This window comes from Macaca nemestrina, chromosome 2 (genome assembly GCF_043159975.1).
Source record: "Macaca nemestrina isolate mMacNem1 chromosome 2, mMacNem.hap1, whole genome shotgun sequence".
NCBI classification, from domain to species: domain Eukaryota; kingdom Metazoa; phylum Chordata; class Mammalia; order Primates; family Cercopithecidae; genus Macaca; species Macaca nemestrina.
Window position 1 is genome coordinate 175,212,351 of NC_092126.1, and position 242,640 is coordinate 175,454,990.

The 242,640-nt window shown below is 38.9% G+C and overlaps 2 protein-coding genes and 1 long non-coding RNA gene across 15 annotated transcripts; 1 reads left to right on the forward strand and 2 right to left on the reverse strand.

Moving 5' to 3' along the window:
- Positions 1 to 1,301: 1,301 nt before the first annotated feature.
- Positions 1,302 to 130,097, forward strand: LOC105477550 (myosin heavy chain 15). Its single transcript, XM_024791456.2, has 41 exons — positions 1,302 to 1,419; positions 6,018 to 6,124; positions 9,994 to 10,137; positions 11,576 to 11,732; positions 12,365 to 12,392; positions 13,701 to 13,794; positions 15,666 to 15,758; positions 18,337 to 18,400; positions 18,904 to 18,999; positions 24,996 to 25,099; positions 26,297 to 26,435; positions 34,987 to 35,105; positions 40,996 to 41,145; positions 41,625 to 41,795; positions 47,425 to 47,601; positions 49,006 to 49,138; positions 51,770 to 51,837; positions 52,685 to 52,772; positions 55,244 to 55,361; positions 56,266 to 56,389; positions 57,962 to 58,098; positions 67,549 to 67,804; positions 70,996 to 71,238; positions 72,347 to 72,523; positions 74,630 to 74,775; positions 80,051 to 80,141; positions 82,112 to 82,501; positions 89,785 to 89,911; positions 94,129 to 94,247; positions 96,613 to 96,809; positions 100,447 to 100,796; positions 102,966 to 103,090; positions 105,918 to 106,033; positions 112,003 to 112,195; positions 112,441 to 112,644; positions 117,193 to 117,318; positions 119,437 to 119,607; positions 122,314 to 122,418; positions 126,613 to 126,708; positions 127,660 to 127,794; positions 129,818 to 130,097. Exons 1-41 carry the CDS (start codon positions 1,332 to 1,334, stop codon positions 129,830 to 129,832), a joined length of 5,781 nt encoding a protein of 1,926 aa, XP_024647224.1. The 5' UTR covers positions 1,302 to 1,331; the 3' UTR covers positions 129,833 to 130,097.
- LOC139362071 (uncharacterized) lies at positions 49,132 to 80,364 on the reverse strand. The gene is made up of 3 exons (XR_011620375.1): positions 80,175 to 80,364; positions 79,429 to 79,490; positions 49,132 to 49,379 (listed from the first exon to the last, which is right to left on the reverse strand). It is a non-coding gene; the product is annotated as an uncharacterized lncRNA (long non-coding RNA).
- Positions 130,098 to 130,960: 863 nt separating the features above from the next.
- LOC105477551 (HHLA2 member of B7 family) lies at positions 130,961 to 210,566 on the reverse strand. Of its 13 annotated transcripts, XM_071092461.1 has the most exons (10): positions 208,849 to 208,923; positions 204,092 to 204,215; positions 192,552 to 192,659; positions 152,953 to 153,036; positions 151,040 to 151,402; positions 149,454 to 149,720; positions 146,674 to 146,991; positions 142,380 to 142,490; positions 134,344 to 134,411; positions 130,961 to 133,346 (listed from the first exon to the last, which is right to left on the reverse strand). In XM_071092461.1, the coding sequence occupies exons 4-10, from the start codon at positions 153,008 to 153,010 to the stop codon at positions 133,269 to 133,271; spliced, it is 1,263 nt and encodes a 420-aa protein (XP_070948562.1). In that variant the 5' UTR covers positions 153,011 to 153,036; positions 192,552 to 192,659; positions 204,092 to 204,215; positions 208,849 to 208,923; the 3' UTR covers positions 130,961 to 133,268. The 13 variants fall into 13 exon arrangements, with proteins under 13 accessions (XP_070948562.1, XP_011732407.2, XP_011732404.2 ...); XM_011734105.2 differs by lacking the exon at positions 204,092 to 204,215 and having other exon boundaries at positions 151,040 to 151,131; positions 208,849 to 208,950; XM_011734102.2 differs by lacking the exon at positions 204,092 to 204,215 and having other exon boundaries at positions 151,040 to 151,387; positions 208,849 to 208,950.
- Positions 210,567 to 242,640: the final 32,074 nt, after the last annotated feature.

The window sequence follows — 242,640 nt, forward strand, 5'->3', positions numbered from 1 at the left end:
GAGTGAACAGGCAACCTACAGAATGGGAGAAAATTTTTGCAATCTACTCATCTGACAAAGGGCTAATATCCAGAACCTACAAGGAACTCAAACAAATTTACAAGAAAAAAACAAACAACCCCATCAAAAAGTGGGCAAAGGATATGAACAGACATTTCTCAAAAGAAGACATTCATACAGCCAACAGACACATGAAAAAATGCTCATCATCACTGGCCATCAGAGAAATGCAAATCAAAACCACAATGAGATACCATCTCACACCAGTTAGAATGGCGATCATTAAAAAGTCAGGAAACAACAGGTGCTGGAGAGGACGTGGAGAAATAGGAACACTTTTACACTGTTGGTGGGATTGTAAACTAGTTCAACCATTATGGAAAACAGTATGGCGATTCCTCAAGGATCTAGAACTAGATGTACCATATGACCCAGCCATCCCATTACTGGGTATATACCCAAAGGATTATAAATTATGCTGCTATAAAGACACATGCACACGTATGTTTATTGCGGCACTATTCACAATAGCAAAGACTTGGAATCAACCCAAATGTCCATCAGTGACAGATTGGATTAAGAAAATGTGGCACATATACACCATGGAATACTATGCAGCCATAAAAAAGGATGAGTTTGTGTCCTGTGTAGGGACATGGATGCAGCTGGAAACCATCATTCTTAGCAAACTATCACAAGAACAGAAAACCAAACACCGCATGTTCTCACTCATAGGTGGGAACTGAACAATGAGATCACTTGGACTCAGGAAGGGGAACATCACACACCGGGGCCTATCATGGGGAGGGGGGAGGGGGGAGGGGGGAGGGATTGCATTGGGAGTTATACCTGATGTAAATGACGAGTTGATGGGTGCAGCACACCAACAAGGCACAAGTATACATATGTAACAAACCTGCACGTTATGCACATGTACCCTACAACTTAAAGTATAATAATAATAAATAAATAAATAAAAAATAAAAAATAAAAAATAAAAATAAATTAAACATTTTCATGGGCCCCAAGAGCACCATGGGCCTCAGGCACTGTACCTTCTATGTCTAGTGGGTAAGTCGGCCCTGCTAGAGTCAGATATTCTTGAGTCCAATTTTGTATAAATTTGAGACACAGCAAAGAGAAAGAAGAGGCACAGGTAGTAATAGGAAAACTTAACACTCTTTGGTCTATGTATATGAATGATTGCTCATTTAGAGCTTGATTTCCACTTTTTTCTTCTCTGTACCAATTTTTTTTTTTTTTTTTCCAGAGTGAATCTTTTCTACTCACGTTTAGGCCTAGCCTTGTTTTGGTGGATTGCTTTAATAAGGATGGATCTGTCAGAGCTTGGAGAAGCCGCAGCCTTCCTCAGAAGCAGCGAAGCTGAGCTGCTTCTACTACAGGCCACAGCCTTGGACGGTGAGACATGTGGTGGCTGCTGGCTTCACTTTATTTTGCTCCTTCAAGGTGGTGACTAAGATATTTGATTGATAGAGAGGAGCCATCAGTTCTAGAGCCTAACTTATTTGCTTGGGGTGTGATCAGCCTCTAGGAAACTGAGCAATTGAAGGCCTCTGAGTATTCAGGGTAGGAATGGTGGCTGGGAGGCAGCCTAGGCCCGGGCCCTACACACTTGGTCCTAAGACAGGTTTTCTCTTCAAGGAGCCGCTGTTGTAACACAGACACCTGCAGGAATGGCCACAGACAAAGCCTTTCCTAGAAACCTCTTAGTTATCAGTGAATGCCACAGTAGAGCGAGGGGCCTGTGACTTAGACTGGTAGGTGATGTTTGTACATTGTGGGGAAGAAGAAAGGGAAAGACTCTGGTAAGGCTGCAGACTTTGAAGTTGTCTCTGGCTCTCCAGAATTTTCTGATGTTGGAGCTTTGCCTCTGGCGGTCTTCTAGGTCAGCAGGGTCACTCAGCCAACACTAAGCAAAAGATAATTAGGAGACTTGCTCACCCTGATTCATAATTCCTTGGTAGTTACAGGCAAGGACAAAGGTTAATGAGGATTTAGCCTTAAAAAAAAAAAAAAGGCTAAGTTCTACATTGAAATCTCTAAAATGTTATTCTTTTTCCTGCTACCTTTACATGTCTGTGTTGAATTTCAGCTAATTGGAGATGTAGAAATCAGATTCACAGTGTGATATAGCATCAAGCTACCTACATGTCTTAATCCAAAATTATTCAGTAGGTGCAACAGAAGGACTTGCTGAATGTTGTTCTAGTATTCAGAATTAGTCAACATTAGACTTCAATATGACCAATTATAATTCAAGCCAGTTATGGAGGATATTATATTTCCATCACAGACCAGTCCTGGATCAGTTCCCAGTTTCCAGTCATTGGATTCATGACTGTGATTAGATTTTAGGCTAATTATAATCCATCAAATCAAAAACAATAACCGAACTATCCCTGAGGTCAGAACTGGTCATGCAGAGGCTTATCGCAGGTAGTTAGATAATGGAGGACAAGATAATAGTGGTGCCAGGAAGAAAAAAAAAATTGGGCCTAAGCATTAGAGATAATTGGATGATGCATTTATTAAAGTCAGCACCGTAAATAATTACTTAAAACATAGCAATGTACATAATTTTCTATTAATTTTTTGGACCAAACAATCCTTCCTCATAGAAATGCACTGGCAGCAAAGAGACAAGTGTTAGCAAAAGTTGTTCGTCTTCCCAGGCTGGTAGACAATGGAGTTTGCTCTTTTGAACTCGGGTCAAATGGAAGCAGTGTGATGACAAGTATTTAGCAGGTAGTCTTGGGTTCAAATTCCCTGTCCTTGACCATCTCTGGCTGGGTAATTAGAGCAAATCACCTCACTTTATTGAGCTCTGGTTTCCTCATTTGTCAAAGGAGATAATACTTTTCCTGTCTACCTTCCTCCATTGCTGTGAGGACCAAATGAGACTATAAATGTGACAAAAATAAGTATAATGTATTATTATGATACCTGAGAAGGAAAACTAGAATTCCTGGGTGTCAGTGAAGAAGCCCAAGTGGTTTTAGAGCTAAGACAGAACACCAGTCCAAAGCCAAATGTAAATAATTCTTATATTAGAACATGTAAGCAATCTATTTAAAATAACTCTAAAACTGAATATAGTATTACCCCCGATTTAATCGATATCCTAGAAAAACAAGTCAAAAGAAATACTTCAAATACGTAACAGTGGCTATCTCTGAGTTGTTTGATTATGGGTGATTAAAAACATTCTTTTCTTCATACATTACTCTTCAAGTTTTCTTCAATAAGCACATATTAGCTTTATATTGGAAAAGATATTTAATTGTCTAAAGCTATGAAATCATATAGGAAAAGGCCTACTTTACAGATGAGAATACGAACGGCCAAAAGAGATGAAGACATGTGGCTTTATATCTTGTTACAAGCAAAGCCAGTGTTAAAATTCTGGCTGTCTCACTCAAATCCATTGCTATCTGCATTTCCAGCTCTGCATTATTCATGAACACCAGGAATTAAAATTGACGGAGTTCATTTACTTCATTTTTTAAAATGCCCCTGTCAGGGTTTGGGCCTCAGATGAGAAAGGATTTCTGATAATTTTTATCCCCTACTAAGTTTTTCCAGGGGTGGTAAAAGAGAGACTTCATCATGAGGCAGGCGATGAGCCTACTCCTGAAGAGAAGAATTGGAGGAGAAAAAGCTAAGCATGTGTTAGAGGAGGCAGGCTGTAATGGAGAAGCACTGATTCAGGAGGTGGATGATCTCATTTCTAGAGACATTATTACAGTGACTGCCACTAATTAGCTATGTGACTATGGGCAACTCTCTTCATCTCTCTCCCAAGGTTCTTTTTCTAAAAAGAGAAAGAGATACAGAGGGAGAGAGTCTGTGCCAGGTGACCTTCAAGTTTCTTTCAAGTGATAACATTTGGTTTAAAATGCAGAGCATTTTACCTTAAACATACACAAAAAATGTATGCTAACTGGGTGCTTTTCAAAAACAAGCATATTTTCATAGACATAACACAAAGCAAAATCAGTTTTTGCAAAAAGGGACCAAAATAATGAATACAATGCAAAGCCAGTATTTAAAACACAAACGATAAGTAGAAAGCAAATGCACAATCAGCTAGATGGGAACATAAACTCCTCTTGCCAAGCAGTTTTAGTGGTGAATTGTTTGTAATCAGGGAAACGAAGAAGGCAGCGCTGATAGCAAGAAAGTCATGAGCAACCAAATTCTTTGCAGAAACAAGCATGGTGGAAGAAGGGGCGAATGGTGCCCAACTTCAGCTCTTTTGTACACACTCCTTCCCCAGTCTTACTGCCTTCCTCTGGGAAATAAGGACCATCTGTCCTGCTGCAGTGAGCCCTCTCTAGCTTTTGTGACTCGTATATTAGAGGTGATGGTGGTGACTGAGTTCACATTACCTGTTAGTGCTGTGGTTATAGTGGGGTTTTTACCTGTGTCTTCCCTAGCCATTCATTGGCTAGCATTTTCCCCTTTTCAGCCAAAGGCTTTCCCCATCTACCTGAGTAGCTGTGACCTGGGGACTTCTGTGAGCTTCTACTAAGGCTCATTTTCATATATATATATATATATATATATATATATATATATATATATATATATATAAAAATAAATAATATTCACTTTCCTTCAAAAGGAAAGTGTGATATATTACATATACATATATATACACACATATATATACTTTTAAAGGAAAATGAGCCAACTCCTGGGTTCAAGTGAACTTCCTCATTCAGTCTCCTGAGTAGCTAAGACTACAGTCATGCATCGTCACACCTGCCTAATTTTTATTTTTTTATTTTTTATTTTTGAGACAGAGTCTCACTCTGTCACCCAGGCTGGAGTGCAGTAGTGGGATCTCTGCTCACTGCAACCTCCGACTCCCTGGTTCAAGTGATTCTCTTGCCTCAGCCTCCTGAGTAGCTGGGATTACAGGCACATGTCACCATGCCCAGCTAATTTTTGTATTTTTAGTAGAAATGGGATTTCACCATGTTGGCCAGGATGGTCTCGATCTCCTGACCTCGTGATCCGCCCGCCACGGCCTCCCAAAGTGCTGGGATTACAGGCGTGAGCCACCGCATCTGGCCTTACTTGTTTTTTTGTAGAGACAGGACTGGGGGAGTAAAGGGTCTTGCTATATTGCCCAGGCTACTCTTGAACTCCTGGGGTCAGGATATCCTCTCACCTTGACCTCCCGAAGTGCTAGAATTATGAATGTGAGCCACTGCACCCAGGCCCTTAAAATCATAGTTTTTATTCATCATCACTATCTGCTTCAAGTGGGAGAGAAAGAGAAGCTGCCTCAGGTGTTCATAAGAGTTCTGGCTCATTTCACCCCAGACCTCTTGTTGGTTAATCAGTTTATGGAGGGCTACTTTGCTTAGGGATGGGGTATGGGAGTGAGAAAGGTGAAGAGAGAAAAAGAACATATGGGGGGCAAATAATATGAGCTGGTTATGTTGTGTGACATAAACAACCCATATTCTCTCTTCTCAACCTGCCCCCCTGCCAATTCAACCATGTAATTTCACTTAGCTGACTTTCACTCCAAGATTAGACATGAGGTCTAAAGAAACACTGAAGTACGTAACCATTAATCTAAATTTTCACTTAGTTGTTCCCAGACCTTTCTGAATGAGTTTTTTTGGGGAGGGAATCTGGAAGGGGTGAAAGCACCAGGGCGGTTAGGTGGTTACCTAAATCCTGGGGTGTGAGTGGAGGAAAGTGTTGGGGTTGGAAGGGGTGTTGGGAGGTAACTGTCTTGTAGCAAAATGATCTATGGCGCCCCCAAGCTGCCGCTTGCTGAGATGTTTCTTGTTCCTGTAGAGCCATTATGTGAGTGAGTGTGTCTTCAGGATGAGCTTTCATGATTTTATCTAACTTTGCAAGTTCCTGTAGTCAACAAGCCGATTTAGCAGAAATGAGATTAGATCTATCAGTATGAAAGTGTCCAGTGTATATTTCTGTAAGTACTATAGCTATAATCCATTTTTTTTTCTCTACAGGGAAGAAGAAATGCTGGATTCCTGATGGTGAGAACGCTTATATCGAGGCTGAGGTAAAAGGGAGTGAAGATGATGGAACAGTAATTGTTGAGACAACAGATGGAAAGGTAAAGAAATTTTTATTTCATTGTGTTGATGACTATGTTCTCTATCAAATAACTAAATATATTATTTCTATAATATTTTAATTAAAGACCTGGAGTAGGAGATACCACTGACTCACTGTGAAGTCATTCATTTTAAGAAGCTCCTCCTTAAGTCAATGGGCACAATGGCTCATGCCTGTAATCTCAGCACTTTGGGAGGCCGAGGCAGGCAGATTGCTTGAGCCCAGGAGTTTGAGACCAGCCTGGGTGACATGGCAAAATCCTGTCTCTACAAAAAATACAAAAATAAGCCAGGTGTGGTGGTATGTGCTTGTAGTCCCAGCTACTTGGGAGGCTGAGGTGGGAGGATCACCTGAATCTGGGGAGGTCGAGGTTGCAGTGAGCAGGGATCCCACTCTGGTTGCACCCCAGCCTGAGCAACCAGAGTGAGATCCTGTCACCAAAAACAAATAAACAAACAGAAAAAAACTCCTCTTACCATCAAAGATTTAATGAAGAACAGTGAATAAATCAGAGTAACACAATTGCCAGTGGCAAAGATTATTGACCAGAACTCACAGCCATTTCCACTTTTTAATCAATGTTTCAAGTTAGTATTTTTTTAAAAAGGTATCCTGTGGGATGAATAATGACTTAAGGAATCATGAAGAAAGTTGTGTTTGTAGGATCAAGAATGAGATGTATAATTTGAGTAAAAATGGCATAGTGTCACAGAGACCAAGTGATGCGTGAATGGCCAGTAATGACAAATGCTACAGAAGGAGATTAAGAGTTGGAGAAAGTCTTGGATTTCAGAATTAGGAGGTCACCTATGACCTTTGAAAGAAAAGGTTATGCCAAGTGTTGGGGTACAAGCTGGACTGTTTCACAGAGGAAATGTGTAGTGAAGCCATAATACCCCCAGCCCCTTCTCCTTGCCACCAAGGCATTCAGAGAGGCAGGGTAACATTGAGAAGACAGCTCACTCTCAGAACCTTTGCCTATATTGCTGACTTCACATTACCTACCACCCCATGGTATAAGCTGGGCCCCATTTTTATCCTACTTCAATGAACGCTTCCTTATAGATTTTACAGATGATTCCCTGCCAATATTCACTTCTCTAAACTCCTTTAAATTCTGTCTCTTCCCAAATCCATAACAAGCCACATCCTATAACAAGCAGATATTGTTGATATCAAGAAAGTTTGTCTTTTTAATGCTCTATTTGTTTTTAGGCAATTTACCATCTAACGTGTTGCCATCTGATTTTTAAAATTCTGGAAGCCACTCATAAACTACCACACAGAATGCTTTCATATGTCTTCCTGACAGTCAATATTTGTTATGTAAAAAAATCTCAAATTAGGTAGATGTTATTTGACTCTTCATGAAATTAAGAAAAGAACTTGGTCCTTTTCAACTGGAACATAAATAGGTGGACAAGGGAAAATTCAGCAAGAAATTTTCCTTAGTCCTAAATCAGTAAATGAAGAAATAGAGACTCAGTCAGGGTCATTTAGCCTTGGGACAATATTTTATTAGAAAAGATCCCCCAAAGAAATCTTGTGCCTATTAGCAGTCATTCCCCCTTCTTTCCTCCTGCACCAGCCCCAGGCAATCACTGATCTACTTTCTATCTCTATAGATTTGCCTATTCTAGCAATTTCAGATAAACACGAGCATAGAATCAGTGGCCTTTTGTTTCTGGCTTCTTTCACTTAGCATAATGTTTTTGAGGTTCATTCACATTGTCACATGAATAAATATTTATTTCATTCCCTTTTATGGATAAATAGTATTCCATTTTACGGATATACCATGTTGTTCATCCATTCATCAGTTGATTATCACTGGGTTGTTTGTATGTTCTGTCTATTATGAATAATGTTTCCATGAACATGCATGTGCAAGTTTTTGTGGGGACACATGTTTTCATTTCTCTTGGGAGTGCATTTGCTGGATCATATGGTAACTCTGTATTAAGCATTTTGAGAAATTTCCAAACTGCTTTCCAAAGTGGCTACCATTTTACATTTCCATCAGCAACATATAAGAATGAAACTTCCTCCATATTCTTACAAGCACATTTTATTTTCTTTTTGATTACAGCCATTCTGTTGGGCATAAAGTGGTATTTGAATGTGATTTTTATTTGCATTTCCCTAGTGACTAATGACGTTGAGCATCTTTTCATGTACATATTGGCCATTTGTTTATCTCCTTCAGGGAAATGTCTATTCAAACTCTTTGCCCATTTTTTTAATTGGGCTATTGCCTCTCCATTATTCAGTTGTAAGAGTTCTTTTTACTTTCTGGATGCAAATCCCTTATCACATGTATTATTTGTACATATTTTCTCTCAGTCTATGTATTGTCTTCTCATTTTCTTAATGATGACCAACTAAATTTTATTAGGCCTCCAGATGTGAGGCTTGCTCTTCTGAGCACATTCTCCAAAACAAACTACTTTGCCTTCAACAGCACTTAAGGTGATTTATGACTATGATGTGGTTACAACCATACAAAGAAGAGCATGAAAGCCATTAATGCAGGTAGAAAGAAGAGTCTGAAGGTCGTTTATTTTGTCCTGCTTGTCCTTCCTTCATGTTATGAAGGTCCCATTCCCCTAGCTTTACTCTTTGTCTCCCTGGCTCCAGGATTCCTCTTCCTCATGTTAGAAGTGACTACACTTCCAATCACCTTTGGTCTTTGTAACATTAACAAAGGCAATAAATCCAGTGGGTGTAAAGTACTACTTATCGATGAAAGTTGGTAATGAAAAAAATACAAAAATAGAATTAGGGAAAAGGGGAGGTTTTTGAAGATGTATGAGATAGGATTACGTTCTGCATGGGTTTGAGGGGAGATGAGGAGTCCTTGAAATACAGAAAGTGAAGGGACTCAAAAGAAGAGGGATTACTATTAGAACAATGTCGAAGAAGACAGATGGATAGAAATTGAATCAAGAATGTAAAGAGTGTGAGAGCCTTGGGAAGAAGCCATCACCAACTAGGATTAAATGGGGCAATCAATTGACACAAATATGTATTAATCATGGAAAAGGGGTATAGAAAGGGTGTTAGGAAACCTGTGAGAAGAATCTCAAGAAAGTATTTGATAGTAGAAATGCATCCATATTCATCAAGATATTAATATTTATTATTTACCATATCCCAAGCATTGTGATTATAGTTACTAAGCATTTAATAATTATAGTTATTAAGACAACAACATCAAAAATGAACATGCATGTCCAAGTTTTTGAATGTCATTAAAGAAGACAACATCAAAAATCCTTCTTAAGGTATTTATAGTCTAGCCAGAAAATAGTCTAACATAGTCAATTATTAAAACATACACAAGAGTATTAATGTAAAGATAGTACAAGTGGTAAGACTTAACAAAAGAGGACAAACTAATAAGCTGGAGTAGTTGGGAAGGTTTGAGGGAGGAGACAGGTTTTGAACTAGGTCTGGAAGGAAAAGGTCTGCCTCCTTAATCCTCCACTCCAAGCTGCTTCTTCTAAATTTCCAAGGTATGTTGGGACATCAAGGGCTGGAAGTTGGGGGTTAGATCATGCATAATGTGATCTATGTACTCTTAGAGGCAATCAGGGCTAGCCAGAAGCCACAAGATTAGGGTACTGCATGACAGAAAATCTTGATATAACAAAAATACTATGTTTACTTCATCTTTAGGGAAGGAGAAGACTTTTTCAGGGAGCACCTGTTTTTTTCCATGAAGTTTGGCTTAATTTCTTCTGGCCCCATCCCCTAATGAGGCATCATTTTTTTCTTTTTGAGTCTGAATATTCTTTCTGATGCATGGGAAAATGAATAAGCATAGGAGACAGGGGAATATATCGTGTATTTTTCTTCTCTCTGCAGAGTCTGAGCATAAAAGAGGACAAAATCCAGCAGATGAATCCTCCAGAGTTTGAAATGATTGAAGATATGGCAATGCTGACTCACCTCAATGAGGCATCCGTGCTGCATGCCCTGAAGCGGCGCTATGGCCAGTGGATGATCTATGTGTGTAATATGCTTTCCTGCTGAACTGTCATGCTGGCACTCAGATTGCACGTCCCAGTCTCTCCTGGGTGCTCTCTCACATTGAGTCTAAGCATGCTCACACGGGGATAGTCCTTGAGGAATGTCTACTGGGAAGGGACCTTATCTTAGCATTTCCCCAATTTCATTTTGTCAACATTCATGTGCCTTCCCACAGATCACCCTTAGTTAAAAGCATGAGGCTTGGAGCCTGACAGACTAGCCATCAGCACTGTCACTTGCTTGTTAAGTTTCCTAACTTCTTGAAGTTGCCTTATCTATAAAGTGGGATAACAATGTCTGCCTCTCCATGGGAGCCTGGGGTATTAAATAAAAGAATGTAGGTAAAGCACCTAGTTCAATGCATGTCACCTAGTTAGTGATTAATGAGTGAGATGATTTCTTCATCATCATTAAATTGATGATGGTTGGTTGCTCAGGTTCTTTGACTTGCTCAAAACCTATGCAGCAGAAGCAGTGCTGAGTAGATTAAGCTAAGATGTAGCATCTGGGACCCGTGGCCATAGGAACCATGGCATGCAACCAGCTTGCTCCTCAGCTCTCTGATTTACCACGTAACTGTGTTAGTTTCCCTGGGGTGCTATAACAAAATTACCACAAGCTGGGTGGCTTAAAACAACAGAAATTATTCTCTTACAGTGCTGGAGGCCAGAAGTCCAAAATCAAATCCAATCAGCAGGGCTGCACTCCCTCTGGAGGCCTTTGGGGGAGAATCTTTCCTTGTCTCTTCCAGCTTCTAGCGGCTCTAGCATTCCTTTTGGTTGTATCACTCCATCTCTGCCTCCATTGTCACATCACCTTCTCCTGTGTGTGTCTTTTATAAAAACACAAGTTATTGTATTTAAGACCCACCTGGATGTCATCATCTTGAGACCCTTAACCCTTAATTACATTTGTAAAGGCTCTATTTTTTCCAAATAAGATCACATTCACAGGCTCTGGAGAATAGGACATAAACATATCTATTTAGGGGCCATAATTCAACCCCTTCAGTGACTGAGTGACCCACATGAGCTATTCCTTCTCAGTGCCCTAAAAATCAAGCCCCTAATCTTGCTGAGGCAGAGAATCCCCTCTGGCCTCAAATGCCTGATGGCTGGTTACTGAAATCTCTGCAGTCCTACCATTAGGGTCCTCTCTGTCTTCAGAAGCTCCATGTGTCAGACTTGTTAGTAATTAGCAGGTCTCCCAGGAGAGAGGTAATCCCAGGTCCTGATGTTACTCTAACCTGGTTCTGTCTCTTCTTGTTAGAAGTCCCTTCTCTACATGATTCCAAAAACTCTCCTCTGAGTTCCTTTATAAGTAACATTTGAGCAAATGTTACTTGACAGTGGAAGAGCTGACAAACCTGGAAGTATTTCTAATCTAGTTTCTGAAATCTTTTCTGATCTTCCCTCAGACATATTCAGGTCTCTTCTGTGTGACCATAAACCCTTACAAATGGCTTCCCGTGTATAAGAAAGAAGTCGTGGCGGCCTACAAAGGGAAGAGGCGATCAGAGGCTCCCCCTCACATCTTTGCTGTTGCCAATAATGCCTTTCAGGACATGCTTCACAGTGAGTAGCTGCCCTACAAAATGAAAAGTAAAAATATCTGATCTACTTTTTTTCTATGTGCCTAAGAGGCACTTAGGCATTGTGAGTGGAGCATGGCCTTTACAGTTAGCTAATCACTTGAAGCCTCTGTTTCCTTCTAGATAAAATGTGGGAGAAATAGTACCTACCTCCTAGGGTTATTGGGCCGATTAGTTTGTACATCAAAGTGAGATAATGCATTTAAAGTGCTCGGCCCAGTGGCTGGCCCAGAGTAAGCCCCCTGTAGATGTTAGCCTTTATTATATAAAGCATCTGCTCTAGTGTCTGGCACAAAGAAGTTATTCTATAGATATTATTACACAATGATTCTTAAAAGGCTTAAAGTGTCAAGAATCTCAATCATTAGTTGGTTACCATTTGTATGTAGAGCAAAGAAATAGGCCTTTAATTTATATGTTCTTATGACTGGCATACATAGGGGCAAGAGAAAATCGATTTTACTCTGTACCATTTGAGTGCTATGTTTTTCTAACTATAAATGATGCTAATCCTTTCCCTTGTGTCTGATTTCAAATTGTAGCTAGGGAAATTTTGAATAAGTTCATACTAATACATAATCCTCGAATATTCTGGCATTTTTCTTTCTTTTGTAGATCGAGAAAATCAGTCTATACTCTTTACGTAAGTGTTTGCCTTGTTTTTCTTTTTTGGCCTGAAGTAAGTTTCAGTGGAAATAGATACCTCCATTTCACTGGGAATAAAACTTTGATTCACCATCTTTGAATTAATTGCCCTTTAGGTGCAATACCTTTGAGGTAAGAAAAAGATACTCAGGAAATTGTCATTGTGCTTTAGTCAGTGATGACTCCAAATATGGTGTCAGCTAGTCTGCCTCCCTCATTTTCAGAGATCCTTTAGAAATAGTGCATGAGCTGATCTTAATTACTTTCTTGATGATTAAGAGAGCTACACTGTCCCAAATGGTCACCTTCAAAAGCCTCTGGACTGGCTAAGCAGAGGGGCTGAATGTCCAGTAGGTATGCCCATGGAACATTTAAGAGGCAGTTGTGGGCAGCCAGATTGGGGCAGGCCAAAGTACATGAAGCAGTGAAAACTAAAAGATGGTGACATTTAGAGAAATAAGAAAGGGAGTGAAAAGGATAGAAGGAAGGGTCACAGTCGTATCTTATTGTATGTGAGTTTTGATGAAAAGAGTACTGGCCGGCCAGGTAAAGTGTCAGCATGGTGACTGAGACTCAAGGGGCTGTGAAGTGCTAAAGTCCTTTACCTTCCCATGCAATGATGATGATACCATCTTGTACATTGGGCTCTCCATTGGCTTCAGTTATCCCAGGAGAAATCATAAGGTCTCAGAATTTTAGAGCTAGATGAACAGTTGGAGTTCAGACTTTCATAGAGATGATAAACTATTTTCTGGAGTTTTGTATAGATAAAGGCAGGCAGGACTTGATTCAATGATGCTTATGTTGAAGAGGCTATAGATTTACCACTGTGCTCTTCCCACATTACAAAGTTAGCTGGTTGTCAAAGGTAAGGTAAAGCCTAAAGCCCAACTGCCCGGTGAAGTAATTGGTAGCCTTTTTCTGAGAAGAGGGTTGGACTTGGCTGTATGGTAGCCTTCATATGTGAAAATCTCTTGAACAGCTGGTCATGAGGAGCCTTGTCTAGTTAGAAGAGGCGCTTTCCTACTCTTTGTTATTAGGACCATAAGGAACAGGCTTCCTAATATTTACAAAATTTGTGATCTTTCTAACTCCAGATTTTTGCCCATGCTGTTTTTCCAGCCTGAAATGTCCTTGCTTTTCTCCCAACCAATTAAATGTCAATATGTCCTCAAGTTCCATCAGAAGCTCTACTTTTATGTAAAAGCTTCCCTGCTTGCCATAGCCTATATAATCAAAATTACCTTTCTTTCATTGCATTGATAATCAGAACTAGTTAACTGTGTCACTGAATTTCAAATCACAGAGGAGAATCTGGTGCTGGAAAGACTGTGAACAGCAAACATATTATCCAGTATTTTGCCACCATAGCAGCCATGAGTGAACCCAGGAAAAAGCCGGTAAGTGTTTATATAGCTTGGCAGAAAAGATGAGGTGGCCCTATCCACTGGATCATGGAGGCTCTGTCCTGACCACTTTTGGGAAGTAAGGAGGCAACAAGTGCCACAGGACAATTTGCAAATCATAGAAAAGTATTTTTTTTTTTTAAATCTTTCCTTTGCTCCTTGAGAGGATCATCAAGTGCTCCAAACAATAACATGAAAACATTAATTACATAATCAATTTCACATCTGCTTAAAGGGGCATTTTCTGGCCTGGTCTTTGTTTGTTGGATCTGTAAGTTAAGTCCTCAAGATTCAAACCATCTTACCTAAAGTCTAGGGTCATCGGTGGCTTGGATATTTCTGAATCCCTTTAGCTACTGTGAGATATCAAATTCCCATAAATATGCACCAATAAAAGTTTTCTTCATTCATACCTAACTCCTGGATCAAGTTCTAAATGCCTAATGGACATATCCCTCAATGTTAATCACATACCACGTTCAGAAAAACCTTTGCCTTCCCTATTTAAAAAAAAAAAAAAAAAAAAAAAAAAAAAAACTTGTTCATTTTAGTTTAGCTCCATTAACATGTTAATGGACATCATAATAACTAGAGGATAACTAAGACCATACACGTTGGTATGCAAAATAAAATTAGGTAATGCTGAATGGAACTCAAAATCAATGAGTTATTGAGCTGTTAGACCTCTCATTTTTCTATGTCTGGCATGATTATTTTGCTTTTTCAATTAGATACTGGATGTTTGCTGTTTTTGCAAAGTAAGAAATATATTAAAATAGTCATCTGGCTCAATTTTTAAACTATAGAAGTTTCTTTTCTAACGACCACATTCCTGAGTTTGATTACTGATTTCTTTGGATATCATTGAACTCTTTTATTTATAGATAGTTATATCTATAACTTTGTTTTTACAAGCATTTTAGATTTTTTTTTTTTTGGTGTGCATTAAATGGTTTGGTTTAGACATTGAGTTTTATGATATAATACAATACATAATATATAACACTTCTATGGAAATCTTTGCTCATATATATATAATGTTCTCTAACTTATTTGAAGGACAGTAAACCCATATTACTGAGAAGGGATATAATACTTATAAATCCATAAATTATTGAGTACGATGTACTATATACGTTCCCCCATAAAATGGGGAGTATTATATAGTAGAAGGGATATAAGAAGGGATATAATATTTATAAATCCATAAATTATTAAATACCATATACTATATAGTTACCCCCATAAAATGGGTCTTTGAGGCTGACTGGAAAACAACAAAGCCATGTAGATATGGTAGATAGGTCAATGATATGTTTTGGCCCATCAGCCTGAGCACAGGTGATTCAAATTCAAGATCAATACTATTAAAAGTCACTACTCGGTGGGAACCTCTAGATTACTTAGGAAAAGAAGCAAGCAAAAGTGTAGTTTAATAACACCAAGAGTCTGTTGTATTATGCTAGGATAAATTTCCAGGTACAAAGATCAGATGGGAAGAGAGGAAGATTAATGATGGGGGAAATACATGATATGATATTTGTCTGTAAATAAGCTGGTATGTTTTTCTTTTTTATTTGGTGACGATTTTTTTTTTCCCACTCAGGCCAATGCCAACCAAAAAAGAAGCATTGCAAATAAATGAGCTCCCATGTATTCATAGGGGTATTGTATATTGTTAGCCTCTGTCATCCAACTGTTTTTCTGATTTCTCATTCCAAGATAATATAACCAAGTTTGGAAGCAGGTTTTGGCCATTGGTTATCAAAGCAAGAATGGGGTTTGACCTGGAGATGGAGGGCTTGCCACATTACAGAATTCTACTAATAGCTTAATCAACTGTACTTCTCTTTCATGTGTCTCAGGGGGCGTTAGAAGAGCAAATCATGCAAGCGAATATTATCTTGGAAGCATTTGGAAATGCTAAAACCCTGAGAAATGACAACTCCTCTCGTTTTGTAAGTAACATGATTTAGCATAATATCCAAGTATAATTTGTATGCAATGGTAAAACTCATATGTAAGCACATAGGTATGAAAAAAATCCTAGAACACCAAAGAAGCTCTTTGATTAAAGTTTGTAATGTTAGATTTCTCACAAACATTTACCATCTATATCATTAAGACAATTAAATTTTTATAAATAAATATACATCTGAAGAGTTTCTATTTGGTCAATTTCAAGAAAAAAGCATTTATCTTAATAGTTTCAAATTCCACTCCCAGTAGAGAAGCTCACCCCAAAAATTATAATCATGCCTTATATTTTATTACGTTGTACATATTTGAAATATTTTCTCCTTCGTAATTTCCTAAACCAGTAGGCACTTCCTAATTCACTTACTACAATTACTGTTTGTACTCTTGCCTATGGCCTCCTTACCCCTGAATATTTTTCACTGAAGACTTTTTTGGGGGTCTGATGAGAAAGTATTTTTAAGTAGCTTTTGATAACTAGAACTCCCACGGAAGAGGAAGAATTTGGATTTCTAAACCTAGTTTAACAAATTCATATTATGCCAAGAATGAGTGGCAGGGAGCCACTGTATAATTCACAAGAAAATTTGCAGAAGGCTTCCTGTTTGAGTCTCCTGGCATAATTAAATAATAACCACATGCTGATTTGGCTAGTTTCCATCCAAAGCCTTAGAGCTGCTCTGTTCACATTTAGATGTGCTTACAGTGTCTGGCTGGTCATAGCAGGCACTAATACTGGTTCATAAAACAACTGGTAGATTTGGGATTTGTTAGAATGCTAAAGGACTTTCTGCTGAAACATGAAAGATAGAAAGCTGGGGAAAAAAAAGCAAGGGAAGAAAAAGGAAGGAATAGAGGGATGGAAAAAGAACATTTTTAAAAAGGAAAGAGGAAAGATAAGGAAAAAAATAAAAGGAAGAAAGGGAAAAACATCAGGTAAAAAGAAAGATAGCCAAGTGTGGTGGCTCATGCCTGTAACCCTAACATTTTGGGAGGCTGAAGTGGGCAGATCACTTGAGCCCAGGAGTTCAAGATCAGCCTGGGTAACACAGTGAGACTTTGTCTCTACTAAAAACACAAATATTAGCCTGGAGTGGTCGTGTGCACCTGTAGTCCCAGTTACTCAAGTGGCTGAGGCAGGAGGATGACTTGAACCCAGGTGTTTGAGGCTGCAATGAGCTATGATGATACCACTACACTCCGGCTGGGTGACAGAGCAGGAACTTGCCTTAAAAAACGATGAAGAAGAGAACAGAAAGGAGAGAAAAGTTGGAAAGACAGAAGGAAAGAAGTAGAGGAGAAAAATAAGCATGAAGATGGATCAATGGAAGGAAAGAAAGAAGATAGAAGAAAAAAAAAAAGGAGTTCCAAATAATCAAGAAATCTGGGTTAAAATTTTCAATTAATACTAAATAGATATGTATACATATACCTCTGTATATGTGTATGTGCACACATATATATGTACCTGCGCATTTGTATGTATGGGTATATATACATGTGTGTTTGTGTGACTCCCACTGTCCTACATATTTTAATGTACCTGTTCGATCCCCCTGTACAGAGCTACTCACCTCTTCTTGCCAGGCTGCTGTCCTGCCCTGGTGCCTTCCTGGCATGGGCCAACCTCCACCAGGCTGACTTTCTCCCTGTTCCAGCATCCTCATCCCACAGGCTCTAGCTGCAACCAGATGGTGCCACCTCCTTAGCTGCATCTGGCATTCTGACATGGGTGCTGGCACCTCTGGACAGCATTTCTGCCCCTCTAGATCCTGCCTTATGGCTTTTCACTGATAAGGAAGAAAGAGTATCTGTCTATTCTTTAGGCCAAGGTGTGCTTTGAAACAAATTAGATCACATCACTCCTCTGCTTAAAACCTTACAATGTCTCCCAAGCACACAAAAAATAAAACCCTACCCTTTCCCATGTTCTACATGGCTTACATGATATGGAGTTTGTCTACCTCTTCAACTCCATTTTATGCCCCCTCTTTCTCTGACTTTCTAAGTTCTAGGATACTGGCTTTTCTTGTGATTTTATGTCAGAGCTGTTGCAGTAACTGCTTACCCACTAGCCTATAAGGTTTGTGAGGGTAGGGACCATGTCTATTTTTCTTATGTGGTATCTCTAGTGCCTAGAAGGTTACCTGGATCTTAGTAGATGCTCAATGAATGTTGGTGAATGAACAAACAAATATGATGAGGAAATATTTTTATTATCTTTAGATAAGAACAGTGAGGCCCAGAGAGATTTCACAGTGCCCGCAAGAATACACAGGTAGCAATCAGCAGATTTGGGGCTACAAGCCAGAACCACTGCTAGTCCTGACAATCATTCTGGCTTCCTCCAGATATTAGCTGGTGCTATCTCATCTCAAACCCACATTGCATTTTTCTGTTCTTTTTTTTTTTTTTTTTTTTTTTGTTTGTTTGTTTGTTTCTTACTTTTGAGGAAGTAGTCGTTTTGAGAGTTACATATAGTGAAGCCATTGCAAGTGCTTGGAAAATTTGAATAGGAAACTGTGTTCTGTGTCTGAGTGTGTTCTGTGTCCACGCTAGGGCAAATTCATCAGGATGCACTTTGGTGCCAGAGGCATGCTGTCATCTGTGGACATTGATATCTGTAAGTAGTCATTGCACTATCTGATTACTTTTTTTCCTTCTTCCTTCTTTTCTTTTCTTTTCTTTTCTTTCTTTTCTTTCCTTTCCTTTCCTTTTCTCTCTCTCTCTTTCTCTTTCTCCCTTCCTTCTTTCTTTCTTTTCTTTTCTTTCTTGACAGGGTCTCACTCTGTTGTTCAGGCTGGAGTGCCATGGCACGATCATGGCTCACTGCAGCCTCAAACTCCTGGGATCAAGCAATCCTCTACCTCAGCCTCTCAAGTAGCTGCAGCTACAGACATGTGCCACCATGCCCAGCTAATTTTTAAAATTTTTCTTTGTGGAAACGGGGTCTCACTATGTTGCACAGGCTGGTTTCAAACTCCTGGCCTCAAGTGCTCCTCCCACCTCGGCCTCCCAAAATGCTGGGATTACAGTTGTGAGCCACTGCACTCAGCCTGATTACTTTTGTTCTACATTTTGCAAGAATGCCTAAGTATGAATCTTTATTCATTTCTCATCATCCAGATTTTCTTGAAAAGTCCAGGGTGATTTTCCAGCAGCCTGGAGAGAGGAACTACCACATATTCTATCAAATTCTATCTGGACAAAAAGAGCTTCATGGTAAGTGTAGGATTCTGGAGCTTAGGGTTATTCCAAAACAAGAAAAATAAGCCATATTTGGGGGATGAAAAAGTGTTATTCAGTAAGTTTCTTAGCCTATTTAGACTTCAGTATATTCATCCTTAAAACTTAGGGAGTTGAACCAATTATAGAACTAGTGTTGTATAATTTTATATGGACAGACAGTAAATGGCAACACTTCTTTTTCAATTTGGTAGCAAAAGGAAGAAGAGTGTTTGAAAGTGGGTAGGATACCCAGCAGAGGTGAGTGGGTGAGTGTGTGTGTGTGTGTGTGTGTGTGTGTGTGTGTGTATAAAAGCATTAATTTAAGGCCTTAATTAGAACTACATGAGTGGTAAAGATAAGAGACCCGGGGAGGGAGATAGCATCATAGTGTGTGGTGGTCAATGGGAGTTTCCTCTCTTTTTTCTTTTTTAGTAGAGATGGGGTTTCACCATGTTGGCCAGGCTGGTCTCAAACTCCTGGCCTCAAGAAATCCTCCCACCTTGGCCTCCCAAAGTGCTGGGATTACAGGTGTGAACCACCGTGTCTGGCTCAGGAGTTTTATAAAGAAGGGGAATTTAGGTTGGGAAACGAAGAATGGGAAGGGGATTCAGTCGACAAAGTGAAGAGTGGAGGCTACTTCTGGTAGGAGGAAGAGTGTACACAATGTTGGGAAAGGGCAAAGCAGGAGCAGGGAACAGAGAGACCAGTTTGACTAAAGGAAAAGATTTGCATAGAGGAATAGTGGAGATTTTATTCTGATGGTTTCTGAACTCAGGGAGTTGGCAGAGCAAGTGTGTGAGTGTGTTGTGGGGAGTGAGGCAATAGGAGGTCATGATTTATTGAGGGCAGTATTTGGGACGATTAAGCTGGTAATGGGCAGGATGGTGTGGAGGCAGAGATTTGGATGGAAGGGATTGCAAATGTCCCAGTATGAGATGACAAGACAGTGATCTAAAAGAGTGTCTGGGAATGGAAGGGTGGGGGAAAAGGGATAGATGCATGGAAGAATAAACAGGTCTTGGTAGTGACTGAATGTAGGAGTGAGGAAGAGTGATGAGTCAAAAATATCCCCAAGTTTTGTGATTTGATTAGGAGAATGATAGTGCCATAAACATAAAATAAGAAAAAAATCCCTGTGGAATAAGGGAATGAATTTCATGTATTTATTCAACAAATATTTATTCTGGAGCTTCCATGTGTACATCAGGCACTGCTTTTTAATCATGGGGGGTACAGTGGTGATAGAAGATAGACAGGCCTCTGCCCTTCTGAGCTTATAGTCTAGTGTGGAAGACAGGCAACAAACAAGTACAGAATATATGATCTAGGTTGGGCATAGTGACTCATGCCTGTAATCCCAACACTTTGGGAGACCGAGGCAGGTGGATTGCTTGAGGTCAGGAGTTTGAGACCAGCCTGGCTAACATGATAAAACCCAGTCTCTAGTAAAAATATGAAACTTAGCCAGGCATGGTGGCAGGTGCTAGTAATTGTGGCTACTTGGGAGGCTGAGGCAGGAGAATCACTTGAACCTGGGAGGCAGAGGTTGCAGTGAGCCAAGAATGTGCCACTGCACTCTAGCCTGGGAGACAGAGTGAGACTCTGTCTCAAAAAAGAAAAAAACAAATGCTCTAATTTCTTTGTAGGTTATATGGCAGGTGAATAAAGAAAAATAAAGTGCAGTGAGGGGACAGAAAGAAATGGGGTTTGGTAGGGTTGTGGATAGTTCTATTTTAGATGAAATTGTCAGGGAATTTCTCTGAAAAGACAATATTTTTACAGACACCTCAATAAGTAAGGGAGCAAGTAGGCAAAGATTTCCAGGAATAAAATTCCAGGAGGAGGGAACAGTGAGTGCAAAGGTCCTGAGGAAGGAATGCATTTGATTTACTATTGGAATAGCAAAATGGCCACTGTGGGTGGTAGAGAGGGTAACATAGGGTAAAGTAGGCAGGGGTTAGACCATGCAGCACATTGTAGACCATGGTAGAGAGTTTAAAGTGGCATAGGGATTCATTGGAAGGAGAGAATGACATGCTGATTTGATTTCCAAGGTATTGTATTTGAGGTAAGCTTTTGAGGACAACAATGCTCCCACAGAAGTGGACGTAGGATAAGATTACAGATCCAGGCTAGTGAACTGATGGGAACAATTTTCCCAGTCCATTATGCTTAGATTAAGTATGGTATAAATCTAGCAGTGTTTTGACTACTTGGTCTTTAAAGTACCCTTACCAAATGGGGAAAGCTCTGCGAACGAGACAATTATTTTTGCCATAGATGTAATTGGTGTTATGTAAGCAGTACATTCTCTTCCCCACCTTCTCTTCACCTCAACCTGGAACAGGATTTTTTTTGGTCTTCCATTGATTAACCCTATCAAATCTAACACTCTTGACATGTGTTTCTGGATGGTATAGGGCGACTGACACATAAGATCTGATGAAGGTACCAGCAGAGACTGCAAGATTACTTTCAGAGCATCTCTGTTTACTAATAGAAGCATCTGATGCCTTTGGGCTGCTATGGAAAATTCATGCTTATCTTGAATTCATTTATCTCCTTCAGTCTTTGGGGGTTGCTGAGATTGATTACTGTGCAAAGCCTGACATCTGGTGGTCCAAACTGGGTATTGTCAGTCTACCTGTTTTAGCACCCATTGTCCTTTTGGGGGACATTTTAAAAGATGATCTGGAACTCTTACCATCCATGTTTGCCAAAGAAGAGCTTCAGAGTATCCTGAGGCTTAATACAAGAGGGCATATCTTAACAATATGAGGATGATGTCCACATATCCTGAAATATGAGGATTTGTCCACACTACAAAAGAATTGGGTATGGAAATCACAGCAGAGAGGCTGGCCAACCACTGAAGGAGTCAAGGAAATGAGGTGACATGTTACCTCAGAGCCAGTCCCTATTTGACCTCTACATGGCCATGAGTACCCCTTCACCCCTTTGCTCTCAATTATATCTGACCCTTGTTCCAGGCATAGCTAAGACTCATTTCTTCAGTTCTTTTGGACAGGGCTCATTCAAAATCCTTAGTTCTCACTGCCATCTGCATAGCTTGGTCCTACGTATATTTTCCCTTTTCTTTTCTTTTTCTTTTGACTTTTTTTGTTTCTATTTATTTATTGTACCTATTCTTGCTATTCAACTAGTGTATAGATTCCAGGAGTGATGATAAGTGACCAAGAGGTCCTTCCATATTGGAATCCTTGACATTTGGCCTCATACCCTGAGTATTCGCTTCATAAACTATACAACAATCATGCATCATCATGAGAGAATCTACTGAATGAATGGGAAAAAATACTTGCAAACTGTATATCAATAAGGGGTTAATATCTAAAGTATATAAAGAACTCAACTCAATAGCAAGAAAACAACCAGATTAAAAAATGGATAAAGGACCTGACAGACGTTTCTCCAAAGAAGACATGCAAATGACCAACAGGTCTGTGAGAAAAGACTCAACATCAATAATCATCACAGAAATGCAAAGCAAAAACCACAATGAGATATTGTCTTGCTATCAGAAGACAAGAGATAATAAATGTCGGCAAGGATGTGAAGAAAAGGGAACTCTTGTTCACTGTTGAGTCAACTATAAATTAGCACAGTTATTATGAAAAATGGTATGAAAGTTAATCAAAAAATTACAAATAGAACTACCTTATGATCCAGTTATCTCACTACTGGGAATACATCCAAGGGAAATGAACTCAGTATCCTGAAGAAATATCTGTACCTCCCTGTTCACTGCAGCATTGTTCACAATTGCCGAGATAGAGAAACAACCTAAGTGTCCATGAAGGATGAATGGATAAGAAAATGTGGTCTATATACACAATAGGATACTATTATGCCTTAAAGAAAAAGAAGGAAATCTTGGCTGGGTATGGTAGCTCATGACTGTAATCCCAACACTTTGGGAGGCCCAGGAGGGAGGATTGCTTGAGCCCAGGAGTTCAAGGTCAGCCTGAGTAACATAGCAAGACCCTGTTTCTATAAAAAATTAAAAAATTAGTTGACCATGTTGGCATGCACCTGTGGTCTCAGCTACTAGGGAGGCTGAAGTGGGAGGATCACTTGAGCCTGGGAGATTGAGGCTTCAGTGAGCTGTGATCGTGCCACCGCACCTTAGCCTGGGTGACAGAGTGAGACCCTGTCTCAAAAAAAGAAAAGAAAAGAAAAGAACATCTTGTTATTTTTGTCAAGTATGGCAACGTGGATGAACCTGAAGGATATTATGCTAAGTGAAATAAGGCAGGGACAGAAAGACAAATACCACATTATCTCACCCATGTAGAATCTAAAAAAGTTGAATAAGTTCAGAAGATCTATTGTACAACACAGTGATTATAGTTAATAACCATGTATTATATGCTTGAAATGGTTAACAGAGTAGATTTTAAATATTCTCACCACACAAAAAAATAAGTATGTGAAATGATGATACATTACTTAGCTGGAATAAGCCATTCCGCAATGTATACATGTATCAAAACATCATGTTGTACACCATAAATATATACAATTTTAAATTGTCAATTTAAAAAATAAAAATCATTTATAAAACAAGTACTGTAAAAAATTTTACAGGTCATTTTTATTAAAATACATATATTAACCTTCTGCTTGATTTAAGCTAGGCCAATTTTGTTTTATTTTTAAAGTTTTATAAAACAAATTTATTGAAGTACTTTTCAACTAAAGTACACGGCATGTGTTTTAAGTATATAACAGGTAAGTGTTAACATATATATGTGTGTGTATGAAACTGTCACCACAATCAACATAATGCATGTATACTTTCAAAAGTGTGCTTGGATCTTCAGAAGGTCCTTGGACCTCCCTCCTGTCCCTTCTCACTCATTGGAGCCCTCCTCTCCCAGCCCCAGTCCCTAAGCAACCACTAATATGCTTTCTGTCACCATAGATTAGTTTGTATTTTCTAGAATGTTTAAAGACAAAACAAAAAAAATAGAGTGTATATTCTTCTTGTCAGGCTTATTTAACCCAGCATAATTATTTTGAAATTCTTCCATGTTCTAGCACGTATTTATAGTTCATTCCTTTGTTTGCTGAATAATAATCCACTGTATGGATGTACAACAGTTTGTTAGCCCATTCAACTGCAGATGGTCATTTGACTTGTTTTCTAACAAAGCTGCTGTGAACGTTTATGTAGCCCAATTTCTTTGTTTCTGAGATTTGGGGTTCAAGATAACCGACTTTCACTTCATTGAGCAATAAATAGAAAAATAAGATCAGCTCAAGAAAACTTCATTGGGATCAAGTATTGGGCAGTGAGAGGTTAACATGATTCTGCCAAGTCAGTTGATGCGTGGCTGACAGCCTGCCTCTGCTTCGGCCTGGATTATGTTTCCTGACTAAGTGAATCATGTCAGGACTCTTAGACATATCAGGGTGCAGCATTGAACACAGCAGCTGACTTATGGATCCCTTGAAAGACAGACTCAGCTCCCTAATAGGGAGGATGTGATGTGACAGGGTTGCCCTGCTAATGTTCCCTGGGCGCTGACCCCAGGGTCTGACTGCTTCCTAGCTTTTGAAGCTCAGATCTGTTCTACTTATAATTTTACAAAATACCGTTGTCCTCCAGCCCTCAGTCATAAATCTAGGCCAAATTCCTGTTTTCAAAGTTTTACCAGCACACATTGTCTGTGTTTTTTTTTTGTTGTTATTCGTTTGTTTTTGTTTTTTTGCACCAATTGAAACTGCTGCAATTGAATCTGTTTTTGGAATTTGCCAGCCTGTCTTCTCTTGGGAGGCATTAACACATTACTGACAAGTTAATAGAGGGCAAACATTGATTGTAGAAGTTTGGGTCTAAAATATGGATTTTATTTTAGCTTGTTTACAAGTATGATTTAAACCGTAAACTGTGAATATTGACCCATTATTTTCTAAGGCCTTGCGAATTTCTTTAAGCTGTTTAACGAATGGTTTTCCCACTCTAGACATGCTCCTGGTGTCTGCAAATCCCTCAGACTTCCACTTTTGCTCCTGTGGAGCAGTTACTGTGGAGAGCTTGGATGATGCTGAAGAATTGCTGGCCACAGAAGTAAGGCTTGTTAGTTGTCAAAGCGAAATCTGGTAATGGCAATGAGAAATGAAAGACAGCATCTTAGAGTTCTGTTCTTCAGGGACCCAGAGAAGTGGTCTTGCTTCCATAGGGGTGTAGGGCTGCTTCTGTCCAAAGTTTACTGACTTACGAGAAAACTGCACATTGTCAATATAGTAACTTTGGAAGCTATGAAAAAGTAGAAAGATATTTCAACTCAGTGGCAAACATCTCTTTTATTTGGTGTATATCTTTACAGTCTTTATTCTGTTTTTATCTATTTGCAGCTGCTTTTGTATGGTCATGTTAGTGTTTTTTGTTTTTTACCAAAAGACTGTAATTATGCTGCATATACATTTGGCATATAGAATTTGCTTTCTCAGTTTAATCGTTTAAGCATTTCAAGTATCTTTAGGAACTCTTCATAAACATTTAAGTGGGTACTTAAGATTTTATCAGGCATTTGTGCTGTTGTTTATTGAGCTATTCTCCTAGTGTTAGACTCAAGATTTTTTTTCACTCCCACTGAGGTGAATATCTCTGTAGCTTAACACTTTTTCTGTATATCAGATTCACCTTATGCTAGGTTCCTAGAAGTGAAAATACGAAGGATTATGAATTTTTTATAGTCTCTTGGTACATATTCTAAATTAACCACTAGAAAGATTGGACCAATTTTTTCCCTCTTGGGGTGTATGAGAATGCACATCTTGTGCAGTGGATACTTAGGATGCAATTTTATGGTGAGGTGGCTTTTCTTAAACATTTCTTTTCACCAGTCTTTGAAATGTGTCTGCTCTAGAATAAAGTCAGGAGAACACATGGGATCACAGAAACAAGCAACTCAGCAGATATGGTGCTTTCTGCCATAACCACGAAAGGCAAAATAATTGACCTGATACAGCCAGTTAGTGATCTGTTGCTGGAAGGAACCAGAGAGAGGCAGGGCATTGAAGGAAAGTTCTAAAACTACTGGGGAATAAACAAGCCTAGTCTTGTGCCTTCCTAATTCTCTTTTAAAGGGATGAGCAGACTGCGGGTGACCAAGTGCCAACAGGGCTGATTTGCATTGCTTTGAACAGAGCTGTCTATCTCATTCCCTTCAGCCCACAGCCCCGAGGTGTAACAGCGGGGGTGAGGTGCTCACTGCAGCCATTAGGCAAATGAAGACAGGGCCATCTGTTTCTGTTTTTACAGCAAGCCATGGACATCTTGGGCTTTCTTCCTGATGAGAAGTATGGATGCTATAAACTCACTGGAGCCATCATGCACTTTGGAAACATGAAATTTAAACAGAAACCTAGAGAAGAGCAACTGGAAGCAGATGGCACAGAAAGTAAGAATTACTTTGAAGATACGGTATATACTTCAAATCCCTGGGCCCAAGCCTGCCCCCTTTTCCTTGCAGTTAACCTCACCTCTTACTTAAAATTAATCAATAGTGTCTCCCTTGGTTGCTGTTCTTCAAAAATGGTTCTGTCAACTACCATTCTAATGTAGAATCCTCCTATCACAGAATAAGAAGCACTCCTCAATAATTATTGATGATCCAGTCAATTTGCTAAACTTGGGTGAAAGAGAATGCCTTTAGCACATAGATTATTGAGAACAATGAGAGAAAGGAACGAATCATGGCCGGACACGATGGCTCACACTTGTGATCCCAGCACTTTGGGAGGCCGAGGCAGGTGGATCACTTGAGGCCAGGAGTTCAAGACCAGCCTGGCCAATATAGCGAAACCATGTCTCTACTGAAAATACAAAAAATTGGCCGAGAGTGGTGGCGCACACCTATAATCCCAGCTACTTGGGAGGCTGAGGCATGAGAATTGCTGGAACCCAGGAGGCAGAGGTTGCAGTGAGCTAAGATGGCACCATGGGCGACAGAGCAAGACTCAGTCTCAAAAAAATAAATAAATAAAATAAAATAAAAATAATAAGGAGCAAATTATGATAAAATGTATTAAATGACATAATGGAGATGTGAACTAAGGCCCTTGGAATTCCCGCGGGATGTAACTAACTCATAGGGGTGAGACCAGGAGGCTTTATTTCCCCTTGTTTTTTTTTCACATTTAAAAAAAGCTATACTCTTTTCTGCTTACCAGAAAGATTTATGGCACCTTACAATGAATGATCTGTCTAGAATGATCATTAAAATAAATCCCCACAATTATGAAAAGAAGAAAGCATAGTTATTCCATTTAATATTAAAATTCCTTACAACTGAAATGAAAAGAGAAAACCCATTCATTCAACTCTTTCAACAACTAATTTTTTAAATTTTATATTTTTAATGCATGAAATATACATAACATACAATTTACAATTTTAGCCACGTTTAAGTGTACAGTTCAGTGGCATGAAGAACACTCACATTGTTATATAATTAGCAATGTAATCCACTGCTAGAAGTTTTTCATCATTTCAACCTCAATAAACTATGTACTTATTAAACCCAAACTCCCTATTATCCCCTTCCGGTACTCCTGGTAACCACTGTTTTACTTTCTGACTCTAGGCACCTTATGTAAGCGTAATCATATGATATTTGACCTTTTGTAACTGGCTTATTTCACTTAGCATAATGTCTTCAAGGTTCATCCATGTCGTAGCATGTATCAAAATTTCATTCCTTTCTAAGGCTAAATAATATTCCAGTGTGTGCATATAACACATTTATCTTTTCATCAGTCTATGGACACTTGGTTGCTTCCACTTTTTGGCTATTATGAGTAATGCTGCTATGAATGTTGGTATATAAATATCTGTTTGAGTCTCTGCCTTCAATTCATTTGTGTATATACCTACAAGTGGAATTGCTAGAATAAATGGTAAATCTGTTATTTTTTTAGGAACCATCATATTGTTTTCCACAGTGGCCATACCTCTTTACATTTTCACCAGGAATGCACGAAGGTTCCAGTTTCTCCACATCCATGCCAACATTTGTTGTTTTCTGTTTTTTGGTTTTGTTTTTTATAGTAGCCATCTTTATGGGTATAAAGTAGTATCTTATTGTGGTTTTGATTTGCATTTCCTTCCTGGTTGGTGATGTTGAACATCTTTTTATGTGCTTATTGGCCATTCGTATATCTTTTGAGAAATGTCTATTTAAGTCCTTTGCCTATTTTTAAAATTAGGTTATTTGTTTTTTTGTTGTTTGACAAATAAGTTTTCTGGTTTTTTTTTTTTTTTTTTTTTTTTTTTTTTTGAGACAGAATCTTGCTCTGTGGCTCAGGCTGGAGTACAGGGGGGCAATCTCGGCTCCCTGCACCTTCTGCTTCCCAGGTTCAAGCAATTCTTGTGCCTCAGCCTTCCGAGTAGCTGGGATTACAAGTGCACCACTATGCTGGGCTAATTTTTATATTTTTAGTATAGGTGGGGTTTCCCCGTGTTGGCCAGGCTGGTCTCCTGTCCTTAAGTGATTCACCCACCTTGGCCTCCCAAAGTGCTGGGATTACAGGCCTGAAACACCACACCTGGCCTGTTGTGCAGCAGATAATTTTAGAGGCCAGGCTGTGCCAGGGTCTATTCTTGATGCTAGGGATAGATCTGTGAACAAAATATTGTCCCTGTCCTGTCTAGTGTGGGAGTTAGAAAATAAATACATAAATATGTAACAAGTTCCATACAAAAAGGAAGTAAAGCAGAGTTTAAAAAATAAAGAATGATAGGATACAGGGGTTGTTGTAGATAGGGTGGTCAGGAAGTCCCTCAGAGAAGAGGACTCAGCACAGATGTGAATGAAGTGAGGCAATGTAATATGAAGATTTTGTAAACATCTTACACATTAACATATTCACATATGCTTTTATGGCATCTTATTTTATTTTTGCCATCCCATTTGCTTTTTCCATGCTTTAAAACAAAGGTTTTTCTTGAAGAATGGTTTTTATTACAAAAAACAAGGCATACTTATTAATAAATCAGAAAACACAGATGAGCAAATGAAATGTGTAATCTCATCCGCTCTCCCTTTTGGCTTCTTCTCAGGTTCTTTGCTGGAGCTTCCTTGTCTTCCCTACTGCTAATTGCTCCAGGCCTGCTCAGGGCTCAACCCTTGAATCTTTCCTCTTCCCTCTCTATACTCATTTCTTTGGTGCCCATCTCAAACTGAACATGAATAGAACTGAACTCTTCATCCCACCCTGCCTTTACTACCAACTCTTCATTTCTAGTCTTCTTCAAAAATGCCAGCTAGGTTCTCCCAGTCACCCTGACTCAAATCTCAGAATCATCCAGACTCCTCTCTTTTTCTTTGTCTCTACCTTTGAAATCCAAAAGCTCACAACTTATCACCATGGCCATGTCCACTGCCACCACCTAGCCCAAGCCACCATTTCTTACCAGATTATTGCCACAGCCTCCTTCCTTGTCTCCCTGCCTGAACCCTTGCCTATGATGGATAGGTGGACAGCTCTGCACCCAGAAGCTACTGTCAGTCCTTTCATAGTGTCAGTCAGCCCTTGTTCCACCATGTCCTGCTTCTGCTCTAAACTCAACAATGGCTCCCACCTTACTCCAAATGAAACCCCACATCCCTGTCACAGCTTCCTTAACCTCTATATTAGGTTGGTACAAATGTAGTTGTGGTTTTTGTCATTACTTTTAATAGCAAAAACCGCAATTATGTTTGCGCCAACCAATACTTCTCTTCTCTCTCTAATCCCTACCGTTAGTAGCAAAATCTACCATTTTCTCTTCTCTCGTTCCCCTCCACTCAGATGTTCTGGCCTCTTGGTTGTTTTTGGAGCCTGTAAGCACTCCTATTGAAGGACTATTTTCACTAACTCCTCTTTCTGCCTGGAACTTTTCTCCTGTCCTCATATCTTACTCCCTCACTTATTAAAGTAACTTCTTGAATCTTACCTTATTAGAAAAGCCTTCTCTAGCTACCTCCACCACTATCCCCCTAATCTAAATATTTTTCTTCATGTCATTCATACAGCTAGTTTTTACTGACTGTCCTAGCCTTCACCCCTCAGTCTTTACCAGATGTAAGCTTTGTAAGAGCAGGGACCTCATTTGGTGTGTTCACTGCTATATTTCCAGGTTTTAAAATGTGCCTGGCACATAGTAATGGATAATTATTTGTTATGTGAATCCTACCTACTCAGGGACAATCACTGTGAATGCCAAAGGACATATTTTTTAATGTAGCTTTCTAGTTGAATATGCACATACAACTTTTTAAAATAAAAATTTGTGATCATATGCATGCTAGTATTTTTTTTACTAAATTATATTTGAATATCTTTTGTCTTTTCGGCAATATCTTTTTAGATGGCTACAAAATATTCCATTGTGTGAATGTGCCATAATTAACTTAAGCATCTTACTGGATACTGAGTTTTTTTCAGTATGCTTCTACCTTTAGCTCATTTTAAAAACAGAGGTGTTGAATTTTTCTTTAATTCTAAGGGTTCTTAATGTATTAAGCTTTGGTAAATTTTTCCCAGTTAATTATTTGGGAAGGAATTGAAGGAGCTTGACAGATGAAGAGGGAAAGGGGAAGGGCACCCAAATCCAAAGGGGCATCCTAGCCTTTGCCTCTTTCTTGAGTTCCAACTCCATATTTCCAACTCTCAGCTGCATATTTTTTAGTATCCTAAACTCTGCATGGCTAAAAGTCCATCATCTTCTCCCCTAAGTGATGTCTTCCTACTGGCATTTCTATTCATATTTACGGTACTGGTCTTCTCTCTACTTCTCAGACTGGAAACCTCCTAGTCATATTTCTCAGTCTCTCTCTTTCTTCCTTTCTCATTACTAATTTGGAGCTTCAGCATCTGACACTTGGGCATTCTGCAATGGGTTCACTCTGTAGTTTAAAACTCTTCCTACTCTGGTCTGTCTTGCACATTTCCAAAATTAAGCATTCTAAAGCCTGACTCTAATTATGTCATTTCTCTGCTTACAGCTCCTTTAACATTTCCCCATTCTTTAATTAATACGTTATAGCAGCATTAGATGTCTTCTGCAACCAGAAATCACCCACTTTTCTCAGTTTCTCACTCTCCCTGGCACTGTAGTCCAATCCATCTGGGTTATAACCTCTTCTTGGACCATACATTGTACTCTTCAATGCCTGTGGCTTCAAGTCATGCTGTTCATTTTTACAGAAACTCTTGTTCTCCCATATTTGCCTCCAAAAACTCTTGTCATCCTTCAAGGCTCAGATGGAATGTTGTTTCTTTTTTAATCCTTCCCCAGTCATGCAGCCCAGAAGGGCTCTTGCTCTGCTTCACACTTTCGTGATACTCGATATCTGTGTCTCTTATGCAGTTGTTTTACTGACATATTATTTTTTTCTCCGTGTTTTACTTACTCTCATAGATTATAATTTATTGATGCCAGGGATTTTTGCCTTTTTTATTTATTTTCTTTTTACGTTATCTAGCATCAGGGCTTACATATAGCAAATGCTCAGTAAACTTTGTTTAATAAATTAATGAAATATGAACAACTCAAAAATTGTATTATAACCTTCCATAAAAGAGATTAATATCGTTATCATAACCCCTGTAGACTGACAAAACTGGATTTTGTTTCATTCTTTTATATCTGGTTATTTGCAGATGGGACTGAACTGGGATAGAATTGTAAATTTGGAAAAGATTGCTTTTGAATTTCTCTACCTTTTTACCTGTTTTCAGATGAAGTCATACTTTGTTCTTTCCATCTTCCTGATTTCAAAATAAACTTACCAAACCTGGTTACTCTTCGCTAGACAGTAGTTTGCAAACTTGGCTGCTCACCAGAATCACTGGGGAACTTTTAAAATCCTGAAGCTCGGGCATTACCCAAGCCAGACAAACCAGATTTCTGTGGGTGAATTTCAAGCATCAGTATTTGTTTTTACAACTTGCCAGGGACCCCAATGTGCCGTCAAAGTTGAGGACTACCGCAATAACAACTTTGTTCTTAAACTTGTATGTGTATCAGAATCACCTGGGTAACGTGATAAAACTAGAGCAGCCCAGCCCCTAACCTGCTTCAGGGAGCCTGTTGTTTAATATTTGATTAGCTCTCCAGCTATGCCAATGCACACTGATGCTTGAGACCCACCACTGTAGCTAAATGTGACCTCCCCCAGGTAAGATCATGCAGCCTAATTAAAGTCCATGGGTTCATTCACAAGGTCCTGAAGGCACTGATGCTTATGGGTGGGAATTTCATAAAGCCTATTTGGGAATACGATTAAAATATGTTTACACACATTGCTATCTTTACAATAGTAGTTCCTGAATGTCAGATGGGCATTTATTCATAGATTTACGCTATTTTCATCTTGGTTGTAAACTGTAAACATTTAGTGCAAATGAAGTAATTTACTTTTTGGAAGATGATGACTTCTATTGCTTCCTCCGCCCCCCAAAACAGAGAACATATGTGATGCATAATGTAAATCTCTGGAGTAAATCCAGGGCACACTAGTCCTGTCTGTAGATACTCAACTGTCTCTGGAGTAAGTGAGAAATAATCCTGTAATGTTACATGCTATTTCTGTTAAGCTTAAGGTGGGGTATTCCTGAGAGAATTTGAGTTTCTTTTGTTCATGGATAAAAATAGACTCACAGGACTGTGCTTAACACTGGAAAAAGGATATATGAAGACTCTCGGCGTGGGAAACTATTCTTTGAGACTATTATTACCTGTATCATGCCTCTGCATGCTTCCAAAGCTTAGAAAAAATAAGTGTTTCCTCTTTTTTTTAAACCCAGACAGATACCAGAAAATTGTTTTTCACATTGTTGGTTACTGTTCATCTCCACTCAGATTGACCAGACACATTTTATTTCTTCCCATCTTTTACATATTTTCACACTGGATTAGATACTCTGTAAAGTCTCTCCCAGTTCAAAAAGTCTATGATCTGACATACCGGATTCTTAACTTGAAATTGTCAAGCTTTTGCCTCCAAACCTGGCACTGTTAGCAGACTCATCTCAGCACAGGATGGGCATATCTGCTCTACTTTTGATTTTCATTTATTTTTCCAGATAAGCTTTGTGTTTTGAAAGGTTTCGTAGCAACCAAGTACCCAGGCTATTATCACTGCAAATAAACTAACATAAAGTAGGTATGTAGCTTGTAGCAATGTATGTATAATATATATTGATTTTAGTTTATAAGCAAATCAAACATTTCAAACATTTTAAGCCTTGTAGACACTTAAAAGGCTGCGAAAAGGAAATTGATATTGCTAATACAGATGAGATAGACCTCTCTAATTGCGTTTTGTTTTTACTTTATTTTCTGTTTGTGATTATTGCTCAGGAAAATTTGCAGGTTTTTTTTTTTTAGTGAATTAAAGAAACGCTGCACTACCTTCTATTATGAGACATTATTCCACAGAATGACTATGCCAGACATACTAGCATATCTCCAAATTCATTTAAAATAGAAAGCAGAGAGAGGTTTTGGATGAGCGGAATATTTATTTTGTTTGGTAACTGAAATAATCCACAATTTGAAATATGTTTATAACTTTTTGCCTGTATCGTTATTTTATGTCATTTTTTTCATACCTAAAGTGATGCATGCCTATTTACTTTTCCTTCTGATAATACTTATTCTCCACTACTTTAGGAAATGGAAGTTTTCTTTCATAAAACAATTTTGTGGGGTGTAGGTATTATTGTTGGACAGCAGAGGGCACTACGGAGTAAACAGAGACTTTGCAGGGAAAGGATGGGCGTTTTACAGATAACTGGCAAGTGTCCTGGCTTCTGTTGATTGGTGCTTGTCTATAATTATCAGATTACATGGCCCAAGTCCGTGTTTTGTTGAAAGAGTCCACAAGTACATGCATAGAAAGAGAAAACAAATAATAAAGATGGCATTTTCCATGTCCTTCAGACAAATTATATCTCAATTTTTAAGAGTCTATTTCTTGATACTAGTCCTCTTTTAGAAGATTCATATGCCATAATATTCACCCTTTTAAACTGTATGGTTATTGGGTTTTAGTATATTCTCAAGGCTGTGCAACCACCACTATCTAATTCCAGAATATTTTATTATCACAAAAATAAACTCCTAGTAGCAACTATTAGTAGTTACTTTGATTTTTGCTTCTCCTCAGCCTGTGGCAACCAACATCGACTTTCTGTCCTCATGGATTTGCCTGTTCTGAACAGTTCATAGAAATGAAATCCTGCAATATGTGGCCTTTTGTGTCTGACTTCCTTTCACTTAGCATAATGTTTTCAAGTTTCAGCCATGTCATAGCACACATCAATGCTTCATTTTTGTAAAATGACTAGCAATATCCTATTATATGAGTATACCACATATTTTTATCCGTTCATCAGTGATGGATATTTCACTTTTCCCTACCTTTTGACTATTGTGAATAATGCTGCTAGAAACATTTGTGTACAATTTTTTGTGTGAACATATGTTTTCATTTCTCTTGGGTGTGTACCTGAAAGTGAAATTGCTGGGTTCTATAGTAACTCTATGCTTAACTTCAGAGTAACTGTCAAACTGTTTCTTACAGAAAATGCACACCATTTTGCATTCCCGCTCACAATGTATGAGGGTTCCATTTTTTCTACATCCTTGCCAACACTTGTTATTGTCTGCCTTTTTGATTACAGTCATTCTAGTGGGTGTGAGTGGCATTATATTTTCTTTTTCATTAATGCCAACGAACTGATGAAGTGAGATTTCAATGTGGCTTTGACTTGCATTTCCAAGAAATAGATTCCTTTCAACTTTTAGGATTCAGGCATTTATTTGAAAACTACAATCTACCTTGCTACATTGATCTAAACACACTATATTTCTGTCCTTTGGATAGTTAGTTTGGCTATAATGGAATGAATTTTAACAGTGTTTTCCTCTCTCCTTCCTTCTCTTCTATCTCTGATGACCAGATGCTGACAAAGCTGCTTTCCTCATGGGCATTAACTCCTCTGAGTTGGTAAAGGACTTGATCCATCCTAGAATCAAAGTTGGTAATGAGTATGTTACCAGAGGTCAAACTATAGAACAGGTAAGGTGATATTTCAAGAGCATTATTATTCTATGATCTTCCAATAATTATTTATATATTGTACTTGTATATTTTTCAACTACTAAGGATGTTTGCAATAATAAAAGCTTCTATAAATGAGCAAAAAAGAGCTCTTGGGATGACTATTCCAAATGTTTTTACTTGTGATGCACACCACAGTAAATGCTCTTGTCTGAAACATACATTTTGAAAGTTTTCCCTTAGGTAGCAAGTATCTTTGCAGATGCAGACAAACCCTCCACTTGTTGTGATCAACATCTTTGTCATCCAGCAAGGAAGCTTTCAAAGTTGTTCGTTCCTAACATGGATAAAATTGGCAAATTGGCATGCCTCACATATTTGGCATATTGGCTCCTTTGACATAAAAGACACATGGTGACATGTTAGTTGAGAAACAGTTTTAGGACATATGCTAAAAACCAATATTTGAAAGGAGGTGGGTATTGAGAACAGAAATGAGAGATGGAATGTCATGTAGACTTTGTTTAGCATCCATAAGAATGTTGTAGTGGAGAATAACAAATTCTCTGAGGTTTTGCCTTAATGCAGTGAATATTCCCAGGGCCACTGGGTAATGAGACCATCTAAACATGCTAGTAAGTTTCAAAAATAATAATTTATAGCTGTAATGTATAAGGGAAAATATGAGATAAGCTGGGCTGCAGTAATGCATACACACTAAAATCTCAGTGACAACAAAATATTTCTTACATCAAGTCCAATACAGAGTATATAGCCTTCTCTGTTTTGTAGTTCTATGTTGTTCTTTGTAGTTCTGTGTCATCTGGGACACATGGCCTCCAAAGTGACTGCACAAGGAGAAAAGATCATTTGTAGAGAAAGTACAACCACCTTTAACTGCTTGGGCTAGAAGTAATATCACTTTCACTAACAGTTCATTGATAAGAATTAGTAAAATAATACCTTTAGCTACAGAAGGGGGCTGAGAAATGTAGCCTTTCTGGAAAGAGGAAGTAGTGTCACACATAGTATGGATAAAGCATTCACAGGTATTATTGCCTTCTATTCTTACAATAATACTCAGAGCTAAGTAGGACAGAAATGCATAATTTATGATTTTTCTAGTTGAGCAAACTGAGTCAAAGGGAACGTTAAGTAACATTCTTACCCAGTCTTACTCAGTATACACCCTAACTCTGAAAGAAAAATAGACAAACGTACAAATTTGTAATATAAGACAGTCATCTTCTATATGATGACTAGAATAGATGTGTTTCCCTTGGTGTATTAAGGTAACTGATGTGTCTGTGTTATTTAAAACATTTAAATGACTAATCAAAATCAATTTATTAATTTAGCTTACTCTATAAATGGATAATTCTACCTCTACTATAATACTAACTTTACTATATTGAAATAATTTGCTTACATTTTTGTCTTCTAACCTCTTTGAGGCATGGACTATGTCTAATTCATCTTAGTGCCCCAAGCATCTGAAACAATTCCCTGTAAGCCGTAAGTGCTCCACACATGTTAAAATAGACTACATTGAGCTAAACTTGAATCACGATCAACAGGACACATAATTGAGCTATTTCTTGGCAGTGGGGTTAGAGTTGTTCAGCAGTTGCGTGCCTTCTTAGACAGTCACCACAACATGCATGACATGCTATGATTATAGAACAGGGGTTTTCTCTGTATAAAACTAATGAGCCCAAATAGCAAGAAGAGCAGATTTTGAATGTTTCTAACATAAAGAAATGATCGATGTTTGAGGTATAGATGTGCTGATAACCCTGATTTGATCATTACCACATTGTATACATGTATGAAAATATCATACTGTACCTCATAAATATATACAATTATTTTTAAATTAAAATGATAATAAAAGCAAAAAATAAAAATAAAACTAATGAGCCTATAGGAGGCCTGAGATCAAGCCTTCAGTTCTCTCATATTGTGTTCTGAGGAACTAAAAACACAATATTATAGTAGGGACTCCAGCCTTTACTATAACAGGACCAGTGAAACAAGCTAATATATTATTATTCAACATTAAAATAAAAAAACCTCCTCCTTTCTCTGTCTCTCACTCTCTCTCTCCTGGAGACATAGTAAGAAAGCACACTCTAAGCCTTTTTTTCCCCCTTAGGAATTTTACTGATTTTATAGAGACAATTGTCACTGCTAAAAATAGAGACATGTATGCTCTGTTGATGACAATTGCAAAAGATGGGAAAAAATTTTGCAGCGTTAACATTCTATACAAAATTTAGTTCTAGCTATAATGCTAACTAACTCTGATACCTTGGTTAATTGTCTTCATCTCTCTGAGCACCGCAGTGAAGTGGCTGAACAACTTTGTATTTCCCAATGTAATTGGCATTTAAGATGGGACAGTTCTTTATGGATGAGAGTGTCCTGCACATTGTAGATGTTTGGGATTCCTGGCCCCCAGGTAACTAAATGCCAGTAGCATTCTTAGTCACTGTGACAACCAGAAAATGCCACTTGCATTTCCAAATGCATTCCTCCTTTGAGGAGATACCATCCCAAGGTGAAAACCACTATATATGCCTATCGAGAACTAAGGATCTTCAGGTCTAGTATTTCATGATTCCATGATATTTCTAACTATGTCACCTAGAAATAAGTTCCTTTATGATTAATAATAAAATAATAATAATGTCCGCTGAGTACTAACTATAGGTGATGTGCTAAGTGCTTTGCATGGATTATCTCATTTAATCTAATAAAAAGCCTACAAAGTAGATATTGTTATTGCCATTTTACAGCTGCAGACAGTGACCCTTAGAAAGATTAACCACTCAAGGCGACACAACTAGTAAGTAAATACTGGGGTGAGGATGAGGAAGTGATAAAAGCAGAAAAGGGGTGGAAAAGGGAGGATTAACATTTATTGGATACTAAGTGTCAAATGTGCTGTCAGTTTGCATCCCTGTCTCATTGGATATCTCACAACAACCCTGAGCTACGCATATTTCATTATTATTATTTTACAGATGAGAAAGGCAGGGATCAACATAGTTAAAAATTTTGGCTGGGCACGGTGGCTCACTCCTGTAATCCCAGCACTTTGGGAGGCCAAGAGGGGAGGATCACCTGAGGTCAGGAGTTCTAGATCAGCCTGTCCAACATGGTGAAACCTCGTCTCTACTAAAAATACAAAAAAAATTAGCCAGGTGTGGTGGTGTGTGCCTGTAATCCCAGCCACTTGGGAGGCTGAGGCAAGAGAATCGTTTGAACCTTGGAGGTGGAGGTTGCAGTGAGCCAAGATCGTGCCATTGCACTCCAGCCTGGGCAACAGAGCAACACTGTATCTCAAAAAAAAAAAAAAAAAAAAAAAAAATTAACTATTTGACTTCATTATTTTTTTTCTATTGTTTTCTATCATGCACTATTGCCCCCAGTAACCAAAGTCTTCTGTGAGGTTGTTTTAAAAAGAGCTAAGAAATGGGTGCACTTAACCCCTGAAAAGTGGAAGTATAGATTTAGCCACCTCATTTCCTCTTCATTGGACAAAAAATGATGAAAATGATTAATTAGTGAGCAACATATTGATCTGTTTCATGAATTCATCAGCAGATGTTTACCATCCATTTCTCCTACTGCCTACATCTCCAGGCTTTTTTCCTATGTTTCTCTACCACTTGTCCCACCTGACCTAACAGTGTCTCTCCCACTCCCACTTCTCAAGTATTTAGGGAATTAAAGGGGGGTGAGCAAGTTAGTCATGTTCTTTTAAAAGTTTCAAAGTGACTGCTATAGACAGAGTGACTTCTTCGGTGTTACAGAGGATGAAAATCGTTCTTGATGCTTTATTTGTACGTGTGTGCTCTTGATGCTGATAATAAAAAACTGTGATGCCATCCAGCTGATGGATTACTGTGGAAATGACTCAAGATAACTGATCAGGGAGTGGGTGACTCATAACTAAATCACCACCAGAAACCAACTGGCTCCTGCTGCGTGCTGTCTCCTGGGCAGAAGGATGGATGTGATAGGCCTATTTTAAATGTTAAGTGGTTGGAGCATGTTCTGTTGCCAGGCTTGGAGAATGGCCAACTAAAATTCTCTCCTCCTTGGAGTATGTCAGAAACTTGCTACTACAGCAGTGCTATTGAGTTATGGAAGCAGGATATGCATGTGTAGAGCATCATCCAGGCACAAAGGTTGGTGCTGTCCCCAGTGGGTTACTTTAGAACCTTTGCCACACCCCTCCAGGGAAGGAAAAGGCAGCCTCAGTTTTACAGCAGGAGAATCTGAGTCAGAATGATGCACCAAATGGCTATTCTCTGTCCAGGTTGTTGAGAGCAACACTGGGAACTAATATAATAAAGAGTTGGATGCTAAGGCTAGGAAGATCCTTTAAGAGTGTTTTTCAGATGAAGATGCTGCTTTCCAGAAAGGTTAGATCACTTGCCAAAGGTTACACAATTCATTGGCATCTACAGCAGTGGCAGAACAAGGATTAGGGATGATAAATTTCTAATGTACTATATCACTATGTTCAAACTATTACTCATGGTATTACAAATATTCTGAATCTTATTAAAATGGTAAGGAAGACTTCATTAAGGACTGCAATAGATATATTGCAACAGGGTAGAGATACTGGGCTCAACTGCAAGTACAACAAGGCTAAGTGAGGATTTATAGCCCAAGACCAGAGGGAGGGGATCAGTGGGTGGAAAATTACTACCAGTGGGTAGGAGGATTTTTTTTAAACCGACCTAACAGGATTCTTGCTAAAGGCAGGCCAATAACATGTACATCAAAGGTGGGGGATAGGGGAACTTAATCAGAGATCAAGGGTGAGTGACTTAGCAGACTTCTTCCTGTAGCTGGGCTAGACAGGCTGAAGACAGGACAGGTAAGGTGGAGGCGAGGGGTCAGAGGATCCTCATTAAAGTTTGGTCAAGGAGAGAGTCTTTGTCAATAGTAATCAGCTGGGGATTGTGTTAGCTTACAGATTCTGATTCAGTAGGTCTGGGACTGGGCCTGAGAGTTTGCATTTTTAACACACTCTTAGGTGGTGTTGCTGCTGCTTGTCTTAGGATCACACTTTGAATAGCAAGGCTTTGGGACACATTACCACACCATAACCCGGGATAGTTAGTCCTTTAATAATAGGAACGTGATTCCTCTCATCTGTGTTTCCATAAGGAGGCACCAGGCTAGCTTACTCCTTTCTCCTACCCATCTCCTTTCCTCCTTTTTCCTCCCTTCCTCTCTCCCTCCTTTTCCTTCTCCCTCCCTCATTTTCTTCCTTCCTTCCCTTCCTTCCTCCCTCCCTCCCTCCATCCCTCCCTTTCTTCCTCCCTCCCTTCCCCTCTTTCTCCCTTTCTCTCTTTCTCTCTCTTTTCCTTCCTTCCTTCCTTCCTTCCTTCCTTCCTTCCTTCCTTCCTTCCTTCCTTCCTTCCTTCCTCCTTTCCTTCCTTCCTTCCTTCCTTCCTTCCTTCCTTCCTTCCTTCCTTCCTTCCCTTCCTTCCTTCCTTCCCTTCCTCTCTCCCTCTCTCCTTCCTTTTCTTTCTTTCTTTCTTTCTTTCTTTCTTTCTTTCTTTCTTTCTTTCTTTCTTTCTTTCTATCTTTCTTTCTTTTTTTCTTTCTTTCTTTCTTTCTTTCTCTCTCTCTTTCTTTCTCTCTCTCTCTTTCTTTCTTTCTCTCTCTCTCTTTCTTTCTTTCTTCCTGTCTGTCTCTCTCTCTCTCTCTGTCTCTTTCTTTCTTTTCTTCCTTTTCTCACTGTATTCATCAGAATGTTGGAACCACAGAAGGTCAATAAACACATCCTGATTTGACTAGAAGGTGGTTGCTGATAGAGAATGCCCAGGATTAAAATGAACACTTCAGTCAGATGAAGGAGTGTTTTCAATGTGATTTCTAGGTAACCTGTGCTGTTGGCGCCCTGTCCAAGTCAATGTATGAAAGGATGTTTAAGTGGCTGGTGGCACGGATCAACAGGGCCCTGGATGCCAAGCTGTCAAGGCAGTTCTTCACTGGCATTCTTGACATCACTGGTTTTGAAATCCTTGAGGTAAGTGTATCTGGTAAGAAGGAAGTCAATGCACATTTATAAGAAGATTAGAAAATGTTACTTGAAGATGGGAAAATATGGTCAAAGCATGAGGATCATTCTGTGCATACCTTAAGGGCTACCTTGATTGGAGAAGAGCTATAATTAATAGTAATTATTGTTGTACTTAATGGTATTAAGTATTTATTGATTTCTTAATTCTGTCTTACATAAAGGTAAATAGAGGTAAAGGAATTAATTGTGATTTTAAATTTTAATACCATTAAGTTCTGTGTTATTGTAATAATCTTTAGAAAATTGCACTTAATGATATTACAATTCAAAATTACAATTAATTGAGTTAATTGAGCATTTGTTTCTTGTTGGGTCTATTTCCGATCATATAATAATGGTTATGGTTTTTTCTTTACCTGACGTTCTTGAAAGTGGACCTCAATTTTATTTTTATCTCTTCTTCTTACCTATTCATATCCTTGAAGTATAATAGCCTTGAGCAACTTTGCATTAATTTTACCAATGAAAAGTTACAACAGTTCTTCAATCGGCACATGTTTGTTCTGGAGCAAGAGGAATATAAGAAAGAAAGCATTGAATGGGTGTCTATTGGCTTTGGTCTGGATTTGCAAGCTTGCATAGATCTCATTGAGAAGGTAATATATATTTTTCTCCTTGTCCATTTTCATTTCGGGAGAATTGTCCCTGCCTGTTACGTTGATCCATGTCAGGACTTAGGCTCTATCAGAGGATGGGAAATGGGGGCGGAAAGTCCTGCACATTTTGTCTTAATGGTGTTTGTGTGCATCACCCATGGCATCCGAACGAAACTCTCTTGTCAGTTGCCCCCTCCATCATCTCTAACGCAGGCTTTCACTGCACATTTGCTGCTAATGCATGGCCTCCACTGTTAATGTGAGAGGAAACTTGTCGAGATTAAAAAATTGTTGTGCTCTTGACTGGAAAAACACAGAGCTGAAAATATGAGCACTGTAGGGCCTGACTGATTAACATAAGGTGAATGAGTAGACCCAGAGCAGCTTAACGAAATTTGGCAAATTAGCATGCAAACAAACAACTGCCATCAATCCTCAAGGCCACTACCTTGCAGGATGTAGTTTGTTCATTTAATTGGACAAGTACCAGTTAAAGTAATTTATGACAGTACGTCATGGTTTATTAGTAAATTAGCTGCAGTGTACAGTTTCTGAATTTGGTGATATCCCAATACTCTGAAATCTTTCTGCATGTTCTGGGAAAGATGAGCGGGGTTTGCTGGGGAATTATGTATGTCCTTTCTGTGGCTTTCTCCAAGGGAGCAAGCATGGCGGCATGTTAGCAGTTACATGCCTCTTGGGCTTCGCCATAATCTTGGATTGCGGTGAATCTTGAAGATGGATCTGGGCAGTCTGAAGCCTTTAATTTCCTGAAAACTCTAGCTATGCTGTCACAGTTGATTCTCAACAATCCTGCTAGGAAGGAGCTAGAGCAACTGACCTTTCCCTGTCCTTTGCAAGCCTCAGGTTTTATCAATCTGTGTCCTATCAATTTCATTTATTAGGCTTTAGATCTTTTCAAAAATAACTATTATTTCCAACAGGAGTAGATATCCCATTGATTTTATTTATTTTATAACAAGTTAACTTTCTGGGGGAAAGACAGGCTGATAAAAAAATAATAATAATGAATCAACCATGAGCTGATTAAAAATAGTAATAAGCATGAACCAACCATGATCTGGTAAATGTATTCTGGCCTTATAAAAGCTGTAGTTGTCTGATTAGAAATGAAACAAAAGAACTGGAGGTCCTCAGAGGGATAGATTTAGCTCCTGACAATTGTCACCTATCATATATACACACTTTGATTATCACAAGATACTGTTTCCAGGCAGGAACGTGGACATAGACGTTCAGATCCTGACAAGTTCTGTGAATGTTACTGATTTTTAGTTGATCTGAAGTCTGTTGCCTCATTTGTGCCAGTCTTGGTTATTCCAATTAACACACTAGCGTCATGGATGTAATTTCCTGTTGTATTTTCTACTGATATAATAAAATGAGAAAAAATTACTGACCAGATGATGAAAGGAAAAGATAAGTCTTTGGTTTTCGACAAACAATTTTAACAGGATCCAGGTCAGGCAAATGAAAATACCAAAGACTTCCTTGAAAAGATTCTAAATTTTGAAAAGACCCATTATGTTGGTTGGGGCTATCTGAAGAAGATTTGTAGCAGATATTAATGATCAAACTCAGTCCTTGAAATAAAATGCATCATGGGATGTTTTTAAAATTCAAAAGAACTAAAACATATCAATGTGTATAAAATGTCGTATAGCATGCATCTCTGTATACATATAAGGAAAAAGGATTTTCATTACCTGGAAGTTTCATATTTGTACAAAAAAGTGCTTGTAGTCCCAGCTACTAGGGAGGCTAAGGCAGGAGAATAGCTAGAACCTGGGAGGTGGAGGTTGTAGTGAACCGAGATCACACTGCTGCACTCCAGCCTGGGCAACAGAGTGAGATTCTGTCTCAAAAAAAAAAAAAAAGTTTATATCAAACTAAAATAAAAAATGTATTCTAACACAAAATTTAATTGTTAATTTGGTCTTCAAGTTTATAGTGACCTCCTTTCACATTTATGCTGTGAACAAATCTATTATAGGATTTGCTCATATTTTATTACTTGAAATATTCTAGTTTGTTTAGAACTTGTGCATTAATAATTTACATACTAAAGTATTAATATATAATGACATATTTATGGTTATACATAAGGCATTGGTAAAGAGATCTTCCCTATTATTTCTTAATAAATACTCTCCAAATTATACATTTAAAAACTTACTATTTGGTGTAAACACCCTAGAAGGCAACATACTTCTTCCAATAATTTAGCTCTTTGGAAAATTTCTCACGATATTGGGATTAGGATAGATTTTAGAATTTTACCAGCCTCAAGAGAAAATTTGCTTCAATACTTTTCATTCACTGGTTTTTGAGTCCAAACTACACTGCCTAGTTTGATTACATTATTTACTTTATTGGCCTGACTTGACCTGAATAATATATAATGATATTCCATCAGACAATAGGAATTTTTGATGTCAGTAGTTAATAGTATCAGCTATCCCAAAGAAAGTTCTAAAATATTTTAACTACTGGCAGCATCTTGGCATTATATGTTATCACCTCCCAAGGGAAACTTTTCAGATGTGTTCATTCTTGGTGTTTTTAATATAAAATGAAATCATATTAATATCTAATTGTTTCTTGTATGCACATGAGTATTTTCTTTAAACACATACCTCCATGCTTTTTTTGATTGGCAACTCTTACATTTTGTTTGATAATTGATCACAGCAAAGCAGTCAAGTTCCCAGAACTTAGACCTGTATGTCTCAGGGTTCACCTGTCAATTAATTACTTAGCAGAAATGTGCTGAGGGCCTACACTTTAGTTACCTTGGAACCTACTATGATAAGGGTTATGATGTGCAAACCCCAGAAGGCATCATCCTGGCATTCCAGGAACTTCTAGTATTATTGGAAATAAGCCTTAAAACAAAGGCTTTTACTTTTTTTTAAAACCAACAAGTAAGTCTACTTTGCAACTATTTGTTTTGATTGCTTCCTCTTCACCCCTTTGCTGAAGGAGGGAATCCTGCCCTAGGTTTATGGGAAAGGCTGAACATGTGACATTCAACACTAGACAGATGAGACCAGCATTTTAGTAGCCACATATGCTCACAGCCTACACAGGGTACACCTTGAACCATGCAGCGCCACAGGAGGGCTGTGCTGAGAAAAGAGTGAAAAAGCAGGGGCTGTGGGAGGCAGACTTTGTAGTAATTATAGGTGACGTGACAGTAGAATTCTACAAGAGGGTGCGATAGGCTTGTTTGAATAATTTCATGGGCTGATAGAGAAATGAAACCCATTACTCAGGGATAAGCAGGCACTATGCATGGTCCCTGCCATAAGGAGAGTGTTTGGCTAAGGGACATAACACATGGGAGCACAACAGAAAGGGAACTTTTGAGCCCCTCCTGGTTTTTCCCAGATGCCAAGGCACACATAATGTTGGGCCTCAATTTTAGGCCTTTTACCACACTACTGTATATAAGACTCTGTGTAAAATGCTGTAGAGAAATATAAGCATTTTTTATAAATAGCTTTGCCTTCAGGAAATTTGCAGTCAAGTAAAGGATTTGTAAGTCTAATAAATGTAAAAAATGCATTTAAAAAATTATGTGCTATATGATGCAATAAAATTTTCCTACACACCACATTCTCTCCATCAGCAAGTTGGCACTCAGCTCTAAATTCAATGCATATCTTATTTTTAATGACTTCTCATAAGCTCCAACACTACCACTACTCTAGATCAGGGATCAGCAAACTGACTTTGTGGACCCAGTCTAGCCTGCAGCCTGTTTAGGTAAATCAAGTTTGATGGGAGCATGGCCACACTCATTTTGTTTACAGGTTGTTGCATGCTGCTTTCAGTGCTTCAATGACTAAGTGGATAGCAAAGGTCTGAGAGAGACTCTATGGTCCTTTAGAGAAAAAGTGTGCTAATGGAGTTCATGAGATTTGCAGTAACATTTTTTTTTTGTTTGTTTGTTTGGTTTTTTGAGACAAGAGTCTTTCTCTGTTGCCCAGGCTGGAGTGCAGTGGCCCAATCTGGCTCTGCAACCTCTGCCTCCCAGGTTCAAGTGATTTTCCTGTCTCAGCCTCCCGGGTAGCTGGGATTACAGGCACACACCACCATTCCAGGCTAATTTTTGTATTTTTAGTAGAGACAGGATTTTACCATATTGGCCAGGCTGGTCTCGAACTCCTGACCTCAGGTGATCTGCCCGCCTCAGCCTCCCAAAGTGCTGGGATTACAGGTGTGAGCCACCTCACTCAACCTGTTTGTTTTTTTAAAACGCTTTAAAAATGTAAAAGCCATTCTTAGCTCACCGGCTTTCCAGTACAGAGTGCAGGCAGGACTGAGCCCACGAGCCCTACTTTCTAAATCAATGATCCTCTTTAAGCATAAATGAAATCACAGCACTTCATTTAAAAAGTCTCCAGAGGCTTCCTATTACATTTAAAATGAAAGCCACATGTCTTACTACGGCCTATAAGGCCTTTGAGATCCAGCTACTACTTACTTACCTCTTTGACATTCTCTCTTAACATGTACTCCGTCAAGCTAGCTTTTCTCTGCCCACACTGGCGTCTGGCAGGACCTCAGACTTGCCAAGTGGGCTCTGGCCTCAGGGCCTTTGCATTCTTCATTTTTCTGCCTGGAATACTTGTGCACAGATCTTCTCAGCTTGTTGTTTTCATTTAGGAGAAGTGTCTTACCCAATGACTCTATCTAAAACCTCCTTACCCCCTGTCATTCTCTATTTCATTACTTTGAATGTTTTCTTCAGAGCATTTATATGAAACTAAGTCATTTGTTTTTTGGAGTTATTTCTTTGTTTACTTGCCTATTGTCTGCCACTCCACTAGAACATATGCACCCTGAGGACAGGCACTTTGTGTATGTGGCTCACAGCTGCATCAATCACCGGCAGTTACTAGTAAGGGTATTAAGTAGCAGATATTTAATTAATATATGTTGAATGGATGATTGCTGAGACCAGCTTGGTCAGGGAGACCCTAACCTAGCAGCGCTAGAGGAATTAAAGACACACACACAGAAATATAGAAGTTTGAAGTGGGAAATCAGGGGTCTCACAGCCTTCAGAGCTGAGAGCCCCAAGCAGAGATTTACCCACATATTTATTAACAGCAAACCAGTCATTAGCATTGTTTTTGTAGATATTAGATTATCTAAAAGTATCCTTTATGGGAAACGAAGGTATGGGCCAAAACAAAGGGGTGGGTCTAGCTAGTTATCTGCGGTAGGAGCATGTCCTTAAGGCACAGATCGCTGTGCTATTGTTTGTGGTTTAAGAACGCCTTTAAGCGGTTTTCCACCCTGGGTGGCCCAGGTGTTCCTTGCCCTCATTCTTGTAAACCCACAACCTCCCAGCATGGGTGTTATGGCCATCATGAACATGTCACAATGTTGCAGAGATTTTGTTTATGGCCAGTTTTGGGGCCAGTTTATGGCCAGATTTTGGAGGACCTGTTCCCAACAGATGATTGCTAGTTTTATGCAGTGAATATTCTTCCCTTTGTCAATTGATTGGGTTCCTGGGAAATAATTTATACTGACCCCCTACTGAAAGTGCAGGTGGTTTTAAAAAAAATCTGCTGCTCTTATGTCTCTTCAACAGCCAATGGGCATCTTTTCCATCCTTGAAGAAGAGTGTATGTTTCCTAAGGCTACAGACCTGACTTTCAAGACCAAACTCTTTGACAACCATTTTGGAAAGTCGGTTCATCTCCAGAAGCCCAAGCCTGATAAGAAGAAATTTGAAGCTCATTTCGAACTTGTCCATTATGCAGGAGTGGTGAGTTACCTCTGGACCCCCGGTCTTGAATTTTCCTGATTTTGTTTCAAATATGCTCAGCCAAAGCCCTTAGATGATATTTAAGTAATGTTTAGATTAAATGAAGAGAAGAACAAAATATATCTCAGTTCCACAAAAAAGGTAGTGTAACCATTTAGCACTCAGGAAATGAAATGGCCATACTACAATAGCATTCCATGTGCACAGAGGTCAAAAATCTCCAAATGGACTCTGTCAACCTCAACTCAAAGCAAGGCAGCTTCAGAAAGGCATGGAGACCATCAAAGTCATAGTTTCTCCCCATTTGTCCTTCCTTTTAACTTAACGTTGTGTGAATGAGTGATTTCAATTGATCTTTTTATTGAAGATTTTTTTATTCTCCCATAAAGAAATAGTCAACGTGAAGTAATGGTCTCCAAACTATGGCCAAAAAAGGTTTCTGATGGCTCTTGCTACCTCTCCTCATTTCCTCACCGGCGTATATGCCCCTTTTTCTGCACTTCTACTTCTGGATGGTGATTCTGGGTGGAACAAAAAGAGAACTGATAAAGGATAAAATAATACTTTGACCTGAAAATGGCCTGCCAGCTGTACACTGATATGTTTATAGTTCTCTTCTTTGATATCCTGGCATATTAATTATAATGATATATACAGTAAAATACCATTGCAATTGCTAGGTTTTTTTGAGTGTTCACTGTGTGTCAGAGACAGTTGGATTATTTTATCATTCTTGCCTTTAAAGGACTGATGGGGTGAAATACCATTCAATCCTTCCTTCCTCTCTGTTGCTCTCTCTCCCCATTCTTATCTCTCCTCTCTTCTACTTCTTCCCCTATCTCTCTCCCTTCTTCCCATCCTGTCTGTTCCTTTCTTTTGACAATGTTAATGATAAGAATCTTGAGAATCTTTTTTGTGAGTGTTATTCAGTACTATTACCTTAAACTGATTTAAAGGTAAAGGACCCACATAATTTGTGATTTATTAAAAGTAATGCACAGGCTGGGCATGGTGGCTCCCTGTAATCCCAGCACTTTGGGAAGCTGAGATGGGTGGATTGCTTGAGCCGTAGGAGTCTGAGACCAAACTGAGCAACATGTGGAAACTCTATCTCTACACACGCACAATAAATAAAAATACAAAAAAAAAAAAAAAAAAATGGCCAACCATGGCAGCATGTGCCTATAGTCCCAGCTACTCTGGAGGCTGAGGGGGAAGGATTGATTAAGACCAGGAGGTCGAGGCTACAGCAAACTGTGACTATACCACTGCATTCCAGCCTGGATAACAGAATGAGACCCTGTCTCAAAAAAGAAGAAGAAAAAAAAGGTAATGCACAGCCTTCTATGTTAACTTATGCAATCTTTTTTCTTTTTATTACCTGAAATGCATGCCTTTCCAAAGGTACCTTATAATATCAGTGGTTGGCTGGAAAAGAACAAAGACCTCCTTAATGAAACAGTGGTAGCTGTATTTCAGAAGTCTTCCAACAGACTCCTGGCGAGCCTTTTTGAAAATTACATGAGTACTGACAGTGGTGAGTCATATAATCTTCCTTGATTTTTCAGCCTCAGAATGGAACCCATGGCTGCCTCAGCTTTTACAAAAATTCTTGCTTCTTTCCTGTGATATGTTTCTGCTCCCTGTGGTCTGAGTCGTCCTCTCTTATTAGTCTTTCTGTCTTCAGGCTGGGGATTCTTCAGGGAGATGTTACTAGTGCTCTAAGATAGATTCAAGAAGTCTGTTCCTGGCCTGCTTTTGTCTTCCACTTCACCTAGCTACAAAGGGAAAACAAAAAACATGTTTTGATGAATGATTTTGGGGCAATAACTTATTGCCCCAAATATCTAAATAACTATATAACTATATACATACATATATACACATATATATAGTTACATATATATACATATATATATAGTTATTGCCCCAAATATCTTGAAATATTCTCTTTCACAGTACTCTGTGCACTTAGGGTTATTAAAAGCTTTGTGAAGGCAGGTATTATGTCTGACTTGCTCAACTGTAGCCTCTAGCATGCAGCAAATACCTGTTTAGCAGGCATTCTATTCTGACAACTAATCTTGTTTAGTAGTTTGTAATTTACAAAGTACTGTTAGATACATTATCTTACTTATTTCTTACCATGACACTTTAAGATATGTACAGTGTTCCTATCTTTCTACCTAAGCTTTGCCATATAGTAGATTTGTAAAATCAGGGATGCTACTTAAGAGAAGTTAATGCATATCACTGCATTTAGGATGCAGTGAAAACTTCTGCACCATCATATGATGGATTTGAAGATACTGAGCCAAAGTTGCTAACACCAGCCTCACTGAAGTAAATGCTAACCTACTCACAGAGGGAAGCTCTCCACGATTTACAGCAAAAGTCACAGATCGACAGCCTCTGAGCAGAAACTGGCCTTCAAACACGTTTTGTTTGGTCCACACAAATTTAAAAAATCAGATTTCACATACACATTTGAGTTTCCGTTTTCTTTTGAAAAATGGAAATTCTGGGGAAGTAGATAATCTAGCTAGCCTGGGTTCTGATTTCCCCATGGCAACAGTACACCAACTGTTCTTTAAATGGGGTGCGTACTCTCACTTTCAAACATACCCTGCTGTTATCTTACACCCAGCTGCATGTTAACTCCCAGCCCCTATCAGGCTGATTGGTTCTCCTGACTGACATAGGGAATGGAGAGAAAATTTAGCACTTTCTGGCTTTATCAGCACATGATGACATAATTCTGGAACATGCCTGAAATCCTCTGGGCCTGCCTCAAGAAAGCTATTGTGTCCGGACCCGGCTAATGTTCAGGCAGTACATTTGCCTGATTCTAATAGCTGCTAAAGTACCTCTGAGAAGTCTGTTTGATAGTAGCCACATACGCTTATGACTCCCAGTTGAGTAATTCTCTGATCATAAGAGATCAGAGAATGGTTTGGGCAGAGAATTAGAGGAGAAATCATCTTCTAACTCTTCAGGGTGTGTACTGTGTTCTTAGGAACTAAAAGACAAGAATTGTTCAGAATGGCCTTTTTTTTTTTTTTTTTTTAAATTCTAAAACACCCTCTGAAAATGCTTGCCTCCAAGTTTCTGATGGATCCAAACTTTAAATTGCTAGTAATAACCATACTTTCTCCCGGGGAATCCAAATAATTTAAACCAGTGTTATAATTCTTTTTTAAAAATTAATGAAATATTCCCTTTTCATGGATGGAAAAACTGAAGTACAAAGAAGTCAAGAGTTTCACTGAGAGACCTGGGGTGTTTCAAAAGAACATTAGTGATTAAGCTTCATGACATCTGCCACTGCACAGTTGCTACTGAGGCACAGAGAATATTTTATTAGTTTTCCATATTGACAGCTACCCTATTCTGTCCAACTTGCCTATGGATTTTGTTGTTGCTGGGTTGCACATCTTAGTGACTTAGCATTATTCAAATGTTTATAAAGCTGGTTGGCCTAGCACAGGTTCTTTTGCTTCAAGAAAATGGAAATAGACTTATTATTTTTTATAAATCATGAATATAAATACATGAATGTAGCTAAAAACACAGACAATATAGAAAAACTGAAAAAAGAACATAAAAATTACCTGTAACCTCATATAGATTAACCAACTATTTACATTTTGGTATTTACACCTCCCAACATTTTTCATGTTTATAGTCACCCATAACACAGCTGCACTTAAAAACATGTGTACATACTCAAGGTCATCATATATAAAATTTAGGCTTTGCAAACAAACTTTTTCTCTAAAAATATCCTAGAAATCTTTCCATATAAGTTATATGGATCCACGTCATCATTTTAAAAGCTTACAGTGTTTCACTGTATGCATATTCTCTCATAAATTAATCTCCTATGGTGTGCATTTGTGGATTAACTTTGTTTTTGCTTAATTTTTTTGCAGTGACTAAATAATGCTTCAGTGAGTATTGTTGCACAGTTGCCTGATTATACCCTTAAGGAAAAGCACTAAAAATATACATTTTGTGATAAAAGACATACATATTTTGAAGCTTTTGGTAGATATTGCCATATTGTTCTAGAACTCTGATGAATTTATGCTTCCATCAGCGAGGTAGGATAATGTGACAAAAATGAGCTTTTTACATGTTTTCATCTTTTTTTTTTTTTTTTTGCTAGCTATACCATTTGGGGAAAAGAAACGAAAGAAAGGAACTTCATTCCAAACAGCTGCATCTCTGCATAAAGTAATTTTTAATTGCATCTATTCATATATTAATTGCCTCACAATCTGCATGTGTTATTATTTATTTGACATTTCACATCCTCAAATAAGGATAAAGTATCAGGAATTAGCAAGTTGGAAAAGTTGAAGTTTATGCTATTATAATTAAGGGCTTTATTTTTTGTTGGTTCCCACCTACAACTCCTTTATCATCCCTGCACCCATCTTCCAGCTGATGTGCATATTGGCTCATAACAACTCTGAGTTGTCAGAATTGCACTTAGTGAAAGGGGAAACTAAGCTGCCTCTCTGCCCTCCTCTCCAGACTTTAGCCTCTCCCTTGCCTCAAGGGGGACCACCTATGGTGCAACTGGTGCATTTGTGTTTACAGCTCTTGCTTGCAAGGATCAGACTAAAGCTGAGTCTGAGTCATTGCTTTTCTCTTCCCCTACTGTTCCCAGCTTTCTTCACTCCCTACAAATCTCTCAAACCAGAATTCCCATCTCAGGTTTGGCTTCTAGAGAATCTAACCTAAGATAGAGGTTTTCCACAGAGAGAGAACTTGAGAAACAATTTCTTTTTTCAAGCCATTTTATTGCCCAGCCATAACTTTGATACTGCTATCAAATTCAAAATAGGTAGAGATGATTCACAATTGAACTATGTCTGTCAAATAAATATTGACTTGCCATAGGAAAGAAATAACGTGCATTGGGTAAGCAGGAAAGAATGTTGAATTCATTATTTTACTGTTAGAATACATCTTGGCTGTGAGAGTGAGTTGATAGATTTGGAGACATTTGTGAGGTGGATTGGTGTTTTTAGTGATTTGCAAAGTGATTTTATGTTTATTATGGTCTCCATTTTAGGAAAACCTGAATAAATTGATGACTAATCTGAAATCAACAGCACCTCATTTTGTGAGATGCATAAATCCCAATGTGAATAAAATGCCGGGTAAGAACTAGATTTCTTTGTAATTCACTCTAGGAAATAGATTTGATATTAGCTATATTGAATATCTTTTAAAGAAATATTTATTGGTGCCTTTTATATAAGGATAGAATTTTGTATAGAAAAATGAAAATATGTTAAAAATGAGGTCTTTGGAACCTCCTCAATATTGCCATTGAAATGGACATACAGAAGGATTTCACAGAGCAGTCTCAATTGGGCAACATTAGAATGTTTGATATTACTATTTAAATTCCTCCTTGAATTTTATGCTGAACATGGATGAGCTCCCATGCCATTGTCTACAAGGGCAAACTATAATAAAAAGGAAATTGAATAATCAATTAGGGGATTAAGGTAGATATTTCAGCATAAAGGAAGTTATTTGGTCTGAGTTATCTAAATTGACCATAAAGACAGTTCCTAAATCCATTTCTAATTGTTGACAACACCCTCTAGTCCTCCTTGCCAATGCCAACATCTTCTTCCCCTTTCTAATAGCATTTATTTTTTTATAGTTATGTAATTCTGGGCAGTGGATATATTTTCGTTAGAGAATAGTTGTAGGGGGATGATGTGATAGGTGGATGTTGGTGATTTTTTTTTTTTTTTTATGTTTTCAATTCCCCAAACAAGGGTTTTACCAAAAGTAACTACATGGATTGCTTTCCTTACTTCATGAGCTTGACGATTCCCAGCCATCTCTTTGGAGTTACAGGCCCCTCTGGAGCTTGGTTTGGAGGCTGTCGGCCTCCAAGGAGTGTATATGACAAGCCCTAAGTCTTTAGAGCACTAACCACCCTTATAATATGTAGCCAGATGTTGCTGGTTCTGATTTCTGAGGTTCCTTAGTATCTTGCATTTTTACTAACCTTCTGTAATTAAGACCCCAATCCTGACACACTATGGCCTATTTTGGGAAAGTGTGATACAAAACAATGATGTTGCCATTAGAGTTTCTGCCATACAAACACTTCATGTTCATTCACGGCTGTATGTTTTTGCCTCATTGTTTCCTATCAGCTGGATTTCTGGATGTGTCTAGGGACACTGCTTCCATCTAGCAAGGAATCTAATTAGCTGTGTTCTATTTTGGAGCAATTCTGTTACCTATTAGAGTTGCTTCCCATAGAGTCAACTTGGATTTCAGCAGGTTTGGTTTTTTTCTTAAAGTCATAAGACAAAGTCGTAAGAAAAGCTTCATGATCTAATCAAAACAGTTATTTATATGTACTTAAAGAGAATGAGTGAGTCTGATGTTAAGGTGTCATAGGATTCTACTCCCTGTATCTCCCCTTTTTTAAAAAAAGTAACAATTTGAGACAGAATCTTGCTCTGTCCCTGAGGCTAGAGTGTAGTGACTAGAGTGTAGCTGTACGATCTTGGCTTACCACAACCTCTGCCTCCTGGGTTCAAGCAATTCTTGTGCCTCAGCCTCCTGTGTAGCTGGGACTACAGGCGTGTACTACCATGCCTGGCTAATTTTTGCATTTTTAGTTGAGACGAGGTTTCGCCAAGTTGGTCAGGCTAGTCTTGAACTCCTGGCCCTAAGTGACCTGCCCGCCTCAGCCTCCGAAAGTGCTGTGATTACAGGCATGAGCCGCTGTGCTGGCCTACTTTTGCCTTCTTATAGATTATCTGTTTCTGTCTGTGAAAGGGATTGGAGTGTAGAAATATGGGTATATGATTTAAGTTTATTTCTGTGACCTTGGGCATGGAGTCCTTTTTTGTTTTCATTTTTCATGTAATACCGTAGTAGAAATTTGTGATAGGAGATGTGGTCCTTGGCTTGTTTCAGAAGACTCTCTGAGGGCAGGGACAGCGGCTTCTTGGATGGTTTTTCAAAGGCTTCTATTGGAGATTGCAGCTGACAGCTACAGTAGAGCTTCTTTTGATGAATGAGAAGGTGACAGAAGGATGCTTATACTACAGAATAGGACGTAGGCACTCTCATGAAAATAAGGGGAGAATGAAGTCTGGCATGTGGACAAGTCCTTCCTAAGCACAACTGTAAACAGAATGTTGTGCTTGTGTCCGTCTTCCCCTTTCCTTTTATTCCTCCTCCTTATCCCTTCCCCATCCTGCGCAGAGAAGGCAGTTCTCTTTTGTGTTCTTATCACCCTTTCTGGCTGGTTTTTGGTTGGCAAATGAACGTGAGACCAGCCATTTACATTCTAGCAAAATCTTTTTGCCTTCCAAGAATATTTGCTTAGAAACATCTCATCTAACTGTGAATTAAGGGGCATGTTCCATTTTAAAGGAATTTCAGGGAAATCATATTTGGAGATGCCTACATAATAGGATGATTACTGTGAGTACTATCAGGCCATAAGTGAGTGAACTCCTATGACCTATCATGTGGAAACTATCCAATTCAGACTTTCTTTTAACCCAAGATGCAGCAATTGGTACAAAATCTGGGCCAATAATTTTTTTTCAGGCACAGATCCACCGTGACTCTTTTTTTTTTCCAGGTATATTGGACCCTTACTTGGTTCTACAGCAGTTACGCTGTAATGGTGTCTTGGAAGGGATTAGGATATGCCGTGAAGGTTTTCCAAACCGACTGCAGTATGCTGATTTTAAACAAAGGTAAACATACCTTCCAGGATCCAAGAAGCCTGAGGCAGTTCATTCTGTTTTCCTCCCTTTCCGAGTGTTTAGGCATGCATTGTTTGTTTGGTTAATATCCTCCAGACTACAGATCGATGTGTTTTGGTGGTGGGAAGATATATGATGACAGAGTTCCATTATTATTTCCCCTTAAATCCAACATCCATGTAACTGTAATATCCTTAAATCTCTATTAACAGATAATAGACCCACATATAGAAGAAATAAATACAGAAGAAACATATGGAGGCTGAATTGAGTCTCTGAAATGTTGTGTATACTTAATCGTAGCTGCCATCCAAGCACGCTGTGGCTTTACTAGCAAGCCCCTGAAAGGAAGGAAGCCAGCAGGGTATATGGCAGGAGGCAGGAGTGGCATCTTTTCTATTTCCTGGATTCTAGAAGTTTAAATTATAGGTCATCAAGTCAATTTGAGCAAAGTCTGGTAGAGTAAAAAGGGGCATATTTCTTGCTTTAGAATTAAGAGGCATATTTCTTGTTTTCCACCAACTCACCAACAGGGTGAAGGAATCCTGGAAAAGACATTTAATGTCTCTGCTTTTCAGTTTCCTTATCCATACAGTAGAGATACTTATGCTTTCCTCCCTCCCTCTCTTTCCTCTTCCAATCCCACCCCTGCCTAATTGAGCAATCAATCAAATGAGGTTGCTTCTAAAGCAATATGAAAAGTACAAACTATTATACCAATGCAAGGGATTATTGCTTGTACCCTCATTATTGTTACTAAGAATTTTGTGAAAATTGAATGTATTAATAACAGAGATAAAAATCTATATCTCCTTTCACCTCATTTGTCTAGATTAGTCTTTATTTGAATAATATGATTTCCCAACCCCAGGATTTTTTCTTTATTTTAAATTAGGTACTGCATTCTGAATCCAAGGACCTTTCCAAAGAGCAAGTTTGTGAGCAGCAGAAAAGCAGCTGAAGAATTACTTGGCTCCTTGAAGATAGACCATACCCAGTACCGATTTGGAATCACTAAGGTAACCAAAAAACTGCAAAGAATGCATTTGGAGACGAATTGGGGGAAGAGTGTGTATCTTAAAATACCTGTGAATGCTCAATTATAAGGCATTCTTCAGCTGTCATGACCATAAATAACACAAATAGATCTTAGTTGAAGGTGAAAACTTCAGTGCTGTTTGAGAAAAATATTCAATGTTTTTTAAACCTCAGTTTTGACTACATTTACATTTTTATAATTAGTCATCTAAGCAAATTTGTGCCACGATATAAAATACTGAATCAACCTGGTGTTGTGAGAAAATGTGTATATATCAGAGCTGGAAAAAGGTGAATCGACTTCCTAGAGCTAATGGCTTATCTATGTGTGAACTGATTCATCCGCAATATTCTTTTAGGGACTAATTTCTCTGAGTAATTTAAAACTTCAAAGGTAACCCACTATTAAAAAAATTAATCCAAAACCAATTTCCTTAAATGTGATTCCCTAAATTCTACTTCATCTTAGATGAGCTTGGGATTCACATATTTTGGGAAACTTATAACTAATCAATAGATTTGGTCTTATCTGGCAGTCAACATCAGTTTGTTCGTAATGACATCCATATAAGGAACAAATTATTTGAAGGAGAGTTGGAAAATTCAGGATAAAGACCTCATAGAATTAGAATTCTGTAGTATATGGTTATAAAACGTTGGCTCCCACATTTTGAGTACTTAGGAATCAGTTTCTGCTGTTTATTGTTTCTGCTGATTTTCACTGATGATGCCTTCCTTCCTTGTGCGTTTAGTTATTTTTGCTGTATACTACTCCTCTGGGCCAAGACTGACATGAGGCAAGTGAAGCTCCTAAGGCACAAATTTCAAAGAGGCTTTCATTCTCAGGGTTGAGCAAGTGAGGTTGAGAGGCACACACTCTCAGGGCACTCTCACACTTAGTGCCTCCATAAAATGTGTGCCTTAGGCACCTCACTATTTCACCTTGTTTGTTAGTAATTATTCTTGAAAAAATATTTTTGTGGATTATTTGATGCCTTAGACAAAAGTGCCTTACTCTAGAACAGACGTCAGCAAACTACGGCCCAAGAGCCTGGTCCTATTTTTAATATATTGTCCACTAGCTAAAAATGGTTTTAGATGGTTCATGAATTGTTTAAAAAACAAGAATATCCTAAAGAGATTGTATGTAGTCCATAAAGCCTAAAAATATTTACTATCTGATTCTTTACAGAAAATGTTTGCAGAACGCTACCTGGTACTTTGGAGCACTGCATGCCTGAACCCATCTTCAAACTTAAACCAGCTTCCCTGAACAATTGACACATTATTAATAGATAAGGGGAAGAATAGTTTACATTCTTAAGCAAACAATAGAACCACATGATTTAATAACATGTTTTTTTTTTTTTCCACATTTTAGATTTATAAAATCAAACTTTCTAGGGTGTAGATTTTACACATTAAATAAAACTTACAAGAAATGGAATTGATATATTTATCCCTAGGAACACAACAGTTGCTCACAGGATCATTCAATAAACATTTGCTGAATACCCATTATGAGTGGAGCTAACATCTGACTTTTCTTTTAGGTGTTTTTTAAAGCTGGGTTTCTGGGTCAACTGGAAGCAATGAGAGATGAGAGACTATCTAAAGTCTTCACATTGTTCCAAGCCAGAGCACAGGGCAAACTGATGCGAATCAAATTCCAGAAGATTCTGGAAGAAAGGTATTGTATGCCCACCCTGCACCCCCACTGCTAGGGTAATAGTGTGCCTTAACCAGTGCAACTAATCTCATTGTCTTATTGTAGGTCAAGAGCTGCCTTCTCTGGTTAGGCTGGGTCTTAAACATTTTTAAATCATAATATAACAAAAAGACAGAGTGCAAAGGGCTTTTATTGCTCTATTCAACCAAGTATAGGCATAATTCAGATATTTCTTGCCATGCTTTCAGGCTTCCCTTTGAGAGAGATTTTTATATTCTGAGAAGTCTGGATCTCCGAGAGTGGTGCGACTCACAATTTATATCAGAAGCAGACCTGGAAAGGTTTGCATATATCCCACAGCCACCTCTGTGGGGAAGTATGCTTCAAAGACCGAGGTGTTCTGACCCCTTTGTTACGTCCCGTGGGTCAGAAACTGTGGCTCTTGTTGACATGTAATCATAACTTTCTTACTTTATTTCAGACAGGTTCACTAGGGACATTTATCACCATGCTTGTACATTCTTAGGCATTGGTTTTGTCTGTTGTTTAATAGAATCATGGAAAGCAAGCTAGCAAAATCTCCAAACAAAGGGACTGTGAGCAAGGGATGCTGAAGTTGTATTTATTTTTCCCTTAGCATATATTGTCTTCTGAAGAGAGGTCTACAGATCTTGGTGTAACTTGTTTAATTGACAATTTGTTAATTCTATTTTTTCCCAAGAGAAAATGGTTATTACATGGTGATGTCAAAGATAATAGAGAGATGACTCTTAAGGGTCTTCTGTGACTCTCATATAGTGGTCAGTGTGGTATGGGAGTTTGAGGGTCAGGAAACATGGCTTCTAGGACCAGTTGTGTAAACTTGGGTAAGATTCTTAATTTCTCTATAGTTTACTTTCTTAATGTCTGAAGTGAAACCTCTATGATCCATTCTCTCTAAATTGTGACTTAAAAATTACTTTGAAAGATCTCAAGCAAATAAAAAATACAAAAAATACTGTAATATATACTCATGGAGTCATCATGAAGGCATTTCAATTCTTAACATTATTAATTTTTTATTTTTGTAGAAACAGGGTCTCCCTATGTTGCCCAGGCTGGTCTCGAACTCCTGGGTTCAACAATCCTCTTGCCTCAGCCTCCCAAAGTGCTGAGATTACAGGCATGGGCCATGGCACCCAGCCAACTCTTAACATTTTTTTTCTGTAATTGCTAACAACATTTTAAAAAATTAACATACATAGTTGAAGCCCCCATATAGTTCTGCTGTAATCCAAGTCTTACCTTTTCCTTTTCAGACCCTGAGTTTGTGTCTCTCATTCCATGTTTTATATATGTCATATAAAAGTATGTTTTCATACCTTGCTTACTCGATATGCAGATATCCTTAAAATGTGACATGATTTTACATGTGCTTAGTCTTCATGTAAATAATATTTTGTATAGATTGTCCTGAAGTTTGTCTTTTATATTCAGTATTATTCTTTGAAATATATCGATGTTAATGAATCTAGGGCTAGCTTATTGATTTTAACTGCTGTATAGTATTCCATTATATGAATATATCATAATTTATTTATCCATTTTCCAGCTAATATAAATTTGTTATTTCCTTTTTTTTTTTTTTGGCCAGTAACTTCTGCAGTGACATTTTTGTAAATGTCTCCCCATTCGTATATATAAGAGTTTCTTGAGGGCATCATTACTCAAAATACTCCATTTTCTGATAACAGTTTGTGGATAGCAGCTGGTCTGAGGCACACACTTTGAGTGTCGCTTCTCTAGGGCATGAATTAATAATAGGTTTTAGGTCACACACAACTTCAACTTTGCAAGATGTTGCCAAATTGCTTTCTAATATGCCATATTCTCCACCAGCAATGTATGAGAGTCCCGTTGTCCCATGTTCTCACTCACTTGTGGTATATCAGCCTTTAGAAACTTTTGCCAAATGTCTTCATATTTCTGACTTTGGGGAAAGCTATCATTTCCCTTTAAAGAATGATGTTCAGTGTAGTTTTTTTTGTTTTGTTTTGTTTTGTTTTTGTAGAAATGACTTATTGTACGAAGGACATTCCTTCTATTTTATTTTGTTAAGCATTTTTATCAGGAACTTATTTAATCATTTATCTGCATCTATTGAAACAATCACATGGTTTTTCTGAATTAATCTATAAATGTGTGGAAATATATTAACAGATTTTTTAAAAAGTTAAACTTACTTTGGTTAAGAAATATTTTCATACATTGATGGGTTTGATTGTAATATCATCATGAGATTTTTCATCAATATGCATGAATAAGATTGGCCTATAATTTTCATCTGCTGTGTTATCTGAATTTGAATCAAGGTTATCCTAACCTCATAAACAGTTGAAGAATGTTTTCTCTCTTCAAAACATGAACCAGTTTATAACTGGTCTTTGACTCTTTGGTAGGCATTGCCAATAAAATAATCTGGATCTGGTGGTTCTTTTGTGATAGGTCTTATAATTTTGATTCAATTTATTTATTGGTCACATGTCTAATGAGATATTTTCTTCTTGAATTAGTGCAGGGAAGCTTTCTTTTATTGAAAAAGAAATTTTACATTTCTTTTGAATTTTTCAATTTGATCGATTTATTTTATTTTATTTTTTATTTTATTTATTTTATTTTTTGAGACAGACTCTCTCTCTATCACCCAGGCTGGAGGGCAGTGGCATGATATTAGGTCACTGCAACCTCCGCCTCCCTGGTTCAAGTGATTCTTGTGCCTCAGCCTCTTGAGTAGCTGGGATTAAAGGCTGTGTCTTCACACCTGGCTAAATGTTGTATTTTTAGTAGAGATAAGGTTTCACCATTTTGACCAGGCTGGTCTCAAACTCTTGGCTTCAAGTTAACTGCCTGCCTTGGCCACCCAAAGTGTTGGGATTACAGGCATGAGCCACTGTACCTGGCCTTATTATTTTTAAATCTCTACTGTATCTATATTATATTCCTAGAGCATAATCCTAAATTATTTATATTTCTAGAATATTATCATTCCTAGTATTGTTTTCTTGTGCCTTCTTTCCTTTTTCTTGACCATTCATGCCACATCTTTATTTAGTCTATTTAATAAACCACTTAAACTTTTTTTCTAGATCATTAATTTCTGATCTTACCTTTATTCTTTTTTTTCTTCTACTTTGTGTTTATTCTTTTTCCTTTTTCCAACTTTATTCAGTTACCATTGACAAAAATTGGATATATGGTGTATAATCTGATGTTTTGATATATGTAGGTATTATGAAATGATTACCACAATCAAACTGATTAATCCTCACCTTATGAAGTTATCTTTTGTGTGTGGTGAGAGCATTTAAGGTCTACTCTCTTAGCAAATTTCCAGTATACAACACAGAATTAGTAACTATGGTTACCATACTGTATATTAGATCTTCAGAACTTACTCATCCTGCGTAACTGAAACGTTGTGTCCTTTGAGCAACATCTCCTCATTTTCCCTATGGCCTGGCTGCTGGTAACCACCATTCCACCCTCTACTTCCGTGAGTTTGACTTTTTTAATATCCCACATATAAGTGAGATCATACCATATTTGTCTTTGTGTGCCTGGCTTATTATACTTAGCCATCTAATGTCCTCTAGATTAACCCATGTTGTCAAAAATGACAATGTTTTCCTTTTTAAGGTTGAATAATATTTCATTATATATTTATGCCACACTTTATTTATTTGTCAATGAACACTTAGGTTGATTCCATATCTTGGCTATTGTGAATAATAGTACAATGAACATGATAGTGCAGATATGTCTTCAAAATTCAAATTTCATTAGTATTTTAAGATTGATAGATCCTATGGTAGTTCCATTTTTAATTTTTTGAGGAGCCTTCGTACTGTTTTTCTTAATGGCTGTACCAATTTACATTCCCATCAACAGTGTACAAGGGTTCCCTTTCCCCACATACTTGCCAACCCTTATCTTTTGTCTTTATTAATAGCCATTCTAACAGGTGTGAGGTGATATCTCATTGTGGTTTTGATTTGTATTTCCCTGATAATTAGTGATGTTGAATATTTTTGTATATACTGTTGGCCATTTGTAGTCTTTTGAGAAATGTCTATCAGGTCATTGCTGATTTTTAATGGGGTTGTTTTCATGCTATACAGTTGAATTCCTCATATATTTTGAATATTACCCCTTTATTGCATGTATAGTTTGCAGATATTTTCCCCCATTCCATAGGTTGTCTTCTCCTTTTTGATAGTTTCTTTTGCTGTGCAAAAGCTTTTTAGTTTGATGTAATCCCATTGTCTATTTTTGCTTGTGTTGCCTTTGATTTTGGGGTCACATTAAAAAGAATCGTTGGCAATTTATTGACCAATGTCAATAAACTTTTTCTCCAAGTGTTCTTCTGGTAATTTTACAGTTTCAGATCTTAAATTTAAGTCTTTAGTTCCTTTTGAGTTCATATTTGTATATGGTGTGAAATGAGGATCCACTTATTCTTCTGCATGTGGATATCTAATTTACTAACACCATTTATTGAAAAGACTGTCCTTTCCATACTGTGTGTTTTTGGCAACTTTATTGAAGAACAATTAACCATAAATGCATAGATTGATTTATGGGTTCTCCGATCTGTTCCATTGGACTATATGTTTGTTTTTATGCCAATACTTTGCTGTTTTCTTTGCTATAGTTTGTAGCGTATTTTGAAATTAGGTAATGTGATTCTTCCAGCTTTGTTTCTATTGTTTTGGCTATTTGAGGTCTTTTGTGGTTCCATATAAATTTTAGGAATTTTTTCCTAGTTCTGTAAAAAACACCATTGGAATTTTGAAAGGGTTTACATTGAATCTGTAGATAACTTTGGGGACTATGGACTTTTAACCAAAAATATCCTGTGTTCTTCCAATTCATGAACACAAGATATTTTTGCATTTGTTTGTGTCTTCAATTTCTTTTTTCAATGTTTTATAGTTTTCAACGTGCAGATCTTTTACCTCCTTGGTAAGTTTTATTCCTATCTATTTTATTTTATTTTATTTTTTGATGCTATTATGAATTGACTTCTTTTTTGGATAGTCCATTGTTAGTATATAGAAATGTTACTAATTTTTTGTGTTTTTTTAATCCTGCAAGTTTACAAATGTATTAATTCTATTTTTTGGTGGTTTTTAGTGTTTTCTATATGAGATAGTTTAACTTCTTTGTTTCTAATTTGAATGGCTTTTGTTTCCTCTTTTTGCTGATTACTCTGGTTAGGACTTTCAGTACTATATCGAAAAAAACTATTGAGAGTGAGCATTCTTGTCCTGTTCCTGACCTTAGAGGAAAAGCTTTCAGTTTTCAGTTTTTCACCATTAAGTATGATGTTAGCTGTGGGCTTGTCATATATGGCCTTTATTATGTTGAGGTACCTTCCTTCTATAGCTACATTGTTGAGAATTTTTATGATGGATGAATGAATGGATGTTAAATCTTGTCAAATATAAAGATATTTATATCATCTTGATGAATTGACCCATTTATCATTATGTAATAACTTTCTTTATCTCTTGTTACAGTTTTTGACTTATATATATTTTATCTGATGTAACTATAGCTGCTCCTGCTCTTTTTCAATTTCCATTTGCGTGGAATATCTTTTTCCATTTCTCACTTTCAACCTGTGTATGTTCTCAAAGCTAAAGTGTGTCTCTTGTTGGCAGCATATAGTTGGGTTTGGTTTTTCTATTCATTTGGCCACTCTGTCTTTTGATTGGCGAACTTATTTCATTTATATTTAAAGTAATTGTTAATAGATACAGACTTACTACTGCCATTTTCTTAATTGTTTTATGACTTTTTAAAAAATTGTTTGTTTCTTTCTGTCTTCCTTTGTGATGTGATAATATTTTGTAATGCTAGGTATTTATTCCTTTCTCTTTATCTTCTGTATGTTTACTAGAAGTTTTTTCTTTGTGGTTACCATGGGGCTTACATAAAACATCTTGTAGTTACATGTTTATCTTAAGCTGACAAACCTCTTATTTTTAAGCTGGCAATAGTTTAACTTCAACTACATATAAAAACTCTTCATTTTAACTTATCTTGTCCCCACATTTTATGTTACTTATGTCACAATTTAATATTTTTTAATATTGTATATCTATTAATCCATTATTGTAGCTACAGTTATTTTAAATAATTTTGTACATTAACTAATATTAGAGTAAAAGGTGATTTATGCACCATTATTACAGTATTATTCTGAATGTGACTATGTTCTTGTCTTTTCAGTGAGTTTCACACTTTTATATATATTTGTGTGGTTAGTTAGCATCCTTTTGTTTCAACTTGAAGAACATCCTTTAGCATTTCTTGTAAGGCAAGTAGTGATGATAAACTCCCACAGTTTTTATTTGTTTGGCAGTCTTTATCTCTCCATTTCTGAAAGGCAGCCTTGCTGGATACAGTATTTCTGGTTGGTGGTTTTTAGTTTTTGTTTTCTTTCAGCACTTTGATTCTATCATACCACTGTCTTCTGGTCTGCAAGGTTTTGCTGAGAAATCTGCTCATAGTCTCAGGAGTGTTTCATTATATGTGACAAGTTACTTTTGTTTTGCTGCATTCGAAACTCTTTGACTTTTGAGAATTTCATTATAATGTGCATTGGTGAAGATCTCTTTGTATTTGATCTACTTGAGGTTCTTTGGGCTTAATGAATCTAGTTGTTCGTTTTCCTCTCCAGATTTAAAAGCTTTCTGTCATTGTTTCTTTAAATAAGCTTTCTGTTTCTTTCTCTTTCTGTGCTCCTTCTGTGACTCCCATAATGTATATGTTGGTAAGCTAGACGATATCCTATAAGTGCTGTAGGCATTCTCCATTCTTTTCATTTGTTTTTCCTTTTTGTTCCTCTAAATGAGTAATTTCAAACGACCTGTCTTTGAGCTTACTGATTCTTCCCCTTGATTGCATTTATACTTTCCATGGAATTTTTCAGTCCAGTCATTGTGTTTTTCAATTCCAGAATTTCTATGTGGTTCTTTTTTATGGTTTTTATTTCCTTGTTGAAATTCTCCTTTTGTTCATGTATTATTTTTCTCACTTTGTTTAGTTGTTCTCTTGTAGCTCACTAAACTTTTTTTAAAGATCATTGTTTTGAATTCTTTGTCAGCAATTCATAGATCTCCATTTAGGGTGGGTTTCTAGGTGGTTTGTTTCATTCTTTTTATTCTGTTGTGTGTTCCTGATTCTTCATGATTATTATAGCTTTGCATAAGTGTCTGTACATTTGAAGAAACAGTAGTCCCCCTCCTCCATATTTATGTACTGGCTTTGACTGGGCAAGATCTTCACCAGACATCTTGGCTAGAGATTTTAGGCCTTCGTCCCTCACTGCTCCAGCTGTTCAGTTTGTTTGTGTATTTGTTTCAGAAACCTGTAATTTCTTGCTTTCTCCAGTGTCTGATTTTGTTACTTTGTAGATCTCCATTTCTTTAGGGGTGGTTATTGGTGTTTTGTTTTGTTCCTTTGGTGGTGTCATATTTTTTTGATTATTCATGATCCTTGTGGCCTTACATTAGTGTTTGTGCATTTGAAGTAGTACATCTTTTAGTCTTTATAGGCTGGTTTCAACAGGAAAACCTCTTCAGCAGTAAGCTTGGTCAGAGATTCTGGGCAGCCCAGCTGGCAGTGTCCACTGGCAGGATTGCTGCTGGAGTCTTGGGGCATGATGGCTTGGTGGCAGTTTCAGTGCACATTCAGGCCCAATTCCTGGGTCCATGAAGATTAGCTTGGAGGCTGTATACACTAGATCTTGGATCCACATGGGCAAGCCTTGGTGTCTAAGTCCATGGTAGTGGACTTAGTGAGGGTATGTCTGGATCCTGGGGCCATGAAAGTCAGTCTGTGGTTAGGATCTACTGGAACACCCTTATTGACTGGGTCCATGGGGATAGTTCTGGGGCCTGGGTCTGTGGGGACTAGACTGATTATCGGGATGGTCCTGGAGTCTGGGTCATTGGGGGTAGGCTTGCAGTCTGGGGCTACATGTCTGGACTGGCACTGGGGCAAGCCTGGAACCTGAGGTTATAGGGCCATCCTGGAGTCTGGAGCTGTGGGGGTTTGTTCTTTTCTCAATTCACTAGTTTTTTTCCCCCAGTGTTTCTAATAACCTGCTTAATTTTTCCACTGAGTATTTGATTTCAACTGCTATATTTTTTAGTTTTAGACATTTTATTTGGTCTTATTTCAAATCTGTATGTCCTTTTATCAGAGTGGTTCATTGTTTCTAAAGTTCTTTCCTTTTTACCTTTGACAATAATTTTTTTTTTTTTTTTTGAGATGGAGTCTTGCTCTGACGCACAGGCTGGAGTATAGTGCTATGATCTCGGCTCGCTGCAAGCTCTGCCTTCCAGGTTCATACCATTCTCCTGCCTCAGCCTCTCTGAGTAGCTGGGACTACAGGTGCCTGTCACCACGCCTGGCTAATTTTTTATAATTTTAGTAGAGGTGGGGTTTCACCGTGGTCTCATTCTCCTGACCTTGTGATCCACCCGCCTCGGCCTCCCAAAGTGCTGCAATTACAAGTGTGAGCCACTGAGCCTGGTCAATAATTTTTAACATAATTATTTGATAGTCTCCATCAGATAGTACAATTATCTGAAAATCTTGGGGGTTTCATCAAACTTTTTATTATATGTGCTCAACTTAATTTTCCTATATGTGTTTTGTAACTTTGGATTTTAACCCCTTCAGGGTGCCTTATGTAGGAGAACTTCTGGTGCTTGGGTTTAAGGTGTTTTTTTTTTCAATGTAATTTTGCATTTTCCTACTCCAAGGGTTGAAAAGGTATTTATTATCAGAGTAAAAAAATCATTGTGCTCATTTCTTGGATATTTCTGTACCATTCAGGTAGTATAATTTAAACCTTAAATAATTCAGTGGTACTGGATCATTAAAAAAAATCTGAAGTAGAATTTGTCTTCACTCACACCAAATCAGATGTACTTTAATTTGATATCTCTCTTTGCTGGTAGGTGAATTTTTCAGTCCTCCTTTTTATTAAGGGTAAGATTCTTTGGAGGTTTGTGCCTTGCCTTTTTATCCATGTGAATATGAAAATACAGACTCTTACAATACCAAGACTTGTTTCCTCCTTCCGTAAAGATGGCCAAGCTATGCATGCATTCACTTATTGCTCAAGTTTTTGGTGCCTTCTATATGTCTTACTCTCTTTAGGTTCAGCTCTCATTCAAAGGATGTTTGTGATGGGAACATTTTTAGGATATCTAGTCCATAATACTGCTAACCCCAGATACCCCTTGGAGAGTTTTTGCCAGAATCAAGTGAAAGTCCAGATATAAAAGTGCTTTGAAGACTAATAAGAATTTTTTATGACTCCTAAAAAGATGTGTTTATTGAGGATTTTAATTTGGGAACTAATTTTCCTTTAGTTGGGGCTAACTTGCTTTTCTTTTTTCTCTCTTGATTTAGGGATGCACTCATTTTGATACAATGGAACATAAGAGCTTTCATGGCTGTGAAGAACTGGGCCTGGATGAGGCTCTTCTTCAAGATCAAGCCTCTTGTTAAATTTTCAGAAAGAGGAGAAGAAATAGCTGGACTGAAGGAAGAGTGTGTACAATTACAGAAAGCCTTGGAGAAATCAGAGTTTCAGAGGGAGGAACTGAAAGCAAAGCAAGTATCCCTCACTCAGGAAAAAAATGACCTGATTCTTCAGCTTCAGGCTGTGAGTAGCCACACCATTTGTTCTTTAAATCAAGTTTTTAATTAGACTTCCTTGTTAATCAGGCAGTGTTGACACGGAAGAAAAAAAAAATAGATGCATGTGCTTTTCAGATACCAAAGGATTTTATAAAACCAAAGACAATGAAAACAAGGAGATACCCTGTTTCATAGTGAAGTGATTTCATTGGCAAGATGTCTTTTAAAAAGGGACAAATTATCAGATGGATTTTTACTGTATAATAGCACATCATGGAGGCCGGGAAGCTCTGGATCTTAATTTAAAGTTTGTATGTAGCCCATGACCCATTAGCAAATCAGCAGACAGGATTTTAGTAGGTCCCAAGTAAAGCTTGACTGAGATCTTCAGGAATGTTGCAGTGTGCTTCTAGTCAGATATCCTGATTTTGGTCTCCCTACTTCCCCTTCCTGGGTCCAAATCAACATTACTAATGAGTTGAGTTTTTAAAACAGTTCTTAACCTTGACTTTGTATCAAAGTCATTTGTGAAACATTAAAAAAATAAAATAAAGATGCCTAGACTCCACTCTCAGATATTTTGATTAAGCAGACTCTGTGTAGGTCCAAATAATCTCTATGGGTGACACTGATATCCAGTCCAGATTAAGAACCATTGTCTTTAAAAAAGCATCATGTCGCTTCCCGGGTGAGCAACCCTCAGATCATATAATATGTACATTTTTAGACTCCAAACCCCTGGTTTTGGTATTCAAGCCTCTGTCTACAGTATGATGCTAATGTGTCATTACTCACTGTCTTTCATGTTACTCCTCCCTAGCCACCTGGACTACTGTGATCCCAAAACAGCCCAAAGGGCCAGGATGAAATTTTAACCACCTTTATAATACTTTCCTCTCTACTTAGCACAGTGTTAAGTTGAAAAATTCTGTGTTCAAATATAATTTTTCTTGCTTTTTAAATAAGAAACAACAGTTTTTCTTATTTTTAAACTTTACCAAAAACAGAGAAAATTTAGTACTTTCAGACTGACACAAGTTATTCTTTTATTGTTATTACTCTTTAATATTTTGAAGCTGTATTATCTACCAGCATGCCAAGAGGCTGTATTTTATGTAAGACTTTACACCCAAACCCGCATTTCTGATACATATTTAACATAGCAGTGATTCTACAACTTCAGTGTATACCAGTCTTACCTGGTGTGCTTGTTAAAAATACAAATTCCTGGGCCCCATTTCAAAGCTACTGTAAGAACTGTAAGAATCGGAATTTGTAAAATATTTTGGCTTAGGGAAGAGGTAACTTTGGTTGACACCGGGCCTCCCAGTTTCTATCATTCTTCCTACTGATGGAAAGTAGCCAGTGCTACCTGGGTTGATGCAGGAGATAGAAATGGACCCAGCTTGTGTAGGGCATGGTAGACAAAAGCTACCATGTCAAAGTAGCAAAGTAGCTACCATGACAAAGGTGCATGTCAAAGATCATCATGGGGAGCATGGGAAACACATGGAAGCAAACTCCAGAGCAAACCCAAGAAGGCTGAGATGAGTTCAGATTGTAACTGTGATAAAGAAGTTGACAGAGCTATCATTATATATTATTATATATAATATCTATTTTAAGATTATTTGTTTTAAGGGAGAAAGCTAAACACAAAATAATCCAAAAAAAAATAAAAGAAGTATTTTGAAATCCTTCTTTGCTTAGTCAAAATTCCACTAGAACTGAGTGACCTCGTTCCAATTAACATTGTGAGTACGTCAGAAAGCTGCCACTGGGGAAGGAATCTTCCTACTGCTAAACTGCCACACCATTGCTCAGTCAGCCCCCAAATCCTGCTGTCATGTTTAATGAAGAGATCAATGATGGTCGATTGGACTGTCCTCTTTGTTCAGTGGTGGTGACAGGTCTTGTATACAGGCTGAATGGAATGCAGCAAAAACTGTTCTGCTTGTCAATCTGGGGTGAACTAAGATAAAGTGTCCCCATTATTTCCCATACGTTGGAAGCTTCTCCGATTTGCATTCACCATTCCTAAATGTCCTGATACTCCTTTTTAATTTAGCCCCTGTTTTGGGATTTTCAGTGAAGTTGTACATTCATTATTCCATACCTCTCTCCATCTGTGCCTCTTTGAGCCCCGTTTGCTGGGTAGGCAGCCATTCTCCAGCCAGGAGCTACTCAGAGGCCAATAGCCTGGATTTTTATCTCCCCCCAGTCTCCTACTCTTGATCTGATTAGCAGACACAAGCTAAGTGAGGCAAATGGATCATTAATACATTGCCCAAACTGGCATGTTGTGAAGGATGGATGAGGTCTAGAGATGGAAGATGAAAATGTATGTAAAGTTATATTACAGCAAGACCAACAACAATAAAGAGCTTGCTTATGAAGAAGAGGTTTTATTCAGCCTCTAAAGAAGACAAGTTAGAGGGGTTTAAAGTTATGAAAGGTGCTCTGTAGTAAAAACCCCCTTTACTTTTTACTTGACCCATAACACACTTTTTACTTGACCCATAACACAGGAACAATGGGTCACCCAGTAAGAGCTGGAGGCAGTGCCTGTGCAAGGATAAAGGAAAGAGTACTATATGCTCTTTGTGTAACTTTGTACTATCAGAATCATTGAGGCAAAAATTTTAGTTCGAAATAACAGTGAAATCTAGTTAGTGACTTGCAACTTATGAATTCTAAATTTAGCCTATGAATTTAAAAAACATATAACTCAGCTCAATTTATTAGAAGAGATGTATATTAAACACGTACATCCGTGCACTTGTAATAGTTATAGTGCAATATTCTGAGGGAACTCTGCTTTCTTAAAAGATGATTTTTTGAGCAGTTATCTACCTCAAACTCTGTGCCCTCATGGATGTTTCCAGAAGCTGTGGTTTAAGCAGCACACCACTGATTTTTGGAGGCACGCTAGCTCCTTTAGGCCACCAGGATTCTATTAAGTGCTTTAGAAGAGGTAATCTAATCTACTGAATTGGCCTGAGAGATCGAAAGCACCTCCAAACACAAGCAACTTCTCCACTTCTCAGTGATCTGATCAGGGACCTGGGAATATTATTGCAGCTGTTTAGGAAAGGTAGGTGAAAGTGCTGGGCAGAGGGCAGGCAATTATCTCTTTGCTATGTGTTAAGCAGCATTTTCGCCTAGCTGATAAATTACTTCCAGCTGTTGGCAACAATTTTCTCCTCATCATGGCAGGAGCAAGAGACACTGGCAAATGTTGAAGAGCAGTGCGAGTGGCTGATTAAATCCAAGATCCAGCTGGAGGCCAGAGTAAAAGAGCTGTCGGAGAGGGTGGAGGAAGAAGAGGAGATAAATTCTGAGCTGACTGCCAGGGGGCGGAAACTCGAAGATGAATGTTCGGAGTTGAAGAAAGAAATCGATGACTTGGAAACAATGTTGGTGAAGTCAGAGAAGGAGAAACGTACTACAGAGCACAAGGTACTTTTTCCATAATGTTAGTTTAGAAGGCCTAGCAGCCAGAATTCCACTCTCAAATCAGGTTTTGGTATCTGACTTGTTCTATTTAAGTTAATTAACACAGTGGCCTGCAACTTTGCAGCATTGAGAGTCAGAACTGGCACAAAATATAGGGTCTGATAAACTATGCTCTCCCAATTCAGATTTCCAGTTTGAACTTATGGAACCTTATTTAACTTCCCAAATGAAACATTTTCATTTGTTCCAATCCTATTGCATCTGAACTCTATAATAGAGTAAAATGGTTTCATGGGGCCTGTAAGAACCCTTTTTTTTTTTTTTTTTGGAAGGAGAATGAGCATGATATGGTTTGCTAAAAGATAATTTGGGATGTGCCTGAGTCCCCAGCTGTGTCATTGATTTGGAGTTTGACCTTGAAGATGTCACTTTAATTCTAGTTAAGGACTTTCGTGTTTTGTTTGTTTTGGCTGAGAGTTTGTTTGAGGGTTTTAACTTGCGCATCTGTGTGTAGATTGAGGACAGTGAGGAGTCTGCATCAAGCCTCTGATACAGTCTCCAAAGTGACACCGTAATTTTGTCAGGCTATTAAATAGCACTCTTATTTTTATTGATTCCCTTTCATAAAAAGCACATGGGCCTGATACAGTCAACTTCCACGTTTGCATGTTTTATCAGCTGGAACCCTTCTTTAACTGCCACTTTCTTGGGATACTGAGGCACAACACGATCGGTACATGCCATGACTCCTCAAAAGAAATCGCAATTGCTTTTAGTGTTGTTACTGTTATATAATAATGTGAATTAAATTGGCCATCCAATTTAGTTCATATTAATAATGTTAAATAATTATGAATAATGTTAATTATTTACTCATATTAATGTTTAAACAGAATACTCCATTTCCTGACCATGACAGATAACAGATCATTTTTGTGGGAGAAAAACTAAATTTAGCTTTAGAAAGTGTATCAGGAACTTGGCTAAATACAGCTCTTTATGACACTGGATACCTCATGCGTTGTTCTGGACGACAAAAGGAGATGACCCTCAGTGTTATGCCCAACTTTCCAGCAGTGGCTTTAATGAAGCTGTCATCTTCTTCCCACAGGTCAAGAACCTGACTGAGGAAGTAGAGTTTCTAAATGAGGATATCAGCAAACTTAACAGAGCAGCCAAAGTTGTGCAGGAGGCCCATCAGCAGACCCTAGATGACCTGCACATGGAGGAGGAGAAGCTCAGCAGCCTGAGCAAAGCAAATCTGAAGCTGGAACAGCAAGTTGTTGGGGTCAGTAACAGTGTATCTGGTTAGTTAGCTATCTGTCTACATATATACATATCTCCAGTTTTTAATTCATTAATTTATCTTGACAGTTTCAGGAAAACCTAGTAGCATAGTTTTCCTGATTATTCAGAATAAAAGGGTTATTTTTTTATACACAAAACCACGACAGTATAAGAGAGGTCTCTGCATATAATCTATCAGTTTTTAAATGCAAATTTCATTCAACCCTGGACGATAGTAAAAGAGCATTAAGATGCATGGTAAAGGGTTATCACTCTAGGTGACTGGCTTTCCCCATATCTCCCACGGAACCTGGTGTTTTGTGCTACAGATATGCTGGTACTTTATTTGACACTGGTGTTGAAGGATTCGTTTTAAAGGCCGTGTGTGTTTCCAGTGGTGTGCTGAGATTTATTTATGGTTGAAAGATACGTGAGGCACAAGCTGTGTTCTACCTACACTATTGGAAATTACTTTTAAGATTCTAGAGATGATGCCCTTGTTTTGCTTCTAAATGCCCTGTGAAATAAAACTGTTTCACACCGCACACCGGTTTCAATGTGTGGGTTCATAATTCTTCCTTTTTCCCACCCCAGCTGACATAGTGTATGCTATGCATTTATGCTCACAGTAGTCCCCACTTTTATAAAGTGTAGCCTTTATAAAATTGTTGACAAGGGTGGTTAGGTTTTTTTTTTTCCTTGTCTGCTGCTCTTTCTTCCTGCCTCTATATAAGTTTCTTCTATTACTTATTCGTTGTGTTACATTTCTTCCTATTTCCACTAATTACATATCTCACAAAGCCTCAGCATAAGGATTTTTGGGTGTTTATATATGTGCATGTATATGCACATCACACACACCTGCCCACACCCACACACCCACACATTTATTCTCTCCTGGTGTCTTAGTCCATTCAGGCTGCTATAATAAAATACCATAAACTGGGTGGCAAATAAATAGCAGTTTATTTCCTACAGTTCTGGAGACTGGGAAGTCTGCAATCAAAGTACCAGCAGACTTGGTGTCTAGTGAGAACACATTTCCTGGTTTATGGAGGATGACTTCTCCTTGTGTCCTCACATGGCAGAAGGAACAAGGAAGCTCTCCAGGTTCTCTTTTATAAGGACTAATTCCATTCTTGGAGGCTCCACCTTCATGCCCTCATCACTTCCTAAAGGGCCCACCTCCCAACACCATTGCACTGGGGATTAGGATTTCAACGTATGAATTTGGCGGGGACATAGACTTTCAGTCCACAGAACTCAGTGTTCATCTACTTTCTGATTTTTACATATATCCTTTCCAGAATTTCTCCCTCCCTCCCAATTTGAATTTCATCTCTTTGGCTGGTTACAGAGCATATCTTCCATTGTTTTAAAGTAAACGTATCAATAAATAAAAAGCCATATTGTGACTGTTATCTAGCTTCCTGGAAAATTAACCTCTATATAATTCCTGGCAATACTAATCCATACAAAACTGGAATGTTCTGATGGAGGACATTTAGTGAGGAACCAGAATATGACATGATGTTATGAACTAGAAGAGGGTAGCAAGGTGGTGACAGGGCTTAAAAATCATGCCATGTGAGAATGTGTTTGAATGGGCCAGTGATGCCTAGGGTTATTCCAAATTATTAAGGATGATCATGCGGAAACTGATTTGCTTGGTGTTGCTCCAGGGAGCAGAGCTGGTGCTTGTGGAGAGAATTTACAGGAAATATTTTGGCTTCTTATGAAGAAGCACTCCCAAGTAAATGGACTTATCCACCCGTGAAATGAGCTGCCATGTGAAGAAGTGAGCTTCCTATCATTGGAAAGAGATCAATCAAGGGCTCACTGGCCATTTCTTGTTGGTTCCTTCCCTAAGACAGAACTCCTATTCTGTAATTTCTAAAGTTTTCTTCCATCCCTGTGATTTCTGGATTCTTTTGTTAACCTATTGACATATGCAATATTTATTTGGAAATATCTGTGTTACTGGGCATCATTTATAGAATTTGTGCTTGTGTCTTTCTTTTTCCAGAAGGTAAGTGGTTAATGAACACATCTAGTGAAGTATAAACTCTACCTATTTATTTGACTAAATAATGTCTCCTTTTGTCAGCTTGAGGGTGCCCTTGAGCAGGAGAGAAAAGCGAGAATTAACTGTGAAAGGGAACTGCACAAACTGGAGGGCAATTTAAAGCTGAATCAGGAAAGTATGGAGAACCTGGAAAGCAGCCAGCGACACCTGGCAGAAGAGCTGAGGAAGTAAGCCACCTTTCTGTTGACATGAGATTCTTGGAGACCTTATGTTAGAAGGAACAGCTTTCTTCTTTCATTTATCCTTAGGACTCCAGGGCCAGATAGCTCAAGACCCAAGGCAAGGATAACAAACCTAGGAAATGATTTTTTTTTTCTTTTCTGGACTTTATTTTATAGTTGTAAAGAGACTAAATGCATAATCTGGAAGGACGTAAAGAAGAAAGTATCTGACTAGCAAATGAGAAAGAATGGTGTAAGATATGAGATGTAAACTATTGGGAACTTGCAGCTGTAAGTCAAAAAAATAAAAATGATTCTTTTTTACTCATGAGACCAATGGCATAAAATGTAAAAAAAAAAAAAAAAAAAAAAATCCTCTTGTGAAGACTTACATACTCTCTGATTACTTAAATAATATGTTTGTCAGACATAACTTAATATTTATATAGGAATTTTGGTGAAATAATTTACTATATAAATATTAAACCTTAAAATCTAAAACAAGCCATGACAATGATCAAAATTAGGGAAACTTTCAACTTATTTGGATTCCTTACACCCCAAGGAACTCAGAGCAAGACGGCTTTCTCAGTTTAGTTCTACTAGTCAGTGACATGGGTTTTCTCACCTTCTCCCTTTTGTCATCTTCCTCTGTTTAACTAGACTTTTTTTTTCTTTTAACCATTAGGGTTAAATTTATTTAGATTATACCAAATAAGAGAGGAAAACAGTGAGGATGAAGAGTAAGATAGGTCAGGTTGCTGAGGTGGGTAGATCATGAGGTCAAGAGATTGAGACCATCCTGGGCAACATGGTGAAACCCCATCTCTACTAAAAATACAAAAATTAGCTGGGCGTGGTGGCACGCGCCTGTAGTCCCAGCTACTTGGGAGGCTGAGGCAGGAGAATCGCTTGAACCCAGGAGGCAGAGGTTGCAGTGAGCCGAGATCGTGGCACTGCACTCCAACCTGACAACAGAGCAAGACTCTGTCTCAAAAAAGGCCACATTAAAGATGGTAGTAGATCAATGGTTGAGGCCCACAGTGAAAGAAGAAAGAGAGTCCATTGACCAGCTGTGAGCGTCTGGCTTTCTTGTTGGTATATACATATATGCTATTATACATGCTCTTGGTGAGACTTGACTCATATTCTGCTAATAAGTTACTGGGCTTAATAGGTGTCTAGAATGATGAAACAAGCGACCTTATGAATGGAATGGAATAATTAAAACAAAATGATGATAGAGTTCCCTTAGCATTCAGTTGTGAAGATTGTGTTTCAGTACAAATGATAACCAGCAAAGTGTAAATGATACTCTATGTCATGTAGGCCACAGGTCAAGAGTTTTAGCATTTTATAAATCCATATTTTTAAAAAGTTGTAACTTTATTAAAAAACTTTTCCCCTAAATAGACCTATGTATATTTGAAACAATAAGTGATAAAGGTGGCATTTCAAATTAACAATGACAAGAGATATAGTAAATGGTATTGGAATTATTGGCTATTAATTTCCTGAGGTGAGAGAAATTGCTACCTCATACAATTTATACACACAAACTTCAGTTGCACTAATGAACTCAATATCAAAACAAAGCCATAAAACCATTAGAAGATGACAGATTATTCACAATAGCCAATATGTAGAAACAGCCTAAATATTCACCGATGTATGAATGTATAAAGAAAATGTGGGGTGTGTGTGTGTGTGTGTGTGTGTATGTGTATATATATACATACATACATACATATACACAAAAACCTATTGAAATAAAAAATAAAATTTTTAAAATGAAAAAACCCCCAAACACACACTCACACATATTCATACATACATCTGTATACATATATATACACATATAAAATATACATACACAATGGACTATTATTGAGCCTTGAAAAGAAACCCCTGCCATGTGCAACAACATGGATGAGTTTGGAGGACATTACACTAAGGGAAATAAGCCAGTCACAAAAAGGAAAAAGGAAAAAGACTGCATGATTCCACCGATAGAGGTATCTAAAATAATCAAATTCATAGAAACAAATTCATAGAAAAGTGCTTGCCAAGGGCTGGGAGGAGGGAGAAATCATGGAGAGCTGCTGTTCAATGAGTATAAAGTTGGTTATATAAGATGATTAAGTTCTAGAGATCTGCTTTACAACATTTTGCCTGTAGTTAACAATACTACATTTTGTACTTAAAAATTTAAGAGTAGAGCTCATGTTAAGTGTTCTTACCACAATTTTTAAAAAATTTGAATAAAAGATAGTCAATAAGTCTTAGGAAATTGACAGGCTACGTCTTCTTGAGCAAGTCACAAAAAGCCAAAGACAAAAGGGAGATATTGATATATTTGACATCAAAATTTTAAACATGTGGCAAATGCCAATACAAATAAAATGGAGACAGGTTATAAAGAGAGAGAAAAATTTGTAACACATATAAAAAATGTCAAGAATCCAAGGAAAATCTATAACTAAATAATTAGATGAACACACCTAATAGAAAAATGGGCAAATAACACAAACAGGTGGTCCATTTGGTTTATTGACCATTTAAATATACTAATAGTTGACAAGATGCAGTCATTACTAGTAAATGAGGGCATTGCAGATAAAACAATGAAATAGTAATCTATTTTCTAAGAAAATTTCAGAAGTATGATATTAAGAATAAATGTAGAGAAGCAATGATCTCACACTGTTAGTGGAGAGCAAGGGACAGGGCTATCTTATTTTTCAGCACTTACCTATACATTACCCAGCAATTTCCTGCTCAGTATCCACTCTAGAGAAACACTCTCATGTATACAAGGGGCATGGTTATTAATAGTGTGATTTGTAAAAGCAAAATATTAAGGAAAACCTAAGTGCTTATTGTGAAATTCACAAACTAAGGAATGTCTAAATTGTGAAATACTATGTCATAGTTAATTTTTAAATGGAGTACTCTGTGTAGGCTTGTGTAGAAAAATATATTATTGAATTAATAATAATAATTATCTTAAAATATAATAGCTTAAGATTTTTAAGCTTAATATATTGATAAAAATAAATTCTCAGGCTGGGTGTGGTGGCTCATGCTTGTAATCTCAGCACATTGGGAGGCGGAGGCGGGCAGATCACCTGAGGTCAGGAGTTCAAGACCAGCCTGGCCAACATGGAGAAACCCTATCTCTACTAAAAATACAAAATTAGTCAGACATGGTGGCACGTGCCTGTAATCCCAGCTGCTTGAAGGCTGAGGCAGGAGAATTGCTTGAACCTAAGAGGCAGAGGTTGCATTGAGCCAAGATTGTACCATTGCACTCCAGCCTGGGCAACAAGAGTGAAACTCAAAAAAAATAATAACATTCTCAATTCAATAATATATTTAAAATATTAAATATAACAATATAACTTCTGTGTGCTTGTAGGCTCCACACCAGGTGGAAGTTGCCAAGGCTTGGGGCTTGCACCCTCTGAAGCCATGACTCAAGCTCTATGTTGGCCCCTTTCAGCCATGACTGGAGCAGCTGGGACGCAGGGCACCAAGTCCCTAGGCTGCACACAGCATGGGGATCCTGGGCCCAGCCCATGAAACCAACTTTTCCTCCTAGGCCTCTAGGCCTGTGATGGGAGGGTCTGTAGCAAAGACCACTGACATGGCCTGGAGACATTTTCCCAGTTGTCTTGGGGATTAACATTTGGTTCCTTGTTACTTATGCAAATTTCTGCAGCTGGCTTGAATTTTTTCTCAGAAAATGGGATTTTTTTTTTTCTATCACATTGTCAGGCTTCACATTTTCCAAACTTTTATGTTCTGCTTTCCTTATAAAACTGAATGCAGGCGGGGTGCGGTGGCTCACGCCTATAATCCTAGCACTCTGGGAGGCTGAGGCGGGCAGATTGCCTGAGCTCAGGAGTTAGAGAACAGCCTGGGCAACACAGTGAAACCCTTCATCTACTAAAAGACAAAAAATTAGCTGGGCATGGTGGCATGAGCCTGTAGTCCCAGCTACTCGGGAGGCTGAGGCAGGAGAATTGCTTAAACCTGGGAGGTGGAGGTTGCAGTGAGCCAAGATTGTGCCACTGCAATCCAGCCTGGGTGACAGAACGAGACTCAGTCTCAAAAACAAACAAACAAACAAAACACCAAAAAAACCAAAACTGAATGCATTTAACAGCACCCAAGTCACCTCTTGAATGCTTTGCTGCTTAGAAATTCCTTCTGTCAGATACCCTAAATCATCTCTCTCAAATTTAAAGTTACACAAATCTCTAGGGCAGAGGCAAAATGCCACCAGTCTCTTTGCTAAAACATAACAAGAACCACTTTTGCTCTGGTTCTCAGCAAGTTCCTCATCTCCATCTGAGACTGCCTCAGCTACGATTTCATTGTCCATTTCATTATCAGCATTTTGGTTGAAGCTATTCAACAAATCTCTAGGGAGTTCCAAACTTTCCCCCATTTTTCTTTCTTCTTCTGAGCCCTCCAAACTGTTCCAACCTCTGCCTGTTACCCAGTTCCAAAGTCGCTTCCACATTTTCGGGTATCTTTTCATCAGTGCCCCACCTACTGGTACCAATTTACTATATTAGTCCATTTTCACACTGCTGATACAGAGTTACCCGAGACTGGGTGATTTATACAGGAAAAAGGGTTTAACAGACTTACAGTTCCACATGGCTGGGGAGGTCTCACAATCATGGTGGAAGGCAAGGAGGAGCAAGGCACATCTAAAATGGATGGTGCAGGCAAAAAGAGAGAACTTGTACAGGAGAACTCCTCTTTATAACACCATTAGATCTTGTGAGACTTATTCACTACCACAAGAACAGCACGGGAATGACTTGCCCCCATGATTCAGTTACCTCCCACTGGATCCCCCCTACAATATGTGGAAATTCAAGATGAGATTCAGGTGTGGACATAGACAAACCATATCAGGTATCATAGCCAAGAAAACTTCAGATGTAGGCATAATCATTGAAGTTTTAAAATGAGAATGAATTATTGTATTATATCTAAAAAAAATATTTAAACAAAATGGTATTTTTACTTTTGGTTAAAGCCTGGCTGTGTTTTTTATTGATTTATAATAATTGTACATGTTTTTGGAGTGCATGTGCTATTTTGATACCTGTATACAATGTACAATGAGTAAATCAGGGTAATTGGGATATCTATCACCTCAAACATCTATCTTTTCTTTGTGTTAGGAATATTACAATTCTAACTACTTTAAACAAAATGTTATTAATCTGAACAATTGTATTTGATATCTTCTTCTAAACAGAAAAGAATTAGAAAACAGTCAGATGAATTCAAAAGTGGAGAATGAGAAAGGCCTGGTAGCTCAGCTTCAGAAGATGGTTAAAGAGCTTCAGGTAATCAATTATCAAATATGCCTGTGTACTTACATTTAGATCCATGGGTGATGACTCATGGGTCAATGACAAATTTTCTGCCAAGGTATTCATATCCTTAGCCAATCACAGGCAGAGGCAGAAAAGAACAGTGGTTAAGAAGGGAAATTGTGGCATTCCACAGATGGATTTAAGCTTAAATTTCCTTGTAAGAATAATAAAAATGAATAGCTAATTTGTTGAATCCTTGCTGTGAACCAGGCATTGTGCTAAAATCCAAAACTTGTTTTTTTTTCACTCATGAATCCTTCTGGCAACGATTGAGCTCATATTATTAAATGCAACAATATATTTAAGTAGTAAGCACAGTGCCTGACCCATGGTATGCATTCACTGTTAGCAATTTAATTTTTATGATGATTATTCTTTGTGATTAGAAGGTGATTGAAAATCAATAAGTTATATAGGTACTTGTGGCCTCAAAACATTATTTGATAATGGATAGCTATTTATAAGTTTTAGACCATGTGAGTTTTATAGCATATGACCATGTTATAAAGTAATTTTACACACAGATGCACACACACACATTTAGATGGATAATTTCCCTTTGGAGCTAAATAAATATCTTAGTAATATAACCATGACTCAAAATAATTTTGGAACCTCTTTCTGATATTTATCTTCTGAGATATTTTGAGCCAAATAAGAAAACCAATCTCAATGTTTTGTAAACATATTTTAGTTTCAGACATGCTATTAATCTCCAAGTGGTTATCATATTCATCAGGCTTGTCTTCAAATGACTCTTGACTTTATCCAAAATAAAAATAAACATTTAAAAAACCCACAAACTTTTCAATATATCCAAAAGACAAATTTCCTTACCTTGATGACTCAAAAAGTTCTCTAAATATTATTTCTGACAAAACATTTCAGAAATATTTGGTTCAATGGTGGTATTATTTGGGATAAATATTTTCTTGGATCCCATGATAACCAGTTGGAAGAGGATCATGGTTACTTGAATGTGGAAATCATACTTTTTTTTTAAGCACCTTTTCTGTCATACCTCATCTATAGAACTGATAGACTACTTATTTGATACAATCTAGAAATTAGTTTTTTCTAAGCTACAGTAGTCTTATTTAATGGAAAGGAAAACATATTCTAAAACAGTTTCTATCTTGTTTTCTCCCCATCCTAATCTATGCCTGATTACTTAAGGTGATGATAGTAACATCAATGGCTTCATTGTACTGTAATACAGTGATGTTATCATTATTTGTAGACCTATTTGACCTCTACTAAAAGGGCTTGGGGCTCTGAGAGTTGTTACCACTTCTTTTTCCAATAATCCTGCTTCTGATGATACCGTGCCTCTACTCACTTTAGTAGTCCACATTCCTTCACCAACTCTCCTTTGTTATTTCAAATCTCTTCCTTGAAATCTCCTGTAGACTAGAAAACCAAGTAACCAAGTTTTTTAGAATTGTGTGTAAAAATTAAATTGAGGCTGTTTCTTACAAGTAAATTGCTTGAACTTGAAGATGTTCATTTTATTGATCAGATTTTTGCCCAAGTCCTAGATAGGTGAGATCAGATAAACGAATTTCAGATGAGGAAGATTTTTGTGTATAAAATTTACCATTCCAATTTTTATGAATGCTCTTAAACACTTTTTTGTCACATGAAAGATATTTTCCTGTTTCTTTGGGAAGTGCTCTTTACTAAGCTTTCCCCTTCATGTATATAATTTAATGAGCTTGCCCATCATCAGGGGCTGAGCAATTTGGCAGAACTGCAAATTCTAATTCTGGTCTTGGTATTGAATTGGGGCAAATCACTTAACTTCTGTGTATTCTGTTTTCTTTAGTTATAAATTGGGAACCAAAAGGTTCATGTTAGCTTTGTGATAAAAAAAAAAAAAAAATAGAGTAAAGCTCTTGCTACAAGTGCTTAGTAAAAATCAAAATTATTTCTTGCTACAGACTCAAATAAAGGATTTGAAAGAGAAACTAGAAGCTGAAAGGACCACTCGAGCCAAGATGGAAAAGGAGAGAGCTGACCTCACCCAAGACCTGGCTGACTTGAATGAGAGACTGGAGGAGGTAGGAGGAGCCAGTTTGGCTCAGCTGGAAATAACTAAGAAACAGGAAACCAAATTCCAGAAGCTGCGCCGAGACATGGAAGAGGCCACGCTGCACTTTGAGGCAACTTCTGCATCTTTGAAGAAGAGACATGCAGACAGCCTGGCTGAGCTCGAGGGCCAGGTAGAAAATCTACAGCAGGTCAAGCAGAAACTGGAAAAAGATAAGAGTGACTTGCAGCTAGAAGTAGATGACCTCCTGACCCGTATTGAGCAGATGTCAAGGGCTAAGGTAAATACTCCCATCCATCCTCGTGGGCTTTTGAACATGGAATTAGGGAGAGGAAGAAATGGGAGGGGAGGGAAAAGAAAAATAAGCCAGCTTAGTGGCTCAGTGTATTTTCTAATGAAGAATATAGTTCTTCAGATGGAATAGATCAGGCCTGACCTTAGTGGTCATTGTTAAGGTCACACAGCCATCACCTGAATGTGACCTGACAGTGGCTTCTGGTTTTATCAGAATTCCAATCCATGTTCCTTATGGACTTTTTTAGTGATGGCACAAGTAAGTGAGCTGGAAATCTGAGGCCATTATCTATGTCTCTCTTGAAAAATGGCTTTTGTTATGAGTGCTCCTCAGTGATGGCCTGGATACTCCTAGAGCCTATCTGAATGAATGGTGTACACAAACAGCTTTGCTGACAGGAGGGATCTTTTTCTCCCTCATGTCCTCTGGCATCTGTTAATCAGCCAGTACTATAAGAAAGGTTCATCACGTGTTCTTTCTTTACTGAGCCCATTAGCCTATATGCTGCAAGCTGTCATGTCAAATGTTACTATGAGATCATGGCTATCAGCGACCCTGTCTTCTGGTAGTTGAGAGGAGCTTTACCTTAGATTAAGCAGAGCAAATGACTAGTTGCTGCAACCTTCTCTCCTTGTAAACAGATTTTATAAAGTCTGGGAAAGACATGGCCTGACAATAAAGCTTGATCTCCATGGACTATGGCCAGAAAAATGTAGAATATCTTCAATGATATGGAGTGGTTTCTGAAATGTTTAATATTAATTCCTTTTAAATACCATACTGAGTAGAAAGAAACAGTCTCTCTTTCTCTCTCTCTCTCTCTCTCTCTTCCTCTCTCCCTCTCTCTCTCTCTGTGTGTGTGTATGTGTGTGTGTGTCTTAGTCCATTCCTGCTGCTATAACAAAATACCACAGACTGGGCAATTTATAAATAATAGAAATTTATTTTTCACAGTTCTGGAGGCTGGAAAGTCCAGGATCAAGGTAGCAGCAGGTTTATTGTCTGGTGAGGTCTCTCTGCTTCTAAGATGGTGCCTCTTGCTACATCCTCACATTGCAGAAGAGCAAAAAGGGGAAAGGGACAGATGCTCCCTTGTACCAGTCCCATTGATGAAGGCTCCCATCCTTATAACTTCATCACCTCCTACAGGCCCCACCTAACACTATCACACTGGCGATTGTTTCAACATGTGAATTTTAGGAGACGTATTCAGTACATAGCATTCTACCTCTGGCCCCCCAAATTTATGTCCTTCACATAAGCAAAATACATTGATTCTACCTCAGTAGGTTCCAAAGAGTTAAGTCATTTCAGCGTCAACTCAAAAGTCTAAAGTCTCATCTAAATCATATAGGAGTGAAACTCAAGGCATGATTCATCTTGAGGCAAATTCCTCCTCCAGCTGTGAGCTTGTGAAATCAAACAAGTTATGTGTTTCCACAATAAAATAGTGGAACAGGCATAGCATAGACATTCCCATTCCTAAAAAAGAGAAATCAGAAAGAAAAAAGAGGTAACAAAGGGAAAAGCCCAACATAAAACAAAGCAAACAACATTAAATCTTGAAAGTTGGGAATAATCTTTTTTGACTCCATGTCTGACCTTCTGGACATACTGGGGTGGAGTTTGGGTCCCCAGGGCCCCACATAGCAGTGCCCCCCTGACAGGAGCTGTCAGGAATTGAAGTTGGGTGCTTGTGACTACTCCTAGGTTAGTGTTGCATGCTGGTGGCTCTATAAGTCTGGGGTGTTTGGGGCAGCTCTGCCCTCACAGTTCTACTACTGCCATAGTGGGAGCTCTCTGTGGTGGCCCTGCTTCCATGGCAATTATCTGTCTGAACCCCAAGCCTCTCCAAAATATCCTTTGAAATCTAAGTGGAGGAGCTATGCTTCCATATCTCCTGCAGAGTTAGCACTGTATGGATGCTGCTATGGTTTACAGCATGTGCCTTCCAGAGTGGTAACCTGAGCTGAACCTGGGCCTGCCTGAGTGGCAGAGGCGCACTGCACTGGCATGTGGGGAGCAAAGACTTGAGGCAGCCCGGGGCAGCAAGCTCTGAGGTCTCACGGGAATCCTCTCTTGAAATCATGTTTCCATCAAGGCCCTGGCCTTCTGGGCCTATGTGGGTGGGACAGCCACAAAGGTCTCAGAAATGCCTTCAGGATCATTCTTCCATCGTCCTGATGAATAGCACCCATCTTCTTTCAACCCCCACTAATTTCCATATCAAATGTTTGGTTGTCTACATCCTTAGTGTTTTGTTTTGTTTTTTTTCTGAAAATACTTTTTTATTCTTCACAATCTGACCAGGCTGAGAATTTTCTAAATCTTTAAATTCTGCTTCTCTTTGATTATACATTTCATCTTTATTTCTCTCTCTTCATATTTTGTTTTAAGCAATCAAGAGAAGCCAGGAAGCCCTGAACACTTTCTTTAAGGATTTCTTCCACCAAATATCCTAGTTTATCACTCTTAAATTCTGCCTTCCACAAGGGACTAGGGCATAGTTCAGCCAAGTTCTTTGGAACTTTGTAATAAGGATGGTCTGTCTTCCAGTTTCCAATAGGATATTCCCCATTTCCATTTAAGACCTCAGCAGAATTGCCTTTACTGGCCGTATTACTATCAGCATTGTAATCACAGCCGTCCAACTAATCTCTAAGAAGATTAATTCTCTCTCTACAGCTCTCCTCTTCTTGTGACCCCTCATCAGAAGGATTCTTAATGTTCCATGCATGGGAATATAGGCTTTTTCTAGCAGTAGGTGTGTATCTCACTACCTCCTTACTCCTTTAATCCCTGCCATCTGTCTTTATTTCTCCTGAAGCTGGCACTTCCTCTGAACATCTCTGTCACTGGCACCTGGTTTCTTTTTATAACTCAGGTTCTAAGCCTCAACCACTTCTTTCCTCCCTATTTGCTTTTCAGTCAATTATTGCAGCAGGTCAGTCTTTACCACCTCATAGTTTTCCATTCCCATTCCCATATAGGTCTCTCTACCTTTTAAGTATATTACTGCAGTGGTTTCCTAAATTATCATTTTTGCTTCTAGTCTTTCTTTTTTCAAATCATCCTATATTTATATGCCCAATTTAATATTTATAAAGTACTCAGAATATTTATAAAGCATGGATTTATTGAATTATGTCCCTGCTTAAAAATGAACTCCAAACTTCTGCTTTCAAGGTACACTGTAACTTGTGATCAGAGTCAACTTGTCTTGCAAGTTATAGATCCCATTGCTTTGTTTCATGGACCTTCCATTTCAGCTTGCCTTTCACCAAATATTTATCTTTACACTGATGTGCCTTTTCCAAACTAATTATTCTCTTTGGAATGCTCAAGTTCAACCTCCTGCATTACAGACTTACCTGTTTTTGAGTTCCTATAGCACTTTTGGGGTCCCTCTTTATACTCATGCATTATCTAGTCTTTTAACTTTGCTGACACTGAAAGCAGAAAGTAGGTCTCACTTCCATGTTTACTACAGTGCTTTGTAGAGTCTGTGCACTCAATTACTAGCATCGACTTTTACATGTGCCTCTTGGAGCTCATAGATTCAGTGACTTGTCCAAGGTCACACAATTCTATGGAAGAGATGAATTTCAATTCCAAATCCTGTGTATGTCTGTTGGTGAGCATGTCCTATTGCTGCTTTAAATATTTGTTGGCATGAGAAATTGTTTCTGTTAACACTCATAGGCATATACATTAGGCTAAACTGTTCCTTGAATTGTTTACTTTATCATTTTCTGAATTATAATGGCGAGAATGTCAATGCTCAGTGGTACAGTGGGGACTGAAGCATTTTCAAAAGCATATTATGCTGACAGAGAGGCTCAGGGCGATTTAGAAGTTATAGGAAATCTCACAATTATCTTGATTATTTTGAATTCCCATTGGTCCCTGCATTTCTGGGAGGCAGTATTTTTATGCATCATTTTAAGAATCAGCTATAAGATAAATATGCCTTATTCTATTAACCTTCTCATCCCTGGTATCAAAACATACCGCTTATCCTTATGCTTAAATTAAAAATTCTTTTGAGGGTACAACTCTTTTGCATGCTGTATCCCCGTGTAGGCCACTTTTAGATAAACAATCTAATTGTCTTTTTGCAGATCCTGTTTATGAAAATATTTTATACATGGAAACACTATACCATTGGTTAGCAGTGCCTATGTGGATACCTACCATGTGAAGCTATGCCTAAGGGCAAGTGCCTTTTCTATCTGTCCAAGTGGGCTGCCCACTCTACAGATACACACAGCCCAGCTGGCCTTCACCACATGGAGACCTCTTTTGAAAAACTGGGAAGTCTTTGGCTCCTTTTCTTACCATTTCCACACACCACTGACTAAGTTGTCTTGCAGACATCTGTGCGTTTTCACCCTAAGCAAACAGGTGCATAGCACAGCATATACAGGGCCATAAACAGATGCCATTTCTCACACCTGGATATGTTCCTCCTGGCTCAGTTAACAGGTCATTTACTATTGGAGACATCATAAGATAAAAATGGTTTTCGTAATCATCCCATTTTTATCCATTTTCCTCTGGAACCCAGGATTCATGACAAATTGGGCCACCTAGGACATCAATTAATCCTTAATATTTCCTTTATCACTACTTCATACAACAGATGCTTAGAAATCTAATATTTGACATTTTCTGTGTGTGTGTGTGCATCTGCACAGGCAGTTTCAGTTCGAATTCCAATTCTGACATTTAATAGCTGTGTGAATTTGGGCTAGTTATTTAGCCTCTCTGGTGCTCAGTTTTCTCATTTATAAAAAGAGGCAATGTGAACTTTTGAGAGATATCGTGAGGAAAAAAATGAGCATGTCAACTTTGACTGTCAAAGTCATTTTCAGAAGTGAGAGCAAACAAATTCAACATATAATTAGAAACTGTGCAGACAACCTAAAAACTGTCACATTGATCACTACTATAGCTTTCTTCTAGTTAGGAGTGGAGAGTGGGGACAATTGAGCTTGCCTGGCATTTAACATTAATGCTCTAACCTATGTGAGGCTGATGGCATCGTTCGAGAAACTGGCCATTGAATCTCTGTTAAGTCTGTTTACACCAAGCCTGGGTGTGCTGTAGGACATCTGTGAACTGGAACTACATAACACCGCATTGGAGATATAAGAAGACATAATTCAGTAGTCTTTCAGAGAATAGCCATTAGTAATTGAGACAGCCAGGTGGGAGGGGGTCCCTGGAGAAACTCCAACTAGCCTGCCCACTGGAGTGGAGCCTCGGAAAGTTCACGCCATTTGCTGTGGGTTGGAGCCTGGCCCCTCCTCTTCCTGTGTGGAACCTGGGATTCAAGCTGTGAGTGGCAAGCGGTCAAGCAGGGACTCTGGCCTCGGGAAAGTCCCTACTTCCCCCTTTTCTTCCTTTTCACCCCAAAAAACCCTGTCTTACTCACCATTCAAATTGTCTATGAATCTGAATTTTTGTGGCCGGGGACAAAGAACCCCGTCTTTAGCTGAACTAAGGAAAAGTCCTGCAACATAGCATGAAGGAAACAATCTTCAATGGAGCATAGGCTCCAGCTAGAGATGACCAAGGTTTTGGCTGGTACAAAAGTTTTCCTGAGGACTAAACCAGGCATCACCTTTGAAACATTCCTGGTCCTTTGCCCATTGCTCTATCATAACAATTAGTTTAACATTGAAACTATTAAGCTCACCATCAGCTTTCACCATCTCACCAGACCTCACTGTTTTCTCAAAATTTCATTGGTATAATCTCTTCTTTGTCTCCCAATTCTTCCATTTCCATAGCATACAAAGGCCTCATGGGCTGCTGTATTAATTGAGATTTAAAACATAGAGCTCAGAAGAGAGCTGGGTATGTAACAAGCACCCAATAAATGTTAACTGCTCCTGCTATTGTCATTAATAGTGTCATCATCATCGCCAACAATGGGGCAGATGGAAGGCATTTGAAGATTGCCTATAATCCCAGCACTTTGGGAAGCTGAGGTGGGCGGATAACAAGGTCAGGAGTTCCAGACCAGCCTGGCCAAAATGGTGAAACCCCATCTCTACTAAAAATACAAAAATTAGCCAGGCACGGTGGCATGCGCCTGTAATCCCACCTACTCAGGGGGCTGAGGCAGGAGAATCACTTGAACCCAGGAGGTGGAGGTTACAGTGAGCTGAGATTGTGCCATTGCACTCCAGCGTGGGTGACAGAGACTCTGTCTCAAAAAAAAAAAAATTATAAAAAGATAACTTATACATGAGTTTCATTAAAACAGCTATGTAAAATCTGTAGAACCATGGAAGTCCACCACCAATGTAATTTTACTGTTTCTGACCATATAAATAATAAGAATGCAAACTACAGTTAATTTGTATGTAAAGGGGATACCTCATCTTGCATTTGGCAGCTCTTAGTCCTGTTTGAGGATCTTGGGTCTCAAAACCGCTAGCATGAGTTCTCAGAGTGTGGCAAGAGTCTGGCGATTAGATTGGTTACTTAAATCGGGTGAAAGTGCAAAGGCCAATGTCATATCTTTTTCTCCAGGCACGAAAAGCCAATTCTGAGAAGTTGGGTTTGGGGATTGAAGTGTTAACCCTGTTAGGGTTTGGGGATTGAAGATGACCCTGTTAGGGTCATCTTGAGATTGTAGCCATAGTGATCAGGAGGGTACAGTTGCTTTGGCAGCTCACATTTGGTTATTAGGCTGTTGTGGCTCAGATCCTCCACTTTCTTCTATCCTGCTTGGGCAGCCTTCTAGATTTTCTTCCTCCTCCTTCCCTCTCTTATCTCTCTTCCTTCCCCTTCCTCTGCCCCTCCGCCCTTGCATATTGCTCTCATATGTGCCAGGCACTATTCTAGACAACAGGGTGTATACCTTTAAACTGGATCTCTACCCTCATGAAAGTTATATTCTAGTGGAAAAGACACTTAAATATATACTGTCAGAAAAGGATCATGTACCTCATTAGTGTTTGACATGTTTCCTTCTCCAGAAAAGTAAATAATTCTAGAAAGAATCCTAATACCCAGGAAGTTGGGTGTCTCCCGTGACACCTGTACTCTGCAAAGTTTAGGCTTCTTGGGGTCCAGACCCTAGAGTTGGTTGTACTTGCCAAAATCAGAAGACGTGATCTCCCAATGCTGGCTGAGCTTTTTACCACAGAAGAGAGTGTGCAGATCCCCGGAGCCACTCTTCCCCTCCTCCTCTGTGCGGCTGATTCAGAGTATCCTCTGTGAGCCCTGACCAGCCCTTCTTTCTCAACTCACAGGCAAATGCTGAGAAACTCTGTACTCTATATGAAGAGCGCTTGAATGAAGCAAATGCAAAGCTAGATAAGGTGACTCAGTTGGCAAATGACCTGGCAGCACAAAAGACAGAGCTGTGGAGTGAGAGTGGTAAGTAAGTATGTTGCTTGACTCACAGGCAATTCTCAATCCCAGCAGACTCATGGAGGTGCAACTGAGATAATGAACTACCCACTGAGGTTGGGTGGGCATCTGAAGATCCTAGGGGAGGAATGCAGCCTCTGAGACAGCTTTGCCACACACATGCCTCTTGTCTAGGAAGTGTTACCTCTGTGCCACTTGGGAACCCCTGCCTAGTTCCCTTCCAAGAAGTAGAAAGTCATAATAATATGCCATCAGCAGAAGCAACTCTCCAGATCAAAGGATGGGAGGGGCAAACCACAGTCTACTAGTCATGACATTTTTACAATTTCTAACTCATTGAATATTTAAATTTAAAAAAAATTTTAATGTTTGGATAATGAAATTTTAAATGTTTGGATAATGAATTTTAAATGTTTGGATAACTGTTTTTACTGAGTGTAAAGACACATCTGGGCCTGCATGATTGGACCTCGTTCTCTCTGACCTCTTTTCCTACTTGCCCCTTCTCTCATTCTGCATTGGCCACATCCACCTCTATACTGTGCTTTGTACATCCCAGGCATACTCCACCTTGGAGTCTTGCCCTAGCTGTTTCCTCTGCCTGGAACACCTTATTAATTCTGGAAAGACTCGGGGATAAGGGTTAATCAAGTAGAGATCTGGAGCAAGTCAGGATACAGGCTCTGTTGAGAAGGTGACATTTGAATACTGTCGACTCATTTCCTCAAGTGCTTCTCTTTTCGTAGTATTTATTAAGTTCAAACAAACTACATATTTGACACAATAAATATCTTTGTCTCCATCTGTCAGAATATAAGCTCCATGAGGTCAAGGATCTTTGTTCATTGATGTATGTCAATCATCTAGAACACTGCCTGGCACTTATTGATCCTCCATAAACATTTAATAAATAAAAGTAAAAAAAAAGTCCCATACTTTATTCATTACTATCAACCACTATGGATATTTTTTTTCTGTTTTTCCAGTCTATTACATTGTAACAATCTATTGGGGGTTTTTCTTTTTCAATTTATCATAAGCTTTTGTATTTTGCATACTCAAAATACAAAAGCTGCTTCTAGTTCATTGAGATTGACTATACCTAACCTTGCCTGCAACTTGACTTGCCTCTCTGCTATGAACAGCATGTGGCTAGATGTTTATCTATAACTAAAATCAGTTTTAGTAATATATTCTGAGAGATGGAATTCCTAGGTCAATGAAAATAAACAATGTATTCTTGATGCTCAAGCGGCATACACTTTTAAAAAGAGAATGAACACATTTGGGCTATATATAACACAGTTCCTCCAGTAGACACCTCTATTTCCAGATGCCAAATCTAGGGTCAGGGCTAAATTAAAATTAGTTGATAAAACTAAAAACCTGGAAATCTAGAAGAAGAAAGTATTTTTGGTTCTATTAAGGACACTGAATAGGACTCTTCTTATACTGACCACAGGGTATGTGAAACCTGGCCTTGCTACCAAGCCCCCAGTTTGATCTGTGCTATGTAGGATTTAGTTGGTATGCAGACTCCACAGTCCAGACACAAAACTGGAGAATACCTGGTTGTCTGGCCCTAAAGGAAGTGCTGTGTAAAATCTGTTTTGATAGACATTGGCTGTCTCCCCCTAGTTATTGGCATTAATTTTCTACTCACTTTTTTGACGAGGAAATGAGTGGGTAGTGAGTAAAATGAAAGTGGGTCTGAGATGATAATTCTGCTTAGGCTGCAGGAGTTTTTTCTTCCTTTTTTTAACTTTACTTTTTGGTTGGCTTTTGTGTAAGTTAAATTCAAAGTACAAATTTATCCAAGCTTATCCTCCCCTCACTGGGTCCATGCTCCAGATTGTTTGTTTTTGTTTTTTGTTCTTTTGTTGTTTTTGTTGGTGGTTACCTCCAAAGTTTCTTTCTCATGCCCTGTCCTGTCAGCTTTCTCTGCTTTCAGAGAAAACCAATAGTAAATGTGATCAATTAAGCCACAGTAACTGGCTACTGGCTCTGTAATATACATGATATATTAGTCTCAACCAGCTAGTGCATTTATATTTCTTCAGAATCTTTTTAAATAAGATGTTTTTGGACCAGCATAGTGGCTCATGCCTATAATCCCAGAATTTTGGGAGGCCTAGGTAGGCGGATCACTTGAGGCACAGAGTTTGAGACCAGCTTGGCCAACATGGCAAAACTCTGTCTCTACCAAAAAAATACAAAAATTAGCTAGGCGTGGTGGTGGGCACCTGTAGTCCCAGCTATTTGGGAGGCTGAGGCAGGAGAATCACTTGAACCCGGGAGGCAGAGGCTGTAGGTAACCATTGTACTCCAGCCTGGGCAACAGAGTGAGACTCTGTCTCAAAAAACAAAACACCAACAGCAACAACAACAACAACACGGGAGGCTGAGGCAGGAGAATCACTTGAACCTGGGAAGTGGAGGTTGAGGTGAGCCGAGATTGCACGAGTACACTCCAGCCTGGGCAACAAGAGTAAAACTCTGTCAAAAAAAAAAAAAAAAAAAAAAAGCCACAGACATTTTCATCCAAATACTCTTAAAGTTTGTTTCACTCCCAAGTGATTCTCAAGAGCCTGTAGGGGGTCTATGAGGTTGAAGCTATTTTAGTATAATACTAAGATACTATTTGCGACTTAAATTCTTTTGCCATTTGTACTGATGGTGCAAAAGCAACAATGATTAAAATTGCTGGAGCCTGATCACAAGTTAAGGTAGTAGCACTAAAACATACTAGTAAAAATTGTATTCCCTAATATGTACTCACAGGTTTTTTAAAAGTCAGTTTCACTTAAGGACGTCCTTAAAGAAGGAGAAGAAATGAATTTTTTACATCTCAACTCTTGAGTATATATCTTTTTACTATTCTGTGTGACAAAACAAGAAGTATGCATGAAGAACTCCTGTTTCATACTGGAGTAAGATGTGTGATTAAGCTCTGAGCTGAGCTAGCAGTTTTTTCAGGGAGTATCACTTTTACTTGAAAGAATGACTGACAAGCAAACTAGGCTTATTTAGACTCACATGTTTAGCACATGATTTCTCAAAAATGAACAAAGGAAACCTGTCACTGCAGGGAAAGCAACTGACAACGTTTCTTGCCAATAACAAAATAGGAGCTTTTAGGTAAAAATTATATTTTAGAAAATGTATATGCCATCATTAGGCTGATGGCTGTCAATTCTTGGACTTTTCTGATGAGCTCAGCAGTGATGTTAACAAATATGATTTTAAAAATATTGTATGTGATATTGTGATTTATAATAAGATATATACATGTACATATAGGTGTGTATATATGTGTGTGTATGTGCATATTTATATGTATGTGTATATATATACACATATATACTTGTACGTGTGTGTGTGTATCTGACACTGTCTCTAGGAAGATAGTGTCAGAATTGAGTTAAATTGTAGAGGACCTTTGTAGGTTGAATCCACCAATAGAACTTACAGATATGGAAGGCCCGACTATAATTAATAGGATAAGTTAAGCAGGAACGATAGACTAGAGTATGATACAATTTCTCCCTCTCGTGGTCACATTTCCTACCATTTAGTGACTACTGCTAATATTTATTTAGCAGTTCAGTCTATAAAACTGAACTAATTTAGTTCACACTAATTTAGTTTTCATTAAGAACCTTTTATTGTTATCTTCATTTTACAAATGAGGTAATAAAAGTTATAATTATCTAAAAATTATATAGACAGAAGTGTACAAAGTCACATATAATAAATAAGGGAGTATGGTATAGAAGAATGTGGTCTTCAAGAATTTCATTTGAATCTACCTTCACCAATTACGAACTGTGTATGTTTCTGTTTCAGTCATATTTAAGTTGCTCTGTTTCCTCCTCTGCAAAATGGTTAGTATAATACCTACATTATCAAGGAGTTATGAAAATTAAACTAGATAACATACGTTAAGTAGAGCATAGAAGTTTCTCAATAAATAGTAACTAATATCATCTGTTATTGATTCATACTTATTAGTAAAAATCAGTTCATTTTTAGAACTCTCTTCTGAGTCCTGAAAAGGATAATTGTCATGGTTTTGCTGAATAATAGGACTCTCAGACCCTTCCTAAATATCAAAAATATGTGGGTAGGAGTCATTCTGGCTGCCCTTAAAGTCAGTAAGTCAAGTGGAGGAGGCAATAGATAGGAAGACTGTAATTATGTACTTTTGTGAAATCTTTCTGTAGGCGAGTTCCTACGGAGGCTTGAAGAGAAGGAAGCTCTGATAAACCAACTTTCCAGTGAAAAGAGCAACTTCACTCGGCAAATTGAAGAACTGAGAGGGCAGTTGGAAAAGGAGACCAAAGTAATGTATTTATTATTTCTCACTTGTTACTTGACTGTGTGTTTTTTTAAAAAAATAGTGCTTAATGAATCAGCCTGCAGATGTTTTGTAAAAGAAGAAGGGAAAATGCCCTACAAGTTATGGGGGAAAAACCATGCCAGGAAGAACCTGATGACTGAAGGATCTTCCTTGGTGATTCAAATCGCTTCTTTGCAGATTTAGAGCAAGCAAAGTGTGTTTCCATCTTGTGTGAGTACTTGAACAGAAGGGCAGCAAGGCGCTTTCTGGATTTTGATTCTGAAACTGCTCATGAAAAAGTGAAATTAAATAAAAGCCTAGAATAAAATAAGTGGGACTGGGATAGCTCAATATTACTTTTCAATTGTCAATAAATTATAGAAATTAGTCATTTCTTCCTATGAGTATATAATGTTGCTAGAAGGTGACTCCAGTGAAAGTGATTCTGGAAGATAAAAGCATAGTGACCAACATGAGATATGAATTCTTTGAGCCCTGATATTTAAATGAATTCTTAGTTCATATTCAAGGCATCTTATTACTAAGACCCCAAAGTATCTTACTTGTACATGACCATACTATGAAGGCATATACTCTGAAAACGCAGGTAGTTGAGTCTGTTTTAAAATATTGTACCATTTTATTCCCTTGACTCTCCATATTTTCTATATTATACACAAATTTAAAAATTTATCATTGTTTGTGCATCAGACATTGTACTAGACACTTCTGTCATGTTATCTCAATCTTCATATCAGTCAAATGAAGCAGATAGAATTGCATCCTTATATATGAAAAAACCAAGGCTCTGAGAAGAAAAATAACATGTCCAAGGTCATAACACCTAGTGATATACTGTGAAGGAACTTAAGCACTAGTGAAATGAGTTATATTTTAGAAGATCTCTCTGGCTGCCTTCCCAGTGACTTCCAGTTGGCCTACAAGCCCCCCTGATCTGGCTCCAGCATCCTTCTGTGACCTACTTCCTACATCTGCTTCCCTCATTTACTCCCCCCAGCTGCCCTGGCTTCCCGTCTGCCTCTTAAACCAGGCACCATCATTCCTGCCTTAGGACTTTTATAACTGTCCTTCCTGTTGCTTAAAGGCCCTTCCCCAAGGTCTTAGGGGGATGATGAGAAGGAGCCAAACATTCTAGATCGTGCTTATCTGCTGTATTTGTTTTACTGCTATTAGAAATTTTATTTATTAGTTTATTTGCATGTGTATTTTGTGTATCCCCTTATTTCTTTTGGGCTCTTTAGGGCAGGGATTTTGTCTGTCTCGTTTACTTCCATAATTAAATATATGCCATGTAAATGCCACATAAAAGTTTTAAAAGTTTTTCCTTTAAAGGAAAATAAAATTAAACAAGAGGAGAGGTCACAGTTTGAACTCAGGTTCATCTGATTCCAAGGCCTGCATCCTTTTCAGTGTCATTGTGTATTGTGGCTCCTCATTTACCACCCAGAGGGGTCTGGCTGAGGCTGCCATTAACTAAACCTTGTGCCCTCAGAGCTGTATCTTCCTGAAAATGTGCTTTTTTTTTCTAATTTGCATAAAGGACCCATGAGGACCCGTCAGGACCCTGGTTCTTTCCACACTAGATTGTCTCGGGGGAATGATGCTGCTAGGTTAGCCAGATCACCATTTAAATGACAAAAATGTTTATTAAACCCAGCAGGGCTGTCCAATACATATAGAAGCCTCTACTACACTACAGGTAGCTATTTAAATTTATATTAAAGTTAAATAAAATTATGAATTCAGTTTTAATCACACATTGTACTAGGCATATTTTGAATGTTCAGTAGCCACATGTGGCTAGGTGTTTACCATATTGGACAGTGTACATAGAGAACATTTTCATCATTACAGAAGTTCTATTGGGCTGTAGTACTATTTTGAAGTATTAGGAGCTAAGGTTTTTAGAGATTTCAGTGTGAAATAAAAGATTTTATTTTCTTCATCAGTGGAATGAAAAGGCTAAATTTCAGTGGTTCTTTCTGGTTTGAACAAGCTCTGAGTCTAATATATTGCTAAATATAAATCTTATTGCCTAAATGATGGTGAATGTTGTCTTTGCTATCCTTGCATTCTCCACTATTTCTAGAATTCCAGGCCTAAGTCCACAGAGTCAAGCTGGCATTTCTCTAAATAGAATTCCCTTCCCTGTTTTAATGGCAGCAATTAGATACTCTATCTATCCTTTCTCTTGTCTCAAATTCTCTCCCTAGTATTATCTTACTAGGTTCAGGTTCAGCTTGAATTTGTGGCAGGTTAATCTTACCTAAAAAAATATTATCTTACTTTCAAGACTTGTGTTGTTTGTGGTGGTCATGCCTTTTTTGTTAATGTGTGTTCCCTACAGTCCCAGAGTGCCCTGGCCCATGCCCTGCAGAAGGCCCAGCGTGACTGTGACCTTCTACGAGAGCAGTATGAGGAAGAACAAGAGGTCAAGGCTGAGCTGCACCGGACCTTATCCAAAGTCAATGCTGAAATGGTGCAATGGAGAATGAAGTATGAAAACAATGTCATCCAGAAAACAGAAGACTTGGAGGATGCCAAGTGAGTAGGGCAAGGCTATGCTTAACCTGGAGTTAGTCACATGGAGGAGTCACTCATAATGACTCCGTCTCCAAGGCCTCGTGTTATGCATTTAACAAATCCTTGCCACATGCAGGAACAAGCCCCAAACCAAAGCTGAAACATTCACTGCTGGTAAGAAGCACACTCTGTAGAGGGACTAAAAATATAAAAAGTGTAATACAAAGTGACAGAGACTATAAAGAGGTCCTGGGGAGAGAAAGGAGGCTCTTTCTAGGGACACAAGGGAAGTTTTCATAAAAGATGTGACTTTGAGCCACAGTGTGAAAATAGGCTATCGCTTAAAACCCTATATTTCATTCGTAATGCCAAAATAATTGAGTCCACGTGTGTACGTGTCTCCATCAAAGTCGTTGTGTCCCTGGTCTACAACTTGTAGACTACAAAGTAGTCTGTGAAGATGGACAGGGAAGCTGGAAAAAATGTTAGGATCTGTCGTCATATCTTCTAGGACAAAGGTTGCTTTGAGAAGAAACCATCCCCAGGCCATCCCTAAGGTTAGAATATCAATTTTATAGCCATTTCTATGTAAAGGTTTTAAAAGTTCTTAGTAGTTACAGAAGTTTGGGGCACAGCTGAATTGTGACTCAGTATCAGGGTATAGAACTGAAGCATTTTGCTTAGAGACCAAGAAACTCTATTTTTAAGAGAAATTGTCAAACCCCAGCTTATAATCATTAAAGGTTTACTCAAAAGAATGTGTCCCTGGCTTGGTAGCTTGGCAAAAATCCAGGGAAGATCAATACATTTCTCTTTAGCTTCAACCAGAAATAATGTTTTCCAGTTCTTCACCTAAATCTTTGAGAGGCATTGCTGTGCAATTGCTGAACAGCTGCTGTGTTTTGTCCCAGAAGGGGCAAGTGATCCATCTCTGTACCCACAGTAACTTAAAAAGGGCTTTAGAATGACAGATACTAAAAATACATGCAGTAGGTGTTTTATCAAAACTCTGGACCACAGAAAGTTTTGGCTTTGAACTGAGATGCCCTCTTATATCCAAATATGGTATTTACTTCTGAGGTAAGATTTCCCCCCCTTCTAATGATTGAAGAATTCAGGTGAAATTGCCTATCTATCATTCTGTTTGATGGTTTCTTTGGGGGTTGGATAGGAAAGAGCAAAAGAATATAGACTACTTTATGACCACATGGGTTTGTTGGAACTAGTTCTGTAGTATGTAATAACTAAAGAAAATAATGGGCAAACATGGTACTCTCTGAAGACACTTTTTTACTTTCAAATTGGTGGGACATTGAATAAATAAAACTTTGTCTGTATTATTATCTTTTCCTCTAAATCACCTCAGGGAGGTAGGCAGCTACAAAACAATCTAGGGTCCTGGTTTCTTTTTTATTATTGAAGTTAAAGATTTGCCTGCTTTGATTTCCATGCTGGGGTTCAAATGATGAGTTAGTTTAGCAGACTCAAGCTCACCTAAGACTCAGTGTACTGCTTCTGAATTCTAAGTTCCCAAGGACAAGGATTTAGTTTCTTTTTTTTTTTTTTTTTTTGAGACGGAGTCTCGCTCTGTCGCCCAGGCTGGAGTGCAGTGGCCGGATCTCAGCTCACTGCAAGCTCCGCCTCCCGGGTTTACGCCATTCTCCTGCCTCAGCCTCCCGAGTAGCTGGGACTACAGGCGCCCACCACCTCGCCCGGCTAGTTTTTTATATTTTTTAGTAGAGACGGGGTTTCACCGGGTTAGCCAGGATGGTCTCGATCTCCCGACCTTGTGATCCGCCCGTCTCGGCTTCCCAAAGTGCTGGGATTACAGGCTTGAGCCACCGCGCCCGGCAGGATTTAGTTTCTTAATTTCCAATATCCCCTTACATATTTGAGATCCTCCTTACATATTCGAGATAACTAAGTAGGTGCTTATGGTTGGCAAGTTAAAGAGCAAAATAGTAGTTGATATTAAACATAGAACCAAGTTATTGGTAAAACGAAGTTAACCAGTTTGTCCAGTTTACCCTGGAGGTTTCCTGTTTTAGCTTTGAAAATCTCATGTCCTGGTGTATTAGTCCGTTCTCACACTGCTAATAAAGGCATACCCAAGACTGGGTAATTTATAATGGAAAGAGATTTAATTGACTCACCATTCAGCATGGCTGGGGTGACCTCAGGAAACTTACAATGCTGGTGGAAGGGGAAGCAAACACGTACTTCTTCACATGGTGGCAGGAAGAGAAGTGAGTGAGTAAGAAGGGGAAAGCCCCTTATAAAACCATCAGATCTCATGAGAACTTACTGTCATGAGAACAGCATGAGGGTTACCACCTTGATGGCTAAATTACCTCCCACCAGTCCCTCCCACAACATGTGGGGATTAGGGGAACTACAAGATAAGATTTTGATGGGGACACAGCCAAACCATATCACCTGGTGAAACCCCTCAGTCCCAGGCAATCCAGTATGATTGGTCACCCAAAGTGAAACTCCTATTTTCTTTGATCAACAAGCATTTCTAAAGTAGTTAAAATATATGTAATTATTTCACTCGACTGCCTGTAATTATTTCATTGCTACTGCCTTAAGTCAGGTAAAGCATCAGAATCTCCTCTTCACACTTAAGAAACGTGAAGCAAAGAAGTGAAGTGACTATGGTTAGAAAGCCGGGGGCAGGATGTTGTTAGAGCCTAGATGCTTCCTGGATCCCAAGCACATAGGGGTTTTTGCAGGATTCCACCCAAAGGGGGCTTTATTACCACATTGCTCTGTTGGCCTAGTTATGCAGTCCTGTTAATTCCGGAGAACTTTTTTTCTGTTTAATAGCAGTAGATGAGCTTTGGTACATATAGTACTTTTCATCTAAGAAGTATAATAAGTGAGTAAGAATGGGACTGCCAACAACCCTGCAGGAGATGTAAGCAACAGAACACATTTCATCCGTTAGAATTCCTAATAGTAGCATATTATGGGGGTGGTGGAGAAAGAAGCATTGTAATAAACCACTCCATCTCAGAGATGCCCAAGGAACAGCAGATGGGGGCTAAAGTACCCCATAAGAACAGCAGGACCTGTTGAGTGAGCATAATGAGATGGGTTTGGGAATATAAATCTGGAGAGAGGAGCTGAGGTGGAGAACACACTCGGAGAGAAGAAATAATTGTGTCATGTTTAGGAGCCACATGATGTGAGAGAATAAGCAGGAAAAAGCAAGAGAGTGTTCTTTAGAAGCAACACAGCCAAGAAGCTCTTTAGTGACTACACATGGCTACAGATTTGAAAGGTGCTTACTGTTGGTAGGGTGTTCAGTACAATCTTCCTTTTTTCCCTCTTCTTAGGAAATAATCAAGTCAGTATTGCTTATTAGAGATTTAGGATAAGCAAATACTTGTAGGAATTCAAAGAGATCCAGAGTTCCAAGTGCAGCTTGCAAAGGGGGAAAATAAAGACCCCATGCACACAGGAGGCAGAAGATGGTGGTCACAGACAGTGAGGTCACTTTCAGATAGGAGCTGCTGTTGCTTTGTACCACTAAGTGCACTGCAGAGGTGCCATCTTACTTTGCACCCAAGCTCTATCTTTAATCCAGGGCAGACTTGATGAGCTCTCTGAGAGTTGTTGCCTCACTCACTCTTTGGGTATCCTCCTTTCTCAGGAAGGAACTGGCAATTAGGTTGCAGGAGGCAGCGGAAGCCATGGGGGTGGCCAATGCCAGAAATGCCTCCTTGGAGAGAGCCAGACACCGGCTGCAGCTGGAGCTCGGGGACGCCCTGTCTGACCTCGGGAAGGTCCGCTCTGCAGCAGCCAGGCTGGACCAGAAGCAGCTGCAGTCTGGCAAGGCCCTTGCGGACTGGAAGCAGAAGCATGAGGAGTCGCAGACGTTGCTGGATGCCTCTCGGAAGGAAATCCAGGCTCTCAGTACAGAGCTCCTCAAGCTCAAGCACGCCTACAAGGAGAGCATCGTGGGCCAGGAGACACTCAGGAGGGAGAACAAGAACCTCCAAGGTACACCAAGCTGGGCTCGGAGCCAAAGCCGGAGTGGGTAGCTCAGGGAGAGCCCTGGCTACAGGCAAAGCTGTCTTCAGCATTTTCACATTCCCATCATGTTTTAACTTTTCAATTTTTATACTTCTGTTTGACCGTTTTTTTTTTTTTTTTAATTTTAGATGCTATTTGTATGAAATTAATTCTAAAAGTAAGACTAGTTTCCTGCCTTTAACTTCAGTTCTCCTCTGTAAAGGAAGCCACTGATGAGAATTTCTTGATATCCACAACCTTACCAAGATTTTCCATGTGTGCTATACTCAAGGGTGTATTTTTTACCCGAACTACATTTTGTTCTACACGTTTTATTTTTTCATATATGAATATATTTCCCGATTTAATGAATATTTCTATAGCCCATACTACGTACCAGGCACTGTTTAACTATTTATTGTTAAATTTTCAGAATAGTCTAGTGTTAAGTTTTCTCATATGTAAAATGAAGGTTATATAGGTCATAAGTTGAGTAACTTGTCCAAATTCACATTTGATAAGTCGCAGATCTGGGATTTGAGCCCAGCCATGGCTCCAGCATATACGCACTTAACTACTGAGCTGTGCAACCTTCCCACGTACCTTGTGGCTCTTTGCATGCCTGTACATGGAGACCTACCACAAGCCTGTTAATAGCTACATAGTGTTTTGTAATAAAGATGGCTATCATTTAACTATACTTTATTCATTTTAGATCCAATTATTCACAAATATGAATAATCCTACATTATACATCCCTATACATGAATTTATGCACATGTAAAAATATTTCAGTAGAATGGATCCCTGGAAAAGAAATTGCTGGGTTAATGAAATGAATTTTTAAATTTTGATTTACTGCCAAACAGCCCTTCAAAGAGGCTGCCAACTTATCCCAGCACCAACAGCAATGTGCATGAAAACCCTGAGATGCCCTGGAAGCAAGTTCATTACTGTTGGAGGCGTAAATGAAGCTTACTTTCTGTTGACCTACATAGTCTATGATCAAGGCACTAGCTGGGGACATGAGGGGTGCTAAAACAGTGGTTAGAAAACTTTAGCTACATCCAAACCAGCTGGAGGGTTTGTTAAAGCACAGATGGCTGGGGCCCACCCCCAGAGTTTCTGACTCAGTAGGTCTGAAGGATTTGTATTTCTGACAGTTTTCCAGGTGAGGCCGGTGCTGCTGATCTGGGCACCACCTTTGGACTGGGGGGGTGGGGTTTGAATATTGAGTGAGCTTTTTCCAAAGCTCTCCAGGTGATTCTAAGGTGCAGTCAGAGTTGAGAACCTCTTCCCTGATTTTCTTCTTGATAACCCATCTTTAAGAGAGAGCTTATCAGAGAAGAATTTATTATGCAATGAAAATTTCCGTCTAACATATTTGTCTTTGTAACTTCTAAAAATTCTCATCATATCACATCACAGCCCAGATCTCAGAACCAGAGGAGCAGGTGACTTATTGAGCTCCTTCCACCACCTCTGAACTGGGTAATTCTCTGAGCTACTTGGCCCTATACCACACCTCTTAGGTACTAAAGGCAGAACTGACCATAACAATATCAGGTGGAAGAGGTTTTTGACTTCTGGATCTCCTATTCTGTTTGTCAAAGGCTAATGTTCATGAAAGGCTAGGAAACAACACTCAAGTGCTTGAGCTAAAGCCACTTGGGCCCCTTCTGATTCTCTGGCCTATCTGGAGCCACGCCTTGGATGCTGGCAGATAGTGATCCAGCTTCTACTTTAAGTTCCTGTCTCGGTGTTGAGTGGTGACTGAAACAATGGCAGCCACTAGTGTTGATAGCTAAGCACTTACACTGGAAGGGTAGGGACTCCAGGTCTGTGTTCCTCCAGGTAGAACCTGGAATGGCTCTAATGAGCAGGACTGCCATGCAAAGTTGCAAAGGTTGTCTAGTGTACAATATTCTGAAGCACCATCCTCACCATTTGTTGTAGACAATTTTCAGATGGCAAAAGACTATATGAAAAAATGAATGCCTTTAAAATTTCTAGGTCCCATATGGGCTAGGTCATCAAGTTACCAAGGGTGGCATGAGGCCACTGTTCCAGTGGGCTGGAACAGTCTGTTGTGCCTGGTATCATTGGTTTGAGACTGAGCCCTTTCACTAACTTTGTTTTTCTTACCTCTCTCTCCAGAAGAGATTTCTAATCTGACAAACCAGGTTAGAGAAGGGACCAAGAACTTAACTGAAATGGAAAAGGTCAAGAAACTAATTGAACAGGAGAAGACAGAAGTCCAGGTGACTCTGGAAGAAACAGAGGTATTATCACCAGGGAGAAAAGAAAGTTTTCACTGTGACAAGGCAGAAGATTTGCATTCTAGCAATAACAACAGCACCAACAAAAGGACATGTATTCAAATGTTTATTTACTATATGCTAGGCACTCTGCCAAATGCATAATTTTAATATAATCACTGTAGCAAACTACTGTCCCCATTTTATAAAAGAGGAAATTGAGACTCAGAGAGCAGGATACAAACAGTGAATGCAAATCTCCTGATTGTAGTAAAAACAGGAACTATGTCTATCTCGTTCGCCAGTTATCCCCAGTGCCCAGACCCTCACTACTCAACATGTGGCCCATGGACATCACTTGGAAGGCTGTTAAAAATTCAGAATCTCAGCCCTCTGCCCATCTCTGTTGAATCAGGATTCTGCATTTTAACAAGATCCCTTGGTGGTTCATATGCACATTAATATTTGAGAAGCACTGGCCTAGAACATTGCCTGGCGTGTAGTAGAGGCTCAGTAAATATTTGTCAAATGTTGAATGAATAAATATTCTCATAGCTGTCCCCTCTTTAAAGAGTCAGTCACAAAAACTTTTCAATTTTTTTTCCCCAAAAACTTTTGGTAGTTTTGGAAATAAGATTCAAAGCAATGCTGTCAAACAGTGGTTTCTGAAAGCTCATCTTTGTGCAGATTGACAGGAAGGTTTTCAGTGTTATGGGTTCACAGTTCAGGAAAAGTCTCTGACTTTATCTCTGAGTGTGCATTAGCAATTGAAAGGACCTCTAAGAAGATGTTTTGCCAAAGAAGGTAAACTAACGAGGAGGAAGTCACCCTATCATGATTATTAGGTGGTTAAGAAGCCCTGTGTAGCCTCTTCTCAGAGCTGAACTTCGTCTTCCTGACTCAACCTTTGAGCAAGTACTCAGACACATTAAAATACAGCCCTACCCTCCCACCAGTAGAAAATGAAAAAAGATTTTTGAAAGATGTGGCAGTCAGTGTTAGGTAGGGGCCTTTTGGAAGGTATGGTGATGGAAAACATGACCCCAAAGGACCGCTCTGTGCCAAGCATTGTCTGTTACATTTACCTCACCATTATGATTCCAGAAGAAACTTGCCAAGCAAACGTTTCCATATTACCCTCCGTATAGAGTTGTCAGGCAGCAGCTCTTGCCCTGTTATGCATACACGTTTCCTGAGGCTATCTAACTTTATACAGACTCCTTTTGGTTGGCAGTGTGGTGCCCTCTAGCACAGCTGGTCCTTATACAGCTGGTGAACTTTGTTTTGTTTACTTGTTCCCTTTGGTTCTCTGGCCATCCTGGCAAGGGACTTTTTGAAGCCACCACCTTAACTAAAAGAAGTAAATTTTATGATAGAAATTTCAAGCACTATGACAAGTCAATGAAAAATACAACTGGCACTGGCAATTTTTGTCCTGTATAACATAGAGGCATCTTTGTATATTCAGTTGATCAGCACATGGGTCAAGGGTGAGAATGACAGGAAGGCCAGAGTGCTCAAACCATTTAGTACCACTAGATGGCAATGCGTTCTATTCGCATTTTCTCAACTGTCATCAGCCACCTCCATAAATACTTCATCAACTTGGACATGTATTTGTAGCATTGCATTATTTATTTTCCTGGGTGAGCCTTTATGAGAAACTGTATCAGATTGTTTTAAAGCCATGAAACTCAAATTATCCCAGGTCGTCTTCCCTAAAGATTCACTTTCTCAGTGCATTTTAGTGGGTTAGAGGTGACAGTCTCCTCTTGAAGGAACTACACTATTCCCTCTGAGGAAACTATTATCCAAGCATTTGTTTTTGAGTGTGCGTTAGCAATTTTATTTTCTTTTATATTGAAGGTAGTATCAAGAGAACATCAAGGGAGGTCTTATTAAAATTCCCATCATCTTTTTATTTTTATTTTAAAATTGCAACTCAGTTTTACTTTTTTACTTTTGGTCGTATCTGCTAAGCACTCCTCAAAAGAGGCTATAAAAAAATTACTTCTGCCTTTAGGACTGCCTGTAGCTAACTGACCACAAAATTGCATCACCCCTTATGCCCTTATATCATTGGTATTCTGCAAGTGCTTTTTGGGTTTCTTCTTTTATATACATTTTTAGCTTCAGGACAGGCTTTAAAGATTTAGCCAAACCTATGCTTTTAGAATTGAATTGCCTTTATAACATCCCTGCAAATAATTGCCTTAACTATATTTGAATACACAAAGGGGCAGGGAATCTTCCTGCCTATCAAAGCAATTCATTTGCAGTAGTAGTACCAATTATGGTGTTAATGGCTCACGCTGAGTGTTATGTGTCAGATACATCCTAAATTCCTTTATTTGCTCTTCACATGACAATATTTGGACACTACCATGTTGTTTGTTCTCTGAATGCATCCAACTTTTCCTCTATTCCCTCGTGATGTCCAGAATTTAATAGAAGATTCCAGGTAGGAGTTATCACCTTCCTTGTTCTAGCTCTGATACTTTTTAAAATTTATCCCATAGTTGGAATATGTTAGAAAAAGTCAAGAGTAATACATTAAAAAGCTTAAATATAGCCACAGACAAGACTCAAATTTTCTATTTTAAAATAGGCTTTAAAATTCTAGTTCTGGAGCTACAGCTGAAAGACCTAAGAATGTCAAATCTATAAGTGAAATGACAAATGAAAGCAGTTGCTTGTCTCACTGTGTTGCAGTCTCTAGGGACCTGACTTGAACCTATATCTTTCCCAATAACTCTAAGAGAGCTACATTAGCGACATATGTTTTGGGAAAAAAATAAAATTTTTGTCTAAAAGTGGACTTCATTTAATGCTTTTTATCTATGTATTCCAGGGAGCCTTGGAACGTAATGAAAGCAAGATTCTTCGTTTCCAGCTTGAACTCTTGAAAGCTAAAGCAGAACTTGAAAGAAAGCTTTCAGAGAAAGATGAAGAATTAGAAAATTTTAGGTATTTAAGATGATTTTGATATGTAACAATTATGTATTTCTGAATCCTTGACTAAACAGAGCTCATTATGTCCAGTTGCTTTTATGGCCCCTGTTGGAGTATTACCAAAGAAACTTAGTGTAACTGTATATTAGTATCTTTTATATACAATATTTATAATCATGTATAGATATTCCTTTATACACAATTAGATATCCCTTTATACACAATTGTATATAGATACTCCTTTATATCAATAGTGGTGAGAGCTCACCGCTATTGATATAAAGGAATATCTATATATAATTATTGCTGGATTTTATAATTTTCTTATATTTGAGGAGCTTCTGCTGTCATATGAGACTCAAGATAACACCAAATAAATGATTATATGTATAAGGACTCTGCATACTGTCTGCATGTCCCTATAATGCCACTTTCTTGGGCATTGAGAAATTGACTGAAAATGCTGAGCCATGGAGAAAAAAATTAAAAATTCAATGCTGTACTTTCAGACCAGAGTGAAGTTTTCCCATACCCCCTGCTTGTACCTGTAGCCATTTGTTTGAAGAGGAGCAGAAGCCAAGAGCTAAGCTGCTTATTGAATCTTTGTTAAAGCAGCTAAGTCTTAATAGTCAGGAAACTGAATTAGACAGGACTCATGGGTTGCAGAATTTTTTCTTAGCTTTGTCATAACAAGCTGATGACTTTAGACATTCCACTTCTTAGCTTCTCAGTGAAGTGAGGGGATAAAAGCAGCCCCTACATGTCACAGAAGGTGGTGAGGAAGATCAGTAGTCTGATGTTGGCAAAGCACTTCACACGCTGTAGATCAAAGGCACAATTATAAACACATGGAATTAACGATGATTATATTATCTAATCTGTTCCCTTAAGTCAATGCCATATGTTAGCAAGAAAAATCATTTGAGCCTGAGATTCAATTGGCAACTTACTTTCAATGTATTTGTTAAACCATTTTTTTTTTAAGAAAAAGAGAAAAAAAACCCCTGTTAACATGTTCAATTGAACTGACCTCTTTCCTGTAGCCCATTTTTAGACAAAACTCTCAAGGGGGTCAATTTTTTAATGAGGATGTCAAGCCAAATTTGGCCCTCTATGTGCTTTGAGTTATCTTTGCTCTCACTCACTGGCACTTTCTTCTATAGGACTGACTGTGGCGAGGAATTCTGATCTACTTAAGAGGTTCTGAGTCAGTGTCTAAAAGAATTTTTCTGATGAAGGGCAAAAACCTTGGGCCTTGATATTTGCCCTACTTCTTTCCACCAGGAATAAAAATGAATGTCTCCTTGTGCAGATTTAAAAAAAGCAACGAATAACACTGATTTAAGCAACAAATAACACTGATTTCAAGTAATATCAGACCTGTGCCTATAAATAAACCCAGCTGAGGAGAAATGAATCCTCAGAGAGCCTGTGTCTCGTCAGGTACATCTGAATGTCGTAGAGCAGTTCACCAATTGTAAGAATCTTAGTGTGAAAAAAAGCCAGAGATCCAAAGAGCTAGGGCTGGAAGAAGAAAGAACTGAAGAATAGGCAAAAGCCATAAGGAGCTGAGAAAAGAAGGGGTGGGCTGGAAGCAGGGGGACGAGCTATTCATAAATTTTAGTTAATGATTCATAATAACTATAATAGGAATATCCAGAAGGAAAAGATGAGCTTATTTTACAAAATATCACAAATACCAGCCCAGACCCTTTCTACTCGGAGCATAGATTGTACCAAAATGCCTTGGTTTAATCCGATAGTTTGACTTTGGGGCTAGCAGGGCATCTTAAGGAAACTGAATAGAATGCCAGGAAAAACAAAATAAGCCAAGTACAAGATTCCAAGCAATCAAGGATAAGCCAGGGAAGTTATAGAACAAGGAAAATATTGCCTGAGGGCAAGATCAGGTTCCAGGTCATATGCCCATATAACCCATCATTAACTCCACAGAAACAGAAGGTTCCCAGGAAGACAGGACCTGGTGAGTAAGTTAAAGGGACCAAAAAGCAAGAGAAAGTGACCCACAGGCAAAGGAAAACCTTCATAGTGCAGCAAACTGGGTAACTCATTCAACTCATGCTCTGCTGCCAAGCCATGTCTTCCACTCTGGTGAGGCCTGATTCTGAATGAGCCCAGCCTGGATGCCTGTTGATGGTGAAAAGTACAAACAGCTGGTATGTGTGTGATATGTTTCACTTGTTCAACAGATATTGGAGTGCTTAATGTTCACCAGACACTGCCTCATATTCTAGTCAGGCCTTCATAGACACTTTTGGATGATAGGGTATTCTATTTATTTCTATAATAAATAAATAATGTTATAGTTGGCATAGGCTGAGGTAGGGAGGTGATGGTGCAGTCACTGATGGAAGGAGAAGAAGAGCTGTAGCTGGCTTTGATCTTCCCATCTTATTAGACAGAGGAAACGAGGCCAGCTTGAAGGCCTACTGCATGGCCCAAGACTGAGCTGACAACAGGTTGGTCAGGTGCATCCTGCATCTTCAGGTAATTCTCTGATTGGAGGAAATGTTGAAACATGAGAGTCATCATACTGGTCCACAGCCATGGTCTTTCTGAGCTGTATTCTGTTCTCCCAGACACACCCAGAGAGGTGTTTTTGGGAATGAGGCACTGAAATCCTTATTCTATCATACTGCATTTGTTTGTTTTGGTTAATCACTGATTGAAAGGCTAAGCAAGCTTTTTCTCTAAAGGGTCAGATGTTAAATATTTTCTGCTTTGCTAGCTACATGTTTCGTTTGCCACAGAGATGTGGCAGTTACTTAACACTGTAGTTGTAGGTTGAAAACAGCCATAGACAATAGGAAATAAATGGGCATGGTGGGATTTTGGCCCACAGCCCATAGTTTTCCCACCCCTAGTCTAGAGCCCCAGGTACATAGTAATGTTCCTTCTGTAAAGTCCACTCCTCTGATCTCAGTCATGTCAAACTTTGCCACATGGTCTTAATTTATATATACATCTGACTTGGTTTATTTTATTGTCTGAGTGAATCTCTGCCAGAATATGCTCAAATCTTTTCCCACTTCTAAGTAAAATATTTTCGAATGTCTTTGAAAATTAGAATCTCAAACTCAGACATGGTAGCAAAATAACTTGTTAATTATTTTAAAGCTGGCTCATATGTATTTGGATTAAGAAAAAAATCCCTTATTTCTCTGACATAGATTAGAAATATCTTAAGGGAAATAAATGACCTATTGCATTGTCAATGATTTAAATGCTGAACTAATGATTTAAAATCATTAGCTCTTCAAAGTTCTATCATCTTGATTTTTCTTTGCATTTGGTTTTTTAAATTGTGTTTCACATTTTAGGAAAAAGAAGGTACTTCTTCCTATATTGCCCTTGGTCTTGGATGCATCATTTTTCTTAAAGAATGTACTTGAGGGAGTTTTCATTTTAAAGATTTCTTGACTCTGTATGAAATGTGTTCATTGTTTAGCAGCCATTCTCCAGGACTGTATTATACCCATGTCTCTTAAAGCATCTCACTTTTTACTTGTCTGCAGGCACTCATGAAGTTTCATAAACAACTGTGGGAAAAGTGTAGTTTAAAACATGCAGTTTGCCTGCTTAAGTAGAATGTATTTCTGTACAGAGGAGTTTGACACCAGGCTAGGGATGCTTCAGTGTTCCTGTGTAAGGAGTGTCAACTGTGGCAAAAATGAGAGTTTCCCAGTGCAGGACAGATAAGTGTTTGACAGCTTTTGGTGATGTGGAGTGTGAGCATCCCTGTCCTGGTTTACTACAGGTGTCAACACAAAATGCACAGATGGGTGGCTTCAGCAGCAGAAATGTATTTCCTTACCGCTTTGGAGACTAAAGGTTCAAGATCAAAGTGTTGGCAGGTTTGGTTTCTCCCAATGCCCCTCCTTGGCTTGCAGATGGTCACATTTTCACTGCATCCTCATCTGTTCTTTCCTCTGTGCACATGCATCCCTGTGTCTCTTCTTCTTCTTATAAGGACACTAACTAGTCCCATTGGATTAGGGACCCATCCTAACAGCATCATTTAATCTTAATTACATCTTTAAAGGCCCTATCTCCAAATATAGTCATATTCTGAAGTCTTGGGGGTAAAGCAAGAACATATGAATTTTGTGGGGGACATAATGCAGTCCCTAAAAGTCCATATTAACTTTACCTACTGAGATCCCTATAGGATTCTGATCTGGAAGCTGAACAAAAGCCCAGAGCCTAAGGACAGGCAGAGGACAGGTGCTCACATTGGACTCTGGAGTCAGACAGAGTTATTTTCTATACATTTCCATAATTGCTTCTAAGGCCTCTCTCACCAATGGGCAGAATGGAGGTCATGAAAAGCAGCACCTCCACCTGTCAACCAATTTCAAGCTCTGACCCCTCTCTTCCCCCTGTAGGTCGTATGCCGTTTTTTCTTTTTTTGAGACAAGAGTCTTGCTTTGTTGCCCAGGCTGGAGTGCAGCGGTGTGAACTTGACTCACTGCAACCTCTGTCTTCTGGGTTCAAGTGATTCTCCTGCCTCATCTGGGACTACAGATGCATTCTGCCACGCCCAGCTAATGTTTGTATTTTTAGTAGAGATGGGATTTCACCATGTTGGCCAGGCTGGTCTCGAATTCCTGACCTCAGGTGATCTGCCCACCTCAGCCTCGCAAAGTGCTGGGATTACAGGTATGAGCCACTGCGCCCGGCCTGTATGCTTTCTTGATCGACCTCACAGAGGTTAGGACACTGACTTGATGACAATTCAACATGGAATCGAATTCTGATCTAATCTAATTTGTGTAGATAGGTTCTATGAGAAAGAAGAATAGAAAGGCTTTTGCCTTCTCTGTTCTCTATTATCTGTCCAGCACCAGGTCCCTGTTTTCTGAATTGAGCTTAACAGGGCATATGTCTATTATAGTAGTTAAACTGTCCTAACAATCACCAAATCTTGGTGACTTAAAACAAATAGAAGTTTATTTTTGCCTATGTTTGAGGCCATTGTGAGGTAGGATGAAGAGTGGGTCAATAACATTCAAAGTCATTGAAAGACCCAAGTTCTTTCCATCTTGTGATTCCATGATCTTCTGTATGTGGCCATCAAGTTTGGCAGAAAGGGGGAAGGGAGAGTGCAGGAACTCACAAGTGAACAGTTCTATGGGCCAGCCCTGGAATGGTAAACTTCATTACTGCCCACAGTGCATTTACCAGAATCTAGTCACATGGTCCCAAACTAACTACAAACAGTTTGGGAAATAAAATTTCCCATGGATTCTCTCAATTTTTTATTTTTTTATGGCCTTCCTAAACACATAGCTATTGTTTTCTGTCACTTTGCAAATACGTTTTTAGTTCTAGTTTTTGTTCTTAGGAGGGAATTTAAAGTGTTAAAGTAATTCAGTATCACACAATTGGTTTTGTCAGCCAATCCTTGGGTGTATTCTCAAACTCCTAGAGAAAGATAACCATTTTATTCTAGGAGAGTTGTGTCTCCAGGCTACTGTAGCAGTATTGCTGCATCTCAGGAATTGTTCCAACCTGAGTGGCTTTTTCCTGCCTTGTTCAGATATTTTTCACCATTGAAAGTAGTTGAAATATTATGGCTGTCTGAAAGAGCATCCTTCCTTCATCCTTAGCCACCACAGGAAACCCAGGTGCTAGCCCTAGATCATCCTTTATGGGATATCAGATGAGACTAAAGCTGCCTCACAGGAACCTTGAAAAGCTTCTTGTATTTTCTTGGATTCTTCAGGGAAGTTGGTCTGGAAACCTTACTTAGTCCATTATGGTGGATATATACTCACTAACCTAACTTCTCATTCTCTCTGTTTTTAAAATAAAAGCCCTTAGACTCATTTTGTTAGTTACTTAATATTTTTCTTGGATTTTAGTTTATTTTTTCTATTTCTTGTACTGTTTTAAACATAGCAGGTGAATTTGATTAATTTGGATGTATCATTTCCCCCACTCCAACTGTTATTTCAAATTAGGAGGAAACAGCAGTGTACCATTGACTCCATGCAGTCTAGTCTGGATTCTGAAGCTAAGAGCAGAATTGAGGCTACCCGGCTGAAGAAGAAGATGGAAGAGGACCTCAATGAGATGGAACTCCAGCTTAGCTGTGCCAACCGGCAGGTGTCAGAGGCAACCAAATCCCTGGGCCAGCTTCAGATTCAAATCAAGGTATTTTAAAACTGTAAGATGGGGTAGGGAGGGGTGGAAAATGTTTCTGCTTATGGAAGTAAACTAAGCAACAGATTGTTGTGTTCAGCAGTAAAGATGAGGACAACAAATACAATCTTTCCAGAGTGAAGGAGCATGCTTATGTCTAAATACGTAGAACTATGGTCAGAGCATGCATACATAGGTGCATAGTCTATGTTGAACTCAGAGGGATCTGTACTCCAGGCCCATCTTTTCTCTCACAGGACCTTCAGATGCAGCTGGATGACAGCACACAACTGAACAGTGATCTGAAGGAGCAGGTGGCTGTGGCTGAGCGGCGCAACTCTCTTCTTCAGTCTGAACTAGAGGATCTAAGGTCCTTGCAAGAGCAGACAGAGCGTGGCCGCAGGCTGTCAGAAGAAGAGCTCCTGGAAGCAACAGAAAGAATCAATCTTTTCTATACCCAGGTGGGGCCCATATACTCTCCGTATTAGCTGGGCCAGTTGGTTGAAGGCAGTGGTTCCCACACTTGGACCATGCAGTTGCAGCCTTGGACCATGCACAATCGCCCTGTTAAGTCTTGGATATGCCTGTGAAGCACAGGGACAGGCTGTGCAGCAGAGCCACAGTCATACTCTTCATTTATTCCCAAGTATGTTATTTCTTTCAGGCTGCCATAACAAAGTACCACAAACAGGGTGGCGTAAAGCAATGGAAGTTTATTTTCTTGCATTCCTGGAGGTTGAAAACCTGCAATCAAAGTGTCAGCTGGGCCATGCTCCCTCTGAAACCTGTAGGGAAATGCTTCCTTGCCCCTTCCTAGCTTCTGGTGGCTTACTGGCAATCTTTGCCATTCCTTGGCTTATGGATGCATCACTCCAACCTTCTGCCTTCACATAGTGTTCTCCCTGTGTCTTCACAGCATCTTCCCCCTGTGAGGGTCTGTTGCTGTCCAAATTGCTACTTTTTATAGGGGTACCAGTCATATTTGATTAAGTTCTACCCTAATGACCTCATTTTAACTCGTTTACCCCGCTGCTTCCCTTTTTTCTAGTTTCCTTTTAAACAAAATAAGACCGTAGTTCCAAATAAGGTCACGTTCTGATAAATTGGGGGTTAGGACTTCAACATATCTTTGTGTGTGTGTGTGTGTGTGTGTGTGTGTGTGTGTGTGTGTGTGTGTGTGTGAGTGAGTGAGACAAAATTCAACCCATAACAATAAGCCTTATGCCAGAAGAATGGATTGTCAGGGCATCCACAGCCAGGATGCTGGGGAGGGAGGGATGAGCATCCCCTAATGTTCCAGAACCACTCCTGCTCCTGGTTCTCCTGCTCTCTCTAAGCCATGTGCTTCCCCAGCATCCCAGAATAAAAACAGTGCTCCACTTTGGAGCCAGGAAAGCCGTGACAGTTCTGAGTGGCTGCTGACAGATATGATACGCTGTCCAGACTCTGGCTTCTAATGGAAGGTTATGTAAGTGACATGAAGCAAGAATTCTTAAATCCTTCTCCTTCTCCTAGAATCAGAAGAAGCCATAGTTTCCAGGACAAGCATCTACAGTAAATGGGTTGTGTGATAAGTGTTTATAGGGCACCCCCCCCCATAACCTGGACTGGTATGGGTGATGTAGACACAGAATGTCTCCACTGTCCTAAAAAAATGAAGATCGAACTAAGCAATTGTAGTACACTGCTAAGAGTATAATGATAGAGCAAGCACACCCCTACAGAAGGCCTTCCTTGACAATCCGAGAGTTAGGTAGATGCACAGTATGCTTCGTCTGAGTCATGAAGGACATTTAAGAAGCCAGCCAGGTAGAGAGAAAAGTTAAGGGCAGAGGCATGGGGTGTGGGGGGAAGGAGTTTATGAGTCTAAGGGAAATTCACATGCTAGAGTATTGGGTGGATAGCCAGAAGGAGCAGAAATCATGCTGAGATAGGCAGGGCCAGGTCACCAGGGACCCTGAGCCTGAGACTGATGGAATTTGAATTTTGTCTTGCAGCTCATGGAGATCCACTGAAGAATTTTGAGTAGCTAAGAGTGAACTTATCAGATTTGCATTTTAGGAAGTTTTACTCTGGTGATTATTGTGAAGGACAGTTTAAAGCACCTAAGGGCAGAACTGCTACACTCTGGGGCATTCAGAACTATCTGTGGGATCATTTTGGTTGCCACAGTGACTGGGCAATACCACTGGCATTTAGTGAGTAGGGTCAGAGACATCAAAACTCCTTCAAGGTGATAGCCCAAGGAACTGCGCCTTCCAGAATGCCAGTTGTCCCCTACTGAAAAATACTGGATAAAAGAAAGTATAAACCAGTAATGTGCCTGTTGAAAGATGTTGCAATTAGTTTGTGCCTACAGTTTGACCTTTTTTTCCCTGTCTATGACACAATCCCATCTGGGTACCACGTGGTATAGAACAAATAGTCTGTAGGTTATAGATAATTCCCAACAAACTAACTCAAACATTTTTTTTTCTTCTTCAAGAAAGTTTAAATACAATGAGTTGGATTCTTATAAAATGGACTATAGACTTTTAAAAAAGTAACTCATCCACTGTCTAGAGCAAGGCTTCCCAGCCCCTGGGCCACAGACCAGTACAGGTCTGGGGCCTGTTAAGAACTGGGCTGCAATGGCAGGAGGTGAGCTGCAGGGGAGTGAGCTTTGCCTCCTGTCAGGTCAGCAGCAGCGCTAGATTCTCATAGGAACGCAAACGCTCGTGTGAACTGCTCATGTGAGAGATGTAGGCTGCATGCTCCTTATGAGAATCTAATGCCTCATAATCTGAGGTGGAACAGTTTTATCCCCAAACCATCCCCCAACCCAACCCCCCTACCTGATCTGTGGAAAAATTTTCTGCCATGAAACCAAAAGGGTTGGGGACCACTGGTCTATAGTACTTAATTGCTATTGGTAACAAATCATTTGCCATGCATATCATACATAATAATGCACCAGTGGGATCCAATATGATGCAAAATCACTAGCCTAGAGAGAGATGAGGATCAGTTAGAGAAAAAGCATGCATAGAGAGGAGAGGATTTGGGGAAGAAGAAAATTAGGCAGGGGAGACCTGATCTCTAGGGCAGAGTTTCTGAAACTTGATGTGTACATATAAGAATCCCTAACACAAAAAAATGTAAATTCTCAGATCTCACCCCAGATCCACTAAATCAGAAGCTCTGCGTTGGGACCTAGAAAGTGAACACGTTCTCAGGTGCTACTGCTCATAGAAAGAGTACCTTTTGACCAGCACTGGTCTAGGTGATATTATATCATTCACAAGGACCTCTCCTCAACCTAAACCATGCTGGGGCACCTTGCAGTTACTAGAACATTACCGAGCAAAACATATTGAACCTTTTAGGGAGCCTTCTTAGCTACCTGCTGCATTTCCAGATCTCTAGCCTAGGACTAACATATGAGGCTAAACTTATCTTTGACTGATTACAAGTGCCTTTTTCAAACCTGAGCTGTGACAATCTAGATTACCTTTCTGCAAAATACCCCCTAACTCCCTTTCTCCTAAAAAAAAATAAAAATAACAAATTAGAGAGTAATTCAGTTTGCAAAGATTTAAGCCCTTGTCTCCCTAGCAAATTTTAAATGATTCTATGTACAAACAAATTAGTATTTGTACTTGTACCTTCCTCTACAAAGAAATAGTTTCTATAGGGTCTGTGCTGTGAGCATCCAAAAAACACTTCAGGAAAATACAACTTATTTCCACCCCATCTCTCAGGCCATGGCAGTGGAAATCTTGGAGGTATCCAGGGCCTGGCTCTCCACAAGGACAAAAGATGGCAGTCTCGATAAAGATGCTTCATGTCATAGAGAAAGTGGGGTAGATAGAACCAGTGATGCTGGAATATCATTCTATTTTTTTTTTTTTTCTTTTTTGAGATGGAGTCTCACTCTGTCACTCAGGTTGGAGTGCAATGGTGTAATCTCAGCTCACTGCAACCTCCGCTTCCCAGGCTCAAGCAATCCTCTCACGTCAGCCTCCTGAGTAACTGGGACCATAGGTGTATGCCACCACACCCAGCTATTGTTGGTAAAAGTTTTGGTAGAGATGGGATTTCGCCATGTTGCCCAAGCTGGTCTCAAACTCCTGAGCTCAGGAGATTCACCCCCCTCAGCCTCCCAAAGTGCTGGGATTACAGGTCTGAGCCACCGCACCTGGCCTGGCATATCTTTCTATTTCCAAGTCTTCATCGTGCTACTGAGAAAGGCACTAGCCAGAGGCAAGTGAATGTGAAACGGATAAAGTGAAAGGAGAAATAAAAAAATAGAAAGCCTATGCCTTTTATATATACTGAGTTTTCACACCCTCAGAAAAGCTGGGCTTCAAACACAGACCAAATAGCAGCAAAAGGATATTTGACCTCTAGTGTCACAACTCAGGAAGGAAAGAATCAGGGCAGCACCAACCATAGAACACAAAGAATCCTCCGTGGTAATGAGGGTACCTAAGGGCTGGAGGAGGAGGCTTATTCTGAACTACTTTCCCCACCTCCTCACTGTAAAGTAAGATAGGAAGGGAAGTAGAAAAAGAAGAGGAATGATTTTTTTTGTTTCTGGAGCAGCATACTGGGAGTTACAATTTTTATTCCCCAACCTCTGCCCCTCAGATGTCTGCAGTTGACCCCAACTTCTGCTCTAGAACACTTGTTTCTACCACATCCAAAAGCAAATGGCAGAGAAACATTTCCTCAACCCATTGAAAACCAAACGCATGTTTGAGGCTTGTAGGTTATCTAGATACCATTCCTCCCTTCTGATTCAGGCTGCAATCTCTTTAGTCCTGAACTTTTAATGGGTGAAATCCCTTCCATTCAAGTTTGATGGCAAAAGCCTTTTGGGGTTGGGAGCATAGCTTAAGGGAATATGGCTCACTATAATAAAATTTGCTTCTGGCCAGAGCTGACTCCCATTGCATGTCCTGAACAGACCAGCTTGCATTTACATTGCTGGCTTTTACTTGCCTAATAGGAATGCTGCTTTTCTTTAGAACACAAGCCTCCTCAGCCAGAAGAAGAAACTGGAGGCTGATGTTGCCCAGATGCAGAAAGAAGCTGAAGAGGTGGTGCAGGAGTGTCAAAATGCAGAAGAGAAGGCCAAGAAGGCAGCCACTGAGGTGGGTCCATTGACCACCTACTCAATCCTGTCTCCCAGAGTTCAGTGGCGCAGTGGCCAAGGGGCAGGGGCACATCTGCAGCCAAAAAGTATTCCATTGATTTCCCATACAGCCAAGAGGAGGTTAGTCTGACCTCTCTGCCTCCTTGTTCTCATCTTGAAAAATTAGGCCAATTAGCCCCTCCCACTAACATACCCTGGTGATGAAAAGGAGCAGTTGAATTGCTATAAGCAAAACCTTATATATAAACAAAAGAAGCAGGAGTCTTCTTTTGTTTCGGTTAGGCCACTTTTCATTTGTGAATCAATATATCTAGTGTCTAGAAACAATTCTTTCTGTGTTTCCTTACAAAAAGCTATTTTTCCTAGGGTCTATAACAGTTTTATGATGATGATTTGGAAAGAATGCTTAATTCACTTTTTTTTTTTTTTTAAACAACCTGTACTACTGCTTGAAGAGCAAAATCAGGTTGGTAAAAAAGGGTTTCAGGGCTGCTATACTTTCTTTATTTTCCAGTTGTTGATGGCAGTGATTTTCCTAAATGATGTTGAACTCAGAGTTGGCTGCCAAACTTGGTGAACCTTTGTAGGGACTGAAAAAAGGCCACCCTCTGGGTACCTCCTGTGGGCAGATGCAGCACTTCTCTCAGAGGGCATGGTTAGCGGAAGGTACCACTGGGAGAAATATATTAGTGGAGGGGGAGGTTTGTGTGTGGCAGATTCAGCTTTGAAGGTCCCATTGCAGAGTGGGGCTCCGGCTTGGTTTCTGTCTCTGCTCACCCCTTCTCCATCAAGAGCTTTTGTGCAGCCCATCAAATGCACAACCACATGCAACAGCCCTGATCCTCCCACATGAAGGGAAGCAGATCCCCCCTGCTAAACTAGGAGACAGGACATTTGATTATATTTTATGTTAGTCATTTTAAAATTCAAAGGAGGTAAAGAGCTTGTGTCTGTATTTGCTCAAGTTATTTAACACTTGCGGAACTAAACAAAACCATTGTACCAAATCCCAACCACCTAATCATTGTAGAACCCAGCCCCCTCTAAGAATGGGCAACCATGCCTATCACTCCTCCGTTTTGTGTCAAGGCAGGTATTCTGATCTCTGATGAAAACGAGGTATGTGAAACCTTGAAGATGTTTGATGGCCAAGGGAACAAATATGTGTAACATTTAGGAAAATCCACATAGGTAGAAAGGAATAAAAATGGTGCTCCTGTTTGATAAATTTAAGCAATCGTACATTATGAAGATGCTGTCTGCTTAATCTTGCCTTGATAAGATTTTCTTGACACTGTGTTGAAAAGTGAACTCATCTCTGACCCCACCCTCCAAACCTCCTACAGTTTAACTCTGAGTCCCAACCCCACATCACGGAACGTAATTCATTCTTTGCCCTCACCATCTGCATGAAAGTCTCACACTTAAATTCTGCAGATGGTTGGTAACCTGATAGAAAAGCTTTGGCTGTGAGGGCCATGTTCTTACATTAAATGCACCTAGAGATTCTCAAAACAGTTCTTAATGATTGCATCGAGACACCAAGCCCTCGTACACATAGCCAAAGCCAAGAGCAGGCTTCACAATTAACCTTTTTCATGCCAGATTATTGGCAGTGAGAGCATCTGTTACTGCCAAATTCCTGGAGCCAAACTTGTTTGTGTAGTGAGTCACAGAATTATAGAAGTGAGATGTGAATAGATTTTTGTAGGCACTTCTCCATATCTTTCCTGGTTCATTAATGTGACACAAGTTACTTTATTCAATAATCAATCATCCCAGTACTTTATTCAATTAGAAGCCATTGCTTCAGTTGGTCATCTTTCTTTTAATACAGGTGTTGTATAATAGTGTTCATATGGTTCTTCATCTTTGGTCTGTTTCCACCACTCCTTACCCTGTTCTTTCCTGTAGCTACTGCTGTCTCTATTGCATTACTGTTAACAAACTCAAGGGTGGTAGTGGTTAGGGAGATTATCATGGGAAGAGATCACATATACAGAGGCAAGGTGCGGCAGCCAGTCAGACCAGGAACTGAAGATCATGGGTAAAAATGTTAAGATCAATTTACCGCTGCACTAGCTCAGTCCCTTTTTCACTCTCTCCCCCACCCCAGGCAGCAAACTTGTCAGAAGAACTGAAGAAGAAGCAAGATACCATTGCCCACTTGGAAAAGACGAGAGAAAATATGGAGCAGACAATTACAGACTTACAGAAAAGGCTGGCTGAAGCTGAACAGACGGCCCTGATGGGGAGTAGAAAACAAATCCAGAAACTAGAATCCAGGGTAGGAGTCTGGGTAATCATGAGGGCTTGACAGTCCCCAATTCAAGACCTCTTTGTCCTGGAATGTGACACCAGATCTGCCCCTCAACACACACACCCTTTATCACTTTTGATTTTAGCACTTTCAGATCTTTAAGAGTGTCAGATCTCAATATATGCATTCATTCTTTGCTTGACTTTGGGTGAGCACATAGGACTTTCCTTGGCCTGGATGAAATCTGACTTCCCTCCTGCTAACTAACAACACAGCCCTTCCTGCTCACCTCACCAGCTCCAGGCTCTCACTCCAAGGCTACCTGGTGTTTCCAAACACACCCCTGGCAATCTTGCTTCTGTGCCTTTGTTCCTGTTATTTCCTCTGCAGAGAATGCCCATTTTCTGACAGCCAGAGAAAGGAGAGGGAAAACAACTAAATCAATGATCAAGAAAGACTCAGAGAAGATACAGTAAGGACTGACAGAAATGATGTAGTATCTGCCTTCAGGGAGCTTAAAAACAAGTAGTAACTCATCTTGAAAATAAGATTTGTAAAATTATGGAATCCATTTTAATGACTACAGACAAGGCATATGATAAATGCTACAAGAATGGAAAGAATATTCAACTAGGATTCGATTGTTCAAAAGGGCCTCTGAAAAATAGGGTATCACATTTGCACATCTATGGTATATCCATACCATGGAATACCAATGTACATTTCGGGGACCTCCATACAGTCATACAGTGAGGGCAATGTGGAAAGCATATATCCTTTTGTTCAAGAAAGTGGGGGAAGATGAGGGTGTACACATTTGCTTGTATTTTCAAAATGAAATGGTAACAGGATAAATCAGAAAAATAAAAATGGCTATCTATAAGAGGATAACACAGAGATGACAGTCGGTCCTTCATAATGTATCTTGTTTAACTGTTTTGATTGGAAAAATCATATAAATCATTTGCATACTTTATAATTAAAAAAACAAGTTTAAGTCAAAGAAAAAAACTCAGCAGTCCCTAAAATTTTAACACCAGTGGAAGCAAATGAAGTTAATGACATATTAAATTGGGGGCATTAAACATACACAAGTAGGAATTATTCTCAGTGACCTTTAAACATAGTGTTTTGTCCATACATCCCTCAATATAAGGACAAAATAACAAGAGAATGGCTAAAACCATGCATTTATAACTTCAAAATACCAACATTTAATTGCTATTAGCAGTAAGACTGTTGTTTATCCAATGACATATATAAGAACCAAGATTTTTGGTATAAGAGAAATGGCATATAGGTATAACATTTAAAAGTATGCATTTTCCCCCTAAAAAATACACGAAACTGTTTTTTCCAACTCAATTCTAAGATTTCCAGATTTTATTTTCAATTGCTGTTTGTTCACTATTATGGCCTAGAACCAGTGATAACTCAGTAGTAATGACCAGCAATGAACTCCTTAATATCAGATAATACTAAGGAATGATGGTTAATATTCTTAAAGACACAACCATGGTGCCATCATTACCTGTTAGAATGATATCCAATAGTATTTACTGGTGGAATTACATGATGTCTAGGATTTGCTTTAGTAGAGCAGTTTTTCCCCAAGGTGTTTTAATCACTTTAATTCCCCCCAAAATTTTTAACAAGTGCTTAAAAAAAAGTAGAAGGGCCTGTGAGAGCTCACATCCTGACAGACAGAACTGTGTGTCAGGTTCCTATATGACAGGTGTCAGAAGATTGCTTTAAATGGGCTTCATCCACAAGGAAGTTGCACACTTGCTCCCCTCCCTTCACATTGCACCTCTCTGAGGAGGTACAGGAGGGAAGAATGGCTCCAGTGGGGAGTAAGAGGTGGGGTCAGATGCGCTAGGCACAGGGCACTGGCCTTTCCGTCCTCAGGAAGGCTTCTTGGAGAAGGTGGCATTGGCGTCAAGGAGAAAGCAGGAAAAGAGGATACCTGGGCAAGAGCCCCCCAGCCAGGGGGAGCAGCGAACATCAACTCCCTACTCCCTCTCCTGCCTTATTTCTCTCTGTGGCACTTGTCCCCATCAAACATAGCCTACATTTTACTTTGTTTTGTCTGTCTGCTTCCCCTCATTAGAATGTATGCTAATTCCGGGGAGAGATTTTTGTCTGTTTTGTTCACTGCTGTATCCTAGCACTGGGGTGTGGTATGTAGTAGGCACCTGCGTTGAATGAATGTTAAGCTCGTTTGTGTAATTCTAGAAGGCTGCAGGCAGTTGTCTGTGTGATAGCTCTCCCACAAAGTGGGACTGTAGGGTTGTGGGTGACATACATGTGACATAAACTCAGTGTCCGATATCTTTAGAGAGTCAGAGCTGGATGTAGAGAAAGCAGCTGAAGATTAGGTAGTATGTTGACAAAATCCTCAAGTGGGCTACACATTGCTTACTCTCTATACTTACATATACATTCATGCATACACTTTGGGTGTGATTTTGTAATTCAAGAAAAAAGCTTCTCATATCTGTGTGAATTAGCCTTTCACATATTTCAGTCTAAACAGTTCTTTTATGAATCCATAAAAGATCTTACTTTTGGTGAGAGAGTTTTCCCGAGACACTGTCCTGTCTAAGTACTACCAGAAATGGTGTGTGCATGTTCCCTTGACACTTTGCTGTCTTTCCAATGATTGTGCCAATTGGCAAATAGAAGGCCAGCCTTGCTGGCAGCATGTGGTCTGAGGTCACGTTTTGGTTGCAGGTTCGTGAACTGGAAGGTGAACTGGAGGGTGAAATCCGTCGCAGTGCAGAGGCCCAGAGGGGAGCCCGCAGACTTGAGCGATGCATCAAAGAGCTGACCTATCAGGTACTCCGGGAAACCATTCCCTGTTTGGCTGGTTGGGCGCTACCCTGCAGAAAAGTGCTCCTTCAAGCCTGAAATGGCCTTCTGGGACTCCTGCAGTTCTGTCTTCATCTTTGTTCTCCTTCAGCAGTAGACACTGACTCACCCTCCCAGAGCTCCTGTGCTATTAGTGGTTTGGATCAGTCTTTTCAGAGCTCTCTGGAAACAAAATGTGAGCGGCAAGTTGCAATTAGAAGTGAAAAGCTATTTATACCATCTGGATTTTTTCACACATAGTGTTTGCAGTGCTTTCATAAAGATGCCTTCCTGTGAGTGGCTGAGTGAGAACAATGTGTAAATGAAGTTAATGGCAGAGGCTCGGGTGGCTACCCAGCTGGCAGGTTACATGGGATGCTGACTCAATTGGAGCGGGGTGCATTTCCACTCCTATTTTCTGGTTGCACAAACACTCAAGGCCACTGAGGACACTGTTGCTAGTGCCAGGTGGAAACAAAACACTAAAGAGAGACCTCTGAAGCTTTCTGAATCTCACCTGTTGACTAACATTGGTCTCAAGCAATAATTGAAAAGAGGTGGGCAGACTTCTTACAAGTAACTAATGCATTTCTAAAGTAAAAATATCATCATTTACATTTTCACTTTCAATCATTGCTTCCTTTTTCTTTCTAATGCAGTCAACATAGATTCTCTGATGGCAGAGGCACTATATTGTTCTCCCCTCTAGGGTCTGGCATCCCCCTGTCACACAGTAGATGTGTGATTTCCATTGTTGAACACAGATGCTATAAGTCACTTTCCAGCCCTCTCACACTGCACATGATAGCTTATCCCAGCTCTCTCACACTGCACATGATAGCTTATCCTAGCTCTCTCACACTGCACATGATAGCTTATCCCAGCTCTCTCACACTGCACATGATAGCTTATTCCAATACAAAGACAAATTCATTTTAGGCACCCATTTTTACAGCTTCTTTGACAAAGCCAATGCAAGGTCTGCTTAGTACTGATTCTGGTTCCTGAGGCTGAGTTGTTAAAGATGTCAAAGTCTTCTTCCCTTGCAGCAGGAAGGATAGATAAGAAAGCACAGCACTTCAGAAGCATCATCTTGGGCTAATTAAGACGAAATGAGCTACTTGCACAGCTCTTTTATTATTAAGTGGTTCCTTTTGTAAGATGAGTTAGTCTGACACTTCTTTAGACCACGCTAGGTATATCAAAGCCACTGAGAAGTGGGCCCATGGTGTGTATGGCTAAGTAGGTAAACACCTTGGGAACTTAAAAGTTTGCTATTCTACTCTTCTTTTGAGGAGGGTGGAGAAGCCACCCGTGTTGATGGTGTGAAATGCTGCTTTAACGTCTGGATTTTTCTTTTTATTTTCCTATTGATTATTCTTATTGTTTTATTCTGTAAACAACTTCATTATAAAACAAAAAACCAAAGTTACATATTTTTTTTTTTGGTTTTCATTGTCCCAAGGAATGCATTCTTGTTCTGTTGTGCCTTACCCTTGTTTCTTCATTGTAATAATCCTAGTGTTTCTCATGTGCTAGAATGAGGTGCATTTATTAATTTCTTCCAAGTGTCTGCAGAATGCTTAGATAGGCCTATTCTCTGCCATCAGATCAGCTAATATCTATTAGGCTAGACCCTGTAAGTTTAAAAAGATATTAGAGGACACTCCACATTTCCTGGTACTTGGTTTTGAAATGTTCAAGGTTAATGCTGAGTCATTTCGATCATCAAAATAACCACCAGGACAAGGAGGCAGGGTGTTTGGTGATAGCCCATTCCTAGGTGCAATTAAAAGTGTCATTTTGAAAGGGTCACAAATATCATTTTCTTAGGAGAAGTCCTCTGGGAAGATTCTGCTACTGGAAAGGAGTCAAGTGTGGTCCCACTCCATGGCAGTTCTATGACTGGTCCCCATGCCGCATTTATCCTCTCCTTTATATCCCCCTAGCATTTGGAAACTTGTCCTATTTTCTCTCTCCAGCACCTAGAAAAATGTGCTATAAAGCAGAACATAAGATTAGGTACTTGTAGTTGCTATAGAAGGTCAAGATAGTTCCTCTGCCCCTCACTCTCCACCCACCTACTCAGTTCTACCATCAACTGCCTCCTACATCCAAGAATCTGTGTAGATATTATTTAATCTTTACACATCTAGTCAAGAATGTAGTATCATTTTTAGGGATAAGGAAATACAATCTGGTTAAGTTGCTGTGTTGAGAGGGTTCTTTAGGAACCAAATGCCAGGATAGAGTTAGATGTACAAGGGATCTATTAGAAGTGACATCTATGAAAGATGAAGATGCAAGCAAGCAGGATGGGGCAGAGACGTGAAAGGAGAGGCTGAGGGAGGAAGAGGGGATGGGAAGAGTGTCAGATGGTAGTGCAGCTCTGGGCAAGCATCCAGCACGAAGATAGCCCAGAAAGGACTCCCATGTTGGGCAGAAATGGCCAGACTCTGGTGACTTCACTGTGCCCAGCCATTGCCTGGGGGCTGCCTAGGAAGTGTGTGGCCTCAATGCTAATGCTGTGGCAGGTCCCAAAGGCACTACAGTTGGAGATTATCAGGTAACGGCACTTCTCACAGCTGAATGGCAAGTTCTTTTCTTGTTGGGAAATCTAGGACGTGCATAGCCATGGCCACCAGTTACTCAATGCCCCACAGCTTAAGATGGGAACCTAGGCCTAACATCAGTGGCTTTGCCTTCCCATATGGGAGGGACATCAGGAACATCAGCAACCACTTCTAGCTTTTTTCAGTTTTCTTCTGTGTGGCCTCCTTTACCAACAATTTACTCTCCTCTCAGTAAACTGATTGTTAGCAATTAAACTTGTGTTGATTTTATAATTTACTGTAAGCACATAATGCTACAAATTTTTTGAATTTTATAAACCTGAGAAATCGAGGGATAGGCAGATAAAAACAAAGAAGGGATTTTATTTGAACCAGACTTGTCTCAGTTCCCCAACTAGGTTCTTTCATATATATATTCATCCCTGTCTCCTGATGCTTAAAATTAGTAATTAATATCTACTTTTATATGGTACTTTAAGGTGGTGGTGTGTGTGTGGCGGGGTGCATTCCAGATGATGAGAACAGCTTAGCTAAACCTAAGGAGGACAAAGTAAGCAGGGGAGCTCTGCGGAAACAGGAGAATGTGACCTGGTTGGAGTGGGTTCGTGGTGGTGGGGGGAATGGAAGGTAAGTAGGGTGAACGTTAAAGCTGCCAAAAAAGTTCATACTTGATGGAATAGGTCAAATGGAGCCAGAAAAAAATTTTAAGCAGCAGTAGATCTTTCTTGATTAAATCAGCTTCTCCACCCTGAGCAAACTGAGGTATTTTCTGCCTTTGAAAAGTTCAATAGCTCCAGTGTGGAAATACTCCAGTTAAAGGGACATGAGGAAAGAGGGGGCAGGCAGAGCCTTATCTACCTGCCTGCCTCTAGCCTCCTCTCCCCCTGGAATACCAAAGGCTCTGTGGAGCACAGTTGAGAAACGTTATCCCACCAGATTTCCTTTCTCCAGCCCGAGGCTGGATTGTAATTGAGGCAATGAGAATAGGCACACCATGGTTCCCACAGCTTGTAGAATCTTCGTTGCTATCTCTGCTGATGTCTGCATCAGAATTCCAGAAAATTTATCTTTCTATAGTTCTATTACTCAAAACCAAGAGTCAATTAGAAAGTTCAAAGGAATAGTTGTTTTGATTGGGGAGCAATTGGTTTTCATTTTTGCATATGTGGCTTTTATAATAATGCACTTCATTCCTGCTAAAGATACAGCTTTTTATTTAGCTCGTCATCTGGAATGCACCCCCACCACCACCACCTTAAAGTAAAATATAACAGTAGATAATTCACTACTAATTTTAAGTATACAGATATAGCTTCAGGCAGATATAGCTTGGTTGAGCTGGAAAGACATTCAGACCCAAACTGAACCTAATGGGTTTAACTCCCATTTCAGCAAAGGTTGGTGGATCAGGACAAATGACCATTAGTGCTGACAGTTCTGTTTATCAATTTCTTGGAACTTGGGTGAGTTAAACCCATTGTTAAAAATCACAACTGTGAGATGATGTTTAATAAAGTCCCCTAACCCTTATTTCCCCACATGAGACTACCCCATTGTAGACTGCTGGATCCTCTGAATCACCTTCCCCATACGTGCCTATGTATTGCAGGCAGAGGAAGACAAGAAGAATCTGAGCAGGATGCAAACTCAGATGGATAAACTTCAGCTAAAAGTGCACAATTACAAGCAGCAAGTCGAGGTGGCGGTGAGTGCCTTGGGAAGTTGCAGCCTCCTGGATTTCCCAGTGTTGTTCTGATTAAGGGAGATCTGTGGCCCTGAGCTCAGCCAGCAGCTTGTCAGAGAGGGCCAGCTCAGCTTAGAGTCTGCTCATTCTCAGTTTTTTTCTCAAGTTAGAATTCTCACCCATGGCAAAAACGTGTGTGGCTTTTCCCTCCAGGAAGCCAGAGCTCTCTCCTTTACCTTTGTGGTTTCACCCAAACAGGTGCACAACAAGAAATGAGCTAGGTAAAAGCAGAGTGTCATGTAGGGAAGGCCGGTTTTGGGCAAGGTAGTCACCCTGGGGCCTCCCTCATCCCCAAACCTAGGGTAAACATAAACATGGTTCACAGTATTTGTTCTTGATGATCCTGGATATGGTTGTGGACAAAACCACCATAAATTGAAATGTACTTGCCATCCCTGGGTCAGTATCTATAACTACAGGGAATGTAATTGGTAAGTGCCATATATATTGATTTATCCCTAATATTAACTCTTGAGGGGTTTTGATCATTTCAATGATTTGGCCTAAAATACTACCTGTTCTAGCTCAAGGTCTAATAATTACCTGTTGACCCATATAATTTTAAAGACAAGCCCCCTCTACTCAGGGGTAGAATAGGATGTTAAACTCAGGACAAAACAGACAACTGTGTTTATTCCAGCACATTTTCAGTCTGCGAGAGCTCTACTGCATCCAGTTGATGAAAAGTGCCAACTAGGTTCTGAATTTCCAGGGAACAAAAGTTATAAAAAAATGGATCTTATACCTGCTAGAAAGTCTGAATCCTAATATATCATACCAAAATACGATATCCCATTCAATACTCAGAAGTTTAGATTCTTTTCACATTATTCAACTTTTTCATGTCAGAGCAGAAAAAAAAAAAACCTGACTATATAGGCATGGAGATTTCTTTTTTTATTATTTTTATAGGAAGCACAAGCCAATCAATACCTTTCCAAGTATAAGAAGCAGCAACATGAGTTGAATGAAGTGAAGGAAAGGGCAGAGGTGGCAGAATCTCAAGTCAATAAACTCAAGATTAAAGCAAGAGAGTTTGGGAAAAAGGTACGGCAGGTATTCAACTCTGTTCTAACTCTTCAATCATGTTTGTTTAGGGCTGATGTCATTGCATGGACCAGTATAACAAGAAATTTGTTTTTCTCTTTAAAAGCTTTTAAAAGATAAGAACAAAGGGTTCCAATAAAGTCTTCCCATGTTTACTAAATTATACTTGTCCAGGTAGATGAAATGCTAAGCATTTGAGTGGCATGCACATTGTATTTATACTTTTCAAATGCTTCCATGTTAACTTGCAGGATCTGAGATTGAGGGCCTGGATTCATTTGTGTAAAGTAGTCAGGAGTCCATGGAAAGAAGAGGATTTTAAAAAGCACAGATGGATCGGCTCAAAATTCGGAGTGAACTCTTTCCATAGTAGACACATACGTGACTTTGTACAATGTCAACATGGAGTCGAAGAGGGAAGATGTTTAAGATTGAGGCAGTGAAGGAAAACAAATGCAAGAGTCTTGCTTTGTAGTTCTCTGCTTTATATTCCTGATTCTGCCTGAAAACACAGAGAAAGGATCTTTTTATATCTCTTTGGTCCATGAAATGATTCTTCTAATCTAATGGTAGAGGCCATTGCCCTGATTTTACTGGTAGAGTGACAAAGAACAATGTACTGAATGTTTGGTAGGGTCAGGTAGTCTCGGCTTCCTTATTAAAATTTTCCCAGGAACACACAGTTTTTAAATGAGGTCTGGCTTTAGGAGAAAGGAATCAGAGGAGATTGGATCATGCGATATTAGCTAATAGATTGCCTGAAATCACTGAGCGTAGCTTCTGGCATACATAGGCACCATCATTTCATTTTCTTTTTAAACGTGGTGCATCACTAGCCCAATTTCTCTGTGTTTTTGGGCAGAATCAGGAATATAAAGCAGAGAAATACAAAGCAAGACTCTTTCATTTGTTTTCCTTCACTACCTCAATCTTAAACATCTTCCCTCTTCAACTCCATATTGACATGGTACAAAGTCATGTATGTGTCTACTATGGAAAGAGTGCACTCCAAATTTTGAGCTGATCCATCTGTGCTTTTTAAAATCATCTTGTTCCATGGACTCCTGATTATTTTATACAAATTTTTCCAGGCCCAAACTGAATTACTAGTAACCCTGCAAGGTAAGTTGATAGGGTTGCCAATAATATGCATAAATACAACCTTAAGGGAGGTCAAAAGCATCTCTTTTGGAGGAGAGCCTAAGAGTTGGTTATATTGAAGATACTTAGATATAAATATAAGACATATGACTCATTGAGAGACTCCAGAAATTTTTTACTGATGTCTGAATAGCTGCCTCAAGGATAAGTCCTATGTGAGAGGGCCAATTAAGAGGTTTGAACTCTGGCCCCAATTTGAGAAGTGTTGTGGCACTGGATTTAGGGTCTTCTCTGCAGAGCCCACCAGCAACCCCAGGTAATGACTTGTTTAGGGAGGTGCTTCCCATGTGCTGCAATTGCATTCAGCTGCAGGAGGTCGAAGGGCCTCCAAAACAGATGCCATGCGTTCGACTTTGTCACAGTTCTTTTCAACAAAGAACACAGTGAGTAAAGCAGAAATTGCTTTTGAGAGGCTAGAGAGGAATAGGAAATCCTTCCTTGGCAGTGCAATGACCAATTGTTTCCCCTTCACAGAAGAAAAGCCAAAAAAATCCCTCAACTGTCATACACACAAGGAAAAGGTTTGCTGAAAGAATTCTGTGTCAGGGCTGGGGAGCAAATTGGTGGTGTGGCTGCAGAATCTTTCTCCTCATGGGGTTGGCTAAAGAGGGCGCTGCCTTCACTGGCAAGACAAGGCAGGCAGAAAATTGAGAGTGACCGAGCATGCCCTTGGGGTGAATTACCAGGGTCTGCTTTCTATAATGCAGATAATTGTCTCAATTCCCTGCCTCCCTTTGAAGTTAATGAAGAGTTGGCTAAGGCCTGCTTACCTCTGGAAAGGACTCAGCTTGGTTCTGGGCATGTGTTCCACTGGTGAAAATCACAGGAAATTCACAGAACACACTGACATTCTGTTTTTCAGGTTCAAAAAGAATAGTATCCCCTGCTTTGAAAGGACAACAGCTGGAGAAGTACAAGGAAGGTGCTGTTTCATGGCCAAAAATTTAGCTTGCGTTGGAAACATTTTTTAAAAACATGTTTAAATTGCTTTTCACACCATATAAACAAGGCAATTAGAAAAATAATTAAAGGGAATATCATTGCTTCCACAGTTAATGGGGATTTTTTGATCCTCAAATGCAAGTAAACTACCTTGTAATGTTTCACATGGCAAATTAAATAAATGGAAGAACTTTTTCGATTCTGATGTTTAAAAAATGAATAAATACTTAATCCTTTGTCCATATTTCCTCTTAATGGGTAGGACTCATAGATGTCCTTAGACCAATCACGCTCCATGGGGACTAGGGCATGTTGGTGAATGGTTTTTACTGAAGTTAGGCAACTTTGACTTGATTCACCCCTACGTCTATGAATGTATATTGTGAGCTGGCAGTGGTGGAATGAAAGTCATAAAATCTCCTCAGCATTGTGATTATAAATATAGCCATAGTTAGGCAATTTGAACATGTAGGCAAAACTCTCCTAATCAACGCACATGTAGGCTATATGCTGGTACACACTTTAAACATGGAGGTAACCCCACACAAGACATTCAGTGACAGGTGATGTGCTGGATTTCTGCAGTGCCAATTTAGCTCAGCCGGAGGAACGTGTCCCGGAATTCCTCTCTCTTGTGGTTCTGGATTGGAGTAGGTCATAAAGAATTTTGCATTAATCTGATAAGCAAAAATCAGCTATTTTACGCTCATAAGGTCAGTGTACAGACCCAAGCATTGTGACAGCTTGAAAATATGACTCCTGGCCAAAAAGGGGCACTAGAAAGGACCAGAGACAGCTCCCTGGACCCAGAGCTCTTCCAGCTCCTGCCAGCCGCCTCCTCCAGCTTTGCAGAGTCCTGGCCAGGTGTGTGTGCAGCTCCATGGCAACCAGCACCAGCTTTTCCTGAGATCATCCACAGCATTGCAGTGGAGGCCGTGAGGCAGACATGGGTTCTGTTTGTTCTTATGGACTTCCCTTCATCCTCGCTGCATGCACAGCCGACCTACCGTGACTTCAGGCCCAGGACCAGATGCAGAGGGAGCAGCCTGGCATAGACTTCTCCACCAGCACCCACAATTGTGTAAGGTTGAAGCTCTATAATAAATCTTTATTCTGTCATTCTCCGGTTCTGCCTCCCTGATCCAACCCTGACTCACTCATATGGGTAGCTTGAAGATTAATTCAGAGACTCAGTGGTATCAGAGGATCCAGGTTCATTCTTGTCTGAATCTCTTGTCATTGTAAGAGGACTTCAGCAGTCCTGAGCATTTCCTCCCCATACAATAACCTCTTTTTAAAATGGAGAAACACCTTCCCAGAAACAGACCTCTGGAATACTTTTCCTCATATCCTACGGAACAGATTTCTTTACCTTCTTATGCTGAACCAGTCTAGTGGCAAGAGGACTGCAATTGCCAGGGTTGGCTCAGACAGATCAAAGTGAATCCTCTTGAAACATTAGGGTACCATTTTGAGCAAGGCAAACCAAATTTGAGTTTTGTGGTTGGTGGAGGGGGATGCACAGCCACAGAGTGGACTAGCAGGGATGTGTGTCAGGCTGTATCCAAAGCAGTCGTTCCTTCTTATCATCGGTCTCAACCCAGTGAGAAAACACAAAACATTTAACTTGGAACTTTTCTAGGTTTTGTTTTCCTGAAATCGAAATGGTAATTTTTAAAAACTTCAGTAAAAAATAAGTTTGGAATTATCCTTTAATAAGCCAGTGTTTATATTCAGGAAACATCTCTATATCCCAAACCTTTTCTTAGAAATTTGCTGTTATCATATTACCAATCCTGAAGTCAGGATGCTATTGTTTCTGCACACCCCAGGCACATACTCAGTAAAGTCAAACTTCAGCTTGGGGATACATCCAGTTTTAAGTATCATATTCTTTCACTAGGACATAATTTTTAAAAGGAACCAAGGTTAGGGGGAAGCAGAGATGGCAGACACTTAAATATTATCTCAATTGAATTTTTCTTCACAATGGAATTTTTTAAAGATATGTAAGTTACTTTTTTAAAAAAACAATTTAAGTTTTGGGATACATGTGCAGAATGTGCAGGTTTGTTACATAAGTATACATGTGCCATGGTGGTTTGCTGCACCTATTGACCCGTCTTCTAGGTTCCCTCCCCTCACCCCCCAGACCCCAACAGGCCCTGGTGTGTGATGTTCCCTTCTCTGTGTCCATGTGTTCTCATTGTTCAGCTCCCACTTATGAGAACACATGGTTTGGTTTTCTGTTCCTGTGTTAATTTGCTGATGATGGCTTCCAGCTTCATCCATGTCCTTGCAAAGGACACGATCTCATTCCTTTTTATGGCTACATAATATTCCATGGTGTTTATACCATATTTTCTTTATCCAGTCTATCACTGATGGGCATTTGGGTTGGTTCCAGATCTTTGCTATTGTGCATAGTGCTGCAATAAACATATGTGTGCATGTGTCTTTATAGTAGAATGATTTATAATCCTTTGGGTATATACCCAATAATGGGATTGCTGGGTCAAATGGTGTTTCTGGTTCTAGATCCTTGAGGAATTGCCCACACAGTCTTCCACAATGGTTGAACTAATTTATACTACCACCAACAGAGTAAAGGCATTCCTATTTCTCCACAGCCTTGCCAGCATCTGTTGTTTCTTGACTTTTTAATAATCATCATTCTGACTAGAATTCTTAATACTTTGCTATTTGTGATAACCCATCACAACATTGTAGCAAAAACAGAGTTAACTACATACAAGGTATAGGATTGTGAAACTGAGGTCATATGATAAAATTGGACCAGGTGGAAGTTACACCACAATTCAGAATTTGCTTTCTCTTATAGAGTCAAAACCTTGATTGACTAAGTCACACAAAAGCCTGGTTATAGTGACAAGTTCACAAGCATTAAGAGTAGACTGTTTCTTTTACGTAAGTTGATGATTAAAATTAAGGGAAACAGATTAGATTAGCTGAGCTCTCGCTTCTCTTCTTGCTTAAAAATTTATATGAAAATCTAAATTTATTAGAAGACTGATTAGTAATATGCCAGTTGAGCCAGAAGAGTTCAAATTATCTTCATGGCTAGTCAGTCAACTATGCAAGCCTCGTGTGGTCAGGTGTAACCTAACTTCAGAGATTCTTATGTTGATAGGGCCCTTTTTCCTAGCAATCTTAAAGATACTGACAGTCTTATTCTTTGGCCTCCCTAAGATTCATCCCAAATTGAGTTGGTTACCTGATATAACCATTCATATAAAACTAGACAAAAATACCTTGTCAAATCAATCATCTTGGTTTCCAGGCTCTGGTTTTTAACCTTTCCACTAAGGTGACTTCTGCTCTTATCTGCTCTCTCACCCATTATCAGTTGATCAGATTGGGAACCAACTCCTAGTGATGCATTTCTTCCAGATTCTTAGCGGAGAGCTCACTGTAACCTCCTGGGCTGACTGGAACAGGAATGTAAATGAATGAGACAGTTCTTTTCAAAGTTAAATTGAAATCCTTAACATCCGGGCATTTATACTCAATGCAGGTAGTGGGTCAGTGAATGATCCTTATGTCTTGAAAAGTAAAATGTGATATTAGAAAATGGTTACAAGTCTTTGCAGTGGTAGAACTGTCTGGTCTGACAGGCCATTGCCTAGAATTGCAGTGCAGAAAGGGGATATGAAGTCACTGGATATTAAGGATGCTTGTCATGAGTTGTCAAGGTCTTCTCTCATTTCCTGTACTCTTCCTGAAAGACGCTAGAACCGAGAAAAATAGACTCTAAATGTCTGTTGTTCAAGTCAGAATAACCATTTATATCTTAAATATTTAATGATAGTAGTGTTTTGGGGTGGGCGGTAAGAAGCTTTAGTCTATTGCTGGCATCTGTAATTAAAAATCCATGAGACCATTACAAAATAAGTCTGAGTCTTATCAGTTAATTTTAATCTCCCTACTAGCTATTTCAGGGTTTTTAACAGTGGGAAAAACAAGTTTATCACACTCCTAGCCCTTATTTATATTCTGATTAATGGAACACATAAATAATAAAAGGAATGCAGTAAAAAGGAAGTATACAATCAAACTATAATTTGCAAGTGAATTATAGTTGTGTTTCTTTCCACTTGTATACAATCCCATGTTTCATGCTTCTATCATAAGTACATTGGCTCACCCTCATATGCACAATGCCATTGGAGATCTTCTCTACAAACAACAATAGGAGACAAGAAGAACAACCATGTATTTAAGCAAGTAGAGCCTGTTTAATTATAGACATTGGGAAAAGTCTAATTATATTTTTCGTGCTATATTATCCTGCAACCCCTCCTTGCTGTTTTTTTTTCTATATAAAAGTCTTGCGTGATGATATGTGAATCAGTCAGAACTTCGATTACCCTTTTAAAGAAGCATTTTTATACTGTATATTGTTTGATAAAGGAAATAATGCCTTACCATGTTTTCTTCGGCATTATCAGAGGCATTATCATCGTGAGTGCTCTCAGTAGAGACACGACGTCTTTCTACAGGAAAAAAAGAGAACTTAAAAATAATTTCTTTGCAAACACCAAAATTCTCCCTTAGTCCTATCTCAATATAATTATGTTAATAGAATCATCTGAGTTACTCTCCCTTCATATCTTTAACAAACAACTTGAAAAATGCATTCAATGTAAAAACACATCATCAGAAGCAGCAGTAAATGTGTATGGTTGATCCAGGTGCTCCAAAGCAGGGGAGTAAAGGCAGTTCAGTCAGCTCAGCAATTCCTGGCTTCTTGTGATCCTTGGCCTGGTTCCTACCAACTGCTAACAATGGAAATGTCATAGCCAAAGAGGGGATGAGAGTGATGGTTAAAGAAAAAGGGATGTGTCATTTCTCAAAGAAGGCCTCCTTATGGACTTTCATAAAATATGGCCCTTTAATACATATCTTAGACAAAGTACATTTTAAAACAGTAATAGAAAAGGGAATTTAAAAATAAAACATATGAACCACAGTCATGAAACTGCAACCAGGGAGCTGGAGCTAGGAAAGGTTTTGTGGCTTTTCATATAACAGCTTCAAATATATTTTCAGCCCATCTCACTGCAGAAGTATGGAATATATCTATTTTTTAAAGTGGCCAATACTGTGACAAAGTTTTTGCCCATATCTTTTGACTACTCCTCCAGAACCAGAATCCATTCTTCTCTCAGCCATGGGAGGCTGACCTCGTTGGGCTCCATCAGCAGGGTATCTGCTCCTCCTGGCTTCTATTTGGGCTGGAGATCAGAGACAGGGAGGAGTGAAATTAGGTATTCACTCTCCCAGCTTTTTCCCTGTACGGTCACCTTGGTCTGGCTCTGTCTTTCAACTGAAAGTCACTCTCTGATTTTTTGAAGGGTTTTTCGTGTCTCTATCTCCTTCAGTTCTGCTGTTAGTTATTTTTTGTCTTCTGCTAGCTTTTGAATTTGTTTACTCTTGCTTCTCTAGTTCTTTTAATTGTGATGTTAGGGTGTCGATTTTAGGTCTTTCCTGCTTTCTGATGTGGGCATTTGGTGCTATAAATTTCCCTCTTAACACTGCTTTAGCTGTGTCCCAGAGATTCTGGTATGTTGTGTCTTCGTTCTCATTGCTTTCAAATAACTTATTTATTTCTTCCTTAATTTCGTTATTTAGCCGGTAGTCATTCAGGAGCAGGTTGTTCAGTTTCCTTGTAGCTGTGTGGTTCTGAGTGAGTTTCTTAATCCTGAGTTCTAATTTGATTGCACTATGGCCTGAGAGACTGTTATGATTTCCATTCTTTTGCATTTGCTAAGGAGTGTCTTACTTCCAATTATGTGGTCGATTTTAGAATAAGTGCTATGTGGTGCTGAGAAGAATGTATATTCTGTTGATTTGGGGTGGAGAGTTCTGTAGATGTCTATTAGGTCTGCTTGGTCCAGAGCCGAGTTCAAGTTTTGAATATCCTTGTTAATTTTCTGTCTCATTGATCTGTCTAATATTGACGGTGGGGTGTTAAAGTCTCCCACTATTATTGTGTGGCATTCTAAGTCTCTTTGTAGGTCTCTAAGAACTTGCTTTATGAATCTGGGTGCTCTTGTATTGGGTGCATATATATTTAGGATAGTTAGCTCTCTTTGCATTGATCCCTTTACCATTATGTAATGCCCTTCTTTGTCTTTTTTGATCTTCGTTGGTTTAGTCTGTTTTATCAGAGACTAGAATTGCAACCCCTGCTTTTTTTATGCTTTCCGTTTGCTTGGTAAATATTCCTCCATACCTTTATTTTGAGCCTATGTGTGTCTTTGCACATGAGATGGGTCTCCTGAATACAACACACTGATGGGTCTTGACTCTTTATCCAATTTGCCAGTCTGTATCTTTTAACTGGGGCATTTAGCCCATTTACATTTAAGGTTAATATTGTTATATGTGAATTTGATCCTGTCATCATGATGCTGGCTGGTTATTTTGCACATTAGTTGATGCAGTTTCTTCATAGTGTCGTTGGTCTTCATATTATGGTGTTTTTTTGCAGTGGCTGGTACCGATTTTTCCTTTCTGTATTTAGTGCTTCCTGCAGGATCTCTTGTAAGGCAGGTCTAGTGGTGACAGAATCCCTCAGCATTTGCTTGTCTGTAAAGGATTTCATTTCTTCTTCACTTATGAAGCTTAATTTGGCTGGTTATGAAATTCTGGGTTGAAAATTATTTTCTTTAAGAATGTTAAATATTGGCCCCCACCCTCTTCTGGCTTGTAGGGCTTCTGCAGAGATATCCATTGTTAGTCTGATGGACTTCCCTTTGTAGGTAACCTGACCTTTATCTCTGGCTGCCCTTAACATTTTTTTCCTTTGTTTCAACCTTGGAGAATCTGATGATTATGTGTTTTGGAGTTGCTCTTCGTAAGGAGTATCTTAGTGGTGTTCTCTGTATGTCCTGAATTTGAATATTGGCTTGTCTTGCTAGGTTGGAGAAGTTCTCCTGGATAATATCCTGAAGTGTGTTTTCCAACTTGGTTCCATTCTCCCCATTACTTTCAGGGACCCCAAACAATCACGGATTTAGTCTTTTCACATAGTCCCATATTTCTTGGATGCTTTGTTCATTCCTTTTCACTCTTTTTTCTCTAATCTTGTCTTCACGCCTTATTTCAGTAAGTTGATCTTCAGTCTCTGCTATCCTTTCTTCTGCTTGATTGATTCGGCTATTGATACTTGTGTATGCTTCATGAAGTTCTTGTGCTGTGTTTTTCAGCTCCATCAGATCATTTATATTCTCTCTGAACTGGTTATTCTAGTTAGTAGTTCCTGTAACCTTTTATCAAGGTTCTTACTTTCCTTACATTGGGTTAGAATATGCTCTGTTAGCTCAGAGGAGTTTGTTATTACCCACCTTCTGAAGCCCACTTCTGTTAATTTGTCAAACTCTTTCTCCGTCCAGTTTTGTGCTCTTGCTGGAGAAGAGCTGCAATCATTTGGAGGAGAAGCAGCATTCTGGTCTTTTAAATTTTCAGCATTTTTGTGCTGGTTTTTCCTCATCTTCATGTATTTATCTACCTTTGATCTTTGAGTCTGATGATGTTTGAATGTGGTTTTGTATGGGGGTCCTTTGTGTTGATGTTGATGTTACTGCTTTCTGTTTGGTAGTTTTTCTTCTAACAGTCAGGCCCCTCTTCTGCAGGTCTGTTGCAGTTTTCTGGAGGTTCACTCCAGATCCTATTTGCCTGGGTATCACCAGCAGAGGCTGCAGAACAGCAAAGATTGCTGACTGCTCCTTCCTCTGGAAGCTTTGTCCCAGAGGGGCAACAGCCTGATGCCAGCTGGAGATCTCCTGTATGAGGTGTCTGTCAACCCTGAAGCTGGTATTTTGAAAAGATTAACAACATAGATAGGCTGCTAGCCAGACTAATAAAGAAGAAAAGAAAGAAGAATTAAATAGATACAATAAAAAATGATAAAGGGGCTATCACCACTGATCCCACAGAAATACAAGCTACCATTAGAGAATACTATAAATACCTCTAAGCAAATAAACTAGAAAATCTAGAAGAAATAGATAAATTCCTGGACACCCTCCTAAGACTAAACCAGGAAGAAGTCGAATCCCTGAATAAACCAATAACAAGTTCTGAAATTGAAGCAGTAATTAATAGCCCACCGGCCAAAAAAAGCCCAAGACCAGACAGATTCACAGCCGAATTCTACCAGAGGTACAAAGAGGAGCTGGTACCATTCCTTCTGATACTATTCCAAACAATAGATAAAGAGGGACTCCTCCCTAACCATTTTATAAGACCAGCATCATCCTGATTCCAAAACCTGGCAGAGACACAACAAAAAATGAAAATTTCAGGCCAATATCCCTGATGAACATCAATGCAAAAATCCTCAATAAAATACTGGCAAACCGACTCCACAGCCCATCAAAAAGCTTATGCACCATGATCACGTTGGCTTCATCCTTGGGATGCAAGACTGGTTCAACATATGCAAATCAATAAATGTAATCTATCATGTAAACAGAACCAATGACAAAAACCACGTAATTATTTCAATAGATGCAGAAAAGGCCTTCGATAAACTTCAACACCCTTTCATGCTAAAAACTCTCAACAAACTGGGCATTGATGGGACATATCTCAAAATAATAAGAGCGATTTATGGCAACCCTTTAGCCAATGTCGTACTGAATGGGCAAAAGCTGGAAGCATTCCCCTTGAAAACCAGCACAAGACAAGGATGACCTTTATCACCATAGTTCAACATCATATTGGACGTTTTGACTAGGGCAATCAGGCAAGAGAAATAAATGAAAATATTCAAATAGGAACAGAAGAAGTCAAATTGTCTCTGTTTGCAGATGACATGATTGTATATTTAGAAAACCCCATCATCTCAGCCCAAAATCTCCTTAAGCTGATAAGCAACTTCAGCAAAGTCTCAGGATATAAAGTCAATGTGCGAAAATCACAAGCGTTCCTATACACCAATAACAGACAAATAGAGAGCCAAATCATGAATGAACTCCCATTCACAATTGCTACAAAGAAAATAAAATATCTAGGAATACAACTTACAAGGGATGTAAAGGACATCTTCAAGGAGAACTACAAACCACTGCTCAAGGAAATGAGAGAGGACACAACCAAATGGAAAAAAAATTCATACTTATGAATAGGAAGAATCAATAGTGTGAAAATGGCCATACTGCCCAAAGTAATTTATAGATTCAATGCTCTTCTCATCAAGCTACCATTGACTTTCTTCACAGAACTAGAAAAAACTACTTTAAATTTCATATGTAACCAAAAAACAGCCCATATAGCCAAGACAATCCTAAGCAAAAGAACATAGCTGGAGGCATCAAGCTGCCTGACTTCAGATTATACTACAAGGTTACAGTAACCAAACAGCATGGCACTGGTACCAAAACAGATACATGGAATAGAACAGGGGCCTCAGAAATAGCACCACACATCTACAACCATTTGATCTTTGACAAACCTGATAAAAACAAGCAATGAGGAAAGGATTCCCTGTTTAATAAATGGTACTGGGCAAACTGGCTAGCCATATGCAGAAAATAGAAGCTAGGCCCCTTCCTTACACCTTACAAACTGGGATCTAATTAAACTAAAGAGCTTCTGCCTAGCCAAAGAAACGATCATCAGAGTGAGCAGGCAACCTACAGAATGGGAGAGAATTTTTGCAGTCTATCCATCTGACAAAAGTCTAATATCCAGAATCTACAAGGAACTTAAACAAATTTACAAGAAAAAAACAAACAGCCCCATCAAGAATGGGTGAAGGGTATGAACAGACACTTCTCAAAAGAAGACATTTATGCAGCCAACAAACATGAAAAAGAGCACCTCATCACTGGTCATTAGAGAAATGCAAATCAAAACCACAATGAGATACCATCTCACACCAGTAAGAATGGCAATCATTAAAACGTCAGGAAACAACAGATGCCGGAGAGGCTGTGGAGAAATAGGAACACTTTTACACTTTTGGTGGGAGAGTAAATTAGTTCAACCATTGTGGAAGACAGTGTGGCGATTCCTCAAGGATCTGGAACCAGAAATGCCATTTGACCCAGCAATCCCATTACTGGGTATATACCCAAAGGATTATAAATCATTCTACTATAAAGACACATGCACATATATGTTTACTGCAGCACTATGCACAATAGCAAAGACCTGGAATCAACCTAAATGTCCATCCATGACAGACTGGATAAAGAAAATGTGGCACAGATACACCATGGAATACTATGCAGTCATAAAAAAGAATGAGTTCATGTGCTTTGCAGGGACATGGATGAAGCTGGAAACCATCATTCTCAGCAAACTATCACAAGGACAGAAAAGCAAACACCGCATGTTCTCACTCATAGGTGGGAATTGAACAATGAGAACACTTGGACACAGGGTGGGGAACATCACACACCAGGGACTGTCAGAGGATGAGGGTAAAGGAGAGGGAGGCATTAGGACACATAGCTAATGCATGCGGTGCTTAAAACCTAGATGATAGGTTGATAGGTGCAGCAAACCACCATGGCACATGTATACCTATGTAACAAACCTGCATGTTCAGCACATATATCCCAGAACTTAAATAAAAAGAAAGAAAGAAAAAAAGAAGTCAGTCACTGTCCTTACAAGGCAACTAATCTTATGTGACTCTCTCCTTTCAAGTTTTGGGAACTGCTCTCTGTCCTTGTCCCTTAAAGTTTAAGTTTGCTAGTGAATTGGGTGCTCCCAGCTGTGAATATACTGTCTCGTAAGTTCTTTATCCAGTTTTGAGTGTGCCATGTGTTTACAGTTGAGAACTGACTTATGCAGACTTCCACTAAAGAAACTAAACTAGGCCGGGCGCGGTGGCTCAAGCCTGTAATCCCAGCACTTTGGGAGGCCGAGACGGGCGGATCACGAGGTCAGGAGATCGAGACCATCCTGGCTAACACGGTGAAACCCCGTCTCTACTAAAAAATACAAAAAACTAGCCGGGCGCGGTGGCGGGCGCCTGTAGTCCCAACTACTCGGGAGGCTGAGGCAGGAGAATGGCATGAACCCGGGAGGCGGAGCTTGCAGTGAGCTGAGATCCGGCCACTGCACTCCAGCCTGGGCGGCAGAGCGAGACTCCATCTCAAAAAAAAAAAAAAAAAAAAAAAGAAACTAAACTATCATTCTTGAGTAGGATGTAGTACCACCTCTCCCATAATTTGAACCTAATCCAATCACAGATATCAGTATATTAGGTCAATGGTTGATCTTGGTAGACAAGCTAGACTGCCTGTGGTCTCTTACTACTTCTGGCCAGCCAAGGGACAGGAACTAGCCTACCTATTAGTACGACTGATCACAGGGCTAGAATTGGTGAGATGCTTGCTCTCCATTGCCCCTAAAACTATATCTTCAATAATAGTTTCTGCTATAACCCAAATCTCCTAACTTCAGCGGGGCAATAGCCAAATATCAACCAGAAAGACGGATAAAAGAGACACAGGATCTAGCTCAAGTTCCCAGGACACCCAGAGCCTCCTCAGGGGGATAGTGGAGAAAGGGAGGGCTTCTGGGGGCCTGAACCTGCCTCTGCCACTAGCTGGCTTGGTGCTATTAAATGATCCACCTAAATCTGTTTCACATGCCTACTTAGCACTTGAGCTAACTGCCCGGATTCCTGTTTCCTGATCTGTAAAATGTGGAGATCAACCAGATCTAAGTTTTGCCCAGATGCTCTCTAGCTCAAAATTCTGTTACTAAAAGCAAAGTACTCTAAGAAAGTACTCCCTAAAAGTACTTCCCATGATCATGGCATCTTAAGATAGTTTAAATTACTAGTAAGGTTTTTTGCCTAAAATTTAGAAAAAAATTAATTGAACAACAATTAAAATGAAATGACCCATAAGAAAAGAACAATGCAGTTTCAATCAGAGCACCAACCTTGACTCAGCTCAGAGCAAGGGAGAACAAGCAGAGCCCAGGGACTTAAGGGGGTATCTGGCTTCCTTCTGAGGTGTGAGGGTAAGGAAGAACTCATGGTCCCATCACTCCAAAGGCAACTTCTTAAAGCTTTGGCTTTTTTCTTTCCAGTTACCTTTTAATGCAGGATGATTAAGTCATCCTGGTTATCATTTCAATACTAGATTAAAATTTTAAAAAGTATGATCATCTAATTTAATTAATTTCTCAATTATTTATTGACAATAGTAGGAAATCTAAAGCAATAGCAGTGTGCTGCAGTGAATATGCTTGTATATAGTTTGGTGTACCTCTGCTCATTTAATGTGAGATAAATTCCTAGAAGTGGAACGGTTAGGTGGAAATGTAGGAGCATTTTAAAAGATTTTGGGTGAATTTTGTGAATGACATTCCAGAAAATTCAGATCAATTTACATGCCCAGTAGCTGTTTGGGCATGTATTTCCATGTTATCTTTAATATACATGATGTGGAACATGTGGGGCAGAGCCCAAATTCTTCCTGAGATATTACCTGTGCAACATTTTACTTTCCAAATCAGCCAAATCAGACAGAGCACCAAAATCAGACTGGCCACCAAAATCCATAAGCCTTTGTTATCAGAAGCTGTTTCTTGGCTTGGTTCTAAATAAAACAGAGAAACAAAGTCTGTGAACTGGAAGAAAAGGTACCAAATAAGAAATTTGTGGGTGGGTGAGGGTGGAGTATGTTTACTATTTTTAAAACTAGTTATTTCTGCATTACAGGTAGGAGGCTGAATTAATATGAAAACACTTTGCATAATAAAAAGGTCCTTTAGGATAAAGCCAAGAACCCAGACTGGACAGGAGAGTTTGTCTTGAGCATAAATATCTCCTAGTCTCAGTGTATCTATTGTGGGAAACCTACAGATACCATAATATTATTAGAGATTGGTGGGGGTTGGGAGAGCTGGGAGAAAAGTCTGAAAACCGGAGAGGCAATACGTCTATTATGCCTTTTCAGTTTCTATTGCTTTATACTGTAATAATAACACATTTTTATAAAGGAATAATTATGTCCATAAATTAGCCTCAGCCCAGTGTTCACCTTGGAGGATGAAGTAAGAGTGCAGTCCGCCATTGGCCTAGAGAAGACAGGGTCCTAAGGGAACAGTGGTAAGTTCAGAGGTGATAAAAGGAGCTAAGTAGAAGCCATGGTCTTGAGTTAGAGGTGGCAGGTGACCACAGAGATAATAGGCACAGTAGTACCCCCTTATCCCTGGGGGATACATTCCAAGACCCCTGAGTGGATGCCTGAAACCTTAGTACCAAACCTTATGCATAGTATGCACTAATTTCTTTTTCCATCTTCACAGTTTTATAGATAGAAGATTCATTCTTACTGTAGATCTTAGCAATCTCAACATATGCTTTTTTCTCCCTTCAGTTGAGAGCTTTCCCTTAAAGGAAGCACTTCACGACTTCTCTTCGGTGTATCCGAATTGCCAGCATCACTATTCTTGTGCTTTGAGGCCTTTCTTAAATAAAATAAGGCTTACTTGATCACAAGCACTGCAATAGCATGACAGTAGATCTGATTATCTGGAGGGCTAAATGACTAACAGGCGGGCAGCATCCACAGTGTGACATGCTAGACAAAGGGAGGATTCACCTTCAAGGCAGGATGGAGCGGGATGACATGCAATTTCATCATGCTGCTCAGAATGGCACACAATTTAAAACATTATTTCTGGAATTTTCCTTTTAAAAATTTCAGACTGTGGTTGACTTTGGGTAACAAACTGCAGAAAAGGAGGACCTGCTGATAGTGTTTAGAGCTCCTCAGAAATAACTGGAGGAGCCTAAACTTTCTCCATTCTCCAACATCTTGGTCAGGACTAGAATTGTTGAAAGTAGTATTAATGGAAGTGGGGACTCCAGAGACCCTGGGTTACCAAAGTCAGAACCCTGCTAACCTTATGGTCTATGTTCTGGTAAAATATGGGCAGCAAGCGATAGAGCACAAAGGTCAATTCAGGAGGAAAATATTTGTGGTTATCCTTTAGAATGAATACCTCTGTTTACATAACAAATGTAATTTTCTATGAACATACGATAGTGTTTTACAACTAATAAAATATTAATCTCTTCACCTATTTGTGTCATTCTGAAATTCCATACAGGAGTTCCCTTTATCCATGGTTTAACTTTCTGAGGTTTTAGTTACCCATGGTCAACTGTAGTCCAAACATAACCAAATGGAAAATTCCAAGAATAAACAATTCTTAAGTTTTAAATTGTGTGCCATTCTGAGGATGTCACACCCCACCTGGGATGTGACTGCACCCTTTGTCCAGCATATCCATGTTGTACACACTACCACCATGAATCATTTACTAGCCATCTCAGTTATCAGATTGACTGTCATGGTATAACAATGCTTGTGTTCAAGTAACCCTTATTTTCTTTAAGAATGGCCCCAAAGCACAAGAGTAGTGATGCTGGCAATTTGGATGTACCAAAAAGAAGCCATAAAGTGCTTCCTTGAACTAAAACAATTAAAGCTCTTGACATATGAAAAATCATATATTGAGGTTGCTGAGATCTATGGTGAAAATGAATCTTCTATCTGTAAAATTGTGAAGAAAGAAAGAAGAAAATTTGTGTTGTCTCAACCTACAACAGTTATGGCCACACTGTGTTGTATATGCTAAGATGGAAATGGTGTTAAATGTGAGGGTGGAAGATATGAACAGAAATGTGTTCTGCTTGATGATATGTTACACTGGAAGGCTTTGGGCTTTTATGAAGACTTCAGCAAGAGATCCCTTGAAACAGGCCATTTACTGCAAGTAGAGGATGGCTACACAGATTTAGAAATCAGCTTGGATTGAAAAATATAAAGATTACTGGAGAGGCTGTGTCTGCTGATGATGAAGCTACAGCCACATTTCCATCCAAAGCAAGTCTTTAATTGCAATGAAAACAAGCTCTGCTGGAAGAAGATGCCCAGTAGAACCTGTAATCATAAGAAGTGTGAATGAGGCACCAGGGCATAAACATGGAAGGACAGATTAATCCTGGTACCATGTGGGAATGCATATATAGGGTTTGGTACTGTCCATAGTTTCAGGCATCCACTGGGGGTCTTGGAACATATCCCCCATGGAAAGGGGGGACTAATGTACCTACATAAAGGAGATATTAAGTAGGAACATTAGGTTGACTTTCTACAGTGTTTTCATTTGCATTTGCATTTGCATTTTTCTTCCTCCTAAAGGAAATCCTACAAGGAAATCTACAAGTCTACTTCTCACTGTACTCGTGACCCTCAGGTTCCCCCATCTCTAAAGATATTTGTCCAAGGTCACGTATTGATTCAGCAGCAAAACTTAGCAAGGGTTATTTAATTCCATTCAGCTTGGTGCAACCTTAATTGACCAGATCTAGATTCGAGGAATCATAAGACCCCTATCTTGTTGTAGCACCTCCTGGGAAAGACAACAAATGGAAAAGTCACAATTCAGAATAGGAAACAAGTTCCTTGAAAGGATGATATTTAAGGTACCAAGACTGTTTGCCCTGTTTCCTGCCCTGCTAGGGTGGCTCCTGCCAAGTCCTCTTCCTGGTGGGGAAGGGTGAGCACACCCTCCTCCAGCCCCACCTGCCAACATTTATTTGAGAATGAGAGGTTCCGAAAATACTTTTTTGTCAGAGATGGAATGGTCCTGATGTTTCACTTTGTGTGAACTGAAAATTAGATCTCTGGGTGGGAAGACGGGCCATATGTGGTCTTTAGGACATTTCTTCTTGACTATTTTTTTTTACACTCCAAAATGAATCCAACATGAGGCAACATTTTTAAAAATAGATTGCAGGCTTAACTGTATTTTACATAAAACTGACACTTTTATTTTTGGAGAAAAATAGGAGCTTCAAATGTAGCCCCAGTTTTTCATTCTCTACTCTCAAAGTGGCAGCTCTACAAAGGGAGTGTTATTACTCAGTGTCCAGAAGCTTCCAAGTATTTGAAGATCACATAACCTAAAGGAACAACCCTCTGCTCTTGTCTCCAAATCTCACCACACAGAATCACCAAAACTTCAAATGTTATACCTCCTAGTTTTCACAATTGAAATGATAGAAACACTTCTAAAACATAAGTTCCACTGGTTCAAATATCTTTATTGAAGGACAGAAAGAGCTACCATGGTCTGCCATGATGTGAAGTTGATAGTTTAAGGGTGGGACCATCTAGCTCACCTAGAAGGTCAGCTTCATGAGTATATATTCCATGACTCGATGGTTAGTTGACTAGAAATATTTTAGATAATGGTTTTTGGCAGTGAACTATCAACAGAGGTAAAAATGAACTGAACCAGGAATATATACTTGGTGCTTCAAATATTGTGTGGTGATTATTTCCAAGTTCATAGACACTGCCATGTTTTCCCAGCATTCTTCAGGACCCCAATTGTAACTTCCTAATGTGTCCCTAGCCTTGACTCCCCAAACATTAGGGCTAAGGTATATATTAGGCACAGCAGTGAGCAGAAATGGAAGATGCTCAGCCCATGGAGTCATCAAAATGTATGTTTCTTCCTCATTTCTGAAGCCCCAAAATCCTGAAAGGAAATCTGTGGGAGTAATTTTTTTTTTCAAAACAGGACTTTTATGTGGTTGAAGGAGGGAGGATAATCGACATCCTGACCAGAAATACCCCTGTAGATTATATTTTGAGAGGGTATCAATGTATTCTTGAAAAATCAACCTAATTTTCTGTCTGATATTCACAAATCTCTAATGCTATAGCCAAAACCCATTATCCAAACCTACTTGCAGCTTACCTACGTGCACCGTGTGTATGGTGAGTAAAGTATATTCATCCGAAGAAATATTGCACAAATATTCCCCACTGTCTGAAAGACTAAGATCCGTCAAATTCATAGAGAAGTCACTCTGGTTTTTCAGCTCTTTGTTCCATGAGAATCGGGATTCATAGAAAGTTGTATTTTGTGAGGAGCTCAGATAGTAAGCCAGGATAGAGGAAATCCCACTTTCCATTCTGGACCAAGTAACTTTGAAGTCTTGGTTTGGTGAAAAATAATCATTTACAAGTTCACATGAGAGTGAAACATGTTCACTTTGCATTTTATGAAGGCCATCTAACAACACAATAGAAAAGAAAACATCAATGAAGATAAACATTTCAAAAGAATTCTCTAAGTTACACTTAGAAAGCAGAGAACAAAGGCACTAATATTGATATATTTAGAAATAACTTTTTGGAAAGTAATTATATTTGTGCTGTGGTTTCTTACAAGACAAGTTTTACTACCACTATTTTAAAGTTTCCCACCAAGGTTAGTTTAAACCTTCAAGGAGGGCAAAGCCAGGGCCAGCTAGAGGGGTGATGTACTTGTTTTAACTCTTAGAACCTGACAGTAAGCACTCAGGAATGTTGCTACCAGTTGCTAGCCTATTAAACTCAATGTTTGGCCTCTCTAATGCTGGTGTTCCCCAGAACACCCCTTTTGTTACCCTACCTACTCCCTAGTGGTCTCTAACTTTTATGGCCTCACTACTTCTTAATCCCTTTATCTAGACAAAAATCTCATTTTCTGCATGTAAGAATATTTCCAGCTGTAGTGCAGGCAACCCCCACTGGACTAAGCCCTTTTAGGAGAGACTCTGCTGAATTTTCTTGCCTTGCCCCTCCAGACCCAGCTCTGTCTTGTCCTTCCTGTTCTGTAGTGCCGTAGGCTGACCTCTATGGACTGCCATGGACTGTTCTCCCTGATTCTAGACTCAGCTGGCTTCCAGTCTACCTGCAGGAGAGTGATGCCAAAGCAAGCCTTCCAAAAGGCAAATCCAGGGGCTCTCTGATGTTCCAAATCCCTCTTCTGATCCATCCTATCTCCAACACTCAACAAGCTCCTTAGCAATGTGTAAAAGGTCTTTCATCTGTTTTTTTTTTTTTGCCTCCCTCTCCAGGTTCATCTCTTGATCTGTAGATTCCACAAATCCAGGCAATTTTACTTTTCTGTGCTTTTTTCTGGAATATTCTTGTTCTCCTGGAATGTCCTACTACTCTTCTAAAATTCTGCCCTTATGCAACTTTCTTAAGCACATATTCTGTAACAACCCCATTTGTGCCCCACCACAGAGAGTAGAATTAATCACTCCCTTTGTAAGCTATGTTCCTAGTTTAATTTTTACATCTGTACTAGATGCTGTGGATCCAGAAATCAGTAGAGACCATGTTCTTAAGTTCACAGTCTGTGAGCAACAAAACTTGGCACGTAATAGCTTTTCAATGAGACCAAACAGTACTGAGCCTAAAGAACTGTTCATGCTTCAAGACACTCAATTCTAAATGAACATGAGAAATTAGGATTTTCCAAAGACGATGTTTATAATATTAACATTTGCAACCCTTTCCCATGTTTCCATTGCTGCCTGACTGATGGAGAATGAACATTGGGTACTCATTCCTTTAACACTGGACTCATGTAAATGTGGTGAATCACCCACAATTTCAGTATATTTTTGGTGAGCATTTTGAGAATATGAGATGCTAGGAAAGAGAAGGCTGAAAAAAACAGCTACCCTCCATTTTCCCCATATAAGGGAGATTGACAGAAAATTTTTGCTTTATTAAGAATAAAATGAAAAACAGGCTGGGCACAGTGGCTCATGCCTGTAATCCCAGCACTTCAGGAGGCTGATGTGGGCTAATCATAATGTCAGGAGTTCGAGACTCGCCTGACCAACATGGTGAAACACCATCTCTACTTAAAAAACACAGAAATTAGCCACACGTGGTGGCACATGCCTGTAATCCCAGCTACTCAGGAGGCTGAGGCAGGAGAATCACTTGAACCTGGGAGGCGGAGGTGGCAGTGAGCCGAGATCGCAGTGAACCGAGATCACGCCACTGCGCTCCAGCCTGGGCAACAAAGCGAGACTCCATCTCAAAAGGAAAACAAATTTGCTTGGAATTGAATATGGAGATAGCAAATTAATTTTTATTAAACAGGTTTTGGATATAGAGATTGATCAGAGTTTGGATCTGTTGAAATAAATGAGAAGAAAGAGTACTAAAAACTGACCATGTTGTGATAGAGGTAGTGGATAAAGATCGATGGGCTAATACTATGTAAAGAAACTAAAAAGAAGCAATTATACTAATTAATATTTTGTTTAATTGAAAGACGAAGTTGTGATCTGCTGAAAGACACGTATTCTTTCTCTTTTGATTTTTTAAAGAGCAATGCTGATAGAAAATCCTGTTTGAAGGATAAGCCACTGAGAAATACACTAATATTCAAGAATAGATTTGCTTCTTTCCACTTCATAAATGTTTTCAATCAACTCATAAATACCTAGCAAGGTAAGAATTACTTCTATTTTATCAATGAGGTATGGTACTAATGCTCAAAAGTAAGAATGATTGCTTAATGTAATACATTCAGAAGAACCAGCCCTCGGGCTCCGGTCTTGGTCTTCTAACTGCTGCGGATGGATTTGCTTTCTTTTCTTTCATCTTCCTTTCTTTCCTTGAAAATCAGTCCCCATTACCCCCTAACCTCGAAATAGCACACACAGAAAGTCCTGTGGAGCCTACCTTTCATTGTCCAGCGCCCTGTCCATGTTTGCTTCAGCAGTGAATTTTCAATTGTACATTCATAAGATGAATTTGATCCTGTAATATTCAGCGTGCTGTTAATCGAAAAAGGACCCAAAGACCCTGTTTCTTGCATATTGTTTTCAGAGATAGGTGTGTTGTCCATTTTCCACGTGATAATTGGACGAGGATAAACACTTAACACGTTGCATATTAAGAAGCTGTTTGTGTTCCTCTTTTCATACTTCATCATGGGTGTGAGAAAAACTACATAGGAGAAAAAAGGGCACATGAAAAACTGCCATCATTGGCTTTTTTTATAGGCCGTCTGTGCAGAATACTGTTTAATACCCATGAAATGAAAAGCTAAGTTTTATGAAAAAAATCTGGCAGTTACTGAAAGGGGGGAAAAACCCACCTCTGTAGAACCTTAAGATATAGTGTAGTTATCTAGAAGAAATCAAAAAAGAGCAGGCATGGGTATGTGGCAACTAGCAATCTCAATTCTCTAGAAACATAGCTGGAAAAGAAATCTAATGGCCTCATTGAGAAACCAAAATGAGGGTGTCTAAGTCTATAAAATAGAGTTCATGTGGCACTCTACACTTCTCAAATACTGACTCAGAGCACCTATTTGACTCTGTTTACACATAATTTTGTGATTTCTGAATCAAGGTCTGAAGCAGCTAAAAGGGACAGAAGAAAAAGAAACAAGTGCTGGGAAAAACAATCCATAAGAAAATACTGCATATATATGTGTATATATCTATATGTAAAATTGTACTATATATTATACTACATACTAACTATATTACATATAAATGATCAGCAGCCTGATCATTAACAGAGCACATCATCAGGAACTCTTGGTAATCTAGTAATAAGGAGCCATGAAGCTCTTTGAGTTTCTTCAAAGAGCTTCTAATCTAATCTAATACCTGTTTGGTTCAATATAACTATGAGAATTAGCAACAGTTAATATAGTAATACAGTTAATATATAGTTATATATAACCACCATGAAGCTGTGTTTGAGTGATATTAACTGTACATAACTGCATATATTAACTATATTAATGACTTATAGTTATATAGGTATAGTGTTATATATAGCTAATACAGAGAAGGAAAGCATATAATATAAAAATTAACCTCATTTATAATATAGAAAAATGCAATTTAAATCAACAATTCAATATTTTTTCAGTCATGATATTGGCAGTTATTTGGTACTGATAAGACTAAGGAGAAAGTGGATAGTCTTATGCTGTTAGTGTCAGTAGCTTTTTTAAATCTTACTTCTGGTACTTTGCTTTCAGATTATTTCCTGGTATTAAGTACAGCTATAAGGGTGTTCATCACAACCAGGTAATGTAGAACACTGGAAATGCCTGAATACCCACCAACAGGGGAACAGTTGTATCATTTATAACATTAGTATACTACAAGATACTGTGCATTAAAAATAAGGAGATTTCCATGTATTGACTTGGAAGGAAGCTCATGGCATATTAGGACAAATATGCTTACTAATAACATGGAATGATGTCATTGCTATGTTTCATGAAAATTTACATGCACACTTACCTCCCACCTTTAGCACCACTTTGTTTGTAATCGCTTGAATTGCTGTTCCTACATAGCAGGTATAAATTCCTTCGTCCAGAAGGCTTAATCTTCTGAAAAATAGAGACGCATTCCCATTTTGAATCTCATTATAGAAAAGGGATGTCCTGTTTGCATATCTGGTATCTTGGCTTTCCAAACGGCCACTGCCTTTGTAGTAACTGTGAACATTGTAGCTATTGTAGCTATCTTGATACTTCCAGTGTATTACAACTTCGGATCCCCTCTCAAATGAAGAAGGGAGAATTATATCTTCACCAAGTCTTCCAATGATGATTTGTTCATTCATAGGAACATAAGTGAAGAAAGCTGAAAGGAATATGCCTACAGTCAAGAGCAGAGAAGTTATAAAGAGAATTAATGATGTGTGCTTAGTCAGGATTATACCAGAACTACCCAGAAGAACCTTCCTAGGTTAGCAGCCTGATTATTAATAGACCACATCATCAAAAACACTTGTTGTCTGATTATTAGAAACAAACCATGAAGCTCTGTGTCTGAGTTTTAATTTTAATTGAATATCCGTTTTATTCAATGTAACTGGGAGAACTGGTAACAGCCCAAGGCGTAGAAACACTGGTTTGCTGCCCACTTGATCAATAATCTCATCTCCCAATCCTGGCCTGGAAATCATGTATGTTGAAAGACTCCTTTTGATTTCATTCCCAGAACATATTCACATTTAACTCCTACTATAGCAATAATAAATTAGTTTATCCAGCTAGCAACAGCCAGCGGGCCGTAAAAGAATGGAATAAACTCAGCTTGATTGGGTAAGAAAATATTTGGAGCACGTAGAAGACAATGCTGGGTTCAGGAATCTGATAGGAATATCTGTAGACTAGATCTAAATAGGGCAGGACATGAGCAGGAGAAGTCCAAAAGGAAAATGGAGTCATTCATTTGCTTTGACTTTAAGACTGCTCTCAGGATATCCTGAGTTGGTCAAAATGTAGGTAAGGAATATCTGGAGATAAATGTGGAAGCCTAATCCCCAATTATCTTGATTTACTTATTTTGTTTTGTTTTCTTTTCATTGTCAACTTCACAAGTCGATTTCAAAAAGCAAATGAAATCAGCAGAATAAGAGATTTTTGCAAAGAAAATATACGCAGACACTTCCTATCATTGAAGGCAGTAATCTAACTGCTTTGATTTACAAAATATTTTAAGTAGATCTTGTGCCCTGTCTGTGGATTCTAAGATATTAGCACTGGAAAGGTCCTTACTTTTTGGACAATGGAGTAACTCCTTTGGCTCATGGCCCAGGCCACCCAAGATGGAAGAACTGGGTGCCCAAGTGCCTCTGTCACAGTCTTTATCCTCCGCCTTTCCCTCTGGGGCTCTTTCTACCCTACCATGTCCTGCCTCTCTTCCTCAGAGAGACTTAGTTTCTCTTCAGAGAGCTAGGGGGATGTGGCATTATGCCGAAAGACACGGAAAGATGGGCAAGGAAAAGAGTGATTGTCGATCTCCCTAATTGCTCTGCTAAACCCCTCTAATATTTCACTGGATAATTAAGAATGCCTGTCATAGGACCTAGCAAAGCTGATAATGTCTTCTGTCAAGTGGTAAGTACCAAGCTTACACTTAAAAAAAAAAAAAATCAATCAATCAAACTTGTTTTTCCAGTGAACTTATTTCTGGTAGCAGATAACAGATTAGAAAGAGTCTTAATCAGAGTGGACACAAAATATATATATAATTTTTAGTCTTCATGCAGACTTCTAGCCTGTTCCTTGCTTCTGATTAACTGATGATTTAGGAAAGTTCACAATGCTATGGCTATGGAAGAAATAGCCACCTTGCATTGTGTGCTCATGTTTCTATCTGATAATGCAAATAACTAACACTTGTATTACAAAGGAAATTACCTTGAGATCCACTCAGAGATGATATGAGAATGAGGAAGAAAGACGTCTGTGCCTTCATGTCTCGTGCAGGACATATTAGTCATGCTATCAAAGAGAAGTAAAGTGCACATGTTATGGATTTAAAATGCAAAAGGGAATTGGAAAAGAGTGGTATATTCACACGAATAATTCTTTTGTAGTCATTAAACATTATATTATAAAGGATGGTTCAATGGCATGGAAGGAATTTCTTAATGGGTTATCGGAGAAAAATTAGATTACAATACAATTTCTAAATAGCATGGTTCCTTTTATAAAAGCATACACATTTCTGCTCATAGGATACTGACAAGATATATGACTAAATATATGAGGATATTAACTATGAAGAGCAGGTTTCATATGTGAAGCAGTGACTGCTATTAACAGGTGTTGAAACATGGCTCTTGAATGGATAAAGATTTGGTATATATGCAGCAGTGGTTCTCTGGATAATAGTTTGCTATTTTTAAGTCTTTCTACATGGACATATTGCTTTTATGATAGAAAATACTAAAATCAATTTAAATTCAATATTAAGTGCCAGTGGTATTAACTATGATGTTTTTTATAATCACAAATAAAGAACAACTAAAACCTGAAAATATATTTTTACATATCCGATACTAGTGCAAGTCATTAAATTCATGGTTTACAAAGAATGTTTCAAAAACTCAAAAAAGTGAGAAAATACAGATGGCAAAACATGTACACACATTACAGTTTCAAGCAAGTACAATATAACTGATTTTCCCAGAGGATAGGATTAAAGATAATTTTTACACTTTACATAGCTTGTTTAAAGAACAGCATACAGTTGGTTTTAAAAATCTCTAAAAGAAAATTTTAAAGGTATCATTTGGTGGCTGGGCATGGTGGTTCACACCTGTAATCCCAGCACTTTGGGAGGCCAAGGCAAGAGGATCGCTCGAGGTCAGGAGTTCAAGACCAGCCTGGCCAACATGGCAAAACCTTGTCTCTACTAAAAATACAAAAATTAGCCGGGTGTGGTGGCATGTGCCTGTAGTCCCAGCTACTCAAGAGGCTGACACAGGCAAATTGCTTGAACCACGGAGGCGCAGGTTGCAGTGAGCTGAGACTACACCACCACACTCCAGCCTGGGCAAGACAGTGAGACTCTGTCTCAAAAAAATAATAATAAAATAAATAAAAAGATATCATTTAGGAGCTCTACTATTACAAGAATATGTTCTATATTTGTTGTGAGATAATGTGATTTAAGAATGACTTAAAACTATTTTAAGAAGTGAAATTAACCATGCAATATATCCATGTAATAAGCCTGCCCATGTATCTCCTGAATTTAAAATAACAATTTTTTCTTAAAAAAGTAAAATTAGATTCCTTAATCACATCTTATCAAAATAAAACCTGGTAGGTTAATAATTTAGAGTTTCATTTTTACATTTTAAAGACCATAAGAAAGTTATTGAAAACACAACCTTAGGAAGAAGACCTTGTAACATTAACTGTACATTTTCTACTACAGATATATCTCTATAAAAATGGAAAAAGCAACAAAATATAGAAATACTTTTGCAATATGACAAATTTATCACTCCATTTGTTTTTATTTCTCTTAGAGCAATAACTAAGATAGTTGGTAAAGTCAAAACTGTTCTAAAATAGTATTGGTATCAAGATTAAGACCTTTATATTTCTTCCTATGGAAGTATTTGTATGTATAATATATAAAAGGATATCACAATGATTATCTCTGAATAGTAAGATTACAAGTAATTGTTAAACTCATTTTTCTACTATGAAAATATGTAAACATGTAATAATACCTTTTGCCTCTATATGCCATTAAAAACAAACCTTAAAATTTAATTACAGTCTCTTTCCAAGCAAAAATTAACTCAAATTCACCTTGTTTAATGTAACCCTGAAACATTCCATGTCCATTGTCCTACTAGAGGTTCATCTTCCCACTGCCTAGAATGACTCCAATATTTGCTACCTTCTCTTGAAACTGACATTCCCTTTTCTCACCTCCTTTCCAGCTGATGCTCTTACTTCATTAATTGCTGTGACTGATTATGGCTACTCCCTCATCCTCCTATCAGTAACTCAACCAACCCATTAACATCTAGGTGCACTCTTTTTGTCTCTCTTTCTGCTCTTATCCAAAGCCAAACCTTTCCCTGTACTCTGCATCTCATGCCTTTCTGCATTCAAGAAATTTGTCCCATAAAATGAGTTAGGGAGGATTCCCTCTTTTTCTATTGTTTGGAATAGTTTCAGAAGGAATGGTACCAGCTCCTCTTTCCACCTCTGGTAGAATTTGGCTGTGAATCTGTCTGGTCCTGGACTTTTTTTGGTTGGTAGGCTATTAATTACTGCCTCAATTTCAGAACTTATTATTGGTCTATTCAGGGATTTGACTTCTTCCTGGCTTAGACCTGGAAGGGTATATGTGTCCAGGAATCTATCCATTTCTTCTAGATTTTCTAGTTTATTTGTGTAGAGGTGTGTATAGTATTCTCTGATGGTAGTTTTTATTTCTGTGGGATCAGTGGTGATATCCCCTACATCATTTTTTATTGCATCTATTTGATTCTTCTCTCTTTTCTTCTTTATTAGTCTGGCTAGTGGTCTATTTTGTTGATTAAAAAAAAAAACAAACAAAACAGCTCCTGGATTCATTGATTTTTTGAAGGGTTTTTCGTTCCTCTATCTGCTTCAGTTCTTCTCTGATCTTGGTTATTTCATGTCTTCTGCTAGCTTTTGAATTTGTTTGCTGTTGCTTCTCTAGTTCTTTTTAATTTTGACTTGGAACCAACCCAAATGTCCATCATTTATCCACCATAGACTGGATAAAGAAAATGTGGCACATATACACATGGAATACTATGCAGCCATAAAAAAGGATGAGTTCATGTCCTTTGCAGGGACACAGATGAAGCTGGAAACCATCATTCTCAGCGAACTATCACAAGATCAGAAAGCCAAACACTGCATGTTCTCACTCATAAGTGGGAGTGGAACAATGAGAATACATGGACACAGGGAAGGGAACATCATACACTGCGGCCTGTCAGGGGGTAGGGGGCTAGGGGAGGGATAACGTTAGGAATAAATACCTAATGTAGGTGACGGGTTGATGGGTGCAGCAAACCACCAGGGCACCTTTATACCTATGTAACAAAACTGTGTGTTCTGCACATGTGACCCGGAACTTAAAGTATAATTAAAAAAAAAACAAAAACAAAACAAAATTTGTCCCTGCAATCATATTTCCTTTCTACCACATCATCAGGATCGATCTCCCTCTCTCCTGAATCAATTCTATAGGCATAAATGCTCCAATCACCCATCTTAGAAACATGAGGAAAAAAACAAAAATTCTCCCCTTACTCTTGATTATCTATTTCTCAGCTCCATTAATTTCTTGAAGTAATTGTCTAAGTAGCTGTCTTCATTTCCCACTTTACAATCTCCTATCAACTCTCGGCTCTTTTCTGCATGACATGTCATAAACTGCCCTTGTCAATATTACCAAGAACACCAAAAACAGTAATGTTATTTGTCCTCATCTAACTCAACCTCACAGCAGCATTTAATGTAATTGACTGTTATCTTCCTTTGTTAAGAGTCTTCTCTTGGTTTCTGGAACATCATACTCTCCTATTTTTCCTTCCTCACTGCTGTCCCTTCTTAGTCCTTTACTGGTTCTCTTCTACTTGCCCTATTTATGTGGAAATATGGAATATTACCAGGTTTTCTCCTTTCTGTCTACTCTCTCCTTAGGTGAGTTGGTCTCATGACTCTGAATATAATCTGTACATCAAGGATTCTCAAACTTATCTACTGGGTCAAGGTCATACGTTCAACTATTCTTCTGAACTATTCATTTAGATTCCCAAAGTTAACATGAACCATTTCAACCTCATTCCCTTTTCCATTGCTCTATGACCCACCCCAAACACAACAAAACATCAAAAACTATCCTGTTCTTTCTCCTGTCTTCATCTCAACTAGTACCAAATTCTTCCAGTTGTTTGGGCCAGAAACTTAGAAATCAGTCTTGACTCTTCCATTCTCTCATGCCCCATATCTAGTCTATTAACCAGTCTTTTTGTTGTTAATGAATTAGATAAACTCCATTATTTGTCTACTTCTCTCCAACTATATTTCAATCCTGCTCGAAAGCCACTATCCCTTCATACCTGGATATCTACAAATAGGCATTTGGCTGGTTACCCTTTTCCTACTATTGTCTCCTTCCAATCCACTGTCAATACAGCAGTCAGGAGTCATATTTTTAACAAAGAAGTCATTCTGTAATATTCTTCTAATTAAATCCCTCTAGTGGCTTCCCACCACACTGAGAGTAAGATCCAAATTCTTAACCCTAGCATCCCAAGCCTTGAATACTCTGCTCCTGGTCCTGTCTGTCCCCCCATCCTTTCCCACAGCAGCCCACAAAATACATTCCTGGAGGCCTGTGAACACAAGTGCTCCAAGTCAAGGGTCAGCATGAGCATAAGCCAAAAATTGAGTCTCTGAGGACTATTTAACTCATGTTTTGAATAAAGTTAGAAATTACAGTAACCCATTTAACATCTAAGATAAAGTACTATGGATAAAAAAATACCCAACCTCTTCTACACAAAGGCTTGATTTAGTGCTGTTGAAATAATTTCAGCGTTCAGCTAAGTGAGGCAGTTAATGAGTATTTGGCCCTATTTTTATGCCTAGGTTTTATTTTTAGACATTTATTTTTTCCCCAAAAGCAGCAGAAAGCTTCCACCTTAGATTATACTGAAGTTACCCAAGTTGCAATCAGCACCCTTACAAAAGGGCTCAAATGTGAGAAGCATCTTGTTCTGGTGCTTTTGGCTGGATTCCAGATGTGAGGGAGAAAAGCAGAGAGAGGCAGCCTCTGCAATAGAATATGGCAAAAAAGAAATCCATATGCTAAGACTAATCAGACAGAAGAGAAAATTGAGGCCATTTCTACAAGCATAAAATAGCGAAAACAGAACAACTCCCCCATACCCATCTTAATAGCTCCAGACTAAATTGACCACAGCCATCAGTACTAATTGTGACAATGATGATGCAAACATCACTTGCGGTTGGGACAGATTCTCTAGCCTGCACATTAGTAACGCTCAAAACCATTTCACAAAGTATATGTACTTCACAACATCATGTTGTACACGATAAAAATATATAATGTTATCTGCCAATATTTTTTTAAAAGACTAGTCCTGGCCTCATAATTGCTGGTCTCAATCTGACCAGAGCCATAGAACAAGTCAATTGTCTTTTCTGAAAAAGAAGAATGTTTTGCATCACTCTCATCATTACGCCGGTTCATGAATGTTCTGCATTCCTTCGAGGAAAAGCAGCTTCTAGGATGCTACATTCTCCTCTGCCTTGTTTTTACTTTCCGTGCTTCACCACAGTGCTCATGACACCGAGCTAGTTTGTAAAAGACATCTTAACAAAGGAAAACCTTTGTAGCATCCTGGGGATGCTCCTTAGCATCCACTTAGATTTTAATAGGAGTGACTGTTTAGACAGAAAAAGAACAAAAGAACAATTTCAGGATTACCCTCTCTTTACTCAAAATATCTCTCCTGATGTTTTACAGTGAAATCCCACCATTTAGGGGATTTATACATGTACTGAAACTTTGATCTCTAGGGGTGCTGTCTTTGCCTGTGGTTCTGTTTTGGTGGGTTTTGTTGTTGTTGTTGTTGTTGATTTTAGAAATCAGGCTAAGATTATGTGCTAACACGTTTTGGGGGAGGTGAGAAGGTGCAATTGCAGGGCAGGAAGAGTGAGAGAAAAGGGGAAGTGAAACAAGGAACAATGAAAAGCACATACTAGGTGGTGCTTGCTTTGCCAGCCACAGATTCAAAATGGAAAATAGAGCCACTTGCTCAGTCACGAGGGACAATCTCTAGACACGCTCTACAGAAGCACAGCAGCTCAAAACAATCCATCAGAGGAAGAGAGCAAAAAGGAATTTATCTATAAGTTGCCCCCATTGGTTAAAGTTTCCCCCATGGGCATTAACTCCTATCCTCTTCCTGGTTGTGGCTATGGCCCCTTGGGACAACCACTACAAAAGCCAAATGCCATGCCTTACTGTATGGCATTTTAACTGTATGACGCTTCGTGTTTGAGTCTGGAAACAGAGGAAAGGTGAAACCGCAGTCTGTGTGTTTCCTTGGGTCATGTCTGGACTCTGCAGCTGCTGCATTTCCCATGGTGGAAGGCATAATGGAAGACATGTTGAAACTGGCTTTCCCAGAGGAGACGGGTCAGCTGGTGACATTTGGAAACTGGGCCTGGTCTCTTTCTGTCTAACCAGTTGAGGGCCCAAGAGACAGGAGAAACCCAGAAAATTTAGGGAGGCTCATAAATTGGGTCCAATAAAAGTAGCTATTTAAAAACTACCACACATTTACTATCTGATATTCTGTGAATTTGCAGTTAATCACCTACACAGATCCCCTTTTACTGCTTTTATCAATTTAGTTTTCATGCACGTGTTGCTTAGCTGCTGCTACCTGCTCACATAACTTCAACCTTCTTTGGAGGATTGTACTTGGACGATGGAAGCTGCAGTTCTCAGGTGACGTTGCTTTGCAACTCCCTGCCCCAGTGGTGGCTTCAAGGCAAGAAACATCCTATAGCCCAGAGCTCCCTTGGATTCAGGCTGAGCCTTCACCTGAAGCCACATTCTTTCTTAGTGTCTTTCTCTGTGTCATCCTGCTTCTCACTCTTCCTTACAGGTTTCATACAGTTAATGAGAACACTCCCTCTCTTTACTTGCCCTCAAATCCCCATCTCAGGAGGGGTTGGTTCCCTGGAAGGAGAGCCCAAGATGATGCACTTGTACAGGAATCCACATTACACAAGGGGGTCCAGGGAACTACTCGTGCTTCCAGGGACCATTTTCCAGCTCAGCCTTCAATCACGAATTGTTTCTTCTTGTCAAAAGGGTAGATAATATAATCCTCCTTAATAGCTCTCTATATCAGAATATAGCTTGACAGAGTGGGGTTTTGTTGTTGTTGTTGTTGTTTAGCAAGAATGCTGCAAAGCCAAGAAAACAGACAAAAGAAATTGCCAGGGTTAACATGGCAGACAGCAGGCATTTTGTCGAGTACACCAAGGTAGTGAGCAATTGAACAAAACTCCATTAAATAAAGTTGGTGCTGAACATGTGCACATGTAAGGCCAAGGACTTCTTGAAAATAGTCACCTTTTTCTCTGTAAAACATATTGCTAGATGCCCATGGCACACCAAGTGCTTCTGGAAAGCCAGTGTGCTCTTTCTGTGCACCTCCACCCCCTGCAGTTCCATAGGTTATCATCAAATACTTTAACAAAATGTTATGTTCATTGATTAAATGGGAGGACAAGACCAAACGTGATATATCTTCAATGACTAATTGAATAAGATGAATGCTTTGGAAAAGCTAAATAAAAGCAAATCACAAAAAAGATGAAAAAAAATCAGTTAAATTGTATTAGGTGTGGGAGAGACAATGGCAAAAGATTCAAAGTCAATTGTAAGAGTAAGGAACTGGACTTTTTTGTACATATTTGAATGCAAAGGTTTCTGGCCATTTTTAAGAAACAAAAACTGGAAATACTGAATAATGCATTATTGATTTAGCTTGTTCTATGGATACAGAAAAAAATAATCAAACAGTGGCACCATACTCAGGAGAAGGCTTTGACTCTGTTTTCCCCAAAAGACTAGAAAATGAGTGGACTTTTATGTTTAGGTTTAAAAATTTCAAAATGTATAATCTGAATAACTTTTTCTTAGCTAGACTAACTAGTTTTTTAATTAGACACATCTGATTATGTCAGATGTAAGGACTTCCAGTGAAATAATGAAAGTTCTACAATGATACGGTGAACTCTCAACACAGATAATGTGAGACCAAATTTCTGTAACATTGAGGAGGATCAACAGTATGTGGGGTCAAAACATCTGGACTACACTGAATTAGAAGCTGGAAACTACTTTTCCAATGTTGATTTAAGTTTATCACCTATGCCTGATATCAGAATTCCATCCTATGCTGGTTACAGCTGTTACATTTAAATACATCTATTGTGTGGTAAGGTGATACATCCAGCAATCATCATTCCCCAGTATGAGATTAATCATTCCCACTCAATCCCTTTGTCATCGTTTCAAATCTAGAAGTAAAGAACACCTACTTGTATCTACATAGGAAGGTGCTGGGGCGGGCGACCTGTAACTGAATATCGGAATCAAGGAATTGGTGTGGAGAATAGGCAAACCTAATTTTTATAAGACTTACTCCTACCTGCATAGACTACTTAGAGCTTTTATTAAGTGATACTTTATAATAGACTGCTTTCTATCAAGTACTTGTGCCTATGTACATCTGAATTAGTGGCTATCAGTCTGCAGAATTTAAAGTGGTTGCTACCCTGACTAGCTGGTATACAAGAAAAGAAAATCTCCTGGCCTAGTTCTGTGTATGCAATTCAGTGAGTCATTTCCTAAGTACAGTGGTTATCATGTTGGCTTTGTACCAGTGAGTTTTGGTACTCAGAGTCAATTCTTCCAAATAACTTTGGTTTGCAAAGCTTCATTGCTTCAGCAGCCTTGTCTTCTACTCACAATCCATACCTAAGTTAGAGCCAGGAAAGGTTCAAGTTCTGAGAAACAAGAGAAAATAAAATGCCCTCCAACTTATCTTGACCTCCTGGGAAACAGGGCTAGGTCATTCTTTGTATGGTACCTCACACTGTCATCCGGAAAGTTTTAACATCCTTTCTGCCATTAAAAATATATGATTTCAGCATCACCTATGGGTCACAAACTATACAGGGATGAGTCAGTCCCTTATCTCAGAAAGCTCCATCTGGCACCAAAAGATAGGTGAATTACATAAACAAATAAATCATAATACAGAGATGCAGGCAGAAAGAAGGACTCTCACCAGGTACTGTGGAAGGACACAGGAAAGATGCTTGAGCTTGGAAGGGGCAGGATGTTAAGGAAGACCTCTCAAAGCATTAGGTTTGAGGGACAAAGAGACACTGGCCTATAAGGAAGAGTAGAAGGTTATTCTGGACAGACAATAGAACAAAGATGCAGCAGCAAGAGAGAACATAAATCCTATATGATGATAATAATGCCCAGCAGGCCACATGGAAGAGAAAATGCTGGAAAGATGTCCCAGGAGTAGATCGTGACCATTATTTTAAGCCACACTAGAAAGCTAATGATGAAGTCAGGTTGTGTTTTAGAAAGATCACACCAGTGGGATTACAGTGGTTGAGTAAAAGGAGCCAGGCTGGGCGCAGTGGCTCACGCCTGTAATCCCAGCACTTTGGGAGGCAGAGGTGGGTGGATCATCTCAGGTTAGGAGCTCGAGGCCAGCCTGGCAAACATGGTGAAACCCCGTCTCTACTAAAAATACAAAAAAATAAGCCAGACATTGTGGTGGGTGCCTGTAATCCCAGCTACTCAGGAGGCTGAGGCAGGAGAATCACTTGAACCTGGGAGTTGGAGGTTGCAGTAAGCTGAGAGCATGCCATTGCACTCCAGCCTGGGTGACAAGAGTAAAGATCCATCTCATGGAAAAAAAAAAAAAAAAGGGAGCCAGCCGAGAAGCATCAACTAGCTAAATGTAATAGAATACCATTAAAAGAAGACTTTAGTAGGAGATGATTACATTTGGAAGGACACTGTGACAGACACCAGTACCATTTCTCTGCTTCCTTGCTAACGACTCCTCTGTCAAGCTGTGTTTCAGGACGCGACTGCCTATATTGAAAAGAACTGACAAAGTGTCCAGAAATGTAAATGAGATGAGCATGTCTGACTTGGGATGGAAGTGAGAGCCTCTAAATTGGATGCAAGAGCAGAACATGATGGCAAACCCCTTCCCTCTACTTTCAGAGCATTGATTTGATGTCTGGAGCTAGAGCTGCCATCTTACAGTTGTGAGGAAACAAGTAGGAGGATTACGAAGTCACAGTAACAAGGATGACAGAGCAGATGGATGGAAAGAAGCTGGGTCTGTGATGACACTGTTGAGTCTGCTCCTGTCTGTGCTGAGGCCTCTACCTCTAGTCTTCCTGTTAATTAAGTAATACATTTAAACTACTGTGAGTTGGATTTTCAAATGTCTCCAGACATTCCAAAGTAACACAAAATGAAGATAATTAATTAAGAAAACTAAGGGATGAAGAGCTACTGACACAAGAACTGGGCTCTGTTTTTTTGTTTGTTTAAATAAATACATCAATGAACACCAAATGTCTCCTTTCACAACAAAACGTTGAAAGAAGATGTGTTATATTTTAACAGAGTAATGTAAAATGTAAGAGACACACATTTACTTAGTAATGGTAGCAAAAACACTTTTAATCTTGAAGCTAAAACAAACATTAGTTGTGAGCCATTGGAAGTTTGTAGTAAGTTTAATGTGCCTTATGGTTTTTATAGGAGTTTTCTGACAGAAAAACCATGTTAACTTAAAAATTCCTATTTATTTTTAGTGTCAACATTAAAAAGAAAACACTGACTATTAACTGAAGCATTATCTTGCAAATGTGGGAATTTTCTTTTATATAAGAAAAGAGTTGGAGGCTGGGCATGGTGGCTCATCCCTGTAATCCCAGCAGTTTGGGAGGCTGAGGCGGGTGGATCACCTGAGGTCAGCAGTTGGAGACCAGCCTAGCCAATGTGGTGAAACCCCTTCTCTACTGAAAATACAAAAATTAGCCAGGCGTGGTGGCGAGCACCTGTGATCCCAGCTACTCAGGAGTCTGAGGCATGAGAATTGCTTGAACCTGGGAGGCAGAGGTTGCAGTGAGCCAAGATTGCACCACTGCACTCCAGCCTGGGCAACAGAACAAGATTCCATCTAAAAAAAAAAAAAAAAAAAGAAGAAAAAAGAAAAAGGAAGGAAGGAAAGAGAGAAAGAAAGGAAAAAGAAAAGAGTTTGGAAAAGAGTTTGGCTAGCTATTTTACTTTCCAGGACCCCTGTTTCTTTATTTCCTTCAAAGAAAAAAAAAAAAAAAAGAATAAATCCTTGTTTTCAAGAGACCTTTAAAAATAAGTCTATAAGGGAATAAAATAACTTGAGAGTAGATAGCTGGGACTTCAATATTTGTAGGAAAAGTGAATTTGACATCTTATGACATAACTATATGTATTTCAATGCCTTAACTTTATAAATTCAACACTAAAGATAAGACTAAAGAAGGGACAATATAAAAGCTTTAATTTGGTATATAGACTTTCAAATACAGAGAACTTGAGTTTGATGCATTTGAACAGATGTGTATGTTGGTCTGTTCATATAAATCAAGCTGCCCAGATATACCATGTAGGTCACCCTTTGTTCAGTTCTATTTGTTTCTATAACTAGAAATTCTCCAAGGAAGTTTTCTGAGTTTAGTAAAGACTGGCAAATTTAGGCAAGAGAGGGGCATGTGTAACCAATGCTGAGCGATTTATAGGGTAAGAAGATTTCTTTAAGTGGGGCATCTTTACCCATGCCCCCATCTGCTCAGGCAGTGAGATCCAGGCCCAGCATGAGTCACTATAGAACGAATCTCCTTCGGCTTCCAATCTCTTACTGTCCAAAGATCAGCTACCACCTTCTTTGAGAAACAGAAATTCTGTCATCTACTCTCCTCCCTATTTAACCCATCTCTGGTAATTCCTCCTTGCCTCAATTTTCTCTCTTCCTATCTTTCCCTAAACCTTAGCCCTCCTCCTAATCTGCCTGGCCCTTCACAGAGGGGCTCTTTCCCCAGGCTCCCACACACTGAGTAACACTCCTTGACCCTGATGTCCCCTCTAGTTATGATCCTAATTCCCATCTACGTTTACCTTCCAAGTTTTATTTGGGGCCACATCTGTTGCCACGGCTCACTCCATGCTCACTATTTAAAGTCCTTTGAACCAGATTTTTCTTTCTTACCAATTCTAAAGCTATTTTTGAAGGGCACCAAGTGACACCACTGACAAACCAAAGACATCCTTAAACCAAATGAGAGAGGTCCGGCCACTCCTCCCTGGCCAACAAATGGGGTGTTCTTTTGTACTTGTGGTAAGTTTGTCAGATCAGAGGAGCAGATCACGTAAGTAAAAAAAGATGGAAGAAAGAATCAATGAACAGTGTTTAATAGGAGATTTTACCTGCTAAAAGAAAATCAATAATTTTCTCCTGCATCTTATTAACCCTTTTGGTAGTATTAATGCTAACCTTTCAGTATTACTAAACATATACTAATATAAGCATTACATATATATTATGTACTATATACTAATATAGCAGATAGTAATACACCATAATTCTAGGCACAATCACATAAAGTATTATAATTTCCATTTTATAGATGAAGACATTGAGGTTCAGAGAGGTTAAGAACTTACTCAAGCTTACAATTGACAAATGGCAAAGTCAAGACTAAATTAAGTTGGGCTTATGACTTTGAGGCCTTCTATTAACCACTCTACTGTGAAATCTCACAGATCACATCAGTGATTCACCACCCCAAGGCAATTCCGCTGAGAACCAACTATGGAGAAGCTGATAGTTTATTTCAGTGTAGATTTAATCTTTTTGTGAATCTTGACCTTTTTGTGAGCCTTATCCCTGGTTCCAAAAAGTTATTTTCTCCCAGTCAGTGGTTGACAGTGATTGTAAAACTATGTATGGTTTTATAGTCATAACTACTGTTAGATCTGTATCACATCAGAAGTTAGTGCAACAACTCCAAAATCGTCTGTCTGCTTTCAGTTGCTCAGCTTTCCTGTGGCAAGCAGGCATTCCATTAATTATTAATAGTAGCCTCTTTTACTTTCAAAAGTGTCCCCGTATGAATGATAAATTATATGATCAAGCTACTTATGTACCATTGCCATCTTAGTCTCCTGAAAACATTGATTTGAATATGTGATCCATCTGCCCAAAAGGCAAGAGCTCTTGCTAAGTGTGTAGAGGACATTTAGGCATGCCCAGAAATCCTGCCTCCAGGACAACTCTCCCTCCCTGTTTTATCTCATTCTGGAGGGACTATTAACCACATTGATCACAATGGTCTGCTCTACCACTCCATCTAAGGATAGGCTAAATAATCCAGGTGTGAATAATCATGGCAACCTGTCCAAGGTGGGAGGGGGACATGTGATCCAAGAAGGGCCAGAGTACTACTGCAAATTAAACAAGAGCTCTTTCTGCTAAGCTTGTAGACAGAAAGCATATATTTGGAACTACTGGCAGCAGTAATTCCTGCCACACAAAGAGAACTTCAACAGAAAGAAACCAACCGATGAGAAGTGAACAGGAAGGCTGAGGGTGAGTGCTTGAAGGTGAGCAGTCAAGTGCACTGGAGCACACATGAGTGCCCCCAACAAGCATGTCCTCATGACTTGGTTCCCATGCCTCTTACTTCAATTCTATAAACTACCCCAGTAACCTCCCCTTCTATGTAATGCTAATAAAATCCCTCTGCTTAAGCGCATTGGAAATTTGTTTCTATAACTTGCACATAAAAGTGTACTGACACCTCATATCCCTAAAATTTCACCTTCAATAATGTTCAAATATATGAAATATTTTAAAGTCCCAATGTCCAAACTGGCAGAATGTCATATACGTATATATATTTGATATATAGATATCAAATCTAGATATCTATGATATAGAGATATATATGTCTATATATAGACAGATATCTCTACATATATACATATGTGTATGTGTGTGTTTGTACATACACTTATATACATTTTATATTCAGTTCTGAGAAACATACCTGGAGACAGTGGCTTAAATTATTGGTGAGGCCACACACTGATAATTAAGTCCCTGGAAAGCAACTTGGTGATATTTTTCAAATGCCTTTAAAATTGCAACACCTTTTGTATCATTTAAGGTGAGTTTAGTGACAAGCAACAAACAGGTTTAGGACATAAGCAAGAAGGAAATTAGAAGGATACTGGTAACTCCAGAACTCAAGGAAGAACAATCAAGCACCAAAAAGAGCAAAGGCCCAGACAATTCCAAGAAAGCTGTGGGTAACTTTGGTCACTTGCCACTGTGAAGACGAGTGAGCTTGCCATTGTTCACAGAGTATTTAGGTGGTGTTAGGTGGAGGTATCTTTGTCTATGTGGAATCTGCATGTTTGTACAGTCAAAGTTGAATGAATAGAAATATACCAATGAGTTAACTGAGCAGCTTATATCTTGGGAGTTACAATATATTTCACAAGGCCACTGCTCATTAAGATCAGTGTTTCTCAAACTATCTGTAGCAAAGCAGCAGTAAACTGTTGTTTCTAATCTGTCATGGACAAATTCATTGGGAAAATGAAATAAAAATGAATTGCTAGAAAAATGAAATTAAAGAACTTCAAATGCAAGCCTCAGTTTACATACAATAGGCATAGAAATTTTAATGCCACCTTGACAGCATAATTTTAAATACTCTAGTTCTGCACTTCTCTTATCATGAACCAGTAATAAACAGTTCACACACCAGCATCAGTCTGCAGACCCCTCACTTTGAATAGTACTACTCTTGGTAATGCCATTTCCCCTCAAATCTGCTTCAACCTCTGGTCCAAAAGGCATACTTTACCGTCACCAGCACACTGTAAAATATGGAGAGAAAACATTTTGCACTAAGTCATGACGCATCAAGCAAGGAAACAGATCTTTCTTTCTGCCATTTACCCCCAAGCCAGAACCAGTATTAGGTGTTCTCTTTGCTATTATCCATAATGTAATCTCCTTACCTTTGGCCAGCCCCTCAGCTTTTTTTTTTAATGGAATAACCTGAACCTTGGTTCTTGAGTTGTTCCAGTTCCTAGTGGTCTTGTGCATAGAAGGGCAATCATCTTTGATTCATCTTTCCCACTGAGCACATGAGGAAAAGTAAGGATCCACAGAGTTCCTTTCACATTCCTCCTAGATCTATTTGTACAGCAGTATTTCATCTTCCCTTACTAGGCAAGGTCAGTCACCTTAGCTAACACAGTATCCCACTTTCTGCCATTTGTTGTCCCCTAGCAGGAAGAGCCCAAATTACCAGTTTTAGCTTCCAATTTAGAGCAATCACAGTATATATTACATGATGAAAGCATTCCTTAAGTACTAACAAGAGATGGGTCACCCTAAGAGGGACAGCAAGTAAAAATTTTGGGAATAGATTAATTAGTTATCATCGTTAGATACATCAGTCCCTCCTCTCTCCTTGGTTCCTAGATCCATGTCTTTTAATTGTGGGGAAAGTGTTTCTTATTTCAAACACTAGTTCAGAGCCTAACCAGTGTTCTACAAAGTAGCTATGTCATCAGATGGAAGAAGATCCCCTGTGAGATTGCAGCACTGTCTGTAGTGACCATTGCACCATCTCATAAGGCTAACTACTTCATAAATAGGGAACATAAAACAGTGAATTACATTTTAATTAGTCCATTGCCTTCATTCTTTGTTTTTGATCAAATAACTCCTTTCATAGCCAATTTGGGTGGGATAACAAGATAGTGTATGAAGCATTTGGAAAGTTTGCAATTGGTAGTACTGGCAGGGGCACAACAGGGAGGACGTAGGAAAAGAAATGCTGTTCCCTTCCATAATGAGAGCAACTAGATATAATACAACAAGGAGTTCACTGTGTTTACTAGTTATGATGCCATATCAGAGATGTGGGCTGGTCTCTAAGGTTGACAATGGATCACTCAGCTATCGTATTAGCATGGTCTGCTTTGATGAGGGAAAGGCTGTGTTGTGGAGTCTGTACAAAGGCCCTATCGCTACTTTTGTGGCTGCCTCAGTCATGTTCTATCTGGATGCTCATCAGAAAGACCGAAGCAGCAGCTCTCAATGGCATGAATAGGCATTCATACCATCAGGTCAGTTCAGCCTCCTTTTCATGCTTGCTCAACGTACTCCTTAACTGTCTCATGTTCTGGATCCATTCGAATGTTCCATGATCACATCCTTTTTCTGAATCCTATAGTCAGTATTCCTCTATGTTCTTGACCAACATGCCCAAGAACTTGTTACAGAGCCTGACTTTAGGCCTCATCTTCATTCAGGTAAAGTTACAATGAGATGTATTACCCAATATTCCACCTAATGGGAGGCTTTCCCTTCTCCATTGTCTTAGGATTAGCCCTGTCAAAGGCTCTAAAGCTGCAAAATCTACTTATAGTCAGTAGTAGCTGTTATCCTGAAAAGTCATCCTTTGTACTCAATAGCTTGTTAAAGGGACTCCCCATGAGACCACAAGCACAGGTTGCAGATGAAACAGTGGTATGGTGGGCTCAGTGGGCATGTAAACAATCCGCTCATGCAACTCATTTGTTCTTTAGGGGTTTGATGGAATATGGCCAGGCACATTCAACTTTGTCCCTGGCTTTGTTGTGGATCCTGGATCCCCGATCATAGAATCTAAAACTCAAACATCTTCATGTACTGTGTACTATCTGATTCACTCAGATACATTTTCTGAAAAGAATAATTACTTGCTAAAGGGAACAAAGCCTTTCTCCAAGATCTAGATACTTTTATTGCAATTATATTAGGATTTGCCACAGGAATCATTCAGTATTCAGATCTGCCTTAGTCACTGCATTAATTTGCTCCAATGAGGAGACAACATGTGGAACAGCAGTTGCAGTGAGAATCACCACCTGATTAAGTAATGACATGCTGGACAGCTTTTCTGGCACCAGCGCCACCTTTTCCATGACTGAAGCTCCTGATGGGCAGATCTGCCATTCCAGCTTCCATAAAGTGAGCTCACCCCTGGGATCCCATAGCATCCTTCCAGCATGAAAGTGACACCCTACTGTTACCTGCACTCCTCACCATATTTGATTTCATTTCCCAGTTCCCTGAATTAAATCCCCTCTGTTGTAAATACTTGGTGGATGCTATTTTCCTGGAGAGACTCTACCTGTGGGTCAGTTAAAGTTACTCATAATAGGCCCTGTGGAATATAATTAAAACGTTTGTCTCTGAGTCCATAATAGGGATGTCTATCCTTGGCAACTTCCTGAATCCACAAATTAGCTCCCCATCCTTTTTTAAAAAGGCTATTTCAGTAGGAGAGCCAAGTGGCTGTAATTTGTTTGCCTCATACATTTAAAATAGTTGATCAGAAGCAACACCACATCCTAGGCTATTTTCAAAAGACTAAACGATATATATGCAGATACTTGTACCTTATTCCCATCTAGTTTCTCAGCATTGATACAACACTGATGACACTTGGGGAATGAAAGTTTTGGGTTTTGTTTTATATCAAAAAGTAAAAATAAAACACAGACCTTAAAGGCTGGCTCATCAGTTTGGTTCCCAAAGATTTCATGTTTAATCTAAGCCAGAGACTTCTGCTTCTCTGACCATTTCCTGGGCCCTGATTATTGCATTGCCTTTGAATCTGTGACTACACCCCCTTGGAGTCTTCAGTTGCCTGTTTTCAGCATGACTCCTCCTAACTCTGCTCGTTTAGAAATCCCATTTTCATTGCACCCTCCCAGCTGCAGTCTTGGCCTATGAAGAACAGTAATGTGCATTTTAAAGGATTCTGTGGCCTGCCTTCACAATTTACTTCCCATGGGAAGAAAAGATTCTTCTGGGCCCTGAAGCAGAACAGAATGAGAGATAGGTGGGTCAGAGACACACACATACATGTATCCAAACCAATACTAGCTCTTACAGTCTTTTGAGTCAAAAAGACTCTGGCATAATGAAGGGGAAGGAATTCAATGTCATCTGGCATAAGACAGCATTCAACAATGGTTTGCATTCACCAGGCCATCAAACTTGAAATTAAAGCTGGCTGCCTAGGCTAGCTCATTGAATACAGACTACCTGGTGAGTACTATAGCAATGATTTCGGTGAGATCTGAATTTCTGAAATTTCCTCTTAAAATTTTTTTTTCCTCTCTATCCTCTGAGGCATGTATGTGCTGAATTTAAATTAATTTTTTTTTTTTTTTGGTTACTGAGAGAGCAGCACTGAAAAGACATATAGGGTTGGACTACATAGGATTGCAAGATAAAGTCCAGAATGTCCAGTTGAATTTGAATTCAGATAAACTAATAATTTTTTTAGTACAAGTATATCCCAGGCAATACCTCAGACATACTTATACTGAAATTCAAATTTAACTGGGAATCTTGTATTTTTAATTGCTAAATCTGACAATTCTATGGGTAGGAGCCATTGGCATTCACTTCTTTTCATATAAAGGAGACTTTGCTGCTTTTTGCAAGAGAATAAAAATAAGTGGTTGAAAACTAAGGTTATGACATGAGATTGTGTGGGTTTGAATCACGTCACCTCTACTTAATGACTATGTGACTCTGGACCAGAATTAGCCACATAATTTATGAAGTTGGGGTGCTTCATCAGCCTCCATTCTCTTCATTTTGGCATCAGCTATCCAGACACCCAAAGTTTCACTTCCAAAGAGATGCCCAGTTGCCTCAGGGTGATAAATGGACTAGCTATTTGGCCACCACTTACCATGAGCTCTTAAATTTCTGCACTAGAACACAGAATGGAGCCTTACTGCCTTTTGCCCCAATAAAGTCCAATGGCTAACTCCAAATATTACTTTTCTATAGGTGTCTATCATATAAAATCTGCCATCAATATTATTTGGGGTTTCTTTTTTTGTTGGCAACAGAAAGGAACCCAGAATAACGAGGAAACCATGGATTTTTAAGGGAAGGAGTCTAAGGTTGCTCACACAACCTAAGGAAGGGCTGCAGAAACCAGCTTCAGGAAGGACAGGAACAGCAGAAGCAACATCAAAACCCAGCTTAGAAGCCTGGCATCTTTGCACCAGGTCCTCACCTGAGAGTACCCTGTTTGTATGTCAGGTTTCCAGGTTTCTTTTCACCCAACTTGAATCCAGATGTCCTATTACTGGCTCAGAATGGTTAGGGTTAAGACTGAGAATGATGGCACTATCAGAGCCTGCAAGTGAATCTGCATGAGTTGGGCACACACCCCAATTTGAGTCTATTGTAAGCTTTGTCTCAGCAACTCTACTGTTAGGACTCTGTTATAATAATCAGAGATGTAATAATTGTATGAACAAGGCTTCTTATTGCAGTGAAGATTTGGAAGCAACTTACATGTCCAATGACAGGGGAGAAAGAAAACTATGATATGCAAATGTACATTAATGAAATGATTTTTAATGCTGGATTTTTACTCTTACGGAAAAGTCTCACATGAAATTTATAATGCAAGTCAGAATTTTACAAAAATGTCTTTTTACAAAAGAGTTACATAAAATACACTAAAATATTGGAAATCACTAGTCCCACCGCCTGGAGGTAACTGTGCTCAGTTAAGTAGCCCCCATTTTTCTGAGTCCAGAAATTATTTTTAACATTTTTTCTGAGTCCAGAAATTTTTAAAAATTAAAATTTTGATTGTTTTTGAACCAAATTCCTCAGTTGACTCCAGCTTACCTTTTAAAGTGAATGTCCTTTGTTTCCTAGTTAGTCAAGAGAAACTAACTTGGTCTACAATTTTAAGATCTACAGAAATGCCACGTCTTTTATGAAACCTCAGTCAACTTTTAGTGATCTCGCTTGCCACAAGATTCCTCTCCATCTTGCTTGTACCAGTCATTAAGCACTTACACAACTTTATGTGGTTAGTTTCAAAAGCATGGGAGTGTTTTAAAATTTCACAATTGTTTTCATCAAGGTAGAATGGGGAGGGGGAGGCAGGCAGCAGAGGAAGAAAGAATAGGGAAAAAATGGACGATTCTAGCTCAGAGATGCTAAAGAGTAAAGAAAACTTTGATAGCCAGATGTAATACAATCCTTGATTAGATATTCAATCAAAAACTTGCTACGGGGCTTCTCAAATGGGTGCGCTTGTCACTCACTGGGTTCTTATTAAAATATGATGGTGCAACGCTACTAGTCCAAGGATCAAAATTTGAGAAACAATACTCCAAAGGGCATTTTGAGGCGTATGGGAAAAATTTCACTGTATTTTATCTAATACATCAATGTTTCATTTCTACAGTGTGAGAAGGGCATGTAATTATATGAGGTAGTTTTTATTTGTAGTTTATATTACTAAAGTGTTTAGGGGTGAAATGTCGTGATTACTGTAACTTACTTTCAAATGGTTCTGCAACAAAATTATATACATAAATATGTATATGAGGAGAAAATGGGATAAAATATTAACAATGGATGAACCTCAGTGAAAGGCAAACAAATGCTCACACTTCTGTTTCCTTCAACTTTTTTTGATTTTGAAAAATCTTCAAAATATAAAAACTATGAAAGGATAAATAAAATACAAATCCCCATAGAGACTGAGTCAATACATCTGGAGTGAGACCTAGGAGCCTACATTTTAACAAACACTCCAGAGAGTTCCATCACCGGTTGTACACAGACCATATTTTGAGAACAATATTCTAGACAGCAGTGGAGAGCACTGTTGGCTTGACGACATATTCTCGAACCGGCTGAAGTGCCCAGGTTTGAAACACCCTAATAAACTGTGGCAGCTGTAGACTGTTTGCCTAGCAGCCTTTGCATCCCCCTTGTCCCTCTAACAGCACTTTCTTTCCTTGGGGACCTCACCTCAATTCACAATTTGAGGAAAGATGGACAGAGAAGACCTTCACTTAAACCCTTATCTTTCACAAGCAGGCATTGTACATGTTTCTGTGCTGAATAACGAAATGCCCTAAGTTTAGCAGGTAAATAACATACACTTATTATCTTACCATCTCTGTGGGTCAGGCATCTTGGCACAGCTCAGCTTGGTCCTCCACTCAGGGTTTTTACCAGGCTGCCGTCGAACTGTCAGCCAGGATTCCAATCTCATCTGAGGCTTGGGATCCCCTTCTAAGCTCACTTGCTGTTGGCAGAATTCTGTTCCTTGCAGAGGTAGCATTGAGGCCCTCAGACCCTAGAGATACCCACCATTTCACAGCATCGCAGTTTTCTTCTTCAAGGCCATCAGGGGGCCACTGCTTTAAGTCTTTGAGTCTCTGCTAAAGGACTCATTGGAATTGGTCAGGGCTACCCAAATAATCTCTTTTGTGGTTAACTCAAAAATCTATTGCTATTGCTAATTATATCTGCAAAATTCCTTTACCTTTGTTATGAAAGGTAACCGTATCAAAGCAGTAACTATTCAATCATATTCACAGGTGCAGCCCACATTAAAAGGGAGAGAATTACGCAGTGCGTACACCGAGGGCGAGAATCTTGGGGGCCACCTTAGAGTTCTGCCTTCACAGCACCTGCAGTGGTCCTACCACAGCCCCTGATGATCACTTCCTGGTCCAGACTCTTGTACAGTCCTTTCCCATCCTGTACCAGGGCTGGTCCATATAACTAATAGAATACCGCAAAACTTATGATATGTCACTTCCGATACGAGGTTATGAGAGACACTTTTTGGTCTTCCATTTCGGTTTCTTTCACTCTCTGATCACTCACTGTTGAAGAGGTCAGCTGCTATGCTGTATGAATAGCCCCACAGAGAGCCCAAATGGCAAGGAACTGAATCCTCTCCACCAACAGCCACGTGAATGAATTTGGAAGCATTTCCTCCAGCTCCTTCAGATGATGGAAGCCCTGGCCAATAGCTTAACTGCAACCCCATTAAAAACCCTGAGCCAGAATGACCCAGCTAAGCTGCTCCCAGATTCCTGTCCCTCAGAAACTGAGATGATAAATGTTTGTCTTAAGCTGCTAATTTTTAGAGTAATATGTTATGCAGTAGTAGATTGTTCATCAACACCTGACCCAGGCTGACTAATCTAGGAAGAGTGAAAGATGTCTGTGTCCCTCTTCCATAGCAATATGGGAGAAGCACAGGTGCAGCGGAAGTTAACACACCCACAAAGAGAGGGGCAGACACCAAAAGTGGGTGATGAGGCAAGAGCAGCAGTGGTAATTTTTCAGCCTCTGGACCGGACCCAGTCAGTTGTGAATTAGTGCCATGCCTGTTGTTCCCAGTATCATGAGCCAATACATTCCTCCACTCCCCTTTAAGTTCAGAATCTTTAAAGTATATGTAGACCTGCTGAAAACATTTTGGGTCTCTCTTTCCAACTCCAGCAAGCACAAATTTATACCGACATGCAACGTAGTCAAGCCAAAGACAGTAATTTGTGCTGGCCACCCCTCCCCCACTTTATGCCTCTGATTAGGCTTGAATCTGTTTTCTGTTCACTTGCAACCAAGGGTTTTGACTCATAAAACCCTCTATAGGATCAGTTTCAGGACTCACTCAGGATGTTTCCTTTTTTAGGACCTCTTTTCCTCCAAGGTCATGTTGGCTGATCCTGAATCACGTTAGGTCATGCTTTTCAGGTTTCCTGGAAAGTAAGTTCTGTTTACTTGTACTTCTATGAAAGCTCCTGTGGCATTTTCTCCCAGGGATGTCTTAACATGCTGAGAATATAGCAATTTGACTAAATGATCTACATTTATTCCAGGGTAAATTTCCTCTATAGTGTGTGACTTTTTGCATCCTAACTTAGCTAATCAAACACTCTCTGGGTACTGAGCCAACTGTTCATGCTGAAGCAGCCTGAGCAGTCATTGTAGAAAGAAACACAATCAACAAATCCCACGCATGAATCCAGCACAAACTCTGATTCTAAGATGTAATTTCTTCATACTGCTGCTCTCAGTGCAAAAGAGTCTTTAGAGACCCCACACTTAATCCACAATTCCGCCTCCTCCCAATTCTGAACTGCAGCAATGACTGAACACAAATTGAGATCTTTCCTGGCGTGTCCCCTTCCCTATATAACAACTACTATTGCAATTTTCTCCTAAACACCCCAGTACCACTATCAAAGTGGCACATAGATAATGCAGTTCGAAATTTATAATTATCAAAATAAAAAATGCCACTCCTAACTGCCCTCCCCCATAATTCCAAAATTTACCATTTCTCAGAATAATATAGTGTGCAAAGTCTAAATTCACCTCAACAGCATCATGTCTTACTACTTGGATTCAAAGCCCAGGTCTATTTAAAGCTGTGTACTGTTGTCCAAGTTACCTAACTCCTTTTTGCCTCAGTTTCACATCTAGTAACAGGGATAATAATATTCACCTCCAAATCACTGTTATAAGAATTACGTTAATAATATTTGCAAAGCAATTGAAATGTTTCCTGGTCATGTAGTAATTTTCAAATAAATAGCTGCACAGAAAATACTGAAACCTCATTGTGTATCTCCCTACTTACCAGAAGAGGTGCTTTCTAGGCTTTAGTATATTCTACATCACCATCACAATCTGTGCAGGGTTAGTATTCTCCTACATGCTGTGTGGATAAAATTAGATTAAGGTAATCCCAGAGTATCAATGCCCCAGATGACTAGCAAAATAAAAACAAATTCCCTTTGGAAGAAAATATTATACCAAGCTGAAAATTACTTCTACAACTTTTCTTTTTTTCTTTGAGACAGAGTCTCATTCTGTTGCCCAGGCTAGAGTGTAGTGGCATGACCTCAGCTCACTGCAGCCTCTGCCTCTCGGGTTCAAGTGATTCTCCCGCCTCAGTCTCCCAGGCAGCTGGGACTACAGGCACCTGCCACCAATGCCCTGCTAATTTTTGTATTTTTAGTAGAGACAGGGTTTCACCATGTTGGCCAGGCTGGTCTCGAACCCCTGACTTCAAGTGATCCACCTACCTCAGCCTCCCAAAGTGCTGAGATTACAGCATGAGCCACCGTGCCAGCCTCTACAACATTTTTGCAAATACAATGTCTGACACACAGTAAAAAATAGCCAGGCACTTGGAGACAAGAAAACAATCAGATAACTGAAAATAAAACTCACATGCACTTCAGATGTTAGTTTTTAGATATAGACTTTAACCATACTTTTTTTGTTCAAAGAGACAAGACAAGATAGACAATTTTGGCGGAGAGCTGAAAACCATGATAAAGAACCAAAGAGAAACTACAAGAACTGGGAAATAACTGAAATTAGCAACAGAAGATTGATTTAACAGCCTACTAGACAGTAAAGAGAACAAGTACCCTGGATATTGATCTGTAAGAAAGTATTCAGAATGAAGCAAAGAGAAACAAAAGGATGGAAACATTAGAAAGAAAGATGAGAAACAGAGGACACAGTGAGAAGGCATAAGTGAAATCCTAAGAAAAAGAAAAGAGAATGTGTAGGAATTATTTGAAGAAATAATGAAGGACAATTTTCCAAAACTGAAAGACATTTATTCACAGATTCAAGAAGCCCTATAAACCTCAAACAAGATAAACAACCAGGTACCTCACTGAAAATGTTAAAAACCAAAGAGAAAGAAACTTTTAAAGCAGTCAGAAGGCACAACAAAAAAGGCAGGTTGCCTTCAAAAGAGCAACAATTAGGCAAATACTGCCTTTTAAACAGACGGAATAGAAGCCAAAGATGAGAGAAAAATTTCTTCAAAGTGATCAAAGAAAATGACTTCCAACCCAAAATTGCAACCCCCAAATTATAACTTCCAACCCAAAATTGTAGCAAAAAGATTTCAAGAATAAAGTGAAATAATTCTTAGACACACAAAACATAATTTGAAACCAGCAGAACTGCACTAAGTGAAATGCTACAGGCGTGTTTTTCAGGTAGAAGGAAAATGATACCAGGGGAAGCTCAAATTCAGGAAGGGATGAAGAGCTATGAATATAGGGCAGGGGAAGCTCAAATTCAGGAAGGGATAAAGAGCTATGAATATAGGGCAAATTTAAATAAGTAGACTAGCTTTCTCCCCAGGGATGTTGCTGCAGAAGCATCATTGAAGTCTCTCTTTCCATAGCAGCCATGTCTAAGTCAGAGTCTCCTAAAAAGCCTGAACAGCTGCAGAAACTTTTCCTCACACGGTTGATCTTCGAAATAACTGATGAGCATTTCTAGAGCCATTCTGAGCAATGGGAACTCTCACAGACTGTGTAGCAATGAGAGACTCAAACACCAAGCACTCTAGGGGTTTTGGGTTGTCCCATATGTCACCATGGAGTTGGATATAGCCATGAATGCAAAGTCATCTTACATGATTTGGCTGTACCCCCACCCAAATCTTATCTTGAATTGTAGCTCCCATAATTCCCACATGTTATGGAAGGGACTCAGTGGGAGATAACTGATTCATGGGGGCAGTTTTCCCCATACTGTTCTTGTGGTAAATGCTCCCCTCGAGCATTTATCCTTTGAGTTACAAACAATCCAATTATACTCTTTTAGTTACTTAAAATCGTACAATTAAGTTATTGACTATAGCCACCCTGTTGGGTTATCAAATAGTGGGTCTTATTCATTCTTTCTATTCCATTAAGTCTCACGAGATCTCATGGTTTGTAAAGGGAAACTCCTTTTGCTTGGTTCTCGTTTGTTCTTTGCTTGCTGCCATGTAAGATGTGCCTTTCATCTTCTGCCATGATTGTGAGGCCTCCCCAGCCATGTCGAACTGTAAGTTCATTAAACCTCTTTTTCTTTATAAATTACCCAGTCTTGAGTATGTCTTTATCAGAAGCATGAAAATGGATGAATACACCATACAAGGTGGATGGAAGAGTTGTGGAACCAAACAGAGCTGTCTCAAATGAAGATCTTCAGAGACCCGGTAACCACTTAACTGTGAAAGAGATTGTAGTGGCATTAAAAAAAGACACTGAAGACCATCACCTAAGAAATTATTTTGAGCACTATGGGAAATTAAAGTGATTGAACTCATGACTGACTGAGGCAGCGGTGAGAGGCTTTGCTTTCATAACTTTTGATGACTGTGACTCCCTGAATAATATTGTCATTCAGAAATACCATCCTGTGAATGGCCACAATTGTGAAACAAGGAAAGCCTTATTGAAGCAAGATATGGCTAGTGCTTCATCCGGCCAAAGAGGTCAAAGTAGTTCTAGAGATATAAGTGGTGGTCGTGGAGGTAGTTTTGGTAGGAATGCCAACTTTGGTAGTAGCAGAAACTTCAGTGGTTGTGGTGGTTTTGGTGGCAGCCACGGTGGTGGTAGATATGGCAGCTGTGGGCATGGCTATTGTAGATTCGGTAGATAGAAACAGTTTTGAAGGTAGAGAAAGCTATAATGGTTTTCGGCAATTGTAATAATCAATCTTCAAATTTTGGGCCTATGAAGGTAGGGAACCAGGCAGAAACTCTGGTTCCTATGGTGGGGGAGGCCAATACTTTGCCAAACTACAAAACCAAGATGGCCATGATGGTCCCAGTAGCAATCGTAGCAGAAGGTTTTAATTATTGCCAGGAAGCAAAGCTTAACAGGAGAGGAGAGCCAGAGAAGTGACAGGTGAGGTACAGGTTACCATAGATTTGTGAATTCAGCCAAGCACAGTGGTGACAGGGCCTAGCTGCTGCAAAGAAGACACATTTAAGACAATACTCACGTGTATCAGCAAAACACTGAAGAACTGTATTTGTGACTAATTGCATAAGAGGTTATTTTAGTTTCTGTTTGTGGAAAGTTGAAAGCATTCCAACATAGGGTTTATGTAGTTTTTTGTTTTTTGCACCCATGCTGTATATTTCTAAATCTAATAGTCTGAGCATGACACTGAATAAATGTCTTTCTAAAAAAAAATGAGATTAATGACAATAAAAAGGTTTTAAATATAAGAATTTTAAACATAAATAAAACACACTGACATTCATATTTTAAAGACAGAATTAAAGTACCCAATAATGGCTTAAGGCTTTAGAAGGAGCTAAAAAAAAGTGAGCTGTCTAAAAGGAATATAGAATCTTTTCATTGCCCATGAAAAGTATAAAGTACCAATTAATGTAAGATTTTAAGAACCAATGAGGTATATCATAATTTTATGGTTCATAAGTAAAAGAATTATAGAATGTATAATTTCTAAAGAGGTAGGGGGAAAAACAGAATTACAAATTTGCAGCAAGGCCCAGAAGGAAGGAAAATTTTGGAGCATACAAAAGCCCTAGAATAGATGAGATGAATAGAAAGCACTGAGTAAGTCAGACACAAAATAACTCATACTGTATGATTTGAATTACTTGACATTCTGAAAACAGGCAGAACTTAACTGTACTGTTTAAGGATGCATACTGAGGTATAATACTAAAGAAAAGCAAGGACAGGATTACCATAGAAGCTAGAAAGTGTTTTCCTTTGACAGAGAGAGAAGGTAGTGGCTTGGAGGGGACGTGAAGGAGCCTCGTGAAAGCCTAGGCGTGCTTGATTGCCTGGCAAACCAGGTGGTTATCTCATGGGCTTTTGTTTTGTGTTGATTCATTTAGCTATATTTTGTGCACTTCTCTGTATTTATTCTATTTTCACAAAAATATTAAAAGTATAAGGAAGATCTAAATGTGCTGATATAGTAAAATCTTCAGAAATGTATAGTTAATAAAACAAAGCATGGAACAGAAAAAATGGTATGCTCTTGTTATATGAAAAAAGCTCACATACTCATATACATGCTTGTACTCACATAAATCATTTCTCAAAACATATGTAATAATAAATTTAATCTAGCCCACTGCCTCTGAGAGGGGAGACTAGGACTCTGGTATTTATGAGAGGCAGGGGCTAATTTTTCTCTGTATGCTTTTACTGTGAAAATAACCTTTGAATTACATTTAATAATATAAAGATTCACCAACCTGTGAATTAACTAGTAAGACAAAGCAGAGTTACCATTTGATGAAATCATTGTTTTCTAACAAAGGATTGCATTTTGAAATCTTAAGTCTGGCATTTTTAACCAAAAATTGTAAATCACTGCTAAATTTGTTCCAAAGATGGGTTGAATTTTCACAACCAATAAGAAAAGAAAAGGGGCTTTTATTTTAAATGGATACCCATGAAGTGATTATCTTTCAATTTCCCTCACATAAGTGGAGTGGAGATAGGTATAGATAATTCATTTTCATTTCAGCTCCCTTTTAGAACACTGTGATGTTTTCCATCTGCATTACAATAGAGCACTACTAAAAAATGGAAGCAAATTTAGGGCAAACCAAATGGCTAAACTTAAGAATCTGCCACAAATCATGAAATTGTCCTTTAGACTTTTAGTCATATGAACAAGTAGTTTAGACCAGAATCGAATAATATGGATAATCTGAGTTGTCAAAGCGATTAGAACATAGTACGGATTTCAGGGAAATCCATTTACTAAATAAATGGGAAAGCACCCATTGTTGACAAGGTGTGAAGAAATGAGCCCACTCAGGATTTCTGGGTTAAGACAGCAGCTTAAATACATGCCTCTAATTTTGTTTCTTATCTCCTTAACTCAATAAAAATTTAGGGAAGGGATTTTTGTTTTCAATTTTTAAAAAATTTTGTGGGTACACAGTAGGTGTATATATTTATGGGGTACATAAGATGTTTGGATACAGGGCTGCAATGTGAAATAATCACATCATGAAGAATGGTATATCCATCCCCTCGAGCATTTATCCTTTGAGTTACAAACAATCCAATTATACTCTTTTAGTTACTTAAAATCGTACAATTAAGTTATTGACTATAGCCACCCTGTTGGGTTATCAAATAGTGGGTCTTATTCATTCTTTCTATTCCATTAACCATCCCCACCTCACTGTCCCCCAACCACAGACCCCCCACTATGGGAAGGATTTTTTTTTTTTTTTTTCTAAGAAATGGATAAATCAGAAAAAGAGGAGAGGCCAAAAAAAAAAAAAAAAAAATCAGCAAAACTTTCGAAACTAGAGAAAAATGGGCAAGTGGTAACTGACTTAGTAGACCCAAGAAAACGAGTCTCTAGTTCATGGGAAAATGTGAAAGTCCACCAACTCGTACCAGGTAGTACTCAAAAGACATAGGAACTGCTTTGGAACTGGTAGTGAAAAAGAAAAAAAGACCAAGATGAGAAAACCTCATAGGAAAGCTATTTCTTATAGCCATCTAACACAGGTGGGATGGCCCCTCCCAATTAATAGGTGAGATGTCCTGGCTGATGACGCCATGCACACACCAAGAGGTGAGAACACATTGTATTACATCATGGAACTTTCTAAACATAGTAGGACAACACCCAGGCTCATCTGGAATGGGCTTGAGAATGTCTTGAAAGTGAAAATGAGAATAAGCAGCTTGGTTTTTATCATAGGTAGGGGGTGGGATGAGGGAAAATCCACTCTCCCACATAGGTTGTACTTTCTGCTGTGTCCAGGGTGCAGCACCAGCTTTCTTACCAGCTTGCTGAAATATGGGGCAGAAGAGGAAGGAAGAGGTGGGCATGAAAGCTCTCAGCAGTCAAAGATAAAAAATGGAGTCAGACTCTATTAAACTATTTAAGAAGTTAAACCCCCGAGATTCTGTCCTGCACTCCACTTTACTGAACATTGTCCCTTTCTTTGGAGAAATCTGGAGGTTTGTTCCATGGAGAAACAAAGCATAATAATGTGTGAATTGATGGTCCAGGCACAGATTAGAGTTAAGGTAGAGGTTAAGACTAGTTTATCAAACAGGTATCTAATGCTGAATCCAGAGACCCAGCCCATCCCCCAGCCTACATCACCCTACAGTGACTTCCACCTGAGAGGCATGGCCCACAGTCCAAGCTCTGAGAGCCTCCAACAAGCTTCCTTCATTCTTAATGTTAAGCAGACATTGAGGGATTACCAGATACCCTGAGGAAAGCTGCACAGAAGACAGAAATAAACAAAACCAACCTCCCTTACAAAAAGATATCCTGGAGTAAATAAAAATATGTAAGCAAGCGAGGGTGAAAATCAACAAAACCAAATGAAATAAAACTATAACTAACATCTTCAGAGAGATAAGAAAATGTTACATTCATAAAAAGGCAACAGAATGGCATAAGAAATTAACACAAAAGACATCTTGGAATTGAGAACATAAGAGCAGAAGTCATTAACAGGGTTAGAAAATAAAGTAGAGAATGTCTTCTAGACAGTAAATAGACACAGAGGCAGAAAATAAACAAAAAATATTTTTAAAATCAGATGACAACTCGAAAAAATCTATAAAAAAAGAGAAAACAGGAAACAGGGTAGAAAACAAAAGTATTTAAGAAAATTTTCCAGAACAATAAATGAATTGCTATTACTGAAAAAAAGCTTACTGAATAAAAGTGGTGGATGAAAGCATTCCCACAAAGATACTCCATTTTGAAATTTCAGAAAACTAGGGAAAAAGAAGAGTCCATTAACTTCCAGGAGACAAAAGCTAATAGAAAGGGCCAGGAATCATACTGGCTTCAGACTTTGCAACAGCATGACTTGCAAGCAAAAAGAAAATGCAACCACATCCAGAATTCTAAAGAAAAATTACTTGTAACCTGCAAGTATGGTCAAACTCCCAAACTTGGGAGGACAGAATGACATTTTCAGACATGCACTATCTCAAAAACAAAATAAATGTATTACCCATCCTCTCTTTTCAAGAAGCTATGGGAAAATGTGCTCCACCAAAATAAAAGTACAAATCAAGAAAGATGATGACGTGACACAGGAAATTAGTTCAAAAGAGAAGAGGAGTAAAGGGATTCCTAGGAGGATGGTGAACAGACATTCCAAAATGCTAGCTGGAATCTGGACCAGACTAGAGAAGAGTGAATCTAAAAGGACATGCCTCTCCCTGTTAGGACCATGATCCCCACTGCTTTGGCACAGTCTTTTTTTTTTTTTTTTAAACACCTGGAGAAATGTTCTGGAGAGACTGGTCCAGATACAAATCTAGTGATCTTAACAATTTGCTAATAAATTCCTTATTCTTTCTTCCAGGTCCTGCTGCCTAAATCAGCTGTGGACATTTATTCATTTTACCAAAGTGTTCTGTTTTCACTGACTTCTGTGAGCTGGAACAAGCTTAGCAGCAAGAAACCCAGGGTAATTCATGCCACTCCCACTGATCACGTGGTTAGTACCTGCTTTGCATTACAGTCCTTGCAAATGTATGGACTGTGGTGAGCCTCATGGTCTCTCCTTCTGAATACACCAGAAAGCCCCCTTATAAAGTCCCAGGATGCAGAAGACTGTCAGATTCATCTTTTCCTAGACACCTTTACCTAACAGTGGTGATCACGCTCTCCTCACACAACTAGCTTTGTATTTGCCGCCCACATTTTAAAAATCTATATAATATTTAGGGCTACATATAGTTATATATACACACACACTCTATCATTAAACTATCAAAACTCTGAAGAAAACCAAGGGAATGCATAACTCTAAATTCTAGATGATTTACCTGTGAAGAGGGGAGCCACGAAGAAGTATGACAAGAATCAGCAAACGCAGGAGGATTCTATTAGGTTGGTGCAAAAGTAATCATGGTCTTTGCCACTAAAAGTCATGAAAAAAACTGCAATTGCTTTTGCACCAACTTAGTAAATTCTATTTCATAACCTTGGTGGAGGATTCAAGGGTTAGGTTTTTTTTCTGTTGTTCTTTGGACTCTACATTTTACAGATAATTTCACATGCAGAAAATAAAAGGAAAAGAAATAAGCCTACTCATATAGAAATTGTTGAAGTGTAAATTGGAACAAACTTCCTGGCTGACTTCTTGGCAACAAATATCAAAAACCTTAAAATTGGCCATGCTTTTTAAGCCAATAATTCTTCTAGGAAATAGTCTGTGAAAAGTTGGACACTGTGCAAAGTATACAGATTTGCTAAATCAGAAACAGTGAAAACTTAGGAGCCCAAAATACCCTATCTTGCAGAATTTATTAAAATAAGTGGGATATTCATGCAATTGACCATTATGCAGTCATGACATGCTGCTGTTTACTGACATGGGTAAAGTCGACATTATACTGAAATTTACTTCAAATATGCATAGGCCATGTGATATGTACATGCATGCACGGGTTGAATCTGCTCCCCAGGGATGGTTAGTTGATATTTGAAGAATCTTGTTCATAGCAAGCACTCCACAAATCTGTGCTTTAGAAGCAGCTACTACAAGTACTTCAATGAGAACTATTTCCATTAGTATCGGGTTTGCTAACTAGCAAAAGAGATACTCAAAATATTTTATTGTTGGTAAAATGTACAGACACATCTGCTCTTGCATTAATAGGAGTATGATAGAAATCACAAGAGCAGTTAGTAAGAATATTTTAGTGTCTGCCTCTAGTAATCTTGTCATGAAAGGACCTTCAAGTACCTAAAAGAAACGAGCTTGGTACATCACCAAGTTTTGCAAGAACAGATTTTATGACTCTTTATGGTCACTTGCTAAATGTGTGTGTATTATTTTGGGTTCTTCAGAGAAGCAGATGCCAAGACAGAATTATTGCAGAAAATTTATTGGTAGAATATCCAAGAAGGACAAGGAGAGGGAGCTGAAGAAGGCAAGAAGAAGCTTAAGACCATAATAAAGTTCTAACACTTGTAAAAGAGTCGAGGAAGGAAGAGCAAGTGGGAAGAGTCTCAGATTAGAGTGGGGTTCCAAGAAAGCTTCAGCCTGACCAGTGGAGAAGTTGTATGCCAAGGTCATGAAAGAGAGGAGTCAATACTTACCATAAGGGACCTGCATTAATAACCCCAAGTGTGCTCAGTGATTGGCTGGGAGCAGCCATGGGAAGCATGACCTGAGTGTAAATGAAGCAGTAGATTCAGAGGTTCAACAGCTTGCACTGCCCGTCAATTATGCTCCCAGAGCAGGAGGCTGAGTATTTTCACAATTGCTATAGTGACTGGCAGAACTCAGACTGAACCGAAGCACTTAGTAGAGACTATGAGTGCCCTTACAGATAATCTAATCAATGGAAACAACATAACTAACAAAAAGAACCTGATGACTGTAAAATGGCCAAATTAGCTTAAATCTATTTTCAACAATATAGCTAAGGTAGGTGAGGGTTTCAGTGTGAATATGGCATGACTATTATCCGTCTTTAGTAAAACACTTTTTAAAAAAAATTCTATTTTTTTTAAAACACTTTTAAAAAAAGTGTTTTACTAGCTATCACTACAATTTCTTTTAGGGTCTTTGCCTCTTTCCCATCCAGGCCCTCATATTCTGAACTACCTCATCAAGGCATGTTCCTGAGGTACCATAAATAAGAAATAAACAGGAATTTCGGATGTGGGAAGGTAAGAAGAGAAGAGAGAAGGAACAGAGAAAGAGCATAGGAACCAGGTAGTCAGTGGTCAAAGAACTTAGGGCTGCCTTGTGAGTGATGTTGTATGTGTTTGGGAGAATGGAGCTATTTGCAAAGTGGAGATAAGGAAATAGCTAAAAAATGAAAGAAATGAGATGTCATAACCAATGCTGACAAAGAGACAAAGATAAATATATATCTCTGAGGAATTCCAGGAATCTTGGAGAATGCACTTCCATATGGTGTAGGATGGAAGTAAAGCTGATCTAAAGTAGGTTGTAAGAAGCAAGATCAACACAACTTATATCTTAGTTAAAGACAGACACAGACAAAATACATGTGGGTAGGAAAATATTTGACAGCATGAATAAGATGTTAGTGTTGTTTCTTTACACGATAGAGTTGTGGATGATTTTTTTTCTTCTCTATTTTCTAATTTTTCCTCAATGAACATGAATTAGTATAATATGAAGAAAAAGATGTTGGGGGAAAAGGAAAATAATTTGGGTGACTGCGTATTTCCAGGAAATAGACTGAGCATTAGCTAAGTGCAGGCATTGTTTTCAGCACAGTTTCCAACATAATTGGTGAATTATAAGAGGACTCCATGGAGAAGGTCAGTTTACCCTGTAACCCATGGATGGATGGATGCACTTTGGAGCTAACGCGTCCTGGTAGACATATTTAGGAGACCATGTTTGTCAAAGTAGAATTTTTAGTTAGGATTTTATCCATGGCCATTGATGATGACTGGCTATACCCTCCATGAAAAGCTATCGTCTAGAACCATTCTACTCTGCTTTGTAATGAGGTCTGAAGAAAAATATTGTTCCATAAGGACCAAATTCAAAATCGGCTATAGTCAAAGCTAATACTAATTTTTTTTTCTTTTCTTTTTTTTTTGAGACAGAGTCTCGCTCTGTCACCCAGGCTGGAGTGCAGTGGCATGATCTCAGCTCACCGCAACCTCGGCCTCCTTGGTTCAAGTGATTCTCTGCCTCAGCCTCCTGAGTAGCTGGGATTACAGGCATATGCCACCACACCCGACTAACTGTGTATTTTTAGTACAGATGGGGTTTCTCCATGTTGGTCAGGCTGGTCTCGAATTCCCGACCTCAGGTGATCCACCCGCCTCAGTCTCCCAAGGTGTTGGGATTACAGGTGTGAGCCACCACGCCCGACAGTATTTTCTTTAATAAGTAATCTCCCGGGCCAGGCACAGTGGCTCACGCCTGTAATTCCAGCACTTTGGGAGGGTGAGGTGGGCAGATCACAAGGTCAGGAGTTCGAGGTCAGCCTGACCAACACGGTGAAACCTTGTCACTACTAAAAATACAAAAATTAGCCAGCCATGGTGGCGTGCACCTGTAATCCCAGCTACTCGGGGGACTAAGGCAGGAGAATCACTTGAACCTAGGAGGCGGAGGTTGCGGTGAGCTGAGACTGCACCACTGCACTCCAACCTGGGTGACATAGTGAGACTTCATCTCAAAAAGAAAAAAAAAAAAAAAAGAAGTAATCTCCCTACTATCCTAGGCCACCTCACCCTCTTACAGATTTGATTAATCAGGATTCTATTAGTAAACTTACATCCTGCCTATGTAAAATAATAAAGCACCAACCTCAAGGGCTGGGACATCTAGATGTTCCCTTCTTCCCTCACTGCTGTTCACTCCTCCACTTGCCTGCCTAATTTATAAAGCCTGTATATCCATCATTAATCAGCAACAGTTGGGACTTTAGACCGCACTGCTAGAGGATGATGAAGAATATATGTATACTTTTTAAAATCCTGGTTGGAAATGTCACAGAGATCCTAGTTGCACACCGTATATCCACTTCCACAGACTCGTTAAGCTCTATCCTTGGATTAAGCTGGATCACAGGAAGAATATGTGCTGTCACTGGCCACAGTGTCTTCCTATAAAGACAAAAGGCTCCCCTTCTTCCATGTAGACCCTGCCTCCTACCATGGTACATGATTTGGTGAGAAGAACCAGGACTGGATTGCAATTTCTATTTACCCCATGAGCCTAGTACACTGTTCAATCTTGATAACTGTCCATGACAGCCATGATTTTTGTGCTCAGAAGACATTAACTTAGTCCCCTGAAGAAATCCTGTCACTAAGTCATGCTTCACCTCTAAACTTTTTCTGTCCTCCTATCTCTCCAGCCATATTTGTTGAGGGTCTTAGTGGACCAATGTTCACAGCTTTTTGGATTTCATGGACCAGTTAAATTCCTAAAGAAAATGGTTTTCGGGAACTGACATAGGGTTGCCAAGTTTTATTTGGAAAAAAAAAAAAATAGGGCCTAAAGTGTGCAGTTTAATAAGCATAGTAATATCAAAATAAAAGCCAATATTTCTGGAGAAATAAAAGCTGTTTACCTAAATCCATATTTTTCCTTTCATAAAGTAAAGCTTAATCAGTGCATTGGGATGTGGTTGACCTAGCTGTCACTTTCTGCCTTTCTAGCATCCTCTGGGCCACACTCTTCCTAGGTACACCAGTTGTCTGCAGGTTCTCCAGCCGACGCCATCACTTCTCTTAGTCTCTGAACCTGGGTGATGCCTTTTAATCTTTCAGGTCTCTGACTGGGGAGTCAAGGAATGATTCTAAGTCAGAGACATTTAAGCAAATTTAGGAACTGTTACTTTTCCATAAATGATACAAAAGCAAAGCATAATTAGTTATATATCAATAGATTTAATATTTATCTTGCCTACTAGACTGTGAGCTTCATGGGAACAGCATTCATGCCTATGTAGTTTTGCCTCTGGCACCTGACCCAGTATCTGGCCACCTTAGTACTTGTTTTTAACCAGAGGAACTTTTTCCCTTCTTTCTGAATATTAAAGATTTTATAATTTGTTTCTCACCTTGCCCTGTTTCCAAGAATCTTAGACACAGGATTATACTTCATCACAGCAACTATGTTGACTTTTCTGGCTGGAATATTTACTCTTTCCTCTTTCATCTTTTTTTTTTTTCATTTTTTTTTTTTACTGTTTGTCATAAGCTGTTTCAAATTTCAGAAAGATGTAGGGTGTAAATAAATAAATAAAAGCCTTATAATGCAATAGCTCACCTGTTCCTGAAATAAAATGCTGACATTTCAAATGTTCCTTATTGTAAAGGTTAGATGACTAAATATATTCCTCTTCTGCTACCTTAGATTACCCAAATAAACATCCAACACATATAAACTACACAAATAGATCAGGCTTGTGAAGGAGGTAGACGTTTGAAAAATCAAGATAAAAGAAAATGCAAGGCATAGCATTCTAGCTTAAAAACAAACAACCATAAGAAAACCACCACATATACTTCTATTTATGCTTATTATATGCCCTTTTAAAATACCAAGAAAAGCCAGCTGCCAGCTGGGGTGCTTTCCAAAGATTTTGAACAAGCATCATGACTCTATTCTCCCATGAGGCTTCTATAGGTCTGCTCTTAACATCCTAAATGGATTAGAGTAGCTATCTCTAGTTTGGTAAATAATACTTAAAACTGGGCCAAGCATGAATCAAGCTTCAAATTCTGATTATTTTCTAATAAAGAGGACTTAGCACAAAATATACAGAAGGCAATATATCCTAATTGGCTTAATGACTCCTTTAAGACATATATCACCTGCAATGATAGGGTAATTGCTCTGAGAAAGTACACTGACATGGACCCTGGACACACATTAGGCTATAAGAGACTGTATTCCCCATTCTATGGAATGGGAACCATCTTGGTCATATCTGAGGATTCTCCAGTAGCTGAAGTTCTTGTCTGCAAAGCTGCAGGGCTCAATCAGCGGGTACAGCACTTTTATGGAGCACCCAGGGCTCAGCTCTGAACTCAAGGCTCTTCTAAGGGCAGAGAGGCAAGAGGATGCACCCCCGGCACACACTTGCTGAGCCCCCTTGAATTTAATTTCACAGGGTGAGAACCTCTGATAAAATGTTTAACGTGGGTACAAAAGCACCATTTGCCACCCATCTGGGAAAATAAGGGTGTTTGTTCTTCCGAAGAGCTGAAAAGAAGTTTTGGCCCAGAGCTTGATATCTTGCTTAGTAGGCACAGCAAACTTTCTAGTCAGATAAGTAGCGGAAAAAATCCCAATTCAGAGTGGCAGGCTTCTTCCACAGTGGTGACACCTGAGCCTTGGGGTCAACTCAGTGGGTGTTTTAGCAGGAAGCAGCGAGAGCGTGGGCTCTGGAGCCAGGCTTGGCTTTGACTTACGGCTCCAAAATTTACAAATGAGATGACTCATAATACGATCATCTTTCAACTGTTTCCTCCCTGGTGAAATGGAGGTTCAAGGTGGCAGTGGATAAAAATAATGTATTTCATCCTCATATCAACCGATGAAGTAAAATGTCTGGCTCTATAATAGGTACACAAATATTTGTTCACATCTTACCACCGTCTCCTCACCCTCCCCTGTCTTTTCAGCTGTCCTTTTGACTGGGGAGGTTGCAGGTGACATGGAGAGAAGAGCCGTGGTGTGGCCAGGCCCATCCCTGAGGCATCTGGGGTCAGGAAAACCCCTCCCCATCCCTGCCAACCTTCCTCACTGCCCAACAATATTCTTATCCTATTTAAAAATTAGGAAGCAATTAATTTCGATAACTTCAAGAACAGATTCAAAAGGGGAAGGAATACACAAAATGGAAAAAAAGGTCAGCCTAAGGATGTAGGAGTAGGAAAAGTTTTTTTTTTTTAAGAGACAGTATAGGATCATGGATTTGCCTTGCTCCTCCTGACAAGAGTAGGTGCTCACAAGAATATGGAATGCAGTGCTACAGTTGTTCCCCCAATCTCCTCCATCTCTTTCTCCTTTGACCTCTTTCTCTGTATCAAGTATTCACAGGCACAACTCTTAGTACAGCAGATTGCCAGTTTGCTAGTGTTCGTGTGCACAAAGATAAAAAAAAAATAAATCTGAACTCCACATAGCAGAAGTAAAGCTATATACAATTACGCAGCATCACGGTGTGTACTAAAGTTAATGCTAGGAATGATGGAACCCAGAAGAGAAAGTCATACCTCCTCTCTGAACTGACTGCAGTCCCCAAAGATAATTAAATTGTGCATTTTAAATGAAGAAGGATTTAGTTGGGGTCTGGAGATAAAAAGGAGGGGCTCTGATGAAGTCATCATAACCCTGAAAGACATATGCTCAGAGTTCAATTCCTGAACACTCTTGGCTTCGATTTCCATACTAGTAAGTTAGGACTGACTTGCCCAAGGTCACAGAGGTTAATGTCTATGTGGCAAAGAGTCAGACCTTACTCCAGATCCAGACTTTTCACTACCCCATGGGTATAACTACAGGTAGGGTCCATACGGGACACCCGTTGTGAAGTAGGACTTCAACCTACTTGGTCCACCTCTTACTCCAGCCACATGGTAGCAGTCAGTTCTGTGAAGGTTTTAACCAGGCAGCTACAGGGGCAGTCAGTGGCACTTTGCCTTGATGCTGCACCACTGCCCAAAGAGCTCTGAAGCGGAGAGTGAGAGCACCACAGGAATCCTCTCAGCACCCCCACAACACATGCACACACAACCCAGAAACAGAGGAGGTAACATCCGTGGGGGCCCTGGAGAGGGTGAATAAATGCTTCCACTCCTTGCCCTTGTTGAATGGTTCTGAAACATATTTCCTAACGTTCTCCAGAAAACCCCCCAGGATTGAGCATAGTTCCCAATGGTCGGGATCCAATCAATAACACATCTGTGTTGACCTTCCCTCATTGCTGGTTTCACTCCCCCTGAATCACAGTAGTCCTGCCCATGGGTATCACAAGACTGCCCACACCAGCCTTTTTCCAAAATAAAGAATTGTGCATGACTCAAGCCTGAGAAAAACTGTCCTTATATAATTATCTCACAGAATGTATATTTCTAGTCTTGGAACAGACTTGCATTTCTAACTACCCCACAGGTATCGATACTCTTGAAAACTCTCGGAATGCCACATTACACTGGTCAGAAGTACAGCATTGTCCTTTTGCCAGGAAAACTAGCCTCTCCAGACCTTAATTTGGGTAAGGCACCACTTTTCGCCTTAATTTCAAAACGTTGAGTCCTCCCACAACTGTTCGTTCCTCAAGAATGTTCAGCTGTTACGTTTTTTTAGTTTCGTCATCATCACTATATTGAAGCTGTGTTCACAACCTCCATTTCCCCATGTTACCAGATTAAACAGATTTTCTCCATTCCCTCTGTAAAATATACGCTTAGTTCAGGTTCCCTTGAGGCAGAGCCAGAAATGGTGAATATCATGCAGTGGAATTACTGAGGATGAGCTTTCAGGAGAAAACTGTAAGGAATCAAGGAAGTAGGACAGAGAAAGGGAAGATGCCAAGCAAAAAATGAGCTTGGCTGAGATCTGGTCTCTATCTCATAGCATGAGGAGCACTGGAACCTGAGTGACACCACAGACTTGCTCACCCTTGCCGCAAGGGGCCAGCTTGTCCTCAAATCAGTCTGTCGTTGGGCATGGGCTGCCCCCGGGGAAACATCATAGCTTCCCAGGCATCTCTGGGCAAAGGTAAGTCTCTGGAAAAGAGTGCATACAAAAGTCATTAGCAGCCAGCACTCACAGCAGCTGGAGTTTGAGTGCACCTGCCTAGAAAAGGGGATCTGGGCAGGACATCAACAGGACCTACTGTTCATACTGATCCCCGTCCCTTGACATAGCTAGTAGTCTACAAGGTCCAGCCAGGGAGTAGAAACACCACAGGTTTTTGATAAAGAAGAAATTTATTATCTTACAGAAACTTGGCCATGTGGGTGATAGCTGGGAAGCAATAGCGGTGAGTGAAGCAATCCAGAAATTAGCAGTAACAAAGAAGCTGCTACAACCCACAAGGCTGGAGGGACAACAGAAGAAGGTATTGTTGGCAGTCAGGATTGTCTGGGGGGATTTAGAGCCACTAAGAGGATGCAGAAGAGAGGCAGCCTCTGCCAGGACACCTCAGGAAGTGAGAATGGTGAGTAGGGGGAACGTGGCGTCTTCCCTCCCCTCTCCTCCAGCCCTCCCGTTTTCTGCCTGTGCCTGCCATTGGCCGAACATACACAGAAGCCAGAGGGAAAGGCAGTCTGGGAAATGTGGTTTCTTGCAATGTGGCAGAAAAGAGAACAAGAACTGTTAAGCAGGCACTGACACACCGCTACAGTACATCTGCACACTTCCATTCATACCAAGTGAGTGATATGCTTACCAAAACATCTGTGTTTTGTCCATTTTCTCTGCTATTATGTAGAGTAGACTAGTTTGGGGACATAGACATCTCTTTAGATTAAAATAGAAGTAATCAAATCTATGTCAGGCCCTAGTTACTGCAATCAAATGTGTATATACCATGTGTGGTTTCTCCAGCTCAGTTTCTAGTTCTCAACTATGGAAAAGACCAATCTTGAAAGCTACACTCTTTCTCGTGCCCAATACCCAACCTTAAATCTAGGAAAAGGGATAAGCTTTTTCTAGAGCTTCGCTCTAGAAAAGTTGGAGGATTTTTGAAGGTAGTATCAAGAATCCAGCTCATTTCATCTGTAATTTTGGCACAGGCTGATTTACCAGGATGCTCTTCTCACTTGAATCTCTATGTTCTCCTTCTTATATCTGGGTAAATAATACCTAATGCTTGATATTACACGATGTTTTCAAAATGTTAGCCATCACTTTAAATATTTCACTGTGCACTAAATAAGTAAGCATTAAACATAGGTCCAAATTTAGTTGGCATATTTACATGTGTCTTTAATTATTATTTGTCAAGTTGTGCCAGTACTTGGGATTACTCAAGAGGCAGGTTAGACAAAGGCCATCCCAAGGGGCTTAACAAAATGATTACAGGCTTATTAGAAAACACAGAAAGACAAGCTTCCCAGGCATTGTTCTCTACAACTTGCAAATCACACTGCTGAAAAAAGACCATAAGTTTGTTATGAGTAGAACAATTTCTAATACCTAAGTACCTATGCTACATACAGACACATACCCCTATTTACACTTGGTAAAGTGAGAAACAACAGATTTCTGTAAATGTTCTTAATTCTGTATTTCTTTAAAACAACATGGAGGGTCTATAAGTTATAACCCTCTACTAGATTTATAGTGCATTTTGGTGAAGGGTAAAAGCTTATGCAAAAAATAGTATTTTTGTGTAGGAATATCTGCATACATTTGCCAAAACTTCATTTGTGCTAAAGATGATGACTGAATATGTCTTTTAAATGTTGTATTAAAAATTTTCTGTTCAAGGAATTTATACACATAGAGTAAAATATAGTATAGCAAGTACTCACACCTTCCCCAAATCCAATTCTCAATGGTCTCTCAAGCTTTCAAATCAGCCTTGAGATGCACCAGAAGGGCATCCAGTTCTATAAGTGCTGAGATGAGAAATCAAATCCATAATCATAACAAACAAGCAAATTTATTCTCACTGCCAATGTGGATGTGGGATGCAGTTCAGTTTCAGTGATTAATGACTTGTGAGAATCAGAATTCAGATCATTATACTATGAACATTTCTCTTGATAATCCAAATGAATTACTCTGACTTGCCAAGAAATTTCAAAAAAATTAACAATTAAACCAGCTGACTTTTTCCAATAAGAGGGGAACAATATGTCATTAACCTCTACAGAATATGATGGATGAAAATAACACAAACATATTAACAGATATTTTTGATGAATTTTGAATTCTTTGGGTATTTTTCCCCTGAAGGTAATATGTAAAATGTATAATTGCTTTTTATTCATGTAAGACTTATTTTTCCTATAAATATCAAAACTGGGACTAACATAACATCTTTTATTAATTTAGCCTAAAATTTCTCTCTGGAAAAATATTTTTTCTCTGATCTAGATAAATATAAACGGTATAAGAATACAAATTTGAGGAGTCATGAGGAGGAGAAAGAAAGAAAGTGCTAATTTTTAAAAAGTAGGGCTATGTCAAAAGGACACAGGCATCAACTTCAAACAGCCCGTAATGACCAAAGCTAGAAATTTTAAGCAGCAAAATAAATTATAATATTGGATTATAACCCAAAGAATAAAAAAATCCATGTAATATAAATAATCCACTAATGTGCATAAATGGTTGAATGCATACCTTTTTTTCCATACCAAATAATTTCAAATAATATATATACACATACTACCTGCCTCCAAGAGGTGGGGCAGCTTAATTCCCCTCCCCTTGAGTGTGGGCTGGATTTAGTCATTTAGTTCTAACAACCAGAGAATGGGGGAAAAAATAGTAATTTTATAATGGAAAACCCTGACAGACATTACTTTAACCATGTGATTGATATTAACATTATCAGTAAGTCATGTTGTTATTATGTATCCCTACACATGATAATGGCACTACACCTGTGTAGTACTCTGCCACAAAACCCACAACCGCAGTCTAATAATGAGAAAAAGATAAGACAAAGCCAAATTGAAGACAGTCTGCAAATTACCTGACCATTATACCTCAAAACTGTTAAGGTCACAAAAAAAAAAACGAAAAAGGAGAAACTTGCAGTTTGGAGAAGACTAAGAAGACCTAACTGGTACCAAAGCTATCTTAAGGAAAAAGAACAAAACTGGAGGAATCACATTACCTGATTTGAAATTATGCTACAGAGCTATAATAGTCAAAACAGTGTGGTACTTGCATAAAAACAGACACATAGACCAGTGTAACACAATAGAAAACCCAGAAACAAATCTACACATGTACAATAAATTCATTTTCAACAAAGGTACCAAGAACAGTCACTGGGGAAAAGATAGTCTCTTCAATATATGGGGCTTGCAAAACTGGATATCCATATGCAGAAGACTGAAAGTAGAACCCTATCTCTTGCCATATACAATAATCAAATAAAAGTGGATTAAAGACTTAAATCTAAGACCTCAAACCATGAAATGACTACAAGAAACACTGGGGAAAATCTCCAGGACATTGGTCTGGGGAAAAATTTCTTGAGTAATACCCCACAAACACAGGCAACCAAAGCAAAAATGGACAAATGGGATCACATCAAGTTAAAAAGCTTCTGCATAGCAAAGGAAACAATCAACAAAGTGAAGAGACAACCCACAGAATGGGAGAAAATATTTACAAACTACCACTCTGACAAGGGATTCATCACCAGACTATATAAGGAGCTCAAACAACTCTATAGGAAAAAAATCTAATAATCCAATTTTTAAAAATGGGCAAAAGATTTGAATAGACCTATCTCAGAAGATGTACAAATGGCAAACAGGCATATGAAAAGGTGCTCAACATCACTGATCAGAGAAATGCAAATCAAAACTATAATGAGATATCATCTCACCCCCGTTAAAATGGCTTCTATCCAAAAGACAGGCAATAACAAATGCTGGCAAGGTTGTGAAGAAAAGGGAACTCTCATACCTTGTTGGTGGGAATCTAAATTAGTACACCACTATGAAGAAAAGTTTGGAGGTTCCTAAAAAAAATAAAAATTGAACTACTGTATGATCCAGCAATCCCACTGCTGGGTATATACCCAAGAGAAAGGAAATCAGTATATCAAAGAGATATTTGCACTCCTATGTTTGTTACAGCACTGTTTATAATAGCTAAGATTTGGAAGCAACATAAGTGTCCATCAACAGATAAATGGATAAAAGAAAATGTGGTACATATACACAGTGGAGTACTATTCAGCCCATAAAAAAGAATGAGATCCAATTAGTTGCAACGACACGGATAGAGCTGGAGATTCTTATGTTAAGTGAAATAAGGCAGGCACAGAAAGACAAACATCATATGTTCTCACTCATTTGTGGGATCTAAAAATCAAAACCATTAAACTCATGGGTCTAGAGAGTAGAAGGGTTGTTATCAGAGGCTGGGAAGGGTAGTGGTGGTTGTGGAGAAGGTGGGGATGGTTAATGGGTACAAAAAATAGTTAGAAAGAATAAATAAGACCTATTATGTGATAGCACAACAGAGTGACTATAGTCAATAACATTAATTGTAAATTTTAAAATTATTTAGAGAGTGTAATTGAATTATTTGTAATTCAAAGGACAAATGCTTAATAGGATGGATACCCCATTCTCCGTGATGTGCTTATTTTACACTGCATGCATGTATTAAAACATTTCATGTATCTCATACATATATATATATATACCTGTTATGCACCCACAAAAATTAAAATTGAAAATAAAAAAATAAAAGACCTAACTACTAAATGCATTGTGGTATTCTGGATTGGATCCTGAAATAGAAAAAGGAAGTTACTGGAAAAACTGGTGACCTTCAAATAGAATCTGTAGTTTAGCTAGTAGTATTGTACCATGCTAATTTCTTAAGTTTTGACAAATGAACCATGTATATAAGATGTTAACATAGGGGAAGCTGGGCAAAAGTTAACAAGAACTCTTTTTTTGTTTTTGAGACAGTTTTGCTCGTATTGCCCAGGCTGAAGTGCAGTGCCACGATCTTGGCTGACTGCAACCTCCGCCTTCTGGTTTCAAGTGATTCTCCTGCCTCAGCCTCCTGAGTAGCTGGGATTACAGGTGCCTGACACCATGCCCGGCTAATTTTTGTATTTTTAGTAGAGATGGGGTTTCACCATGTTGGTCAGGCTGGTCTTGAACTCCTGACCTCATGATCCACCTGCCTCGGCCTCCCAAAGTACTAGGATTACAGGTGGGAGCCACCACGCGCAGCCAACAAGAACTCTTATAATACCTTCACAACTTTTCTGTAACTCTAAAATTATTCTAAAATAAAAATGGTTTATTACTCAGAACCAAATGAAAAAGCACAATGTATGCAAAGAGGTAGAATACAATAAAAGCAGTCTTAAGGAGAATTTAGTCAAGCATTTGTATTAAAAAGGAATAAAGGTAAGCATATATTAAATAAGTATAAAATCTAAGTTAGAAAAATTTTTTTAAAAAGGGTCGGGCAGATCACCTGAGGTCAGGAGTTCAAGACCAGCCTGGCCAATGTGGTGAAACCCTGTCTTTACTAAAAACACAAAAGTTAGCAAGGCATGGTGGTAGGTGCCTATAATCCCAGATACTTGGGAGGCTGAGGCAGGAGAATTGCTTGAACCTGGGAGGTGGAGGTTATAGTGAGCCGAGATCATGCCATTGCACTCTCGCCGGGGTGACAGAGGAAGACTCTGTCAAAAAAAAAAAAAAAAAAAGAAAAATTCAAAAAAGTAGCAGGAAAATATTATAGTGGAAATAAAATAGAAAAAATATATGTATATACAATGGAAAATGTTAAAGTCAAAAATTGATTAACAAGACTACAAATTGACAATAGACAAACTTCTGGTAAAATTAAGTGAGAAAATGTAGTATGATAAAAAAGTTGGCATAACTACAGATAAAGCAGAAATGTGAAAAGATAATATTATCAGCAACATTCTGCCAGTGGATTTAAAAACAGTTTTCTAAGAATCTTTCCTTAACTGAGATAAACACAAAATAGAAATCTTAAAGAGTCCTATAATTATTAAAGAAATTGGACAGCGGTTTAAAACCCTCACACACACACACACAGGGGGAGAGAGGGAGAGCTCGAGCAGGTCCAGATGGTTTTCCAGACACATTCTACCAAACTTCAAGGACAGTATTATTTAAACCCAGACAAAGACTGTATGAGGACAGAAGATAATCTATTTCACTCAGGAAAAGAGATATGAAAATCTGGACAAAATGTCGTAAACTACATCTAACCATATTAAAACAGATAATGTATTATGACTGCTAATCATGTCCTCCAAGAAGCAGACACCAAGATGGGACACGATGTTCAAGGCATAGTAGTGAGGAAAATTCCTGTGAAGGATAAAGGGGGAAAGCAGAACTTTCCAACTGAGATGTTAAAGGAGAGAGGAAGGGCGGAAATGGAGTGAAAGGAACATCAGGCTTGCCGCAGTTCTAAGAAAGTTTTGTCAGATGACTGGCGAGCCCTGGCACCAAAGCCATCCGTTAGAGAAGTCCCTTGTTAGCCTTGCCACTGTGCTCAATCACTGAGGGAATAATCGGTGGAGCATCGGCTGAGACAGTCATGGCCATGACACAAAGGTGGCGATGACCAGAGAGCAGCACCTAGAGCTGCAATGGCCCACACTGCCCGCAGCAGGAGATGTGAGCCCACATTTTCAGGGCTGCCACAGTGACCAAGTTGGATTTTCTCCAGGAATCCAAAGAATATTTAGCATTAGAAGATTTATAAATGTGATTTATCACATGTATCAGACCGAAGTCTTGTGTGCCTCAGATTCCCTTGGCTCAAATGTGTCACTGACCTTAACTGTCACTGTGAGGCTCTGTTGAGTCATTTGCCCTGAGAGTACCAAGCCTTCCTCCTTGGACACCACCCAGAGCTGAGCCAACCAGGCACATACCTGGAGTGTCTGGTCCCTCCTGATACTTCTGGAATGGAATGGAACTCTATACAGCAGGGCATGGGACTTGGCACCCTGAGCTGCTATTAAAGGGACTAGATGATGACATTGGGATATATGGAGCTGTTTATTTCCTGTGAGGTAAATTTTAACCAGCAGGAGGGACTAGATCTGGGCAGATGAATCCCCCATCTTCTTTCCTCCCGTGGAGGACTTTGAGGCACAGTTTTCTATATTCTCATTCAGAAAAGTCCTTCACACTGATGAATGCTAGCTATGACCAAGAGAATTGCTGGGTGTCTGTCTGACTACTCGTGAAGCAGTAGCCAGCATGGTAATCTGTCCCTTTACAAAGCTGCCCATCTTCCCTTGCCTTGCTTCCGTTTTCCTTCTCTCTCACAGCCCTGAGTTTTTACCTCTCAAATAAAGCATAAGCATTTTAATCCTTGCTTCAGGCTCTGTTTTCTAGAAAACCCACGCTAAAAGCATATAAAGCAGATTAGAGTTGAAAAACCAATCTTCTGAATACATGCAGAAAAAAATAGATAATGTACAAAGTTATTGTAAATTCCTCATTTTGGAAATTTACTCATCATCATTGATGAGTAAAAGGCTTTAATGTGACAAAGAATATGTCTGAAAACGCTATAAAAACAGAATCTTCACTGGGGAAACATTAGAAATAGTCCCTTTAAAATCAATTATAAGGCAAGGATGCAAAATCAACCAGTAATCCTACTCAGGCAGCAAATATGACAACATATTGTAGCAATCATGAATAGTTTACTGATGTGACTATTTATACAGCTGTAGGCAGGGTTAAGTGAAACTAACAAGAATGATGCTGTACCCTCAAGACTAGCAACATGGACAAGTACCCTATCATCCTGGGCTGAAGGAACAATTTACCAAATCTAGAGAGATCAGGGATCTGCAGAACAGGCCGTTAGTAGGGAGGTGAGGCCCACTCTCAGACACAGTAAATCTGTGGTGTGTTGCTGAAGCCCTGAAAGCTCTAATATATTTGTAACAGATTGACTAGTTGTTCTTCAAAATTTCATATCCACCTAGAACCTCAGAATGGGAGATTATTTGAAAATAGGCTCTTTGTAGATGTAATTAAGGTAAAGACTGAGATGAAATCATACTGGGTTAGGCTGTGTTCTAAGTCTTATGAGAGGTAGGAAAAGACACATAGATGGCGGCCGAGACTGAAATTATATTGATACAAGGCAAGGAACACCAGGAGTCGCCAGAAGCTGGCAGAGGCAAGGAAGGATTCTCCCCTAGAATCTTCAGAAGTGTGGGTCTGCCAACACCTTGATTTTGGACTTCTAGCCTTCAGAACTATGGGAGGATGTGTTTTTCTTAATTTAAGCCACCATATTTGTGGTAGTTTGTTAAAGGAGCCTGAGGAAACTAATACAATGCCTGAATTTGGAGAGAAATCTTTCTTCTTTCTTTCTTGATTGGGGAGTAGTAGGAAACAAATGGGAACATCAACAATGGCATTGATCATGACAATGGGAGCATAGCTTATACAATGATACATTGAACAGGGAGAAGTCACTCAAAACCCCAGTGCATTCCCCTTTAGAACACTACACACGTGTATACACACCCCCAACTAAATGCTGCAAACACTGGAATGTGATATTCAGTAGGTCCAAAAATGAAAGTCAGTTCGATTATCTAACAAAAAGTTTATTTCCACCTCTGCCAATAACTCAGCCTAAGCAAATGAGAGAACAAAACATACCCAGCCATCAGAGTCACCTGCTCTGAGGTGGTGGCAATGGTGGTTGCAATAATGGATTATAGGTCTCACACAAAATGAGAAAAAAAAAATCAAGAGCCCATCGCACACCTACTGTGTCAGAACTGGTTTGATTACCTAGCTACTGACTGAGCAAAATAAAAAAACGACGTGCTACATAATATACACTATAGTCCAAAAGAGGTGGGGTACAGGAATGGCATGCAAATGACCAAAAAATAAAATAAAGCCCAACCTGGAATAAAACAGTTCAAAGAGCAGAAAGAAAACCTTCACTTATATTAGGTCTATACCCTCTAGAAAACATATACACAATAATTATATGTTTTATATTAGAAATTAATGCCCAGGATATGTACACAACAAAACAAGTACTCAAAAACAAGCTAAACAAAATAATAGGATGAGAAGAGGATTGTAGACATGAGGAAACAAAATACGGACTAAAATTTCTAGAGATAACTAATAAGAACGTAGAGCTAGCAAAGTACAGAAGTGATATCACTGAAAGCCAAAGTAGAGGAAGATTTGTGATATCTTGATGAATTCAGCTTACAGAGATGAATGCACTAGATGAAGTTGAGCTATAGAACATAAATTGAATGCAATTAGATGAGGTTACATTATAGCACATCAATGACACAGTATTAGGATAATTGATATTGGTCCCTGAAGTCAAGAACTTATCAAATCAAGGAGTTGATACACAAATAAAATATAAGAAAACTTTTCTAAAATGAAGACAGGATTGAATCTGTTGATCTAAAGTTTCCATAGTCTAGGAAAAGTTGATACAGAAAACTCAGAACCAAGACATAACTGAATTAAGCAGTTGAATGCCAAATAAGGGGAAGAAATATTTTACTTTTTTGCCTAAACAAGCAACAAAGAGGTGGGACATGGGTGGAGAAGAAAAAGAAGATGCTTTGACTTCCCCACAAAAGACAGCAGAGCATACTGATTCCAGGATTTTTTTTATTTGCTGTTAGTGTGTGCTGTTTTCAAGGAGAGAGCCAGCCCAGAACAGAAAAGGCAGCACCAGGAGGCTTTTCTAGTAAATGCCCTCAAGGGACTTCTTTTCTCCTCTCCCTTCCTACCTCTTCCCCCTTGACTTCAGAACTGTATTGCATAATCTCTCCCGTGAGTTAGGCCTCCAACAATAAAACTAGGAAAAGGCTCACTGCAACCTCCACCTCCCGGGTTCAAGCAATTCCCCTGCCTCAGCCTCCTGAGTAGCTGGAAGGAGAGTAAAGTAGCGTTTGCTAAAGCCCATGTAGCAAGGAAATACTAAGGAAGTGTTTCCAACTTGAATTGGGGAAAACAAAATGAAACTGAAAACTAATTCAAAAAAGTCAATTACTTGACTTGAAGACAGCTGAATGTCTTGGATTGTCAGAATCAAGGAATCCCCACATGGAATTTGAACCAATCAAAGTGCAATTAGCAAGGGAAAATGTTGAGAGAGATGTTAGTCAATAAAATATCTGTCTCAGCATACTGTCAGGAGAATAAGGGGTAGGAGGTTGAACCCTGGATGGTAAAATATTCACAGGTTCCAGTAATTATGGTTTCCAGGTATTATGCTATTTCAGACCTGTTATCGAATGACTAACCCTCCTGCTACAACAAAACAGAAAATGAAATCAGATATTTTCTCTTTCAAACTCATTTATATACCATGTTAAAGTCAGACTGTTTAATCTTCATGTTAATATTTATTTCCCTACTACAAAAATCAGATCTATGTAACTCACAAGTGTAACTTCTTGTATGAATTAGATGGTGAATATAAATAGCAACACAGAAATCAAATCTAGATTGTTACTTGTCTTATTTCCTAAACTATAGCACATCTCAACTTTCTTTTTTTTTTTTTTTTTTTTTTTTTTTTGAGACGGAGTCTCGCTCTGTCGCCCAGGCTGGACTGCAGTGGCCGGATCTCAGCTCACCGCAAGCTCCGCCTCCCGGGTTTACGCCATTCTCCTGCCTCAGCCTCTCGAGCAGCTGGGACTACAGGCGCCCGCCACCTCGCCCGGCTAGATTTTTGTATTTTTTAGTAGAGACGGGGTTTCACCGTGTTAGCCAGGATGGTCTCGATCTCCTGACCTCGTGATCCGCCCGTCTCGGCCTCCCAAAGTGCTGGGATTACAGGCTTGAGCCACCGCGCCCGGCCTCAACTTTCTTATAAAATGAGAATACCAACCCAATACCTCAGCTCAGTTATGTGGATTACCTTTTATATTGTACAGGCAGCACACAAACCACTGAGCTCATAGGCAATAGTTGGTAAATGCAAGTCACTCAGATGAAACCAACTTAGAAGCAGGAGAGAAACAATAGAAGAGTCAAGGTAGCGAGCAGGAAGAAGTGAAAACTAAAATGTGCTGCTTGGTTCCGAGAAGAAAGGAGGAGGCAAGATAACCTTGAGGCTGCTTGAGTTGAGGGAGAAAGGAGTAGAATCCTTATGAGAAAAGATTACAAGAATATGCCAAACAGATTGAAACTACCGTGGGCCACCCTCAAATTCCAAAAGGGAAAGAGAAACAAGGTAGTCTCTCAAATTAGCCTAGGGAAGAAAACAGGAATATAAGAGACAAGGACAATTGAAATAATTGGGGGCAGGGGAGGAAAATTGTGGTGGTGAAAAAAATAAGGGGTAAGAATTGAATAGGAGTTACCTTAACAAAAAAGACTGCAAGAAGGTAATTCTAGAAGAAAGCAAATGCCTCAAAAACAACAAATGTGTTTGGAATCCTCAGAAAAGTAAATAAAAGCGGGAAAATAGAACCTATACATACTTAGTATTCAGTCATCTGTTTCTGCAGTCATGTCTCTGGAATTCACAGGGAAGACGAACAGTAAAAAGAAGAGGTAAAAAGCTTTTCAAAGACAGCTTGCAGAACTACGTCAGAGCATGCAACACTAAAAGCACAAGAATGAACAAGAATTAGAAATGTAATCTACATAGCACACTTAGGATATAATGTTGTTTTGCATATAAAATAAAAAGCTAAATTCAATGGGGAAAATTGGTTTGGAGGGCCTCGGTCTCCTCACACTCAAATTTTAAGGAGACTAACTCCAAGATCAGAAGACATAAATTAGAAGAGATATTTGTGCATGTATAATTCCTTCCTTTCCAGTGTGAAAGGAAATTCTCTCATTTCATTGTACTGCTATGAAATATTTCAGCTGTGTTAGAAGCTAAACGTAAATATTTGATGTCATTAGTCATTTTTGATTACTCTCAATTCCAAGATTAAAGCACATTTAGATAAATATGACAGCATTATTAAAATAAAGTGTTTGGGAATTTAGATTTCTGTTACAAGCAATAAGAGCAATATCCTGGAACAAAGGAAATCTTCTGAGAAATATAACTGAGGCTTCTGGGAGCCTCTGGCCAGGTCTACCCAGGACATACATCACCAGGCCTCACGTCTCTGCTTTGCCTCCTGCGGGTTTACCTTATACACAACCTCGCTTCCCTCGTGGTAACGAAGTGGCTGTAGATGTTTCAGGCCTGACATCACACACCACTAAACTCAGATGAAAAGAACTGGAGCTTCACCAGCACTTCTCGTTAAGGAGAGAAGCTTATTTCCTGGAAGCCCCAGCAAACCATGTTTTTCCTATTATTGACTCACCTGGTTTATATTCCTAACCTACCCATCACTCTGGCTTTCCCTACCACTAATTGGTTTCTTCTAAGAGCACTATTTTAATAAATCACTTACACCTGAGTCTTTGCGCATCAACTCCTTGTGGTGAAATCCTTTCTATGAAACAAAGGTATGCGGTGAAACACCGTGGCAGGTTGTCCTTGAATTCCCTGGGCTGTTTCTTCCCACCCTGCCTCCTGTCTCTGCAAAAGCTGGTACTTCATGCTGTGAACAGGACGCTTGCTTACACATCTTCTCACGCTTGCTTACTCATCTTCTCACACACTGTCTCTCCCAGGTTCTGTGATGCTTCCCCTCGACCCACCCAGCCTTCCCCTTCTATTGGTCCTTTCAAACCTCTTCCCTGTGGACTCTGAAAACGTCATTACCCAATAAACTGCCCGTTACCCACAGCCTGCTCAGATTCCTGCTGCTTCCCCGCCGCAGTGGGAATTCAATTCCCCCAAAGAACCATTTCCCCATCTCCTTTTTCTTAAGAAGAGTTGCTCATTTTACCATCTTCTCGCCACACTGGAATCTGAAAATAAAGCTGGCAATCTCTTCATCCAACTGTGCTCTTTCCAAGCCATTGCTTCTGTATCTTTAGGGATTCTGTATCTCACTGTGAGAATCGAAGTTTATTCTAAAGTGACCCTTGCTCCTACACGAAAGGGTACCTAGGGAGTGTCAACGGTATTTAAGCTGGATGGGGCATATATGGTTGGGTTAGAATATTATTTGTACCTTTATGGGTCTGAAATATTTAAGAAATGCTTATCACTTGGGTCATCTGAGCTTTTCTATGCCCCTTCCTCCTCTCTTATCTACTAAATTCTTACCAGCAAATCTAAAACTCTAGGAAGAAAAAGTCAAGAACTCCAACACTAGTTACTTCTACTCCACTCAGTCTAGCATTTCCATGGATTCCTGCACTTATCGCCCAGAACTTTCTGTTCCACCGCTGAACTTGCAAACTCAGAACATACTATCCCGATGGAATTCTTCATAATCTGACTACTCCTCTCCTTTCTCTCCTCCCACCACACTAACAAGATTTCTAAGCTCTGACTCCACCAATTTCACCCTTTTCACTTATTATCTATAGTAAATATGTAGTATATTTATATAACATATTTATATATTTATGCATTATAATAGTTATATGATTTTTTATATATATTTTTTTTTCTGGGTCTTTTACAAAAGTGACTTAACTTTTTGAGCCTTTTTAAAAAATTAAGTTTATTTTCCTTGTTGCCAAGTTGATATAACTACAGAGCTACTAGCTTTGCATGAATGTAATTAGATTAGGAATATAATTTATCAATTTGTAAATAGATATATTATCAAAGTCAGTCATAGTAACATTAATTTTGTGTAACTGACAGGACATTCTAGTGATTGCAGTTAAGGAATATAGAGTATGGGACAGAAAGAAAAGGCAAAAGCTTTTTACCTTCAGAAGGTGTTCTCAGTGATGCCTCTAATCTAGGTTAAATTAGATAGAAAGGATCTCATTTTTCAAAGGTGGTGTCTAGGACAGACCTGGATAGCCCTGGAGAAGACATCCCACCTGAAACAGAAGTATTAAAGCAAGGAAGCTACAAATGTACATTTGCCTGTCTCTGATTTGTATCTTAATCTCTTATCACTTGGGAATTAGTGGTTTGAACTCTAAATGGTAAGGAGCAATGTGCAATGTCAGAGTGTAATATTCCAAGATCAAGGACTAAGGAAAAACAAGCCCCCATTCCTTACTCAATTTTAAAATGAGCCTCTAAGGGGACATTTAACAGTTTTTACAGAGAGAAAAAAATTCTGAATCTGCAGTTATAAGAAGCTGCACCTGCTAACTGCATTTTAGTCTCCAACAGAAAAAGATGCAATACAGTACATTATCTCCGAGACCTGCTGGAAATGAATATCCAGAGAAAAGCGAGCTTCTAAGGGTGAAGCCTATGCTGAAGAAAGAGAAATATGCATTTTACTGAAGATGATGCAGTAAAAGAGGCCTGCAAATACATACTGGGAACTTTAGTTGGGGATAAATTAGAAGGATCTTGAACACATAAACACCACAACTGAATATCAAGGAAAGGTGTGTACATTTTATAAAGATAGTATTGTGTTAGAAAGGAGAACCTAAAGTTATAGTAAGCCAGAATAGCAGGATTTTTCTGGTGGCATATGTTTATAGCCCCAATTAAATGGAATGAACTTGGATCCTCATTTTCTTTTCTATGAGAGTCAGGTCAGAGTCCTAGGGAGGGAATACCTAGTAGCTAGTCTCATCTGACAGAAGAATAAGGAGGAAGGAATTTGTCTTGAGTAGGCAATTGCTCTTCCCAGAAATTAAGTCAGGAAGCAACTGGCTCTCAGAGAGTTCCTGGGTGGCTGCTATGTAGACGCTTGGAAAAGGGGTATTCATTCCTACTAGGCAGGGGAAAAGTTTGCGTGCCTGCAGTCAGAAGTCAGTTAGACATTCAAAGCCTCAAAGAGGATGCTGGTTATGTAACTCAGAACAAACTCTCTACTCCTAGGCAAGCCTCTGGGAATTTAGAGTTGACATGACAACCTCAGGAGGAAAAACACCTTGTTTAGTGCCTTACTACGTGACCTACACCGGTTACTGACCAGAGCAAGAAGGAGCCACCCAGGATCACTGGTTAATGATCAAAATATTCAGGTATGGTCTATCTTAAGCACCTGGAGGAAAACTCAACACAGTAATTGATTTCTTTCTCAGCTCAGGGCAACTGATAGAACATGCTGGTGGGCCACACACCAAAAGTAGGCAAAGCCTTCATTCACAGATTTATTTAAGAGCCACCAAACTTTCAGGCTACTCAATATGATTATATAGGAAATTATTTGACTTTTACATCTATATTCTGAAATAATATTTATTAAACACTTTCTACATACCAGGCACTTTGCTAAAGACTTTGATAAATTTCATTTAATCTTCACAGCAATCCTAGTCTACCCCCATTTTACAGATTAGGAAACTGGCTCTGAGAAAAATATACAACTGGTTAAAATGATGAAGCAGGTAAACGCACCAAGGATTACTTGACTCTAGAGACTATGATCTTGACCACTACACGTTATTACATCTTTTGATTAAAATATGCTTATAAATGGGATACGACACCACTTTACCATTCTGGACAGAAATTATTTCCTCCAAGTTTCTAGGAAATAGGGAAGTTCAAGTTTGTTTTGTCAGGTACCAGTAACGCAAAAAACCCTAAATTACCTGTTCATACTTTTTTCTATTGTCCAAAGTCCCAAACAATAGCAACCCAGTGAGAATTGAATCTTAACTTTTTGACTCTTGTTTTAGGCATTGAAAATGACATAAACTTAATGATTCTCCCTTGAGACAGTGGAAATAACTAAGAGACTTCTAAGTTTCTTGTATTAGAATTCAAAGATCACAATTCTTCTGCTAGATAACCACTACTACGGTCCTTTTGTTTCCACCACAGAATGGAAAGCAGTGCATCTTGGAGCAGCTAATAAGCCTCTGTAGTGTAATTAGATGAACAATTACAAGTAAGAATATACCCTCAGAGATTTGTTTAAAGTTCTCAGATAATTTTCTAAACAAACATTGCTCATGCCTCCTTCACTGTCTTACCAGAATGTTAGGCATTTTCCTCATTTTTGTTAAGTTCTTTTATTTGAAATATATCAATATGTCCCTTCAAGACAACCTTTTACTAAGTATTTGTTTGTTCATATGCACAATACATAGTATATGCACTAAGTCAATTTAAAAGATCAGTCACTAATTTTTTCCTAACAGGAAAATAAAAACCACCCATATTTGATTTATTCATGCCCACTTTTAAGTTCTAGGTAAAAACAACTTAGAAAGAAATCCTTACCTTACTTAGAAATTCACACCGTCTAGTCAAATGCTAAGTAGTCCATAAGAACAAACACTGAATTCAGCTATGAATTTCTCAGAGAGTAAAGTCTAAGGTACGTTTGATTAGTTACCTATAACAGACCAAGGAAATCACGTCATCACCAAGGACTCCCTCCTTCAAACTAAGCCCCACCCAGATCTGAGTCAGTACAGATGTGAAAAGTCCAGGAATTAAAAGATGCAGTTTCAGATACTATATTGAAACAGCTAAGCATCGAGCTGTAGGAGCAGTGGACTCCGGTTTCCATGCTATGGTGTCAGCTTCACCATCAACATGATGCAGGCAACCTCCTGAGTTGGGACTGCCTGTGACCTGTCTAGCTTGCTGCAGAGTTGTAAAGAAAGTTGTGTAACTGGTTGCAGTGGGTGCCGATAGTTCTGTGAGAAAGAACCACAACCCTACACAAAGTTCATCTGCACCTACAATTCCCATTACAGTTCTGGTTGCTGGAACACCCAAGCTTAAACTCAGCTTCAGAGAAATAAAGACCTCTCTGAATTCCACATGGAAGCTTAGGTGGTGCCCAGCCTCTATGCTGTCATATCACTTAATCTTGCTGTCCCTCAGTGTCACATGCATGTCACATGGCATGCATGCACATACAACAGATGCTAGGAGTCATGTTGTACTCACTGTTGTATCCCAAACAACTACCACTTACTTACTAGCACATAGTAGCTGGTCAGTATCTGTTGAGTGCATGGCAGCAAAAGTTACAAAGTGAACAAAAAAGTACCTTAGGAGCATAATGAACAGGACCCTTCTGTCTGGAACAAAGGATGCCATCCAAGCCTTGGCATAGCACACAAATCCCCTGATCATATAATCATAGAGCCCTGTCTAGCTTTAGAGCCTTTGGGCATTACTCACCACATCAACGTTAACCTCCTGCCACACATGGACACTCAGGGGAGAGGGCAAGGTACATTTGGGGAACTCTTTCCCTCCTGTTTCCTTCATCTTCCCCATCTCTTCCTTGACTTCTTCCTTCTCCACTCAGAGTCATCCATAGTGAGCCTTCAGCTGCCCACTGGAAACTGGGTTGAAAGCCCCAGGGCTCTTCCTAGAATTCTCAAAGTCACCCATGCCAACTTTTATCATTAATAAGATCTCTTATGAAATGAAATCAAAATCAAACTGGGACTTAAAAGATGCAGGCAATCCCTGCTTTCACCTCTGAATCTCCACGGTCATGTAGTTAATGGTACATCACACCACTGTAATATTAGTTTAGGGAAATAGCAGAGCTCCTAAAGCGTACACATAGGGAGAGCAGACTCTCCTGGAATTTGAAAATAGAAGAATTACATATTTTTTGAAGATTTTTGAAGTTTTAGGAAGAAATGCCATGTGCCTGCAAAGATGCTTGTTATGCAGAGATTGTTCAAATTGAAGGCAAAAATAGAATCATGGTTTTAAATAATATCAATGGCTGAGAAAGGAAAGAACAACTTCTCTGCAATTTATGTCACAGAGAAAGTGACTATAACGTGTATGCCATCGTTGAAGACTAGATCAACAGTTTTAGGTTACAAAGCCTTTCCCTTGCAACATATTCGTCATTTCAGGAAGGAGTACCTGAAAGGAAGTAGGATTCACCATTAGGACCCTATATTAGGGGAACCTGTAGGGCCACTGCTTGCATTACTCACCACATCAATGTTAACCTCCTGCCACACATGGACACTCAGGGGAGAGGGCAAGGTACATTTGGGGAACTCTTCCCCTCCTCTTCCTTGACTTCCTTCTTCTCTACTCGGAGTCATCCATAGTGAGCCTTCTGCTGCCCACTGGAAACTGGGTTGAAAGCCCCAGGGCTCTCAGCTCAGCTGTTAGGCTTTGAGATGTGTTACCATTTCAAGACCACTTTTGGTTCTCCTCTGCAAAGTGCTTCCACGATGTCTTCAAGTGACTGGGAGAAGAAATGGCATATGGAATATTGTTAACGCTGATTATATCTATGCACATGTACCTGCACTAAGGCTCAGGGGAGAATTTAATATTGGGATTGAACATTTATTAAATTGGCAAATGTTCTGAGGAAATAAAAAGTATAACTGTCTTGTAACTTGAGGATGTGAGAGTAGCTACCGGTTGCATCCTCAGATCAAATAGGGCTGAAATTAGTAATCCAACTGGAGTCTTTCAACTGTCTAAATACTGCAGAAGAAAGTGAATTTAAACTTTAAAGCTGAGAGGTGGACAGACGTGGCTAAAATGTAGATCTTAAGTTAGTTTGACAGGGAGATTAGGAATTACGGTCCTCATGTATTAGGCATTTACTGAATCAGTTCAATCAATATTTATTTCCAGCAAAAAAGTCTAATATTTCAGCTGTTAAAAAACTTCAGGCGTTAAACTCACATATTCATTTTCCAAGATTCCAAGTGTGGTGCCTGTCATCATTTGTGCATGTCATGCCTTCCTGGTCCATTGTTGTTGTGAAAGGAAATAAAGTAATTTAGGCCTAGGCATTAAAGTAGAATTGGAAGATCAAGAGAGGACTGCACTCATACCTGCTAAATGTTAAGCCACAGAAGGTACCAACTGACCTTAAGTCAGAATCCACTAGCCTTCAACATCCCTCAGCTGGGAGTACCCTAATTAACTACCAATTCAGAACAGCTCTGCAATGTAGGATTTCTGTCCAGCCAATAAATTGCCCCCCAAAACAACTTTTTGAAGAAATCTCCTATTAAAAACCTGAGCTTACCTTAAAGGACACTATTTAGTGTTGCCCTAATTCAGTGTACCTGAATTGCAATTCTTTTTTTCGCAAATAAACTCTACTTTCTTTGGCATCTGTGTTGATTTTTTTTCCTAGTTAATATAACTATAGAATTGCCATATCAGTGCAGGGGCTTCCTGAGGCCTTCTAGATGCTCTCTGTGACCTGTTCTTAGTTCTCTGTTTTCCTGGTATTGCTTCATGTCCCAGGTCTACAATAGCATCAACCACTCTCAGTTTTGCAGTGAGTTAGCTTTTAAATTGCTTCAAAGTGCTTTTACAACTCTCTTAATGATCATTCTGGGAAACAGCCAGGGTAAGTGATCCTCCTGCCTCATTTAGGATGAGGAAACAGGTGCTAAGAGTGAACAAATGATACACCTAATGAATAAGTGTCAAAGTTGGGCATTACATTAAACACCTGCCATACCCCTCTCACATCCCTCAGCTCACCTTTTTGTCCTGGACATTGTTGAGGCAACAGGCTTTACACAGGTGCCTTTACCAGCACTTCATCCCAGCTGTACTATGCATCTGTCTTGCTTGTTATCCCAGGGATTCTCTGCTTTCTAGTGAGACTCCTAAAACAGAGAAAATACAAACCCTCCAGTGTTAATTTTAGCCTGTGGAGGTCAGGCTGCTCCCCTGTTTTTCTCTGGCTGACAATCCTGAAGGGTCTTCTATGTGGTTCCTTAAAGCATCCCCACCAAGACTAAGCTCCAGTTACCCATAGGCATAGCTAACTGAACAGCACACTCTTGTATTAGCTCTCCCTCCTTCCTGTTTTACTCTTCTCAAGTGCCCCTCCCCTGTTCCCTGGATTCACTTCCCAAAAAAAAGTACCTGCTTTTCTCTTGCAAATTTAAGTTCATTATAGATGGTGGATATTACACCTTTGTGAGATTCATAGTTAGAAAATGTTTTCTCCTATTCTGCAGGTTGTTTACTCTGTTGATAATCTCTTTTGCTGTACAGAAGCTCTTAAGTTTAATTAGATCCTGCTTGTCAATTTTTGCTTTTGTTGCAATTGTTTCTGGTGTGTTTGTCATGAAACCTTGCCCACTCCTATGGCAGGATGGCATTGCCTAGGTTGTCTTCCAAGGTTTTTATAGTTTTGGGTTTTACATTTAAGTCTTTAATCCATCTTGAGTTGATTTTTGTATATAGTGTAAGGAAGGGGCCCAGTTTCAAGCTTCTGCATATGACTAGCCAGTTATCCTAGCACAATTTATTGAATGGGGAGTGTTTTCCCCATTGCTTCTTTTTGTCAGCTTTTTGAAGATCATAGATGTGTGGCCTTATTTCTGGGCTTTCTATTCTGCTCCACCTGTCTATGTTTTTGTACCAGTACCATGTTGTTTTGGTTACTGTAGCCTTGTAGTATAGTTTGAAGTCAGGTAATGTGATGCCTCCAGCTTTGTTCTTTACGCATAGGATTGCCTTGGGTATACAGGCTCTTTTGTGGTTCCATATGAATTTTAAAATAGTTTTTTCTAGTTCTCTGAAGAATGTCACTGGTAGTTTGATAGAAGTAGCACTGAATCTGTAAATTGTTTTGGGAAGTATGACCATTTTAATGATATTGATTCTTTCTATCCATGAGCATGAGATGTTTTTCCGTTTGTGTCTTTGATGTCTTTGAGCAGTGTTTTGTAAGTCTCATTGTAGAGATCTTTCACTTCCCTGATTGGCTGTATTCTGGGATATTTTATTCTTTTTGTGGCAATTGCGAATGGGATTGCCTTCCTGATTTGGCTCTCAGCTTGGCTGTTGTTAGTGTATAGGAATGCTAATGACTTTTGTACATTGATTTTGTATCTTGAAACTTTGCTGAAGTTGTTTATCAGCTGAAGGAGGTTTTGGACTGAGACAATGGGGCTTTCTAGATATAGAATAATGTCATCTGCAAACAGATAGTTTGACTTCCTCTTCTCCTATTTGGATGCCCTTTGTTTCTCTCTCTTGCCTAATTGCTCTGGCTAGGACTTCCAATACTATGTTGAATAGGAGTGGTGAGAGAGGGCATACTTGTCTGGTGCCAGTTTTTAAGAGGAATGCTTCCAGCCTTTGCCCATGCAGTATAATGTGGCTGTGGGTTTGTCATAAATGGCTCTTATTATTTTGAGATATTTTCCTTCAACACCTAGTTTATTGTGAGTTTTTAACATGAAGGGATGTGGGATGTTTAATTTTACGGAAAGCCTTTTATACATCTGTTGAGATAATCATGTGTTTTTTTTTCTTTAGTTCTGTTTATGTGATAAGTCACATTAACTGATTTTTGTATGTTGAGCCAACCTTGTATCCTGGGGATGAAACCTCCTTGATCATGGTGGATTAACTTTTTGATGTGCTGCTGGATTTGGTTTGTAAGTACTTTGTGGAGGATTTTTGCATCAATGTTCATCAAGGATATTCGCCTGAAGTTTCCTTTTTGTTGTTGTTGTGTCTCTGCCTGGTTTTAGTATCAGGATAATGCTGGCCTCATAGAATGAGTTGGGGAGGAGTCCTCAAAGAGCCACAAACAGAACTACCATTTGACCCAGCAATCCCATTACTGGATACATACAGAGGAATATAACTCATTCTACCATAAAGACACAGGCACACAAATATACATTGCAGTACTATTCATAATAGCAAAGACTTGGAATCAACCCAAATGCCTATCAATGACAGCTTAGATAAAGAAAACGTGGTACATATACATCATGGAATACTATGCAGCTATTGAAAAGGAACGAGATAATGTCTTTTATAGGAACATGGATGGAGTTGGAGGCTATTATCCTTAGCAAATTAACTTAGGAACAGAAAACCAAATACCACATGTTCTCACTTACAAGTGAGAGCTAAATGATGAGAACTCATGAACACAAAGAAGGGAACAACAGACACTGGGGTCTACTTGAGAGTGGAGGGTGGAGGAGGGAGAGGAACAGAAAAAACAACTATGGGGTGCTAGGCTTAATACCTGGGTGATGAGATAATCTGTACAACAAACCCCCATGACACGAGTTTACCAATAAAACAATCCTGCACATGTACTCCTGAATCTAAAATAAAAGTTAAAAATGAAGGAAACAATTTGAAAGCGTTATATTAAAGGACATTTTCTCTGAATTAAAAAAAAGTACTTGCATGAAAGACTTATTTCAGGCTCTGCTTGGGAAAACTCAGTTAAAACAGGCTGCATACACATTCTTTTGATTTTTCTGGTTCCTTCTTCTCATTACTCTGTTAATTACCAGACCTAAAATTCAATACTCATTTTTTTTTCATTTCCAATCACAGACAAAGGCTATAAGATTTAATATTTGAAAACCAAGTATAATCATCTCTTTATGCTCTGTTTCACTTGCATACATTAGGTGTTTAATAACAAGAATTGTGATGATCTTTAAGGTAGCAATTGTTTAAGCAGAAGGATGCATGTGTACATATAAAGAAAAACACGTAAGTTGCTATTCAACAGATGGTTTAAGAGAGCTGGAAATAACTATCTTAACTCAATGACATTTCTAGGGTCGGTCTATAAAGCTTTCTGCCTGGCTTCTTTTCATACTATGTTTTCTAATAAGATGTAAGATTTTATTCTCATGGCTTATTTTAGATATATTGATGGCTTATTTCAAACAGCCTCACTGAGGAAGAAAAAACAGAATGATGTCTTTAAAGCTTTGAGTTCTAAAATAGCAATAATACCAGTGTTTGTCAGGTGTAATTATATATGCATATATGTATTAAGGGAGGTTTGTCCTTCAACAATTTTATAAGAATGAAACATGGCCATTTATATTTATTTCTGGTACAATAAGGATATTGAGTAAAAAATAAATGAAGACTCTTAGATGAAGTACTAGGAGCTACCAGCATACGAGCACGAGATCAAGAAAAATCAACTGCTGAATATCAAACAATTCTTGATTTGGAAAGGACAGATCTAGACCTAAATAGTAGTCCAAAGGGAGCAATTCTATTCAGTGTATGCAGACTATCAGATCAGTTGGCAACACTGCTTCTAATACAAGAGCCAACAAGTATCACTTTATAATATTTGACAGATACCAGGAATCAGCAGCCTGGGTAAACATTGCTGTGCTTGCTTGTCACTAAAGATTGAAAGGCAATGTGTTAAGTTATAAATATGAAGAAAGGAAACTAAGACCCAGTTTCTGGATCTTAGATTTAGTAACTAAAATATTTAACACTGTGGAGCAACTGATTGAGTTTATTCCATGACTTGCCTGAAGAACACATTAACATAAATTAGTCAAGTAATCCATTTCCCTGAAAGCGTAGAAATACCTATGTCAGTTACTATTCTATAATCTGAACACCAGAATTATCCACATGATTAATAACTTGATAAAATTATTAAATAACATTTTAATTATAGTTTGTTGGAACAGATTACTTCAGTTGAAAAAATTATAAAGTGAAAGCTGTTTACATAATTGCTTTTAATCCTTTAGGAAAATATGTTTTTATTTAAATAAGCATATATATAAATATATATATATAATTATGTATAAATACATTTTTAAAATATTTTAAAAAATATATTTAAATATATTTATGTTTGTTTCTATAATCCCATCCCTTGACTAAATATATTTAATCATATACACACACACACACACACATTTCATTTTTAAAAATTCCTCTTGAAGCTCTGTGCAATTTACTCTGGTCAGAAAGTGAAAACCTTGGTTTCTATAAGCCCATCCCCTGACTTCACATTTTACTAGAATGTAAGTTCTCATAGGTATATTATCATGGCTTTTCCTAGTATCCAACTGTATGAAAATTTGATAGATGTTTACATAGCCATCTCGGTAAAGTTAATGTTATGAAAGTGCTCTAATCAATTTGCTTGACATTCTATATGCTGACTTGGCAATAATCACTAGCAGTATACATATTCAGAAAAGAGCCAAGAGTGCTGGGCATGGTGGCTCACGCCTGTAATCCCAGCACTTTGGAAGGCCAAAGAGGGTGGATCATGAGGTCAGGAGTTTGAGATCAGCCTGGCCAGCATGGTGAAACGCCATTTTTACTAAAAATACAAAAAGTAGCTGGGCATGGTGGCGTGCACCTGTAGTCCCAGCTACTTGGGAGGCTGAGGCAGGATAATCACTTGAACCTAGGAGGCGAAGGTTGCAGTGAGCCAAGATCGTGCCACTGCACTCCAGCTTGGGTGACAGAGCGAGACTCCATCTCAAAAAAATAAAAATAAAAAATAAAAAATAAAAATAAATAAATAAAAGGAAAAGAAAAAGAAAAAGAAAAGAGTCAGGAGTTCATAACAAAGAGAACAACAATGACTGAAAATAGTAGGTGCTATAAATGGCCGTGGCTGGTGGTCACATTTTAGTGGTGGAGACAACCAACAGGATTCAACAAGATCCAACAGGACCAACAGCAGAAACATTCTTTCAATCCCACGATAAGGCTAAGGTATCAACTAGTGGCAGACAGGGTGGACTTTATTGGACATGCATTATGAGGTCTTCATTTTGTAGGAAATTACATCCTTGCTCTGGAAACAGGGCAATTATGTGAAATGTTAATGAATACTTTCAAACAAAGGAAATGTCAAAATAGCAAAGTGGGATTGAATTTTATGAGGAGGTTAATTTCTAAAGTCAGCATATGAAACAAAACATTCACAAAGTCAAAATTATCCCTGAAAATGCCTTATGAAAATCCCTTACCACATAAGGAACAGAAAGAAGCGTCTTGAGTCTGACAGGAGATTTTTATTTTATTTTTAAAGCATAGAAACAATTACTATTTCTTTAGTACTGATTACTACTTTTTCAATTGCAGACCCAATGTAGGTGGCTTACATTTAGGGGAAATTTGGTGCCAATGACATCTTAAAAAAGGCAATGTGTTCCTAATGACTACAAAATGGTTGCGCTCCAAATTATGTAGTATGACTTTTGGAAAGTCACAGAACACCATGTGGCATCAATTACCTTTAAGATTGCTGAGGTCTTTTCACTTACAGATGAAAGCAACAGCACTGAGGTCACTTCTTACGCAAAGCTCTGGGTCTGTGAGACAGGGTCATTTCTCTGTGGAAGAAGGCAGTCCAGAAGTAATCAACCACAAGAAAGAAAATCAGAAAACCCCATAGAATGTTACATTTTGACCCATCACTACTAAGACTCTATGTCAAACTCTTGAGTCTGAATTCATAGTTTGGATTACTGATAGCCTCACAATTAGATGCTCTGACACAGGACCAAGTCAAAAGTTTGGGCCAGTTTGATCATAAACTTTAGCAACAGACAGGCCTGCATTTGAACCTCAGAATAACTTCACAAAAATACTTCTTATTTTGAAATAATTGTAGATTTATGTTCAGTTTTAAGAACTAATAGAGATACCGTGTGTGCTTTACTCAGTTTCCCTGGAAGATAACGTCTTGCAAAACGATAGTACGATATTATAACTAGTGTATTAGTTTGCTAGCGCTGCCATGACGAAGTACCACAAGCCGGGTGGCTTACACAACGGAAACTGATTTCCTCACAATTCTGGAGGATGTAAGTACAAGACCAACATGTCAGCAGGGTTGTTTCCTCTGAGGCATCTCTCCTTGGCTTGTAAATGGCTGTCTTCTCCGTGTGTCTTCGCAAGGTCTTCCTTTTCTATGTGTCTGTGTCCTCATCACCCCTTCTGACAAGGAAACCAGAAATATTGGATTAGGGCCCATCCTAATGACTTCAAGATAACTTAATTGCCTCTTTAAAGACCCTATCTCCAAATATAGTCACTTTCTGAGGTGCTGAGAGTTAGGGCTTCAATGGACAGATTTTGAGGGGACACAATTTGGCCCATAAAAACCAGGATGTTGATATTGATGCAGTCAGGAAACAGACTATTTCTACCACCACAATGATCTCTCATATTGACCTTTCATTGCCACAGCCCACTTAAACCCTAGCAATCACTAAACTACTCTCCATTTTTATAATTTTATCATTTCAAAAATGTCTCATAAATGGTATTATACAGTATATAATTTTTGAGACTGCCTTTTTAAACTCAGCATAATTCTCTGGAGGTTCATCCAGATGGTTGTGCAGTTCATTCCTTTTTATTGCTGAGTAGTATTCCATGGTATGGTTGTACCACAGTTTAACCATTCATCCATTGAAGAATATCAGAATTGTCTTCAGTTTTTGGCTATTACAAACAAAGCTGCCATAAATATCCATGTGCAGAATTTTCAGGAAACACGAGTTTTCATTTCTATGGGAGAAATACCCAGGAGTGCAATTGCTGGAATGTTTAGTTTTTTTAAGAAACTGCCGAACTGTTTCCCAGAAGGTCTATGTTATTTATATTTCCACTAGCAATATAAGTGGTCCAAGTTTTCTCAATCCTTATCAGCATTTGGTGTTCTCACTATTTTTTATTCTAGTCATTCTCATAGGTGTAAAGTAATATTTCATTGTAATTTTAAATTGCACTTTGATGTCTACTAATGTTGAACATCTTTTCAACATTGTATACACTCTTCCTAACAACTGTCATTTACCAATTGTATATATTCTTGGGTGAAATGTCTCTTCATATCCTTCACCCATTTTCAAATTGGATTCTCTTTTGACTATTGAATTTTGAGAGTATTTGATATATTCCAGATACCAGTCCTTTGTCAAATAGATGGTTTGCAAATAATTTATCTCAGTTTGTAGCTTATTTTTTCATCCTCTTAACAGACACTTTTGCAGTGTGAAAGTTTTCATTTATGAGACTTTATATCTTATTTTTACATGGTGTTTTAGCTGTTTTTTTTTCTGACACAGCTTCAGCAGGGGAAAAGGGGAGTGCCATTTCATTACTACAGAGTGGAGGTGGAAGTCCAGGTATTCCACACAGTCTTCACTGACACCCTGGGGAGGGCAGGGGCCTTGATACTGCCTAAGAGGATGAAAGTCCACATTCCTAACTCACACTCCTTATACCACCTTATAGCCTCCAGAAAGTGAAACCCTAAGTTCTCCACCAGTTTTTCTGTGATATTTGGCTGAAGTAAAGAAGTTGTTACCTAAAAGTTTTCTGCCTTGCTAGGTTTCCCCCTTTCCTGATTGTTTTAGTACAGAAAGAAAGATTTTGTTTGGATATTTTTGGTCTATGCCCACTGGCATTTCCAGTTTGCTAGCCATTTCAGTTCCAACTCTGAGATATATGAGGCTAAAAGAAAGCCTTGGGAATACCCCATCTGTTGATCTTGTATCTTAGGGTTCCTAGCTTGTGGGCCTTTTCTCTATGTTTTAGGGTCGTGTGTGTGTGTGTTTTAATATAATGTCCAGGTTTTTTATTGTACTAAGTGGAAGGAGAATGGACAAGTACTTCAACTCAATCTTCCTGGAAGTCTTTCATTGTTATTTTACTGATTGTGGTGAGTTACTTAATCTCTTTATATCACAGGTTTTTAGTCTGCGAGGGGGGAAAACATCTACCTCACAGGGTGGTCAGAAGAATCTATATAAAGTATTTGACTTACACTGAAATATTGAATTGCTCCTCTTTGAAATGAAACTATGCTACCGTTCTTCTGATCTTTCAAATATGTATCACAAAAGACTTCTGAATTTTCTAGTTCCAAGGAGACTTAATATCTGCCAGACCCTCATAACTTCTCAACACTATTGGAACTACCCCTGACTTTCCCACTTGGGATTGGTGATCTTGCTATGTATAGGAAAATGTGAGTTCCCTAGCAAAGCCCTAGCACATAGTAGACACTCAAATGCCTAATCATTTGCAAGTTCCTCCTATACTATTATGATTTTACAATGAGTCTTTAGGCCAATCCTCAGCAACAGGGCTATTTCCTCAGTAACAAAATGGGAATGACATCTGACATCTATTTCATAGGAACAAAGTGGCTACACATATAAACACTCTCTTCTGAATAATATCTTCACCTTTTACCAAAAAAAAGCACATAGCTACAATAACATCCTGCTATTTCACGTGTCTTGCCCTATCCTTATTCCCAGTTTCCCAGTGTTTCACAGCAGGATTATAGTGAAGCCAGTAGGACAGAGGTAGAGACAGTTGCCAGTAGTCAAGGACTACCTTGTAAAGGAGTTACAGCCACCACAAGGGAAAACTCAGGACTTCATTCTAGTAATCACAGATCAGGCTTTCCTTTACTATAAAACAGCACTGTAGGTACATTGCTAGTGTAGTGTATAGATAGAACCTTGTTTCTCCTATGTCAAATTATTGAATGAGAGCTCTGCATAGCAAGTCTAAACTGAACATTTAAAAAATGTATCATTTATTGGGTGAAGAATACTAAACGTTAATTAATTTTATACCTCTATAACAATGGAGTATACAATGATATGTTCTTTAAGTTATTGAATAGTTATTAGTTACTAATGATTCTTAACTAGTTTAGGTTTAGTGCTAGAGAAAATTGCAAGGTATGAAAATCATAATCTCAAGGTTAATAGGTTCAGCTTCTGCATTCTGTCAAGTCAAGGTAATTTTAAGGTGAAGATTCTCTCAGATGTTTTGAGGAACCTCAGATATAGTAATCAGATTGCCGTACCAATAGTCTATTTAAAATTTTTTATTTACCATAAACACAATAAATTATTCCATCTAACTTTCACATACCCATTTTTCTTTATTTTTCTGGAAGAAGCAAATTTTCCAGAATCTCCTTCCCTACTTTGGAAGGGAATTGAAAGATAAGATTCCTTAAGACCAGTCTATCTTATGTGACTATCAGGTGTCTTCCTCTGTGGAAATATATTTTGTTTGTGCATGTTGTAGAAGGAACTCTTATGCTCAAAAATATAGGCTTGTAATCTTCAGATAGTCAAATACACATTCATCTGTTCTTTTCTCCTAGTTCTCTGTAGAAGCCAAGTTTGTCCAGATTTTGGATTACATTTCTCTGGTTACCAAGGGATGTGAAGAATGTCTCAAGTCACATGGAAACTATTTACTTTTTTATGTAACTTATTTAAAAGGTCTCCTTGAAGACAGGGGTCATATTTATTCTCCTTGTCACCCCAGCACCTAGCTCATTGCCTAGAAACTAGTAAGCATTAGTTGAATGAAATTAATGTGAAAAGATTTTTTTAAAAAAACACACAATCAAAAGGAGTTCACTCAAACATTTATCTAAAGTGTTGCAACATATTGAGTGTTCAAGTTGAGTGTTCTGCAGGGAATAAGACACTCAAGATTGAGGCCACAGTTTAGCAGACAATGGTGTGGCAACCGGGTTTAGTGAGAAGAAGAGGGGAACAGTTGGGAATAGGGTCTTTCAAGGGTCACTGAAAATGTATGTGTCTACTTTCCAATGGATTTAATGCTGCTTTAACTTGAGAACATTCAAAACAGAGCCTGAAAATTTGGACTCCAGTGGGGATGGAAAGGAACAGATAAGCCATCAAAAGAAAGAAACATGGAGGTTCTAGAAATTGAGTACGAGTAAACCAGAAAGAGATGGAAATTTTGTTGATATCAAGATAGTATTAGATAATATAGAAAACATCAAGTTTACTTTGGGAAAAAAATCCTTTGGTGACAAACAGGTTCTTCATCTGTCTTGGACTATATGAACTTCTTTTTCTTTTCTTCTTAACAGGGGGCTTTTCTCACAGAAATATTTTTGGATAAGTTAGATTTTTACTGAAAGTTGGTTTTATTTAAAGTACTCAGTTGCCAGAATATGCAATCTTATTTCCCAGTAAGAAACATTTGGGGAAAAATTGGGACTCCATCAAAAATACAACAGATAAAGAATTATCAGTATTTATATTTCCACGAGTATAGTAGATTAGATATCCTAAGAAAAACCCCACCCAATGAATCTAAGAGAATGAATAGAAATATAAAAAAATCTTTTAGAAAGTGTCAACAGGCTGATAAAAAATTAAAGAATATGAAAAATTCCTCAAATTATTTAAAACTAGGAGTGCTGGGTGATACTCAGGTACCACCAAATCAGCCTGTTGACCTGTCAGTTTCTGCTGAACTCTGGAGATTTTTGAGCTGCTTCTTTGTGAGCTAATAGGAAGAACTAAATCCTGTGGTGTATCTAGTTGGGGAACATAGGGGGAGATCCTGCATGAAATTTTGACTTTTTCAGGATATAAGGAAAAAAAAGTTGCCAAAAAGATAAAATCAAGGAAACTTTCCTTCTCAAACTTTGTTGTAGGTAAAGGGAAAAGAAAATAAATTCTTCCCTGAGAACACATAATCATATATTAGTTCTCAGGTTTGCTGTCTAAATTCAAATAACCTGTATGGTTCAAGGAAATCTCAAGCATAGAATTTAATTTGAATTCCTGGATTTGTCATACCAGCAAGCTACTGAGAAAAGAAAATATCAATCCTCGCTGAGTAATTTAACAGGTCCTGTGGAATTCCACAGTTAAATCTCCAGAAAATTAAGCTTATCTACACACACATATCAAAATACAGATCACAAAATAATAATGAAAACATACTATGAGTAAGAACCAGCAGAAGTAAACCACAAAGGTTTCAGATATCAGAATTATCAATCAGAATAAAAAGCATATATGTGTAAAGAAATGAGATCCTTAAAAATGAACTTGGAACAAGAGAGTTTTAAAGCACAAGGACTAAGAGATTTTAAATACAATCAAATAGAATATGTAGAAAAAGAAGACTACAGCACATAAAATGTGAAATTTAGAGCATGAATTAAGCTATACATTTTATTTTTGCTGTGTCTAAACTGGAAGTCTAACGTGAAGAGACTTCCAAAACACACCCAGAAGGATTGATATATAAATATAAAAGAGAAAGCAAGAAATATGGAGAATAGAATGAAAAGTAACACAGTTCTAACTGGAGCTCCAAAAGGATGTGAAAGCCTAAGGGAGAGATAGATAGTGCTGGTAACTTTTTACAATTACTAATAAGCCAAGATTTAGAAGTCCAAGGCAGTAAAAATAAAAATAAAATCACATTAACACATCATAAATGTTGCAGAAAGATAGATTGTGAAAGTAGTCAGAAAGAAATGAAAGATAATCTACAAAATAAAGGTAATTAGAATCGTGACTGAACCATCAGAGTAGCATGGAAGGCAGAAGACAGTTGATTTATTTAAAGTAGGGAAAAGAGAAAACTTGGACTCTATACCTAGAGACATTCTCAAGAAAACAAGACGTTAAAAACTTTACTTTTTACAACCCAGAACTTCTCTAGTAAATTCAGATGAATGTTATTCAAACAGATGGGAAATAATTCTACATGAAGGGGATGAAATGTAAAAAAAGTAATGCCTAGCCTGTAGCTAATACCTAATTTGGCAGCATAATAGTTCAAAAGTGCATTGCTCATATCTCCTTTTAAGAGAGAACCTGTAATGAGGAGTGTAGTCTATTGATAGCCTCTAGCTGCAGCACCTTTGGGATCTACTGCTGTGTTTGAGCCAAGGACAACTTTTCCTAGACAGCTCCCAGCCAATGACTTAGAACATCAGGGATCCCAAAGTGCAGCTATTTATGGCCAATGCAAATCTCCTGTGATAGGCAGTCTGCTCTGGAACTCTCTATCAAGTTGGCCAAGACTCTCAAAGCTGTACTTCGGTCTCATGCTGCTTCTATCCAATCCCCTTTCCTTCCCTGCCTTCTTTCATAGGTGTCAGACCTGCATCTCAGTCTGAAGGCTTTCCCTATTCCTGTTTACTTTCCCCTTATGTTTCATAGGCATTGCCAACAATAAAACTCAAGCATTCTTATCTCTGTCTTTGTGACTGCTTCCTGGAAGACAAATCTCACACAATTGGATGGTCTAAGAAAGCAGGTAGTAAGATACAGTTTGGGGACTTGTCACTCACCAACTGGGTAGTAAGAAGTACCTCATATTAAGTGATATATGGGGAAAGGCTACTCCCTGCCACAGGTAGAGGCCCAGTTGATAAAAATTTCACTGGTGGTTAGGACAAGATAAATATCCTGATGGAGGTATACCTTTGCTAGTGGGACAACTCAGGCATTTAAAATATAATAAGAGTAACAAGATATACAAGGAAAGTAGAATTAGCTGGTTATTAATAAGTTGCATTAACTAACTACAGAGGGGTTATGAGACACTAAAGGCAGTAAAAAAGTTGAAAACTAAGTATGAGAACTAGAGGGCCTGTTTAGTCACTTACAAAGAAGCCCTTATGTATTTCAGAACAGGAGAGCAGACCCAACTGATGAACAAACTCCAAATTTCATAATTAAAACTGAGAAGGTTCAAAGACAATTGAAAGCAAGAATTATCATTATCTTGCTTTCAAGATAATGCTCAGCTAACGTTCGTTATACTAAAGACAAGGCTTTGTTTGGGGGAACATGGTAAAAAGTGTCTGGATAGGTGTCCTTGTGAACTGTGGCTCTGTGGATGCCCTGAACCAGAACCTATAAAAGTGGCTCAGCCCTACCTATTAAAGGCCAACTTTGACCTCATGCAGGAAGATTCCTCAAAGGGTTCTTCCTCATAAGGCATCAGGCACCCATTTCAGGAAATGCCCCCATTTTGTCTCCTAGATCTTAGGCTGATATCTAGGGTTAAGTCACAGCACAAGCCAGCTGAGGGTGTGCCAGTTTTCTTAAGGGAGGAGAGAAATTAAGTCCCAAATGAACTGCAAGAATTCATTTAGTGATATGGTTTGGCTGTGTCCTCACCCAAATCTCATCTTGAATTGTAGCTCCCATAATTCCCACATGACGTGGGAGAGAACTAGTGGGAGATAATTGAATCATGTGGGAGTTTCCTCCCTGCTGTTCTTATGGTAGTGAATAAGTCTTATGAGATCTGATGGTTTTATAAAGGGAAACACCTTTTGTCTGGTTCTCATTCTCTCTTGCCTGCCACCATGTAAGACATGACTTTCGCCTTCTGCCATGATTGTGAGGCCTCCCCAGCCACGTGGAACCGTGAGTCCATTAAACTTCATTTTTTAAATAAATTACCCAGTCTCAGGTATGTTTTTCTTAGCAGTGTGAGAACAGACAAATACAGTAAATTGGTACCAGGAGTGGGGTGTTACTGTAAAGATACCTGAAAATGTGGAAGTGACTTAGGAAGTGGGTAACAGGCAGATGTTGGAACAGTTTGAAGGGCTCAGAAGAAGACAGGAAAATGTGGGAAAGTTTGGAACTTCCTAGAGACTTGTTGAATAGCTTTGACCAAAATGCTGATGATATAGAAAATAAAATCCAGGCTGAGGTGGTCTCAGATGGAGATGAGAAACTTGTTGGGAACTGGAGTAAAGGTGACTGTTGCTATGTTTTAGCAAAGAGACTGGCAGTATTTTGCCCCTGCCCTAGAGATTTGTGGAAATTTGAACTTGAGAGAGATGATTTAGAGTATCTGGCAGAAGAAATTTCTAAGCAGCAAAGCATTCAAGAGGTGAGTTAGGTGCTGTTAAATGCATTCAGTTTTAAAAGAAAAACCAGAGCATACAATTTAAAAAATAAAATAAAATAAAAAATAGAAGCCTGAAAATGTGATAGAAAAGAAAAACCCATTTTCTGAGGAGAAATTCAAGCTGGTTGCAGAAATCTGCATAAATAACAGGGAGTCAGGTGTTAATCACCAAAACAATGGGGAAAATGTTTCCAGGGCATGTCAGAGACCTTTGAGGCAGTCCTTCCCATCACAGGCCCAGAGGCCTAGGAAAATAAAAATGGTTTCATGGGCCAGACCCAGGGCCCACCTGCTATGTGCAGCCTAGGGACTTGATGCCCTGCATTCCAGCCATTCTAGCCATGGCTAAAAGAGGCCAAAGTACAGTTCTGGCCCTGGCTTCAGAGTGTGAAAGCCCCAAGCCTTGGTAGCCTCCACATGGTGTTGAGCCTTCAGGTGCACAGAAGTCAAGAATTGAGGTTTGGGAGTCTCCACCTAGATTTCAGAGGATGTATGAAAACCTCTGGATGTCCAGGCCGAAGTTTGTTGCAGGGGCAGGGCCCTCATAAAGAACCTCTTCTAGGGAAGTGTGGGAGGGAAATGTGGAGTTGAAGCCCTCATACAGAGTCCCTACTTGGGCACTGCCTAGTGGAGCTGTGAGAAGAGGGCCACTGTCCTCCAGACCCCAGAAGTGGGTGTGCTGTGACTTTGCACCATGAGCCTGGAAAAGCTGTAGACACTCAACACCAGCCCATGAAAGCAGCCAGGAGGGAAGCTGTGCTCTGCAAAGCCATAGGGTGGAGCTGCCCAAGACCATGGGAACCCACTTCTTGCATCGGCACACTTTAGATGTGAGACATGGAGTCAAAGGATATCATTTCGGAGTTTTAAGATTTGATTGCCCCATGGGATTTCAGACTTTCATGGGGCATTCAGCTCCTTCATTTTGGCCCATTTCTACCATTTGGAATTGGTGTATTTACTTAATACCTTAGTATCCCCATTGTATCCAGGAAGTAACTAACTTGCTTTTGATTTTACAGGTTCATAGGCAGAAGAGACTTGCCTTGTCTTGTATAAAACTTTGGACTGTGGACTTTTGAGTTAATGCTGAAATAAGACTTTGGGGACTATTGGGAAGGCTTGATTGGTTTTGAAATGTGGGGACATGAGATTTGGGAGGGACCAGGGTCACAATGATACAGTTTGGCTGTGTCCCCACCCAAATCTCATCTTGAATTTTAGCTCCCATAATTCCCACATGTTGTGGGAGGGACCCAGTGGGAGATAATTAAATCATGGGGGTAGTTTCCCCCATACTGTTCTCATGGTAGTGAATAAGTCTCACAAGATCTGATGGCTTTATAAGGGGAAACCCCTTTCACTTGGTTCTCATTCTCTTGCCTGCCGCCATGTAAGACATGCCTTTTGCCTTCTGCCATGATTGTGAGGCCTCCCCACCCATGTGGAACTGTGAGTCCATTAAACCTCTTTTTCTTTATAAATTACCCAGTCTCAGGTATGTCATTAACAGCAGCATGAAAATGAACTAATACAATGATACATTGTAATGATTCCACCAGTCATTTCCCAACAAGATCTATAGCCATTTACTTGAACATAAGGAAAAGGGGAACACTCAGACATTTCAAGGACTTTTAGTTATAGGTTCTTAGTTGACACTGATACCCAAGGAACAAAATCAAGTCTCTGCTGTTAGAGTTGGCATACAAATACCAGATAATAGATTCTGGCTTACAGTATATCTACTTGGTCTAAGTTGGCTCATTAATAGCATTGGAGCTAGTGAGGGACAATGTTGTGGTACTTACATGCCAGAAACTAGGGGGTCAAAATTACATATCAACCAGCAGGGACAGAGACACAGCCTAGGGGGCTTAGCCTGCAGGGAGTTGCAGTGTCTCTAGAAACAAAATAAATTAGCAGTTAATGAGGGTGCAGTTATCACTCTCATTATTGCTAGTTAATGAGACTAGCAGTTATTTCACTAGTCTTCAAGTGTATAACTAGGGCTGACAAACTTGGAAGTTGGCATAACTCTCAAATTGGGTCTTGGTTCTATTGGTAGGAACCATTATAGTAGGGAAGACAATTATAGTAAGGAAGTCTCCGAAATACCCCACACTCAATAGACAATAAAAAATGAGGCCAGGGACAGTGGCTTACACCTATAATTCCAGCACTTTGGGACGCCAAGGCGGGTGGATTGCTTGAGCTCAGGAGTTTGCGACCAGCCTGGGCAAAATGGTGAAACCTCGTCTCCACCAAAATACAAAAAATTAGCCCGGCATGGTGGCGTGTGCCTGTAGTCCCAGCTACTCGGGAGGCTGAGGCAGGAGAATTGCTTGAACCTGAGATCACACCACTGCACTCCAGCCTGGGTAACAGAGCGAGACACTGTCTCAAAACAACAACAACAACAACAACAAAACCCCCACATTTCAGAAAAAGTGGCAGAGAAGAGTACTATCCCTAAAGATCTAAAGGATACAAGCATGGTGGTCCCTATCACATCACCACTTAGTTTATTACTCTGACTGTAAAGAAATGGAGTGAATCCTGGAGAATAACTGCAGACTACTGCAAGTGAGAGGAGGGGCCAGCTGGGCTTCCTGGGTCGAGTAGGGGCTCAGAAAGCTGTGAAACTCACTCATTTCCTGCATCAGGACTTCCTGCGGTCCTGGATGGGTAATATTGAAGATATATGCTTAAAATATTCCTAATACTAGGATTTGTGCATGTGTTTTCTTCCCCAAGACAGCTACAAACAGCGAAAATTTTGCTGTAAGTTTCCTTGTGTCCTTCTCTCCCTCTCTCTTCCACTAAAAGGAATGTTAACTGCCTGTTTTTCTGTGACCAGTGGACTTTATCTATCCTCCCAATTCCAATTCCTTGTGAACATACTTTGTAAAGTCCTGTAAGATCCTGTTTCTTTTGCCATGCTGCTGCAAGGTCATAAAGTAGACAAAACCTAAGTTGCAATTCCGGTTTTCCTCAAGATCTAAGACATGTCACAAATGGTTAATTGCCTTTTGATTCTCACTCTGGTAACATTTTCTCACCGCACGTATTTCCCGCATTAGTGTTTAAAAGGCAATCACACAATCTAACTCTGGCTACCTGTCCGGGACCCCTTCCATGCTGTGGAAGCTTTGTACTTTCACTCTGCTCAATAAAGCCTACAGCTTTTTCTCTCTCTCAGTCCGTGTCTCTATCATGTGCTGCGGTCAGCCACCACACCAATTCTTCAGCGTGGCTAGGCAAGAACCTTAGGCATTACACAAGCTCAACCAAAGAGTAGCCCCTATCATAGCCACTATGCTGGTTGTGATAGCATTGCTAGAGAAGATTAATAAGGCCTCAGGTATATGGTATGCAACCATGAATTTAATAAATGTTTTCTAGCCTCATCAATAATGAGAAACAGAAATTCTTGCACTCACATAGAACAAAGAAAATTTCTTTATAGTTTTGCCTTGGGGATATCGGTTCTCTGGTCCTTTCTCATAGTCCAAAGAGATCTGGACTGCCAACTAGTACTCATCAGTGATAGAAAAGAAATGGAATCATCAGGTTTCAAAATTCATGAAGAGAAGGTCTGTCAAATCCAGGAAGGATGCTTGGTGTCAGCAGATAACTTCAAATGGACTTTGCTAAAATCTTCCATGGTACAATTTATTACCACTGAGACAAATTGGCTCTGATACTCAACACTGATGTGGAAACTTCTCTAGAATTAGAGAAGATATGTCCTTTCGTGTCTCATCTGTAACTAACATAATGTTGAAAAAAACTGTAAAAGTGATAGAGACCGAAACCATGAACGACAGAATTGGTTGAGCATCTTCAAATAAATTTTATAAAATTGTCCACTATGAGTGAAAATGTAGTAGTAATAGCATGTTTACTTTCTGGATAGGTTGAAGCCACAGCAATTAGAGTGGCATAATTTTTAAAAAGAGAAAGAGAGACTTTAGTCTTCGTGGTTTCTATCTAGGCCATCCTAACACATTTATCCTCTTCATTGCTAGGGAAAGACATTTTACAGGGGCAATTATTCATGATTTATGAAAAGACTTTGTCTTTTATTCAGAAACTTCACTGTCTTTATTAACCCCAAATCCTTTGGGAAAGTAGAAAGATTCTTAACAGACTTGGAAAGTTACAACCATTAGAGACTTTAATGGTTATAACTTTCAACCATTGGAAGCATTCTTCAGAGAATTTGCAGGTCAACTGCTGACTCAAGATCCTGCTGAGGTCAATTGACCTACAAGTCAAATGCTAACTTCAAGCAGATCACTAAAGGCGTGAAGTTCACTCATGCCCAAAATTTAAACATGTCCAGAACCATGCATTGTTATACTCTCTATTGCTCAAGGATTGGTCAGACAAGGAGTAACTGGATAGACTAGGGACCCACCAGGACAGAATTGTTCCCAGAGGCACACACTGCATGCCCTTCCAAGAATTTCTGCTTATCTCATAGAGATTGTGTTAAAACAGTAACTCGTCTCTGAAAAATGGCTGGCTCAAATTTTTCTGAAGATGCCTGTCATCTCGAGTATATAATCTTACTGTATATAAGATCAAGAGATAAAATGCAAGTGTTATTTTTATTATTATTTTTTTAATTTTAGAGATAGGGTCTTACCCTGTCTCCCAGGCTAGAGGGCAGTCATAGAATTATATAGTTCACTGCAACCTCAAACTCTTGGGTTCAAGCGACCCCCCTACCTCAGCTTCCTGAGTAGCTAGGACTACAAAAATGCACTACCATGCCCAGATTTTTTTTTTTTTTTTTTTTTTTTGAGACAGAGTCTCACTATGTCGCCCAGGCTAGAGTGCAGTGGTGCTATCTCGGCTCACTGCAAGCTCTGTGTCCCAGGTTCATGCCATTCTCCTGCCTCAGTCTCCCGAATAGCTAGGACTACAGGTGCCTGTCACCACGCCTGGGTAATTTTTTGTATTTTTAGGAGAGACAGGGTTTCACTGTGTTAGCCAGGATTGTCTCGACCTCCTGACCTCATGATCTGCCCACCTCAGCCTCCCAAAGTGCTGGCACTACAGGTGTGAGCCACTGCACCTGGCTGCTTTTTTTTTTTTTTTTTTTTAAAGATGGGGTTTTACTATTTTGCCCAGACTGGTCTTAAACTCCTGACCTCACGTGATCCTCCTATTTCAGCCTTCCAAAGTGGCAAGTGCTCTTTAAATCCAAATTTTACAGTACTGAAAAGTCAGGATAGAAACTGGCAGGGGGACTTGGGCTGCCTCTGAATTAAAGACAGCAAAGACCATCATGAAGCTGGTGTGTATACACTTTTGACAGCCATACTCCAGCATTGGAATTCCTGTTTGCCTTGGCCCTGGGGATTCCACAAGGCCCAATCTGGTTTATACCATATGTACCAACCTAACTCAAACCCTGTGCAACTCTTCCCTGACATGTGTCTGCAGGTAGAATGCAAAGGTAAAAACCAGGGAAAAACCCCAGTAAGACTTTCAAAAGAAGAGGAATGAAAATTGAAGGCACATGGACTAGGATTCCTCAAAATCATGAAAGACATTTTCCCAGTATTACTGTTCAAAAGTTGTAATTAAAAGAGTTTAACTGCCCCAAAAGTGAGCATGATTGTTCTTACTTCTTAAGCTAAAAAACCCACAAGGCATTAAAGGAGTCAAAAAACCCTTCGTAGATACTAGCTCAAGATTTGAGGACATCTTTGATCTACAGATCTTTGTATTGAGAATAGCAAACTACAAGTATAGCAGTTATTTTGAAGTTTGTTTTTATAATTGAGCTTCTGATGTTTTAAAAACTTGAATGTTTCCAGTAATCAGAATTAATTTTTCTGATATTTTCTTATAGCCTAGATAGTGTTAATGTTTTTCCTAATCAGGTAAGTTTTGAGAGTATCTTTCCTTGGGTTTGGTATTGTTTTAGGATTGGTTTGAAAGTACCCAATTTTCACAGTCTAGAAAAAGTTACCTAAATAAAATAAAGGATTTATGAAATAGATCTTACCTCACTTGTACAAAGTGATTAAAAATAATTGTGGATTCTGAGATACATTTATCTCTTATCAGAGGTTTAAATGTACATAAGGCAAAAGGAGTACAAAAGCTGTATCCACAGAGTAAAAGTGGTATTGAATGGGCAGTGTGCAAGCTTGGCACTCAAAGTGACCATGGCAGAGAGATGTATGTTGGTTGCCCCTAATATTCACTGGCGGTTATTCAAAAATCTTTGTAAAAACAGTATAGATATGAAAGTCAAATTGGAAAGCATATAACAGAAACTCTTCTTCTATAATCAATTTCTTCTTAGCTCTGGAGCCTCACTCCCATTCAGCACTAGAAAAAGTGGTCTAAAACAATACTTCTTTCCAGCCAAGTTCAAAATATTTAATTGCATTCATGTTTAAAGGTGCATTTTGAAGCTTTCTCTTCATGCACTCTCTGGGTTTCTGAGAAGTGATGTCCACTAAGCTGTGGGAAGAAAGGGGATAGCCATATATTTCTAGGTTCTTTTGCATAGCTGCTGGTGCCTAGAGATTTGGTCTTATAGCACAGACATTGGCCAATAAGGACTCCATCATATGGCATGAGTTTTTCCTGTAGATGCTCCTTGCTTCCTTGGTGGCTTCCAAATATACATGATCCTTCAAAGATTATATATAACCTATACCAGGGACTATACCAGGGACTGGCAAGCTATGCCCATGGTCAAATGTGGCCTACAGCCTGATTTTGTATGACCTAGGAACTATGAAGGTATTTACATTTTTAAAGGACTGTAAAGAAGAAGGAGGAGAGAAAGAGCCCATATATGGCTTGCAAAGCCTTAAGTATTACAATCTGGCCTATTAGAGGAAAAAATTGCCAACCTCTGCTCTACATATGGATCCCTTGAACTGGCCCACATTTCTCTTCAATGTTGTCACTTCTCTCCATCTGCCAGTTCTGTGGTGTTTGTGCTCTTATACTCAATGATCAAGTGTTAACCACCTGGGTTCGTGAGGAGCTTGAGTCTTCTTCATGTTAAGCTCATAGCTGTGGTTAATTAGGGGTTGCTTTGGCCTTCTCTAGCCTATTCAGACTTCTTTACTTTCTCCAACCACCTCTGGTGTCCTAGCATTGTCGTGTGGGTCTGGTCCTATTTCTACTCTAAACATGAAGCTGGTTCCAGCCCCACTCAAGCCTTATGAAAGAGTCTGTTGTCCACCCCAACCCCCAGGGTAGAGGAGCATCATTCATTTCTGTTATTTCTCAAAATATGTACTACAATACATTAATGTCTAAAGTTACTCAAGGGTCCATTAAAAGGACAAATCCATGAAGCTGGACCCAGAGTAACCTCAATGTAATTCCCTGAAAATTTCTGATTACACAAACAAATTTTGACAAAAGACAGGTATTACTAAGTTATCCATTTATTCTTTATACCAATATTAAAATGTGTGGTAAGAAGGCAAATCATATGAGGAATTTTCTCAACATCACTACATTTGTAGCAAGGGGGAAAAGAGATATTAGCTCTATTAATTGTAGATACCGATGATTTAGATTTTGATATTCATTCAGTATTGTTTCAATGTTATATCTGGGCAACTGGTTTAGAAATATTATGCCTTAAGATAAATGTATTAGTCCGTTTTGATGCTGCTGATAAAGACATACCCGAGACTGGGCAATTTACAAAAGAAAGAGGTTTAACTGGACTCACAATTCCACGTGGCTGGGGAGGCCTCACAATCGTGGTGGAAGACAAGGAGGAGCAAGTCATATCTTACATGGATGGCAGCAGGCAAGGAGAGAGCGTTTTAAAACCTCTCCTTTTTAAAACTCCCCTTTTTAAAACCACCAGATCTCATAAGACTTATTCACTATCACAAGAACAGCATGGGAAAGACCTGCCCCCATGATTCAGTTACCTCCTACTGGGTCCCACAATATGTGGGAATTCAAGATGAGATTTGGGTGGGGATACAGCCAAACCATACCAAGAAAATAAAACAATTAATTGTCTTCTTCTTCTCAGTGACACAGGGGAAGATAGTCCAGTAAACAGCATGACCTCACAGTTACCTGCTACATTAGTCATCCATGTTGGAGGGAAGAACACCTGGATCACGCTGCAAATAACTATATAGAAATGGGGCGTTACTATAACTAAAATCCCAAATTGTTTGGCACTGACCTAGGGGTTAGGTGGCAAGAAGGTTAGAGGCTGGAAGGTTAACAATCCATATTAAAGAGTGGTGAAACATTTGATAAAAATGTCACTTGTGACACAGTGGTAGGCAGATCACGTATATGCTTGCTAAACTTGTATTTGTGAGACAAGAGGTTGGAAAAGAGAAGTTTAGTTACCATTGGCTGTATTTGTCAACAAACAAGAAATTAATTAACTCAGGAAATAATTGGCTGGTTTACAAGCAAGAAGAAAAAGGAACAGAGAAGGTCTGGAAGGTTTGAAACTTGCTCTATTGGGAAAGGCACTGCCTCTCATCTCCAGCTGGCAAAAGAGAAAAATGAGAAGGCTTCTGAGTAGCAAAGATTTATTAGAAATTAGTTTTACAGCAAGAACCACATCAAAGGCATGGCCAAAGCTTAAAACTTCTGAATGATCAATTATCATAGAGCACAGGCCCTGTTAAGGTTATAGCATCCTTTCAAGAGGACAATAAGGCTGAGTGAAAAGAGACAAAGGCTATGATTTTCCCACTACAACCTTCTAAGCTCAAGCTGGGCACTTAATTAAAAGTAGCACAGTCTTGAAAATAATTGTGAACTTGTCTATTGGCACATGCTGCTGCTTGGAATCCAACAGATAAGAACCCAATTACATTTACAGTTGAGTCTAAAGAAGCATAAAACTAGACCACAATTTGATGACTATTTGAAACTTAAAATCACACTTGGGCCCTAAAGCATAGACTGAGAAAGCTTCTCAACCACTAAGAAGGATACATTCTCTCATGCTCTCCTCAAAGAGGGCCTAGGAAGATAATGAAGAAGCAAGAAACTCCCCAAGGGTGAAGCCATAGGCACTGGGGAACAAGGAAGTAGGAAGTTTCTCCCAGGAAATAGAATTGAGCCCTAACTAGAAACCTCCCAGCCTCAGCATAAAGGGCCCTGGGCCTCCACATATGTTCAGGGTGATTTCAGAATTGCTACATTCCATTGATCCCAAGTGTCCCATTTTTTTCCCACCTGAACAAGACTGTTTATTGTTGTTATCCATTTGTTATTCTGGCAAAATACATTGAATGTGTGAGAAACTAATAACTTGTCATCTTATAAAGACATATATTTATCTCTCATTGAGTTGAGATGTTGGGATTTGAGTTGTATGTGCTGACTGAAGGTGGCTTTGGGGCGGTCTCTCTCAAGAAAGGATGTTTTGTCTGCAGTGGGGGAAAAAAAGAAGTGACCTGCCTATTTGGTGGCCAGAAAAGCAAATTAGTGTATTTTGTTGACTATTTGTATCACTCTGCTTTCTTAGAAAATGGCGGGATTTTATTTCCTTGTTCTTTTGGAAATGCATAAGGCCTCATGACTACTCCTGGCCAGTGGCTTGTGGGCAATATGTGTCACATCCAGGCAAATTATTTAGTGGTTGGTGCTAGACCCTCCAGAATTCTGTCTTCCCTTTGTCTTAGCAGCCGGCAATGCTTAACATGATAGCTGATACATCAGTCCCTGAGCAACTATGACAAGAAAAAACTCTCTGTTGATCTGTACTTGACAGTTCATTTCTCACTCAGGCTTGCAGCCTGTTTTAAGCCACAAAGATCTGGGGGATGTTTGCTAGTGCAACATAATCTAATCAATCCTGACTGATAAAAGAACCAATGGGGAAGATGAAGGAAAAGGTAATAGGGACCATTTTCTTTTTTTACACAATCCCTAAAAAGTATAAAATTATGGGCTTCTAATTTTAAGGACTAGATATTAATGGTACTTAAATTTGTTCTTCCAAATATATTTGCAGGATATGAAATTGATGAGAGATTAATATTTAAAATGAAATGTATAATAAGAGACAGAAATTCCATGGCAAAAAAAAAAACTGCAAAGTATATATCTATCAGCTATTTATGGAAAAGAAAACCCAAAAGGCTAGCAAGAATATAACAAGATGCTCAAACTCTTAAGTAATCAGAAAGGTAAATTTGTAAAAGATATCACTTTATACCTATTAGCCTGGAAATAGTAAGCTAGATAATTGTTAACTGTTGGCAAGAATGTCGAGATATGGAAGTCCTCAAGAATGGCTGATGGGAAGTGGACTAGTGCAGTCTTTTAACAGGGCAATTGGTCACTAACATAGTCAAGTGAAGAATACTTAAAACTAGTTCTGGGTGTAAAAGGTATTAAATAGAATAAAATAGAATGAGACAAACTATTTCTATAAGTTCATAGATTTATGCAGAATAGTACACATTTTACAAGAACATATATAAAAGAGGATTGACATTAAATTGATTAGAATGTTCACCAATGACACCAGAGGGCAATGGGAGTAAAGAATGAAGATAAATGGAAATGATAAAAGCCTTAATGATAATGAGCCTTGTTGATTAGCACTACCATCTGCACTAGAGATCTACCCCCAAATAAGTAACTTTGTTATTTTCCTCATTCCAACTGGTTATGGCCAGAAAGCAAATATTTTTTTCAGTAATTGTCATATGATGAAAGACATTAAGCCCTATAAAGAAACCCTGAGAAATCCAAGATCCTTTGAGTGTAAGCAAAGGCCAGTAACCATAGGAGAATGATTTTATAACAGTGGTATACAGATAAATGTTTAACAACCGGCTCTGGGTAGGAAGAGTAGAGACTTGATTTATACGGCTTGCTGATTTCTGTGATGTAAATATTCCCATCATGGGCTGAGTTTAACTAACACATGGCAAAATTCTTAAGAATTTAACAATTGACCTTCACAAGCTGGTAGGAGCATGCTCCAGCACACTGCCTTTGAAACTCCAGAATTAAAGCATAAGATCCAGTAATCTAAATGCAGAGCTTGCCAAGGGTGGCACATAAAACACTTAGAGGTTTTCTGTCCATAATCTCTCAGAAAGTAATTCATTTCACCTGCACTGACTCTTTAAACTGAGCTAAGGGAAACCTTGTTCATTGTTCAGATTGAAATGTTTATTGTACAAACTTAGACCCCATTGCTTAACAAGGGTCTAGCTAGACCTGAATCAAAAAGTCTAAACATTGGGTGGTCTATTTTGCTACCACCCACAAGGAACAAAGTACAACAGTTGCATATTGTTACAACTTGGACAAAAGATCATAGATCAAGTTAAAAAGTACAGAGTGTCTGGACCTACCAGTTTACAAATGCTTTCCATTTCCCTCAGAACATATTGATGTGGCTCACCCGATGAGCCTGCTTGCCTGTTCAACAGAATGGGTAATTTCCAATATGCTCCAACATTCAGTTTTCTCCTTGTTCCTCTTTTTAGCAGATTATGTTTTACAACAGAGGTATAATTTCTCAGAAAACTATTTTTCTCCACTATTAAGTGACAACAGTACAATTTCCTGAAAGAGCTTTTATGAAATTAGATTTGGAGGTGTCAGTAGAGCCTTGGGACATGGCATATGCTTACATAAGTTTCTTTTTCTTTTTAGTTTCCTCATCCTAACCTACCTTTGTAAACTAAAACAATAAGAACAAGAACAAAATAAGAGCAAATTAGTTTCTAATCTAAGTTTTCCCAGTATCTTCTTTGCTAATAGCTGGTTTACTCCTTAAGAACATTTTCTGTACCCCCCTTTAAAAAATATGACACTTATTTAACCTCAGCTGTAACACTCCCATTTCATCAAACATATATATTATGTCTTCTTCTGACACAAGGAAATCATTACAAAACCCATTTGTCCAAACTTCTTTTTATAAAATCAAACAGCTGAAACTTATTATACTCATCATGCAAGTGTAGAATCCATAGATTTAGGCTGAGTGATTCTTAACAAGTCAGGTACTGTAGGTTACAGGCCATCTTGGAAACATAGGAGCATTTTTGGTTGTCTGATGACTGGGGACAGAGACATGGAAGCTCAGGCATTTAGTATGTAGGAACAAGGATGCTAGATACTCTAAAACACACAGGACAATCCAATGCAGGAAATACTGTCTTGCACAATGTTTTAATGTCCCATGATGCCAAACCCACTACAAGTATAAATCAATGATACTTTTTACTAGATGAAATACTGAAAAAATTTACATGTTTATGCAATAAGTCAATGTAATTAAAGTGAAGAATGTTACAGAGAGAAAAGCTTAAATGGGATAAAGACATTATTTTGAAGCAGTTGAATAATTTACTTACTCTTTGCTTTCCATCTACTCAATGTAGTATAACTTTCCAATTGCATATTAGTTAAAAAAGGTTTTAGTGCAGAAGTGAAATTACTGCAAAAATGACAAGGCAGATTGCAAATACATAATAGATGTGGGACTTCTTTTAAGTGACTTGATGCCAAATATTATTAAATTATCAGAACACATGGGGATCTCACTACATTTCACTATAAATTTTTTTTTTAATTTCACATGATTACATTTAACATTATTTTTGTAGTACAAGGATAAAAACTTACGTTGTGAAAATAGCATTAAGATTACTTTGGGGTTGTCTGTTTTCAGTTCTTACTCCACAGCTATCCCTGATGGTTCACCACACAATTTCTGTATAGCCTCTTACTTTACTATTTCTTTCTAATCCACTCTATAATCCCTATTGCCTACTGAAGAATATAGCCTCCCATGCCTTTTTAGCCGAGACTGAACATATGTTCTAATATGTAATGGGATTTCAAAATAGGCGGAGGTGTGATACTTCATCACTATTATATCCTATATCATAATATAGGAAATTTTAACCCCATACTTGTAATTCTGAACTTGTTTGCAATAACCATATATCCTCATTGTTTCCACTTCAAGTCTATAATATATTTATACTTTGACTGGGGAACACCCTCTCATTATATACAAATAAGCCCTCTTTTTCTCATACACAAGAATAATACTAGATTTTATTCCAGTGTCCGCCCATACCACTTGCAACAGACTAAATGTCTGTGTCTCCATCATGAATGGGATTAGTACCCTTATGCAAGAGACCCCAGGGATCTCTCTAGCTCTCTTTCAGTCATGTGAAGATACAATGGAAAGTCAGCAATCTGCAGTGGGGAAGAACATCCTTACCAGAACCCAACCACACTGGCACCCTGATCTGGGACTCCCAGCCTCCAGAACTATGAGAAAGAAATGTTTGTTTAAGCCACCCACTATGATATTTTTGTTATAGCAGCCCAAATGGACTAAGCTATCACTGCTTCAATTTCTGTCTTATATAGAATAACTTTTGCTCTTCTTACCTACCTATTCAAGAAGGCACTGATGTCTCACTACTTCATTGCCTTTTAATGTGATTAAGACCAAACATTTACATATTGGGACATAGAATTTCTTAATTTTTAAAAATTTTTTATTACATTGATTTTTTTTAAAACTATATAGTTAGCTTATATTAGTGATAACTTTCATTTTGGCATAGCAAACAGGGCATTACAAACATTTGTTGTAAGGGAACATTGAGTCTGATAGGGTTAGATTTAAGGGAATGTTACAAACATAAGCTCTCCCAGGCTTTAAAGCAAATTCCTTAGCAGTGAAGCCAATCCTCATTTTGTAAGATGGAGGCCAAGTCAGTGATTCTCAGTGTTTGAACAGTATCTTTGCCTAAAATTCTCCTGCATCGCCAAAAAATAAACAAAAAAAATGCTGTCCTTTGGTAGTTTTTAAGAATAAAAATATAACTGACTACTACACATCAATTAAAATGTCTAAAATTTAAAACACACACACACACGCACACACACATATGCACACACACACACGCACAACCAATTGCTGGTGAGGATCTGGAGCAATAGGAACCCTCACTCATTGCTGGTGGAAATGCAAAAAGGTACAGTCATCTTGGAATACAGCTTGGCAGTTTCTTACAAAGTTAATAGTCTTACCATACATCTAGCAATAATGCTTATAGATATTTACCCAGCTGATTTGAACATTTATGTCCACACAAAAATCTGCACAGGAATGTCTATAGTAGCTTTATGCATCATCACACAAAAAAACTGAAGGCAACCAAGATGTCCCTCAATTGGTGTTGGACAAACTATGGTGCATCCATATGCACCATATTGGATAATATGAATATTAATTTTATAAATATTAATCAGTGATTTAAAAAAAGAAATGAGATCTTAAACCACACAAAGACATGGATGGATCCTAAACACACATTACACCATGAAAGAAGCCAGTCTGAAAAGGCTACATACTATATTATTCCAATTACATGACACTCTGGAAGAGATAAAACTATACAGACCATAAAGAGAACAGTGGTTGCCAGGCAGAAAGGAGAAGGCTGAATAGGTGAAGTGCAGGAGATTTTTTAGGGCATATGTTCTTTATGATAATGTAATTGTGAATACCTGATATTGCACATTTATCAAAACCCATAGAACTTTATAGCACAAAGAGTAAACCTTAATGTATCCAAATTTTAAAAAAGCATTTAGAAGGTCAGGAAATCCCAGGACAGAATGCAGATGGTGAAAAAACAATCCAATTGTATTACAAATGTATGGAACAATCTCACTGAAGAGGGTGAGGAAATAGGTGTTGACCTAAGTAACTTTGGAAATGAGTGGAGTCTCCAACATTAAAGCAAAAGTTACTGTACATGTGCACTGTACTCTAGTTAGTAAAGTTATTGCCCACTGAGGTACAGCCTAACAATTCTGATACTACTACACATGGATACTAGAATGAATAATTAAGTAAATAGATGATAGATAACAGGAGTCAATTTTCTCAGTATTGGGAATTTACAAGTAAGCAAAGAAAGGAAGATAGAACAATCCATGTGGCAACAGAGTAGAGTGGAAGACATCAGTATCAGTATAAACTCATGTTTAGCTTAATATAAATATAGATGTTTACATATAAAATATTTATAGAAACATATATGAAAACTTTAGTATGTGGGTTAGTGTATTTTCTTCCTTTGTGGACTGATAGAACCTAAAAGCAATGACAGCTCAATAACAATGAGCATGCCTAGCACCCAGATCTTGGTTTCTAATACCATCCTCCAATAAAAGAAACAGGGGCTCCCTGGAGAAATTGCTGATTCTAGCACTAGGATAGGAAGTGTCCAAGATAAGCCTGGCCTTAAATGTAAAACTTAAAACTGTAAAACTTCTTAGGAAAAAAAAAATGATAAAATTTTCAGGAGCTAAAGCCAGGCAAAAAGTTCTTGGACTTGACACTAAAGACAAGATTCCATTAAAAAGTTTCTAATTGGGTTTCATCAAAATTTAAAACTTTCAAGCTGTGAAAAACTCCATTAAGAGAGACCAGGCATGGTGGTTCACTCCTGTAATCCCAACACTTTGGGAGGCCAAAGCAGGAGGATCGCATGAGGCCAGGAGTTTGAGACTAGCCTGGGTAACATAGTGAGATCCCATCTCTACAAAAATTTTAAAGTTATTAATAGCTGGCCATGGTGGCTCATGTCTGTAGTCCCAGCTACTCAGGAGGCTGAGGTAGGAGGATCCCTTGAGCCCAGAAGGTCAAGGCTGAAGTGAGCCATGATCATGCCACTGCACTCCAGCTTAGGCAACAGAGTGACAGCCTGTCTTTAAAAAAAGAGAAAGAACAAAAAACCAATCTACAGGCTGAGAGAAAATATTTATAAAGCACATTTCTGGCAAAGGACTAGCATCTTGAATAAATGCAATAATAGTGAAAAAGCAAAGACTACAATGAGATAATAAGCAAAATACATAAAAAGACGTTGCATCTAAGAGGATATACAGATATCAAATAAGCCCATGAAAAGATGTTTAACATTATTGGACATCAAGGAAACACAAATCAAAACCACTATATCACTACACATCTTTCAGAATGGCTAAAATAAAAAATGATGACAACACCAAACACTGACCAGGATGTAGAGAAACTGGATCATTCATACGCTGCTGACGAATATGTAAAGTGATATAGCAACTCTCGAAAACAGTTTGGCAGTTTCATTGAAAACACAACATGCAGCTACCAAATAGCTCAGCAATTGTGCCCCCGAGCATTTATCACAGATAAATAATAACTTATAGTCACACAGAAATGTATACAGTAGTGTTCCTAGCAATGTTATGTATAATAGCCAAAAATTGGAAATAACCCAGATATCCTGCAATGGGTGAATGGCTACATAAACTGCGGCACTTCCACGCCATAAAATACTACGCAGCAATAAAAAGGAATCAACTATTGCTATCTACAGCAACCTGGATGAATCTCCAGAGAATTAGGTTAAGTTTAAAAAGTCAATCCCCAAAGGTTGCGTACTGTGTGAGTCTATTCACTTAACATTTTTTAAATGATAGATTATACAAATAGAGAACAGCTTGGTAGTTGCCAGAGGTTAAGTGGTATGGGCAGGAAGGTGGATG

Excerpts from the sequence above, each read along its gene's own strand:
- LOC105477550 (XM_024791456.2), top strand. The coding sequence starts at position 1,332 with ATGGATCTGTCAGAGCTTGGAGAAGCCGCAGCCTTCCTCAGAAGCAGC. Across the intron at positions 55,362-56,265 it reads TATGCTGATTTTAAACAAAG|GTACTGCATTCTGAATCCAA; the intron begins GTAAACATACCT and ends ATTTTAAATTAG. Across the intron at positions 126,709-127,659 it reads AGCAGCAAGTCGAGGTGGCG|GAAGCACAAGCCAATCAATA; the intron begins GTGAGTGCCTTG and ends TTATTTTTATAG.
- LOC105477551 (XM_071092462.1), bottom strand. The coding sequence starts at position 153,010 with ATGAAGGCACAGACGTCTTTCTTCCTCATTCTCATATCATCTCTGAGT. Across the intron at positions 149,721-151,039 it reads AGTGGTGCTAAAGGTGGGAG|TTTTTCTCACACCCATGATG; the intron begins GTAAGTGTGCAT and ends TCTCCTATGTAG. Across the intron at positions 133,347-134,343 it reads ATAATGCCGAAGAAAACATG|TCAGCCCAGGAGGTTACAGT; the intron begins GTAAGGCATTAT and ends TTCCTGTTCCAG.